Source organism: Takifugu flavidus, chromosome 14 (genome assembly GCF_003711565.1).
Source record: "Takifugu flavidus isolate HTHZ2018 chromosome 14, ASM371156v2, whole genome shotgun sequence".
NCBI lineage: Eukaryota > Metazoa > Chordata > Actinopteri > Tetraodontiformes > Tetraodontidae > Takifugu > Takifugu flavidus.
The window spans coordinates 11,017,445-11,293,944 of record NC_079533.1 but is presented as its reverse complement, the minus strand read 5'-3'; the positions used below and the strand labels follow the sequence as shown (position 1 = coordinate 11,293,944).

The 276,500-nt window shown below is 46.2% G+C and overlaps 24 protein-coding genes, 2 long non-coding RNA genes and 4 other non-coding genes across 44 annotated transcripts; 16 read left to right on the top strand and 14 right to left on the bottom strand.

The window, feature by feature from the left end:
* Window positions 1–3,661: 3,661 nt before the first annotated feature.
* LOC130537550 (transcription factor COE1-A-like) lies at window positions 3,662–59,588 on the bottom strand. Of its 2 annotated transcripts, XM_057054453.1 has the most exons (17): window positions 58,863–59,587; window positions 58,163–58,319; window positions 57,393–57,456; window positions 56,532–56,587; window positions 52,305–52,378; window positions 48,600–48,668; window positions 21,658–21,739; window positions 20,751–20,892; window positions 19,685–19,818; window positions 18,317–18,443; window positions 13,620–13,708; window positions 9,271–9,336; window positions 8,954–9,116; window positions 8,694–8,876; window positions 7,625–7,816; window positions 6,922–6,990; window positions 5,784–5,932 (listed from the first exon to the last, which is right to left on the bottom strand). In XM_057054453.1, the coding sequence occupies exons 1-16, from the start codon at window positions 58,991–58,993 to the stop codon at window positions 6,923–6,925; spliced, it is 1,797 nt and encodes a 598-aa protein (XP_056910433.1). In that variant the 5' UTR covers window positions 58,994–59,587; the 3' UTR covers window positions 5,784–5,932; window position 6,922. The 2 variants fall into 2 exon arrangements, with proteins under 2 accessions (XP_056910434.1, XP_056910433.1); XM_057054454.1 differs by lacking the exon at window positions 6,922–6,990 and having other exon boundaries at window positions 3,662–5,932; window positions 58,863–59,588.
* Window positions 59,589–61,019: 1,431 nt separating this feature from the next.
* Window positions 61,020–69,485, bottom strand: LOC130537545 (RING finger protein 145-like). 2 transcript variants are annotated; one of them, XM_057054442.1, is made up of 12 exons: window positions 69,378–69,485; window positions 67,710–67,961; window positions 66,961–67,069; window positions 66,755–66,846; window positions 66,401–66,636; window positions 66,073–66,248; window positions 65,789–65,929; window positions 65,510–65,692; window positions 65,215–65,362; window positions 64,988–65,110; window positions 64,627–64,860; window positions 61,020–64,510 (listed from the first exon to the last, which is right to left on the bottom strand). In XM_057054442.1, exons 2-12 carry the CDS (start codon window positions 67,891–67,893, stop codon window positions 63,926–63,928), a joined length of 2,211 nt encoding a protein of 736 aa, XP_056910422.1. In that variant the 5' UTR covers window positions 67,894–67,961; window positions 69,378–69,485; the 3' UTR covers window positions 61,020–63,925. The 2 variants fall into 2 exon arrangements, with proteins under 2 accessions (XP_056910422.1, XP_056910421.1); XM_057054441.1 differs by having other exon boundaries at window positions 69,294–69,474.
* A 2,008-nt stretch (window positions 69,486–71,493) lies between these two features.
* On the top strand, window positions 71,494–75,447 carry ublcp1 (ubiquitin-like domain containing CTD phosphatase 1). The gene is made up of 11 exons (XM_057054488.1): window positions 71,494–71,651; window positions 72,006–72,264; window positions 72,497–72,588; window positions 72,745–72,830; window positions 72,928–73,043; window positions 73,228–73,326; window positions 73,453–73,490; window positions 73,624–73,722; window positions 73,872–73,988; window positions 74,073–74,200; window positions 74,715–75,447. Exons 2-11 carry the CDS (start codon window positions 72,111–72,113, stop codon window positions 74,740–74,742), a joined length of 957 nt encoding a protein of 318 aa, XP_056910468.1. The 5' UTR covers window positions 71,494–71,651; window positions 72,006–72,110; the 3' UTR covers window positions 74,743–75,447.
* A 2-nt stretch (window positions 75,448–75,449) lies between these two features.
* il12bb (interleukin 12B, b) lies at window positions 75,450–77,688 on the bottom strand. The gene is made up of 9 exons (XM_057054481.1): window positions 77,536–77,688; window positions 77,163–77,247; window positions 76,971–77,072; window positions 76,706–76,885; window positions 76,493–76,598; window positions 76,251–76,420; window positions 75,962–76,122; window positions 75,770–75,888; window positions 75,450–75,695 (listed from the first exon to the last, which is right to left on the bottom strand). Exons 2-9 carry the CDS (start codon window positions 77,245–77,247, stop codon window positions 75,641–75,643), a joined length of 978 nt encoding a protein of 325 aa, XP_056910461.1. The 5' UTR covers window positions 77,536–77,688; the 3' UTR covers window positions 75,450–75,640.
* A 592-nt stretch (window positions 77,689–78,280) lies between these two features.
* On the top strand, window positions 78,281–80,417 carry LOC130537599 (uncharacterized). Its single transcript, XR_008953658.1, has 2 exons — window positions 78,281–78,590; window positions 78,846–80,417. It is a non-coding gene; the product is annotated as an uncharacterized LOC130537599 (long non-coding RNA).
* Window positions 79,041–83,981, bottom strand: ubtd2 (ubiquitin domain containing 2). The gene is made up of 3 exons (XM_057054504.1): window positions 83,810–83,981; window positions 82,186–82,422; window positions 79,041–80,269 (listed from the first exon to the last, which is right to left on the bottom strand). The coding sequence occupies exons 1-3, from the start codon at window positions 83,877–83,879 to the stop codon at window positions 79,773–79,775; spliced, it is 804 nt and encodes a 267-aa protein (XP_056910484.1). The 5' UTR covers window positions 83,880–83,981; the 3' UTR covers window positions 79,041–79,772.
* Window positions 83,982–93,526: 9,545 nt separating this feature from the next.
* On the bottom strand, window positions 93,527–106,281 carry LOC130537554 (beta-2 adrenergic receptor-like). Of its 4 annotated transcripts, none has more exons than XM_057054460.1 (5): window positions 99,341–103,863; window positions 98,310–98,802; window positions 97,191–97,353; window positions 96,826–97,117; window positions 93,527–96,164 (listed from the first exon to the last, which is right to left on the bottom strand). In XM_057054460.1, the coding sequence occupies exons 3-5, from the start codon at window positions 97,348–97,350 to the stop codon at window positions 95,132–95,134; spliced, it is 1,485 nt and encodes a 494-aa protein (XP_056910440.1). In that variant the 5' UTR covers window positions 97,351–97,353; window positions 98,310–98,802; window positions 99,341–103,863; the 3' UTR covers window positions 93,527–95,131. The 4 variants fall into 4 exon arrangements, with proteins under 4 accessions (XP_056910440.1, XP_056910441.1, XP_056910442.1 ...); XM_057054461.1 differs by having other exon boundaries at window positions 98,759–98,802; XM_057054462.1 differs by lacking the exons at window positions 98,310–98,802; window positions 99,341–103,863 and adding an exon at window positions 106,147–106,281.
* Window positions 104,494–110,452, bottom strand: nf2b (NF2, moesin-ezrin-radixin like (MERLIN) tumor suppressor b). Its single transcript, XM_057054455.1, has 17 exons — window positions 110,161–110,452; window positions 109,807–109,913; window positions 109,489–109,614; window positions 109,086–109,208; window positions 108,913–108,996; window positions 108,596–108,664; window positions 108,411–108,493; window positions 108,237–108,312; window positions 108,015–108,152; window positions 107,813–107,887; window positions 107,619–107,732; window positions 107,411–107,533; window positions 107,088–107,305; window positions 106,902–107,004; window positions 106,666–106,799; window positions 106,412–106,583; window positions 104,494–106,281 (listed from the first exon to the last, which is right to left on the bottom strand). Exons 2-17 carry the CDS (start codon window positions 109,894–109,896, stop codon window positions 106,234–106,236), a joined length of 1,776 nt encoding a protein of 591 aa, XP_056910435.1. The 5' UTR covers window positions 109,897–109,913; window positions 110,161–110,452; the 3' UTR covers window positions 104,494–106,233.
* A 35-nt stretch (window positions 110,453–110,487) lies between these two features.
* On the top strand, window positions 110,488–112,312 carry mettl27 (methyltransferase like 27). Of its 5 annotated transcripts, none has more exons than XM_057054497.1 (5): window positions 110,488–110,616; window positions 111,126–111,255; window positions 111,359–111,487; window positions 111,687–111,822; window positions 111,917–112,312. In XM_057054497.1, the coding sequence occupies exons 2-5, from the start codon at window positions 111,133–111,135 to the stop codon at window positions 112,210–112,212; spliced, it is 684 nt and encodes a 227-aa protein (XP_056910477.1). In that variant the 5' UTR covers window positions 110,488–110,616; window positions 111,126–111,132; the 3' UTR covers window positions 112,213–112,312. The 5 variants fall into 5 exon arrangements, with proteins under 5 accessions (XP_056910477.1, XP_056910479.1, XP_056910476.1 ...); XM_057054499.1 differs by having other exon boundaries at window positions 110,533–110,616; window positions 111,129–111,255; XM_057054496.1 differs by having other exon boundaries at window positions 110,583–110,841; window positions 111,129–111,255.
* Window positions 112,313–112,461: 149 nt separating this feature from the next.
* LOC130537577 (caprin-2-like) lies at window positions 112,462–113,894 on the top strand. Its single transcript, XM_057054491.1, has 4 exons — window positions 112,462–112,906; window positions 113,032–113,112; window positions 113,279–113,407; window positions 113,487–113,894. Exons 1-4 carry the CDS (start codon window positions 112,468–112,470, stop codon window positions 113,765–113,767), a joined length of 930 nt encoding a protein of 309 aa, XP_056910471.1. The 5' UTR covers window positions 112,462–112,467; the 3' UTR covers window positions 113,768–113,894.
* Window positions 113,895–114,364: 470 nt separating this feature from the next.
* LOC130537576 (caprin-2-like) lies at window positions 114,365–116,534 on the top strand. Its single transcript, XM_057054490.1, has 4 exons — window positions 114,365–115,546; window positions 115,672–115,752; window positions 115,919–116,047; window positions 116,127–116,534. Exons 1-4 carry the CDS (start codon window positions 115,108–115,110, stop codon window positions 116,405–116,407), a joined length of 930 nt encoding a protein of 309 aa, XP_056910470.1. The 5' UTR covers window positions 114,365–115,107; the 3' UTR covers window positions 116,408–116,534.
* Window positions 116,535–132,839: 16,305 nt separating this feature from the next.
* On the top strand, window positions 132,840–151,589 carry caln2 (calneuron 2). Of its 2 annotated transcripts, XR_008953649.1 has the most exons (7): window positions 132,840–133,700; window positions 138,157–138,281; window positions 142,088–142,231; window positions 143,368–143,480; window positions 147,856–148,009; window positions 149,742–150,674; window positions 150,740–151,589. XR_008953649.1 is itself a non-coding variant. In XM_057054502.1 (6 exons), the coding sequence occupies exons 2-6, from the start codon at window positions 138,164–138,166 to the stop codon at window positions 149,867–149,869; spliced, it is 657 nt and encodes a 218-aa protein (XP_056910482.1). In that variant the 5' UTR covers window positions 132,840–133,700; window positions 138,157–138,163; the 3' UTR covers window positions 149,870–151,589. The 2 variants fall into 2 exon arrangements, 1 of the variants encoding a protein (XP_056910482.1); XM_057054502.1 differs by having other exon boundaries at window positions 149,742–151,589.
* Window positions 151,590–152,970: 1,381 nt separating this feature from the next.
* On the bottom strand, window positions 152,971–155,972 carry sdf2 (stromal cell-derived factor 2). Its single transcript, XM_057054500.1, has 3 exons — window positions 155,722–155,972; window positions 154,962–155,158; window positions 152,971–154,525 (listed from the first exon to the last, which is right to left on the bottom strand). The coding sequence occupies exons 1-3, from the start codon at window positions 155,903–155,905 to the stop codon at window positions 154,226–154,228; spliced, it is 681 nt and encodes a 226-aa protein (XP_056910480.1). The 5' UTR covers window positions 155,906–155,972; the 3' UTR covers window positions 152,971–154,225.
* A 268-nt stretch (window positions 155,973–156,240) lies between these two features.
* supt6h (SPT6 homolog, histone chaperone and transcription elongation factor) lies at window positions 156,241–168,055 on the top strand. 4 transcript variants are annotated; one of them, XM_057054414.1, is made up of 37 exons: window positions 156,241–156,391; window positions 157,263–157,373; window positions 157,459–157,617; window positions 157,991–158,064; window positions 158,175–158,355; window positions 158,471–158,552; window positions 158,696–158,951; window positions 159,043–159,144; window positions 159,267–159,380; window positions 159,470–159,559; window positions 159,670–159,812; window positions 159,941–160,086; window positions 160,193–160,297; window positions 160,394–160,674; window positions 160,772–160,926; window positions 161,353–161,548; window positions 161,648–161,787; window positions 161,870–161,987; window positions 162,064–162,140; window positions 162,229–162,364; window positions 162,470–162,607; window positions 162,775–162,942; window positions 163,027–163,154; window positions 163,238–163,445; window positions 163,516–163,663; window positions 163,773–163,915; window positions 164,001–164,141; window positions 164,270–164,465; window positions 164,563–164,708; window positions 164,799–164,891; window positions 164,980–165,093; window positions 165,178–165,302; window positions 165,543–165,655; window positions 165,734–165,811; window positions 165,896–166,071; window positions 166,151–166,434; window positions 166,604–168,055. In XM_057054414.1, the coding sequence occupies exons 2-37, from the start codon at window positions 157,274–157,276 to the stop codon at window positions 166,794–166,796; spliced, it is 5,247 nt and encodes a 1,748-aa protein (XP_056910394.1). In that variant the 5' UTR covers window positions 156,241–156,391; window positions 157,263–157,273; the 3' UTR covers window positions 166,797–168,055. The 4 variants fall into 4 exon arrangements, with proteins under 4 accessions (XP_056910394.1, XP_056910391.1, XP_056910392.1 ...); XM_057054411.1 differs by having other exon boundaries at window positions 166,151–166,443; XM_057054412.1 differs by lacking the exon at window positions 156,241–156,391 and adding an exon at window positions 156,400–156,876 and having other exon boundaries at window positions 166,151–166,443.
* A 373-nt stretch (window positions 168,056–168,428) lies between these two features.
* Window positions 168,429–171,105, bottom strand: rab34b (RAB34, member RAS oncogene family b). The gene is made up of 11 exons (XM_057054492.1): window positions 170,954–171,105; window positions 170,600–170,759; window positions 170,262–170,353; window positions 170,099–170,164; window positions 169,674–169,775; window positions 169,432–169,496; window positions 169,307–169,358; window positions 169,143–169,224; window positions 168,948–169,038; window positions 168,758–168,865; window positions 168,429–168,667 (listed from the first exon to the last, which is right to left on the bottom strand). The coding sequence occupies exons 2-11, from the start codon at window positions 170,645–170,647 to the stop codon at window positions 168,603–168,605; spliced, it is 771 nt and encodes a 256-aa protein (XP_056910472.1). The 5' UTR covers window positions 170,648–170,759; window positions 170,954–171,105; the 3' UTR covers window positions 168,429–168,602.
* A 331-nt stretch (window positions 171,106–171,436) lies between these two features.
* Window positions 171,437–173,473, top strand: LOC130537594 (uncharacterized). Its single transcript, XR_008953651.1, has 7 exons — window positions 171,437–171,652; window positions 171,881–172,281; window positions 172,461–172,497; window positions 172,687–172,758; window positions 172,836–172,882; window positions 173,115–173,159; window positions 173,342–173,473. It is a non-coding gene; the product is annotated as an uncharacterized LOC130537594 (long non-coding RNA).
* On the top strand, window positions 172,319–172,394 carry LOC130538252 (small nucleolar RNA SNORD49). The gene has a single exon (XR_008953838.1). It is a non-coding gene; the product is annotated as a small nucleolar RNA SNORD49 (small nucleolar RNA).
* On the top strand, window positions 172,541–172,614 carry LOC130538249 (small nucleolar RNA SNORD65). The gene has a single exon (XR_008953835.1). It is a non-coding gene; the product is annotated as a small nucleolar RNA SNORD65 (small nucleolar RNA).
* On the top strand, window positions 172,975–173,049 carry LOC130538251 (small nucleolar RNA SNORD49). Its single transcript, XR_008953837.1, has one exon. It is a non-coding gene; the product is annotated as a small nucleolar RNA SNORD49 (small nucleolar RNA).
* LOC130538250 (small nucleolar RNA SNORD65) lies at window positions 173,199–173,272 on the top strand. The gene has a single exon (XR_008953836.1). It is a non-coding gene; the product is annotated as a small nucleolar RNA SNORD65 (small nucleolar RNA).
* Window positions 173,474–176,506: 3,033 nt separating the features above from the next.
* LOC130537743 (multidrug and toxin extrusion protein 1-like) lies at window positions 176,507–181,999 on the bottom strand. Its single transcript, XM_057054751.1, has 18 exons — window positions 181,949–181,999; window positions 181,359–181,706; window positions 180,958–181,059; window positions 180,500–180,568; window positions 180,270–180,418; window positions 180,081–180,123; window positions 179,943–179,987; window positions 179,676–179,773; window positions 179,306–179,403; window positions 179,109–179,222; window positions 178,925–178,992; window positions 178,729–178,837; window positions 178,569–178,644; window positions 178,419–178,488; window positions 178,212–178,344; window positions 177,657–177,751; window positions 177,448–177,546; window positions 176,507–177,377 (listed from the first exon to the last, which is right to left on the bottom strand). Exons 1-18 carry the CDS (start codon window positions 181,997–181,999, stop codon window positions 177,009–177,011), a joined length of 2,136 nt encoding a protein of 711 aa, XP_056910731.1. The 3' UTR covers window positions 176,507–177,008.
* Window positions 182,000–183,026: 1,027 nt separating this feature from the next.
* LOC130537546 (calpain-1 catalytic subunit-like) lies at window positions 183,027–187,925 on the top strand. Of its 2 annotated transcripts, XM_057054445.1 has the most exons (21): window positions 183,027–183,613; window positions 183,721–183,808; window positions 183,892–184,007; window positions 184,394–184,527; window positions 184,604–184,796; window positions 184,873–184,947; window positions 185,108–185,193; window positions 185,284–185,355; window positions 185,438–185,595; window positions 185,676–185,833; window positions 186,030–186,041; window positions 186,121–186,323; window positions 186,397–186,445; window positions 186,518–186,589; window positions 186,686–186,740; window positions 186,808–186,863; window positions 186,940–187,008; window positions 187,077–187,155; window positions 187,231–187,353; window positions 187,442–187,491; window positions 187,766–187,925. In XM_057054445.1, exons 1-21 carry the CDS (start codon window positions 183,374–183,376, stop codon window positions 187,790–187,792), a joined length of 2,115 nt encoding a protein of 704 aa, XP_056910425.1. In that variant the 5' UTR covers window positions 183,027–183,373; the 3' UTR covers window positions 187,793–187,925. The 2 variants fall into 2 exon arrangements, with proteins under 2 accessions (XP_056910425.1, XP_056910424.1); XM_057054444.1 differs by lacking the exon at window positions 186,030–186,041 and having other exon boundaries at window positions 183,029–183,613; window positions 185,676–185,847; window positions 186,123–186,323.
* Window positions 187,918–191,115, bottom strand: nsrp1 (nuclear speckle splicing regulatory protein 1). The gene is made up of 7 exons (XM_057054467.1): window positions 190,903–191,115; window positions 190,346–190,436; window positions 190,172–190,228; window positions 189,947–190,075; window positions 189,530–189,737; window positions 189,153–189,243; window positions 187,918–189,057 (listed from the first exon to the last, which is right to left on the bottom strand). Exons 1-7 carry the CDS (start codon window positions 190,920–190,922, stop codon window positions 188,289–188,291), a joined length of 1,365 nt encoding a protein of 454 aa, XP_056910447.1. The 5' UTR covers window positions 190,923–191,115; the 3' UTR covers window positions 187,918–188,288.
* A 1,509-nt stretch (window positions 191,116–192,624) lies between these two features.
* On the top strand, window positions 192,625–206,956 carry ssh2b (slingshot protein phosphatase 2b). The gene is made up of 16 exons (XM_057054750.1): window positions 192,625–192,899; window positions 196,033–196,076; window positions 200,922–201,034; window positions 201,109–201,173; window positions 201,270–201,391; window positions 201,545–201,610; window positions 201,721–201,786; window positions 201,893–202,087; window positions 202,174–202,267; window positions 202,349–202,477; window positions 202,623–202,669; window positions 202,756–202,902; window positions 202,983–203,183; window positions 203,255–204,149; window positions 204,314–204,347; window positions 204,394–206,956. The coding sequence occupies exons 1-16, from the start codon at window positions 192,837–192,839 to the stop codon at window positions 205,704–205,706; spliced, it is 3,594 nt and encodes a 1,197-aa protein (XP_056910730.1). The 5' UTR covers window positions 192,625–192,836; the 3' UTR covers window positions 205,707–206,956.
* A 664-nt stretch (window positions 206,957–207,620) lies between these two features.
* Window positions 207,621–214,705, top strand: coro6 (coronin 6). Its single transcript, XM_057054463.1, has 11 exons — window positions 207,621–207,843; window positions 209,330–209,529; window positions 210,574–210,696; window positions 212,321–212,450; window positions 212,528–212,706; window positions 212,799–212,918; window positions 212,993–213,097; window positions 213,178–213,323; window positions 213,447–213,504; window positions 213,573–213,800; window positions 213,975–214,705. Exons 2-11 carry the CDS (start codon window positions 209,332–209,334, stop codon window positions 214,095–214,097), a joined length of 1,410 nt encoding a protein of 469 aa, XP_056910443.1. The 5' UTR covers window positions 207,621–207,843; window positions 209,330–209,331; the 3' UTR covers window positions 214,098–214,705.
* LOC130537592 (von Willebrand factor A domain-containing protein 7-like) lies at window positions 214,528–220,997 on the bottom strand. The gene is made up of 18 exons (XM_057054511.1): window positions 220,951–220,997; window positions 220,716–220,809; window positions 220,115–220,203; window positions 219,629–219,819; window positions 219,281–219,553; window positions 219,116–219,209; window positions 218,901–219,035; window positions 217,976–218,162; window positions 217,730–217,905; window positions 217,533–217,645; window positions 217,346–217,462; window positions 217,049–217,252; window positions 216,845–216,977; window positions 216,612–216,761; window positions 216,173–216,265; window positions 215,811–216,086; window positions 215,441–215,757; window positions 214,528–215,354 (listed from the first exon to the last, which is right to left on the bottom strand). Exons 4-18 carry the CDS (start codon window positions 219,806–219,808, stop codon window positions 215,004–215,006), a joined length of 2,799 nt encoding a protein of 932 aa, XP_056910491.1. The 5' UTR covers window positions 219,809–219,819; window positions 220,115–220,203; window positions 220,716–220,809; window positions 220,951–220,997; the 3' UTR covers window positions 214,528–215,003.
* A 1,471-nt stretch (window positions 220,998–222,468) lies between these two features.
* LOC130537552 (protein ABHD15) lies at window positions 222,469–225,359 on the top strand. The gene is made up of 3 exons (XM_057054457.1): window positions 222,469–223,212; window positions 223,285–223,514; window positions 223,598–225,359. The coding sequence occupies exons 1-3, from the start codon at window positions 222,469–222,471 to the stop codon at window positions 224,268–224,270; spliced, it is 1,647 nt and encodes a 548-aa protein (XP_056910437.1). The 3' UTR covers window positions 224,271–225,359.
* On the bottom strand, window positions 224,983–238,912 carry LOC130537535 (serine/threonine-protein kinase TAO1-like). Its single transcript, XM_057054425.1, is given in 22 exon segments — window positions 224,983–227,853; window positions 227,856–228,204; window positions 228,680–228,862; window positions 228,989–229,201; window positions 229,271–229,510; window positions 229,582–229,701; window positions 229,818–229,901; window positions 230,092–230,220; window positions 230,283–230,519; window positions 230,646–230,777; window positions 230,888–231,094; window positions 231,177–231,344; window positions 232,117–232,198; window positions 232,355–232,448; window positions 232,522–232,613; window positions 232,800–232,913; window positions 233,007–233,103; window positions 233,484–233,529; window positions 233,617–233,718; window positions 233,967–234,038; window positions 234,327–234,579; window positions 238,315–238,912. Coding segments are annotated over 21 exon segments (3,039 nt in total). The 5' UTR covers window positions 234,459–234,579; window positions 238,315–238,912; the 3' UTR covers window positions 224,983–227,707.
* A 778-nt stretch (window positions 238,913–239,690) lies between these two features.
* Window positions 239,691–248,468, bottom strand: smg6 (SMG6 nonsense mediated mRNA decay factor). The gene is given in 20 exon segments (XM_057054415.1): window positions 239,691–240,953; window positions 241,028–241,109; window positions 241,203–241,444; window positions 241,539–241,683; window positions 241,778–241,936; window positions 242,100–242,276; window positions 242,383–242,602; window positions 242,857–243,025; window positions 243,151–243,264; window positions 243,347–243,463; window positions 243,466–243,491; window positions 243,600–243,661; window positions 243,899–244,114; window positions 244,328–244,438; window positions 244,523–244,601; window positions 244,704–244,810; window positions 244,962–245,072; window positions 245,198–245,390; window positions 245,490–247,761; window positions 248,333–248,468. Coding segments are annotated over 20 exon segments (4,824 nt in total). The 5' UTR covers window positions 248,424–248,468; the 3' UTR covers window positions 239,691–240,822.
* A 12,698-nt stretch (window positions 248,469–261,166) lies between these two features.
* On the bottom strand, window positions 261,167–262,598 carry ovca2 (OVCA2 serine hydrolase domain containing). The gene is made up of 2 exons (XM_057054501.1): window positions 262,295–262,598; window positions 261,167–261,787 (listed from the first exon to the last, which is right to left on the bottom strand). Exons 1-2 carry the CDS (start codon window positions 262,446–262,448, stop codon window positions 261,270–261,272), a joined length of 672 nt encoding a protein of 223 aa, XP_056910481.1. The 5' UTR covers window positions 262,449–262,598; the 3' UTR covers window positions 261,167–261,269.
* Window positions 262,599–276,500: the final 13,902 nt, after the last annotated feature.

Below are 276,500 nucleotides of genomic sequence, written 5' to 3'. Positions count from 1 at the left end.
GGATTTAACCTCAAACCCTCCTTCTAGAGATCTGTAGCCATCATCATTCTGCCGTCCTCTCTCTCGTGGTGCGATCTGACCTGCTGCGTACCTCCAGAGCTCCCTGCAGTTTGGCAGATTTACAGCCTGAAGTTGCTGGATTAATCCGAACGGTTCTGGAAGGTGAGCAGAAGCGGGCAATGGTGACTTTTTTGACTTTGACATCTCCTCTTTTATGCAGCCAACAAGTAAGAGCTGCCAACAACTGCAAAACAGGAGGAGGAGGAGGAGGAGGAGGAGGAGGAGGAGGAATGAGCATCAGGAACGCTAGGAAAAAAGATACAGACACAGACTGAAGGCAGGTGATCCAACAGACAGGAGGAAGAGGGCAGCTTTTATGGGGGGACAACGAGGTGCAGGTGTGGGAGGACAGGTGGCGGCGATCGGGACAATCAGGACAGTGAGGAGGACGAGAGGGAAAGGAAAGACAAAACTAAGGAAGGAGAGAACCAGATCATGAGCAACATGAAAGAAAAGAACTGAATCCTGGGGTCATCATTCCTTCTGCTGTTCTCAGATTCAGTGCTGAGAACAGAATTTTCCTTCGGTGTCCTGCATACTTGTCCTTTAAAAGCCAGACAGACTAAAAACAAAGGCATAAAGTGCTGACATACACAGTGGTGTCATCAGGTAAACCAACCTTTCCGAAGGTTTTGTGTGTTTATTTTTAAAGGTGATCAACCCGCTGACATCAGCATCCATCATCTCATCATCTCTCACAGGATTCTGGGCATGATAACAACCACTTCCTGGCAGTGAGCGATGAAGTAATAGCGTCGTCAGGCATGATGTCATAGTTCCTGGATTTTAAATGAATATAAAGCTCATTGAATTTAAGCGAAATCCGGGGAAAAAGCTGGCAGTACATTAGCTTTTAGTTTTTAATGTTTATTTAACTGTATACTTGATAACACAACAAAATTGAACAAAATTTAAGTGGTTCAAAAACATGACTCCTGTAAATTTGCAAAACTCCATCATAATAATCTGTATTTGAGGAGTAGATTCGGGTGAAACCTGTTTGACGTTGGGATGTTTTCCATTTATATCTAAATTTGGACATATTTGGTGGCCCGAGTGGTTACACTCTGACAGGCTTCATCCTTCCATCAGTCACAGACAGAGATTACTGTACTGTCACATTCTGTCCGAGGGCCCGAGGGAAAGATCCCATCACCTGTGAGGGGGGGAGGAGAAAAGGGAGGTGAGAACGTGTAATGAAAGTGGAGGAGGAGAAGGGAGAGGTGGATGGAAGGAGTCAGATTGGGAAATAGAAAAAAGGCAGATGTGACTTTATTCATATGAAATGGATTACGAGGTGCTGAGGAGAAGGATAATTGTTTGGAGTATTCTTTCCAAGTCCCAGATCAATTTCAAAACCTCCACTTAAGTGAGTGGGTTTGTGTGTGTGTGTGTGTGTGCGTGTGTGTGTGTGTGTGTGTGTGAGAGAGAGAGTGTGTGTGAGAGAGAGAGAGAGAGAGAGAGAGAAAGAGGGTTACAAGTGGTTTTAGAGTGGCAACAATGAGGAGTGTCATGCCACTTACAGCTTTAGCGATGCTCATTCACACACACACACACACACACACACACACACACACACCACACACACACACACACACACACACATTTCATTGTTTTTATGTGTTAATTGTTAAATCATATATTATCTTGCCATTGACTGTCATCATGTCTTCCTCTTTTTTAGTTTCCATCCATCACTTTGTTTTTGTATTTTTTGGGCGATGGAAAGAGGAGTTCTGACCCACACGTGTTTGGAGAAGAACACAAACACAAATAGGGGAGACAACAAACTCTCCCTCTGGTCTCATATAAACTCAGGAATAGATTATTTTATCAAGACAGATGGAAGACTGGATGCTTACAAGCTAAAACTGTAGCAGCTCCGCAAAGATGATTAAGTTCATTTTGATAAATGAAACATGATTCATATTTTTATGTTGACTTGTCAATATGAAAAACAATGTGCAGGTTTGTAAAAGTCTCACATGTCTCACGTTATGACCTAAACTAAACATTTTAATTTCAACTTAAATTCTTTTGCCCCCCCCTTCAATAATCAAATCTGAGCTAGATACAAGTGAAACAATAAACCGTGCACATGTGTTTTTGTTGCTGTAAAACTAAACAAATACTCTAAATCTTAATATGTGAAGCTTTATTTGAGAGAGAGAGAGAGCTAGAGAGATAGAGAGAGATTCCTCCTGCTGGGGTTAAGTGCACCGGGAGTGTGATGTGATAATGGAGAGAGAGGAATAAAAGAAGAGAGAAAAATGAGAGAGGAGGGATCCATTAGCTAATGGACGTCTTCAGTCCTGTCTCGTCAGCCTTCGTATTATCTTTCTCTCTCTCCATTCCCCCCGCCCCCTCTCTATTGCTCTGCCTCACAAATACACACACACACACACACAACACACACACACACACACACACACACACACACACACACACAATTGTGAATGAAACGAGCGCTCAAGCAATTGACTACCACCCTGAATTCATTGATAACAGGACATAAATAAATACAATTCACATTAAGTCTGAAACGGGGTGGCAGATGTGTGTTTGAGTGTGTGTGTGTGTGTGTGTGTGCGTGTCCGTGTGTGTGCGTGTGTTTGTGTGTCATGAGACACAAACTAATTGGTGTCAATAAGACATCTGTGGCTTCTCTTTGATTAAGCCTGCAGGCTAGGAATAGAATAACATCACACTCTCACCCACACACACACACACACACACACACACACACACACACACACACACACACACACCACACACACACACACACACACACACACACACATTGCCTGTGGTTGTGCTGATAGCTAACTTCAGGCAGGGCCCATCTGTCTCATTACTGAAACTGCTTTCACAAGAGAATTTGTATTGTTTATGATCCCCCGACACACACACACACACACACACACACACACACACACACACACACACACACACACACAAAGGGGAGTGTATCTTGACCACATCGTTGGCAGGTCTGGTAGCTTTGCTGAACGTGGGAATTGTTGGAGAATAAGACAGTTTGATGCGTCAAAGGACAGTTAAATGATGAAAAGAATATTTTCTTCCCCATGTGAGTTTGTGCACCATATTGTGTAAGACTTTGACCCAGAATGACCTCTCTCCCTTCCTCTCTCCCTTTTATTTGCACTCCCAAGTCTAATTTGACGCGAGATTAATGGTTGCTGCTGCGTATCATCCTATCATGTGGCATTCGTTAATTTTATTACCCCCTCATAGTAAATCTATATTTTTTGAATGAGTGCAAACCTTCTCCACCTCTTCTGCTTTCATGTGGTTTGATTGCTTTGATGTATCCGGATTCGTCTTCTCTATTGTAGGAAGACAAACGGATCAGATTGCAAACGGAACCGGTCCTCCATTAGTTCCATTTATTACATATGAATCATTGGTTCTCTGTAACCTACACATTGGTTATCCTGAACCTCTATAGGTGCCTCTAACACAACTTCCACACAAGAAACCTTTTGGAAACCACACAGCTGCATCTTCCTTTGATATTTTTCATCTTTCCTGATCTGTTTCTGTAGTTTCAGCGACACGCGACAAAGCCAAAACCACGTCATCACAGAGAAGAAAGAACTTTAATTAAATATAGTGAGTCAAAAAGTTAATGTACACTTCAAAGTCAAAAATAATAATAAAAAAGCAACATTATCATCTTTACAGTAGTTTCCTCTGACCTCGCTCCCCCTCCCACACTGCTGATCACGGCGTGTGATGTCATCAGTGCGACAGACGAGTCCGCATTAATGTTAGACAGAAGCTTCAGGCCGTTCCTCACTGAACCAAACCTACCGACTCATTCCTGTACACGTATTTATATATGTACTATCAGAAAACACTTTTAGCTTTGAAACATCACATTTTTACTTCAATTTTTTTTAAAAAAAGAAAGAAAAGCAAACATCTACTTAGACTCACTTGCAGGCACTCTGACATGTAGACACAAACAGAGGAGTGGTCTTCAGACCCATGTTTAAGGTCAAATAAATAGGAAGGTCAAATTAATTTGAAGATAAGAGAATTAACAGCTTTAATTGGGCAACATTTTCCTACGATTTTCTTTCCGCCTTCATTAAACACAGTAAAATTAAGGAACACTACACTGAGACAATAAATGTGATAGATTGAAAAGAATCATGATGTGTTTTTTTCAATGGGTAGACAATAAAATATGTCGTGAGAACAATAAAATCGATTTGTTGCGACAAAAACGAGGAGTGGATCCTCAAATTGTCATGTTTTTTGTTTGTTTACCTTATTGAATTAGTATCTAGAAACATTTCTAATCGTCCATTAATGTGAGGCCCCTTTAGGTGGGGTGATATTAGTCAAAAAAGGGATTTAAATCATACACACGATGCTTTTAAGATCCCAGGAAAATATATTTTCCAATTGTGCTAATGTGTCATCAACCACCAACCTGAATACCAATGAATAGAGATGGACACGCATACACACCCACCCACCCACCCACACACACACGCATCACGACGTGACATAAGACTTCAATGTTTTAGGTAAAATACAATAAAAAGACACTGACGGGGGTCCACAGTGAGCTGAAGGTTAAGTGACTTCAGCTTCTCTTGTTGTTCTTTTGAGTTTTAAGACATTTCAATGGTCGTGCTATGCAAAAAAAAAGAGGATTTTATTTATAAGAAGCATGAAAATTCAAAGTGGTGCAAAATGGGTTGCAAATGAACAAAATGAAGCCAATTAAACAATAATAAAGAACTTTACCTCAGTAGCAGGTATTTTCACATAATACTTAAGATTTAATAGCTTGACATTCTTTGCAGTGCAGCATTTAAGACACACCATCCGATCATTTCGGTGCATGTTGGCAGCCCCATCGCTTCAGTGAGCGGGAGACCCGGCGTGGTTGGCCATCCTAATCACAGCAAAAACAACACAGCAAACCACAGAAATGGAAACATGAAAATGGCAGATGGCATTAAGCCCGTTCCCCCTTTCACAGGCGGCTGTGGCAGAACCTGGCCTCGTGCGGATGACGAACAGGCAGATTTGTTGGGTCGAATCCTTGACACTCAGGCTCATGTTGGCACCAAGAAATCAGGATTTCTCCCTCTAGTCTGGCACAGTAAGGACCCATTTCTTTTAGTGTGCTGGATAATTGAATTTACCGTTAAATCACACCTTTTGTTGGCTGAAAACATACTGGAGAGCACCTGAACGCCTCGTGAGTGACTCAGAAATTTGGCAAACAGACGTGGAGATGTGTTTGAATGCTGCAGCCTCGCCATAAACTGTGACCTCATCCTCACTATCAGGCATTCTTCACATTATATTCCTTCAATAATGACCAAATTTCATAAATAAAGTTTCCCTTCATGTCACAAACATTTAGAAGATGGTAATCACACAGTTAACTGTTACACACACACCAAAAAAACAACAACAAACAGACAAAGCAACAATCACTCAAGATTTAAAAAACAAACAAACAAAAAAACCACAACTCTCCAAAATAAATACACTTCCTGTGTCCAGGGAGAGTCACAAGTGTAGGCGTGGCCGTTCTCCTATAAAAGCATCAAGGTGTACAAAGTTTAACAACTTATTTCCTCACAAAAAAGTCTCAAAATTTTTGTTTGCTTTTGTGTTAGAAAGGGCCTGAGTTAGGTTTGTTCCTTCAGAGTGGGACAGCGGCTCCCGCCCCCGACCGGAGTCTTCGACCCGCACTGGAAACCTCCAGGAGGATCGGCGCGGGTGTGCTTGCTTCATCTCTCTCTCTCTCTCTCTCTCTCTCTCTCAAACACACACGGATACACACATCTTTACATGGGTGGGACGATCATTCCTGGGATTGCTGCAAGGTGGAGAAAAGAAGGAGAGAAGAGAGACATCTTTGTAAATATGGCCAAATATTTCCAGTGTCGTAAAAACCCTAATATGTTTCCCATGTGTGCGGCTGTGTGACTGCAGCGACATTTTAGAACATCAATAGAGGAATAAATCTTAGCAGGAACACATCATCTCACTTGGCTCTGCGTGATGCCGCACACACACACACACACACACTCACACACACAGACGAAGGCGCACACAAACACACGCGCGTGCACACGTTCTGCGTGGGAATTTTCCGGAGTGTTTCTGTGTGTGAGAGAGCGATTGCATCATGGCTTGTGCTGTATTTAAACCCCTGGGATGGGTGTCAACATGTGAGGGACGGAGCCCGGCCCAAAAGTGATTAAAGCAAAAGTTTTATATTTCATGGTGAGCAAACGCGTTCAAGACATGATTAAATGATTACAACTCCGCACCAACATGATGGAATCCTAGAAAAATGCATCACTTTGATTTGAGCCTCCATCCACTTCTGGATCGTAAGTATTCACACACACACACACACACACACACAGACGACATTATGCCTCTGTAAACTGTCAAAAAAGTCAAGCAGCTGTTATTACAACTAGTGTGTGATGTGTGTGGGTGTGTGTGTATACTGTTGCTCTAAGTGGGATGTGTTTATTTCAGCTGCGCTTTGAGCCTGAGCTTCAAGTTCCCACACCCCCACACATACTCTCTCTCTCTTTCTCTCTCTCTCTTTCCAGACACACACAAGTAAACACACACACAAACATTAAGCCCGATTATACACAGATAAACAAAGGGGTGACGTTGGGAAACGCGGGGAAAGTGGCGGAGATGAGACAGAGTGCAGATGCAGGATGAGCACAAGAGCAAGAAGTGTGATGAGAAAATGGAATCATAAAAAAAAGATGAGCTTCATGGAGGTGGAAGTGACGATTAGTCCGCAGATGTGAGGGAAGAGACAGTTGAGGAACATACTTCAGGTGAAGGCCAAGCCTTGTAGAGAGCTGGCTGTTGAGTACTTGCTAGAGTCCACAAATGTTTGATCTGGTAGAGAGAGGCAGAGACACAACGGGGAGAGAGAGAGAGAGAGAGAGAGAGAGAGAAAAGGTAGAAGATCACAGGAAAAGAAAAGAAGGGAATTTGAGAGAAAAGACATAATTGAGAGCATGAAAAGGGGATTTACTTTTTTTTCATAAACTGTTTATAAAAGTTAAAATGGAAAGTTTAAATTTTCCATGAATTGTTGCCCACGTTGAAGAGGAATCTCAGGTTACGCAATAAATACATGTGACCGACTGCGACGCTTGTATCATCATGAGCGAAGATCAGATCCCTGTGATTACAAAGCTTAAATATTCTCTGTACAAACCAACTTTAGAGAAGTTTGCTAATTGCTGATGTGTTGCAACCAGATGCTAATCTGATGGAAATTTGGATTAACCGCTTACAAATAACACTGATGAACCTGTGACAGTTTAACGACTGCCAGATTCCATTAAAAGAATGGAAGTCAAACTCTTCTTCTTTTCATATCATCGGCAATGAGATGGGACACCGTCGCCCCCTAGTGTTTGGGTACTTATCGATTTTCAGTTTTCAGTAGAACGGTTCAAGAGAATTTGCCGGACAGGTAATGTCTAAAGTCGGCATCTTCACACTCACTGTCGTCGCTATTTACCTTGTAGGCCGTTGGCACTGGTGCAGGAGGGCGGAGGAGATGACGAAGGCCTGACCACCGGAGCGAAGGCCGACTTCTGCTTAACTGCCGCCGACACCATGTTGGCCGGAGAAAAGGAGAACACGCCAGAGGAAGAGGAGCAGTTGGAGGGAAGCGAAGTGGAGGAGGCCATGGTTGGGCTGGATGGGACAACTGGGGAGGAGTGAAAATTCACCCTTCATTATCAGTTCGCTACCAACGCGCTAAAATCCTTTCAAACTCGCATTCGAGTTGGCCGTGTTTTCCTTTGAAGTTCCCTGTGTTACACCTCCATTGAGAAAAGGGGCAGAGCACATAAGTGGGTTGTTTTCCTCATATTTTAGCCTTGCTTGCTAAAACGGAAGATTTGCAATTAAGCAGCGGAGAGTTAAAAGAGGCGTGGCTGTCAGATGAAAGGCCGTGAGGGATGGAGATAATGGCGCTGGGAGCCGCTGATTGTCTTTGAAGACACTGAGCCACAAAGCCCCACGAGGGATCCTCCGCTTGGCAGCTCGGAGACGTTCACTTCATGTCCACAGGTTTGAAGGTAGAACATGTCTGCGGCTGCAATTAAACCCGTCGCTGCTTAAACTGCATTTTGAAACAACTCGTTATGGGTGGAGTTTGTGTGTGGAGTGCACACTGATATAAAGACGCACGACACATCGTGTAATGTCCTTGTGCGAGAAAAAAAAAAAGAACAAATTCTGAGAGCGGAGCGCCGTCATCTTGCTGCGATTATGTCATTCAGAGCAGCTTGAAGCCGTGGCGGTGTCGGGTTCCTGGCCGTACACCCGCCCATCTTAATCCTCAGCAGGGATCAGTTGTCTTGACAATTTTATCCCCTTTTTATTGCAAGTCACTAAAATAAATGAAACCCACTCATATCAGAAAAACCAACACTTGATCATATGCTAATCATACACAGGGGCACCTGTCGATGGGAGAGACTCCACCTGAGTGGAAATCTGGATGTTTTCAATGTGGGGGGGGGGGGGTGGCTTTCGTTGCCAGTCTTTTTAAACAGTGAATGGGACACGTGCACACTTACTGGCATAAGGCGAGTTGGCTGCGGAGCCGTTGAGGAAAGTGGGCGAGCCTCCCAGGTTTGTCATGCCGGCGTTGTTAGCGTAGCCGTTCATGGTGCTGGTAACTGAGCTGTAACTGGTCTGCTGTGGCGTGGTGCTGGGGGCGTAACCGTGAGGCGACACGCTGCTGCTGCTGCGCACGAAACCTGTAGAACACATGACAGAAAAATGTATTGTGTTTTTGTCACACCCATCAAAATATCCAATCTGGACACCACCCTACCTTGATTGCCCTGCGTGGGTTCCGAGACATTGACGGACAGCTGCCCGGTGAAAGAGTTCACGCCCATCATGCTGCTGTGGGTGGAGCCAGAGAGTTGGGTGTGTCCTCTCGGAACGCTGTAGAGCGCTTCTGCAATGTCGGCCGCGCGCTTCAGGATTATCTCCTGCGCAGACAACACGTGCACGTGAGTAGCTGCTGATAATTCGTTTTTTTCATCTGACCAAAGTCTTGAAAAACACTGGACAGACCCCAGCCCCAGGAGAGAGAGGGAGAGAGACAGAGAGGGGTAGAGAGAGAGCGGGAGAGAGAGAACTTACCTGGTTGTTATGTGGTAAACCATAGAGGGCCTCTACCAGATCTGCTGCTCTCTTCAAAATAACCTCCTGCGCCACAGAGAGAAATACAGATTTAGACTCTTTGCATCTTGCTCAACAATCCCCAGATGTTGGCTGTAGCTGCACGTGAAGACATTTACACAGTTTGAACTGAAGAAATCCGACTGAAAAGCGGGTTCTCAAAGCCACGCATGTAGCGTCTCCTTCGCCGCACGCGTCAGCCGCTTCATCATCGATTCACGATGAATAAATTGCTCCTTGCAGCTTTTAAAGGCTGATTATCTGTTGCCAAGTGCTTTAATGCACTTTCCCAGCGTATATCCAAATGACATTCTCGTGCGAAAGGTATTTAAAGTATAGACAAAAATGAATTTCAAGTGGCTTCGCTGTACATCGCATTCAAATTAGACCACAGTGATCCACAAACCGGGTACTTCTTGACTCCATTATGTCTAAAACTCTCCATTGTGGGCTAATAAAGTTCTCTGTTCCCATTTTTATCTCCTCTGCTGTGTTGCTGCAGTATTTAATGCGTTAACATCCACCCCCTCGTCCTCTGCTGCTTCCATTTTCACCTTTTTTCCTCTACCCCCACCATCTATTGTTGCTCCTCTCCTCCTCAGCCCATCCTTCCTCCCTCCTGCCTCCACCCCGGGGGTCCAAAGGTGTCTTGTTTAACAGTTAATGTGTTGTCATTTTCCCAGCGTGAGGCCACCCGGCGACAGAGAGAAAATTACTCTTCGCTTCACGGTATTAACCTGTACACTTGTGTGACACACACACACCGGTCTACACACACACTTACGGCTGGCTCACATGTGAGTTTGTGCCCGGCGGAACATATTGCCTCTCCATCAGCGCTAGTGTGCGAAGATATGAGAGGTTGCAGAGCCAGTCAGCAGTTTTAGTGCGCCTGTCCGTGGGGCTAAATTCAATCTTCTGCACATTATCATAGCCGGTCTGCCTCTGCGTTAACCTCTCATTATTACACTTGTGAGCTGAACACACACACACGTGCGGAAACATGATCCTGGAAGTTCCAGTAAGGCTGTTGCTGATAGACGGGAAGGGAAGATGATCCTCTGGTAACGTCGTTATTATCAGGTCTGCAGGCTTCACTCAGAGTTTGACTGTCGGGATCAATGCGCTTTGAATACTTTGCCCGTTTACAGCTCTTTGTATTTAGACGGGAAGCGACGCGCATCAGCTAATTAATCCCCCCATGTTGCATTTGTGAATTAGAAAGCATTATTGGAGGGATTACCTTCCTGTTATGAAAGAATAAGGTGTAGTTTGGTGAAATTAATGTGGATTTTAGACATTATTGTCAGGGTTGCTGCTGTTTAGATTTACATTTCTATCAAATAGATGGTTTGGTGAGAGGGCCGAAACCTTTAACAAAGCAGGATTTGGGTTTATTTATATTAATTTGAGATTATATTTAGATCCTTTCAGACCTAAATGTCAGGACGTGTTTTTTTTATGTAAATTGTTGGGTTATGCTGAAACTGACCTTCCAGGCAGTGATGAAATGTGACAAGTGAGTGACAGCAGCGCCACTGAAACAGTTCTGTCTTAAACCAGAGATGGACGCTGTTTTATTTGATTCCTGTAATTGCTGCAAAAGGCTTTAAACTGCAACGTTTGCCTCGGCGGATTTGATCACCGCACGTTGGCTTCATTGGCTGTCAAATATTTATGGAATATAATCCCGACGCGGACTCATCCGTCATCCGGTCGCCGAGACGTTGTCACTTTTTAAAATACTTTTCCGCTTGATTTGATCGATTTACTCATCGCCCAGATTTGAAAACTATTTTAGTGTGATCTCATTTTGTCTGCATCTGTAAAACACTGACACACAAACAGATAAGAGGATGAGTGAAAGGAAAGACAGATGAGTCGACGGAGGAACGGGATAAGACAGGATGTCGGCGGGCTTTAACTGTCTGAAGCACCACTAATGTGATAGCCACACACACACACACACACACACACACACACACTACACACACAAGCACAGACCAGTAAATGCTGAGCCGAGTATCCACAGGGTTCCATATATGTGCGTGTGAGACACATACATGACTTATTCCTCCCTCGTGTTGATACATTATCCGCTTGATCTGCTTCTAATGTCCCATTAGGGATCCTGTACATGCGGGGTCACACCTTGGACGGGGATGATGTCATACTTTACACGAAGGCTCAGAGCTGTGTGGCCCCCGACTGCGAACACGCACGGACTATTTACAGCGCGGCAGTGGCAGGTGTGCGCGTACATCCGAAGGGGAGCGCCGTTATTCCAGATGTGACTTTTTCTTGACTGGCTGAATACTGATGTGTTTTTGCTTCTGAATGAGAGATACGGAAACATATTAGGAAAGAGAGCATCACGTTTCTGATTCACAAGGATTACTCATACTGGTGACGCCAATGACACGCCCTTAGCACCATGTATGACATCATTAAAATGAGTCTGATAGTGACAGCGTGAGTCACCAGAGGAAGCCTCTACATTAGCCTAAAAGTGTGTGTGTGCGTGTGCACGTGTGTGTGTGAGACTAAACCCCATTTAATCAAAGTGCAAAGATATAATATTTGTCCATATTTGTTGGTTTGAGCTGCTGCTGAATGATTTAGGAGCCCGGGATTTAGTACATATAGAGTTGGGATGTTAAATATAAATGAGTAACTGTGGTCAGAGGGAGAGGTTGAGAAGTCTGGGAGTGTGGAACTGGGGCATGAAACAGCTGGAGTCCTCTGTTGGGAAAAATAACAACAGAAAAGTCCCTGATTTCCCACAAGTCCCAGAATTCCATGTAAACTCAACCAGTTAGAAACTACACAGCCAGCTTTCAGGCTGTATGTGCACGTATGGATGAACGCTGGACAGATCACAGTGACACAAACTGGCAGGTGAATCCAGAATGGGAGTGTGTGTGTGCGTGTGTGTGTCTGTGTGTGTGTGTGTGTGTGAGAGAGAGAGAGAGAGAGAGGAGAGAGAGAGAGAGAGAGAGGAAGAGGGAAATCCTCTCAATGTTCACTGAACAATTATAGATCTGGCTGTCCACTTTAATCCTCTCATATACTCGACTGCCCCGTCTGTCTGTCTGTCTGCCTGCCTGCCTGCCTGCTGCCTGCCTGCCTGTCTGTCTGTCTGTCTGTCTGTCTGTTGTCTGTCTGTCTGTCTGTCTGTCTGTCTGTCTGTCTGTCTGTCTGTCTGTCTGTCTGTCTGTCTGTCTGTTTGTCTTCAGCTATCATTTTTTTCCTTCTTCCATCCTCACAGCATCATGTCAAAGTGAAAAAAATAAAGAAACAAAAATTACTTAGCTACAAAAATAATTCCACCTTATTGTAATAAGCATGCCAGGCCAGCAGGTGGTGATAAAAAAACTCTGCGTGACTTTATAGAGGTGATACAGGCCTGGTAAAACAAGAAAGTTGGTTTCTTTCATTGGCAAACTTGACACGTCAAGTCTTTCTTTCTCCAGGAACTGGTTCCAGCTGACTATCCCACCCAGGTTCTGTGGCTTCAATTCGCAATCAGCTCACTGCTCCTGCATTTCACTCTACCTAGAAATATCTTGCATTACAGTGTGCTGCCTATAATTAGCATTATCCATGGGAATGAGAGAAATACAATAACATCACGTGCCCTCTTTGGCTGAGTTACTGTAAACAAGCGAAACACGAGTCAAACAGTAGAAAGGAACACGGCGGGTGAGGAGACGGCCAATTCTGATCAATAATACAAGTCAAACAATGGTGCTTAATTGTACAGTGGGTGACACACGCAGGAGCGGGGCTGTTGGCACTCATCGGCACATGGTGGCCTCTGAGAAGAATCACAGGATCACAGTTTGGATTCAAAGCTGAGCTAATCGCCTGGTGTTAATTGTTGACATCTGCTGTTCCAAAATGTTCTGCTTGATCTGCAACTGATAAGGAAATAATCTGATACTGTTGTGGAGAAGACTCAAACACTCCCACTGTTACCAGGGTTAAGTTCACTGGGAAGCAAAAATGCAACCCACAAGAGAATCGACAACACACTTTCTGCTCAGAAGTATAAAAATAACACAAACACAGCAAAAAAAAAGAAGAAAAAATGTAAACAAGAAGGGATTTTAGCGTTTTGAACCAGTGAGTGCATTTTTGTGTGTTTGCTGTTTGATTGGAGAACAACCCTGTGCAGCTTAACTGAGAGGTTGCAGGCTTGATCTCAAGAGCTACAATAATCTGTCAGTTTCAAGCAAGACGCAGAACACTGGTTCGCTGGCTTTATTGTCCAGCTACGGTATCGGTTACAACTGGAATAGCTTCTCTACCTTTGGCAGCCTCTCAGGGTCTCCAGGGTGCCGCGGGATGACCTTCTGGAGCCTCTGGAAACCGTAGTCGATCGTTGGCTCATTCAGTGCTGCAAAAGACAGAGACAGAAAGGAGGAATGAAGAAAAATGTGAGAATAAAAATCCCACTCCCACCAGGGATTACCAACATAATGGATTTTGCGAAACAGCTTATTTTGTTCCTCGAACCTACAGTGAACAAAAGAGAAACTGCAGGCTCCCGATAACTGTTTGGAGGCTTGTCACAAAGAGCTAACCCTTAAGATCTAAATTGATTTGGTAGCTGTTTTCAGAACTTTTCATCAGAGCTGCAATGTCACATGAGTGTAGCAGCCCTGTTTGACTTCGGTTAGAAAGATTTCCCATCAGCCTCCCTGCTCGTCTTTTTTCCCGATATAAGCAAATCGTTGAAGTCAGAAGGTGTCACGTCCTGTAAAACACACACCCTTCCACACTTCCTCGCCTCCCTTCCCTCTTAACGAAATCCAAAACAAGCAGAGCGCCTGCACATCATTTCCAACACTTCACCCTCCTTCCTGCCTTATTGATTTCAGCTGGCTGGATTCCATCCGATTTTATTGCTTCAGGATGCAGCTTTGATCAAAAATAAATAAATAAAAAAGAGGGCAGCGGCAGCAGGTTTTCCAGTCTAAAGATTTAACCTGTTGCACCTGCCACTCCGCTGGCGTCCTACCCGACTCTGCACACGTGAACGGCAGACACAGGCCAATCTTCTGGTCCTCCCATGTGGGGGGGTTGATGGACGACCTGCACTGTCATGATCCCATGGATCACTCGCAATCAGATCAGTAAACCACCCGGGCCCTTACACTGCTCCACTTCCTGTAAAGTTGTATATTCAACCCAATTTCAGCATTTCTGCTTCACAGCAGTGAAAATATAACAGTTTGGTGTCTAAGCAGGATTTTATTACAACTTCAGTTCAATTAGTTCCCCGCTTTTGATAAAAAATCAATAAAACTTCTCTCCAGAGCAATTTATGAGGACAAATAATGTTTGTTGAAACATCTCGGCACTTCTGTTTTTATGGTATTAAACAAAGACGGTCTTGAATATGACTATTTTGATAATAAAGGTATGACGTAAACCGGGGTCTAACCTCCCCACTCCCTTCCTAAAGTTACTGCATGGGTGTGATATGTGTGAGGTTTGCAGCTGGAGTGATATTTGGTACTTTCCACTTCCAGCGTTGATTACTTACAGCTGACTCTTAGCGTGTGTGTTCTTTCGCTTGTTTCTTTTAACACCGTGCATGTGCATGTGTGAGCGTGTGTGTCTGTTGCATTATCACATCATTCTGGAGTCTCTGTTTTCAGTTAAACCCAACGCCAATCAATTTGTTTGCAGCGTAAATTGCGGACGGCAAAGATAGCAGATGTCTAAGCGCCGTTAAATGTGGGGGAAATTATGATCTATTAACAGGATGGAGGCTGACCGGTGGGAACAGAGATGAGCGATGTTGTTCCATTGTTGGCGCTGGAGCGAGTGAGAGCATGTGTTCATACATCCTTCAAGAAAAAAAGAAGTTACGGCTGCAAAAAGAAAAGAAAAGAAAAAAAAATCTGTTTAACAGTCGGTGGAATATCAACTGTCAGAATTAACTGCCACGCTCTGTACATCTCTGGAGACGTTCAAACAGCACCAGCTCATGGAACACATGCGCAGTTTCCCTATCCCCAACTGAACGGTTATTAATAGAAAAGCATGTTTCCTAAATCATCCACTGGTGTGTGATTTTCTTTCTTTTCTTTTGAGCACATGTGTTTAAGTAATAAGGTCATGTTTCTTCAGCAGTTTCAATAAATTAAAGACTCAAATTTCACAGCTTTTAAACAGTAAAATCCACCTGATTGTGTTTAAATAACACACATTAAGAGAAAGTGGGGCCCGACTCTAAGTGCGCTGGTAAACAATGCGTCCTGTCATTAAAACTACATATGAATCATTAAATCTCTTAAATCTTATTTTCATGATCCTCCTTCCCATTAAAAGCATCTCTGCATGTATCCCTCCTACCCCCCCAGCACCCACCCAGTCATCTCAGCACCCCACTTTGGATCTCCCCTCCTCCTGAACTGCACCTTCTGCTACTTTTACCCTTCCATTCTCCAGTACATCACTCCTCCTCCAGTCCCGGTCAGAGTGCAGAGCCGCCCGCCGATCAATACTCATAGAAGTTTCATGAGGAAAGACCATCTACTCCTGTTTCACAATAAAATGTGAGCAGTGGAGGGAGGCCGGAGAAAAGAAGGAGGGGGGGCAGGGGCAAAAAAAAAGGGCAGGGGAACGTGTTCACGTTGTAACTATATGTCTTGGATTTCTTTTGTGCATTTATTCTAAAGTGGTGACATTTTTCCAGACATCTTTTGGCTGTGTTTAAGCCGTGCAAAGATGGAAAAAGTGGGTAATGGAAGGGGTGGGGGTGGGGGGGGGGGTTGAATGTAGCAGGGGAAAGGACAGGGAAGAGGGAGGTGTGGTGAGATCGATTCTCTGGCCAGCCAGCAGTTCAATACCACTGAATTATTGCTTCACTCTTCCCCTTATGAGATGAGATCTCTTTCTCCACCCCCCCTCTCCTTTGTGACTCTCTACATGTGTGTATCTGCATGTGTGTATCAGTATATGTGTGATCCACTTATGACCGGATCAATACTTTACAATCTGGATTTTAGAGTCCGCCGTTCTGTCTCTCTCTTTTTATGTGTCTGTTCATCCATCTGTCTCTTCGATATTTCACTTTCCCTCGTTCTCTGTTTCAGTGTCTGCGAAGTATAAAACTCTGACCCTTCTGCAGAGACTTGCAAAAAGTCAAATGTAAACATGAAGCGGTCGCACTGATAATAAATCAGTTGCACGTGCACAGGACACGCACGTGCACGTGCAACTGAAAGACGTGTGAAAATGCATTGATTGTCACTTTGTACATTTGCATGTTCATAGAAGTGTGTGATGTCGAGAATGTTAATTTTTCCCAGCAGGCTGATGAAGCCGTCATGCGGAACCTGAGTGTGTGTGTGTGTGTGTGTGTGCACGCACGGGCACATGTGTGTGTAAGCCATCTGTCTACCAGACAACCAGCCATCTTTTCCTCATATCTTTCTGATTTACAACTACTTTCAACTCCTGTCCCCATTTGAAAAGTGTGTGTGGGAAGTTGTGTAAGACATGACCCTCCGCAAGCGTCACTGTGCGTGTGTGTGTTTAAGTTGTGTGCGATCGAGGGCCTCGTGGGGGCTCCTGAGCGCTCTTAATTGCCGGGTCCTCGCACCCAGAGGCAACCGCAGCGCGCTGCACAGAGAAACCGCAGGAACCAATCAGCTTTCACCGCCGTGACCTCTCACCGGCGACTTCCAAAGAGACGTCAACCTTGAGACGGGGTCAGGCCGCCGCAGCAGCGGATCATATTTCCTGGGACACACGTTGAAGCCATCAGCCAATCAAGAGGTCACGGCGGGTCATCTGCACCCAATAGGACATGCAGTGAGACAGCAGACGGACCAGTTACACGCTGGCTGGCCTCGGGGCCGGACCAAAGATGTTTTGACTGAAGGAGGCCGAACGGCTTTCTTTCTTTCTCTCTACAAAGGAGCTGCAAACTCTCGGCATCAGACAGACTCACGGTCTTAAACGTCAGAAAACACACTTCAAACAAAAACACACTCGTGCCGTAATGGCTGTAATAGATGGAAAATGCCTTTACTGCGGCGTTATTTGGCCATTTTGTTGAAAATTTTTAAGGTTTTTGGCATTCTCAAAGCTGATTATTGCTTCAGGCTTGGACTGAATAAGTTATCTTTGACGACAAGCTCTGTTATTTTTCCACTGTATTTCACAGAACAGGTTAAATCTACTTGATACCTGTGGCTGCTGGAATCCAGGTTTAAGATCGCAAAAAAAAGCAATTTCCTTCAGGCATATATTAAGCTGTATTTGACAGCGTGACTAAAAGTCACAATTTAACACAAGTCTCTTTATTCTTCTGTATTGATCAGGTTTAAATCCTCACTTTTATCTTTCTTGGATTGGGTCATTAAATGTCTCATACCCCAAAGAATTTACACAAAAAAACAATTTTTCCCATCTTTCTCGTGTGAATGACATCATCATTATGGTGATGGAGCCATGTAAAGCGGATCAATACCAGACATCACATCACCTCCATCCATTTCCACATGTATGTGTACACACACACACACACACACACACACACACACGCACGCACACACACACACACACACCACACACACACACACACACACTAACACACACACACACACACACCTTTTCCTACCTTCCTCTTTTGGTAAATCTCGAAGGAAAACATTAATTCACAGCCAACAATCTTGAGTGTGTGTGTGTGTGTGTGTGTGTGTGTGTGTTTGTAAACTGGGTGTTCTGGATGATTTCCCTAATAGTTTCAGTATGGAGCGCCATAAAGAGCAGACTGTTTAATTGTAGCTGCTCTTAACGAGCCTCTGATTATGGCAGCATTGTAAGGAGAGCGGGTCATTAATGTTGACTAATCTGCAGTCATTAGTGCAACACTGTCTGGCCTGAGAATGAACTGAAACGCACACATGCGCGTGTGCACGGAGAGAGAGAGAGCGAGCGAGCGAGCATGCAGAGGCGTGCTTGTATACGTGCACACATGACTTACCTGTGTAAATGAACCGTCCTGGTGTGCCTTTGCAGAACTGTTTAGACTTGTAAGACAAAGTGACCTCGACGACCCCGGGGATGTGCCTGGGTGGCGTCTGGACCCGGATGGCGTGCGGCGTGATCAGCTGGAGAGTCAGTAGGCAAGAGCACAACCCGATCAGGACAAAGCGCCTCGTGCAGAAGGACAATGCATGCACTATTTGTTCCACTACCAAAACCTGCAGTCAGTGGAAATAACTGTTTGCCAATAGATGTAGAGAGTCTTTATTTGGGTTAGCTGCATTATTGTGTTTACACCGTTTTATAAATCAGCTGCAGCAAATAATCCTCCATTTTCAATAGGCTAAAATTTCTACCTCTTTCGGGCATGAACACAACAGCTTTTGTTAAGGTCTGGTTTGTGGTCGGGTAGGGAGGGGGTTGCATTTATATTATCTAATGTGGTGAAAAGAATCTCCAAACGGGCTCTGGTTACATTTGGAATTTCTTTTACGTCAGTCCTATGACAGCTTCCTGATCCTAATTTGATGTGTGATTGTTTGAAGGTCGTTTTGTTTTTGTGTGTTTTAATTGCATCGCCAATATTTACAAGGAGGTTGTCATTTCAGATTTTTCTGCTAGATGAAAAATCAGGGGAAGGCAGCTGGAGACAAGGAAATAATTTGGCAACTTTCTCTGACACATTTCTCCAAAGTTTGAATCAATAATCAAGTTTAGCACAAATGAGACGTTTGCTTGGCAGGGGCGCGTTAGGAGCCGGTCGGAGGAACGCGCGAGGAGAGCTGAGTCAGTCTGAACTCAACTGAGACTCTGTACACATGTTAGTGAGTGTAAGTGTGGCTCTCAGCACAGTAAACAAACCCCTCAGCTCTAAACACACATGCTCAGCAATGTATGCCAGCATGTACACACACACACACGCGCTGCGCACACACACACACTCTCGGTGTTGTTGTTGGAAAGGAGCCACGGTCGCTTGGCGCACACGGTGAGTGGAGTCAGAAGACAAATAAACATTCTGCAGAGGAGCCGCGCTGGGGGGAAAGTCTGATAGTGAGCTCAGAGTGTGTGTTTTTGTGAGCACGAAGCCGCTGGCTATCAGAATCATCTGATTTGATCGGTTTTGCAGAGAGAAGGAGACAGAGTGGGTGAGGGAGCGGCTGTAGTCTCTGGAATCACGAGAGGGGCAAACCTCATTAAGACAAACATTAACACAAGCATTCGCAGCATCACACCCAGTTAAGAGCTCCGGCCGTGAGGAAAAGTGTGTTTTGGTATTGAGTTACGATCGCCGTTGGGGAGGCAAAACCAGCGCGGAGGGGTTGAGACAACACGGAGACAAGATGGCGATTGTCGGGAAGCTGACCTCGCTCCAAACCAGCATGGTGCCGAAGATGACTTGAAGGCCGTCAAAGAAGTTGTCTCCGATGATGATGACTGTAGCGCCCCCTGTGGTCCACCCCTCACTGGGACTGATGGCTTTAATGCAGGGAGGTGTTCCTGGAAGAAGAAAAAGAAGTGTTTGAAACCACGAAAAGAAGTTCATCCTTGTTCTCCTGAGCGAAATGACAGGATAAACACTGCAAATAAGTGCTGAGGTCTGAGGCAACGTTTGGGGTTTCTTTTCCAGGACGAACCATTGTTGATTCAGACTGGGTTGGGGTTTTTTTTTTTGTCTTTTTTGGACACTTGGACGTGTGCTGACATCCAGGAAATAACACTCCCAGGTTGGAACATACCAATGAAATCTTCAGAATGGTCATAAACAACCAGCCCCCAAATGGGTCTGTGCACGGCAGCAGAAACTGAATTACACAGACTGTTACTCTGAACAAATACTTGGATTTTTGTCCTGAATATGAAATGAAAATTGAACAAAAAAACACAAAGAAGGCTGAGACTAAATAGTGTATGGAGCATTTACAGTAATCTAATCTGTATATTGAATACAATCAGCTTTATGGCACATCGATGTCATGACAGTATTGTGTGTAAATCCAATCCAATCTTTTGACAACAAAAAACTCATCTGTCAAAAGCCAACTGCGCTTGCATGTGTGTGTGTGTGTGTGTGTGTGTGTGTGTGTGTGGTGTGTGTGTGTGTGTGTGTGTGTGTGTGCATGATAATAAAGCTGATTTACAATAACTTCTTATGGCCTGGCTTTGTTTATAAAAGTGTAATGACATTAACACACATATACATGGCCAGAGTACCACATCACTGTGTGTGCGCGCGCGTGTGTGTGTATGTGTGGGTGGGTGTAAGGGAAAGTGTGTGTGGTGAGCTGGATTAGCCAGATGGAGAGGCAGGAATCACCTGATAGGATTAACCCATCAACCATCTGGTGGCCATGCTGCTTACAGGCTCAGATTCATAGTGTGCGCAGACGGACGGACGGACGGACAGACAGACAGACGGACAGACTCTTTACCGTGTTCTAGGTAAGAAGGAGTCCCCTCAACGGTGTCCAGTCTGCGGGCCCGTCGGCCATGTTTGGAGTTGTTGTGGACGAACATGTTGTCGGAGACTGACAGGACATGACCCTCCACGCTGACTGTTGTGGAAACCACCACCTGTAGGAGGAGGCGCCATGGGGGGTTATAAGTGATTATTAAGATTAAAAAAGAGAGAGTTGGGAGTGGAAGGAGGAGGGGCGGAAGGGAACGCCACAAGGGAGCAAAGGAAAGGGGGGGAAACAGAGGAATTACAAAGTTGGAGGGGCTGCAGATCACGGCAATGAGGAATTAAAACCGTGAAAAGCTCTTTAAATGTAACCCGTTATCACCAGTATTACCATCACTCTGAACACACTAAGTCTCTATGGCTCTGTGTGTGTGTGTGTGTCTATCCTCCTCTGTTCAACAGTTCCTGATGGGTCCGGCCCTTAATTATCTACCAATGAAACAGAGCTGTCTTCTCTGGTTCCACTACAATAGAGCCCAACAATTAGAGGCACCGATACTGTCACACTCTCACAGAGTTACAGCTCAGTCCCTCCCCCCTCCCTCCACACACACACACACACACACACACACACACACACACACACACGCACGCACACGGTAATGTGCATTAACACTCTAACACACATGTACTTTGGTAATAAATCTATCTGTATCTGTTGGCCATCCCGTATCACCACTCAGACTGAAGTGGTGTCTTCCTGACTGCGTTGGGGCTGAGAAGATAAGGAAATAATAAAGACCGCACAGCCCTAAATCAAAGTCACAACTTTATTCTGTCCTCTTTGCTTTCATTCCTGCTTTCTTTCTATGCAGTTGTGTGTTTTCAAGCATTATTATAGTAAGAAAACAGAGGAAAAGAGTTGTTTTTTTTACCTGAAACCTCCTCATGTCTCTTGGGTTGCCTGCATTTTTTAGACAGTTCTGGTTGCACTTGAGGAAAAACTTGAGGAAGAACCTGCAGAGACAGACAGGACAAGTGATATTTGAGATGAACCTACACCTGTTTGCAGGATGCACAACCGCCGTCTCAGCTTAGCCAGCAAACAGCAAAGACAGATAGAGGAATTAATATTTCATACTGTTGGAAAGCCAAATTCAATTTCCTTTTGGAGCGTGTTTTTCTGTTCTTAAATCCACACCAACCGAGAATGCTTTGAAATGCCACATGAAGGCGCTGGATTGAAATACAAGAAGGCAAATAAAGCAGCCCGTTCCAACAAAAGTGCTCAAAATATGCGACTGAGAGCCAGATAAAGTTTGAGAAGTTTGACCTTCAGTTTTCTGGCTCCAAACTTTCAAAGACTCGACCTTCATCGCAGATGATTTTCTTAATTAGCACCATGTGAATTTAGCAATAGCCTTCAGATAACAGTCACAAGTAATTATAAATACAATAAAATAAATGTGTTGTGGTTAATATACTTTTTTCCCCCCTTAAACAATGGTTAGAACACATTAATACAGCTGTAGGTGTTTCCTGATGTTAATCCTGCCATGAAGAGAGGAAAAAATATGTTGACATTAGGTGTTTAAAACGTGACCATATGTCATGGATCTATATTCCAGATCAAATCAAACATGCAGATGGCAATCAGCAGCTAACAAACACATCCAGGTTGTGTTTTGGTGTGAGCCAGCTGGCTGACACTCGCACAATAACAGAGTTGCTGCTGGTTACATCTGCGTGCGCGTGTGTGCATCTGTTGGTTTACGTTTGCAACAGCAGAGTGCACATTCATAAACGTTCCGCACACAAATAAAGGTCAAAAACCATTTGCTTTTTAAAGATTTTACTAGAATTAGAGAAACACATGATGTCATACACCATTACAGCAGACTGGTAACATACAGCATATACAGCATCTACAATATTGAGGAGTAGCCTATACGTGCATTGAATATCTATAGGTTGCATTGTGCACATGAGCTTTTTCCCAATTGAGTCCTGTTAATATAGGTTGTTTATGTTTTCCATGGTAATATAGAGTAATTCCAGTATTGCTGCTACATTTCTTTTACACACAGCTCTGCCTCCAGACTCTATACTTAATTTATAGGATCTAAACTTTTTATCACGTCTGCGCTTCCTCCATTCCCCTGTGGCAGAGCCTGGTGCACCGCTGATCTAAAGATGACAGCCTTTGTACCGGACCGCCAGAACAAAGCAGAGGTGTGCACTCGCGCGCGCGTGTGTTCACGCATGTGCTGTGCATGTGAGTGCATGTGCACGTGTGATGGTGCAGCACAGCCCAGTGGCAGGTCTGGGTGTAAAACTCTGCATTAACGAGCTCAGGCTTCATTAGAACACCAAAGCGGGGATTCTGGATGCCTAATTATGTTGACCCCTCACCCCCCGGGTGACAGCCTATCACAGCTGAGGACAGCCACGGTGACCTCTGCTGACCCCCCACTGTCTAGTCCTTTTCAAAACACTAACATAGCGTTAACGTGACCGCCTTTGCCGACCCACCACTGTACATTTTTGTATAAAGGAAGAGGTTGGGTGGAAATGTGAATCTCGTGGACCTTTTAAAACGGAAGAAGACCATGAAAATATATATGTAACGATGGTGAACTTAATTGTACTTAGTTTAAAGTGTGCTCATTGGAAGTACAAAACAGAAGCACTCATGATATTGTGGACCTCCTCCTCCACTGTTCTTTTATAAAACATGATGTTTCTTCAGTCTCAGATTTAAGCTGCAGCTTTGGATCCTGGTTGTATCATCTTGTTGGCTGTTTTCTGCCACCAAAATTACATAAACGCACTTCTCAAAACAACACTGTCCTATGGAGATGTGGGTAGTGATCAGCTTCATCTCAGATGAGCAAGTTTCTGCAGCATCCAAAGCAACACAAGAGAACAGTTATTGAGGAACACACGGGAGGACTGATAAAACAAGAGGGAGTATTTGAGGAAATAAGCCGAACCAGATGTTTTTAAAACGCTTTGTAAGACGCCAGCAAAGGTGTCTGATTTAGATTTGGGCATATTTGTAACAGGTTGCATAGATGTTGAATTTCAAATATGCCTGAAGTCCCTGGACCAAGAATCAAAGAGTCAAAGGCAAACCTGCTTTTGACCAACATACAGAGATCAAATATGGCACCAACGAGCGAGCAGCTCTAAGTTGGGTTAAACACAGCTCAGGTCATCACCACAAACCAACCCGGCACGATGACGGAAAACCATCAGTCACCATCAGTCACCATCACAAGCAAGTAGGAGGCACCAACACATTAACAAGAAGAAAAAAATTATTATACATGTATGTTTATATATATGTGTGTGTGTATGTATATGTATATATATATATACACACACACACACACACACACACACACACACATATATATATATTTCCCAATCACTGGATGAAAATCAGTCACTTCTCCCCATCACTTTATTCCCCAAACCCTCCTCTATAATTATCTTTTTAAATATCTGATTGTATCCCCTTGATTTTCTAATTTCCATCCGCTGCGTCATCTATTTCCCGCAGGGAGGTTTTAGTTTCATTGATTTCCAGCAGAACATACTTTATTTTAATGCAGTATATGTCTGTGTTCCTATTCCCCCTTTACTTGACCCCATCTGGCTTAATCAACATTGCTACAAAGAAGAACTACAGCCCCCCACACACACACGGACACACTCAGGCACCTTGTGTGAATTGATTGGCTGGACCAGTCGCCGGTCGTTAAGAGGCCTCCAATTAAACTGGGCAATTATAAGGCTCTGAATGGCTGTGGGGGAGGGGAGCACTTCTCCCCTCCTCCTCGATCTCAGTCCTCCCTGCGAGCCCCGATCATGTTCAAGTGATAACAGCGCCGTTGACCTTTGCTACAGCGTGAGTACCACACTCAGAGAGCTGACCTGACACCAGTTGGGCACGCAGCAACACGAAGAGGGACACACGCACGCACACAGACACACACACACCCCCCCACACACACACACACACTCACAGACACACACACACACACTCACAGACACACGCACACACAACCAGCAGGAGCTGTAGTAATCAGTGAGGAAAAAGGGAAATCATTTTATACTTGTTTTAACTGTTATTTTGATTGATTTGATTGTCAAATGGTGTTGAACAACAGCAATTTTGGCCTCCTCGACAAGTAATCTTTCGATAATGAAGAAACTGTACTATCCTTATTGTAATCATCCAACAACTGCATGACTATAAGCAAATGATCCCTGAGGCCGAGCGTGCTGGGTTACTTACACGACGGGCTTTTATAATCAATACTGCATCACGGCGGGATGGCAAACACTGCAATATTTGCCTGGGTCGCTCTAATGAACCCATCTGACATCATTGTTCCCTCCTTCAACAGGAATTCCTTCGAACAGAAAAGGCACAGGTTCCTAAGCTGCCTCCATTCCTTTTCCAGTTGCCGACTTTGTAAACAGCCCTTCAGCCCAGCGTCAGGCTAATTTTATTCCTGCCAGTGCGACCGTCCAGTGGTGTCCTGCCGCAGCGCTTGAGCCGAGACGTAACCTTTAATTTAGGCATTTGAAACAAAGAAATCCTGTGATAATGCAATCAACCATGCAGAGATGCCAGGTTATTGAGTCTGTAAACCACAGTCGGATGCTGGATTTTTAAGGCGGTTAACTGTGGTGTAGCGGTGAACAGCACAGTTGCATCCATTATTCAGAGGCTGAGATGGCAATTATGGCTCAGAGCACAACTGACATTAATATTTAATATATAGGACTAACACAGACCTGAAGAGAGAGACAGGAAGTAACGGAGAGAAGAGGAGAGATCGGCCCCGACATAGAAATCAACGATAGAAATAATAAGGGAGGGGGATTGTGGGAGTTTTGTCTCACTTTTCTGTCGTTTGAGGAGTTACAATGCCAACAGGGCAAGGGTGACATCTGGGGAAATTCCAGCTGTGTATGTGTGTGTGTTTGTGTGTGTGTGTGTGTGTCCAGGACTGAATGTCTATGTCCGTTTTTTTCCCTGAAGACTCGCTATTCTACCGAGCCAAGAATAACTTCGCTGCCTTGGAAGCAAAAAAAAAAACCTCTCTCACACACACACGGATGGTCTCCACGCAGGCATGCATGCACACACACCCACCACTGCACACACACACACAGACAGGTGGGGAGAGCAGTCAGTTAGTACAGACAAACTGAACAACAGATCAGTGTTTTTTCCCCTTCCCTCCTCTGTCTCGCTGCTTTCTTCAGATGTCAGGTTTCACCTGCCTGCCAAGATTCTCGGCAGAGCTTTTGCTATATTTTTTTTCTTCCGCGTCTGATACACTTTGCTATCGCCTGTGCGTCGACTGTTCGGGCCAGTAAACGATCCGTTTGGCTGCAGAGAAGAAGCACAGGAACGAAAAGCGAAATATCTCATTTCTCTTCCTGCAAAAATGTAACTTAAACAATTTTCCCCTTTTAATCGCCACGATGCAGCGAATAAATGAGCCGCTCTCTCAGAGATCAACTTCCTGTTTCCTGTTTACGCTGAGTGCTTGTTATTGTTTAATTTGATGACATCAGATAGCATTCCTGGGCCCCGCGCCGCTTAGCTTCGGAGTAGGAAAAACAAGGATAGGAAATACTATCACGCCCTCGACTCGACTGTTATCGCAGTAATAACGCGCAAATCTATTGCTTCCTGTGGAGGAAATGCTTTTTTTCTGAAGTGTTCAAGAGCACTTCAGCAGAGATGTGGCTTGCTGATAAAGGCCTTGAGGGGAGGGGGGGAGGGTTGCAGGACAGTCCATGAAATAAAAGTTGTTATTTTCAGAGTGCCAGGTAAACTGAGGTATAGTTTTCATAAAGCGACATAAACAGGATGTTGATGTAGAAACAGCTTAATTTAAATTACATTCAACTGCTCCAAATAGGGAACTCAAAAGGTTATAATCATCTTCACACCACTTTAACCTGAGGATCACCAAAAATGTACCTTATACAGATTAAAACCAGCAGCTGTAACTATAAAATAAGAGTATAAAAGTGCAATAGCATGATGATAGCGAGGGAGCGGATGAGAAGGGTAAGGTAAGTAAGGTGATTGGGAGTGAAATAGAGTGCAAGAGCGAGAAAAAAGGCATCTTGAGAGGGAGAGGGGGTTGCATGGCAGAGAGGGAAAGAGTTATGCGAGGGAACGAGACTTAAGAGAATTGAGCAGAGCAGAGTGGAGTTATTTTACATAATGATGGTTGATATGCACAGAGGTAATTGATAGCTGAGCTACAGCCAAAAAAAAGAGAAAAAAAGACAAGCTGCCAGCTAGCTGCCAATCATTGCTCCTCTCCCCGGAGGAATGGTAATGATGATGACGATGATGAAGAGGGCTTAGCTTCTTATTGTTATCATTACTATTCATGCTATGATTGTTGTCATCTCTGCATATTTATATGACGGAAAAGGCCAGGGTGCCGTTAGCCGCCCCTTGTGATGTCTGCGCGGGGCCCCGTTCTGTCTGCCGGTCCTGAAACCCAAAGAGTCGACGTGTTTAAGTGTCATTACGTCGCTGTTGCGTGTGCCGCTGACATTGGTGGCACCGCTTAGCGACGAGCGCCGCGTTGCTCCGACTGACGGGCAGATGCTATCTGCTCAGGCTGGATGGGCAACATTTGTCAGGCTTTGATCAGACGTATGACGATGGACTTTGGCGATGTATGAACGACTAGAGCTCAGGATTTGTGGACAAAAAACATCCGTGATGGGGGAAACTGTGCAATTAAACCCCAAAGGGCATTCTTTAAAAGGTATGACGTCATCATTTTAAAAATTTATTTACACTTGCTGATGGCAAAACAGTCGCAATATGACTGATAATTATCATGTAATTACATAAGAGTACTGTCACTTTCATAAGGCCGGCTGGAGTCCCCCCTCAGTCAGATGGGAACCAGGACTGGGCCAGTTTGAGAAGCTAATGGGATGAAAGTATAAAATAGGTACCTTCAAAAGTTAGATTTTCACAAGTTTCACTCTGAGGGGGGAGGCAGGTAAGGAGTCAGAAGGGCAGAGAAAAGGGGGGTGGACACTTGAAGTGAGGCGGGAGGGTTGGGGGTGTTGGGGGGGGGGGGGGTTACTGTAGTTTTAAAGGCTGAAGGCAAACTGTTGAATTATAGATGAGCCTGATTGATTTGGGAGTGGGGAGAGAGGAGAGGTGGAAGGAGGGACAGAGGGGAGAGAGGAGGGGAGGGGAGGGGGGATGAGTGAAGGGGGAGCCTCGAAAAGATCAGTAGCTCTGGGCTTGACATGCATGCCCACGCACACACACACACACGCGCGCACACACACACACACACACACACCACACACACACAGTTCACCTCAAATCGATCTCAAGTGGTCTCTCTCCTTTTTACTTCTCTTTGTTGTTATCTGTCTCTCACACACAACTGTTCTTGTAGTTCCAGCTTACACACACACACACACACACACACACACACACACCACACACACACACACACACACACACACACACACACACACACACAGTTTTTCCAAACTGCCTTCATAAGTACAAGAGAGGAAGACAGGCGGGGAGAGAGAGATGTCTTCATTGTCATTGCTCTCACAAATATTTCATTGGATGGGGGGTGATGAAGGAAGTAACATTGACGGGAACCTCTTCTTCCTCTCTCCTCCTGTCTGATTCCCTCTAAATCACTCCTTCTCTCATCACACACACACACACACACACACACACACACACACACACACACATGCAGAGCGGTGATTCAGCATTGGGTCAGAGGTCTGAGGCTCATTTTAACAACACCACCTCTCTTCTGTCTGCGGCACGAAGACGTTGAACGTGTGAATATTCTCTCTTTCCACACAGGTGGCAGAACCAGGCGACACCTGCATGGGAGCAGAGCTGCCTCCCCACCTGCAGCCACCCTCGGCATCATACATCGTAATTAAGCTGCTTATTAATAACTTCACCTCTCGGTTCCTGCTGGGGCTGCAGATGCACCTGGGAAAAGCCCGATGGGAAAGTAGTTCCCAGGGGAGCTCCCAGGTGGTGAAGCCAGGTAACTGCAGCAGGCTGAGGCGGACGAGCTAGTTTGTAACCTGCTCCTGTTGTTGGGAAAGAGGATTTAGCAACTTCTGCAAACAAAAAGACATCAAAACTACCCCCAACTTTACTCGGCACCGCAGCTCATGCTGCAACAGCTAATTGATCATTTTTATTGCTGATTTCTTTCATTAATTATTGCTATGCGGCGGTGCAAAGGTTAACATCTGACCTAAGCCTGCGGCGGTAATTAGTGAAGGTCGGGAGGACGGGAGCAGACTGGAGAGAAAGGGAAGAAGAGGAGGGAGACGTACAGTGCGTGGCGGGTCGGTGGATTTAACTCCTGCTATGTTTGTCAAACAAATTAAATGCTTTGGCGCTCCCTCACCTGTGCGCGCACACCCGCGCGCGCCCAAACACACAAACTGTCCGTGTGGCACACATATGGCTCACTCAGTCCAAATAAGGCAACATGCATACATTATCATAATTAATGTAAGAACCACTCCATTTAATATGCTAATTCACTGAAATATTACTGAGCGCCGTCTGTTGGAAATGAATAAATTTGAATTGCAATTAGAATAATCCTTTATAATTAATGAAAACTGTCAATTTTTGTTCAAAAGTAATTTGATTAACGGGTTGAGGGGGCACCAATTAAACGGAGGATGAGGAGGATGAAGAGAGGAGAGGAGAGGGAGGATGACAAGCCCTTCAAATAATCTGCTCCTTTTCATGTGTAATGAGAGATTAGGCTAAAACGATGTAATGTCCCTTAAAGGAGTGTAAACCAGCGCGCTCCTCTTGCCTTCTGTAGACATCACAGCGGCAGGACAACACATAAAAATCATGAAAAACGGAACCACGGAGGGAGAGGAGGCGCGATTAGCCGCCGCAGCGCAGTTGCAACAAATTCACAGCCTTGTGATAAATGTTGTTTTATTCAAACGGCTACGTGACAAAAACCTGCTGATTATAGGAAAAAGATGTGATTTTGTTTGTGCTGCTGGTTCAATAATGGTGTCACTAATTTACAAGCACCTCCCACCACTAATTAAGCACAGCCATGTTGCTGTTATTAGCTAATTACAAGACCGGATGCATGCCCGGCTAATTAAAGCCATTAACTGGGTGTGTGTCAGTGTGCCTTTGTGTGCCTATGTGTGTGTGTGTGTGTGTGTGTGTGTGTGTGTGTGTGTGTGTGCAGCAGTGGGTGTGTATAAAGGCATTTCAGTTCATGTTTTAATTACAGAATATATCCTGGCCTGCCACAGAACAGGCGCTGCCAAAAACGGGGCGACTCTGTCGGTCAAGGTCAGCGTGCGCGGCTGAATCGTGTGTTTTCGCTAAAGTTGCTGCGTGTTGATAATATTTCAACCGAGTTGCAGGAAAAAGGCTTCTAATTTAGCTCGTTTAGGCAACACTGTCATCCATCATGCAGGAAACACAAAAGACCCCCCTGACTCGATTTTCCTTCTGCTTTTCTGTCCTCCTCTTCGCTTCCTTCCACCACCTCCTCCTCCTCCTCCTCCTCTGCTACTTTCTTCTTCTCTCAAGCACCTTCTTCTTCTTCTTCTGTTCTTCTCATTAGGAAAGCTTTACTTCATTTGTGTTTTCTAATCCTCTCTTCAAACATCTGAATATGCATGGCCGTGTTTTGTTTTGAATATTCAAGAGCCAATTAACATGCTATCTATGAATAATTAATGCCCCTCCTCTCTTTTGAAATTTAATAATTAAAATCTATAAATCTAAAAAACAAAGCCGCTCATTCGCCCCATCCCAACTTTCTACGTTTGCACGCAGCCGCGTGTGCTGACAGAGTGTTTAACTACAGCTCAGGAACTCTCTTTCATCTGTCAACAGTCTGTCCCGCTGTCATCCGATCGAGTGTGTGTATGTTTGTGTGTGTGTGTGTGTGTGTGTGTTCATGAATAAATGAACTTGTTAAACAGAGATGAAGGGGAAGGAGGAGACAGGTTCTGCTGTCCTGTTCATCGCTACCTGATCTGTATCAGACTCACTCACTCACACACACACACACACGCACATGCACACACACACACACGGTTGTAACATTTAAACAAACTGATGCTTGAGGGTTCTCATTTACAGTAGTCCAGCATGGTATTTTTTAGTTTGGGGGCAGATGGAATTATGTTAGATATTTTAGTGGTAAATATTGGGATGGACACCTGCTGACTGTCACACACAGGTGCTGGAAGCACGTCACACTTGAGTTTTGGAGCCCTTTGTCAGTTGTCATATAGGTTTATTGTTGTACAGATTTGTACAAATTCGCCCTGCTGCTTTACATCTCCGACCTGTTTAGGTTTTCTTTAAAATAAACAAGTTCCTCTCAAGTCAAAACCCCTTTTTCTCCCCTCTTAAAAGAACATTTGGACCATAACAGTGAACAGTTGCAACCTGTGTTTAGGTGCCCATTTAAAGGGGATTCATTTGGGAGATGTTTGTTGACAGCAAGTGGAGCTGGATGTTCCTCCAATGGCAGTCTGTTGGTATTTTTGGTGGTTTCTTTACAAATTGGAGAGAGAGAGGGAGGGAAAGAGAGACGGGAGAGAGGGAGGGAAAGAGGGAGATGCCACATTGTCCCCCCTTTTGTCTGTGAATATATTTGCCGTCACGACAGACATCATTCCTTTTAATCAGTATCGTCTCTCTGATCAAAGAAAATACTTGGATAGAGACAGCAGGATAGAGCACCATGGGAGACTCCTCACTGTGTGTGTGTGTGTGTGTGTGTGGGAGAGAGAGAGAGAGAGAGAGAGGGAGAGAGCTCAACAACAACACCACAGCCATCATGTCCACATGCTGTCACATAACTGAGGCCTTACAATAATACTAGATTTATGATACCTTTATGCTCTCTCACTCGCTCTCATACACACAAACACACACACACACACAGTTTGACAATTGCCAGAGTCACTGCCTATTGTCAAACATTTACCTCCCAACTGGTGCACAGGTAATTAACCAGACAAAACAACTCACAGTTCAAAAACACGGGAGGGAAGAGCGCAAGGAAAGCGCACGACGAAAACACGGAACGACAGAAGAAGAAAGGAAAGGCTGCGACTGCGGAATAAGCCAATAACAGGCGAAGTACAGAAGGCAGAAAACGTTAAAAATAGAAGCAAATCTTGTCTCTCCTCACTTTGCTTTGTTAATTGGACTTTACATCTTTTTTTTCACAAATGCCATCATTATCTGTCATCCACCGTTTAAAAGTGCTACATCATCACCTGCGAGTCATATTTATTCTAATTTTAAACGCTGCTCTGATTAGCTCGGGCGGCTAACACCACTGGCAGCTTCCATTGACTGCGTTCAGATTTATATCGCGGCGACTTTCTGGAACAGTTTGAGGCTTCTGGTCTGAAAAACAAAGTGAGAGATCAACTCTAAATTATCCCCCAAAACCAGAGGAGTAAAAGGTGGTACGTTCCTGTTTTGGGATTGAAACAGCCTTTTTCCTGCCACTCCTCACAATAGAACCGATGTGCATTTACACAACGTTGCAGAGCTTTATAACATGATGTTAGGATCCGAGCTCAAACGCAACGTGGTGAGATTATGGTTTGTGCTAAGAGAAGCACACTGTTACAGTTAATAAAACACTGCGGCCGGACTTAAAGTGTGTTTAGGCCTCATGTTTGGAACAATAACCGCACGGTTACGCTCACAGGGCAGGACTGCGGCCGTGGTTAAAATAAACCAACACCGACTCTTCTGTCGTTTCCCATGAAACTTTAATCCCATTATCCAGGCTCCTCTTGTTCTCCGACTGTGATTATTCCAGTCAGTGTGAACCGATATTGTTTTGAGATGTTTACTGAAACTCTCACCCGTGAGTCGACAAAAAAACGTCCGTGGAACCTCCAGTGGATCAGTGGGACCTAGAGGACCGAGGACGGAGGCTGCTTTGCCACAAAACTGCACGCAAGCTCTGCTGCTCTGTCAGAAAAATGAACGTTTGTAGATCGTCTTGCATTTGATTTCTCCCGCCTTTGCATAATTTATGTTGCCGTCGCTCTCCCGTCCAAGGGCTCGTCTCTAAATGTCACTGTAAATATTTCACCACGTCTTCAAACCAGGAGGCCGCTGCACGAGCACATAAAGGCACGGTTAGGACCGCTCCGCGGGAACAAAGAGGAGCCGTGACTATGATTAATCTGTGCAGGTGTGGTAGAAATCAGGTGTGAGGGATCATTTCATCAGAAAGGCAGAAATAAAGATAATTGTACTTAGGTTTCTGTGGGGAAAACAGTATCAAGAAGTTCATTTCTTTCATTTTCAATCAGTTAAACAAAGAAAATTAAGCTTCATTAAAGCATCCTCCATCTCATGGATGTAACAATGATTAAAAAAACAAACGACTGCGCACAAATGTGTGCACGTGAGTCAACGTGTGAGCGTAATATTTGTTTGAGAGTCGCCTGTGCAACTTCCTGTTATGCCAAGTGTCTCAGCAGAGAATAGCAGAGCGTAAAACACTAATTAGCTCCCGCTCAGTCGAATGGAGATTGTGCTGTCAGCACGTGCAGGTTTTTTTCGTTATCCTTTTCTGTTTAATTTCCCTGTTGTTTCCTATTTGTTCAGCTCATTATGTGATCAAAGCCATTAACGTGTTTATGGCGAGACTCTTTCATGTTGCAATAAAACACATAGGGAGTCACGGGGAGGCGGAACGTGCACGTAGAGCCGCGGCGGACGAGGTAAGAGTGCACTTTTGTACATATCTGTGCGTGGTGCAAATGGTTGAAGAAAATATGGGCTAACAAATGGGGTGAGGGGTTTGGGGGGCATTTGTGTGGATTTTAAAGACACAGATGTATAAATACATACACAGAGGAACTAGCTGTTAAATAATTCAGTGTGCACAAACATACACCGGAGGCAAGGTGAGCGTAAAAGCACGGCTAAGCTAACAGGCGCGCTGAGTTGCCTGCAGTGGCGGCAACCAATCAGAGCGGAGCACAGTGGCCAGGGAGCGAGGTGTGACCCCTGGTGACCTTAGACTCTAATGATTTATAAACATGACAAAGACGTGTGTGTATTTGTGCATGTGTGTGAGTGAGTGTGTGTGCACATGAAACCCTGAAGCTATTTAAATGTGGAGATGAATTCTTATTTATTCACATGGAAAACAGTGAATGCAGAGACCCCAAGGGTGAAGTTCAGAAACAGCGCTGAGGAAGATAGAAGGGGGAGAGCGAGGAATGTAGACGGAGGAAATAGAGAGCAAAACAAAGATTTGTTAATGAAGGAGGGAGGAAAAGGAGGGAAGATGGAGTAGGAGGAAAAGGTGAGGGAGGAGGGAGGAACTGCACCCGGATCACGTACGGAGAATGGGTTAGAGGGACGCAGAAGAGCCCCTTTTACCATTCTGAGGGGAGAAACACACGCCAGCACACACATATTCCCCCTGCCCCCCACATCTGTGTGTGTGTTTGTGCGTCCTCATGCAATATTAAAAAGGCAGTATGTGTGGGTATAAAGAGTGGTGGGACTGGGATGCAGTGAATTATATATCACTATTGATTTGCACACACACAGACAAACACTAATACAGGCACACAAACACACACATTATTAGATTAAAGCTCACAGCTGAAGCACAATGCCGGCTGAGGTGAGGTGACGTGGAGGCAACAACAAAACAGCCGTTTTGGGGCAGAAAAAAGTGTGAAGGAGTGTGAAAAGGTGTTTCTGGAACACTCAGAGAACCTTCACACGTGTCTCGAGCCATGAATATCAATACCTGAGAGTGGAGGACGGATGCACAGAGTGGCACTGAGTTCAATACCTTTTTTAGTTTACACAAGGTGAAAGGAACAACAACAGCAGTTGTGCATCCTGGACACCAACCCCTTTCCACAGAAATTGATTAGTTTCCCACATGTGGGAGTCCAAAATGACCACAGGTACATGCTTTTAGTCTTTTTTTAATAGAAAAATAGAAACAACCTTGCACAAGCTGTTAATCTTTACTGGAATAGACGGTTTACATGAGGAATAATGGTAAAGTTAATAGCCATCAGGTTTGTCTATCTGAATGTATGGACTGCTATAAATAAAACAAGCAAGCCGATCAGAACATGTCTGAAAGCTCTAGTTTTGTGTGAACCGTACAAAGACAAAAAAGAGATCTAAACCAATCGCATCTGATTTCACCCTCACAAATGGAGACTAGACTGAAGGAGTGAAGGAGACCCCCCCTGCTCCCCTGAGCTCCTCCGCCTCCCCTCTCTGCTGCCACTATCTAGCATTTTAATGCACCTATAGTCATGCTAATGGTCTTTGGAATCCAAAATAATTTCTTCTTTGTCCCACCCTGCGACTCAGCACTGATAGAGGAGTGGTATCTCCACCTCCTACACACGTGTGATTTTTTTTGACGGTCCGTCTGTCCTTCCATCGCGCTTATTCTGTGTGTCAGATTAAAGAAGGTAAGTCGTGGAGAGTGCTGACGGGGCATGTAGGGAGGAGGAGAAAAGAGGAGAGCATGCGTTTTACATTATGAGTGCTTCCAACCTTTCTATTCATGCTGTTTGACCTTTCCATAAGTAGGTAATAGAGAGGAGAATGTCCTTTACTAGAACGGCTGGATGTTAAGTCACGCTCTCCTCTGCCCCGAAGACGGAGGAGAGCACCTGGTGTCAGCCCGACATAGCCCGGGGTGAGTGAGGGGGAGGCCGGGGAGGTGAATGGAAGCACTGTGTGAAAAGGTGGCGGGGTTGAGGGGCATATGGTGGACGGATATTACAGAGGGGGGTAGTCATATTAGAGTGTGTGTGAGTTTGTGTGTGTGCGTGTGGGTGTGTGTGTGAAAGAGAGAGGAGTGGGAAGGGAGGGGAACAATATTGGTCTGCCATTGCGGGTCACTGTAGAGAAAACATAAAACATAATCATCCATTAAAATGCAGCTTCACACCCTCCATCACATTCACGATGGAGCTGCTGCCATAAAAGCTGCATGTGCTTATATATGTGCATTTCTAGACCCCCAATACAGGCACACGCGCCCACACACACATGCTTGGATAGGTGTAGGTCTATACAAGGAGCCGGGTGTCACAACATATTTTGCCTTGTTTTTGATAGGAAATTACAGGAGTTCAGTGACAACAATAAGCCTGAAAATAGAATAAAATAACAACAATAATAAGGTGGATAACACAGGTGGCACCAGTTCTTCTCTCACTCTGGATGCAGCCGTCTCAGTGTCATGACGATTCCTCTAAACTGCTGAACTCTTGCTGTTCTCCAGGTGGAAAACACGACGTTCACGTCTACGCACCCGCTGTCACGGCGAACATCAGGCGACTGTTTGTCACCGGCGCCGCCAGAGAGTAACGTCTGACACAGACTCAAGAACCGGCGTGACTTTGCTGACACGAGTCTTGATGTCGCGTATTCGGGACTGCCACGATGGGTCGAAATAAAACTGGAAGACTGAGCAGAAATAACAGAGACGGGTTGAAGTTCTCTGAGTTTTACAAGCTTCAGAATCTGCAGCAACAAATCTCAGAACGCATGGAAAACCACAGCCTTCCAAATAAAAACCTCTGAATAATAAATCAAAACCAGAACAGCTGTGGAATACAAGCACTTCTTATTGTGATTCATAATAAAGAGAATATGGCTCAGGCTGATCTCTGTCACCGGAGAGAACTGATGGGTGTTATATTAAATCAAATCTCAGTGTCCGTGCCAACTTAACTGTCAGTGAAGCCATGTTTGTGTCGAAAACTAGCGCTCCAACACCCGCGAGCACGACCAAAGCACGCACTCTTGCTGCGAGTCCGCCGTGCACTGCAGATCTCTGATAAAGGCTAAGTGGGCTTCGGATGGCTCCAGCTTGGCAGATCAGAATGGCTGGCAGTGAGTTTACAGGCTTGTCATCTAAAAACTATTCACTCTCCACTTAGCCAAGAACACAAACCAAACAATAGACGGCCTGTTAACAATGTACCATTATCCAGAGCGCAGGAGGAGGGGTTTGTGTGCGCATGTGTGTGTGTGTGTGTGTGAAGGAGAGAAATAGAAAAAGAGCAACACAGCAAGCAGGAGAGAAGAGAGAATAAAAGCACAGAGATGAGAGGGAGGATTGCAGAGAGACCAAACTGTTATTTAAACCAGGCGGCCGCGAAAGCATCACAATAAATAACTCGGCTGTTTAGTCTCCACCTCAGACGCTGGGGGATCGACGGGGCGCAGCACGCGCCTGAGAGGGAGGGAGGGGGGGGGGGAGGAGGGAGGCGAGAGAATTAAAGGGATCGCGGAGGGATGGAGTGTTGGGCGGTGGGAGGGAGGGGCGGAAAAAGAGATAAAACACATTACAAGATCAGTCCGTGTTATCAGACTCAAAGGAGCATCCACCATCGTCTCTCCTCGTGACTAATGAAAGGAGCGGCTCTGCAGTCAAGTGCCGGGACGCACAACATTCTTACGCACTCAAGCCTTTATTATTCAGGTCTTTCGCGTCCTTGCGCACACGTGCACGCGCTTATCCTGCATGTGTGCACGGCCACCGAGGGTGTAGGACTGCTGTCCACTGTCAAGCTTCTAAAGAGACTCCCCAGGAATCTGAGTCAACCCCAGTTTCACCAGTGGCGAAGGCTTCTGAGTTTATCCCTAAACCTAAACCTTTCTAACTGCAGTGCTTTGTTTTTAATGAATTATTTGGCCCTGCTGCAAAATAAAAGCCCATTTACGCCCAGTTGGGCAGCAGCTAAAGGAGAACACAGGTTTGAGCAGAACTACACACGCTGAAGGTCCCTTTTCACGTCCTCTGCAGAAAGAACGGCGCAGCGAGGGCACCTCTGATTGCACAGACTGCTGTCTCGTAAGCCGAGGCCGCTGATGAGAGGAAAATAGTGCTAATGCAGCAAGGAAGCTGTTCTTTCCCAATTAAGCCAATAAAACACATGCTTTCCTCCTCCCTGTAGCTGCCTAATAAGCCATAAACACAGCTGAACATTTATAATTCTGGCGAGTCCATAAAAAAAGCACTTCGCTGGTGTGCAGGGGTGAGGGGTGAGGAGTGTGAAAGGAGCGGGGGGGGGGGGGGGTGTTGGCGAGTGCAGCGGCGGCCCTGGCGAGCCACCCAGAGAAATCGCTTTTTCTACTAAAAGAAATATTTAGTACCTTGCTGAATTAATCGGTGTGAGTTGGGTGGTGGGAGGGAAAGAGGTGGAGGGAGGAGGAGGAGGAGGAGGAGGAGGAGGAGTGGGAGGAGGAAGAGAAGGAGGGGGGGTGGTGAGCTGTCTGGATAGACCAAAGAAAATGCCTCTATCTGCCTTCACTCCTCCCCATTCATCCTCCCGTGTTCAGGAGAGGCTGAGAAAGCTGAACTCCCAGTAGATGAGAACACCACACACACACACACACACACACACACACACACACACACATACACACACAACAAGATAATCAAGTACATACCTAGAGTACATATATCTGGAATATAGATCAGCGGAGGAGGCGGTGATCCTCTTTAGGCCGTATCCTCAGAAGGAGGTAGGACAGTGGCTGTGCTGACGGAGCCACAGGAAGAAGCAAGTGATTGTAGGAAGGAAGAAACAAGGTGAGAAGGAAGCCAGCTTTGTGTGAGTTCAGGCAGTTTCCTGGATCATGCCCGAGGCCTCGGGGAAGGCCTGGCTCCGTCTTTATCCTCCAGTGTGAGAGGGGTTGTAAACGCAGCATGGGCTCGCAATAAAACAGTTTAAGAAATGCAGTTTACTGAATAAATGCAGGAGCACTGGCCTGGTATACATATATTAAAACAGTTATGAGATATTTTGGATTTATATGCTTATAAATCATCCCTATACCAGCGCTGTTGACGCCATTTTATTGGTCCTAAGTTATTTTATGTACTCCTGCTAGGTTCTGGTTCTGCTCTTCTTTAATGTATTGATGCAATGGCTGAGTAATAAAGTCGTCGCTTACCTGAATTTATCGATCGTGTTTTCTTATTGTTTTGTCTAATTAAACATTAGGTCGGTCCGTGATGATTGAGCATCCTGTGTTTACCCTCTGACTGGTGTCTTCTCGCATTTGTTACCATGGCGATAGCACACATTAGCGCTTCAATAAAGTTTATGATGAAAAGAAAACGGGGTGAAAAATTCAGAGAAAATATTTCACGCAAACAGTAAAAAGTGCACGACAGCGACACTGTAGACCCCGAGGTGGACTGTGATGGAATGCAGACATACAGTACATTGTGTATGGCTGTGTGTGTGTGTGTGGTGTGTGTGTGTGTGCGTGCGTGCGTCTTTCCTGCTATTGTCAAAATGAGATTGATACCGCCTCTTTACTGACAAACGATTGTCGAGACTTCCTGAACTAATTATAAAAAGGCAAACAAAGTGGAGCACAGGCTCCGTCTGCCAACCTGTCTGTCTGCCTGTCTGTCTGTCTGTCTGTCTGCGTGCTTGTCTGTCTGTCTGCCTGTCTGTCTGTCTGTCTGCCTGTCTGTCTGTCTGTCTGTCTGCCTGCTTGTCTGTCTGTCTGCCTGTCTGTCTGTCTGTCTGTCTGTCTGTCTGCCTGCCTGCCTGTCTGTCTGCCTGTCTGTCTGTAAAAGCCTCGCGCAGCTGCAGCGTTCACACTTCACACTTTGCGTTCACACTGGTTCATGTTGGCTGGATCAAGTGAATGCACGTGGACAGAGACAAGAGCAGTTGGAAAGGGAAGAGCAGCTAAGAAAGGTGAAAAGTCAGACAATAAAAGGCTGCTATCATCAGTCTGGTCAGGCCTCCTATTGTCTGAGGGGCTAAAAAGTCAGGAAATGTCATGTGGCATTTATACACAAACATAAAAGATGCAAGTGTTGATATAAATCAACTCTGTAACCTCATAAAAGTATGTTTGTTGGTGTGTGTGTGTGTGTGTGTGTGTGTGTGGTAACACCCTGGGCAGCTTGAACTGTACATGAGATTTCCATCTGAACAGGAAGTGGATTGCTGCCACTTCCTTTGCAAAACAGACAGAAAGACACACACACACACACACACACACACATGAACATGCGCACGAACGCACACTGGCTGAAGAACAAAGAAGTCACATTTACTGTAGACTCAGGTGACAATACTTGACAGCTCAAAATAGATTGTGTATGTGTATGTGTGTGTGTGTGTGCGTGTGTGTGTGTGTGTGTGTGCGTGCGTGCGTATGTTTGAGTATCGAACAGCTTAACCTGCTCATTTTCAGCCTTTTCATTATGCTCTGAATGGACACAGAAGCCACCAAACAGCTCCACTGACTCCTTCCAGCAGAATATAATCAGAGCATTAAAAGCAGATGCAGAAAATATGTCCACAAATATGGAATTAGCATTAAAACAAACACAAAACTGCAATTATGTAATCGCCCGCCTGTGCGCCGAGGCAAACACAGTGATCTCACTGGTAAATAAAGTCACAGCGCTCTCATCTCCTGAGATTTCACCTTAACCCTGAAGTGTGTTGCATAACAGCGGCAAACTTGACAGACAAAGCATAAGCAGTTAGCACCTCCACCCTGCCGTTCTGCGGCTTTTTGACTCGACAGCGGTATCCAAACAGGGACTCCTCACTACACTGACTTTACAAGGACTAATTAGTGGCTGGTACTGAGAGCAGACAGATGGTGGGGAGAGGAGGAGGCAGAGAAGGAGCACACTTGGAGGAAATGAAAATATATATACATTGCATTACCATTGGCGTACAGCTGCTGGTTTTGCATACATAAGCTAATGTGTGTGACTAATTGGTGTCCAGGCCACAGCAGAAGATAAATGCTGACATCAGCTTCATTCCTCCACCGACGACTAAACATGTAGCGATGCCACATATTATAGTTGTCACATTCCGACTGATGCAACGAGCAACATTACACGTGAAAGAGCAGCGGCATTCATCACAGGGGATGAAACATCGGCTTGTTTTTAACAGGAGCTCCACGTTAGGTGAGTGAAAGTTGCACTTTGGTCGTTGTTGCCTGTGTTCACTTCTGTTCTGTCCATTCTACGTTACTGTGGAAACACAGTGGAGGAACATTGTAGCACCCACGAGGGGCAAACTGAGTCATTTCGCACAATTGTCATCTTGAGTCAATGAAACCACGGTAACTGCATGATATAAAGCATGTTTGCATATAAAACAGCTGATTTCTTGTCTTATCTCATTGTTCAAACACAGTGCTAAAGCTAGTTTTGGCTGAACAACAGTGATGTCAGTGATGATGTCGTGGTAACGTTGTTACTTTAGTGGCTGCTGCGGTTGGCAAAGAATTCACTTTTATCCACATGTTTGTCCGACGTTTGCCCGAAGGTTCCTCGTCAGTGACCAAACAAGTTGCTTCTGCTACGTCACACCGTCTGTCAGAAGAGCTTGGGGGGTAAAAAAGTAACCTACACAACAGACGGATGGTGTGAGAGGCTGAAACTGGGAAAAATACCAACAAACGCAGAAATCAGCTTCTGTTATTAGACCAGACGTCATTCAGCTGTCGTCATTCTGAGCCTGGCCTTCTCCGTCTGGATCTCTCTCCCTTCCTTCACCTCTGCCACATCCTCCCCCCCATCTTTATTTTAAGCCTCCTTTTTCAGACCTTCCCAACCCCCAGCCCCTCACCTCCCCCCGTATCCATTACTCTCGTTAGCCCTGTATAAATCTCCACAACTAACCCAGTAATTTAACCCATTAGCATCTCAGATACGCGGGCGGTGCCTAAATTATGATCGCGTAGAATAGTGATGCATGTAGCCCCGGCTGGTGAATTTACAACACCTCGTTACATATTCAGCTGGCATAAATCAAGCGCTCCCCGCTGACGGCCTTATGGGTAGGCACGGGCCGGGGTGCAGGCAGGAGTGTCACACACCCAAGTTAGTTAATCATGTGGAAAAAAAGGGAGGCGTAACCTAGATCCATACACGCACGGATGCAGACGCAAACACGCACGCAGCTGCGCACGGACGCCAACAACAAACTGCGCGAGCGAGCGCCGAAAAAATAAAATCTAAAGTTAAAAATAGTGCACAAAGTCACCTCGTCTTCCCTCAGCAAATCAGCGCTTCCGTGCGTGTCAGCGTGTGTGAACCCCCCCATCCCGCCGTTGTCTCAGCGCTCGGTTCCAGCAGCGGCGGCGCGGGGCGTCTAGTCATCACAGCGCCGACAGCTTGTGAGTGATAACTGTAGTAAACGTGTGGTAAACAGTCTGAGCGATGGCGGCTGTCGACGGGGCCAATTGAGCGTATGACATCAGCCGCGACACATCAGTGGAGAAGCGCGCCGATAATGACAGCATCGCCACGCGGCGCGCTCCGGCTCTGATGCCGCCACCCGCACATCCAATCTGACTTTCGGGGGGTGCAAAAAATGACTCCCCGTGTCTTGAAAAGTGGCTGCTGCTTCTTGTTTTCTGTGCATGTGTTTCACGCAACGCGGAGCAGCTAAGTCTTCGGCGGTGGGCCCGGCATGGCTGCCGTTAGGAAGGTGAAAGGTCACGGGCTCGGGTCTCTGCAGAGAGGCAACAAACAAGGCAGCTCCCAGAGGGGCCGGGCTCCAGGCATCATTATAAAACACAAATGCTCCCACAAGCACACGCACACACATCATTATAACATGTAGTCCTGTAATGAGGAGGTCACCTTCTCTACCTAAAAATGAATCTTCCCTCACTTTCAGCCAGCGGCCTCCCAGGAGAGCGCGTGGGCCTCCGTAATTACAGACGGGAGAGTCAGACCCGCCGACTGAGAGGAGAATATATTTTTATGACAATAGTTAATGAACGAAGGGCACAGCATCGCATCTCCAGGAAGGTCTGATAACTGAAAAAAATAAAAGAATATCATACGTTGGGGTGGATTTATGTGCAACTGAAGGAACTTCAAAGCAGAAAAGGATCCAGCGACTAATGCAGTCGTCTTTCTGCTTCAGCGGACAGTGGACGCGCCCTAGACAGGTCTCTCTCACACACACACACACACACACACCATTATATAACATAAAATGATGTTTTAACACTGTTCAGTCGTGCAGCACGTAACCTCTGCACCAACTAAACTAAAGTGAACCCACAAATGTAAGAATTGATTCCCTTTTCTAAGCAATACAATCTCCAAAATCTGATGGAAAGATAACAAAACAGAGCTATTCGATTATCAAAGCAAACACACACATTGGCACTTTTCCGTTTCAAAATGTATCGCGTGAATGGAAAGTTGTTTTTCCTGGACCGGTCCAATCAGAACGTCCCGATAATTAATGTGAGCGTTGAGAGTCCCGTTGGAGGAAAAATGTTGATCCAAATACAGGATTCACACGGTTCCTGAGATTCTGACGGACAGCTAATCAGGGCCAACATGGATTAAACTTTTTTTTTCTGTTTCGTGAAACATAAGCAGTCACAGCAGCATCAGGATATTGGCCTCGGATGACTGTTACACGCTTAAACAGGGCTCATTTCTTCAAATGCCTCCACTGGACTGAAGCACATTTGCCTCCGTCACTCAGCACAAGCTCCGAAAACACAAAGTTGCCGTCACCTTTTGGCTTTCGGGCTAGTTTCTCATAATAGCGAGCATTATAAATACTCTGAGAAGACCAGCGCTCCTCCTGCCAAAGCCACAGGTCACAGCCAAGAGATGTAGATTTAAAGAAACCGTCTTTCATTTTAAATAAACAGCCAGATGATAGCGGCGGGTTGGACACTTAAGCTGGCAACCACCTACTCAGCATGACCCAAGTTCAAGTGTTTCTATCGCTCGTTCTCTGCTCCGAGAAAGGGGGGAGAGAGAGAGAGAGGGAGAGAGAGAGAGAGAGTATAAGGAAGAGGGAGAGAACAGCATTTAACCTTGGAGGGTCAGACCAAAATTCTGCTGAAATTCTCTGTGATCAATAAGTCAAAGAAACACACGCACCCACGCAGCGCTGTCACAAACACACTGGGAAACCGAAACACTGCGCAAAGCCCACACACAAACACACGCTAACGCTAACAATCACACTGGAAGAGCTGGCCTCAGCTGTGCTCTCCTCCTCAACGCAGCGCTAACTGACGGCTAATCGATTAGTGCTCGATGACCTCTGACCCTGCTAGCTTCCTGTCTGACAGATTACACCTCCGCAGTTACATAGGACTGCATTCTCCTGCCTGTGAGCATGTGTGTGTGCGCGCGTGCGAGTGAGTGCATGTGTGTGTGTGTGTGAGAGAGAGAGGGAGCAAAGCAGTAGCACGTCTCAAATAGGGCAGTTTCATAAACACCACACATTAACACGCGTGTGTTAATGTGTGTGATTGTGTGTGTGGTGAAAGGATTTTTTGGAGGGAGTTTCTCCTGGCAGTCTTCAGTGTTTGTTGTTTGTTTGGGCATGAGTTATGTGTTGCTGGGGCAACACACACGGTGTGCAGCTCAATCTGGGAGTGGTAATGCATGTAAATGTGTGTGTTTGTGTGTGTGGGTAAAGGTGTGGGCGTCAGTGTGTTAGATAACAATGCCCCCTCTGCAGGACACCCATGCTGTCTTCCTGGCCTCTGCTGTACAGGAAACGCTGGACCAGCACACACATGCACACACACACACACACCCACACATATGCGCACACACACAGAGATATTTATACCTGAGTCGGTTACAATGACTTCACCAGCTCACCCTGCACACTGCTAACAAAGGGAAACAAGACCTCATTGTGGACTTGTGTCACCCCTGCTCCCCCACCACACACACACACACACACACACACACACACGCACACACACACACACGCAGTGCTTGCAGACTCAGCCGTCCGTGAGATCAGACAAGGCTAGCGTTTTTATTCCAACACGGGTATTAATAATGAAATGATGCATGGCCGGCACATTTGCCTTCTCCTCTTTTCTCCATTTACAAACTCCTGTTCACACTCGTGCACTCTCACGTGCACAGGTATACACACTCCTGCCTGGCCTCCCGTAAACACCTCCACCACTCTTTCACTTTGTGGTGACGGGAACATGTTCTTTCCCATCAGTGTTTATACTTGTGCGTGCGTGCATGTGCACGTGTGCGTCGTGCACAGGGAGTTTCCAGATCTCCTAAAGTTGTTTGCCTTTTAATGACACAGCTTAAGATATTCACACACACGCGAGTACCAACCACCAACCAACCATGGATCATGAATGAAGAGCTCTGTGTCATAAACATGTGTGTGCACGTGTGTGTGTGTGTGTGTGTGTGTGTGTGTGTGAGGGAGAGAGTGGCTAACGGCTGGGTGTACAGTCAGAGTGTGTGCCTCCTCACAAACTGCGTGGTTGTCCACGCACCACCCAAACACACACAGGCAGTTAGAAGTCATCATGGCCAACATCTGATTGCATAATCAGTCATCAAGTCGATCAGTCATCACGTCTGTTTATCAATCGGTCGTTAAATAAAGCAGTCAGTAGGTTAATGACTTTGTCAGCCAATTAGTCAGTTACCCGAATGGAAATGATGGATACGGCTACATTGTAAAACCACGTCTCCCGTTTGTGCTGACACTCCGGCTTCATGGGTTTTTCTTTTTCCCTCCGTGATGACACAATATCCAGTAATCTGGAACGCCTGTGGCCTCAAAAGATTTCCAATACGCTGCGTCAGGTCTCCGACTCCTCGGAGAAGCTCACCATATCCTGGCCTGACATCGAGCCGCCTGCATATCAGATTCTCCTCCGCGCCCGGCCTTTGTTCGCGCTCATTGATCGCCACTTCGGTCGAACGGAAGAGTGGCTGAACTATTTAGTCAGATGAGGAAGGAGGGCGCGACATCGCCTCGATCAAAACAGGGCGCAAACCTCCGCCAGGACCCAGCCGCGGAGTTAAACTCGGGGCTCTACTTCTAATACCCGTCTTTGATGACCTAATGTAGCGGAGTGTGGCGTGTTTTGGTGGTTTTTTAAGGTGGATGAGTGTGTAAGAGAAGGAAAGGAGGGAGGGAGCTCAGCTGTGTGTGAAAAACACACGTGTGTGCTCCACCTGCAGCCTTGGGCCCCAGAAATGAAGGAAATCCGGAATTATGGATTATCAAATCAGTTCTTATCAAGCCTGCTGTGCTTTCTGATGCGCTCCTTCGTTACTGTCCTTATTACACCTCAGGAAAAATCTTTAATTGTATTTTCGTCATGTGGGTCATAGGAGCTCCGATAGAAACGAGGATAAAAAAGGGACTCGGGTCATACTATATTCAGGGTGTGTGTGTGTGTGTGTGTGTGTGTGTGTGTGTGTGTGTGTGGTGTGACAGTGACAGTTGAGCGAGCGGTGACACACCAGGTTTGCAGAGATATTTTGGTAACTAGGACAAAAGAGAGAGAGAGAGAGAGAGAGAGAGAGAGAGAGAGAGAGACAAAGGCAGAGAAGATGAAGAGATCGTTTAGAAGATCCCCCTCTTGCTCCCCTTAACTCTTTTCTTCCCCTCCTCCCCGTCCTCTCTCTCTCCTCCTCCAGCTGATTGACAGCACCCCGTCACCCCCCCCCACTCAGTCGGCTTTGATTGACAGGACTCCCCAGACTCGAGCTCTTATCCCTTGAAACAAACCCTGCTCTGCTCCTCCTCACCCCCTTTCTCTCCTCTGTCTGCCTCGGCGTGCCCCCCCCCAACCCCCGCTCCTCACCCTCCCTCCTCACCCCTTCCCTTTTTCATTTAACTCCCTGTAAATGCTCTCTTATCGTCTTCACCTCCGCTATCGTTTTTCCATCCTGTCCTCCTTTAACATCATCTGTCTGGCCCCTCTTAACCTAATAGATTATACATACACAATCTCACACATGCAGACCTACACACACACACACACAAAGTACAAAAAAAATCACCCACTCACATTCATGGGAAACCTTTTAACCCTCCATAGGCTTATGTAGAGAGGACACACACATCGGTATCAATTCCCCCAATACAGACACACACACACACAAAAAGAGAGCGAGAGAGAGACATCTAAACCAGTAAAGTGAACAGTGAGGTAGGTAACCCCGCTGGGCCTGAGGGAAAGAAAACAGTCAAAAGGGGGGGGGGGGGGTTTAGAGAGGCTGAATGAGTAAGAAAGGAAGGAGAGGAAGAGGAAGACTGCAAGGGGAAATGTTGGAGGATAAAGAAATGCAAAAGGGAGATGAAGAGTTATTGACAACAGACTGTAGGAGATGCACAGAGAGGAGAGTGAATGGTGCACACACACATACACACACACACACACACACACACACGAGCAGGAGGAGAGTGGATGTGGCTCTTTAGGAGTCAAGCAGGCGTATGATAGGATATCGTTGCATGTTGTTAACCTTATATTAACCCCGAAAGGCAGCGGGACACTCAGCGAGCTACAACACAGATTAACTGGGCCACACACACACACACACACACACACACAGACCCATACACTCCCAGAGGTCTGCATACAGACACGCACATGGGCCGGCATCATAAGCGAGCTGTCAGTCACACACTTACAGAAGGGCTCACCCAGGCTGATATCCACGCTGACGCCTCGTAATGAGCTGTCCATCACATGTAAACAGGAAGTTCTACGTTATCTCTCACCTGGTGATTAAAAGCAGCTATTTGATGTTTTTTTTTACATCATCATCACTAATTAAACCAGAACTCTTTTCTTTAGGTTCGACCAATATTCCAGGCAATGATACACTTCTTCCTCCCATCTCAGCCCTCTTTAACTGGTCCAGATGTTTCACTGAGGGGCTGTGAACCACTGTGTGTGTTTTTCGGGGGGATACAGGAAGTATCCCACGGTATCCACGGTAACCTTGACATTCCATGCTGACCAAGTTCCCTGACATCTCCCACAATTCACTCTGGTCCTCTCCTCCAGCCACACACACAAACACACACACACACATATGTGCACTCGGCGTTTACATCAAAGCTAACGGTCCAGTATCACCCACATCGTGATTATGTGTCTATTATTCTGTCACTTTGTGTCTAATATATCATCTATTCTTCCAGTGGCCCAGCCCAAGTCATAACCAACCACCCCCCTGACACAATCACACACACATGTGCACACACCTTCCAGGCAAATATATAATGGGGTTGTAAGCTGACACGTCTACGATAACCAACAAAAACACCGCCGAGCTAAAGGGATACTGTGATGTCCTGAGAATGTCAGATCAGATGCTGCAAATAGTTTCAGCTCGATATTTTAATATGTAATACTGTTCAGAAAAACAGCCATACATCCACACACACACACACACACACACCACACACACACACACACACACACACACGTTCACTTGGGTTACAACAACTGCCAAGACGAAATCAGATAAAAATGAGGTTGGATCTCTGCTTCTTTTTTTTTCTTCTGTCACTTTTTTCTTTCCTCGTGACCCATTTTTCCTGAGTAGGAGCGACTGAAAGGATGAGAGGAAGGGAGGGAGGGGCAACTTCAGCACTCCATCACAACAGATTGGGGGGGGGGGGCTACACCCCTCAGACAGGTACAGAAGCGTTACAGCTGATGCAGGTAAACACCGCTGTGTTTTGCACATGAAACACCCTCATGTCTGTAGTTTCCATGTAAATCTGCCAAAAAAGGAGCTCCAACCAAGCTCCTCCGTCAGCGTGAGCATCCCAGAATTCCACTTCCTGCTCTTGGACCCATAAATGTGAAACCACTATCGGAAAGCCCCGCCCTCCATTGATCTATCCGGCATCATGAAAGCACACGCTGCCGATCACGCGGGTCAGCACGTTCTGTCGAGTGAGTGTGAGGAGAGAGAAACGGTACCTGTCGATGATAACGGGGTCTGAGGGCGTCTCATTACGGTTCCCGCAGCTCTTCTTGTCACAGCACCGGCTGCAAGAAAGGGATGACAGAAGAATAAAGAGTTAGAGAAGAATCAGGGAAGACACACAGGGGTTCAGGTCCTATGTTACAGCACGTTGTGCGTCAACCTCGGTGACTAGTTCAGTTCTCGCAGGTGCTGCCTTGTTTGCCGCAACGGAATCCCAACGAGGTATACAGGGACGATTGCCAATTGAGCGAGCTTCACGCGCTGCCCTTAACATGACCCTTGCTCCAATGAAGCCCCAGCAGGGTTATTTTGTCCCATCAGCGGCGCAGAAATCAAGGTAATGCTGTTAGCGAGCCACAAAGTCACAGCTTTTTCGTATAAACATGACCACGATTGCTCCCTAACCTCAACAAAGGAGACTTTGCGACCCAAACCGCGGTCCTTTCTCGTCCAAACCGCAGAGCGTTCGCGCAACAAAAGGACGTCCTCAGCTGCAACTCGTAAATGTTGGTGTCACAATATCTGGCTTTGTCTTTGCTGTCTCATCCACCCACTTGTGATACCAAGAAAGGCAACCAAATCTGGTTTTATTCACCCTCAATTTCAGCTAAATAGGTTTGGAACAGTCTTATCTGATGAATACAATACAAAAGCCAGAGAAAACAAAACTAAAGGGAAGGTATTGACCATAGACCCTCTGATTTTAGCTAGCATGAGCTGTGCTGATTAGCTGGTGGAGCCAAGGTATCAGGTTTCTAAAATACAACCAATCAGCCCTTCATTGGTTTTAGGTGGACAGCAACAACTTGGCTTCCTTTAGCTTTGAATATATATCTGTGTGCACTGGCCGCGCCCTTACTCACTCGCCGTGATCCCCTTCCTGCATTGGGAAGAAGGAATTTTCCCCCCAAAAAGCCTGAATCTATCCGATGGTACTCTCAGCGGAGAAGGGTCAGCTCATCCTGAGAGTGAGATCATGCCGATCTTTGGCAACCAGCCAAAGAACCCCCTAATTCACCCACACAATCAGATTATTCTCCACCCTTTCTCCTCTGTGTGTGTGTGTGTGTGTGTGTGTGTGTGTGTCCATCAAATCTACCAGCTTGCATAGCCACCTTTTCCTATACAAAAATCCTTAAAGTTTCCTTAGAATCATTTTGTTATTTTGGTTTCTGTGACTTTGCGATGCTACAAAGATTACCTGTAGCATCACCTGTCGAGTCTCAACAAGCTTGTCTGGTTCTATTTTAAAGTCGGAGCAGAACAACGGGAGGAGGAGGGGATTAGTCCTTTGATGAGAGGATGTTGTCGAGCTTCCTTTAGACTCTATGCAGATGATTAACCGTTATAATTGACAATGTTTCCAGGGGCGTGTCCGCACTACCGCTGCCTACTGATGATCAGGTGAGAGGAGGGTGGAGACCCAACACAGGAACAACACTGGGAGTCATTCAGAGCGCGCTTGTGTGCATCAATTATGCAAAAACCTGTAAGCAGTTGGGGACGAATAAAGCAGGGGGGAGTGAAAGGGTGAGCGTGGGAGGGAAAATCTGAAACAAGAGGGTGGGAAGGAGAGGGAGGAGAGACGTCTCGGGTTCCCCACTGTCACAGATGGCAGAGGGGGAAAGAAAGAGCCTGATATGTTACACCTTACACATTGTCCGCCGCTCTTTCTGCTCGCTCTGTCATTTTCTTTCTGCTACTCTATGAACTGGGTCAGCACCAGACGTCCGAGAAAGGGTGGGGGTGGGGGGTGGGGGGCATCTGATGAGACAGGGAGGCAAGGGTAAAGAGAGGAAAGCTAATAAGCACGGGAAGGGAGGTGAGAAGGGAAGGGCCGATGGGGAGGAGAGATAAAGGGGGGGCAGTGGAGGAAGAGGGGGGCAGCAGAGTGGAAGATGGTGTAAATGGAGGGGTAGCGGGAAGGAAAACGAGGGGTGGGACGGGGTAATGTAGCACTTATTGCTCTGGATCCGGGTGATCTAATCATCTGTCCCCATCGCCTCTCCGCCCAGGGGAGGAGAGAGAGAGAGAGACAGAGAGAGAGAGAGAGAGCAGTTCTTTGTGTGAAAATATGAGTAATTAAGTTTACAACAGCTTCAGGGTTACCCAGCTGAAACATTTATCCATTTTCATCATCAGTTTCCTTCTTACATCATCGATCTGGGAGAAATTCCAAACGTTCGCAGGTTGCAGCTGCCTGGATTCTTTATGTCTGAACTGCTTTTCCAAAACACAGCAGCTGGACCAATAACTATATTCAAACGTCACGCCGGTCGTTTCACACATACGTGTTTCAGTCCACCAAAGATGGAACGGAGTCGAAGCAGAAAGGAAAAACTCGCTGGTCGTAGCTCTAAATGTATTGTTGGATTGCGCAACAACCGATCGCTATAGCTCTAATTTTAAGATAAACATCTCTGGAAGCTATTTGCGCAGAACTTGCTGACGCTGCAAAAAGGGAAACTTCCGTGACGACTGCAATAACACCGACTTCCTCTGGGATATTTGCATGAAGCGTCCCGTACAGACCAAATGTCGTTTCAGCCCCAACCTCTGGAACCAGCCTCTATCATCCATTCTGGTGTGAAACCTGTCCCGTGATCCTGCTGGAGCTCCAGACAGGCTCAGGTCTGTGCGACGGCAGATTGGCTGGGAGCATATGGCTAATAGCCCCGACATGACAGTGAGCCGCACTGATTAATGGACACCCCGGGCTCTCCGTGCTGTTGTGTGCGAGGCCCTCCGCTGCAGAATCAGCGTGCACAACACGAGGCGGCGGCCGTGACTGTGACCTGCGCCCGCTGCACAAGTGCCGCCTGCGTGCACGTCCTCCTGCCGCAAATGTTAAAGCAGCAGAACGTACGAGGCCATAATGTATTCTCAAACATGTTGAGCAGCGGTGATTTACACGCTGCGGCCAAACACAGTTTATCCGTAAATTCTGTATGAATTATACGGGAATTTGTCTCAATTGCCGTCGCACCACCTGAGGAATATTCAGTGCAGCTATAAAATGAAATGATTGCCTTTGATTCCATGGTGGAATTCCTGCGTGTGCATATGGATGACCCCCGCCCCCCTCCTCCCTTATATGGGTACACTTAAAGTTACTCTGGGAAGAGAAAAAGAACAACATAATTCATGTGCTAAATTTGAATTATCGCAATTGGGGTGCAAAGAACTGTGTGCTTGTGCATACATCTTTGTTTCTGTGTGTGTGTGTGTGTGTGTGTGTGTGTGTGTGTGTGTGTGTGTGTGTGTGTGTGTGGGAGAGAGAGAGAGAGACCACTGCTTATATTTTAAAGTCAGATTTTGGAGGAAGGCCCATTTGTTAGACACGAAACAACAGGAGAGTTCAGATTGACTAATGAGTTTCTCTGTGTCCTAATTAACCAAGCCACACACGTGCACACATACGGGCACACACACACACATACAGCATGTATAGGATAGGTTGGCTCTATAAATAGAAACCTTTTCACCCAAACTATTTCAAAAGATATTCATCTTTAGCTTACAGTTGGAGCTGGAAGTTCATGTATCTGAGTGTGTGTGCACGCTTGAAACTGTGCCGTTAAGTCTGTGTGAGTGTGTGCAGGAAATAGACTTTCTCCAATATAAAGCGTGGAAGAGCGATTGTTTCTAGGGGAGGGAGATCTTGGAGGAGGAATTAGATTTGATGCACTGGTCCCCACCTGCACATGATCTCGTGCGTCAGCAGCACTCTGCACATCTCTGGGTTCTTGTCCTGGCCTTCATAGATGATCGGCTGAAAAACAGGAAACACAAAAAGAGACAACAATAAGACATCTTGAAGGAAATGTTACTCACGCGGAGTTAACAGCAACTCGCTAATGTAACACGTTTCTTGGAAAACTGCATCCTGTAAAAGCTTTGTTGACATCCCAGAACGTCTTCACAACATTGCAGCTTCTACTTGGAGGCGAGGTATGTTGGGTGACAGCTTTAGATCCCACCTCACCTAAAGAGCAGGCAGTGCAACACCTCTTCTTCACGTGCACACCTATTGTCTCCATGCAGGAAGTCTCTTGTTTTCCCCGTCCCACACGCAATTTTTACAAGACACCTCCGTCTGGAAAATCACGCGCTCATTATGAGAAGTGGGATCAAAAAGTGCTGCATCTATACGTCCATATTTTCTGCTTCCCAGGTGATGTTTCGCCCGTCTGTCGCACAGCTGCCATGTCTCATAAAGCACGCACACCCTGCCTGTGCGTTCCGGGCCCGCTGCTCTTAGATGTGTCACTCCAGACTTCAGCGACGTCCTCTGAGCGACAAGCTCACCGCTCTCTGGAAGTCACGGGGAAGCTAAACCCCGACAGCCTGAGCGCCGACGTCCTGCTGACGTGACGTCAAACATGTTTTCAGTTTGGAACCGGAGATCATTTAGCTCAAAAAACTATAAAATGGAATTTTAGACACGGTACAGACAGCTGTTTTACCTGGAAACTATTTCCAATACGCTCCCGATGAGACGGTCCGGTAAAGACGACAAAAGTCACCATTTTGAGGCCATTTAAAGACAAATATTGTAAAAATCTCTGTGTTGAGCGTTCCAACTGGGCCCCGGGGCAAAAGTGCTCCACATGGGGTCCCTGTGTGAGCCCAGGCTCTTGAGTGAACCCCTGATTTGTAGAAACAGCCTTTCATGGTCCTCAGGGACGAGCTTGAAACTTGGCGGCATTAATGGAGATCTGGGGCAGTGCGCTCTGAGAGCCCCCATTACAATACCCCTGTAGCCTGCAGCATTTTAGACTAATAGCCGGTTGTCTCCAGGACCCTGTGTGTTTTCTGGAATTGGAGCCCCCCATTTGTTTCAAAGCCCACGGCCCCTGTCAGCTCTAATTTTCCATGCATTTTTGAAAGACCTCTAGTGAAGATTTATCGACAAAATGAATGCGGAGCCTGAAGGGCTCCTGGTGGTCTGACACGCTTTGGTTGCGCACAGCCAGCCGGCGCAGGCGTGAGTTATGTAACCAAAGGAAAATTGGCGAGTCCCAACCCAAACGTTAGCATACAGAGGCTGTGCTATGCTAACGTTTTTTGCCGAGATGCTCCAAGAGAGGCTGTGCGATGACAGCTGAAATGGCAAAAAGAAAAGGGGGGTGACGTGTAACTGGAGGCAAACAGGAAGCGACTCCGTGCTTCCAAAAAAGCAAAATAAACAGCGAAACTACCGCAGTCGAAGCGAGGGCGCTGCTGTTAACACGCCACTGAGATCGACTGAGCAGCCATGACATCTGAAACTGTTTCCTTAATACCGCTCCGTCAAGTGTAATATTTTCCTCCCAGTTATGGTTTAAAGCAAATTGGAGTGTGGGATCACCGCGGACTTGCTTCCTCCCCTGGACCATCATGCATCACTGTTTCACCAACGTCGCCTTTATTGTATTGTTATCTTTCTGTGGAGCCGAGGGCGCATTCATCTCCGTGAACAGAACTGGGTCAGACAAAACTTAAAAAGAGAAAGACACCAGAGAATCTTTGCGCGGCTACACGTGCCCTTCATGCTTCGCAGAGGAATCTTGCAGATTTCACCGGCTGCGACGCTTCGTGTTTCCCAAAATCCCGTTGGACTTGAGGGACGAGGCTCTAGAGCAAATCTGGCCTTCATCGCTGCCGTCTAGAAGATCCAATCGGGAATAAAAGTGACATCACAAGGAAAAGACCTTCTCCGGCGTCTCACGCTTTTGTCTGCGCGCGCCACTTTCTCCTCTCTTCCCGGCCCACGTTTACTTCTCCATCGCTCCGTCGCCACCCCTGCTCTGCTCTGTCTTTCATCTGCTTTTTCCTCCTCTGTCTTCCCCTCTCTCTGCCTTTCATGCAGCATCTCTGCCGCCTGCTCCGGCGCCTCTGAAGTAGCGTGACATGCGGCCGTGTAAACAAGGAGGCGCTAAGCAGGGGAACACACTTCCTCCTGCGTTAGTGTCAGGTCGACTAGCGCCCTACTGATCCGGGGGGGGGCGGCGCGGTGACAGCCGCTTTATTCTTGCGGGATGGAGTGGAGATGAAACGGCGCCGATGCTCTGATTCCAGAGACTATAGAAGGTGCCCCCCCCCCCCCCCCCCCTCATTTTAATGACACCAGTGCTGGCCTACTAGTAGAAACCAGGAAGATGTTAGCAAGGTCAGAAGGCAAGGTTCCTGATTTCCATCCAAAATTGAATGGTTGTATTTAAAATGTCCTTCCATAATTGTATTAATTTATAGGCTATTTTATTTTCCTCCATATTTGTTACAGCTGTTTCCTTTAAGCACCATTCGGCCCAGCAGTGAGGGTATTATGTGTCTCTGTCTGGAGGAACTTCTTTTGAAGCCATCAAATGATGCTATTGTTGCAGGTTCAGACAGTAAGCTGAGCAGCGCGGTGCGGTAGCCACGGTAACCGCCCCGGCTTTGTGGGAAATGGTGTTTGTCAAAGGTTCTATATTTCCAATAGAAAGAGGAATTTATTCATTCATTCATATTAATATTATACTCTCAAGCTGGATTGGGGGTGGGGCCAGTGAATATGACATCATTGACCATCTAACCACACAGCTGTTTCTGTTAGACCACCTGTTCTTCTCTCTCTCTCTCTCTCCTCTCTCTCTCCCACATACACACACACACAACATGCACATTTTATACTGAACCTGTTCATAAGTGCTTAGACCAGCATATGAGCAGATACCTATAGGCAGCAGAAACACACACACACACACACAACACACACCACACACACACACACACACACACCACACACACACACAACACACACACAAACACACACACCTGGCTGCGTTTTGTTTCATTTTGCTCCACTTATCCCAGGCTGTATTGTGCTGGCAGAAGTGCTGGGATAAGATCATTTACACAACACACCTCCTGTGAGCAGCGGGCAAAACACGTCTGTCTGTGATTTAGAGGGAGCGCCGCTGGCGTCTGTGGACCACCAAGCACTCACCTGGGCCCCTTACCTGTCCTGACTAAAGGATGGGGGAGTCAGGTGATCAAGATTTGATTCATCATCGGGGTCGTTGGTCACTGAAACCTTTTACATCTTATGTTAGCTAAGAAAGAAAAGTGCCTGTCTGCCTGCCTGCCTGCCTGCCTGCCTGCCTGCCTGTCTGCCTGTCTGCCCTCCTGTCTGACTGTCTGTCTGCCTGTCTGTCTGTCTGCCTGTCTGCCTGCCTGCCTGCTTGTCTGCCTGCCTGCCTGCCTGTCTGCCTGTCTGCCTGTCTGTCTGCCTGTCTGCCTGCCTGCCTGCTGTCTGCCTGTCTGCCTGCCTGCCTGTCTGCCTGCCTGCCTGCTTGTCTGCCTGCTTGTCTGCCTGTCTGCCTGCCTGCCTGTCTGCCTGCCTGTCTGTCTGCCTGCCTGCCTGCCTGCCTGCCTGCCTGCCTGCCTGCCTGTCTGCCTGCCTGCCTGCCTGCCTGCCTGCTTGTCTGCCTGTCTGCCTGCCTGCCTGTCTGCCTGCCTGCCTGCTTGTCTGCCTGTCTGCCTGCCTGCCTGTCTGCCTGCCTGTCTGTCTGCCTGCCTGCCTGCCTGCCTGCCTGCCTGCCTGTCTGCCTGTCTGCCTGTCTGCCTGCCTGTCTTTCTGTCTCTGTCAGCTATGAACAAAAACACGGGCATTCAAAGAAAGATCGGACGTAATCAGAAAATATTTGCTACTTCACAGACCAAATCCCGGAGGTGCTGTTATATGTTTCCACTTCCTACTGCGAGCGGCAGAGTAACGCCCCTGTGCCTCAACACCCTCTCGCTGCCTCCTCTCTCTAATCACAGCCAGGGAAGTGCAGGCCAAAAAAAAAAGAAGCCTGGAGACACGCAGCATGTGTGTGTGTGTGTGTGTGTGGTGTGTGTGTGTGTGTGTGTGTGTGGTGTGTGTGTGTGTGTGTGTGTGTGTGTGGTTGCTGACTTACCTGTTTAGTCATGGAGTCTATGAGTCGGACATAAAGGTCCTGCTCTGTCCTGATGCCTGAGGAGGGAGAAATCAGAGGTGTAGAAAAACAGGAAGCATGGATTAGAATTGATACTGAGTTTAAGTTGGATGGTCGCGAAGGGCTCCTGCAAAGGCCTGCGGGAATATTTAAAACACGTTTGGTATTTTTTTAATGTCCGTGAACTGGAATAAACTTTTGCTTAATGTAATTTTCTAATCCCTATAGACCTAAACGCTGATAATCTGCTAAGATATTATCTTTGTTTTAGCCAGCGGCTAAAAACTATGTATGTTTCTGGTGTAATTTCTCTGATTTATGTCATCTGATTTTATGGGTATGTCACTCATAACGTATCCAAGGTGCAAAATATAGAGATTGTCTCAAAATCTCCCACATTGCATTAAAAAATATCTTGTGGAGTTGTGAAATTCCCTCTGGTGTGAGCGGAAAGGGCCCAAAATGCCGCGATCCATACTAGCATGCTGCCACACTGGACTGTCAAACAGCCCAGTTCACACTGGCCAACATGGTGTAGGGACAGTGACAGCGATGGAACCATGAACCCTGACAGAGGTGTCCTCAACAGCTGCTCTGAAATGGTGATCTTTTAAAGGGAAAATGATAAAAAAAAAAAAAAACACCTTGACAACCAAATAAACATGAAATTCTGGCAGCATGGAGGCCAAAATTCCTCACTAAACCTAAAAAAAAGCATCAGTCACTTTCTGTGTACCATCAGACCACGTGTGTGTGTGTGTGTGTGTGTGTGTGTGTGTGTGTGGTGTGTGTGTGTGTGTGTGTGTGTTGTGTGTGTGTGTGTGTGTGTGAGTCCTCACTCACCATTACTGTACAGAAGCTGTAGCCGGTAATGAATCCCGTTATTGGTCTTCTCTCCACTCGTCTCCTTAAAACACACAAACACACACACACGCACGTAGACACACACACAGCGGTTATTAAAATCGTTAGGGCAGATTAAAACGAACACCTCTGTGCACACGCAGGCCTGCAGACTTTCTATCCGACTTATTGAATTCCTCAGAATAAACGTGTACACATTGAAACGGGACATCCGTGTAATTCCACAGCGCGCAATCGTCGCGTTATTGTGCGTGTGCGGGTTTTTTTTTTAATTCATCTGTAATTACTGGTTATGCTGGGAGGGCAAATTAAGGCGGCAGTAAATTGTCCCACTACATTCATTTCATCTAATTTAAACTGTCACAAGTGAGGAGAGGACTCGTTGCTGCGCTGCTGCTCGTATAAAACATGTTGTGGTGACGAATTCAGCCGTAAATTAAAATAAAAATGCCCCAAAATAAATGTTTGGTTTATTTCGAAAATAAATAGAAAACAGTTTCAAAGAGCAATGTAGCCCTTAGCTCTATGTCGTACATAATTTATTATTATTAACATGAACATATAATAATAATAATAATAATAATAATAATAATAATAATAATAATAATAATGATAATGATAATAATAGTAATTTATGAAATGGTTAATAATAATTAAACGCGTCTTTAAATGATTGTTTTTTATTATTTATAATTATTTGTCCTTTACATTGTGCAATTAAAGGAACCCCTGAGGATCTCAGCACCCACCTTTTCTTTCTCGATGAAATCCACGAAGTTGGTCCTCTCGATCTCCACCGGCTGACCCTGCCGGTCGTACAGAGCCAAGACGAAGTGGAAAAAGTTGGACTTGCGCAGGTTCGAGGGCGGCTGCTTCTCAAAGTGAGCCCGGGCCAGACCCACTCCGCTGCGGACACACATGCGGGGACGAGGCGGTGTCAGAAGAGGTCGATTTAAGTTTGGGATTATTAAAAAAAGAAAGAAAGGCAGATAGAAAGAGCTTCAAGAATCAATCCATATTTGCATATTTTTTTCTAGCTTGTTTCTGACTATTGATTTATTTTTAGTGGCCTTTTTTATGACAATTATTTACATAAATTTAGGACGAAAAATATGCCTCAGTTATAACTGGGGCCTGACTTCTCTCACACTGGAAGAATTACTCAACATAAATATGCATTTTTTGTATTCCTGAGTCCAAAAAGTTTTAAAAGAGTGATCCTGTTATATTTACATATTTCTCCTTTTGGCTTCGAGCTCATTAAAACCAATTGGACCTAAAACATGCGTAAAGGTGTGTGGCACAAAGACACGTTGCCATCACTGTTTTGCAAATATAAATCGGATAAACGGTTTCTTTTGGTGGGTTGATACACGGAATCAAATCCGAATCAGCTCCTCCAGCACCGTCCTGGTTCTGCTGACCTGCCTCCCCTCAGCCAGCGCTCACCTTTGGGCGGCAGTGTTGGCGTCCAGCACGCCGCCTCCCTGCATCCAGCTCCGGACAGCGTTCATGCCTCCCAGCGGCTCCTCTTTCAGGCTGCTGCCGCTTCTTTGGATGCTCTCCTGGATCCCAAACATTAAAAAACCGAAACAACCCTGAGGCTCGGTGCCTGCCCTGACGTTGCTCGGCCTTTCCCCGGCTGCTGTGCACTTGCTCCCCTTTAAATCCTCTCCAGACTCTGGAGCTGCGGTGCGCTATGCTGCGGCTGCTGTTTGCGCTTCGTGAAAGAAGAGAAAATCAAGCGAACAATTCTTGTCCTCTGGAGGGTGTGCTAGAAAAGGGATGGTATCATAGCGGAAGAGTTGGATCCAAAATGCCCCCGAACCCTAATATTCGAATTTAAATCTCCAGCGGGACGGCGGTGTGCAGAAACTGAGGAGACGTGGATTAAAAAGTCACTCCTGGAGCAGGAAGCTCCGCAGACTGAAGCTGTGAGGGGAAAAGAGATCAGCTATCAGCCGGATCAGATGTCATCACCATCTCACACTTCTTTTTGCGTCTTTCGGCGCGTCGCGCTGTGTTCTCTGTCAGCCGAGCGCTCCGGGACGTGGCGGGGGTCTGCGATGTCCGGAGCAGCGCTGCGTCCTGTGGGTAGTTCCGCTCCCTCTCTCAGGAAAAGTCTTTTTGACTCTTCCCAAAAGACTCTCCCTCCCTCTCCCTCTCTCTCTCTGAAAACTAAAGACGGGCTCCCGCCCTGAGGAGGAGGAGGGGGGGGGAGTAGGATGGAAACGGAGAGAGGGGAGGGGACCAGAGCGGATGAGGGGAGGGTGCAGGACAGGAGGAGAGAAGAGACGCCCCCAAAACAAAAGGAGTCAGGTCCGCTTTGTGCAGCAGCCGCGGAGCTCCTCTCCTCTGTGCGCGGGCACCAGGTGAGCCGGAGCCCGCGCACACGCCTGATCCGCTGATCATCCATTATTGGAATTCACTGCTGCACTTTCAGTAAAAGCTGCAGAGAAAGAAACGGAGACGCCATCATCAAACGTTGACTTTTGGCAAAAAGGGCGAAGATTCCGCGCCCGACACAAAAACATTTCCGTGAAATTTGGCCCCAAAGGTGCCAAACGTGGCAGAGTTCTAGCGGCCGAATTTCAAAGCGAGCCTCGTTTTCGGTGAAACCCGAATTAAAAGGGAAACTTCACCGCACTGACCCGCAAACCTGCACCGCACGACGGGAAACAAAAGTGACAACAACAATTAGATCAAAATAACAATATACATAATGGAGGATAATTGCTGCCAGATTTCCGCTCCTCTTTTTCTCTGCGCCATCTGTTGTCATGTAGGCCCGAGGGGGTTCCATTACAAATATTAATAGATATCTGCAACCTCCTTTGATGAAATTAATCTGCAAATATCGATCTGTGGAAGTTCAAAAGGTCAGCGGCTTTGGACGTATTCCGCCGACCCAGGAAATGATTGACAGGGCTAACTGGCGAGGCTCCTTCTTTTAAATCCCAAAGGTTATTGAAGAAACGTCCGTGACCTCGATTATGGAGAATGAATCCTTTATGCTCCGCTTTCCTTGCTTCAAGCAGTGTCGGATGTAAGCAAAGGGGTCGCAAGGGATGAAAGATTGGATATTTATTCCTAAAAACGTACTCTACATTTAATAAATTCCATTTCTGGAAAGTATTTGGCTTTGATGGGGCTTTGCCGTTTTATGGACCTCATTGTGCGTTCACTTGAATCTCATACCTAACTTTAGTTATTTAGGATGCTCGTTCCTCCAGCCGTTAAAAGAGACCTTGAAGTTGAATATTGATGAGATCGGACTTGCGGGAGAAACGCTAAACTTCAGAAATCTAAAGTTTGAAACTGTGAAATTTTCAGGAGTTCAAAACATAAGGCAAAATAGAACAAAAGACGGATGCAGATATTAGGTTAAAATACTTCCGGACGACAGAAATAACATCAATTTACATCTGGAGCTCGTTCCTGGGATCATGAAAAACAGCGCAGCAGCGACATCGTGTGTCCGAGACCCCGAATTACAGGAAAATTGACGCCGCACGACCCGCTCGTTGTTTTTTTTTTTTTTTTAAAGAATACTTGGCAATATTAGTTAAACAATATAGAAGCGTTAATAATCATTTGGACACAGGCTGAATCCAGTTGTCTTTATTTTATTTTTGACATTCAATTTCTGTAAAGTACAAAGACAAGGCCAGGCATTAAGTCCAAAAATCAACTGAGGAGAATTCAACAGAACACAGCTGGCATTCAGTGTCGGGTTTTATAGAGCAGACTCTCATCAAAATACTTAAATATGGACATGAAAACGCATGGCCGAGCATGGTGGGATGCGTCCAGTCAGAGGCAACTATGAGATATGATGCAGGAATTTATCTTCCAAGAAATTGATGTTTTAAAAAAAAAAAAAAAAAAAGTCAGATTGCGAGATGGATGTTACTTTGGTTTCCAGTATGTGATCGTAGCCAAGAGTCCAGTTGTGACAGATCCTGTTTTGGCCAAACTCTGAAAACAGCGCACTTTGGCTCTATTATTACACTACTTACAACTGTAAATCAATACAATTTAATTTACAGGGTACAAGAGTTGTAAATTATACATATGTATATGAAATATACATTTTTACCGCTCGCTTTGAGGCATAGGAAAAATGACATCACGCACTTGTGTGGCTCCAAATGGTGCATTTTTGCTAAAGACAGATAAAAATTTCACAAATAATTCAAAGCAATTAATGGATTTTAACTATTACTCCGATGTAGAGTCCATAAGCGGTCGTAAATATTGATATTAGACCACCATAAAGAGTGAAACAGTATGAATAAATACTTGAGTTGTTGCCCAGAACGCCAAACAGAAGCGGTGTATCTGGAGGGGTTGGCTACCAAAGATGCATCATTAAATGCCTGTTGCCAGTGACAGCCGTCAGATTCCATCATGCTGCGGGTCTGAAATGCTCCAAAATTAAACCAGGTTATGGCAAACGTCTCGAAAAAAAACAAAAACACCATTTTTGAGTCCGTAATATGGAGTCTGAGGAATGGAGCTAGTGAAAATAAGAATAGAGAAAACTATTGTGTCAGGAAAAAATGTGCAAAACATCAAACTCTACATTTAATAATAATAATAATTAAAAAAAGACAAATGACTATACAGTATTGGTTGAACAGGTTTGATCCTACATTGCTTCTGTATTCATTTCCAAGCCTGTCACCGACACTTCACAAAATCATTAATTAAGTCATTCATAGTAACGAGAGCTCTAATAAAGGTGGCAAGTAATACTGTTAATACCTCACTCTGCGTCTCCTGTGCTGTCCGCACCATGCTGATCCCACTCCTACCAGTAGAGGGCACCGGAGTGATCACCCCAGCATGTGGACGCATCATGCGCACAGGAGGCACTGAAACGCTGGCTCACAAATCCGGAGGACCGTGTCCTCAAACGCGTCTCAGCCACAAGGTTGTCTCGATTCAAAGACCGCCATCCGCCTGGGGAGAGTCCCGAGCTTGCATGTCAACCGCACTGTGGTTTAACGAAGCCGCGATGAGGAGCAACATTTCTGTACAAACAGGCTGTTCTTCGTCATACACAAACACATCAAAAAGGTATTTGGTTGCTGACAGCCACAGGACAGCTTTGGAGCGTTGCTAATATAAATGACATTAGTGCAAGTGCAAACGCAAACCCCCTCCCCCACCCATGGGGAAAGAAAGAAATGGCAGAAACATGGTAAACATAATGGTGGTGACACAACTCTATGTAACAGTGGCAACATGCTCTACGTAGAAGCGTGCACCAGGAAATGCTTCCCCAACGTTATAAGATCCTTCAATTCAGCCACTCTCAACACCCTGTGCAGACCCTTTAGCCCGACCGTGGGAAAAGACCGACGCACATGACGGCCTGTGTGCTGAACAGAAAAAAAAACAAAAAAAAAAAACAAATTCAGTATGCTGGTACATCTTCACAGGTAAAACCAACTGAGCAACAGAAGGAGGATGATGGGTTCTTTAAAAGGGGCGGGATTTAAAGCGCCAAACTCCAGTTAATAAGTCCATAATTTGTGGCTAATGAACCTCGGATGACTTTAACACTGCGACTTATTTAGGGTGAGTGAGTAAAGCTGAGCGGGAAGCTGGGAGAGATGAGTGTGGAGAGGAAACACTAATGAAATAACCCCAACAAACGACCACATTTGTGGCCCATTCCAGCCAATTTAAACTCCACAATCCCATCATTCCTAAAGGTCAGATACAAACTGTGATCCGCTCTTTTCTTGAAGTCAGTCACACATTGTGAATAATGTAATGCTCTTAAAAATAACATCTCTCTAAAAGTAATACAAAACTTTGGCAAGGAAGAGTGGAACCGTTTTGCTTTTTTTGCTGGGACCAGCCAAACAAGTTGGATTCAAATCTTACAGCAGTGGATGAAGGAGCAAAAGCGCCACGTGTATCTCCTGCTTAGCACCAGGCTTCAGCCTCCAGGATCACCAACGTGTTCACCGATACACATTCACGTCTCTGTCGACAGCCAAAACCCATTTTAGCTCCACAGCAAACGTGGAGCTTTGTACTCTGAAATGGCGTAAACGCAACTGTTGTGTGATTCTTTAAGGCTCTCTGAGCATCTGACCCATCTCTCAACAGATCATGGCACGTGCGCGACAGCAGAGGGAACCCCCGAACACTGTGGAAAGAACAGCACTGAAGGTAGGAGGGTGCAATCGTATGAAATGTCTGGGACTGACATGAGCGGATTCGGGATATGTTCACTGTAGCTCCAAACAGATTTCACATTTCAAAGACAGGATGCAGCGCTAGCAGTTGTTTACATACGGGATCAAACTGAGAACTGGACCATTCCGGTGGAACAGACCCTAGACAAGAGTGATGTCACACTGGAGGACGATGGGAATCATTTCCTTTCTGCGTTGGAGTTCTATAATTTTGAAATGGTTTTTCTAGCATGACTGGCAGACGGATCGTGTGGATTGTGCTTTTATGAGCATGTGTGACCTGTGTGACGTCATGGTTCAGAGGCTGAGGGGAGGACACGGCTCCTCGGAGACGGGAGGGAGCTGGTCAGACATGGGTGCATCAGGTGACACCTGGCTGTCCAACAAGAAGCCAGAGTTTTTTTGACAGGCTGGATCCGGTTGAGCAGAGCTGACGTTCACCGCTGAGGACAAATGGTGATGGTCGGAGGGGTGAGGGTCAGAGGAAGATGAGGAGGGCCGAGTGTTGGGCGAGAGATTATTCAATTCCTTCACGAGCGTAGATGGAGACGGGTCAGGCGATGATGAAGTCTTCTGCTGCAGAGGAGATGGAGACACGCCAGAGGCTTCTCCAGCTGGCGTTACAGTTCTGCCATCTCCCTCCCCATTCCCAACCACTGGAGCGCCATCCTTTTCCTCCCCATCAGCTGGAGCTTCATCCTGCCCTGCAGGGCTCTGATTGGCTGCTGGGGGATCTTGATTGGGACCAGCGGGGCCAGTTGGTGACTGGCTCTTGAGCTGCGAGTGACAAAGTGGACACGTCTCCTGGACGTAGAGCCATTTCTTCAGACAGCCAGCATGAAAGAAATGGCTGCATGGAGTGATCACAGCACTGTTCATGTCCTAGAAGGAATGAGCACAAACGCATAAGCCCCTCGTCTTTTTAGGTTTGATTTTGAAATGCTTTGGATTTTAATACCACCTTACACCTCTAATGCACGTGGCTACGCAGCGCCTACCTGGTAGCAGATAGCGCAGATGTCGTTGTACTGTTCCAGCTGTGCGTTGCTGGCCGTGGGGAGGCTCTTGATCTTGTTGACAGCATCTCTCCTGAGCAGGAAGCTCTGCCAGCCCAGCTGGGCTCTGAGCCAGACGTTATAGTAGGAGTGCACCAAGATGATGGTGCTCCCCATTACGCTCCACTCACCAAAGACGGTCTCTGACACCCCGTAGCACACCACACACACGGCAACCTGCCACACACAGGGAGGAAAGGCTTTACAAATCTAGGGTAATGTGACCTTTGGGTTTTGGAGGGTGTGGAGCAACGTCTCAGTTATGCGCGTCCCATGATGCGGCACGTTTGATGGTCACGCTCACCAGGAACTCCAGCAATCTGTACGTCCCGTTAACGTAGTAGATGACTTCATCCATGTTCTCCACTGGAGCCTTGCGGAACTCTTCCACCATGAAGAGAACATAAATCAGCAACGTACCGAGGACCTACAGACGAGAGGAGGGGATTTCCATGTCTATCACTTCAGAGATGAAGAATTCACCAGTTTTATTGTACTGTACGATGATCACAAGCTCAGAACGTGTGTTACCTGCAGTGAGGTGAGGATGGAGGAGGAGATGATGATGAGAAGCCAGAAGTCCATGTGGAAGAACTGGCAGATCATATAGGCCATGTAGGCCGGGAAAATCAGCAGGAACAGGCACAGAGACACTGCTCTGAAGTGCTTCCATAGACTCCTGAAGCCCAGAAAAGGGAAGGAAAAGAGGACATAATTAGCCTTATCTGCACCAATATGGTGTACGTTCAAAGCTCCAAGGTTAAAAAGACAGACAAAGACAGCAGACAAAAAAAGCCCAAAACTCCAGCTACATATTCGGCCTCACTTGTCTCTGGATGCTCCCAGGGCCAGAACAATTGGGTCAGCTATCTCCAACATTGACTGCAGGATGGAAGCAACGACAATGAAGAGGATGATGGACAGGAGGAACGCTCTGTGAATGACCTGAAGTTCAATAAGTCCGGTCTGGACAGCGAGGATCAGCAGCGTGATGCCTTCTGTCATCCCCCTGCAGAGAGACAAAACACGGACGTGCCAAACTCTGGACGCTGCAGCCAAAGACGGACAAGATCCCAGGCGTATACACGCAGGCACCTACTCAGACCTGTGCATGGTGTTGTCATTCATGAAGGCTCGGTAACCTTGAAGATAGAACTTGCAGAGGGTGAGAACTCCCAGAGCAATGAAGGAGACTGTGAAAACGAGGCCCAGCAGGGAGTATGGCGTACTGCAACATTCTGCAATACTGTGGAAAAGAACCGACAGAGGTACACAGATGGAGTTCCCTGATTACCATTTTAAAAAAAAGATTTAAAAAAATAAGTTGACATTTATTAAAAAAAACTCTCACAGTCACTGATGAGGCAACTGCAGCTGCAGTGGTTTTACCTGGTAAGAAAGAGAAACAAGAGCCTTTCTCTTGAGGTAGGCTGATCTCTGGTGCTGAAGTAGGAGTAGATCTGCAGGGCAAACAGCAGAAGCCAGAAACACATAAAGAGAACCGGCAGGACCAGCTGGTTCCACAGAGACATCCCCAGAGCCAACAGGCCATACACTTCCACCACCTGGGAAGCAGAGAGGCATGTAGACATGAGGTAACGGGATAAAGATGGAAGGACATTAATCCAACATATGAGGAAATCTCTCTCAGGACCGTCGGACTCAAAAGCTGTCACAAACCAGCATGTAACTCAAACACACATCACTATTTTATTACCTGAGCCAGCTCCCTGTAGGCAGTCTTTGCCAGATTGTATGGTACCAACAAGTTGGACGCCAGGAAATACATGACTTCCAGGCCAGTGAAAATCATCGAGAACTTATTGATGAAGACGATGGTCTCTAGGGGGACCAGACACAGTCTGGCCACCAGGGGGAGGAGGTGAGCAGAGAACAGCCAAATCCTCTTGGTCTGCATCACACAGGAACATAAAGTACAGACCACCAACTGACCTGGAGAAGCGATGAAAGAAAAGTCTGAGCTCCTTTTCATGCCCAAGACTGCATCATTTCATTTAATTACTACCTTGCCACGCAGGGTAGACAAGAGTATCGTTGCGTAATACTATACCTATGAGAGCGGTGGTGAATCTGTTCATGGACAAAGGCTCCAAATATACCGGTCCTTCAAAACCCGATTCTAGTTCACTGCGAACATAATCCCTGACAAAAGCAGGACGAAACTCTCAATTTACAGGAAACCTTACTGGAATATACACCAGTGACCTATGCAAAGATGTGCATCCTTTCATTTGAACAAACAGGATGTAAACTTACCTCGACACTTGGTGGCCTGCAAACAACAGCAGGGCCGTAAGGACGTATAGGTACAGTTTAACCAAATGCTGCCGGGGCAGAGTCAGAAGCACTAAGCTTAGGATGTAACCTGTAGGAGACACAGAGATAAGCAAGATAAACAGAAAATTATTGAATGACATCACTGAGGTAAAGTTCTCAGTGTCCCTGCTGCTATTTTGAGATTGCTAAAAAAGGTGTTAGACAGTTTGCAGAGGGCTTTAGGGGAAGTCTTTCCCAACAGAAGAAAAAACAGTTATTGCACTGAGGCGTCCCCTTTAATTCTTTTGTCCTCCCACAACACACATACCAGGCCCATTGGCTCATTTAACCAGCTGCAGCCCAGGCTGGCAAAATACGCACGTCTGCATCTGCGTTGGCTGCTGAAATTTAGCCGTAGCTGAGTCAATTTACTTCACTGTTACTGGAATTAAATGAGACATGTGATGACTGTTTGGTTTATGTCTGCTAACAGCCAAAGGATTATTATAGATGTCAGTATTCAGCATGCAAGGAAAGTGCATGACAAATACAAGTAAATTTAGATTTGCATATCTGATGGGCCACGATTTGAATGGGGTTAGTGTGAGACTGAGCTAAATAAGTGCAGCTAAATATGGAAAGACAATAATCCCCAAGTCTGACGTGCTTTTGTATTTGCTTCCCATTTAATCTTTTAAGAAATGTTAATACAGGGAACTATGTATTTAAGATAGACTGTGTGTACTGACCTACATAGTGCAGGTAAAGTGCCAGGTACTTATATTGAAATAAAGGATTGTTGGAGAGGCTGGAACGTTGAATCTTCTGGAAAAAGGAGCTGACATCCCACCGGTACAAGACATCCAGCAGCATGATGCTGGGAACACGCAGGCCCACATTGAGCACTGCTTCTACGCGGTCCTTCACTGCCATCTCCTCAGCTTAATCTCTGCTCTGTAGGCTGAAGCGACCCCTATAGGACGACTTTAACAGAGGGCGCACTGCAGGGACGGAGACATGGGAGACACAGGAGAATTAAACAACCGCTACAGAGGATGACAGTAGATTACCGAAACAAACCAGCAGGTTATAAGGGGGAAGGAGGAAGAGAGGTCAGACGAATTCATCACTTAAACAGAATGTAACAGAATCATCAACTGAAACTGAAAGCAAAAGTAAGCACACAATGACACCAAGAAAGGTAACAGTACAGACGGGATGGAACAGTTCCCGTTCCTGCAGAGTGCATTTACAGTAAGGTACAGGGTTGAAAGGTCAAGCTCTGAGGATGGGAAGCGGCCAGGAAACATGGCATAAAAGACAGACTTCGGTGCGATGGCTTGATCTGCAGCCAAACCAAGAGTTTGAGGGACACTTAAGATACGAAACACTGGATGATGTCCAGCTTGGGGAGGACCCCACACACACTGCTGGCAGAAACAACAGGACGCTGAGGGTGTCAACAATGACTCTCCCACGTTTCTGGCCTCATTGGAAAGCCAAAATCTGCTCCCAAGCCGTCAGTAGCAGGTTTTTTAATCCATTAACCTCGCCTACCGCGTCTGGAGCATAAGGCCTTATGTAACTGTAATCAGCAGGACTATCAGTGCTTAGAGAACATCACTTCGTAGAATACGATCTTATATAACGCGGCCGTCTAGCGCTGGATATTTGTCTGTCCTGGTATAAACGGGAGGAAATGCTGGCACGAATTGTACTTTACTTTCCTTTGCGGTTGCAACAAACAGGCAGGGAGAGTCGCATCGACCGGGCCACGTCGTGAACTCTAGTAACCCCCGAGTCTGCTCGGTGCTGCTGCTGCTGGTGTGTGTGTGTGTGTGTGTGTGTGTGTGTGTGTGTGTGTGTGTGTGTGTGTGTGTGTGTGTGTGTGTGTGTGAGGGGGGGGCAGCTACGTCGCAAATGACTGCATCGTTTTGCTAACTAGACGGTTTTCTCTGGTGCAGCCAGGCGCGTCCACCACTTTGGTCTGTCTGGGGCTTCGCGTTGGTGTCATGTGTGCGGTCTGGAGGCGATATGCAGCGAGCAAGACGCGGCCACTGTTGTCACAATTACAGCTACCGTAGTCACGTAGCATCGCCTTCAATTAGACACAGTCTCGCCTCCGCACAACAGCCACCGAGTTCAGACGAAAACAACCGTCTCCACACGGTTCCAAACTCAATGGCTTTGGCTAATAACTTTATAAAACAACAACGCCTCTGTAGCTACTACGTGCAGCCGTGGGTGTTAGCCCTGCTAACAGGCAAACTGAGCCATTCGGAGCTAGCTATGGCGCACAGCCAAGACTGGAAGGAGAAAATACGAAAACTTACGTATAAGGGACGTCGAGCACAGTACGTAAAGTAGTTTCTGAGTGTTTGTCCGGTCGGATATCGACCATTTTAACTCGGCAGTACCTCGGTTAGCGCTGGTGTCGACGGAGGCGCCACACACAGGAGAGATGCGGCCGATCCGCTCATTTCACTCAGCAGCCATTATACTCAAGTACCGAGGAGGATGATCTGAGCATGCGCAGAGCGCTGGGTTGATTCCATCTATGGGCCCTGGGTGTGTGATGTCCTGTACGTTTATGTATGTTTATGGAGCCCACTTCTCACAACTGTCTGAGCTCTGAGTTACTAGTAATAAATGAATTTAGCTGACAAAATATTGGATAGTATATCTGACTGTCATAGAACACATCTAGTCAATTATTTATTTAAACATCAAATATATATACCATACGAAACAATATTCTTATTTGGGGGAAAAAAAACTGAATTCCTTTATAATGCCTCAATACAAATTTTAACAACTAAAATATTCATCATTCCCTCACAAATCAGCGGATCCACACCCAACACACACATGCGCACAGCCAGCAATAACAAAAGAAAATGACAGGCGGTGCTACATCATCTACCACGGAACTGACTCTTTCTGAGGGGCTGATGATCCCACCTGCTCAAATCCATCAGCACTGCATCTGTGCTCGTCCACACACCACCTGAAGGGTTGAACTGGCCAAATCAGAGTGGCCAGTCGACGTATTACACTCTCTTGTACATTTTGATCCATTCAGCTTCTTTTGCGCCTCACGTGAACACCACTTTGGATGACTGGTTTCTTTGGCATGTTTTTGGTGTTATCCAACACTGGAATCCTCAGAAGATCTCCTATAGGAAGGATGTCCCTGTGCAAAGTTTTGAGCTTCCCCTTCCCATGAGTAACCAGGATAGTTTGGCATCTTATTTACGACCACATAAGGGACATCATATCAGAGACTGCCTAGTTTGTTTGCCCTTCAACCCAAGATTTTTAACTAATACTCAGTCACAGGTTCTAAATTGTGGAAACTGACTCTCTGGTCAAAGGTCTTTTGTTTGGGAGGAGTTGGTTTGGGTGGTTTCTCCATTGGGGCATGTCCCTAAACATACATCCAGTGGGTATCTTGATGTTGATGGTTTTTTTTTACTCCTGGTTTAAGGTGGCTAACATAGATGAGTTCTATTGAAGTGTTCTGGTTGTGGATCACCCTGGGGGTGGTAGAGGGTGGTCTGTGACTTGTGTATGTCCAATACTGTCAGCTGTTCCTGCTCACTTCCAGAATATTAAGACAATCATTTAAAAATAAAATAAAATAAAATACTGATGCTACAGACAGCAACGTATCCTAACTGATCTTAACACCTGTGCCATGCGTCTCCAAACCTCCTCCCCTCGTCTGTCTCACTTCCCAAAAACAAAGAAAACCAACAGATGCCCCTCATCCACCTCAACTAATCACACATCAGTACTACACCCTTCCTCATTAGCCATGAGCTGGTTCAAAATAAAATAAAATAAAATATATAACAAAGCATCTGTGTGTCTTAAACATTATAACTCGTATGAAATATTACTTTTTGTGCTTTTAACAGTTGAAAGATAAACATTGTTCTGATTAATAGAAATGTTTAGCTGGGTTACATTTTGTGGCCATGTCAGTACAGAACCCATCTAAGGATTTGGACTTTTTGGTTGTCTGTATCAGGACATGACATTTATATAGCTTCCTTTAGGTTCTGCCAGCGTTAAAGTGAAAGTTGAAATGCACTAATGTACTTCACAATAAAGTGCGTATTGGAATCAATTGTTGCTGAAACTTTTGGGAAAGCCGGTCACTAAAGTATTTAAATTCTGTTTCAATTGCACCCCGAAGCCTCCTGAACTGGGGTACACTAAAATCACTGTTGTCAAAGGAATGACAGCTGCTACAGCAACAAATAAATACATAGAGCCAAAGCAAACACTGCGATAGTCACACGTAACATACTAGTTACATGGGAGGAAAAACTCCAGTTGTGGACAGATCCGGTTGACCTCGGAGCACAACTGTGTCAATAAGGGAGAGGTTTTTCTCAGGGATTGAAATTATACAATTAAAATTTAACATGCAACCTCAGCCAAGACGTTTAAATTCGTGGTATATGATCATAATATACCCTAGATTATTTCTGTTTGTTTGTTTTTCAGGTTTTGTGTCACGTTATTATGGTTACATGTTTAGCATGGAAACCATACGTTTTGACGACGTCACTTCCGGTCTCGTTCCGAACGCCCGGAAAAGCAGGGCGCCGCTCGTTGAATGAAACAGAACGGCAACACTTCATTCACTGTCCAAACTTCTCGGTACTATTTGCCCACATTCGGTAAGCTATCTGCTGGATCCGCCTGGTAAAGATACTAAACCTTGCACGCTAAAGTTAGCTGACTGGCTAGTTACCGCCTCTGTTTTCGTGGCTGCTAATCAGTGTTAGCCAACTCGTGCTAAAAATATCAACATCAGGGGTTGTCAGTCTTTTCTGATTAAATGGCCTTTGTATCTCGAACTAGCCGGCCAACATAACACGTCACTGTCATAAACAATGTCATGTTTTAGTGACTATTGGTTCTCTCTGTCTGGTCTTCTGCTGTATCTCTACCAACTTACATTGTATCATCCTGATGTCTCCTCTTACTCCTCCTTTCCCCTTTGATGTGCTTGTTTGATGGTGACGCTGTAGCTGGATACATCTACTCAAAACTTTTTGTGCTCCTCTGAACACCTGATTCAAAATCCTCCAGCCAAGAGTGTGTGTGTTTGTGTGTGGAGAGCCCTCGTGTGTGCCATGTCAGTGTCAGTGATCATTAAGTGGGGAGGTCAAGAGTACTCCATCAGCTCTCTGTCTGAGGAGGACACTGTGATGGACCTGAAGCAGTCCATCAAGAGCCTGACTGGTGTGCTGCCAGAGAGACAGAAGCTACTGGGACTAAAGGTCAAAGGTGAGGGAGCATCAGTTATCACATAGGATATATTCCAGAATGGGGGGGTACAATAGGACATATGATATGATATTCATACTCAGACATATTCAATGTCTGTTTTTTAAAAGTAGTAGTGTTGTAGATCATTGAAATATGTTCTCTGAACCCCCCCTAATGGCATCCATTAACTAATGCTTTAATGTACATTTTGTAATTTTATATATATGTGTGTGTTTAATCTGTATTCCAGGGAAACCTGCAGAAGATGAAGTAAAATTAGGCTCGCTGAAGCTGAAGCCCAACACCAAGATTATGATGATGGGCACAAGAGAAGAGAGTCTGGTAGGTGACTGGCATATGAAGAAATTACTGTGTACGCTGAGTAATTTGCACTTGTGCCAGACATATTATTTACTCTTAAACTTGTGTGATTAATGTGTTGTGTTGTGTTTGAAGATCAACTCATTTCAAACTGCTCCTATGCTTCTTTCCCTGTAGGAAGAGGTTCTAGCCCCACATCCCGAGAATGATGATGTGGTCAATGATTTTGACATCGAGGAGGAGGTTATTGAAGTGGAGAACAGGTTTGAAAATTCTTACTTGATTTGTATGAAATGAATCGGACAGTTGAGAAGGAAAGCTATATTTACTTTTATTTTGTAAAACTTTGTGTCTCCAAAGAGAGGAAAATCTGGCTAAAATTGCTCGCAGAGTAAAAGATTATAAGGTGGAGGAACTCAACCCTCCCAGGGAAGGAAAGAGGCTTCTGGTCCTGGATGTGGACTACACGTTGTTTGGTGAGTTGCTTATTTAACACAGAGTTAATCATAGTTTTTATGCAGCATTTTAAATAATCGCGGGTGTGATTTAAATGATGGTTACGTCAAATGGATATTTACCCTCACCCCCCTAAATATTCTCTTTAGAGAAATAGGAATAAAAGTCAGCTCATACTTTTATATTATCTAATTATGTGTTTAGATCACAAGTCATGTGCAGAATCGGGCCAGGAGCTGATGAGACCATACCTCCATGAGTTTTTGACATCTGCCTATGAGGACTATGACATTGTCATTTGGTGTAAGGGGCTTCTCTCATCTTTCTTTCTTCTTTCTTGTTGCATTATTGTTGGTGAATAGTAACTACCACCATATTCTTCCGGTACACAGCAATTTTGTCAAATATACATGTGCTGTCTGTTTTTAGCTGCAACAAGTATGAAGTGGATTGATGCCAAGATGAAGGTAAGAGTTCATATTCGTGAGATGTTGCCATTTTCGTCCAGTAGGTGGCAGTGTTGGTCCGTTTAAGCAGCAATGTTAGAGGTTAGAGCCGAACAGCGACAACGACTGTGCCCATTTTTGCCCGTGTGTGCAGGAGTTGGGAGTGACAGACAACCCAAACTACAAGATAACATTTATGTTGGACAGTGCTGCCATGATCACAGTACACACCCCCAAAAGAGGAGTTGTGGAGGTGGGTGTAGTGAGTATGACGGCTGCAAGCAGTGGTGTCATGGAACTGTGTGTCGCACAGTCCAGAGGAAATTGGTTTATTATGTAATTATTATCTATGAACTTCCCTTTTAATGCTGTTTGTTGCTTTTTTCCGGATGGTGTTCTCAGGTAAAGCCGCTTGGTGTGATATGGGGAAAGTACGGAGAGTTTTACAACAGGAGGAACACCATAATGTTTGACGACATTGGCCGAAACTTCCTTATGAATCCACAGAACGGACTAAAGGTAAGTGGCCAGCCATCATCCTCATTATCATCATCTTCCTCATCGTCATTTCCAGGATTACGCAAGACTGTTTCCTGCCATTAGATCCGGCCATTCATGAAGGCCCACCTGAACAGAGAGAAAGACAGGGAGTTGTATAAACTATCCCAATACCTCAAAGAAATCGCCAAGCTGGAAGACTTCAGTGGGCTCAATCACAAACACTGGGAGAGGTAAACACAGACCCCGATCAGCACACATTAATAACACCAACAGCTGGACTGAACTGGCCCATGTTTGCTTAGCAAACACTTGATCCTGACTGGGGTTTGTGCCACAGTAACCATCCAAGAAATGCCAGCGGAACGGTGATAAAGGGTTCTGTTTGGAGTCGGTGTCGGCGTTCTCTAGATCTAAAGCAGCTTTAGCATCCATCAATAATCAGACTGATGATGCCCTGAGAGGTTCTTCCTATAAAGATCCTTGAGATCTGTCTTTGTCGGCTGGGCTTCCATGGATTTTGAGTGGGATTTGGAAGCTTAAACTGCCTTCACCTCCTGAGTCTTATTTTGATGGAGGGAAGGAAGGATGACCTTCCACCAAGGTGCTGTGGTACCATAGGAGAGTTGTTTGAGACAGTTGCGTGGCAGTTGTCACACCTTTAATCCTGCTAAGACCAATGTCAAGACTGCGTCCATTGCCTGAAAGTCACAGAATGAATGTAAATATGTCTTTCTGATCCTACAGGTACTTATCAAAGAGACAGCACCACTGAAGAAGGATGTCAACCTCAGCAATGATCTGCACTACCACATCATCATCCAGCTGTCCATTAGCTCAGGACTGAAGCGGGCTTCTCAGTTTCCATATTTGCATGTTCTGTCTCTAAAATCTCCCACATTTTCCTCCAGTACAACAGAACTTATTATCAGTCAGTGGGGCTGAAATGAAATTCATATTTTTTTATTTAAGTGACACAATCCACTGTGGCCCAGTGCTGTACTGTATGACTACATCAGTCAGGAATCTGTAAGCAGTGGCTGAAATAACATCTATTTTATATCTGCATATTTTGTTTGCCTGAGCGAGGGAATGCCTAGAATTTTCTTCCCATAGATACAAGCTAGCTACGATGCCTCACTGGACTGTTATTCTTAAGGATAGACTTTCTTTTTCTTTTGCTTTAGTTGAAGCAGAATTCTTTAGCCTGTGTCTCGTTTAGGGCGTTTATTATTTTAATAATGGTCAAAAATAAAAGTATTAGTATTAGAAGTGAGCTGATAATAATTGCCATTCATGAACACTGACAGCAAGGTTTGAAATATTTTGGTCCCTTTTAATGAGAGGAATAATTTTTTTCTTATTTGTGAAGGAGGATGAAATTATTATTATTAATGAGATGGTCTATGGAACTTTGTGTTTTTCTCATAATACTCGACAACATGGTTGTACATATGACAATAAATCCTTTTTGTACCAATGTTGCTTGCAAATATTTTATTTTAAATATCAGTTTAATTCATATTAATGTTTTATCAGAAGACATAGAAAAGGGAATAAATAAATAGATCTTAATCGCGTTTACAAAAATATAGTAATTATGTCACCTTTCAAAGGGGAGAGATAAATACTGTACAAGTCTACATTCGTTCCAACACAGACGAGTTATGAAGTCATTTCCTCTGTCCAGGTGAGAGAGGCTGGCAGCCGGCTTCCTCCTTGGTCACTCTGGAATGGAGCGAGTCAGTGTGAAAAATAAAGAACCTTTCATCAGTCGGCAAAGATCTTAGGATAGCACTTACACGCAGCTGCTCCAGGGGCCAAAGGGGCCTTGGGTGTACTTGTCTTGAGCTCTCACGCAGAACACATACTTCTTAGCTTTGACATTGACTTCAAACTTCGTGTCATCTGTGGTGTTCACCTGCGTTGAAAGAGGCCGCGCAAAGTCGTAAACAGCTTAAAACTGGAATATTCGTCGCCCACGTGTCGCTTACCAGGATGGCAGTGTCGCTGTCACAGGGGTGATTGTGGCGGACCACCCTGTACTGGAAGTTCAGGCCGTAGAAGGAGCAGGGCTTCTCCCAGGAGTCGGGGTAGCTCCAACTGAACACCTTTGCATTGTCCATCTGCAGGTTGGACAGCGCCCCCGGCCTCACTGAGCAGGATAGGAGAAGTGAAACAGTGAGCAGGATGTGGCAGGAGTGCAACTGAAACATGAAGGTACAGAGCCTGCCACTTCTTTTTATTTTATTTTTACCTACGTAAAAGAATGCAACCGCTCACCAATATCTTTCAGATAAAAGGCCTTTGTGTAGGTTTCTAGGCGGGAGTAACTGTGTACGTGGATGGTGAAGAGGATGTGGTGCTGCTCCTCTTTGTACGAGCAGCTGTTATCCTGACACAGAACACCTGATCCACCAGCATCCAGCTCACAAGGAATTTGCTGCCCGTTCCTGCAGTAAAGTTTGATATAAATACTCCTGACAAGACAGAAAGCTGAGAAGAACCGAGAACGAAGGAATCACCGTGTAGCCTGTAAGAGCAGCACAGCAGCGTTGGGTCTGGAGTTAGCTCTTGTCCAGGAACAGCGAAATGGGCCGGTGTAGTTGGGTGCAGAGCAGTGGATGTGCCCTGGGGGAACAGAGGAGCTTTTAGAACCACCACAGCTTTCAAACACACACACACACACACACACACACACACACACACACACACACACTCAGTCTCCCTGAACCTGCCTTCTTCAGGGGACCTCTCCTTCAGGATGACCCTCTCCTCTGAGTCCAGCTGGATGAAAATGATGGTGTGGTTGAGGTACTGTCCACCCGGGCTGAGGTGACAGGAGTAGTTCCCGCCCTCCATCTCTTCTACCAGAACCGTGATGCGGTTCCCCTTCAGAGGCGGGTTCAGCTCCATTCCTGAAACACCGGCATAGGTCAGAGATGCGCCGCGGCTACTTTAGCGCCCCAAAATGTTTCATTTAACCGGCATCACTTCTCTTACCGTCTTTTTTCCAAAACACATCCTGGGTGAGGTCGTCTGTCCCGCAGACAAGTGGAACCTCCTCTTCGGTTCTCCCTCTGTGTGGCACCTTCAGGACCACAACTGTGAATCACAATGTGGGAAAAGCATTACGCTGCAGGTGAAACAACAGCAGAAGAACGCAGATAACTCATTTGGGAAGAAACCACTGACCGTGATCCACCAGGGGTTCGATGCTGACGTCAGAGCTGGCGTAGCACACTCCTCCAAACAGGACCACCAGAAACAAAAAGTTCATCTGGGAAAAACAAGACAATAACAATATTGGAGCTTTAAGTGGACTATTTGATCAATAAAGCTTTCAAAAAAGAAATGATTGGCTTTAGGTTAATCAAGTATCTGTGGCTAAAGTTAGTATAAATACATATGGGATACCAGACTGTTCTGCTCACCAAATATAATGAATGACCTTGATTCAAAATAACTAGAAAAATATAAATAACTTGCTATTTCACAAAGAATTCCTTCAGAGATTAATGGCTATCATGGTTTTTACGAAACTTTATGAGAGGTGATTCGGTCTTACCGTGTGAGTGGATTAAGTTTCAGATCACCGAAGGTTGACTCCGTGCAGCAGAGATGCGCCTACAGCTCTGGTTCAGCTGTCTGTGTGTTTGCAAGCTGTCACCGTTTATATATAGGACAGAAGCAGAAGGTTGAAGAGGGAAAAAAAAAAAAAACCCCAGGAAACATGATGATGAAGTGATCTCTCTGAGAGTTACCTGTGGCCACAATTACACCAAACTAACAGGAACAACACAGAATCGTTACAAGCACCACGTTTTTACCCATCGATTAATAACATTATCTGTCTAATTGGGAGGAAAATCATCAAATTCACAATAAGCACAATAGTCCATTGATGTGTGCAGCATGTGGGATGAGGAACAAGGTCACAGCAACAATAGAGACAGAAACCTCTGGAAGAGGGAACTCGACATGCAACAATAACTGGGGAAACTGGCGAGAATTTCTCAAGAATCAGAAGGCGAATGTTTCATGGATTGTGGAAGAAGAAGAGGAATAGAGCAATTTTGGTTAAATAAATCAGAAAAACCATAACAGTCTATGGGTCTCAGACTCATGGGTTCGTTTTACACTGAAAAATGTTAAGAAAATACGTCAAAAGTACAGGTGGACACTGTGGTGGACTCTGTTCTGCTCTGGTGAACAGCTCGAAGGTAAAGGTGCCGGGTGACACTTTCGTGGGTTTAAAGAGGAATTACCTGAGTGTGAATCACTGACTCCATCACGTCACCTCCATCAGGTGGGACGCACTCAGGTTTTTCCAATGAAATGCCAAAGATCATGACAGCAAGGCGATTTGAGCCACGCCGTCCCTTACGTGGCCCCACTTCCCTATGTGCTGTTACTCATTCTGAGCCCTGACCTTTCACATTGGGCGATGTGGAGGGGGCGGGTTAGCTTCCATTATTCTGCACCAATGACGAGCGGCCCCAAGACGGCCCATTGGCACTGTTTTACACCTTTGTTCCGATTTTGGCTCGTGCCGGCCCGGTGGCACCGCGATCAGGGTGGCTTCTCTCTGAGGGGATCACGCGATGGCACCACGGCGGTCTGGTGAGGAATTTTTAATGTTCTGCAGCGCATCAAAGAGGGAAGTTCATGAAAAGGAGGAAATTAAATAAAACAAAGGCCTTTTTCTGCTCGCCTGGATATTTGCGTCATGAAGAAAGGGTTCAAATGTTTTAATAGTGACTTTTATAGTGCATTTCTAAATATAAGAGGTCAGTTTTTTATTTATTCAGGATGAAGAGTTTTGGGGTGGTTTGTTCACCGTTACCGCCCTTTCCCCTTCTGTACACATTCTTTCAGCCAGAGTGGTCGGACGTTAACCATCTCACACATTCTTCACTCTTGCCAGTCAGGAAACACGAGTTGGCAGAGTTTTGTTTCCTGAATTCATCAGTTATCTGCACTTCCATAATACGTCAAGCGACTGAGTAACGGCCGCCAGTGGAAGCCTGGATCACGGGATTTTTCATCGAGAGAAAAACAGAGACACGGGAATATAAACAATGTTCAATTTTAATTAAAAACATCCTATTTTTAATCAAAATATGCAACTGTGTTCCTGATGTTCCACCCTTTTACCATGTTAGACTTGAATATATGAACATGAACGCCCATGCTCGCTCTCTTCCTCTCTCTCTCTCACACACACACACACACAGAATTCTTCAGATTTATGACATGCTCTGATTGTTCTGTAAAGCAAAGTGAGATAAAGTATTTAATCCAGCAGCAGCTTGGCAAAACATCCATCAAGGCCCCTCAGGGAGGACGTGCTGCCATCTACTAACGACCAGTACAACATCTGATGCCATTTTGATTCATCGATGGGTTTTAAAACACTTATGATGACGACTATCTTTTATTTTAGGTTACAATAACCCTGACCCTGTATCGTCCCGATCAGACGGTGCCGACCCGGCTTTGCTGTGCAGCAGAACTTGAAATGCAAATGGAAACACAGAAACAGCGAACATCAGCGCTACACATCCATCCCATGGGTCTTTTCTTTCTTTTTTCTTGGTTTCCTGGCAAAAAGGTCAAAGGTTTAAAAAGGTCAAAATTCCAATGTGTAAAACCAAAACGAAAAGTTTTTGTCCGTTAGAGTCATTTTGCTCCAGCACAGCCAGCATGTTTTTCACAAACAACTCCTGACCAGTAATAATGAGAGTTTAAGTGTAACTTAAAAAGAAAAGTCATTTTCCCTTTTTCTTCCATTTTCACCCTTCTTTAATTCTCCACTCTCATGGGCTCCAGCACCGTCTCCACCGCCACCGAGCCAGTGGCCTCTGGCGTGACTCCCGGGGTCGATTCCGGTTCCGGTGGCGGCGGCTGGCTGAGGATGACCTGCACGACATAGTCCCTGGAGATGTTGAGCTGGTCCAAACGCAGTCTGTCTGTCAGCGGCCTTCCCGAGAAAAACCAGCGCTGGGTCGAGGCGGGAACGCCCTCGTGGCTCTGGAGCCGGCGCTTCATCATGCCCACTGTGTCCGTGGATCGGACCGCCAGGCGGAGGTCGCGACCTGTGGAGAGGCGGAGCCTCAGCTGGCATTCCCCGCCCGCGGTATCGCTGCCGCTGCAGGTGGACGGGTCTGCGGCCCCGGAGTCTGGATCCGAACCGTCCAGTTCCTCGGAGCGCTCTTCAATCATGTTGACGGGAGGCGAGAGGCAGTAGACCGGCAGCTGGTACCGATTCCCCAGCTCATCGTAACACTCGGTCAGAGCTCCTGGAACAGGGAAAACAGCTTTTACCATCAGAATCACCTGAACACAAGCAGATTACTGCTTCATACCTCCCGTATTAAATAAAGATTAACGCCCTGACGCGTCAGGCCAAAGCTTCCTGACTGGACCTGACATTTTTGGCACCCTTTTCTTTTTCTAAATGGGGCCTTGTTTATTCACGAACAAAGTGGAACCAAAGAGCTGAGAGGAAATCTTTGTATGTCTGTGTATTCCAATGAAGTTATGATCTCACCATTGTGATTCAGACGCACTATAGAGATGTGTGTACTCAGGGAAAAACAGGGAAATAAATGTGTTTAAATGTCATTTCAGAAGACAGAGCCAACACAGTAGCATTCAAGGGGATTTCAGACCCCTCCCCCAAACACAACATATAAATAGCAGTGATCTTCGGACCTGAAAGGTGCTGAAACTGGGTTCCAAACCAAACATTTGTTCGACCCCTTTCGACCATTTTTTTGGTCACAATAATCAAGCTGAGCACAGGCAAGAAGAAAGTGAAAGTGTTCTCCCCGACAGTGGCGCTGAAGGTCACAGCCCCGATGGGGAGCTTTATGGTGAGGTCAGCATGAGTCAGCAGGGGCCCACAGAGTTCCCCCTCAGCGGGGGCCGAAGGCGGCTGTGCGGTCAAGGTGAGTGAATGAAAGCATCAGGGCTGCCGGGTCAGAGCCACAGGGCTGCGAGAGCCAGCCACTTTCTCCCCAAGGAGTAAAAAAAAAGAAGACTTTTGAGTTTTAAACACCAAATAATTACATAATTTTACTGCAATATTCTTCACTGAAGTGGAAAAAGGACACAGCAGACGTATCTAAATCTCATCTGCTGCAGTGTTTTAACGTCTTCCAGGTGGTGCAAATACTTGGCCTGTGGAGTTCCATTAAAACAATTCTGCCTGTGTTTGGGTGTGGGTCCAACAGGATTCCATTTGATCATCATACGTGATCAAACGCTCTTGGAGATTTTGATTTGCTGGCTCCACAAAATGACTTTCAGCTGTTGCGTCTCTCTTCCCTGCTAACATTTATTGTGCCCACCTCCACCTTATGGAGGAGTTTACTAAAAAAATGTTGAACAAATCTAAGTTTGATCCCACGCAGACCTTATTCAATGACCTTTTTTTGCCTTCGCATATTTTCACAGTGGTCATGACCTCACTGGTAATTATGGTTTATTCCAGTTATGAGAAACAAATGAAACTGAAACACAACCAATAGACGGCAGCGCTCCTGAAATTTTACCATGATGACACTAAATGAACAAAACTAGTACACAAAAGTACAAAACTGTGTAAGATGTGTACACTGGAATTTTGTGGCTAAGAAAGTTAATTGTATGTGACCTCCCCAGATCAGAAATCTACATTAGAAAGTGGCTATTTCTGTGTTGTGTGTCTTATTCTGATCCCCAAACCTGGCTTTTAGCTGTTAGACGGCAGTGATTTTAAGTCTCACACGGATTCCCACTGTTTCCCTGTCATCACCTAGACTACGGTACTAAATTTCCTCTGCTACGTGTCACAGTAGTTACAGGGAGAATTCGGAGCTTTGGCTAAAGATGCTACGTATCTTTCCACTCTGATCTGGATTCTGTCAGCGTCATTGTCAAAATGAGTGGCATTTATATCCATTTCCTGTCAAAACGGTGTCAGCGCGCTGTCAACTGGCAGCCATTTCACCACCCAGAGCTTCCTGCTTTTACACAGACAGACGTGTGCTCATTCGCTGTTGAGAAACCCGTCTGTTATGAGAGGAGTGCTCAACTGTGAGCACGGGGATGACTGAGGCGGCACAAACAGATTTATCTGTCACATACACATGAAGTCCCTAAACTAGATAACGAGCACAAAATACCCCCTCCCCCCTCCTGGGATGCAGCGCAAATCCAGCAGCACCGTTACCATGTGGCAGTGTGATGCTGGCCCCATCCAGGATGGCCTGAGCCAGCAGGTGATCGTTGCTTTCAAAGGCACTGGCCGCTGCACGCAACGCATCCCAGATCTCCTTCCTGCCCTCGAACGCCGGCGCCGTGTCCCAGAACTCATCTCTCTTGCTCCGCAGCTGGCCTTCAGTCATTGGGTAGTCACTTTTCCATTTAGGCCGCTCTCTCTTCAGGGGCTGGTTGCGCCCCAGAGCCACTGGAGGAAGAGACGAGATTGAAGGAAATAGAAGGAATAAGGATAATCTCCTTTATATTCGAGGAGGACGAAATGTGATAAATTGTGGTTTTATCTGGAGCAGCATGGGTGACAAAACATCATCACCGGGTTTAGCGTAAAAGGGGACAACAGATACTGGATGGGTTCCACCAGCCACTGGTACATTTCTAATGGATGGTTGGTTTCTGCTTTCTCATCGTCATTCAGTCTAGCCGCCGCTTTTATATTTAACCTATACGCACGAGGTGCAAAGTTTCGAGACGAGACTCCAAAGCCACGAGATTACAGCCCTTCCTCGAGTGTGGGAGGCAAAAAGGGGCCACCACAAAAGATGAGAACAACGTGGTGCCTGCAGGGAAGTTCAGACCTGAAAACAACCACCTAGTTTTACTGTACCCAAACGATTGACTTCACCCATTAGCCTATTTTACTGAACCAACAGCAGTAGGACGTGTTTTTTTTACACTTGTGTCTGTCTCCAGAAGATAATCACGGCTGAAAATGCTGGACGATTCCACGGCCGAGACCATCAGAAAATCACACCAAATCACTTCAACATCAACCCGATTTAAATCTCCACAAAGAGGCTTTGAGGTCAAGATTTATGCACACGCTAGTCCTGGTCTCCACACATCAAAAACACAAATGCAATTTGCAGAAAATATATTGACGTGCAATCAGATCTGCATCCAGACAGACATTTAAACCATATCATGCAACTCAAATTGAGGGGGGATGATGAGCGTTGTGCTTTACTTTCTGACTGCATTCACATATAGTTATATATACATTTTTTATAATGTCATCTTCATCCTAAAAGCTGCAGCAGTAAGTTTTGACAAATGCTCCGCCAACTCCGGAGGCAGCAAAACACGCTCCAACACTACTACAGGCAATAAAAACACAAGACCGGGGCTTGGAATTCCAGATAACTGCGCATTAAAACATCAGAAGCTGCCATCCTTGGCCAGACGAGGCTCCATTTAAATCAGATTTTATCACTCAAGTGCGCGTCCGTGCGTGCCAACTGGCGTCTGACCCATATTTGTTACGCAGAAAAGCTAGGAAGCTAACTATGCTAGGCTTTAGCCGGTTAGCTTCGAACAACAGCAAAGAACAAAGAGGCGGCGGCGCTCAGGAAATAGCGCCCGCTTCCTAAAGTCACCCCGAGTCCGCTTTTGTTGCCTATCGAGCCGCTTGTCGGAGCGAGATTCCCGGGGGGGGAGGCTGCCCAGTCGGGCTCTGTCTGGCTCGGCTGTACGGGGAGCGAAGGGGGGACCTCCAGACAGGACAGCACGCAGGGAACCTGAAGGCAGCCACCGTTACAAAACAGCGGGGAGGAATAAACGGCAAAAGGCTGAGTTACCTCCGGTTCCGTCCGAGTTCTCGTTTAAACTGCCCGAGGAGTCGTGGTGGCTCCCAACACAGCCACCCATGGATGTTTCGGCAGAGCAGCCCGGGCTAGGTAGCTCACCCCCCGGCCCACAGCTACAGCTACATCCACTTGCCCCCCACCCCCACCCCCCGTTTTCCTTTTTCACACCCTCCCCTTCCCTTCCCCTCTCCTCCCCCTCTCCTCCCCTCCTGCCTTCCCCCTTCCTTTCAGGCAGCGGGCACCACCACCGCCTGCATCTGCGGAGGGGGCAGAAAGACCGTGGGACGCGCGACAAGGTGACCGGGTGTCGGGAAGCAGGGGGCGGGAGGACGCGAGGAGACGTGCGCTGTTTTAAAGAAGATGTCTTCTGTTGGATGGAAGCATGGTTGATGCTAAAGAAGGGCGGGGTTGTGCCGTGTCAACTTGGACATGCGATTTATTTTATGTTGCAAATGTGGACACAACCAGCATTGAAACAGGGTGCAGAATTATGCACTTATAAGATGTGGCGATGAAATCTGCTTTGCAGCGAGGCCCAAGTGATTGTGGCGGATGGTGCACGGACTGGTGGCTTTTAACATCCATCAGCAATTTCGGCTCAGTCAAGTCAGACCTGGACCTGGGTGGAAGATCAACTGGTCAGGCACTGGTTTGTGGGGGCAAATGATGACTGTGGGCTCTTGACAGGCAGAGACAGAGCGCCAGTTTGGGTATTAAAATGCTTGAAGGTCAGAGGGTGTGAGGGTTGGAGATTGATGCAACCCAGAAAGAGAAAAAGAGGGAGCGACCTGGAAAAGGGAATGGCGATCATAAAGATGTTTGAGCACTTGAACCAGCATGAACCGCTGACTTTAACTGGGATGGTTATTGTGAAATGTGATTCTCCGGGTTCTTTATCTCTCTGTCACAGTAATATTTATCTTCCAGTTCTAAGCGGCGGCACATGTGCGTACGTTTCCATTCCTCTCCTCTCCAACAGCTGGATCTCTGCTCTTTATTTAAAACAGCGCCTCTTCCACTATTCCGTGTCTGAATTCTGAAGCGTTGCACCCTGTTAACCACATGCACACTCTCCCGCACGCCAACTATCTTTAGAGATGTAATGCGAGAGCCACATGCGCGCCAGCCAAGATAATTTTACAACAAATGGATGTCTGGAATTACAAGTATTCCCCATTGCGGTGAACTGGAAGACGGTGCAGGAGAGAGGGGGCCCAGGGAGCCCTCTTCTGGGGGCCTAAATGACGTGATAAGGTGCAACACGCTCACGGACGTCTCGCTGTTGTCTGCGATAAAGGTGAAGACGTCGTCTGTGCTTGTCTTCAGACTGAAGAGGCTCTTTGGTCATGTTCTGGTCTGAAGGAGTTGCCCCGGGGAGGCAGATGGGGGGAGTGATCAATGACACTTTTTCCAGAATCTCAAAATAAAACAAATGAATGAGCTATGGATGGTAGCCGTGTCGTGTTGTTCACTGTAGTAAACAGTATTGTGGATCTCAGTGCTTCTAGAATAGAGTGCTGATTCCACTCATGCAGGTTAGTGGTTGGTTATAGTGGCCTCTAGCGGCCGGGATGTGTATTAAAACCCTACATCCTGGAAACCCGTCATTAGAAATAGAAAAATAATAGTTTTTTTTGCAGTTGAAAGGAGACACATTGCAATTTTAATGAAAACGTGATTTTAAAAAGTCTATAAAATCCATGTACACCAGGAACATAACTGCTCTACAGCAGTTGCAGATTTTCCATCTCTCTTGTGTTCCAGAATACAATCACTCGATGATTTTATAAATATGTGCAGGGTTTCCCTTGACAGTTGCTGCCTGGACTCAGTCCTGTTCTTGCAGGACTTCGCCACTAGATTGAGCTGTGGAGTTTGAATTGTGCAACTTTTTGAAGCGCCTCCAGAGGACCAAGTCAGCACTTTTTCCTTTGCCTTCGTACATCTGCAATAGCGCAGAGATGATGTCAACAGGTACACCACAGAGGGATCCACCAGCCCGTCTCCTTTGCTGCAGCTCCAAGTTCCAATTTCAGACTGGTTAAAAGCTGCTCCTGCAACACAGGAGGCGCGGAGTCTTTCCCAGACCAGGAGAAAAGGCTTTTCATAGACTTTTGAAGTTCGTTATCTGACATTTCCCTCTAATCTCACTGCTGCTTCTCACACTTATCTACCCTTTATGTCTCCCGCCTGTCCCCTTTTTCCTGCAGCCCCTCTCCCCTTCCACCTCTTCCATCACTTAAACAGAGCAGCTGACGTGGGAGTTAATGGGCTTGACATTGATTTGCTCTTAGGGCTCACGTCAGCCTGAAGTGTCCAGTCTTCCATCTGCCATATAATCCATCCTGTGCCGTGGCCCCCGTTTGTCCGACCATTTGAGGATGTCAGGCTGCCCCATCCGTGTGGAAGATAAAATGGCTGGAGGATCCATTGATGCACTGTTATCTTTCAGCCGCTCCGCATCCCTCACGTCTGTGTCCCGGGGGAGTGGGGACGTGGGTGGACATGGTCGATGCTCCTTTCATTGATCACCTGTCAGACTCAGGAGTCACATGGAAAGGCAGGTTTGATGGAGCCTGGGAGCACGGAGGGTTTAATCCATTCATGCCGCATCCAAAATATGTTAAATATTGGAAAAATGCAAATATGAATGTCTCCAGATTGAGGAACACCACAGCTGGAAGCGTACAGTCCATTGGTGATGTAAAAGCAATGAGTACGTTTGAGTACAATTCAAATGTTGTGTTATTTTTTTTTAAAAGAGTAAAACTCAAAATGCACTGTTCCAAATAATTACACACGAGTTTCAAAACGTTTTGTTATCAAGAACTGAAAACTGTCGTTTGTTAAATTAGAAGAATTAGAAGGTCATATTTACTGAAATCAAAAGCTATTTCAATCAAAAACATCTTAACATCTTACATTTTAACACAGGACCCCTTATTTGAGTAGCCTCCAAGAGCTGAGGTTTGGACGTGACCGGCCTCCTGCCCTCATACACCTTTTACTCGAGGATGCTCCAAAGGTTCTAAATAGGGTTGAGGTCAGGGGAAGATGGGGGGCCACACCATGAGGTTTTCTTCTATAATGCCCATAGCAGCCAATGATGCAGAAGTATTCCTTGCAGCACGAGATGGTGCATTGCCATACATGAACACGATCCCTCCCCGTGACTCCGCCACCTCCTTGTTGGAACATGGTGGCTGTCCACCAGCCATCCCCCACTCCATCCATCTGGACCATCCAGGGGTGCACGGCACTCGTCAGTGAACAAAACTGTTTCAGAGTTAGTCTTCATATATTTCTGGGCCCACTGGAGCCATTTCTGCTTCTGAGCATTGGATAACGGTGGCCGAATCGAGGGTTTATGCACAGCAGCAAACCTCTGGAGGATCCTACAGCTTGATGTTCGTGGGGCTCCAGAGGCACCAGCAGCTTCAGATACTTGTTTGCTGCTGTCTAATGGCATTTTAGCAGCTGCTCTCTTAATCTGATGCATTCGTCTTGCAGAAACCTTCCTCACTGCGCCTTTATCTGCTCAAACCCCTGTGTGCTCTGAATTATCTACAAATCTTTTAACTGTCCATGATCACGCTTAAGTTTTCTTGAAATATCTAATGTTTTCATATCTTGTCCAAAGCACTGAACTATTTCAGGCTTTTCAGAAGCACACGGATCCTTTTTCTTTCCTATATTGCTTGGAAACGGTGGTCTGTTTAATAATGTGCAACAACCTTCTTGAGTAGTTCTTAAGTCCCTTAACTGGACTCACCTGGCAAACTAATTGCACAGGTGTCTGAGATTGATTTCAGTGATGCAAAGAACCCTGAGTTTAACTGACGAACAAAAAGTTTACCTTTGCGACACTTAAACCCAATTTGCATAATAATTTGGAACGCAGTGTAATGCCGACAGACGAGGAGGAGCGCCCGGGATCCATCTCTCCTTACCTTATTTTCTCAGGGCCCGATCCAAAATATGTCCTACCCACGCGCAAAATTCATCAGGTCTTGCGTTTTGTGGGAAAAGATCAGAATTATTTTGGATTCAACAGGAAGACAGATGTCTGAGGCATTTGGTGAGAACAACTGGAACAAATTAGAGCTTTGGCAGAAAGGTCTGTTTGGCTAAGAGACAATAACAGGCCTACTGAAAATATAAATGGCTACAAAAGGAGATGGAAATTCCATGTAGCACCTTGTGTGCGTCCCCGTGACGTCAGGCCGCATGGGCGGGGCTTAGGTGGCTGACAGTGATTGACACCTGGCGGTGCGGACTCCAGCTCCGAGCGCCAAAGACCTTCGTGTGCAGGAAACGCCCGAGTCCAACCAGACACTTGAATCTGTTCAAAACTCCGTGGACACAACGAGCCGCTTGTGAATAATCCGACACCTTCTGGCCAAGTCATGGACGGATCTGTGAGGCCTGAATGGACGCGCAGGGAATCATGACCTCACTTGGGCGCATCCATAGAGAGCAGCGGGGGCTTCTACACAACCAGACCTATTTACGCAGCTTGACTCGGCTTCATGCAGGATGGAGGATTCGTCTACATCTGCCTGCGCGTCGCCGGGGTCATTTAAGCGATGCTTTATTGGACTCCCACACGCCATCAGCGCTGTAATGTCAACACGGCGGGGCTAAATCACAGCCCCCATTACAGCTGTCCGGTTTGAAGAGACTCTGTATTAAAACATCAACTCGGCCATAATTGCATGAATTACTGCGGCTAGAAAAGGGTGTGTTGACTCCGTTTTCAGAGAGAGAGATGGAGGCATTGGGGAGGCTGGAGCTGACCTCCTCTGACTAATTTTGGGCATGACTGCTGCAGCACCGGTGGCTTCGTCCATCTTATCATTCCAGAGTCTGGCTGTCTTGCCTCTTGTTGCATTTATGTGTGTGTGTGTGTGTGTGTGGTGTGTGTGTGTGTGTGTGTGTGTGTGTGTGTGTTAGGCAAAGCCCACACACAGTCTTTACTTGTTATGGTAAAGCTCTATTGCGTAAGGATCTGTCCTTGCGTCCAGTTTATCTCACCACTTACTGTATCTGCTCCATAAACACTCTATTCATTGTCAATGTAAACATTTTTTTCCCCCAGTGTCACTTCTTTTTTTTTTTTTTAAACATATGGTTTAACCCAAATATTCAGTCCTTATGGAGTCTTTATATGAAGTTAGCTGAGGAAGACAGGATGGGAGGAGTACACACCCACAAACACCTACCGCTAAATAATTGTTTTCTTCCATCTTCCTCGGCAAAATGGGAACTGTAACCCAGGCATATGAGCAGATCACCGTGGTAACACACCTGCAGATACACACAGTTACACGGTTCTTCTTTCATGTCATCTCATACTTTGGGGATTTTTGACTTGTGACTGTTCCAAGCTGAATCTCCTTTATCTCCCTTTTGGAGTGTTCTTGTTTTTACAGAACTAACCCAGACTTTTGTCACCAGTGTCAGTAAAGTGAACAGCCAGGTTCTCGGCCGCAGTGGATTTCAACCACCCCGTCTCGCCGTCCTCTGTAAACTGCAAATATTTTAAGCCGTCAGGTTGTGGAAAAATCCATCAGGCCTTGGCAGAGCCCAAATGTCAATTAGTAACATAATAAAATAAACCAGCAGCGTGTCCTGTTTGACAAGGGAAGGATTAAATAGATATTTTTAACCCCCACAGTTCAAACCCCTCTGACCTGCTCCGTTTTCAGGGCTTTAACTCAGACCTCAGTCCTCCTTGGTGATATGGATGCTATTTCTTCTTTGTGTATGTTTCCACTCCTCCAGGCGATACAGAAATGTGACCACAAATTAAGCCCGGAGACTCCCTGTCACCGGAGGATTATTTGGTTGCAGCGTGAGTCAAATTGGATTTTTGTTTTGGGGCTCCTAATGGATCCTGGCATGATTAGATAATAAAAATCACAGGAGTGATGAGAGCATCAGATACTCGGTGTCAATTAAGCCGGATGGGTCTGTCCTTTCTCTTGCACGCCACAGCTGGCTAAGACGCTGCTAAGTGTCGATCTAATTCTAATTAAATTGAATCGAATGGAGTTTGATGTGGTGTGATTTGATGCTGACAACGGGCCGAGATTGGATTTCTTAGAGTGGGGACATGAAGGTGATGCTCATTATCAAAAGCTTTTTAAAAGGGCATAAAAAGAAATTTCTAAGAGTAAGAACTTTATTATCATTATTTAATGATAGTTTTGCATTGTTTAGCTTCCCTTTGTAAACACCGACCTTAAAATGTAATCCAATTTAATCAGGTCGGAACCCGCCGCGTATTTACATCCCATAAGTCATTTGTAACCTCCTGAGCATTGGGTGACCTTCCACCCGACCCCGTCCCTCAGCCCGTTCTGTTCTTTGGCGTTTACAAATTGTTTTGCATAACTTACTCTTCAGTTCAGTTTTAAAACAGTGACGTGGTTTTATTGGCTGCAGTGTTTTGAAATTTGATGACAGTTTTAAAGGTTTTTCTGTTTGAGGAGGATTCTTAAGGGATTTTCCTGCATGGCAGTCGAAGTGTGCTCTATTGTTTTTGCCTGGTTTTATTTAGTTTGATTTCCCATCATATTGTTTTAACTTTTAATGCTGCTGCTTTATATAAACCCCCAGTTTTCTAAAATGCAATGTGAAGCAGTTTGAATTGGTTTTCATCAGTCTGGCTGCCCTTTAACCCACATTCAGAGCTCCATTTATCTCACCAGACACCAAAAAATAATTCTATATTTTTTGATACGCCGCAGACTTTGTTTACAATCATTTTCCATGCGGCCCCGGTCGTCCCCGTAACACAGGTGGGTCCTAAAAACCAAAATAGAGCCAGAATAGGAAGCGCAACAGGACTGTTTAGTTCTCAAATCCCAGGTTACTCCGCAGGCCTTGAAGGCCACATGTAGCTTGTGCGCGGCTCCTCTTTGAGGGCCTTTGTGTTTGACACACATTTGTTTGGGTTTGTGTCTCTGAACCGACTCTGTCTGGGCTTGTTTCGCAGCCTGTCGGCGGGGGTGCTCCGCACCTCACACTCACTCCGTCTGGACGCGCAGACGTACATTTGCTGCAGCCTTTAGGTGTTGCTGGACACGCCGCACCTTCAGCCATCCCTATGTTTGTCATTTATCCTGAGAATTCTCTCAGAGCTGAAGTCCTCTGCTGCGGGGGACCAGGAGAGGAGCTGACTTTAGACGTCTGATTTTAGATTAGCCGGGTGGAGGGAGCGGAACCAGGGGGAAACGCTTCAGAAAATCTCGCTTGCACCAAATGTTTGAATGAGACGGAGAAAAAAAAGAGAGAATTTGTTTTTCCTGCGTCCACACAGGCGCCCACACAAGTGGTCCAAGCCGTGATCCAAAACTAGATCAAGGGTTTCGCTTACAGTCACTTGGCCCGTGTGCCATCGCCCAATGACGTGTGTGTGATAGAGAGGCCTTATTTATAGACCAAAGCCAGAAATGATTAGCGTAACACTGGGTTGTTGTGGTTGGATGCAGCATTTGTTCTCATAACTCCATTTTTCCTACTTTGGATCCCACAGAATTTCCTCTAAATGTCAGCAGGACAGGAGGAACCTCAGCGGGGATTATCGCATTCACGCTGCTTCACAAAACTGGACGTGCAGCTGTCTAAAAGACATCCATCATCGTTATTTTGAGACTGAGGCCTTTATGTTTGCATTATAACAGAAGGGAAATCGGATTAAGGGTGTGATCCTGTTGCTTCTGTTGGACCAGGAGGACGTTTTCACTGACATAATCGGCAGAAACGAATAAATGAAATGACATTTCAATGGCGACGGGTCTGTTTCTTGTCAGAGAACAATCAAGTTTTCACTGCATTTGCCACAGTTACTGTTTTAATTGATTAATTCCCAAACAATCATATCCTGCTTTGGCCACACGTCTAAACAACATTGTGCAGGTCATTTCTGACTGGCTTGTTTGTGTTTATCTGTCTGTGTTTTTCCTCACCTCCTCATCCATCACCACCCCCCCCCCCCCTCCCCCCTGCTGAGAGACATTCAGGTACCTCCACCCAAACACATTCGGACAAATATTACACAACCTCACTGCACAACAATAGCCTTCTTTAGAAGAGCAGTCACCCAGGCACCACCAAAACACATACAAACACACACTTTTTTTTTTTAAAAACCCAAAAGGATCTTTCAATTTATCTTTATTTGTAATAGAAAATGAAAAGTGAGCCACTAATCAAAGAGAAAAGCGCAGTAAGTGACGTCTGACGCTGCCCAGCTTCGCCGCTTCACACCACTTTTGGATAATTGTGTGACACACACGCACACACACACGCGCGCGCGCGTGCGCAGGGACAAACGTACAGCATATCTGTCTGTTCTCACTGTCTTTCCCGCACATTTTGGCAGCAGACGTCGGGTCGGCTTGAGTTCAGGAACTAACATCTATAAACTTTCTGTGATCGCACATGGCGAATCTCCCCCTGTAAGACACGACAGCGTGCACCGACCGACACACGCGCACACAGCACATTTTGTTTCCCTATGCCTTCAAATGCATGATATGATGTGCACGCATGCTAATATTGTAGGTGGACAATGCGCTGCGTGTTCGGAGGCAGTGACGGGGAGGTTTATTCAGAGGGCAGTGCGCAGAGGCCTGAGGCTAAGCTCACAGAATCTGTTTTGATCTGCAGGGCTTTGATCTTATCTCACTGTCAACATGGATCTGAGCGTGCATGCGTGTCTGCAAACGCCCGGGTCTCCGTGCTCTCTGCAGCCGCACAGGATATATACTCGACCCCTGCTTATCAGCTGGACACCAGCAGTTTGCACCTTGCAGCACAGTTAAAGGCACACCCGAAGAAATGTTTGACAGGGGAATGATGGAGAGGACGCGCGCGTGTGTAGAATAAAGGACAGCTGATGTAAAATATGACTAAAACACCAGTTTTGTTTAAAGTCCATTAAATATACATGCAAACGTTAGAAGGACTGGCTAATATTAGATTACATCGCTATCATTTATCTGCGAATCCTCTTGCCTGTGAACGTTTGGGAAAGTACCCCAGAAATTTGTCTCTGACATTGAGTCAAAAGATTCATTATGGGGTGTTTTCAGGTCTGTAATCAGATATTTTTTGAATCCCAGGAGTCGTTTCAAAACTGAGCTCAATGCAGCGTGACTGCAGCTTTCAGCAAACCTGAACATTAAATTAACTTGTTCCATGGAAACATTTTGCGCTCTCGCTCTCTCTCTAACACACACACGCGCATTACTGAGGTGTGTATTGCGGCACTATAGAGCTGATTGTATTTCCTCTGCGGCAGCTGATACTGTAGCTTCTGTGAGTGTCTGCACCTGTCTATGTATGTCACAACCGTCACACACACACACACACATGTGGTCAGATCCCACAGCGTCGGGTTCAAGCACAAACACACACCTGACTAATCTCGATGTATGACAGAATCAGCACAGATCAGGTTCATGTCATCGAGTTTAGTACCAAAGGTCAAAGCAGACGGAGAATCGAGTTTTGACCGATAGACATTCGTGTTTGGTCAATGTTTTAAGTTTTAACATCCACCGAGTCCCAAGAGGAAAAGGTTCTTTGGCGTAATTCTAACCACATCCCCCTCTCATAGTTTCCGTCTCTCTCTCTCTCTCTCTCTCTCTCACACACACACACACACACACACACACACAGAATTACAGATTCCAGCAATAAAATTTCCAACAACTTTTTTTTTTTACTTACAAATATATAAAACATCTCACGGTCGAACATTTACAGAGATGAAAGGCGACATGAGTCTGGTGGAGGTAGGACATAAAGAACGGTCCTCTGGCGACACGCGTTTATTTTCGTCACACACACGGTTACGTCTCTGACAGACAGAAGTACAACACATAACACAGGTATGACACAGATTACATTCTATTTTCAACAGCAGACTCGGATTTCAGTGCTCTGACGTTCTCACGGGTCAACAGATGTGATGCAGAGTCCACACATTTGGACCTTCATCAGACCCGTTTATGGATAATTACAAATCATCAATGGCCTGTTGTAATATTTGGAACGTGCTCAAGCTGACCATCACAACGCCACTACACAAACCAGACACAGTCACGTCTAAACACACATGCAAACACAGACTTTTTCAGGGTAACATCTGAAATACTGAGAAAACATTCGACCTTCGGAAGCCAGAGGGCAGAAATAACACGTCATGAAACAAAAATGAACACAGGGATGGAAAGGAAAGGTCATGACTGTCACGAGGTTTAGCCTGAGGTGGAATGAATAACAGGAAGACTGATGATAACATGAGGTTATTAATACGCATCTGAAAAGATGATATTATGATTTCTGATGCAGTTCAACAAGACGCTCTTGTGAGCTATTTTCAAGGTCTATTTTGCCTCTTAGGTGGAGCCACAGTTGCCAAAGTGTAAATCAGGGCTCCTCGGACTGACAGTGAGTAGATCCTGCTGCTGCCAGTCAAACGGGATCACCCAAGAATGCCTTTGATACCTGCAGCATCCATTCATTGATAATAACCCACGAGAAAAGCCAGAAAAAGAGATCTGAGGAAAAGACAGATGCTGCTCTCGCATAAGAATCTCACGACGGAATAAAAAGATAAATATTTGCAGGAAAAGCTCAGTTTGAATTGTCACCACTCCCATAATACCTGATTTTATTTTCTCCGTTGGACACCTGTGCCGTGCCGCACCTGTGTTGTCCTGCGAGATCCATCCCTCAGTAAAGCAGCGTTTGTGGAATGCACTGACCCGTTGGACATTTTCGTTTAGGATTCATGCATCAGTGGGACCGGTCCTTCTCTCCCCAGTAGCAGTCCACATGCAGGCAGTTACGACATCACCGTCGTCCTCGACGCCACGTTGAGCTTTTGCTAATTTCAGTCACCTGTCGCTGGCGTTCATCCTGTGACTTTTGTACCTGTATGTTTTCTTCTACGCTGTGCACCAGCTGCTTTTTCTGGTTGTGTCTCAGCAGTTTTGCCTAACGAGGTCTTGAAAAATCTACTTTGTGTTTATGCGAGTCACATTTGCAGCTGACACGGGCTGCAGAAAGCGACGTGCTTGTGTAGCTGTCCATATGATTTATAAGGTTATTAGGGAAACCGCAGCGGCAAACAGAAACAGGTAAGACCTGGCATAAACAGAGCATTTGGAAAAATTAATATAATATAAACACCTCGAGCTGCGGCATCCAGAAAGGACAAAAAAAATCGTTGAGTCACCCTCAGTTAGAAACCTTTTTGAGCTCAGCGTCAACATAAAGTCAGCTATCCAAAGTTGGTCAAGCAGTAGAAGAGAAGTCTTCCCTGCAGCTCCCGTTGGCAGAGCTGTTGGCTTTCCAGGTTCTCAGAGAACCAGGAGCTACCTCCAGAACCTGCTCGCAGCATGACGTCGGACCGGACAGATTCAGAGAGCTGTCCTGGATGGAGCTCTCCAGGCTGCCCTTCCACGCCAACCTCTCCCGAGCACCTAGGCTCCTGACGCCGTTCATCTCCGAGTTTTCGCTCCTGCCAGACGGTTTGTTGTACCAGTCTTTCTCCCTGCAACAAACCCACCCTCTCCGTCTGTCCCCCCTCGCCCCTCGGCCCCTCAGGCAGAGGATCTCCTGAAAGGCGTGCCTGAAGTCGGGGCTCCGGCAGTAGATGAGGGGGTTAAAGGCAGAGTTGGAGTATCCCAGCCAGTTGAGGACTCTGAAGAGCAGCTTGATGTCGCCCAGGTCCAGGAAAGTCATGAGGATGTTGAGGATAAAAAACGGCAGCCAGCACAACGTAAAGGTTCCCATGATGATGCCCAGAGTTTTTACAGCTTTATGCTCTTTAAGACAGAACTTAAGACGCTTTGTGGCAGAGTGTTTCCCTTCCCCTTTCTCTGTCCTTGCTCTGCTTCCCCCCAAATCTTTACTTGAATCCAGAGTTCCTGTTTTCTGCATGTCCATTTTGTCCTCCTCCTCCTCCTCCTCAGCTCCTGTCCTGGCTTTATTCATGGCGGGGCTGTCGCTGGAGTTGTTCAGCTGTGCGGCGTAGTGCGTGTTGCAGAAGTGTCTCTCCCTCCCCCGGATCTTCTCCAGCTGCTTCTGAGCCTCCTGGAAGACCCGGCTGTAGAGGAAAATCATCACCACCAGCGGCAGGTAGAAGGACACGATAGAGGAGGACACAGCGTATGCCACGTTGGTGTTGAAGTCGCAGCACTTCTCGCTGTCCAGGCAGCGCTTGGCTTCCTCGTCCTGGGACACCCACAGTTTCAGGTGGATGGGCAGGAAGGAGATGAGGAAGGCGACCACCCAAACCCCCAGGATCACCGCCAAGGCTCGACCTCTGGCCAGCAGCAAAGACAGGAGAGGGCACAGGGGAGCAGGGAGCAACGTCAGGTCAGGTTAATGTTCCACTAAAGTCACCATTGCCTCTGTTTTACATTCAAACATTTAGCATTCCGCAAGGTTTGCAGATTAGCAGGTTGATGCGGCACCGCCTTTGTAAACCGATAGAATTGTGAGACCATTCTATTTTTGCTTATGAATCATTCTATTAATACTCAAATAAATAGGAAACATGTGATCATTAATCTATGGTCAACAGTTGCAATATTATTAAAGCGTTTAGAATGCATTGAGCCGGAATGCTACACGCTTGACCCTGGAACCCGAGGTTAATGTAGATCATCCGTGCAGTACGTGACTTCAGGATCATCTTCCTCCGCAAATCGTGCGGCAAAAATGCGTGAAAATCTCTTTGGACTAGAGGTCGAAACGGCAGGATAATGGATGCAACTGTGAGCTGCAGACTTCCTGTTACAGTACGACACCATATGGATTTCACATATGCAGTGTTGAAACTGTGACCACGCCCCACGCCCCCCCCCCCCCCAAATGACTCAATGATGCAAAATGGAAAACATCTGGAGCATCTAAATTGCAGCCTTCCGCCTTCCGAACCGCTACTTTCCCTACTTTCTGGGTCGTATCCGTGCCACTCTTACCTGGTGAGAAGCGTCGGGTAGCGCAGCGGCGACGTGATAGCCAGATAGCGGTCCAGCGCGATCACGCAAAGGGTTTCTATGCTCGCCGTCACGCACAGCACGTCGGTGGCCGTCCAGAACTCACACATGAAGTTTCCAAACTGCCACACTCCCAGCAGGATGTAGCTGGAGCCAAACGGGACCACGACCAGGCCCATGATGAGGTCGGCGATCGCCAACGAGGCGATGAAGAGGTTGGTGACGGTCTGGAGGCGCCGGAAGCGCAGGATGGCGGTGATGACCAGCACGTTACCTGGACCCGAGCACACAGCTAATTGATCCCTCGGAAGATATTTGGCACTCCAGTCCAAAGTTTCTCGACTTACCGAAAACTATAGCCAGAACAAGAGTAGCCATGGTAACGCCGAGCAGCACCAGCTGTGCGTCGCTGTACTCCGAAGTTCTCTCTCGCCAGTCGGAATCCAGGGACTGGTTGCTGTGGTCCGACTGGTTAACCAATGTTGAGGCAGCACTTGCATGCTCCATGATCTACAGTCACACAGCAGCTTTGTTATTCAAAAGGCATGACCACGATCCGCGCATCCTGCCAGGGGGGGGTGGCACAAATTCAATCGGGGGGACAGCATATATAGGAAAACTTGAGGGTTATGATAATGAGGAGGCGGGGCTTGTTTCATCGGAGAGGGATCCAGATACTTTGACCTCACTTTTGGGAAGCTCTGGTATCATCTGTCTGGCGAGCTCAGCTGGCGAGGGCGAGGTTAAGTGTCCCTGGCCGTTATCACAGTTCCCACGTCTCAGATGTGATCTCAAGTGTCATAACCGTGTTATTACAATCGTGTTAGCTTGTAATGGCACCAGCTTTTCATTCTGTGGTCATGCAGTTCGTCACGAGGCTGCATTCAGTCAGTTCAGGAAACGTTTATTCTTGTTATGTAATAGGAGAGGTTTGGAATGATGTGCCGAAGAAGACCTCCAGACTCTGTTGGGGTGGGGGGGTGAAATGCTTCCAGAGCTGCAGCAGCCACTGCTCGACACGGCAAAAAGAATCCATACATATTCTCAGGTCCAGCATATCTGGACTGGATCTGGAGCTAATGGAAAGCAGGGGATGGAAACACTTAGAAACATACAAATATTTGGGATTTGCGTTAATCCCAGTGAACCCAGAGCTGCGAATATGTATGCATGCGTATAACTGGCAGGTTTGGCCAGATGTTGTTTGCTTAACTGGACCTTCTGTGTACGTGTGTACTTGGATTTATATGTTTGCTGGCGTCATTCCAATGCAATCTCGACGGTCGTAAGGCGCGTCGATGCCAGCTGTGAAGAAAGCCGCATTGATTCGCCCGTTTGCACACAGACGAGGGGCCGCGCTCACGATTTGGAACCGTTTCTAAAGTTCCGAGGCGGACCGTGACGTGACCGTGACGGTTTTTTTTAAAAATCGACAATTAGAAGAAAAAAACAAAACAAAGACTTACAGTGTCAGCAGAGTGAGTCGTAATAAATCACCCCGAGTGTCCCTGCCTGAGGTGCCACCACAAAGCGACAGAATTTCAGACTGAAGACGTCAAAGAGTGGCGCACATGATGGATCTGCTGCGGCGTTTGCTGCAAAGCCATTTCAAAAAAATCCATCCTGAATGAAAACGTAAGGACGATAAATAAAAACGGCCAATTTGGAGGTGAGAAGTGTGAGGACGCGCCACATTAAATGTCACCCTTTCATCAACAACTCATTCAGCAGAGACTGACCCTGCCTCATCAAACACTGATGACAGTTTAATGGCGTTCCGATCAGATCAATAAACCAAGCTGCTATCTGCACTAATATATAAGTCATGTGTGTGTGGGGGGGTGCCCTTCCCCCTTAATAAACACACACCTCACAAGTCCCTTTGGGCCTATAACAAAACAAAAGATTAACAGACATTGCAGCATTCCTCCAGGGATGGACAATCGGGGTGGTGTTACTCTAGAGCACACAAAAATGCCACATTAGCACCATTGCAAACACACATTGTAAACAAATAAAACACACACAGAGAACACCCACTAACTCCTCATAATAGCTGAATAAACTCTAAGACAAGCAGACGTCTTTGAGAAAAGCTCCCTTGTGGAAGTAACTATATAAAATATCGTAATATTCCGATAGAATAAACTCCATATAGAAACTATTTGGGTCTCAGTGAAGTTAAGAAGTGGTGGAAAATGTGAATTTATTTAATGAATTGGGTTTGATGAGAACTCCAACAACCCCCCCTTCCCCAACCACCACCACCACCACCACCACACACACACACACACACACACACACACACGCACGCACACATGCAAGTATTTTGCAACAGTAGTTCGTGCTGCACACATATTGAAAGCTATGAAAGTTTAAATGCATTTAAGGATCTGGAAAGGGTGCGAAAACCTTAAAACGACTTTCACGCCTACGTAGAAACACACACGCCGCACCAAACGTGCGTCAGCAACTTAAAGCTGCGGCAGCTGCCCACCTCCAGCTTCTGTCTTCTCCTTTCTGATCCAGAGATGTTGGCAATCCAGACACTTTCACCTCCGTGGCACAAAGAATCATTATGTGTTTGCCTCTTCTGCGTCTCCTCTTCTTCTCTGGCTGACTTACGAGCGCCTGGTGGGACATGCGCGCACACACTACCCCCGCTGCCCTCTCTTTCCAGTCCGCGCTCACGTGTAAACACACTCTTTTAGTCCTCGGCCACACTTGCCCTTTCGGAGCAGCCCGGCCAGTCAGCCTTTTTATAAACAAGCCCCGTGACGTCAGGGAGGCGGATCAGCCAATCAGAAGGCAGGAAACCACTTCAGCGGACATGGCATGGTTGGAGGTTACTGACAGCTGAAAAGCACCCGCTGCTCTTTGGAATACATTAGTTTCTTAGGTTTTATTTATTCGGGAGAGACTTCCTGAGGTTGCCATCGACCTCATGCACATTCATCCGTGCGCCGCTGTGTACGAGACAACAGAGCTCTGTGTTTGGTTGCCGGGGACATAAGAAGCCTCTGCTGAAAACATGACACCAAGCATCTTCAACCCCACTTCCCAACTGCATTTGAACTATTCATTAGTTCATTGGTTTGCAAAATACTGACTAGCAGGACTAAGAAGTAACCAGAGTGCCAGCTGAAGGTCTCCTGATGCCTCTATATAGCATCATCTTTTGCTTTAAATCCTTCATCCTCAAGACAGGTCGAGGGTTTATGTCAATAAATCAAGTAAATTTGAAGGTACATTGATCGACTCCCAAATTTAGTGACATTCATTTGCTGTAGTAGATTAATTATTCAATTCCCCCCATAATCCTGCCAGCAAGTACTGAAATAAACAAGAAAACAAGCCATTGACTCTAAATGGCATTAGATGCTCGAGTGCAAGTTGGTCATGAGGCAGCCTCAGATAATGGAACCACAGCCTGCTGAGCTCATCTGAACAGGGTGGAAACCAAACAACTGGAATGTTGTGCAGCCCAGACTGATGACAAGTGATACAATACAGGAGTGTTTTACAGTGGCTCCAGCCATCCAAAAACCCTCTGGCACCCAGATAGCATCAGGTCATTAACGCCACTATTTTCTTGTTTTCTTTGGAGCCGTAAAGGATCGCAATAACTCCAGCATCAGTGTTGCTGCAACAGTAGGACGACGAGGGGAAACTATCAGAAAGAAGAGATTTAAACAATGATTAAACGATGATTTGGTCTATTTGCACATCGAGGCTGCGGTTCAAAACTTTGCTCTAATGAAGGGAGAAATGATTGCGCAGTTATTATACAGGTACCGTTTTTACTTTCCATCTTGTGTTTTCGCTGCTTTTAATTTCTTTCGCTGATCATTAAAAAAGGGGAGGGGAACGTTCTCTATTTTATTTTGCTCCAAAAACGCCGAGCAGCTCTTCACTTGGAGCTTCAGCTCCTCCTTCAAAGTCCGAATTTCTGAATAACGTGGTCAATTATTGCCGAGTGTTTAAATCAGAATAAATCGGAGAGACACTGTTGTGACAATGAAATTATTCCAAAGCTACCAAACTGTCCCCAAGTCTTCCTCACGTGTAAACTGCTCGACTCTGATAAGCAGTATGGCTGTGGCATCCCTTAATGTTTCCCTGCATTGCAAAGACATGACCGCTGCAGACCAAATAAGAGCTCCAGCAACACAGATAAGCCAGCTCGGTGGGTTAAAAGGAAAAGAACCCGTTACCACAGAATGTACCAGACTCTCCATGCGTCACTGGACGCGGCTCGGGTGGCTTTATGCCGAAGCACGCTCACAACAGCGCCCTCCTCCCTCCTGACCTGCACACGCCGAACACTTAAAAACAAGAGGCAGATTAGATACGATTACGGCAGCTAAATGACATTTTGCACTTCCTATTAATCGTGAGAAACCCAGCAAGAAAATTCTCCAAGTCTCCGTTTCGCCTCTTCACAACTCGACAGTTGCGCAACTTACTTTTTTTTTTTTTAAATATTTCGATTCCTTTGCACAACCCGCCGAAACATGGGTCTTATCAGCAGACACACGGCTCTGATTCTTCAGCTCTGAGAGAGATTATCTGTTTACTTTGTTCCGATCATGTAGCAGGCTGCGACTAACCACAGGAAGTGCCGGTGCCACAGGAGCGCATCTCTCTTCACCATCTCTGAACTTCCCATGTACTTCTCACAAGAGCGTTAACCGCGATGATGACTGTGTCCTGCCGTCTTTTCAGCCCCCACACGCCGATCCGCTCACCTCTTTCTCTCCTTTTTCTATCCGTCCCTCGACATAACGGCACCTTGTTCCGAGCCCACCAAACCCTAATTATGGGCGCTCCCTCCTGGACTACCTACCCGCGGAGCCAGAACGGGCTGTTGACGTAAAAAAAAAAACACCAGTAAAATGTTAAACATCTGGAAACACCCCTCCAGAAACGAGGTTTTCAGATCGGTATCGTTGCTCTCAAGCGGCCTGACTCTCTAGATGTGATGCTCTCCATAGATACAAAGATCCTGCAGGAGGTGGTGTGTAGATCACAGAGCTCTGTAACAAAAGCCAAATGTTCCAAATGTAAAGTCTGCCTGGACCACTTCCAGACCGATATGTTGCAAGAGTGAAGCGGGGGGGTAAAAAAAGGGATTTTCTTTTGTTCTATGTATTTATTGAGGTGGTTTGCAACCAATTAATGAAGTCATGCAGCGGTGTGTTGATGTCTGGAACAAACTATCCTCAGTCAGGGTGTTCAGGGCGTTTTGTTCATGTTTGAGAGCCTCAGCAGTACTTCCTGTACGCGATGTGCATTTAGACCACTGAGACTCGCCATGTGCTTTCCTGCTACTTTCTCATCCATGTTTGACCTTTCGACCTTCCTGTGCCAAACTGGTCCCTTTTAAACCGCCGTTGCACTATTCACTAAAGGACTACGCGTGTTTTTGGCTGCACAGCAAAGCTTTAATTCCTTTTATGCGTACGGTATGTTTGAGCCCCTCTACGGGACAGAGACTGATGAAATAAGACATGGTTTTAAGACTACAGTAGGAGTGTCTCTGGTTCTGATGGAACACACATCAGAAGTTTTGTGGTTGTGTAAACACGTGCTTTTAAATTACCACCTTTTTTTTTTTTTAACAGCTATTTTTCTGAGTTTGTTTGGCCTTTGGTTGGATTTATTAGCGATAAATCTCCAGACAAATGAGGGAACCCTGCCTCGTAAAGAGCTGACCTCCCACCCTTTAATCAGGGGGAGTGGACCCGCTCGCCGATGCGATGACAGTGAATGCACCTTTACCGCCTCCCATTTCCTGACTAAATAAGATTAAAAACCTTTGCAGTGGAGCCTTTAACAAGAACACTCCCAAAACCAGGACTTTTGTTGCTCATAAACCAAACACTCTCTCTCTCTCTCACACACACACACACACTAAAGCATTTAAGATGTGTATGAGTCGACTTCCATATGTAGCAGTTAAAATAATGCCACTCAAACAGTCAGTTCATACTGCAAAGCAGTTGTGAGCGGACTGAGATATCACCATTTCTGAACACGTATGATGGATTTTTACATGAAAAACACAAACACACCATGTTGCGACAGTCATGTTTGTAGGTTTACTTTATGACACATTTCCTGTAAAGTCTGACACTTCCTGTTCAACAGGATGTGGATCATTTTCCCCCCTCTTTACTGGCGGTGTGAGACTTTTCCTTTTTTTCCTTCCATTTCTCCCCACCCTTTAATAGGTATCAAAGATTACATGTTTGCACTGGACAAACAGCGCCCCCCACCGGAAAGGGCCGAACTAGCACCTACTGCGGAATATAACGGTCCTCTCCCTTAAAAATGAAAGCAACATTTCTTTCTTCAAATTAGGCTATTTCTTTCTCAGGTGGATGAGGCCACTGGTCTTTATTATACTGCCATTTTGCCTGATATCGTTAAACAATTATTTAGATAGATTAAATCAATGGAGACTGATTACGTCAATCCTAAAAGCTTCCCGTGTTGTATGTCAGCAATCGGAAGTCTCTATGACTTGCAGGAAGTTTCCTGTGCATTGTATTCCTTAAGAGGGAAGTGTGTGAGGCCGGCAGCAGGAGAGCTACCTGTGTAAACATGGTTTTGCGTACAGTAAAATGTTCCCTCATTAGTGTGCAAACCAAAGGATTTAAAAAAAAATTATCATTATTAAGGGCTAACATTAAACCAGTGTTAAATCAACATCGTGTCATATTTGACTAATGGTTTTTCAGTTAGAGATAAAGTGAGAGCAGTTTATCTCCACCCAAACATCACACGAATTTAATTTTCTTGTCTCTTGTTGGGGCTACGGCGAAACACCACATGCAACACCAACACCGCATTTGTGAGCATCAGTTTTATATATCGCCACCTGCTGGCGAATATTTATACCATCGCGTTTCCACTGCTGGCTCTCAGCCTTCTTTAGGATACATAATTTAATACATTACATACAATAACAGTGTGATTGAATTAAGACTGGTTAGAGAGTATGAATGGGGGGGGGGGGGGGGGGGGGGGGTGGTAGCAGGTAGATTCCTGGTTTCATGATTGTTCGGTGCAAAGTGAAACGGAGATGAGACTGGTAGCATGAGCTAAGGCCTGTGTCAGATGATCAGGCATTGTTCGTAAGTCTGTTTAAGCCGCACTTGGATGCAAAGACAGCAAAAGTCCTCTTTAGGGGCCAGCAAGGACCACTGGTGTGGTACGATTCATGATCTCCAGCCCCGGCAGCATCTCCCTCTGTTCTTCAACAGCTTCAGGCTATCTCACATGTGGGATTGAACATACGTGTGTGTGCGTTTGATAAAAGGACAAAAACACTTGAGCTGGTGAGAAACCACAAGTTGGGACAGGCTGAGCAAACACTACGGCCCTGATATGATCAAAGGGTATTGGGGAGCAAATGCCTCGGGGCACATGGCCTCCCACAGCGCCACTTCAGCCAACAATGGGCCTAGATTAAAGATTTTGATTATATTACTCTAGATTTTGCCCCTAAGCACTGCATTTTATGAGCAGATACTGTTGTACTGGAACAGGAATCAAACCCAGAACCCCGATACATAAAAACATGTAACTGCACCTCACCTGAAAAGGCATGAATTTGATTTTCTGCACAAACACCAGACAGAGGAGCAGCTTCTCAATAGCAGTTGTAATGAAATGATACACACATACACAATAACATGGTTATGAACCACTCACGTACTGCAATAGCTGTCAGGGTTGACCTCGTGTTACTGGCAGGTAAAATCAAAAATTAAAAACAATGTTAAGGTGAAAATACCATAACCATGAGGAAATGTGTTTGATGGTGTCATTACAGGATTTACAGCACAAATAAATACGCTTCGAGGCACAAAACTGAAATACTGAAGTAGGCCAAGGCACTACTTGATAACTGAAACTTTAAAACAAGTGCAAGTTATTCTGACAACAAACGTTCCTCACTTTTGAGCCCTTAGTCAGGTGGGTGTGAATCAACTGTGAAAACACATTTACCCTTTTCGCGATGCATCGAGGAGCGTAACCACACACGAGGGAGAGAGGGATAACACACATGTGACCATACAGACACTGCAGGCAGGCTCGAGAACAAATGTCATCATTACTAGAATATCCCACCTGCAGTGATCGTCTCCAACGGCAACCCTGAGAAGAAAGAGCAAAAAGAAAAACAACAAAAACCAATCTGCTGATCTGGGAATGAGTTTGGGCGAGACATCAAACCCAGATGGTTGGAAACACACCAGAAAACCAGAATCAATGAATTTACACTGGTACAAAGTAAAGTTTAAGGCACATCAGGACATAAAATGTGAAAAGTCTTTTTCTATCAACTCTAACGTCCCAAAAAAATGAAATGAAGGTGTTATGTTAACACACATGAAAGGTTGTGAACCAAAGAAAAAGCAAAGAGAAATGCAAAAAAGCAACAGAAACACTGCATCAACCGTCCCCACGTCTGCTCTCTTACAGCTGTGAAGACTTCTGACAACACGTTGGTCTTTATGTGACACATCAAGTCAAGAGCAACTGTGGCTGTTGGAGCTGCATTAGAGAGCAGCAGCGTTTGGTGCACTTTCATATTTCTTAGGACGCAGTTATTTCTTCAATTATTGTGTTAGAAAACCTGGTAAATCAAACGGATTCACCAGTTTAGCTCTCTTTTGTCAAATAAATGTATTTAAATAAGTGTTTATTAAAATGTAAATTCTTTTCAATTTGAATGCTTTATGGAATTCTGATGAATAAAAACCCTGAATTAATGTTTCTGCGGACTTTTTAAAAATAAAACACGTTATGATTTTGTAAAGTAAAAAGTTTGTTTGTGGAAGTCACATTTCCAAAAGCTGCTTTCTATATATTTTGGCACCTAAGTGACAAATTCAACACAAACAGTTTTTTTTTAAAGATTATTTGATATAATAATCATATACGTTAATGTCCAAACCTGCATGAAGATACCCCTGGTCACTAAATTTGATGCCAAACTTTGACAAATCTGAACATAATCCCTGTGACACAATCTGGTAAAGACATCACCTGTAACTGTTCAATAAGGCAAATTCTGAACGTCGCCTCCAAAAACCAAAATTATCCCTTAAAGTCAAAAAAAAAAAAAAAAAAATCCAAACATCTGCAATCCAAAACGTCTACCCCCCTGAGGCCGATCAGTAAGGTTATGGAGTTAATTTGCAAAGAAGTGTGGAAGGTGCTGTAGTGTGTGTTCGGCCTGCAGCGCAGCAGCCTGGACAGGTACTGCTCTGAAATGAAGGCACAGCTAACCTGTCCGATGCTTTAAGACACAAGACTACTGTAGAGGGGAGACTTTACAGAGGCGCGGCTGTCCTCCGTCCTCAGGCAGAAACACGTTCAAACCTCTTCAAAGAAGGCCATCTGAGACATGTACGCCGAGTTTCGCTGTAACATAAGGAAAGATGGCGACGTTGGGTGCTTTAGATTTGATGTGTTTCGTAATAAGGGAAGGAAAAACGGGTATTAAGGGTAACCTAACGTAAATGCTGTGGGGATTACAGGAAGGGGGTCATACGTTGCTGTGAGGTATGTAGACGGGCTCCTGGACGTATCCCCTGCTGTCCCCGCGGAGGCTGTAGAGCCCGGCCTGCTGCTGCTGCTGCTCCTCCAGCTTCAGAGACTCGATCTCCGTCTTCAGCTCCTTCAGTTGGTCCTGCAGGTGTTTGCTCTTCTCCATGTACTCCAGCCTGCATCCACAGCAGCACATCAACAAGGGGCAGAGCTGAAGCGGCTTCAGGAAGCATCCCAGCCTGGTGTGTTTCAGCTCACCTCTCCCTCTCAATCTCCATGGACAACCTTTTCATGTCGGAGTCCTTGAAGTCGAGGCGCGCAGAGTCGTAGGGGAAGTCTGGTGCTTCAGGGGGGGCCAGAGGAGCAGGAGGAGTAGAGTAAGCTGCTATCAGCTGGGGGACACGCGAGCGGAGGCAGAGTTGTTACAATTACACTATAATAACCCGCATTTATCAGATTCCACCAACATCACAGAGAGCAGCGTGTTGCCGTACAGGGTAGGTCGTTTTGGTGATCTCCAGCAGCTTCTGCTTGGCTCTGCGCTCAGCATCCTTGGCCTCAGTCAGATCCTGTTTCAGATGATCCGCCTCCTTCAGCCTAGAATCACCACACACATCAACGCTGCCGCTATGACACAGCTTAATGTAACAAACAACACGTGTGAGACGGCTCCGGCTGACCTCCTTTCCGACTGCTCCACCAGTTTGACAGCCAGCTGCTCCGCCTCCCTCATCTTCTGCTCCATCAGCCTTTTCTCCTCCTTGGTCTTCATGGCGGTGACCTCTAACCTCTGCCTCTCCTGCTCGGCTTCTGCAGCCTTGTGGGCTAAAAGTTTGGCCTCCTCTTCGGCGATCTGAGCCTTCTCTGCCAACAGGTCGGCCGTCTCTTCGGACCGCAGCTGGCAGATTGCAATAGAACCGTTATGTTATTGCTGCCTGCACTAGAACATTGTCAGTGTAGAAGATTTATTTCTCTTATCTCTTATAAAGGATGGAGCTCTCACCAGGGCCTCGTTGGCCAATCGCGCCTCATCCTGCAACTGGAAGAGCCTCCTCTCCATTTCCTCCTTCGCTCGCTCCGCTTCCTCTCTCATTTGTTTCTCACGGGCCAGAATTTGACGTTCCATCTAGATGAAGGGGAAGACTTTCATTATTTTTTGTCCGTTTTTCCACGACACACGTTTTTGCGAGGTCCGTTGCTCTTTCGCTGACCTTCTTCCGGGCCTTCTCCTCTTTAGCTTGGGCCTTCATCTGCTGCACTTCGATGGAGTCCACCTTCCTCCTTCGCATGAAAAGATCGTGGTTACCGATGCACAACTGCAGGATCTGCACAAAAGAATCATATGTTAATTCATAAAAACATCACACAGCCAGGTGTGGGGAACCCGCTGAGGCGCTGAACTAACCAGCTTATTCACACGCAGCTGAGAAGAGTAGAACTTGAAAACGTCCTTCTTCTTATCCAGGGGTTTGATTGTGAACTGCAGGAAGACAATGTTGCAGACTGGATTTCTTTTTGGGGCTTTTTGGCAGATGGAAGATTCAGAACGTTGCTGTGCTAAAACAGCTGACTGACACAGACAGGTTTTCCAAACGTCCTGTGTTTACCTCCTTTTCGCTGTAAGAGATGTTGCGGATACCGCTCCAGGGAAAGGACTTGTTGGGATTGAGTTTGCTGTTGGGGCTGTAGATGTGAAGACCTTGAGCATCCACGCCAAGTAACAGATCTGTGTCCCTCTTATTTTGCTGGCAATGTGGACCAGAAAATGGACATGTGTGTCAACATGAATGAAGCATGAAGGAAAAGTACCATTAAAGAAGTATCCTCACAGTGATGGCGAAGTAGCTGACACCATACATCTCAAGGTCCTGAGCAATTTTTAAGTATTCCATTTCGGCCTCGTCCCTATGGAGACAATTAAGAATAATTAAGGAAAAGAAAGCACACTGAAAGGCAACTTTATTCTTCATTCTGCAGATGTGAACTCCTCCCTGAATTCCTACCTGGCGATGCCTCTGTGCTCTGCATACCAAGCTGTGATTTTCTCCTCCCACATGTCAGCCGTCATCTGATACTGCATCAAAACCTAGAAACACACAGAAGTGTTGAAACAGGAACAATTACAATCAGCAATTACAACAAAACAACAACTGAATGCAAAGTCTCACCAGAAAACATGCAAACTTACTGTTTTTGGTAAAAGCTCATCCTGAGCCAGAAAGCCCGGTTTGTGAAAGTTTGGGTCATAGTCCCCATACTGGGAATCGGGATGGAAGGAGAGAAATTAACCCACCCATTCAGAATCAGCAGTACAATACAGAAAGATAAAACCAAGATCACCGTAAAAGATATCGCTGCTCTGCCTGCTGCACAACAATATTGAATGTTTTGAGGGTTTTGAAGAATCAATACGTCGACCATCACAAGTTGCACGTTTAATTATTACAGAAACGATGCAGAAAATATCTACAGAAATTTTTTTTAATAAATGCAAAATATTCTTACCTTTGCCTGGACAGCGTACGATGCTAAAAGCACGGAGGCTTCAGGAGAGCAGAATATCTCTTCATCTAATATCTGTTTTTTCACCTTAAAGAACAAACGTAGAGAGTAGAATCTGGGTGCAAGATCAAATCTACAAATCTATCCCTGTCTGGAACAAGACCTTTCCCTTTTACCTGTAAGAAGAAGAGGTGCTGGGTTATTTCTTGCACAAGTTCTTCTTCTACTTTTTCCGGAAAAAATTTTGCCAGGAAGTGAAATGTTATGGGAGAGTCTTTGGGAACCTCCTGGTCCAAGACCTGAGTGGCAGAAATAAACAGCCTCAGAAACAAAGGAGAACACGGATACAGAGTCAAAGGGCCTGGAAATAATGTACATCTGCAGTTCACATTAAGATCAAGATTCTTCTTGTTCTTTAAATGCACATTCACACTCAAACTGACTAATGACACTGGACACTAATAATCTAACGCTGACCATCTTAAGCAGTGTCAGGTTTGACAGATCGGACCTCAAATCTTCCGTGATGCATTTAATGACCCTGTGGTGTCTGGCAGACGGGTTTGCTTTTTCACTCACCCGTTTCTCTGGTTTCAGCCAAGCATAGGTGTCCTTTATGGTATACCTGAGCCCAAAGAACCAGGTCTCTCTTAAACCAACAGTGCGACACACCAGGTCAAACAGGTCTTTGCCTTTCCACTTTACCTGGGAAATAGGAATAATGAGACCAGTAATAGAACCATAGAATGTACACCTAATCAGGCCAGTGGGGGGTTATCTTCCAGTACATTTCAACTGGTTTTACTCTACATATCAATAAATGTAATTTAAAATAAACGACTATATCATATGTAGTCCAAAACACATTATTAGTTTCAAAGAATGAGTCATTCCAACCTCACAACTGAACTCCATTTCAGCATCCATAGTGATGACTTTGACTTTAAAGGTCTTTGGCTGCTTCTTCTTTAAACCGAGGATAGACATTTTGACGATTCTGAGCCCTGCACATAAAAATGGTATTGCATGAAACGGATGGAAAAACCGATGGACACGTTTAATAATTTAACTACAACTCATCACAGTACAGTTCTGATAACAATGTGGTCACCTTCCGGGGTGTATCCTGAGCGTTGATTTACAGTAGGAAGTAGGGATTTCAGAGTTTATAAAATAAAATATAATATGCTATGAAGTCCTTACCAAAGCTACTATACGCTTCTGAAACACATAACAACAAACTGCATTTACCTGAGCAAACGCCTGCTGTCCAAAGGAGCTGAAATATGATGTTTAGAATACCAATGCTAAGCTAACTGATAATAATAAAGAAGGCTAGCTTTTTCCTGCTAAGCCACAAAAACGGACCAAAACAAGTTGGAAAAACTTTGGGGTCGCTCCATGATTCACTTCGTAACTTATGCCGAACGTACTGACTTTGCGGCTGGAAAAATGTGACGAATATCCCTTGGAACCCACTTTTTGGTACAGTTCTAGGTAGCTACGCATTCAGCTAGCTGGTTAGCTGTTAATATCAGGGATTTCCAGAAGTTTTTTGTTTTGGCTAGTCGCGCGCTATAGGTGGAAACAAGAATAGCTGCTCGGGAAAATCCCCACTGCGCATGCGCAAGAATTTGCCTGCTTCACAGTCGTCGGTAGTTTGGCAATTTACAGGATTTGGTCGTGCCCGTAAACGCATCAGCCGAGGTCAAGCTAAACAATGAGCACACGCTATATTGTTTCATTTCCGATGCGATCTTGATCATAAAAGCTGGAATGACGAAAAAAGGCAGCGTAATATGGATTTTATACAGTATGCCGTCCTGGAAGTCGACTGTGAAGGATATCGACAATGAGGCAGCTGTCACAAGGCTAATGCTAGTGCTACCATTTTCCTCAGTTCCTATTTGACCTTCCACAAGTTTTTCACCGGTCAGCAAAACGCTGCAAATCTACCTAAAAATCCGAATGTAAACATCAGATTAACCAGTTACTGTAATCAGTGTGAATGCAGTTGGGTTTCATTGCCACGTATGCCCATCTTGTGTGTGTGTGTGTGTGTGTGTTCAAATGTCAGACGATTGCAACATCCGAATATAATGATGGATTTTAACTCTAGATCTACAGCAAGATATTCATGTTGTATCTTTTTTATCTACTTTATCTACTTTAATCGGTTACTCCACACATTTACCTCTTTTTTTTTTCTTTTTTAGCAGGTATATGATGTCAGAAGTCACCAACACTTATGAAAAGGTGAAAGCCGTTATCTTATCAGCCCATAAGAGCTCCACAACAAGGGAAAAGGTTAACTTCTACAACTCCTGGGCACAGAACTATGATCAGGTGTGGAAAATAAATTGCAAAAAGATGCCACCTTACAAGAAATGATGTTGTTCATCTTGTATGTGTCAGCCAAGAGCTGAAATATTTTCTCATGGATGACTAGGACGTGGCTGTCCTGGACTACCGTGCACCGTGCATGGCAGCAAACAGCATTTCTTTCCACTTTAAGGGAGATCGTGACGCAGCGGTCGTGTTGGACGTTGCCTGTGGTACAGGAATGGTGGCCAAAGAGGTGCATTCTAACTCTAAACTCTGTCACTGTCTTGACAAATGATGTAAATGGAGACATTCTGAATTTTGTTTCCCAGAATCAGTTCCAAATTTTAGTGTGAAACTCAAGTTTTATTTAATTCTACTTCCCTTTTCGTGGCCCTTCAGAATAAAAGCACCGGACTGGAACATTCAGGGCCTCACATTTTTGTGTTTGACAGATGAACACGCTTGGATTCAAACATTTTGTGGGCATTGATGGAAGTGAGGGCATGTTGGAGCTGGCCAGGAGCTGTGGCTTGTACCAGGAACTAAAGCAGTCCCTGCTAGGAGAAGAGCCAATACCTGTCCAGTCTGGTAAAACTAACTCTTAAGTTTAAAATTGGTTACTGATCAGAAAATGCCTTTTGTATTGGAGATGTTTAGCCTTGCTCACGTTTTTTTCTTGCAGGTCATTTTGATGTGGTCGTTATCGCCGGAGCGCTGAGTGTCGGTCAGGTCCCGGTTCGGGTGGTGAGAGACTTGTGCAGCTGTGCCAAATCCGGCGGCTACGTTTGCATGACGACGCGGAGCAACGCTGATAATGTGGAGTACAAATCTGCCCTGGATGGCGAGCTGGAGCAGATGGAGCGAGAAGGGCTGTGGACCTGCGTGGAGGCGACTGAGGTGGAGGAGTGGGAGAGGGCCGTGTCAGAGAAGGAACACGGCTACATTCGCGGTGCCGTCTACCTTTATCAGAAGCTGTAGGACGATGTGTAAACACACCAGAGGAACAGAATTATTGTGTATCGCCTCTCATGAACTGTAAATCTTTTGCAACATTCAATAAAGCGCAGTGTTGAATTTTCAGGTTTTCAGGCCTCAGCCATTCTCTCCTGAGATGACTGTCAAAATATATCACATGAATGAAGCACCTAAACTCTGTCAGAGGCCACCACCCTGGAAAAACCGTCTTAAGAGGTCTTTTAAATAATTGATTACATTAAACACTCCTGAATCAAAATGGTAAATTTATTCTGCGATAGCCTCTTGCAGAGGGTATCGCAGCAGAGGGCTCTCCAACAGATTGTGGTTTCCCACCAGTCCCAGATGCTCCTGAAACACGCTGGAATCAACACGTCAACAAAAAGTGGTGGTATTTTTTCCACTCGCAGGGGGCAGCTGCAGCTCAGCGGCTATATAAGCCACCATCGTCAGGGAGCGGTCACCTCTGTGAAGGTGTTCATCTCAAACATGAAGATTGTTCTGCTGGTGGTGCTGATCGGTCTGTGTGGGTCTGGAGCCCTGGGAGAGGAGAGCGACTTCTTCGACTTCCCGGGGAGCGAAACTAACGCCGATGTCTCGGCGGCGGTGGAGGAGCTCCGGGCAGGGCTGAAGACGGTGACGGACAGAGTGGCCGCCGCTGAGACCAAACTGGGAGAACTGGAGAAACAGAACGCAGGTAACTGGTCTGTTTCAGGAAGTGGCTCTGAGAGTGGGTCACATCTGATGGATCTGAAGGATGTTTCACAGCTTTTCACCAGAACTTCTCACATTTGTTCTACTGTTTGAATATGATGAAATCAGATTTGCAGACCAGACTGAGCAGCAGCGAGGGTGAACTGGTCAACGTCAAGGCTAGACTGGACAACCTGGAGCAAAATGGAGGTGATGGTTCATCCTCAACAGCCACATACACATTCTTGTACTTCTGCCAGCTCCTTACCTTAACTAACCTAAACCTAAACAGAAATTCTTACCTCCACCTTAAAAGCATATGTGCTCATGCTTTTAATTTCATAACATAACTACATTTCTTTTTTCCCTGCAACAGCGACACCAAAGGTGGCCTTTTATACCGCTCTGTCTAATGCTGGAAATATTGGACCATTCAACACTGACATCCCACTGAAGTACCAGAAGGTCTTTACCAACATTGGCCAAGCTTATAATAGCAATACAGGTAATGTGTTAAAGATCACATCAGCAGAGCTGCTCACACGGCATCAATATGGTCCATTAACCAGTTCCTCCCATTGCAGGTTACTTCACAGCACCAGTCAAAGGGGCCTACTACTTCCAGTTTACTTTGGCTGGATTTCAGTCATACGATACAGGTGTTTACGTTATGAAGAACGGCCAGATCTTCATGTATAACGTGGAATACAAGAGAACCTATAACCCTGAGTACATCACCAATTCCCTTATCCTGGAGCTGCAGCCAGGAGACACTGTGTCTCTGGTCCTCCCAAGAGGCCATTCCACATTTGACAATCCCAACAACCTCAGCACCTTCAGCGGCTCCCTCCTCTTCACTCTGTGAGGGTCTGCTGTTTGAGAAAATGTTGATTCCTCCCAGCAGTTTATCTACTCTTAAATGTAGTTTTTGCTGCAAGTAAATCTATGGGCTGTCAAAGCCACTGGATGATAATAAACTAAATATTTACTGATGTTGTCTTCAATGTCTTTATGCTGATCAAACAGCATTTCACATACTGAGAACAAATATATGGATCAACCTGTTGTGCAAACTTTAACCAACTACTACATTTATCATGGTTTATCTATTTAAAAAAAGTGTTTTACACTACAACACTAACAACACCACCACAACCACCACTAATAATAATAATAATAATAACAACAATACCAATACTACTAATAATAATGGTACTACTACTACTACTACTACTGCTGCTGCTACTACTACTACTACTACTACTACTACTACTACTACTACTACTACTACTACTACTACTACTAATAATAATAATAATAATAATAATAATAATAATAATAATAATAATAATAATAATAATAGCACATCATGAACTGGAACAGAACATCTAAAATTTATGCTGTAAGATGGAAGCTTGAGAAACTGGCCTATACTGTCTTTATTGTGACCTTCAAATATAAAACCCTTTTTCTCGATCGCCAATCACTTTCAGGATCATTCTATACATGTACAACTTGCTGACGATTGCAGCTGCAACTTTAGTTGCAGACTCTGTTTGCGGAGCCTCTGCATGGATCTTATTAAGCTCCATCCCCACCACTTCCCACGAGTCTTTAACCTGAGGAGAAATTGGATTTATGATCTTATCAAAGTCTTTTCACTGAAAATGTAAACAGGACAGTGCACATATACCCTGATGGGATGTGTTGCTGGAGCCACTGTCTTCACTGGGTCGTTAAGTTGATGACGATGACGTTTTGACCTAATGTTCAGACAAATTGTTTCATTGATATCCTTTTGAAACAATATGGCTGAAAAGTTGTCAAACCCTGAATTCAACCTGGACGACTCTCAGCACTGACCCTCCATCCAATCGATTAGAAGAGATCTTCTTTTCTTCTAGTCTTTTCTGCTCTACTGTGTAAACCTCAGTGAAACAAATTCAACTGGCATCGCTGTAAGATACTTTAAAAGGATATGAAACAAACAGCCATCGTCTGTTCCCCACCACCTGTTCCTGAATAGGGTGTTGATAGTGGAGCAGTCAGGGCGAGACGCAGGAATACACCCTGGAGAGGTCCAATTTACAATTTAGACAGCATATTAAAGTTGAACTGGACCAAAACTAATGCTTTTATTGGAAAAGAAAAAATGTGAGAGCAATCGGTTACATTAAACTGTAATCAAAACACTCCTGAATCAAAATGGTAAATTTATTCTGCGATAGCCTCTTGCAGAGGGTATCGCAGCAGAGGGCTCTCCAACAGATTGTGGTTTCCCACCAGTCCCAGATGCTCCTGAAACACGCTGGAATCAACACGTCAACAAAAAGTGGTGGTATTTTTTCCACTCGCAGGGGGCAGCTGCAGCTCAGCGGCTATATAAGCCACCATCGTCAGGGAGCGGTCACCTCTGTGAAGGTGTTCATCTCAAACATGAAGGTTGTTCTGCTGGTGGTGCTGATCGGTCTGTGTGGGTCTGGAGCCCTGGGAGAGGAGAGCGACTTCTTCGACTTCCCCAGGAATGAAACCAACCCCGACATCTCGGCGGCGGTGGAGGAGCTCCGGGCAGGGCTGAAGACGGTGACGGACAGAGTGGCCGCCGCTGAGACCGAACTGGGAGAACTGGAGAAACAGAACGCAGGTAACTGGTCTGTTTCAGGAAGTGGCTCTGAGAGTGGGTCACATCTGATGGATCTGAAGGATGTTTCACAGCTTTTCACCAGAACTTCTCACATTTGTTCTCCTGTTTGAATATGATGAAATCAGATTTGCAGACCAGACTGAGCAGCAGCGAGGGTGAACTGGTCAACGTCAAGGCTAGACTGGACAACCTGGAGCAAAATGGAGGTGATGGTTCATCCTCAACAGCCACATACACATCCTTGTACTTCTGCCAGCTCCTTACCTTAACTAACCTAAACCTAAACAGAAATTCTTACCTCCACCTTAAAAGCATATGTGCTCATGCTTTTAATTTCATAACATAACTACATTTCTTTTTTCCCTGCAACAGCGACACCAAAGGTGGCCTTTTATACCGCTCTGTCTAATGCTGGAAATATTGGACCATTCAACACTGACATCCCACTGAAGTACCAGAAGGTCTTTACCAACATTGGCCAAGCTTATAATAGCAATACAGGTAATGTGTTAAAGATCACATCAGCAGAGCTGCTCACACGGCATCAATATGGTCCATTAACCAGTTCCTCCCATTGCAGGTTACTTCACAGCACCAGTCAAAGGGGCCTACTACTTCCAGTTTACTTTGGCTGGATTTCAGTCTTTCGATACAGGTGTTTACGTTATGAAGAACGGCCAGATCTTCATGTATAACGTGGAATACAAGAGAACCTATAACCCTGAGTACATCACCAATTCCCTTATCCTGGAGCTGCAGCCAGGAGACACTGTGTCTCTGGTCCTCCCAAGAGGCCATTCCACATTTGACAATCCCAACAACCTCAGCACCTTCAGCGGCTCCCTCCTCTTCACTCTGTGAGGGTCTGCTGTTTGAGAAAATGTTGATTCCTCCCAGCAGTTTATCTACTCTTAAATGTAGTTTTTGCTGCAAGTAAATCTATGGGCTGTCAAAGCCACTGGATGATAATAAACTAAATATTTACTGATGTTGTCTTCAATGTCTTTATGCTGATCAAACAGCATTTCACATACTGAGAACAAATATATGGATCAACCTGTTGTGCAAAACTTTAGCCAACTACTACATTTATCATGGTTTATCTATTTAAAAAAAAGTGTTTTACACTACAGCACTAACAGAAATGATGGAAATGCCACAAAAAGTGGGAACGCTGGAAAAACTGGGATATCTCCATGATTTGCTGTTAAAGATGTGCCCAAAGGAATGACTGCAGCTGTAAAAGAGAGACAGACGGAAATCACTTTTGGTGAGGAGTCCTTAAATGGTGAAATGCCTTTTGCAAAACCAATACATACCTAGAGATGGCGCCAGAAGAAAGGGCAGATTATGATGGAGTTTTACACACACACACACACACACACACACACACACACACACACACACACCACACACACACACACACACACACACACACACACACACACACTCATACATTCTTCCCTAAATTCGTCAAAAGAAAACAACCTTTATTGCATAGCAAAAAAAAAATCAATTTAGAACATTAAGCATGGGTTTGACAATAGATATTTGTAAAATAAATGATGGTTTGGCCTTTTATTGCTCTAAAATATTTTCCCTGCAGACAAAAACAGATATTTAAGATGATCTATGCTTGTGGTTTCCTAAAGTGGATCAAATATGTTGAGAACTGGATTCAGTTATTTGTTATTGACCACAATAAATCTGAGGACCAGCACAAAACAGTTTATGGCATAAGTGGGTTTGCAAAGAGCAGCAAACAAGGCTGTTTTATTTGAAAGTTTCAGAGAGTGATGAATAAATAAAATACCCCCATATCCTGCTGAATTAGCTGCAGCTGCTGGAAAGACAGACTCTTTTACAACACAATCTGTTCAGCAGTAAACATTTGGTCCTCAAAGAAGTCATCTTGAAAAGTAAAATAAGAGTTATGCTCTTGTGGGATAGTTTTGGCTGCAAGCACAACAATTTGTGATAATGTCAAACCCTGCTCACATTTCTCATTTCCTCGGCCAAGACTGTGACAGCAGCCACTGGGCGTTGGTGGTTGGTAGCAACAGAGCTCAAAAAGGTATAAATGGATTTTTAATGATATTTTCTGGAAAAGTTGATGGTGGTGAGACTTTCTGGTGATATTGCAGGTTCCAGAGGGGCTTTGACCTTTGATCGTCTAAGCAGCTGTTCATCATTAGCCTTTAACTTAAAAGCTGCATCCTAAGCCTTTTTTCATGTGTTATCCATGACGAAAGCGTGCACATGAAGCGCAAAAAACGTCAAAACACAATTAAACTCACTTCTTCCTCAGCGCGTTACACAATCACTTGCACATGTCTGTCTTTCTTTGTTCATGCGCCCTCTGGTGGCCATACATATCCATTCAAATTCAGAAATCTTTTCACCAGTGGGCGACTGAGGAAGTCAAAAAAATCCATAAATAAGCCGCATCGCTCTATAAACCACAAGGGTCAAAGCTTATAGCGTAGCAGCTTATAGCTTATAACCTATGGTATGTATAAAACCCATACAGTATAAACTGTGTAGAATCTGGATCCAGGACTTTTGGGATTCTTTATGATTGCTTGGCAGTCTGGGCTCTAGTATTTTTCTAGTTTATGGAGTGGAAGCAGATTTCTAGCTCTATCCTCACTTTTCAACAGGAGCTACATAGTAAATATCAGGTCCATTTGTGAAAGTAAAAAGGAGAGAAAATATTGGAGACAAAACTGGACCAAATGGACCACATACACAAACTTTGCTGCAGTCTTTCATAAAGGTCTTCTGTCATTCTAGACTGGAGTCAACCTCATTTAGAATGGAAATTCTTCAAAATGAGGACCTCTTTTTGCCCATTACGTAAAACCCATAATGCAAACTGCCAATGTTTGAGATGAAACGCACACGAAAAAGGATTTTCCAACAACTGAAAAAGAGCGAGGGAGATAAATGGTTTCCCTAAAGACGACTTGTCGCCACATGATGTCCGGCAGGCGCGGGAATATCAGATTGGGGAGGGTGAGTATCATTCAGAGAGTCAATTTTCCCCTGAGCTGGGTTCACCACCTCTTTATCTGTGTAAGAGCTCCGACTGTGTCTTCAATCTGTTTTGGGTGAGATCTGTCCTGTGGCATTTGGGGAAGGGATTAGAGTAATGGGAGGGAAGGGGCCAGAGTATTTAGAGAGTGTGAATTGCATTCTAGGCAGCGCTGACTGGACAAGAAGAGCTACAAAGACATGAGTAAAAATCACGTCCTACACAGAGGGAAGGGAAGAATGGGTCTTTGAAGGGCTTTTGCAGAAGAGGCATTTAAAGGAGGGAAATAATTGGATGCTGGAGGCCTTGTCTCAGCAAACCCCATTCTTTCCACGAGTACAAGACACGTGGAGGAGGTAAATTTGGGTGACGGAGTCCGTTATCCAGCAAAGCCACAACTGCAGTCCTGTGATGTCTCTCTTGTACCACACAGTCAACATAAATAGAACAACATTTACTTTTCTCTTTCTGTAGGATCGTATCCAGGGTCGAAGTCCAGTGATCCAGTTTGCACGCTGTATTGCTCCTCCAGTAATATTGATCTTTTCATGGCTGCTTCGCCTCCGATGAAAGCCGCCTGCATCCCTTTTGCACCGTCCCTCGACCTGAGGGAGTAAACCGAGGCAAATGGCTGAACGTAACCCCCCCACCCCATTATACTACGGAACAAAAGAACAAGAAATGTGCAGGCTTACGAATGGGAACATTGATTTGTATCCATGCCGGATCATCATCATTTCAAAATCAACCCCGAATCTGCTGCAGTTGTGATCTGATGACTGTATATACTGTATGAGCACATGTGCTTTTAGGTGTATTTTTCCCCTACCTGCCAAGGTCGCTGCCTCACATCAGTCACCCAGACAGCTCATCTCTCAAAATCTGTCAGCGCTGACACTGTTTTGTATCTACAAGCTTCAGTTCTTGTTGTGCTCGTGTATCTTTGTGCGTGTGCTGCTTCTCTAGCGGTGCTCCTGCCTATTTTTGCAATCGTTACATTATAAGTCGCGCCTCAGATGGAGTGGTTGTGGGAGCAGCCCTCCCAGTCTTCATTTGATACACTTGGTCACGACCGTTTGACACAGAGGATGCAGAGAATAACAAATGAAAGTTGCTTTCATTTGGCTTCAAATGGACCATTAAAGAGACTCTTTGATGTAACTCAGGGAGAGAGAGAGAGAGAGAGAGAGAGAGAGGAGAGAGAGAGAGAGAGAGCTAACTGCTAATAAACTTTGTCAATGAGATGCAAATCCATGCAGCACTGTGGGGGGAAAAAAGCCAAAAGAAGTAGGCTACAGAAAACACACACACATGTGTGCGCACATGCACGCACACACGCACGCACACATTCTTCTTTAAACATGTGCTTTATTGCTGAGGCGCTGCAGTGTGGTATAATGTCTCTTTATCAGCCACAAAGTGATTTGCACAACACTGCTGCATGCGCGACCTGCCGCACAAATTGAATTAAGCCAATAATCCAATCGTTTTCATTCTACTTACATTTGTTTTAGATGCTATGATTCAATCTAGGGGCTGCAGGCCACTTTAAACGGCCACTGTCTAAAATATTTAATAATCTGCAATAGAATGCAATGCATGCAATATATGCAATATATATAGAAATGTGTGTTTTATTTTTGAAGTAGATCCTGTGTATTGTTGTATTTGTGTTATATATTTAAGAATGACACTGGTCCATCTCCATATGATGAATGTCTCTCTGCCATATTTCTATGGGAACCCAGAGGGGACAAACAGGCTCAACGATGAACTTTTAGTTCATGTCCTCTAATTTGACTGTGAGCTGTTGCCAGTTCTTGCACACTGGTCACACCTCCATCTGGAGCCTTTTCCCAGTGTAGTTAAACAGTTCTGGCACTCGTTAGCTCTGATCTCGGCGCCGATCTTGTGTCCCTCGCGGGAATCATCTCACTGGCACATCGTGATCTGCCATCAAAGTTTCCGTCCGTGCAGTTCCGAGTCATCCCACATAATCCAGGGATGAAAGACGTGCGAGTCGTGTCGTTGTTGTTGCAGTTGGAGTGGGGGGGGGTTTGCACTTCGCTGAGCTCAGCAGATCTGAAGGTGTAGGTCACATCAAATTAGATATTGATCCCGTGAGGGTTTCTGCAGGTGCCCCTTCTTTCCCTCAGCCCTTCAATTTATCGAAACTCTTTAAGCGTCTCTTGATTACAGCTCTCTTTTTTTTTTGCCCATTTCAAGTTCGGGATCCGCGAGGGTCCAGCTGGACTCCGCTCTAATCTCCATCAACATGTGTGTGAGTTACTCATTTGACAAATATCTGGATCGATCCCCAGTTGTGTGGATGGACAGTGACGATGAGAGATGGCCCCCTGTGGTGCAGCACAGCAACAAAGGTGACATTTTATGGATCGATAGGCCAGGACACTGCCAAGCCAGGAAATACACCTTTCCTTTAACCCTGCAGTTACCAGCCCTGTTTTGGGATTATATACATCTTCTTACTTTTTTTTTTTTTTTTTTTAAAAGCATATAACAGTTTGCTTCTCTTAAACATTTGCAAAACATCTCATTTGGTATTCTATCATAGTTATAAATTATATTACCACTTCCAGCAACAGTTAAAACGCCTGAAACGGACAGTGTACTTTGGTGGAGTTCCAATCAAGCGGCACAACAGTAGACATGATTCTGATTAAACCAGACAGCATTGACAGGAAAGGACCTGGTTGGGGGAGCAGGAAGCAGCTCCAAGCAGCTTTCATAGGGCGCACTGTGGAAATTGGCAATTGAACATAAAGACGGACAGCTGAGCCGACAGCTCGTGTGGTTTTCAGTTAAACTGGTGTAGCTGATGTATTAAAGTACATGAAAAATGCAGATCAGTGTCAGGGGTGGAATGTTGAACCATCTGTATGGAGCTGTAACAGAAAGATCCAGTTTAATCCGTATCATGGCAGTGGACTGAGCGTGCACGTGTTGCTTTGGGAACTGACTCCTAAGAAATAAAAGCCAGCAGCTGAATGAGTTGGCCTTATTTTCAGAGCATGACTCCATTTAAGTCAGGAAATGTGTTAAATGTTGCGTAACACAGTAGTACTTACTTTTCCCTGTTCACGCAGAGGCATCATAACACTGCTCATTTGTGTAATTTCAAACAGCTTCCCACTTTAAAAATAGCCGTGACTTAAAACGCCGCAGCCTCAGCTGTTGCAGTCTATTTCCTGCACGAGCAGCACTTTGTAAACAATGGAACAATAAGATCCATTTAACACTCCCGTTAGGTGATGGATGATCTCTGCTCGCACCGTGAGCAACTCCCAAACTGTACGTTGGCCCTGGAATTCCTCAAGTTAACGGCGACTGTTTCTGATGCAAAAGTGATGTTACCTGCTGTCTCCAGGTGCCTGGATGCAAAGGGAAGGCAGGTCCAACTGAGTCCTGCTGCGACACATTTCAACGCTCCCATTTTTCATTTAAATGGACGTGTTGATGGGAAAATGGGGAGAGTAAATAATGACAGTTGTTTCCACCAGACTTGAGTTATGATCATTTCAAACTGAGAATGTTTTTGTGTGATTCGATAATATGTGTTACAAAAAAGGGCTTATCTGCAGGTCGACCTATTCATAAAAGCAGACACTGTGTGTGTGTGTGTGTGTGCGTGTCTGTGTGTGTGTGTGTGTGTGTGTGTGGGCTCATCCTCCCAGATCCTGAGGCTATTCATCTTATCGTCTGGGATGTGGCATCTGCGTCTGTATCTTTAGATATTAAACTCTATCTATGTGTGAGTGCGTGTGTGTGTGTGTGTGTGTGGACGCCCACACATTCAATATTACGTGCTGAAACTCTAACCACACTAATACGCCGTCTTGTTCCTTTGCTCTTCCTCAGATATGAGCTCTCTCCTCTCTGTCCTACTTCCTCTCCGACCATGTGGCCAGCTGGCAGGAATGATGATTAAGTGGGATGAGCGCAGGTCCAACTCTGCTGGAGGGCACTACAGTTCCCACGATGCCAAGGGGCACCTCTCTGTTATACTTGCCCTCTTGGGAATTGTCATATAGTAATTAGTGAAAACAGCCTAAGGTGTGTGTGTGTGTGTGTGTGTGTGAGAGAGAGAGAGAGAGAGAGAGAAAGGAGCCATTTTTGAGTTGTTTTTTTGCTGAGCTGAGCTCTTCAGCCAGTTGTTAGTTTATTGTAGGTTAAACGCTTGACTCTGACAGATCTTTGGCAAGCCCATCGCTGAGGATGTTTTTCTTTCCTTTCAAGACAAAATCACCAGAGCGGTGCTCAGTGTCTTGCTCAAATGCCCTTTTGATAGGGCTGATATGGCGTGATCGAATGCTTTTACTCCCTGTGACCATCTTTGTTGCACACTTTCTAGATGCGCCTTAGTTAGTGAAAGCTACTCACTTCCTCTTGTATTCTATATTCAGTGATTTTAAAATGTCTGTAATATATAGATCACATCCTTAATGTACTTAATGTATTTCCTCAGTATTTCCACCACGGGGCTTCGCAGGTGTCAAGGGACTTATGGAACAAACGTTCCCTCAGGACTTGGAAATCTGCAGAGCACGTTGCCATAAATCCAACATTACCTGAGAAGGTAAAACTATATAACTCCACATAACTGAAGCAGCGATTGCTGATATTAGTCTCTTCTTCATGTGCTGGGAACCTGTGACCAGCGGCTCCCATAAGTGCAGGGTAATGCTTCATATTATACATTTGCAATGCTTAAAAGGCTGCTGCAGCCATGTTTAAACCCCATACATGTACCAATATAATCACATCGGAAGCCTCACTATAGGCCCACATCATTTTGACCGCACCTATTTTTAGGGGGCGATTTAATAACGCATGAAACACATTTTCAATTTGCATGAATGTAAATAAATTTCACTTAATTTGCGGTGGAGTACTTCTCCATTTAAAGGACGCCCTTGATCCTTATGTCCTCTCACTGATGTGGTCCTGAATCACAATATGCACACACCCGCCCACACACGGCACCTTACCCACACACAAACCCAAACAACACGTACAGACGCAGGCAGAGAGGAAGAGAGAGTCTCCAGACCTTGCGTTATTTCACCTCGCCTGCTTGAACTGAATTGTTTCTACTATCGCTTCCCGGTTGCCGTGCCGCTGCCAGACGCCCATCCTTTTTACGCGGGAACTAATAATTCAGAAAGACGTTCAAAATGGAGGAAACCAGTCAAAAACTTCATTAAAAATCTCAGTCTTTCCCACGCGTCAAACCTAAAACCCCTCCAACTGTCATGTTTGTTTTGCATCTGCAGCCCTTGTAAACAGCGAATGTCTATTATAGAAGACGTTCAATAAGATAATTGAAGCCTGGTGTAAAAACAAAGTGACACAGAGGAGCTTTTAAGTGTTCTCTCAAAATCTTCTTCCCTCCTCTTTGATTCTCCTCTTGCAGAATCAATATGGATGAAACACACACACACACACACACACACACAACACACACACACACACACACAAACACAAGAGTCTCTACTGATACTTCCAGAGAATTGATCAGGACGGTCCACCGATTCAGGCCAGAGATTCTATCTGTTATAAATTTGCACTGAATTGTTAACAGGAAAAAATATCTAAATCTGAGTCTGAGGTGATTCTTGAGTCAAGCCATGACAGACTGTGACACAATATGTCACTCTCTCTGTCTCACCGTCTGTGTGAGTGTGTGTGTAGATGATGTAATATTGCTGATGAGCCTTAATGCTGCCTGTTGTAATTCCTGGATCACACACAAGATGCATGGACGCCTGTTTACAATTGGCCGTCCCTCATCAAGGTGAGCGTGTCCCTCAACGCCTGCCCCACCCTTTTCACGTGTCAGTGTCACCAGCTTAGCAGCAGCACGGCGAGCGTGTTGTGCATCACGTATCTGCTCACACAAGGAGGACATGCGATCGCCAAGGAAAGTCAGATTTAATCTTCATTAAACAGAAAAATGAATCAAAAAACATCATCTTCTTTAAACTGAGCGGCAGTAATGACGCAAGGACGCCAACAGTTGTGTCCTCCTGTCTGTAGTAGCTTGAAAAAGGAGATTGCCAATGAGTTTAAAAGCATCTGTCGTTGTTTACCTGCAGTCAGAATGGCGATTGTATTGTGCGTTTGTTCCTCGCAGCCGTCGCAGATGGCGGCGTGCAGCAGCGCGCCAAGTTCAACGTTAACCGAGACACACACACAAATGCATTTAGTGCTTTGAAACGATTTCACTGGGAGCGCCGCTGTGCAAACATTTATCATGCTCAGATGTTTTTTTTAGTCGCCAAGATGAAACGCTGGTGCTTGAGGAGGATGGGGACGGTTTAAAAAGTGCTGGTTTGCTCAATTTTCAAGCTTAAACAAAGGCAAATATGATCAGTTTTAGCCTCACATTCGTGTGTGTGTGTGTGTGACATCTCACACTTGCCTGATGCTTCTGATCTGTGATCTGCTCATTAGTATTAATGAATCACACAGCATCCAGATCTCATTCATTATCTCCGTCTCTTTAAAATCTGCCCAGTTCAAAGAGACGTTGTTTGCCTGCAAACAAGAAACAGGATATGAAACAACAAGTGACGGAGTTCACACACATGCTGCATCTGTAATAGATGCACAGGTAGGTAATTAAAAAAAAAAGAACAAGTCTTCAAGGGAACACTAAAACATGGTTGCAGCGATTTACAGTTTCCGTGATTTTTCCGCTCTTAGACGGTGTTTTGGTCTGCGCAGGTACAACAGAGGAAGCCCAGAGACATCAATCCTGCTTCCTGACAGAGCAGACGCTATGGGACAGAAATGTGAACCTGTGTTGTGACAAAGCTGACCTCCTTTTCTGTTCTCGGGGGATTGTGCCAGCAGGAGGTGAGAAGACAGGAGAGGGGGAGCTGCGAATGATGGGAATAGGCAAGAAAATTGCGGTGGTAGAGCGAGAGGTGAGGAGAGGAAAGTGAAATCCGTTACTTGGCTGGGAGGAAGGGGCGAGCGCGTGAAACATGGAACCCTGGGAGGTAGGAGACGGGGAGGGAATAGAGGTATATTAATGTGGGGGTAAAGGTAAGTGGAACAGGTTGGAGGCCGTAGTGGTTGGAGGTGTGTGATTAGGAGGCAGATGGAACTTCATCATTTTGGTTCCTGCCTCCCGAGCAGGAGTTGATTTACTGCCCACCACCCAGTGATGGACCCTTTCATGGTTGTCTGCATCCATCTTCAGTTTAGCAGCTTCTCCCAGGGGGGCATTAATACCTGAGGAAACACGGCGCTGCTATTCACGTGCTGCAGCTGGGATTTTATAGGGCAGGTCGGGGGGAGGGGGGGGGGGATTCCAAAAACAGCGGTAGAATCCGCTGCTGAATCCACTCTGTTCCAAGAATGGCACCAAAATATTGTTCCTCTGCGTTTATGTCATCGCAGCAGTTGAGAGAAGAAATGTGGCGATTCAAAGGATCATAGTCACAGATCCAGGAATCATTATTTTTCTATTTTCCACAAGCACAACATCCCACTGAACATTACCCTCAGGAGGCAGGTGACTCATTTCCATTTTCCCTCTCATACCAACGGCATTAAAAATCCAACAGAATAAAACAAATGCTATAAGAAATTGTTCCAGGTGTCCGTATGGATTTTGATTTTTTTTTTTCTACTCCGCACACTTGTGATTCACCGCCAGTCTTTGATGAAGCTCTAAAATCTTTGACAGAGTTGTTATGGAATTGATGTTTGATCTGATAAATGTCTGACTAATGAGGGATTAATGTTCCCATGACACTTCTGGCTGAATGATCCCGGCAATATTCTGATTTTCCGGTCATAGATGCAACAGCTTGAATGATTGTATTTGTCATTCAAATTAGGTTTGAACACTCACTCGGTCACTCGGTCACTCGGTCACTCACTCACTCACTCACTCACACGGTCACTCACTCACTCACTCACTCACTCACTCACTCACTCACTCACTCACTCACTCACTCACTCGGTCACTCTCTATCCCCACAATGTCTCTCACCCATGTAAAAACATCCCCCCCCCCGATACAGGCTTAGTTTAGTCCAGTGATTGCATTTGGTTACCGTATGAGACTAGTTACTGTTAATAAAACAGTTGCATTGTGGTCCGTGTTGGAGTCTTGATCAAATTTCCTGCGTTTTGTCTGGGTGTGCGTTCCCCAAACAAATGTAATGCCTCAAAAAGATGGATCACTAATATTTCCAGATACTCTAAATCATCTCTGCATCTTGTCCTTCTTCAGCTCTTTCTCTCAGTTTCCTCCTCACGCTCCCCCTTCTTTCCTCCTCGTTCTTTCCGTGACCCTCCTTTCACCTTAAATCTCCATAAACTCTTTCCCAACTCCGCCCGCTCCCTCTCTCGGCTCAGCCCTCCCGCCCCGCTTCTCCTCGGAGATGTTTGATTTACTTTAATCTAATTTGATGTTACTCCATTTAGAGCGCCGTGACTTGAGACGTTGCAGCCGGGATTGTGTGGGGGGTTTGCTTGTGCACCCCCCCCCCCCCCCCACAGCCACCACCCCACCCAATCCCTGCTGAACCGTTCCCCGATGTTGACACTCCCACCAAGGTGTACTTGTGCACGGCAGAAACAGTCCTGCCAAGACATCATCTCTTATTCACACGGCAGTAAGAGTCATTACAGGAAGCCCCCAGATTGGGAGAGGTGCGTTCTTATTCCAGCAGAAATAAAGGCTGCTGTGGGATGGAAAAGAGATGAGAGGACGAAAGAGAAGATGCGGAATGACCTTGAGGAGGTCAGATAAACAGATGTGATTTATAAGATTTCATGTATTATTGACAAGGGAGACATTAGCTGAAGGGGATCATCTTTACGGGCAATCATCTCCAGAAAAGTTAGATGTTGCTGCCACGTGTTTCAGACTCCTCCCAGCAGCCTTTTAAATTCTACCAGGGGAATAGCACAATGGCGCTGCCGGATGGATGACAATAGACGCTATTTCTCTTCATTGATTGTTTAAATTGGTTCTTGTTTGCAGCAGCGTTGACATGAAACATAGATGGAGTGGCATGTTTTACAGCTTCAAAGCTGACATAGCTCTGAATCTTTGTCCTGTTTGATAGGAAAGGATTGGTTTTCTGTTCAGAAACAACTCCCGCACACAGTAATGCCATATCGGGAATTAAAAAGGAATATAATCATGTTCTAATTAAAGCCGCAGCAGTGCCCAGTGTTTGACTATGAGAGTTTTTGATGACCACCCTTTACATGGTTCCGAAGCCCCGCCCCCTCTCACATCTTTTGAATTATTCTTTTTGCATGTGGACTGAATTGATCTCTACAACATCGAGTATGCCTTCGCTTTCACCTCTTTTTCACCCAGAGATGAAGAGATATTTGCATAAAATATGTTCCCCTTAGAAGAGGTCCCTTATAAATTGAGGATATTTCGGAGTCAAACCACTGGGAGCCAGACGGGATAAGAGGATTCTGCTGGTGCTGCTGAATTTATGGTGTCTGGAAGGATGATGAACTGGCAACTGGCAAGAAAACAGAGTAGAGCAGCCTAAATGCAACAAGGATTCAGCCATTCTGTGAGCATCTGTCTGAGGCAGGGGGCACGTATTTGTTAAGCCCATATGGGATCCTTTTTGGACTCCGGTATTGCTTCCTTCACAGTTCCATAGCCGATATTTCCATAATCACATTTCTGTTTCTTCATGCCAAGGTTTCCATCCGGCACGATCTATTTTTACTTCTCCAGCGGTCTTTAAAGTAACGTTTAGACCATTACATCGCCGAAGAACTTCCACTGCAAGCCATTAAAAATTAAACTGTTGCAGGGTTCAGCAGTCTCCCATTAAACGCTCGGGAAACTCTCGGTAAGAACGAGCTTTTAATTTACCAAAACATCACTGGATAATTAAATGGAATGAAATCTGGAAAGAACATGAAGGATCAGTCATGACAGTGATGAGATGAACTGCTCTGACAGGCAACAAGATGGTGAAATACTGACCGTGCTTTTCTGTATGTGCATGCTTAATGTATCGCGTCTATTTAAAGAAGATGATGAGTCACCCTCTAATCTTCCCATGGAAGCACTGTTGCATTCCGAGGAAGCGCCCCCCCCCCCCCCCCCTGCAGGTGATGGTGGTTTACCGGGCTTCGACTCATTAGCCAGACTCACTTTACCTGTCACTACCCCAGAACTTGCACTTACGCTTGATTTTATGGTCTGGAGACAGCGGGGGTGCCAAACTCGGTGTTAAAGTTACCGTGACTAACGTCATTACAGGCTGTCAAAAGCTATTTCCTTAAGATTTTTAGATGGTCATTTTCCATTCAACCCAAAATGGTTCTGCTACCAAGGATGTTGAGGGTTGCTACAGCTGAGAAATGACAGGAAGTCTGTGGAATCAATGATAGTTGGCTTTAAACTTCCCCTAACATAGTTTCATGTATTCTCTTGTTAACCAGCAGGTACCCGCAGGCATCCTGCAGAGCCGTGTCGGTACCTTTCCCAGCAGTCAATGGGTCAGAGTCGGAAAAACAACCGGCAGGTGAGGTCGATCCTTAAAGAGGAGCAACTTAAAGTCCTCAAATTTAAAGCGATGTGAAAATAAAATTCAGACAGAAGAAAAAACTTGACTTGAAAACTAAACCATAGGCACAACAGAGACAACATGTATGATGAACTCATGGTCCGTTTCCTTGCAATTCATATAGGCTCCCTGCCTCACAGTATAGGTAAAACCTGGCGGGTTGGTATTGTGTCATTGAGATCGGGCTCCTCGCGCTGCTACGGCAACGTTTTATTTAGAAATAATAAATCCTTTGGCTCTTTCACATTAAAGATTGTGGCAGATTAGTGACTAAAGCTCAGATGTATCAAATAAGACATGAAATATTAATAAGACAGGGAGAGTTCTGCAGCCGTGCGAGTGGCGCTCACACCCTTCCCCTCCAAAGGCCTGCATGTTGGACGCAGTTAGTGCTGCATTATTCATGCGGCCTCGCAGACTTAACCTTGGTGGAACTTTACATTTTACCCTCAGAGCTTGAGAATATTGCCTTTATTGTTTATGGTACAAGACAGATTTTTATAAGGGCACAAAAGGTCCAGGCTCCTTGTTTGGCTGGATGACCTTTTGAGCTTTGAAACAGAATTATGCATCTATGTTGGGCAGACTTTCTGAATCCGTTGAACAGGTCCTACTGTATCTCCGCCTCCGTGTACATGGTATTACACAAAGATCTCCAGCCTGACAATCCCAATCAGACATGTTGATGAATCTCCATCAAGTTTCGTACGTGTTTCAAGAGCTCGGGAACATTTGCCGCCGCAGGTCTGGATGAACATGGCGAGGACGTGAAGCCGAATGCGTTATGACAATATGCTAATGCTAATGAGGCTGGACTCAAGTAACCGAGCTCAGGACATTTCTGAAGTGTGGCAGTCTCTCTTCTGCACCCGCTCAAGTCGTCATGACATAAGAGTTTATTTCCTGTTATCCCCACTTTAACTATAATCATTTGAACCCCGCTGGCATCCCAAATTTGCCGCCTTTTGCGGCCTCATTCCTTTAAGCACAACACTCTGAAAGAGGCTAATAAAAGAGGACATAATCATCACCTTCACTGTGCAGAGGAAAATAAATGGACATAGCTGACCGCAGACCTCAAAGTGCTAATGCCCTTGCTAAGATTCGCTTCTGTGTGACATCGATAATTTTTTTTTTACTGTGTGGCGTTTATTATTAATGTGTTAATCAACCCGGAGGTGAATTGGAGTGTCTGGGTGGCTACTTAACACCGTGTCCTTTTGAAACCCTTTGATCGCACGTCTTGACACACTCTGCCGGCAACGGTGTAATTTATTTATAAAATCTGGAGAGTTAATACCATCACTCCCGGCTATGCTTTCCTCACGATTTCATCCATGCGGTGATAAAGCACAGGAGGCAGACGTCTTCATATTAGGCGGCGATAAAATGTCTGATCGACTCCCATGAAAAAAGAGAAGCCCTTAACCTTTGATTGTAGAGATGCCCTGCGTTGCTTTGTTGTGAGGTCAGAGTCGATTTCGCCACATTCCTGCGGCTCCGTTAGTTTGTTCAGACCGCTCGCAGTGTCCCTCTTTGTATTCGCAAAGCTGGAAGGTTTTTCCAATTGTCAATTCTCTCAGGTCACCTGGCGGAATCCAGCTGTGAAGGAGTTCAGGGTCGGGGTTATTACTCAAAAACTCAGCAGGACAGAGCGACAGAGCGGAGGACGCCGAGAATAAGTCGGTCTTTTGACTCTGTGGAGAGGGTTTTTTTTATTGAAGCGACAGGCTGACATTTGGTTATTGTGCAACAAAGACATTTTTTCCTGCCTTGGTAAATAAAACATGAATGTTTTCAGTGTGTATTGATTATGCTGGGCCCCTAAAAAGTAAGAAATAAATTGGAATTCTCGCTACAGAGGCAATTTGCCGTGGGATTTGGATTGTCAGAAGGGTTGAGCTGAGCCCAGGAGCAGCAAAATGGAATCTTGTGCCGAAGATGAGGAAGGTGTTGATTAGCATTCAGGTCTAACGGTCCACCGTTGCAAATGCAATCCATTACATAAGCCTATAGGAACAACTATTATGATCATATGGATGCCCCCAATCCCAAATAAAAGACAAATCTTCCCATAATACGATTTCATTTAGGTTTTTTTTTAAAGATCATCTCTCAAGCCAAATGAACAAGCTTAGAATCTTCGTTGTGTGAGGGAATGGTGTGTGTATGTGTGCACGCGTGTGTGTCTGTCCTATGTTGAACAGGTGACTGATCCAGTGTGTCTCATCCTCTCACCCAGTGACTGCTGGGAGAGTCAAGCTGCAGTTAACAGAGGACCAATGGATGGATGGATCTATCTATCTATCTATCTATCTATCTATCTATCTATCTATCTATCTATCTATCTATCTATCTATCTATCTATCTATCTATCTATCTATCTATCTATCTATCTATCTATCTATCTATCTATCTATCTATCATCTATCTATCTATCCATCCATCCATCCATCCATCCATCCATCCATCCATCCGTCCACCCTGCTGTCTCCCTCTTCTGAAGAGCCTTCAGGACCATGGACAGCACCATTAGAAACAGAGGCCAATAAGCACAAGCTGCTCACTGTCCCAGTAACTCCAGCAGACTTGGTGGTTCCAGTGTCCCTGGATTAATTCAATAAGATGTCACTGAAGTCTTTTCCCACAAATCTGTTGGACGCCTCCGGGCTCATTAAATTGACACCCACCGCGCCTTTAGAGCCTCCGCCAGTCAGTTTCACTGCGTTTACTTCTAACAAGCACCAAATTAACCCGTCCAACCAGCAGGCGGAGCGCATTTAATCATTAGTTAAGTTGCTGTTTCAATAAAAAAAAATTAAAAATTGCATTTATTTTTCACATTTGTTTATTTGTTTGTTTCTGTCAACAGTGTTTTCCTCTTAACATGAGAACTGATAAAGGGAAATAAAATGTGCCGAGGCACTTCAATGAAGTAATCCTGCTGAGGCAATTGCAGTTTCCTCCATTTGGCGGATTCAAAACTCAGGGAAGAGCTTATTTATCCAGAAGAAATGTGTTTTTGGTTGATTCTGCTGCCAGCAGTGTGTCAGCTGTTGCACGGCCATCGTGATGTGGCGGGGAATTTCATGAAATCAGTTTGAGTTCAGAAAGACCCAGAATAGAGCTGGAGCAGATATGTGAGTTCTGAAAGAGTTTCAGAACATGATCATTATTATTAGAATGATAGTGAATCCATACCCAATATCACAGGCTAACTTGCTGCTTCTGGGCACCATTATTTTTACTCTATTTGAATTAATAGGGCTTTAGTGGAAGAAGGTTCTCTGAAACAGGTCATAGTCCATTTAGAAGTTACCTACCTGGTAGGGGGACAGAGAAGCTACTGCATCATAAAAATGAAATGAAGCAGCCATTACATTTCCTACATGCTTTAATTGGGCATCAATTGTTTTTCAAAGTTCAACAATAGCTAAAATCAATATAAACACACGATGGATATGTTGTGGCTTCGCTGATCCCGAGACCTTACGATCTGACCCCTCTCTCTCTTTTTCTCTTCCCCTCTTCCTCCCTCCCCTTCTATGTACACTCTATACCACCTTTCTCTCTCTCCCCTCTCGCTCTCTCTCTCTCTCTCCTGTTTCTCGCTGTCCTCTCTCTCTTTCTTTCCCTCCCTCTCTCCCCCTCTCTCTCAGTTTCATCCACCTGTCAAGACAGCAGCATAGATTCAACAGCTTCTCATAGGCACACTCCCCATCCACCTACAGAGTCGCACCTCCGCCGCCGTAGCCCCCATATAGCCCCTCCCTCATCGGACTTCACCGATAAATGGGTTAACTTTGTCACCAGGAGTAGGCGAGATAAATGCACCGGGAGCCCGGGAGATCCCTCCCCATCCCTCCGTTGTTTGACCGTTCCGCGCTCGGAGGCATCTTTTCTTCTCCGTGCTGAGATTGATTTTTTTCCCCCCCTTAAATCACTGTTTATCATTTTCTAACTGACGACCCGCAGCAGCAGCATCATCGTCACCACCACCACCACCACCACCACCATCATCATCATCATCAGCAGCAGCAGCAGCAGCACCAGCAGGAGCAGCAGCAGGAGCAGCAGCGACACTTAGACCCAGACTCGTAGGCGGCTGGGTGGCGTCCGTCTACAGGCAGCCCGATTTGGCACCAGCCCCTGCGCTTCTCCCCAAAATCTCATAAGGCGAGAAGACGGGAGATGAAGGAAGCGAATGGGGGGGTCATTCGTGTGAGCCTGCAGATCTACCAACACAACACCCTCCTACTTCATATCCTGCTGCCGCCACTCGAATAACCAGTTGATATTTGTCAAAAAAAATAAAATAAGTCTTTAAAAAAGTGTGAAGCACATGACGCACTGACTGGTCCTGCACGCGGACTGAATGAGTCCATCTTCGACTGTCGGACGAACTCCTCAAGAACGCAGGACGGATGCAAACCCGTTAAACACAGCTTGGCAACCAGCATCTGCGCCCGCGGTATTCTAACCGAGCAGGGGAGACCTTACACCGGGAGACCAGCCGCCTCACAAACAGGTAGGTTCTGCTGTGTGTCACCTTTTAGGGTGGTGTGTTAAAGGTGATGAAGGTGATTAACGCCCATGCGTCGGTGCAGCACAGCACCTGTTGTAAACCATTGTCTGGAGCGTGCGTGGACAGACCCCCGTGTGCGTCCGTCCGTGCGTTGACAGTGAAGATTAGCTCGTCTGTTTAGATGGCCTGCCACCTGACAACAGAGCAGAATCTCTATTTCTGTTCGACTGTCTCACGCGCGGCTGAAAATCTCTCTCCAGCTGTTTATGCGCCGATACGCGCGTCGGCGTGCGCGCTGCGTGGGTTTGTGATCGGCGTGACTAGGTGATTATGGCCCATCATACAAAGTGTAATTACAGTATAATTGTCCCTGCCCGTGGTGGGGTATAGCACTCCATCACACGTTCTGATGGTGTGTGGCTCACTCAGCCGGAACATCTCGCACATTCAGTTCGGACTCTCCGCAGCAGTCGGGTTATTCCCCAGATCCAGATGTTCCAAAACTCCACCATGGACAAAATATGTCACTTGTCTACCACTAATTGGACATTATCACTCCCTGCCTGCAGACACAGCTTGATATTGTTACAAATTCATTTGTTGGACAGTCATGAAATCAAGTGTGTGTGTGCGTGCGTGTGTGTCTGTGAGAGAGAGAGAGAGAGAGAGAGAGAGAGAGAGAGAGAGGAGAGAGAGAGAGAGAGAGAGAGAAGGGGAGACTACCTGCCTGTGGAAAAAGTGTGATTTTGGTGCAAATTCTCTCACAGTCATGAAATTGTGTGTGTGTGTGTGTGTGTGTGTGTGTGTTTGCTGAGTACTTGAATATGCATTTAGCTGGTAAAGTGAAGCCCTTTTGGCAGCTCCTCATGACTTCAAAGGGGTGTTTAAGGGTTGAAAGGTGTTGAGGTTGAGGTGAGATTCGGGTTGAGGTCTAATGGTGATTGTGGCTCGAAGGAGCAGGCGAACACAAGAAAGTTCTCACAAAGATAGAAGTAAAAACATGTGCTCTGTGCATGTGTGTTTAAAAGTCTCCGGCGTCAGACTCCTCCCCCCTCCCAGCTGCAGACGCATGCCAGTGTTGCAGAGCATCATGGTCGCCCAAATCTCTCTCCTTCATGGGGCTCTTGCAGCGTTTACTCACACACCTGACAGAGGCGGGGGCACGCAATCCCTCTGCTGCTCGGGATAGTACAGCGCAGGCTCCGAATCTGTATTCAGGTGGCACAAGCAGTTGTTGGTGGTTATATCTTGGTGGCCCCGGGGCAGCATCGTCTGTGCAATGTTTTCAGAGTAGATTAGAGATCACAGCTGCGCGGAGCTGCCCATCTTCCCCCAAGGTTACGTCCTACTGGTAATATTGTCACTGTGACATTGAACGGAGTCGCCAAAGACAACGCGCGGCACTTGAACTCATTGTTGCATGATTGGTTTAGCGGGAAATCTAATTTTATTGATGGTGGCCTGTAGAATTAAATCATGTTCTTCTATGATCCCTATAATTGTTCCCATGACTTTGTGTTGCATTGCCAGAGCCCAGCGTTTGATTTCACCTTAATCCGACGCTGGTGCGGCTTCATCTGAGCGGCGGTGGTTTGTCATTGGTGTTGGCAGCCTGCAGGGGAGATGATTCCAAAACTGGAGAAGGCATGCAGAGATAACTGATGTTTTAGTGGCACGGATTTTAAAAAAAGAGAGGATAATTTGTTGATTCATCTTCACATCCACCAGGCTGCAGATCGTGTGTAGGGAGTCCCTGGGTTGAGTTAAATCACACAGTTTGGGATGTTTGGATGTTTAATTGGTGGCTGTTGGAGTGAGGCGTCTGTTTCCTTTCATCTGGTGGAGCCCTCTTCCACTTGATCTGGCGAGTATTGTCAAATGATTATGATCACTCTTTTCTCCCATGATGCATTTGGAGAAACACGTCTTTTCCCTTCTTCGGCCTGCCATCTTCACCTTTTTCCTCCTGATCCCCCCCCCCCCCCATCCTTCTTGATCCTTTTCCTGCACGTTGCAGACTTGAAACTCACCCCGGAGGGGGTCAGGTGGCCCCGCAGATCAAACGCGGTCACTCAGCCTCCACTCGTCTCCTCCTTTCATCCTGTCCCCCCCCCCCCGTTCCTCCGCCTCCACCTCCACCCTAATGATGCCGGTTAAAGGTTTTCTGCCAAACTTGTCAGCTCTCACGTTCGCCTCTGTGTTGTCACTAACGGGGGGGAAATCCCCAAATAAAGGTCAGATAATAAAAGAGTGGGTGATAGAAAGGAGGGAGAGAAATCACTGAGTTCTATGTATGTGTGCGTTTGACGGTTTTTGCCATGAGTGAGTGGGTGTTCGCTTGGGGAACAATCGCGAGAGCAGATGGAATCTAAAGTGCAGTCTTACAAATGCAAATATCTTCACGTTATATCACGCCTTATCAATTTATACATTATTTATCCAACTGCTGGGGCCATTGTTGATTCTCTTTTTAATTCCATAAATATATTTATAGACCTATAATATAACTTCATGATAATTAATATAATGCATGTTGCCCCAAAAACAAGCATGAAGCTGCCACAGATCTTTAAACATATGCATGAATTCATTAATTGCCAACTTCTGCATAAGGAAACTTCAGTGAATGATTTATGCACATGCAGCATGCACATTAATGGACAATCTCCAGGTACATGCTGTCATCGCGCTGCATTCGTGTACACATGAAGAAAAACATCAGCCTGGATCTCAGGCTCCATTAATGTCACATTAAAAATTACACGTATGATCTGATGATGATGCTGTTTGAATAAGGAAGGAAAATCTCTCCCGCCAGTTCACCTGATGCCCCATTAGCAGCAAATCTCCTAATCCATCTTACTATGACTTACTTAATCATGAAAAGATCTTAAACTTAATGGTGCAAGTACTTATTTTGCCTCATGCTTATATGCTTCAGCGGAACCCTGAAAGCCTGCCAATGTCATTTTTGCTAAATAGGAGCCAATAAAAGTGCAATCATAACCTTAGTTGGGTGTACAATAAAATCACCTTTACGGAGCTTGTAATGCTCTTTAAGAACAGGAAGGAGTTCAGTTCCTGCAGAACAGATACACACTGAGTATATTTAATGGGGAATGGGTCGAGAGCAGAACCAGCAGCAGATGGCTGCATGTCTAGAATTCCTCCAAACTCACTTTTTATGCGCATAGACTGCCAAGGTCAGCGATGATCCGGATCTTAGCTCCTGACACATTTGTGCCACAGCTGTTTTGGTTTCACTCTTTCCCTCAAATGCTAACAAATACTAATTGATTCCGCAGATGTTTTATTCTCATTCGAATCCCACCTCACTCCTGCAACCTCAGTTCTCAACCAGTCCCCCTGCGTCTCCTCATATGGCGTCCCCCATGGTTCCAGATTTAGCGCTCTTTTTTAATTATATCCTCTCATTTAGTTGTTGGTCTCGGTGAGTACCCGGAAGATAAAACATCTGAAACACATCTCTTGTTCAGACCTAAACACTCAGGTTTGCTTTTGTTTGTGCTTTTACTCTTTCACTGACATCCTGATCTTATGCAACTTACCAGTAATGTGTGGATTTATTTTAGTGATGCCTATAAATAAAACAGCATTGTGAAAAACATAGATTCACTGTGACAGGTCATGCAGACCTTGTGGATTCAGCTTGTAACCTTTCACAGCACCTTAAGACAGAGGTGCTCTGCTTCCTCGCTCTTGAAATGTCCAAAACCAGGAGAGAAAAGGACTCTTTGCCTCCCCTTTGCCTCCCGTGATGAAGACGTCTACCTCTATCTCTCCCGCTCCATTCTGCCAGCCCCAAATAAGCACTCCGGATGTCTTTCTCTTCCTTCTTTGGCAGAGAAAGAGGCAGGAGTTTAACATGAAGTGGAAAGCTGCATTATCAAAAGAAGAAATAAATCAGTCGATGAGGGCCCTCCGAGGGACAGGTTTGAGAGGTGGAAATCAGAGTCGCTCTGATCACGCAGCAACAGTGGGTCAGGACTGACTGAGTCGGGGTCTCTTGGTGGTTTTGGGTGGCAGTGGGGATCGCCCGGTGTTACAAGACGTCAAAAGATCTAATAAAAATGATGGTGAGTGACAGGATCTTTAGCAATCTTCCTCAGCGGACCGGCGGTTTGACGCGGGAGGTCAAAGACAGGCAGCAAATGAATGCTGGAAACGGTTTGTATTAGCGCAATAAGAGTGGGACGGGATTTTTTTTTTTATGACTCCATTGAATTATAATGTGATTACATAATTTGTCACTGTGATGGTGCCACAAAGAGACAATGGCGTCTCACAGAAATGAGCATTAGCAGAGGGGAACAATGTTCTCTCCTCAGGAGACTGTGTTTCTAAAAAAAGGGGCTCCTAGCAGAGCCGCTACTCTGGATTCACACAGACATACAAATCCTTCTTACCTGTTGTTTTGGTGCGTGTGTTTACTCTACAGGGAGAAGATGCCATTCCACCATGTGCGGGCAGGCCTGCTCTATCCAGACAACTACCTGAGCAGCTCCCTGACAGAGGGCAGCGAAGCCTTTCAGCTCACCAGCATCTCCACAGAGGAGCTGGGAGGTGAGCGAGCTGACAAGGAGGGTAGGGGAGCGGGACACCGGCGGCAGGGGGAGGGGGGCATGAGCAGGGTGAAGTACACATGGAGAAGTGTGAAGTATTAGCAATTAATGTTTCGCTTTAAGAACAATGTGGCTGCGACGCTCCGGTTCTCCGGGGTTTCCATTGAGCGCTTTTGTCGGCCCTTCAGTGAAATTTCACTGGTTTCCAATTATCGTGCTTAGGAAATAAGATCAGTCACAGGACTCCGTGGGGGCTGAGTGAGCCCCGCTGCAACTAACCAGAGCAGAGAGAGAAGGCCAACAGATGAAGAATCATCCACTGATTAGCTTTGATAATTAAAAAAAATGAATATGTGAGTAAAAATAAAACCAATAAAAGCAAAATTAAGAGATAGACCATAAATTACAAGGGAACAACAGGTGGATCCACGTGCATGTTTTAACTACTTATATGCATGAGATAAACACCTCACAATAACCAGAGACAATTCTCTGTTTGCACGTGTTTTATTAAATCACAGCTTGATGTGTACTCTCAGCTTTTATTGTTTTACAAGCTTTACTTTTAATGCCAGGCAAGACACTAGAAATACAAGCCTGTTCAGGCTGTTATTTCATAAGCGGACCTCTCCTGATGCGTATCTATATGCTTTTGGGAAGCCCCCTGTATAGTTGATCACACCTATATGCCTAATTTGATCCGTTGACATGAATAGGAGGTCCTAATTTCTGTGCAGAAAGGCACCATTTCAGACGTGGCTGCTGATTTGTTTTTCCAGGCAATCCCGTGATTTAACCTCACATCTTCACCTCCTTGAGGATGTGGACAACAAAGACACGCGAGACAGCGGTTAGCTGGGAAAGAAAGCAGCTAGCGTAATCCTCTCGCAGAGTGAGGCCAGGATGTGTCGGAGGGTGTTTCTGACTGAAGCTGTTTGTTTGCATTTAAAGGTGGCCTATTGTACTCCGCTCGAATGAGCTCTGGTATGAAGTACTTTGCTCCATAAATCTTTTAATCCAGAGTCCCTTGTGCGAAAAGCCCGCGTGCTTCACGAGAACAGTTGCTGCAACCAAGCTGGCACAACATCTGAAACATCTCATCGCCGTCGCCATCGACAGCCGGTTGGCCTCCGTTTTGTTTGTCAAGGACGGCAGGAAGGGGAAAGGAGCTTGGAGCTACGTGGTGCTTTTATAGAAATTGAATCTGGACTCCGGACATAATGATAAAGAATTATCTCCGTCCTGTCAGCCAGAGGCAACAAGACGCCTGTGAACAAACTCTCCACCAACATTCCTAAACTCCTAATCACGCTTCAGAGGAGGAGCTGAAAGTTCTTCCAGGATCAGTTGCGAGTGCACATAGAAGGCTTGTTAATAAATCCTGTGTTGAATAGCCACTATCCTCCTCTCTGCTTCTGAGGTGTTTCATCAATCACAGTAAGAACATGTGCACTCCTGGGGAGGGTACGCGCTGACTTAATATTACACAGCTGCACACCGGTAGGGGCGCGTACACACACCAAAACACACACAAGCTCTTTGCAGTAATAGATCACACCGCGGAGCGTGTGTGCCCTTTCCAAAATGTACTTTTCACTCTTGAGTGGCATACAAATATATCTTCTTTTGTTTTGGGTGGCCGCTCATTCGCATGCGGCCCCGCTTCCCTCGCCTCAGACTCTCGCTTTACGTCGTCGGAGAGAGAAAATGCGGCCCGGGTTTAGTCATCAGCCGCAGCCGGTTCGGTTCCCACACAACTGACAGAGAGGAGACAGACAAAGGAGGCAGATCTGAGGCGGACTTTCTCAAAGACGTAGACAGGAGAAACATGTCAGGACAAGAATATTAATGGTAAGAAAAGAGAGATGAGCTTCATCTAAAATTCATCATTAAAGTTGGGGGAAGGAGCAGGCTGGGTGAAATTGGGATTTAAATTCCATCACGTGCGGGACACCCTCTCCCGCTAATTCAGAGGAAACGGAGCGCTCCCTGGGGAAGAGATCTTAAATAGACTGGCAAAGTTTTCCCTCTCCCCGCCACGCATATGAAGTCGATAAATTCGACCATCTCCTCCCCGAAACGAGTCTCGACCTCAACGCGCCCCCGCTCAGATAGTGCCATCTGATCGACGAATTCATTAGACAGGAATTGAGCAGGGTGTTTCATAAGGAGGCCCTCTGGGGGTTTGAACTAGCAGAAGCCCCCCGGGCTGGGAGTTTCATGTTCAACTTGGAAAAACGCCTTTTTGTGGGAGTGGAGAGTCGGCGAAGCCCTCAGCGGTTGAGAGATTGGGTAAGCCCCCGCTCCCCTCACCGGGTTTGTAAAATGCAATACGAGGTGTGAGGAAGGAAGCGCCAGGTGTGTAGAGGAGAGGTGGGGGGGGGGTGATCATCCTCACCTTGATTTGCCCGAAAGAAAGCCTGGAGCAATTCCCGCTAATGAAAAAGGCCGTCATCAGGTCTCAGACTGACTCTCTTATGAGAGGTGCTTCCCCGCCTGCTGATAAGATCTGTTAATCATTCATTTCATCTCAGGCGGCCACCTCGCCGACACCGGCCGATGGATCAGCGCTCCAGCGCCGGATGTTATAAAACTACAGCCGCGTGTGAGCGGCTCCTAATCACACACAGCGGGTCGTCACCAGGCGGATGGCGGACTAGTCTAAATATGAGCAACCACGACAGCAGAGCTGCACAAACACACTCTGGACAGAGGCAATAAATTAGAACTCCAGTAAAATCCCGGCTGCTGTGGGCCGGAGCTACATTAGCATCTGTTCCTAAACTTAACGCCTTATTTCATTATCTTAATGAGTTCCTTAGATGTATTCTTTCAGCTGCAGCACGGCAAGGGATCCTCCGTGAATGACAGTTTCCTAATTGGGGAATAAGCCGCTCTTTTCTATTTGTTTCTGTCATATCTTGGCTGCAGTGGCGTTTCAAAAAACACAAAGCACACATTTTACCCCGTTCGTCATATCTTAAAAAATATATGATCTATTTTTTTGACGCTAAACGCTGGGACATCAGGTGTTTTCCTGAACCATCTCAGAGGCCATATGTTTTCAAATTCATTTTAGTTGTTTGTTTATTAGTACCCCAGGTGAGTCACACAAAATACTTTCATAAAGAAGAGAAAGTGTGTCTCTCTGGCTTTAAAAACAAGCTGATCCTTTATCCTACAATCAAGTCAATACACAGCAACCACGAGACTGCAAATATTTGTTTGTGGCAATCAAAATGATTGACTTGAAATTACAGATTGGCTGCAGTCGGAATTAAACCCGAGTCAAGAGATGGAGATAGTGTCAAAGTCGCCGTTTTAGTGCCTAACCATCAAGCCCAGGCTCCTCCCTCGGAGTTTTTGCGGTGCTATGACAACATCACGCTATTTTCAGCCTTTCCTCAGAGACAACATCATTATTCATACAAGGCTGAGATCTGTCGAGTAAAGAGCAGCGCAGGCAGGAGAACCGTAACGCAGAACATGATGGAGGCAAAAAGAAACACGTCACGCACATTTAACATACGTGTGACGGTGAAGACAGACAGCTTTCCGCTCAATAATGTAGACAGAATACAATATGTTTGACTCCTGCTGATTCAAGACGTACAAAACAGGACGTGACTCATTCATATTTTAAATGCCACCTGCTCACCTCCAAACCTTAAAATCAGCACAAGCGAGACGACAACAACACAGTCACGGGTGGAAAAGTGTCCACAAAGCAAATACACAGTGTTGTAGTTTTTAGCTATAATAGACCCGACGCTGAGAGGCTGTTGATGGTGCGTGTTTGTCGTGCAGAGATCCGTGAAGCGTTCCGGGTCTTGGATCGTGATGGGAATGGTTTCATCTCCAAACAGGAGCTGGGCATGGCCATGCGCTCCCTGGGTTACATGCCCAGTGAAGTAGAGCTCGCCATCATCATGCAGAGGCTGGACATGGATGGTGAGGACACACACACACACACACACACACACACACACACACACAGACATACACACACACACACACACACACACACACACACACACACACAGACAGATGTGAAGATAAACACACCACACAAAGGGTGCAGAATTACCTACTTGTTCCATCTGTTTGGTAAAGTGTTTGCAATGAATTCTAGTATAAATCCGGCCTGTCAGAGCAGAAATCGTTTGATTAATTGGAGATTTTGAGCCTCAGCTCGAAAAACTTTTGCCAGTTGTCAGAAACGTGCGTGTAGCCGGAGCACCTGAGACCGCCGCCGCCACCATCCATTCTGTGAGAAGACAGCAGTGCCCTTAAAATCCTTCACCCCTGACTCTTGTCATCCCAAAAGCCATCGCAAGCCGAAGCGCTTAAAGTGATCACAGACGCGTTAATAGTGCTCATTATCAGGTTTCAGGCAAAACAGCTCAATCTTTCAGGTGGCTATTTTTATCTCATTAAATCCCTCTTAAGAAATCTTAATCCTCTGATCCCTGGCTTTATCTTATTATCGGGGTTCAGGTGAAGTATAAGTAAATATTATCCGGGTGCTGCTTTTATTTTTTTTGGAAACAGTAGCCGTCAGAATTCAGAACTATTTTGTTCAGGATTTATGGTATTACTAGAGAATGCTTGTCCAGTTGAGATGTAATGAGCTGTCCTATACAAGAACACAAAGCACAGCAAATTCCTTAATGCTGTTCCATTATCAATAAAAGGAAAGTTTAGCAGTGCCACGAGTGGCAAAATATAGTTTCACAAGGACGAATTTAAGTTTATTACATATGAGGCGAGACGTAAATGTTTACTCTACAGGGTCCTTGTTGAGCTCTGAACGTACCACAGCACAGCGCATAATACAGACACGAGCCAGTCGCGTCCTCTGAATTTCAATTTGCAAAGAATGTTCCCTCGATTCCGACTTCAGCTCAAAGCCAGACTCACCGGCGCAGAGGTGCACCTGTTGGAGAGGTGTGTGGGCGTCTGCCACGGCCAGCGGCACAAGGAAGGGAACCTTGGGAAACGCGTGGGTTAGCTCCGGCCTGGCGGCGTCTTCGCGTGTCCATCTGAATCTGTCTTCCTTTGTTGTTTCCTGTGTGTCCGTCCAACAGGGGACGGCCAGGTGGACTTTGAGGAGTTCATGACAATACTGGGGCCCAAACTTCTGTCTTCTGACAATCGGGAAGGCTTCCTGGGCAACACCATTGACAACATCTTCTGGCAGGTCAGAGACGCCGCTGCAATCCTCATCATCCTCACTCCCTCTCTTCCTCGTGCGTCAGTGTCCTCAAGCACACACCTATTGTTTCCTGTGATCCATCACACACCAGAAATGTTCCTTGGTTCTGCTTCGAGGGGAATGAGAACAGCTGGGAATGATGTGTGTGTGTGTGTGTGTTTTTTTAATCCATGTGTTTTGGGGTTCAGGTATGTTTGGTCAAATAACACCTGGGAACAGTAGAGGTAGTTTTATACATCTGTTCCCTTGAAAGAGTCCAGGATGAGCTCCGTGGTGGTTAAGGCTGCAGCCCACTCTTTTGAAGCTCCTTTTGTTTTTTAAATATGGGCGAGGACATAAAATCTACCACTTTCTGAGTGTGTATTTTCCCTTTGGCTCTTAGGTAAGACAAGCGACAATAATGAAAAGTGCAGGAGTGTCTATGTGTGTGTGTGCGCGTGTGTGCATATGTGTGTGTGTGTGTGTGTGTGTGTGTGTGGACAGATGAGTGAGCAGGGTTCAGCTCTCAGGAAGCTTTTCCAGAGTCAAATGAAGGGAAAAACATTTAGATGGGTGGCTCTTTATGATTGGAGGTGGTGAGGTGTGTTTGTGTGTTTAGGTTACACACGTTTACAAGTTTAATCCAAGCATCGACTTTGCCAAGTGTTAATGGAAAACAACTATGCAAACAACACATTAGAAAGGATACAAAATGAATTCCAGTCTCAGAGGTATGCTGAGAATGCAGCGTTTTAATTGCTGCTGAGCTATAGCTGCTGTTTTTCCTCTTGATGCTAACAACTGGTGCCATGCAGCACTTTAAGGCGTCTTTCCAAGCATGTTATTTAATAAACCATGACTTGCAGGTGGTATTGAAGGGATTTTGCCTGCCTGCATTGCTAAAGATCGTGGAGACCTGCAAAAATCAATTTCCATTCTGTTAATTGTTTTAATTCGAATTGTTTTGTTTTAATCAAAGCCGTGGACCTTTTTTGTGCAATTAGAGAATTACAAAACAGTTCAAGACTAATGAGGCTTTAAAGCAGCAGATTTCTGACATCGAAATCATTTGTCTGCAAATTAAATGTTTCATTTAGAAGTGCATTTTCATAAATGAGCTGCATTATATCAGTGGAAAAGCCAGAGAGACCCCTGCATGCCAGCCAGGGGCTGAGAGAGATGAGAGGAGGAAAAAAGGACGGGAGCTGGACAATATGGGAAAATGGGGAGGGCGCCGGTTGGGGGGATGCCCCACATAATGATACTGCAATATATAAAAAAAAGAAAGGCACAAAGGAGAAGAGTGGGGGGGGGAATGAAAGAAGAGGCATGAGAGAAGATTGGTGAAGGTCACAGACAGTGTGCGTCTCCGGGGTGAATTAAAACGTTCCCCTCCCACAAAGAACGACAATCCAAAATATTAAAAAAAAAGTGTGGAGAGGATGTGGAGAGGATGCGCATCTCTGAGGACAGTCAGAGCGGCAGCCTGTGTGTGTGTGCTTTATATTTGTCTGTTTATATTTCACGGCCCTCCGAGGGGGACGGGAAGCGAGGGAGAGACTGATAGTGTCGGAGGGAGAGAAGAGATGAAAGAAAAGGAGGCACAACATGGTGGGCCTCAATGACTCAGTTCAGTGCGTTCAGCTAACATCCCTCCACAGCCAGATGATGCAGGATGATTGACTTCAGCTGGGAGATGGGAGCTGGCAAGTTTGGAGCATAATCACATTTTTAGTGTGTGTGTGTGTGTGTGTGTGTGTGTGTGTGTGTGTGTGTGTGTGTGTGTGTGTGTGTGTGTGTGTGTGCTTTGAATACATTTTGGATAACACCGTGATTGTGTGATGCAGTGTACATTTGATCGCGTTTCTCGTTTTGTGTTTTTGCTGCCGCATAATTATGGAGAGTTTAAAATCGCTTCTTTACATTAGTGAAGCACCTCTCCCTTTGCAACCTTTCTTTTTAAAAATAAAAATAAAAATGACCGAGCCAGTGAAGAATCTGCGCAAGCTGCTGTGTGAAGACACATTTTTAGGGTAAAATTGTCAGCCCGTATCAGTGGAAGCACTCTGCAGAGCTCCGATGATGGCAAATATAGAATATAATGATAAAAAATGGTTTGTTTGTATTACATAATAACGGTAATTTAGTGAATTATGGTTGGAGTGGCCAGGAAAGGGGGGCCTCCACCTCGGATCATTTTCTGTCAAAGTGACAAAATCAAGGCATTTCAAGGCATCTTGTTACATCACGTACAACTGTGACTGAGTCTGTGACTGCAGATCTAATCCATCTATTATTCATGGGTGAAGACTCTGTCGTCTTTGTTAAAAATAACCTGCAAGTTTTGAGGCTTTTCGATACCAGCATGTGTCAAATAAGAATTCCAATAGTCCTTCGCAAACATCTTCCCCAAGGTGCTGTCACGTCAAATAATAAATAATGTTTAAAGATAAATCTGCTTGCTTTGAAGCCAGAGGTCCCAACTTTAGTCACGGGCTGACTCGGAGAGCGCTGCTGTTTGACGGAGTGAAGGTAACGGTGCGTGCAGGTAGCTGCTCCAGGTGACCCTTTAGAGGAGGGTCAGGAGACAGAGCAGCTTTATGACAGACGAAACAAGCCGAGTTGAGGTGGGATCGCATCTGTTGTCCCGACTTATGTGGCCTAGAGCCCTTAGAAAAATCCACGGCCACTGGCCACTGCTCCATCACCTGCTGTTTACCCGTCGCGCGCAAACACACACACACACACGTCACATGTCAGGCAAGTTCCTTTGACAAACAAACCCTCCGAGTCTCTGCAGAGGGTTTCTGTGTGTGTGTGTGTGTGTGTGTGTGTGTGTGAGAGAGAGAGAGACGAACAGGACATCTGCACAAAGTAGATCCACAAAGTACCAGTAGTTCCTCCATTTCCCAGCATGCTCTGGAGGCAGAGACAGCTTTGGCAAGGCAGAGAGCAGAAATGTGGCAGCTCAGACCTTCCAACTGTTGCTAATCGGAGCCAGAGGGCTGCAGAAAGCTGCTTCAGTCAGAGCTGTCGATGTGTTTACCGAACCGTTGTCACACACACATATACGGGAACAACTCTAGAGAGAACCATGGCTAAGTGTGTGAGTTTGTTTGGCAAGCCGCTCGAGCGTTTCCAATATTGCAGCATTAATCCTCTGCAAACACGACACGTTTTATATCATATCAGCACGTACAGTCAGAGGCATGTTCATTCTATAAATAATTAACTCAACATTTATGTCAAATGTATTCGTGTGAGGTGTGTTTGTGTGCGGAAGGTCCTTGCCATACACAGCAGTTTTGTAATCTCATCACATTCAGCACTAGTGCATGCGTTGGGTTTGTAATGATTTTTGTGCTTTTAACCTCCATTTAAAGAAAATATTGCATTTAAAAATTAATGCTGTAAGGCTATATTTGCCTCTTTGGGCACATACCGTATAACGCTGAGAGGCAGCCGATGAAGTTCGACTCATAGACGTCGTACTTTTGGAAGAGATGCAGAAGTTAAGTGCCTGGAAACAATTTTCTTGCTTTTATTACCTTAAATCAGCTCCATTGAGAGACTTAATTGAGACTCATGAGCACAGGGTTGCTTGGAAACAACGCAGCTGACAGAGAAAATAATGCTCTTTGACGATACCTGCGGTCATGTCGTTGACTATAAATGTTTGAGGGAAGAAATAACAGCCTCGCCGCAGCACTCACCCACTATTTCCAACCAGCAAGTAAATAAATACTGGAAATGATTGGGTTCTGACTTAGCATCAAGACAAAAGGATGAAAATCAGTTCTGGGCATTAGTCACTCCTGTTCTTCCGTATACATTTAACAAAAGCAATATCAGCGGACTGGGGCATGAACGGAGCTGCTTTTTGATGTAAATGGACCTTTTCTTACCCTACGTTCACCTTCCAGCATCAGTAGAACCAAATAATGTAAAGAAATCTGCATCAGCAGCAGGTGGAGGTGTGAGAGTTTCCGACTAAGTAAGAATTTAGCTGTCTGAGCATCAGACATAATATTTCAAACCAAAACACAACTGAGCACAAGCCTGCGCAGCGGAGTAAATGCGCTTGTATTTCATTTTTAATTGGTGTATCCATCAAATTGCTCATATTTGCATAGATTTATCGGCCTATGTTTATGCTCCCACGCTGGTTTGCATACTGATTCAGGCGTCCAAAAATAGCAGCAGCGATCCAAACGCGCGAGCTCGCTGCCATTAAATGAAAGTCTCGCTCTCATGTGATACCAGCCAAAATATTACACAGGTAGATTCAAAGGCCGCGTGTCCATTTGGGTCATTTCGCTCCCATCCACCTGCCTTCACGACGACCGTGCCTCTGCATTGATCTCTGTCTCCGTCCCTGCAGTTTGACATGCAGCAGCTGTCCCTGGATGAGCTAAAGCAGGTGCTGTTCCATGCCTTCCGCGACCACCTGACGATGAAGGACATAGAGAACATCATTATCACAGAGGAGGAGAGCCTCAACGAAAATTCAGGGAACTGCCCTGAGTACGAGGGAGGTAAGGAGCTCAGTTTTTTAACCCTAACCCCAACCCCACCCTAGCAGTTTATATCATCACATTCATCTGCCATAAACACTACATAGGTTAAACCTAATAAAATAAGCTTTATTTATAAAAACTATTTTAATCATGTGGTTGACAGGCCTGCACACCTCCACTTAGTCTGCCTGTCCAGGCCCAGTCTTGAACCTTGCTCCTCTCTGGGAAAGACTCCAACCTTCCCACTCCCACCAGATCAATAGGCCATTATAAAGGAACTTCGACCCCAACCCCGACCCTGACCCCAACCCTAACTCTAACCCTACCCTGCCCTGTCAAATCAAAGCCAGGCAGTTTAGATTTTTATACATGTTGCTCTTGAGGAGACCCGCTAACGGTTGCAGGATCGTCTGTGGGCCTGATATCACGTTAGAGGCGGTCAGCTTTAGCTGAAAGCACAGAAGCAGCATCAATTTGCTTCAAGATCTCTGGAATGGCTCTAGAAATTGACTGTCAAATATGCAGATCACACTTTGTGGAAACATTTCAAGGTGAAAAATGTTAAGAAACAGGGGGAACCGTTGCATAAATATGGGCAAAATCATATTTAATACATGGAACATCTTATCAATACAGTAGCAGAATACGCTTCCTTTCAGCCATCAGTTCTTGTTATGGCACAGCAGGGAGAATAATGCTAGAGAAACCAGTGAAACAGATTTGAGTTGTGAGGGGACGACCGTGAAGATGGAACAGATGTGGAGGAAAGCGACCAGTTTTAATAAATCCACTGGGGACTGATTCACCGGCTCAGGGAGCCCTAAGAAAGGGAGAGCCAGCAGGAACCGGAGAGAAGGGACCACTCCCGGGTCCACATTCCTCACAAGTGCCGTTTGGGTGGGGGAGAAAGGGGTGCAGACCCAGTCCTGTAACTAAATGTATGGCTGGTATATCATATTATATGATAAATAATGTCTGGTATGGGGTTGCCTTTAACCTTCCTCAACATCCTCAGCTTCCCACGTTTATGCCCCTTCCTGTCCCAGCTCTGTCTCGTCCAGTGGGACTTCAGCACCATTTAGAGTCTCTCACATCCAAGGCTCAGCCTTGATTTATTGATGTTGAGTGTGATTCCAAGGAACTGAGACAGGGGCCTGTTAGCGAGGGGAACTTTCGGTTGTTGTTTCTGCTGCCAGGCCTGTTGGAGGTCATGTCGTCCTCTGCTGAAACATCGTCTCAGAGGAACGGTCCTCTGTCTCTGTCTTTCAAAGAAATGAGCTTCCTTCATTTCAGGTAGCAAACCAAAAGCATAAACCACCATTTTTACACCTCCTTCTCTTAGTTCTTGGTCTGTGCAGGAAATACTCGATGATCTGGGTCAGGAACATGATCTGCAAAGCAAGCCAGCCGCCGTTTCATCCTAATTTGTTTTCCGTCACAGAATGGGGGTGAGAAGTGGGTCACATGTATTCCATACAGGAATCAGTCGTGTTTTCTACGGGCAGCAGAAGAGACTTTAAAGGCGATTTCCTGTGAAGTTTAGTCTTTTTTAATGTTGATTAAAGGGGCACAAATGCTTCTTCCAAAACAGCGTTAACGCTGAATTCATGCTCATTTACTTGTGTGCTAAATATGTAGCAGGTGTTTGGTGAGTGTAGGTGGGTGTCAGGTGTTCCTGAACAACACGTGACAAATCCAATCTTTATGTTTCTAAATTTTTGGCACTTTCTTTTTGTCTGGTTTACTTCAGTCCATCCAAAGAAGAAGAACCGGCAGACGTGCGTCAGGAAAAGCTTGATCTGCGCCTTCGCTATGGCGTTCATCATCAGCGTTATGCTCATCGCAGCCAATCAGATGCTGCGGAACGGCATGGAGTGACCACTTGCACTGTGAGCACGGGGCAGGGGGGGACAGAACAGCCATGACCTCACCTTTTCCCATCTTTGCAGCCAACGCTGGACCAACAACAACCCAGACACTTCTCGAGACGATCAGCTTAGTTTGTCTTCTCTGACCATGTTTTATTTTTTTTGTTCATTTTTAAATTATTTGTATTCTATTAGCATTTTTATATATATTATTTCAAATTACCTCGTAGACGGTGACAGTCAGTGTGAAAAAAAGAAAGGAATATGTTTGTTTTGAACTGGCAAAGGTCACTGGAGAAAAGGAAAATGGTGTTTTTATATACAAGTAGTGAATAAATGGCAGGATTTATGTTTTCAAGACCACCCTTTAGACTTGATTTTCTAATTCCCGCTAATGTGTACCAGGTGCTTTAGACATTCCAATAACAGTCGGTGGTTATGACAGACCTGAAGATGTGGCCTCGATTGTATTCAAAGTATAGAAATATAAACCCTTCATATTTCACACAGTCCTGTACAGATACTCAGTGTACTGAAGTCTTTCTGTGTAGCTAAAAGGGGCACAACGAATCCCTCAGTGAGGGCGAAAGCCAGAACCATCTGTCATCTGGATGCCGGTTGGTGTCCGAGAGGTATGAGGTGTATAAATGAAGCAAAATTAAATCAGCCCCATTTGGAGTCCCCATTCAATGGAAGAAATCCTGCCTGTAAGTTAAGGCAAGAGAATTTAGTTGCTACGTGCTGAAATTTGAGTTCCCTCTCCCCACAGCCAGAATGCAATGTAAGCCCAGTCACCTGCCGCAATATGGTGCAGAGTCGAGCAGCCCCCGAATGGGCTTTGTTGGTCCATTTGGGACATATTTCTTAATTTAGATTTCAGTATTAGAACTTAACACAGCAGAAGTTGTTGCGAGATAGGGGAGCCCGCTCAAGATAGAGCCAAGGGTGGGGGTGCGATTGAAATATTCCCACATTTTCCAACAATAATGAGATTCAAAAAATACGTGGGGCTCAAGATGAAGTGATCTGTCAGTCAAAATGCTTCTCCTCCTCATTATATTATAATACTGCCCTGTTGTGTTGGAAAGAAACCTCACTAAAGCATGCCAGTGTACACACTGCCAGTCCAAACGTTAACTGTTTCCAATGGATTCCACTGTATATACAAATAATTATCACTACTTAATGTGTGTAATGTATTAATTCCTTCAATAGCTGAATATGAGAAGGTTTAAAAGTGACACATCAGGGATATACAGTAGTGTAGGTGTTTCCGATGGAAGTGCTGCCCCCTGTCGGCGAGAATGAGATCCGTAGCTTGAAAAACTATAGTTTGATTTTTTTTATTTTGAGTTGCTTTGCATTGTCACACGAGGACATGTTTTTTATTCTTTCCACAAAGCCAAAATGTGCTGTCTCATATCGGAATTGAAGGAGAGGATGAGGGGAGGCGTCTGTTGGTGTAAAGTCTGAAACAAGAGTTGTATTTTATGGTTCTGACTGGACAGCACAAGACTTTTATAATGATTGCTGGGGTGGAAAAGGGTTCAGCGAGGACCTTGAGAGGGTCCGCGATCGTTCTCCGCTTCCTTAATAACGAAGTCAGTGAAGGTCGAATTGGATTTTATGTGGGTTCACTGTTGGGCAATAATGACACATCCGTGGAGTGGTGCCATAAACAGATGTTTATTCTCTTTTCTTTTCTAACATTAAAGACTTATTTGGTTTCAGTGGTGCAGTTTATTGAAAACAGAAATTACATTTATTTTTGATATTAGTTTGCAATAGACCATTTGAGTTTGTAAGAGGGAACTATTTAAAAACTGTCCTTATGTGAAAAAGTGCAACCAAAGTGTAGTGACCGAGGTTGGAAATGTCAAGAGTAGAGGGCTTTCTTTAAAAAAAAAAGGTTCCCAAGATCCCGTATGACAGCAGAAATGTACTGTATTATAATGTAAATCAGTATGCATGTCGTGTAGGTTTCTCCACGAGATGGAATAATCCATTTAATCACACTCGTGGTGGCGCAGCCTTGGTTTAAAATAGAGATATGTGAACTGTTTGCAGATTTTTTTTACCGCGATACCCCCCCAATTTCTACCAGCTATTAATCAAATCAGAGAGCAGAAGAGGGCATTTTCATAAATATGCAAATACAAGGTCACATCATCATCGTCACCATCTCTGTCTCACGTCATTCCTGATCCTTGGGCCTCCGTGTGGACACTCAAGAGTTGGATCTAGTGTGTGTTGCTCAGCCCTCTATTTCCTGTGTAGTGTCCGTACACCCTCCCCGTAACCTCCAGTCTGTACCTGTGGAGCTCTCTACACACACATCTGCCCACTGGACCTTTCGACCCGGCATGGTCCTTTTAAAAACCAGCAGACAACATTTTATCCTAACTGGAATCGTGCCAGTCGGACGGCTCTGCATGTTGATGTGAGGTGGGTGGGGGTGGGGGGAAGGGGTCTAATTTTCTCCACATTTTTGAAACTCACGCTATTACACTGTAACCCCAGTTCACGATCATGTCTCTTTTGGAAGTTGCTTTTGGAATTTGTTTTTACCTTGTGGACTGTACAGAGATAAATAAAAAGAATAATAATAATAATAAAACACAAATATGTAATCCAAAACCTCGGCATGCTGCTTAGAAAAGGTGAAAGAAAACGGCAATAGTCACCAAGGGAGTGGATATTTAAACATGCAAATAATTTGATCTGTTTAATCTCTAATATATAAATATGTATCCATATATGTTTATGCAATAAACTTTCCTTTTTATAGAACTGAAAGTCAGCTGTGTTTACTGGTGAAGGAATGAAAGAGAAGCTTTAGCGCACATTAAGTGTGGGTACCTGTAAACTCAGTGGGGGGGGGCGATGGTCGATCTACCTGTCGCTTCTGGTAGAGTCCCAGTTGTCCGGGTTAAATGCCACCTCTAGAAATAGAGAGGCGACGGCGTGCTGAGGTCACGGAGCAACAAAAGTAGCACAAATATCAGTCAGCAGATCAACACAAACCTCAGAGGGGGGGCGACATTTAAGAGTTTGGGATTCTTTGATGAACCAAAACCTCGTATCAAGTAGATGTAACAAGCCACGCGCGGATGGAATGCATAAAAGTCACTTTAATGAGGTATTCGCTGCATGTTTGTGACACGGGTGAACCCCGGTAAACAAACAAACAGACAGGCAGCATCAATACACAACACTGGTTTCTCTCCCAACAAACACAAGAGGCCTCGCCCCAGAACAATATCACTTCCTGTGGTACTTTACAGTAAGAACTACTGTAGGGAAGTGACAGCATTGAAGTAGAAAATGGCTCATAAATACCAGGAAAACTGTATTTTACATGGATAAAGGCACAAAGTTCTTCTGACCGAACTTATCTGCCCAAACCTGCGCTGTCTCATAGTGACTGCTGATGGCAGATCATTAATAAATAACAATAAACCCGTCTTCTTGCCACCACAGCCTATTAATACCATAATATCCCCACTTGTTCCTCAGGAAGCAAACCTTTAGGCAGAGATGAGACCAAGTTTTTGGTCAGAGAAGCCCTGAGCCACATCTCAGTTCAGGAGTCGTGATGCAAACTCCACCAGATGTAACACAGATTTAGCAACAAGGTCATGTGAAAAAACCTGACTGACTGACCTTGAAACCTGATGGAGGAATTTTAGAAAGTGGAGAGAAGGTTTGGCCTTAAACGCTGAACAATAAGAGAATATAACGTTCACCTAGTCAGACCACTACCGCCGCGCCTGAAAGCTTCTTTAATTGTGAAGCAGTAATATTATATTCCTTATAATTTATTGTGGTTTATTACCCTTCGTGAATGTCATTTTTGGCATATTAACTCCTCAAATTGAATGATTAAAGAAATTAATTTCCGTAAAGCACATAAATCTTTTCCAATTGGTGTCAATTTCAAATTTAAAAAAAATTGGTACGTTTTTTTTTTGTTTGGAAAGAAAAGCGAACATTAATCAGCCAGTCCAAGTCAAGAAAGAAGTTACTGGTGTCCCAGTTAAATCGCCTATATTATCTTTTTTTTTTTTTTTAAACTCTTTTAATCAAGCCCAGTCATTAAAATGTGACGCTCAACTTCAAGAATTCAAGTTGTGTGAATTCAATGAATGACAAAAGGGAGGCCCGGGATTGTCATCCTAGTCTGAATCCTGACAGGGGCTTTTTTGGGTCTCCTCACAAAGAGATGTAGGAGTTATTAGAGAGAAGAATGAGACAAAAGAGGGAAGTGAGACTGCTGCTGGTGTCAGAACGACAGAGGTATAATAAAGGAGGTGAGAGCACAGCTGTATTCAGGGGGAAGTGACAGAAGCCGTAGAACATGCCAAGGTCAGAACTCTGTGTGTGGGTGAGTGGAGACTCGGCTGCCTGCTGGGCTCTCGCTCGGCTTCATAAAGATGCCCTCCATGGCCTTCCACAGGGTGTGCTGGCTGGGGCTGGACATGGCATGAACTTCCATTTGACCGTGGATCGGACGGCCGTACTGCTCCCCCGTTATCGACAGCAGCGCGTCAGTGGCCTTGTGGAGGAAGCGGACAGCCTCTTCGCGCTTCCACACAGATCCTCCGCATTGAACTGTCCACTCATCCAGATGATCACCTTCCCCTTCTTCACCAAATGCACTGACCTCCTAAGGACGAGTGAGACGGTGACAGGGAAACATGGAAAATATGATCATCAGGGACAGCTTCCACAGGTGATTATTTTTTAGCAAACTCAACATCAGCATTTTAAAGTCTTATGCAAAACATTCCATTTGAACAAGAGTGCACAACTGTTCCGACACGCCAACCCTCTGGCTCGACTGTGTTTCGGAAATGTCAAAGCTGTCAATTCAGATTCCGCTCAAAGTTGGACAACGTCTAAGGCAACCTTTGGGACACTGGGACCACAAACCAGCACCATTGATATTAGCAAGGAAAGCTCACATAGATACACACAAGTCTAACACACAAACCAAACACTGCAGGGTTACACTGTTACAAGCAATTTTAAATGTCAAAATGACCCCTATAACACCAACCCCCCCCCCCCCCACTTTCCCTGTGTGCTTCTGCCCAACACACCTGGTTTGATGAAAGCGGTGAGGCAAAGTAATGGCTGTGAAGATTGCGGCCTGTGTTGACGTGCATGAGGCGGATGGTCTGTCCGCACTGGACGGGGGTGCCTCGATAACACGGGGCATCGGTTGGCCCTCGAACACTCCAGTAGCTGTTGCTGTCTTCAACTTGAGCCACCCCAGTTACAGACTGCTGCCCACTGCCTGTTCGACATGCACAACACACACGGGTAGAGGCAAGGAAATGCTTGTTATGCAAAAATTATATACTAGATAAACCAATAAAGTTAGCCTAAAAGTGAAAGTAAGACAATAGCCAACAAACGGTAGGTGTATTTGAAGAATTTAATATTTAAATGTCTCAGACTGAGTTTCAAAAGTAAGACTTTTACCTGTAAAGTGTGAATTTAAGACCAGGTTATGGTCAAATATGTATCACACAACCTGTACAAATCTGAACAAAAAACGTTGACAAATCTGTCAAGACGGACAGATCGGATCATGACTCCACCGTTAAAGGATAAAACGGACAAAGGCGGTGACTTTCAAAGGAAAATCGAATTATTAAATACAAGGTTGTCAAGGTTGAGATGTCCTGCATAATCTATGTGAATGAAATGTCACAGTGACGATGTTGGGCTCTGTACAACCAAGCTTTCTCATTTTTACTCACCAGATAAGAAGACTGGGCAATTTTAAAATCAAATGAATAAGTGTAGGAAGAAAAAGATCGTATTTCTGCTTAATAATCGTTTAAGGAAACTCACCAGAACCGTAGCGTACGTCGTGAGAGTGTAGTCTTACATTGTGTTTTAGATTTAACAATTTAATAACTGATCCGCAGGTCACAAAATTTAATTCCGTGCCGAGAGACACCCCGGTTATAGTACATAGTAAGAATAAAACGGCTGATAAAGACTGTAGGACAACAGCGCAACCTAAGTTACCCATTACAAACCCCAACAAACGCCGACGGCTCTTGCAGAATTATGATATTTTGTGCTACGTCATTAAAGTGATCCTCTCTCCCGGTATGGAGCCAAAGCAACAGCGCCCCTAACGGCCCGGAGGTGTAACGCGTGTATTGCGGTTAATCCCATTAATTACATGGGGTAATTGGGTAAATGTTATAGATTTTAAATATTGATTTTAGGCATTGAGGGACTGGGAGCATTGTGTGATTGGGTGCTATTGGACTATCAAAATATGTTCGAATAACTGAAGTTAAAAAATAAAATAATATCAAGCAACAGAGGGCGACACCTCGTTGTCGAAAAGGTCGGCAGTTCCCTTCTCGCACCCCGGAATTGTCTTCACGCCACTCGCTCTCGAACATCTCGGCCATTTTTACAAGTCCAAGATCCCCGAACCATATAACAGAGCACAATCACGTTATTACTGATCATATTTAAGGATAAAACTACCGCACTGACGCGTGTAAGTCCGAGTTCTATGCGGTCGGTTTGATGTCCAGCGATCGTGGTGTTGTTTATCGGCAACGGCTGATGGAGCTGGTTGATGTTGTCGTCTGAGCTAATGCTAGGCTAGTTTACAAATATGCTAATATAGATCAGCAGGCTCAAAAACAACCGTATATTTTTGGGAATATAAGTGTCTGTGAGACACTGCGATGTCGAATAAGGTTTGGTTTTTAGGATGCGACTGATGATTCGGTTTGCTCTCCAGCAAACCAGGACTTTATTGTTAGCCGCGCCAGCGCTTGCTAGTTGTGTTGCATTGCTATAAAGTCGGTTTATTGGCAAGGGATAATACGTTTTTCCTTGAGGGCACTCAGTAGCAGTTGGAATTGTGCTAAGTAGCTATCCTTTTAGTTGGACTGGAATTTGAAAACGTGGTGGATCAGTTCTCGAATCGGGGACGCATTGCGTCAACATAATAAGCAAGATTAAAGTTGCTGCTCGGTAACTTCAGCCTTTATTTTATCCCCAACATAATAGCTACTTGGATTTATATGACACCACTGTGTTACGTAAATGTTTCAGATTTTAGTAGTTAACGCAGTTAATGTGTATTACGGGACTCCGATGCGAATTAGCTTTAAGCTATAATCTGGTACAGTGCATCAAATGGCGACATTTATGTTTGAGCTGTACACCGTCTCTTTTTAAAGTAAATTTGAAGTATCCTTGACTACTTTTCGTAAGTAATGATTCTTATTTAAGGATCACTAGTTATTCGAAAAAATTTGATTTGATGATGATCATTGTATTCTGAAGAAGTTTGTGATTGTGACCTGCAAGACGTGTTTAAACACCTAAGAAGAACATCGACTTTCTTGTCTTTTTAGAAGTAACAGTCATGTCAGACTTTATCGAGAGCGAGGCTGAGGAGTCGGAGGAAGAGTTTGAAGAAAAAGACCTAAAGCCTAAAAAGACCCAACGGTTCATGGAGGAGGATGGTGAGATTCGGGTTCTTTTTGTTCTGGCTTGTATTTCAGCTCTGATGGAGCGATTCATTGTCACATGTGTGTCGTGACTGAGCAGATGAAGAAGAAGAGGAGAACACTGAGGACCAGGACGAGCAGGGAAATCTGCGTGGTCTCATTGATGATGGAGATGAAGAGGAAGAAGAAAGTCAAAGAAGTGCAAGTGGTGGAGCGAGTGACTCAGAGGAAGAACTGAAGCATCATCGTAAAAAACGCAGTGGGTTTTCTTTATTTATTAATGCTTCCACCTGTGTTCATGGTTTGTGCTCCAGTAAAACAGATACATTTGTGTTTGGGTTGTTTACAGTTCAGTATAAATCTCTTTGGTGAAAATTAACTCTGTTCTTTCACACCGCCACCATTAATTCTGAGTCAAACACTGAAATGCTCTGATTGTTGAGTCATGCTTTGGCATTTTAGGGAATTCCTGTAGTGTGTATGATTTGTTTAAATGCATCTAGGAAATTGAACTTCACAGCCATCAGAGAAATTGATTAAACATGTACGATTGTTAAACACATCCTCCTTGTAGCTGAGTATCCCAAACAAAACAGGTTATTTCGTTTGACTGAGGCTTTTCCCGTTTGCAGACTACGATGACTACCTGGATGACGATGATCTTGACCTCATCGAAGAAAATTTGGGCGTTAAAGTTAAAAGGAGGGTAAGCCTATGTGATCGACACTTCTGCTTATTGTGGCCTCTGATTTCTGTCACAACTGTGCATCAGAAGCAGTTAAAGCTCATCAAGACTGCTCCTGTCTTGTTCCACAGAAGAAGAAATATGAACGCGTAAAAACAATGGACGACGATGAAGAAGACGATGATGAGAAGGACCTGATTGCTGATGAGATCTTTCACGGTGATGGGGATGGCGATTTGGAGGAAGGGGAGGCTGTCGACGAGCCTCTTCCTCGGGGTGATGACGATGAGGAGGGAGAGGATGAGGAATCAGGTAAGATAAAGGATTTGGGAGAAGCAGAGAAGGAAAAAAGACGGCTCGGCACTGTTGGTCTGTAATGAACTCATTTAGAAATAATATTATTTTAATATGTACTTTTCTTCCACAGATATAGATGATTTTATTGTGGATGATGATGGGCAACCTATCACCAAAGGCAGAGGCAAGAAGTTCTCTGGGTACACAGATGCGTGAGTATCATGGTTTCTAAACAACTAGATCAATGCAATTTTAACTACGAATGTCATCAGCCACATTTCATATATAGTCTCCAAGAGCCACACAAAAGCAGACTGCTCCATCGTCTTCCTTTTCCCTCTTAATTCTCTCACAGAGCCCTTCAAGAGGCCCAAGAAATCTTTGGTGGCGACTTTGACTTTGCTGACTTTGAAGCGGACATATACGAACAGGGCGAGGAGGAGGAAGAAGACCAAGATGAGGAAAGTTGGGACCGTCCCAAGAAGCAGACAAAGAGGAGGCTGGGGCGGAAGAGCATTTTTGAGCTCTACGAGCCCAGTGAGCTGGAAAGCAGTCACATGACAGATCAGGATAATGAGATCCGCACCACAGACATGCCTGAAAGATTCCAGGTGTGTGGTTGCCTATAACAACACTTGTTAATTCTTTGTACAACATTCAGGTTTTGATGAGACTCGGTTGAACGTAATTTCTGCCTTCTAGTTGCGATCCATCCCTGTTAAACCAGCTGAAGATGACGAACTGGAGGAAGAGGCGGAGTGGATCTTCAGACATGGGTTCTCTACTCTCACTATCTCTATGCAGGTGCAGTCTTTGTTTCTGTACACACTCAAACAACACAGAAAGAAATTTGTTGGACTGTTTTCTATAATGCATCGGGTGAAACAGGAGTTTTCAGGCCTTATTTCCTGTTTGTTCCCGTACAGGAGAGTACAGATTACCTAGATAGGGGGACGACCACAAATTTCAGCAGGAAAGGCCCCAGCACTATTGCAAAGATTAAAGAGGCCCTTAATTTCATGAGGAACCAACTCTTTGAGGTAAAAGCAGCCCACATTTTCACAGTTAAATCCATTTATCTCTTCATCATCTTCATAGTGTTAACCTAATATTTCATATTACTTTTTAGGTTCCATTTATAGCTTTCTATAGAAAAGAATATGTGGAGCCAGAACTCAACATCAATGACTTGTGGAAGGTGTGGCAGTGGGATGAGAAGGTAGAGATTTTGTTGCGTTTTACCTTCATAAATGCTCGTTGTTATAATCATAATCGTCCTTCTGTAAATGCAAAATGTGCTACGCTCACTATTTCTTCTGCATCCCCCAGTGGACTCAGCTGAAGACCAGGAAACAGAACCTGACCCGTCTGTTTCAAAAGATGCAGTCCTACCAGTTTGAGCAGATCTCTGCTGACCCTGACAAACCGTTAGCCGATGGCATCCGTCCTCTGGACACCGCCGATATGGAGAGGTATGTTTGGCAACCCCAGCGGAATGAATATATTTGATAAAGTATATTTCTGCAAGTAGAGGAAGTAAGAAATAAATGAATCCCGGGAAGAAACAACGTCCCATTTCTAACTAGTTTCTGATTTGTAGGCTGAAAGATGTGCAAACCCTTGAAGAACTGGGGGATGTGTACAACCATTTCCTGCTGTATTATGGCCGAGACATTCCCAAGATGCAGAACGCCGCTAAAGCCAATAAGAAAAGGCTCAAGAAGATTAAGGAGGTCTCAGAAGATGGTAAAATGTGGGATGAATGGATAGAGAAGTTTCTTTAGTCTGATTTTGCCTGCTTTTGCTTTATTTTGTCTGGTAGTTTTGGGGCTGATTTCCATTTTCTCTCTAGGTGAAGAAGAAGAATTGGAGATAGAAGAAGAGGAGCAGAAAGGACCAGACCTCAAACTGGCATCTCGCAGGGATATGTACAGTATCTGTCAAAGTGTCGGTCTCGGTTAGTTTCCCTTCATATCTTGCATATCTGTGTCAGTGTCAGGTTATTCTGTGTTTCCCATACTTAAAGCTTTTTGTGTTATCATTAATCACATAGATGGCCTGGCAAAGAAGTTTGGCTTGACTCCAGAGCAGTTTGGAGAAAATCTGAGAGACAGTTACCAAAGGCACGAGACAGAGCAGTTTCCAGCCGAGCCTGTTGAGTTGGCCAAAGACTACGTGTGCAGTCAGTTCTCCACTCCAGAGGCAGTCCTGGAGGGAACTAGGTACATGGTCGCCATGCAGATTGCTCGTGAACCTTTGGTCAGACATGTCCTCCGGCAGACCTTTCAGGAGCGAGCTAAGATTAACACCAAACCCACGAAGAAAGGCAAAAAGGTATGAGCAGGCAGAAGATTGTACTTTGTTCCTAACTGGCAAAATATCATAAAGGCAACACAAGTAAGCTGTTTTGCTGTTTGGTTGCTCCCAACAGGAGGTGGATGAGGCTCATTTTGCTTACTCCTTCAAATATCTAAAAAACAAGCCGGTGAAGGAGCTTAACGGGGAACAGTTCTTGAAAATGTGCCTGGCGGAAGACGAGGGGCTGCTGGCCATTGACATTTGTATCGATCTGATCGGGGTCAAAGGGTAAGTACAATACCATTGTTAATGAACAGGAAGGAAAAATGGGAAATATTTGATCCGCAATGGTATAACAATATAGAATAAACCATTTTTCTCTTAATAAAGAAAATGATCTGACGATTACAGAGAGTCTTGGTTGTTGTATCAAATCTATTAAAAATATATAAACACACTACGGGTTAGCTATTCCCTTTGTTTATGCTTATTCATTACTCTCCGGACACTTGCCAAGCAAAAATCGGATGTGGTTTATATTTTTAGCATTTGCATAAAAAACGTAGCTAGATGTGTGGAAGATTCATAAGTAGGATAGCTCCCCCGAGTTTTGTGTTGTGAAACTTCAGCCTGCAGTTTTTGTTTGTATCCACATCCTCGTGAGCACTGCGACTTTTTGAATTCTGTTTCCGTCTCCTCGTTGCCTCTCCTCAGATACGCTGGAGATCAGACCTACTTTGATGAAATCAAACAGTTCTACTACAGGGATGAGTTCAGTCACCAGGTGCAGGAGTGGAACAGGCAGCGAACGTTAGCCATAGAGAGGTCTCTCACCCAGTTCCTCTACCCTCAGATGGCCAAAGAGCTCAAAAGCAAGCTAATTGCTGAGGCCAAAGAGAGCATTGTCAGGGTAAATGATCTTTTATTTATGTATCATGCAGCAAATGATGTGTACTTGACTAGGACTTTTTTTTTAAACTCCCACTAAACTGTTTTTCTGTCTTTATAGTCCTGCTGTCGCCGGTTGTATAACTGGCTTAAAGTCGCTCCTTACAGGCCAGATCATCTGGCTGAAGAAGATGATGATCTAATGGAAGAAAATCAAGGCAAAGGCATTCGAGTGCTGGGTGTAGCCTACGCCCCCAGCAGGTGTGTGTTCCCTCTTTATGAAATACACAAGTGAACCAATGCATTTTAGTCACAAATGTGACAGTATTGTTTTCCCTTTTAGAGATACACCAGTGTTCTGCGCTCTGATCAACGGGGAGGGAGAAGTGGTTGACTTCCTGCGTCTGCCGTATTTCATGAAGAGAAGGAATGCCTTCAGAGAGGAAGAACGAGAGAAGAAGGTACAAAACCGGCCCAGGCAGGGTGTCACTGGACGTAACTGAGCTGATGGGTTTTGAATCTGTCTGTCATCCACAGGCTCAAGACATTGAAAATCTTAAAAAGTTTCTGACCAATAAGAAACCGCATGTAATAGCTGTCGCTGGGGAAAACCGGTAACTACTGGATTTGTGTTGAATTGACAGTAGAGCTGCAGGCAGGATTATTGATCTGATCAGTGGAATATTGATGCCTTGTGCACAGCGATGCCCAAATGATCATGGAGGACATGAAGAGGGCGATCGGTGAACTTGAGCAAGAGTCTGCCCTGCCCACTGTGGGAGTGGAGCTCATTGACAATGAACTGGCCACACTCTACATGAACAGTAAGAAATCTGAGGTGAGTGCCATCCTGGCTGCACGCAGCGTGAACAGGCCCAGCCATAGGTTCACGGTTTCAGTGCACATAAACACGGCAAATGTTTCATGTGTTGTCTGTGTGCAGGCTGATTTCAGGGACTATCCCCCATTGCTGCGGCAGGCTGTGTCTGTAGCCAGAAAGATCCAAGATCCTCTGATGGAGTACGCTCAGGTTTGCAGCACAGATGAAGATATTCTCTGCCTCAAACTGCACCCCCTTCAGGTGAGATTACAGACTGCTTGGTTTGAGTTCATTTAAAATGATACTTGGCAGCATTAACTGCATTATTTTGGATGCCTTGCATTGAAATGTAACTTTTTCCTATATTTACAACGGTTGAATTTGCTGTACTTCTTCTGTATCTTGATTATCCTGGCCTTCTCTCTCAGGAGCACGTGGTGAAAGAAGATTTGCTCTCTGCTCTTTACTGTGAATTCATCAACCGTGTGAACGAGGTTGGGGTGGACGTGAACAAGGCTATTGCTCACCCTCACACTCAGAGCCTGGTCCAGTATGTCTGTGGCCTGGGACCCAGGAAGGGTTCCCACCTGCTGAAGGCACATTCTCATCAATGTCTTAACGTCACCTCTGGAAACATCTGGACCGCTGTTCTCGTCAATAACAGTTTTGTGTTTGTACAGATTCTGAAGCAGAACAACAATCGCCTGGAAAACAGGACCCAGCTGGTCACCATGTGTCATATGGGACCGAAGGTTTTTATCAACTGTGCTGGATTCATTAAGATTGACACCGCGTCGCTCGGGGACAGGTTGGTCTCTGCGCCGCGCTTCACACACATTTATAGCATTTATTATTTTATTATTATTTTATTCACCCAAATCTTCCTCACAGCACGGACTCATATATTGAGGTCCTGGACGGCTCTCGCGTCCATCCCGAGACGTATGAGTGGGCCCGTAAGATGGCGGTGGATGCTCTCGAGTATGACGAGTCGGCCGAGGATGCCAACCCAGCCGGAGCTCTGGAGGAGATCTTGGAAAACCCAGAACGTCTTAAAGATCTGGACCTGGATGCCTTTGCCGAGGAGCTCGAGAGACAGGTTGGTGTCACTTGGGACAAACTCCTCCCATCAAGTCTGCGGTCCCTGACTGTTGTTTTTGTTCCTGCAGGGCTACGGTAACAAAGGAATCACACTGTATGACATCCGTGCAGAGCTGAGCTGCAGGTACAAAGATTTGAGAGTTCCCTACCGGGTCCCTAACACCGAAGAGGTCTTCAACATGGTTACCAAGGAAACTCCGGAGACCTTTTATATTGGTAATATGTTTGACATTATAATATGCTTATAACGGGACTCTAATGTCACTGGAAAAGATTGAGGTGGTTGATATATTTTGTACTGAAAGTAGATTTTTATTGGTTTCAGGGAAGCTGATTACCAGTATAGTTACTGGCATCGCTCACCGTAGACCTCAGGGAGAGAGTTACGACCAGGCGATCCGTAACGACGCCACTGGGCTGTGGCAGTGTCCGTTCTGTCAGCAGGACAACTTCCCTGAACTCAGCGAGGTAACAAACACTGTCATTTTTCCAGACTGCCTTCTCCATAACAGAACAAATCCATACATCATTTTGTTCTCTGCCTCCGCTCCAGGTGTGGAATCACTTTGACAGCGGGTCCTGTCCCGGTCAGGCCATCGGAGTTCGGTCCAGATTAGATAATGGTGTCCAGGGATTCATTCCCACCAAGTTTCTGAGTGACAAAGTGGTCAAGCATCCCGAAGAGAGGGTCAAGGTGAGCATCTTTTTCTTTGTTAGTTTTGAACTTTGTGCCAGTTTCACTAATGGATCTCATGACCGTGTTCAGCTCTCCTTGTTCTGTTATTTGTGAGACTCATGGCTGTTTCTGGTGTCTGGCCTCAGGTGGGAATGACGGTTCACTGTCGCATCATGAAGATTGACATCGAGAAATTCAGCGTGGACCTCACGTGCCGCACTTCAGATTTGATGGACAAGGCAAATGAGTGGAAACTCCCCAAGGACAGCTACTATGATTTCGATACAGAGTCGGAAGACCAAAAGCTGGACGAGGAGCTCAAAAAGAAACAGCAGAGAACACGTTAGTTGAAGGAATTCTGCTCGTCTTAGACACCCCAGTGGACTTCTTTGTCCTGACATATTTACTGAGAGAGGCTAATTGTATCTTCTTTCTCTAGCTTATATAAAACGTGTGATCGCCCACCCCAACTTCCACAACATCAGCTTTAACCAGGCTGAGAAGATGATGGAGACCTTGGATCAGGGAGACCTGATCATCCGACCCAGCAGCAAGGGGGAGAATCACCTGACCGTCACCTGGAAAGTAAGAAAATCAGCAGCACAGATTATTAGATGAATGTTGAAACCCAAAAATGTGGCAGAATGTATATAATAGGATATTGCATGTTTTTAGGTGGCTGATGGCATTTACCAACATGTGGATGTGAAGGAAGAAGGCAAAGAGAACGCCTTCAGCTTAGGGCACACGCTGTGGATCAATACTGAAGTAAGACTTGAAACGTTTTCACCGTCCTCGTTAGCAAGCCCTCGAGGCGAGAAGCCCTTTCCCATCACATCCTGGTTCTCCCCTGCAGGAGTTTGAAGATTTGGATGAAATCACAGCTCGGTACATTCAGCCGATGGCGTCTTTCGCCCGGGATCTGCTGGGACACAAGTACTTTCAGGAGTGCAGCGGGGGGAGCAAAGAGGTATGAACCCAGACTTGGGCGCAACTTTTGCAAATATTTTTGGGGGTTTGCCACAATCCGGTGTTGTTTTTGTGTCTCTGGTAGAAGATGGAGGAGCTGCTGGTCAGGACGAAGCGAGAGAAGCCCACTTTCATTCCCTACTTTGTTTCAGCCTGCAAAGATCTGCCAGGAAAGTTCCTGCTCGGCTATCAGCCTCGTGGAAAACCACGGTGAGCATAATATTTAATCTCTGTGGAGATGCTCCCGTTAGAAATGTGGACGATAAGAGGGGCTGTTGGACAGGAAGCTGATTTAAATGGCAGCTGTTCATTTAGGGCGAGGGTGTGACATTACTGAAGGGTCAAAGGTCATGTGTTATTTAAACCCATTTCCACTGCATATGGTTCTCACACCATTGCTTCAGATGTTCCCGTTCCTTTAACGCATCGTTGTATTATTCTTACCTGTAGGGTGGAGTACGTGACCATCACTCCCGATGGCTTTCGTTACCGGTCTCAGATATTCCCCACAGTGAACGGACTCTTCCGCTGGTTTAAGGACCATTACCACGAGCCGGTGCCAGGTACAGAATATAGCTCTTGGTGTACATTACCTCACTCGGTGTATCGAGAAATAAAATAACACCTCTCCACTCCCGAAGGCATCACTCCCAGCAACAGCAGTCGAACCAGGACGCCTGCGTCTCTGAACGCCACCCCAGCTAACATTAACATCGCAGGTGAGCGGGTTTGGCCCCTTGGACACGGTTTCTATTTTCCAGTGGCGTTTATCGAAGTTTTACCACCTCTTCCCCTTTTTCCAGACTTGACACGTGCCGTTAATGCACTTCCACGCAACATGACCTCTCAGATGTTTAACGCCATCGCTGCCGTCACTGGCCAGGGACAGAACCCCAACACCACGCCTGCGCAGTGGGGCTCCAGTCAGTACGGCTACAGTGGGAGCACTGGGGGAGGCGGAAGCTCCTCTGCTTATCACGTGGGTGTTAAATGACCATTCTTGTTTTAAGAAAGCTTTTTTCGGAGGTGGGAGAAGTTGAACTTTGGTGCGTCCGCAGGTCTTCGCTACACCTCAACAGCCCATGGCCACGCCCATGATGACCCCCAGCTACTCTTACACCACACCGAGCCAGCAGGCCCTGGGAACGCCGCAGTATCCCGGCGCTACGCCGCAGTCCTCGCACTCGCACAGTCACGCACACGGGAGCCACGTTTCGCACCACGGCCATCACAGCAGCCATCACAGCCACGCCTCCGGCACGCCATCATCCTCCACGTCCTCCAGAGGACGGACGCCGCAGCAGCAGCAGCAGCAGCAGCAGCAGCAGCAGCAGCAGCAGCAGTCGTCCAAGTGAGTGAAAGAGCGGCAGAATGATATAATCCAATCATGAAAGCTGCTTATAGCGTCCAGTCAGTCACTTTGCTGTTTAACTAAGACGCCACTAGATGGCGCTCGACTGCACTTGATCTCTCCTGCGTTGCCTAAAGCGCCTCCTCTCTCCGTCCCACAGACCCAGCGGCAGCAACTCTTCTGCTGTGGACTGGGGCAAGATGGCCGAGCAGTGGCTGAAGGAGAAAGAAGCGGAGGGACGCAAGAAAACGCCGAGGATGACCCCGCGGCCGTCGCCCAGTCCCATGATCGAGAGCACGCCCATGTCCATCGCTGGAGACGCGACGCCGCTACTCGACGAAATGGACCGATAGGACCCAGAAGGGGGGACGCTCTAGGCCCCCCATCCCTGGCTCATCCTCCACACTGCCACATCTGGACAAACGCCCCCTCTTTTCCCGTTTTGCCCACAGTCCACCGACACGTTCATCCTCGTAGGAGCCGCTCGGCACAGCCAACTTCGCCGCCGCTCCTACTTTGCTTTCTATCAACATACCCCACCCCACCCCACCCCACCCCCAGCCTCTCCTGGCTACATTAAAGTATTTTATATTGTCAAAATGAAGCAGTTTATGTCACTCAGAAAGGCAGTACAATAGTAAAGATGGCGGTCTCCTAAAGGATATGGACCTACAGGGACGCCGTCCCATCACCATTATTTTTGCGATTGATTTTATTTGGATCCACGAATGGTGTCCGTGGGGCACGTTTGAGGGTTTATACGACCCGATTTATGGTCGGGAGAGTGTTGCGAGCGGTTGCCAAAGGGCGCTTTCGCCAAGCCGGTCAGGATATTTAATTTCTGTATGGAATGCATTGAACTAAATAAAATGTTTTCCCTTTTTTTTGTGAACTCCAAAACATCCGCTCCGCGCTTTTGTCAACGCCAACGCGCGGTGGGACGAGGCCGACGTCTCGGTGGGACACAACCGGCGCCGTGTGTGTTGCTGCCTGTAGATAGCCGCCTGTGTGTGTGTGTGTGTGTTGTGACCTTCGTGTGCAGCCTTTGAGGAGATGGTCGCACGGTGGTGTGGATGTTTCCGCTGCGCCTCGCGAGTCGCCGTCCCGTCTCTCAGTATTTGGATTTTAGCGAAAGGGGCGCCGGTCTGGTTTGCTCCGAGCGCCCCAGCGAGCGTTTTTCTTCTCCAGGCAGTATCAGCGATTCAGTTTGTGGTCGTTTCTTGTCAATAACACTAGCAGCAGACGGTTGATGATCAGACTGACTTTCTATTATGTACATATTCCTCAAGCTGTATATTATTCCCACCTGCACGCGGCTGTTTAACTAGAATAAAAAGATCATGATCACTCCTACCTGTCACGCATTTGGCTGCTTTTGGAGGGTGGTGCCTCTGCTACCGCACACACGGGCGACTGCGTTACTCTGGTGTGGAAACTCATCATGGTGGTGTTGTTTTTTTTTAAAAAAGATTCCCTTTTTCCCTGACTGCTAGTTGTCTTTTCTCAGTGAAGCCGTGGGCGTTCTTCCACATTGCAGAGGAGGAATGAGGCTGCTGGCACTGTTGATGCATTTTCTACCTGTGATCCCTTTAATAAAAGTGTTCAGACCCTACCTGGAGTCTTCTTCCTGCTAATTCAGTAAATTAGGCGTGACCGGAAATCACTTTTGCCTGCTCTCGTGTCGTCAGCTGGGGATCATCCTCCGCTTCAGGTGCTCTTTATTACAACGGGGATCTAATTATCGATGTTTTCTTAGACTTAAAATTCTAAATTGCAACCGCTTCCTGTTTTCGTCTCCGGCTCTGCTCGCGCAGCCGCGTCGCCGGTCATGGGAGCCGCCGCACGCATCAAATTAGCACCACAGGCACATGACAGGAGATGAGGAAGAAGCCGGGGAGAAGGCATTCGTTCTTGTTGATGTTGTCTCCAATAATGGGACAAAAATGTTGCCCGGGGCAGACGGACAGAAGCCCATTCAACAGAGCGGAAGTGAACCACAGAGCTTTATTGTTTCGGAGCTCTCAACATCTGCATGCAGATGTTTGGTTACGCCTCAGTAAAGATATTTTAACACGCCGCGCATCTGCCGCATCAGTGGGATTTGCTCCGCCACATTCCGAATGAGTCCTGGTTCTGTGGCCTCGCTGGTTCGGGCCTCATCATCTGCAGCAGTTGGGTTTCTTCTTGGACAGCCGCTCGGCGCCCTCGCTGGCGTCTGTGAGTTCTGTGGACACAGAGTTTAAAACACACCTTCAGTTTAATGACCATAAACACTTGGTTTATTATATCCTGAAACGTTGGGAATCCGACTCACTGACGATGTCGCTGACGTGCTTCGAGCCGCTGTTCTCGAGTTCGGACAGCACGACGGCCTCAAAGGTCAGAGACGCCACGCGGAAGAAGAAATCCCTGACGCCGTCACCTGGAACATCAGGGGGAGAGGAGGAGGTGAAGGTTCTGGGAGCAGGTTCTGGGGCGTGACATCCCCCCGGCTGACCTCCCACCTGACTTGGCGGACACAGCCCAGTACTCCGCTTTGATCTCCTCCGACAGCCTGATGGCCTCCTGCTCGGTCTGGTACAGCTGATCTGCAGTCTGAGCAGAGGACACGGTCACACCTCAACCTTTCACTTGCTTTATTAGCATTGATCAGTCTCCTGCATTGAGAAACACTGTGAAACCAGAGAAGTTTCACCCACAGTGAGGTCCCTCTTGGTCCCCACAAGAAAGAGTAGAACACTAGAAGGGTCGTTTTCCTTCATGGCGTCCTCCAGCCACTGCCTAAACGAACACACACACACACACACACAGTTATGCATTTGTAACCATGACGATTGTAACTGAATGCAGGGGGTGTGAGTACCTGGCGTGTGTCAGCGAGGTCACGCTGCTCAGGTCAAACACCACGATGATGGCTGCAAACACGCAGAGACCACAATGAGACCAGGCTGCACGCCAACGTTTAAGCACACACAGATTCTGAATCACCCTGCGCTCCTCTGTAGTACGTGGAAGCGATGCACTTAAAGCGCTCCTGACCTGCCGTGTCCCACCTGAAAGAGGGCAGATCTGAGCTTTAGCTGGTCAGGACACACACACACACACACACACACACACACACACCAAGGGAAAATATACTTGCATCTTAAACAATGCTTGTTTGTGCTCCACAGAAGTAATTACATGATTTCACTCATTTTTAGTCATCGTGTTTATGCCGCAGTACTCACAGCTGTACGCTGAAGGGAACGCCAAGCACCTCGAAGCGTTCCATCTCGAAATCCACCCCGATGGTTGCTTTGTAGTTCTTATCAAAAAAGCCTTTACAAAACCTCCCAAACACAAAACAATGGCTTATAAGAGAAATTAATCATTTCAGCTGCTGAAAAGCTTCTCTAAGGGTCAGAGACCTCCTGGATACAGCACGACTGCACCATGTTGTCTATGCTGGGTTTGTTCATCATCATGATGGAAACAAATTACATCTTGACTCCTGTTTTTACCAGATGAAGATCTGAATCCAGCCGAGACCTGTCTTTATTTTATACTCGATACGCATCCAGTCATGCCAGCAGTGTTAGTTCTGAGGGGGGGTCACTCATTAACGTGCAATGTCACAAAATATGCAGCAGGGGGCGCTAACAGCGCGTCTCACCTGCTGATCAGACAGGTTTTCCCAACAGCAACATCTCCAACCACTATGACTTTGGCGATGTTGCAGCTGGTAAAAGAGACAATAGAAACTTAGGGGAGTTCATAATGTCAGACTTTTTAAATCAAGACTTCTTTTAGAGCTTCGTCTGTGTGTAAGGTCTTACTTCACTGTTGCTGACTTCTGCGTCTGACACAAAGCCTTCACCTGCGGGTGGAAGCTGTCTTTGGTCTGCAGTGCTGCATTTGGACTAAAACACTGGGAGGGGAAAATCAAACACTAGAATAAATACATGTGACAGCAATTAAACTAAGTTTAAGTCAGGAGAAGACTGTGGATGTTTAAAAGCATTTGGGTCTGTTTGAAAGGTGTGTGTGTGTGTGTGTGTGTGTGTGTGTGTGTGTGTGTGTGTGAGAGAGAGAGAGAGAGAGAGAGAGAGAGAGGAGAGAGAGAGAGAGAGAGAGAGAGAGAGAGAGAGAGAGAGAGAGAGAGAGCGATACTAACCTTTGGGAAGCGTGTAATTATCCGATCGTTCTTCACAGGAGGCAACATGTTGGTTCACCGATTGGTCACTGACGCACGAACACGCGCATAAAACACAATAATGTGCACGCGCACACGCTCAAAGCAAGCGCACAGTTAATATTAATATTTTCAGCTTTCCCTGAAAGACACAAATTAAAACAGCTCTCAGAGGATCGCTGTTCGATTGAACTTGCAGGGGTATCAGAAGCTGCATTCTGACGGTTAAAACATCTTTTTGTTCTCAAATACTTTCTGAAGGATGCAGGAACCACAAAAAGGTACAGAACACAATGAATCTGTCCACAATAAAACAGTAAAGTTTTCCAAAGTTACCTGAAAGTGCAGGAAATATGTTGGAATGTGTTCCGACCCCGGAGATGGGATGTCCAAAGTCTGCCAAGAAAACAGCTTCAGATGAACGGACGGAACCACCCTGAGACCAACATTCCGCTAATAAAAGTTCATCCAATTAGAAAACCAGCGTCTCGCCTGTCAGTTAGCGTCACCTGGTGGTAGCAGAAATTCTGACATCCATAAATTCGACGACTGGAGCGATGTGAAGAGTAATAATTGGTTAAACGTTAGGTTTGTAGTTAAATGATTGAGCAGCGTTACCGTTATTTATAGCAGTTGCATCGTATGGTTTACTGTAAGCAAAATGTGGATAATGTTTACAACATTTTGAAACGGAAAAAAAGAAATAGCGATTTACATTCTCCTACAGCAGGGGGCGAAAAAGGCCGTATTCAGATATGCGAGACAAAGTGACGTCGTATTCCTGCGACATCAACGTATAAAAAGCTGGCTAACTTGAGCGCGGTCTCTCTTGGTTCCTTGAAATGGAGGTGGGATGTTGTCGGTGGCGTTCACGAGTGTTATATTTGATGAATTGGATATTTAATCAAAGTATGGCACGCACCCCTACAGCAAGCCGTTACTGAAACGTGAAATTGTTGAGCGTTAACTGAAACATGGTAACATAGACGAGACTTTTGCAGCCACGTGGTATTGGAAGAACATTACGGAGCATAGGTAAGATTTTCTACTCCCGACAAATGTGTATATAATGGATGCTGGCTTTGAATCTGATTTCTTTTGCAAAATCTTTTGTGTGGCTTCACGCTCTCTTATTGCAGTCAAACTTAAAAAACGTATATTTTATATGGTCTGTATTATAATCGTCATTCGTATTATACCTATGGTTTCTGTGCATATTGCACAAGTTGTTCGCATGACACTCATTGGGCTTTTTTTCCGCAGATGGATTTAAACTGGTTGTGTCCATGTGCTCCTGGCCGGCAGAGTGGTTTTCCGCCTACGTCACGTTTTGGGCAGTAACCCGGATGTTCGGCTATATTGGACGTACTCTAACACTTGACTATAGTTTATGCACCTTGGTGGATTTAGAAAAGCTCTTGAAGATGGATTCTATAATCAACAGCTTTGTTTAAAATCCTGAAGTTTTGGATGGCATTTAGTGAATATTAAATAACCACTTTTGGCAGTCTTTAAAACTTAAATGTTAGTCTAAATAATTTTGGGCCAAAACATGGCAACAGTAATTGCCAAGTTCTGTTAGTGGTACAGAGTGTTTCCAATATGCCGACCTCCTGGTGACGTGCCACGAAAACCATCTGGGAATCTTGCCATTTTATCCAAAGGTGGGTGGTTGAACAACACATGATTTTAATTACTATTGCCAATGATGAAAACTGAATGGGAAGTGCCGTCTGATGCGATAACTGACGATGTTTAATACTTAACTTATCTGAGGCTTGGATTTTTATTGTTCACTGCAGGTTATGTATTTCACCATTTTAAGTTGTTCCTTTCTTTTTAGGAGTGGCTATCTGGAATGACTGGCTTCTTGGTATCAGGTTGGTTTAATAAATACAAATTTACAACATGTGGCCTTAAATGTACTGATGAAATATAAACTGAAATAGCTGGAATTACCGGCAGATTGTTTAGTGGTGATTCTCGGTTTTCTGAACATAAAATGCTATTTGCTGCAATTTTCCTGTCGTAATGTGATAATCTACAGTGTTTTTGCTTTTCCTCTAAAGGCAGAGTATTGACTCTTCTGATGACTCTTCTGGGTGTGTGGTCAGAAATGGAAACGTACAGAGCCTGAAATGGTAAGTTAGCTAAGCACCAGCAGTTTGGATCTGATCATCTTTAAGATTTTAATCTTTTTCCCTGAATCTTTCTGCAGCGTAACATGTTCATGGGTGAGCCGACAGTCAGATTATCCTCGTGCAGGTAGGTCCAGCTTGTCCTTGATTTTGGTAACTTTTGTGTGCTCTGTTGCGTGAACATAAAATACCAACTTAATTTAAAATAATTTAAGCCTTGTCAATGATGAAATCCTGGAATAGGAAGTGCCGTCAGATGCGACAACTGACGATTTCTCATCCACTTTTCTGAGGCTTTCAAACAACATTGGATAGTTCCTTGGTACATCTTCCTCCTCTGATCCTTTTTTTCTTTCCAGGTGTTTAAATGTTGCTCCAGTACCCTGAAGACCGTCTGACTGAAGGTAGTTAACATGTCCTTTTACATGTTTTGTGGTCCAATGTCGTGATGAAATCTAAACTGAAAATGCTGGAATTACCGTCAGATTGTTCAGTGGTGATATTTGGTTTTCTGAACATTGTGAGACCACGTTTCCATACAGTAGGAAGCAGACGGCAGACTAACTTCCTTCCTTTTCACATTCAGATTTGAGACGCCGTCCAGAAGACTTTGGTCGTCCCTGCCTTGCTGCAGTTGGAGGGAGCAGATTAGATCGACTGGAGAAGTCCTGCAGTCGAACTGGAAGCATTAATAAAGACATCTTGAAATCAAAAAGCAGCAAGTTGTTGTATTTAAACAGATGAGCTCATAGGAACTGGAAACACCCATTAGGGGTCGATAAAAGCGACGCATATGGATGAGGAAGACAATTAGAATATCATAGAAAAGTTTATTTCCATAATTCCATTAAAAGTTAAACTTGACTAGAGTATGGATTCAGGGCCCACAATTCAAATGATTTCATATGTTTTATTTTTTACATAATTGGTCTTCCAGGTCATAAAACCCACAAAATAGGAAGTCAAAAAAATTTTCAGGCCAGGTTTTGCAGGGCATGGCTGTTTTAAAACTGGGTGTCGCACTAATCATCTGGGCTTCAGTGGATGATCAAAAGTTTCAAGAACCTGGTAGAGATCCAGAAAATAGGGGAAAACCACCAGATTCAGACACATCCGGGAGGTGGGCTACACCTGTCGGGTTCCTCGGGACAAGCCCCTTGTGGGCCAATGGGGGAAGCGTCGGAACTGGGCCAAGGAGAAGGAATGGGCTGTTGGCCACTGGTCCAGGGTCCTTCTGAATAAAAAGTGCCTTACATTTGGGAATGAAGGTCAAAGGGGGTGAGGAACAGAACCCAAGCAGCATGAGGTCAAGTCATGATTTGGGGTGCAGGCGTTGGTAACCTCTGCTTCCTGCTAAAGCAGAAGTAAATGGGGATTTCTTGACGGTATTCAAATTTTTGGGAATTCCTGTTTTCATTGTTTCTTTTGAGCCGAAAGCCCAAAATATGTCAACATAAATACTTACAATCCCTGAATCTATAATCTATGAAAATGTATCTTTTATAATGGAATTATGGAAATGAATCAACTTTTTCATGATAGTCTAATTTTGTGGAAAGGGCCTGTAATACTCTGAATAGTTCACCTTTGGTTCCTTTAAACTTATCAATAATACTCAGATCTGAACAGTTATACCAAACTGGCCGTGAGCTTGATAATTCACCTACAATTTACTCAGCGTTTGTATGGTATCAGATTTCTCCTCAAGTTTCTACACTTTGAGACCAACAGGTGCTGGACGACGGCCTGTTTTCTCAAATCTTCAGAATTTAAATCTGGAGAAACTTCAAAGTTTTATGTTTGAGGTTAAACTTAAGAGTTCTTGAGTTGAGGAATATTCAAAGTGCACAACTGCTTGTCTTTGTGTTTTGGCAGCAGAGGAATCTTGTGTGGAGCTGTAAACTAAAGCTATTTTAACACCATGCCTATTTACAACCTGGAAGTTATTCATGTCCTGATGCAGTGGATATAAACATTAACAATTTACAGAAACACTATACAGTATCTGATAAGATTTTACATCTAGTTCTGTGTTGCGAAATCTGTAAAACAAAGATGCAGGGTTGCGCACGGTTGTCTGCTAGATAACTGCTTAGAACTGTGACAAGGTCAACAATGGAGGAGCAATCCGGAATCACTGGTCTTCTTTCAGCGTACGGAGGCTTGGCCATGTGAGGAAAAGATGCATTATAATGCAATCAAACCGGATGTTTCAGCAGTGTCACACACCTCTGACAGGGTTTAAAGCCGCGTGTCGTCATGGTAACATGAATGTGTTTGGACTTGATTTATGGAAGAATTATTTATATTTGATTTAACAAGTTGTTTTCTTTTCTTAGGGGCGAATTCTTGCAGTGCACTTGAGCAGAAAAACACAACTGTCTGGTGCAGAACCCTGAAGATGGAGAGAAAATGGAGCACGACTGCTTCAGTTCCGCTCTCTGTTGCAGAGATCTTGACTTTTTCTCCTTTCAGGGGACGTTGCTGTGATTGTCACCGGGCAAATTTAGGCTCTCATTAACATGGTTTGCAGTCAGGCGGCCCTCTGCAACAGAACAAAGGCCATGTTTGTGTGAGCTTTACACACAGAAAAATTGTGCAACTATTTACAGAGCAGTACACAAAGCTTTGTGCCTTTAGAACAGGGTGAAACACATCAGCGTTAAGGGGAAAGGAAGGAACTACATGCTCTGGCAGGTATTTAAAATGTAGAGAATGTAGCTAACCATCAGTTAAATGAATGAAAACAGGTAATTTACAAATTCTCTAGCTGGGTCCGTAGTTATAGTCCATCGTGAATTTTCAGATAATGAGAACTGCAGGCAGAAGTCACAGGTTAGCCTTTGATTTAGCGACAAGCTCTTACACAAAGGAGGTTTTTGAAGTTCTGCCCCAAAAGTGTCACCTCGTGGTTGTAAACACAGCTGTGAGTGATGCAGGCTGCATTTAACGCGCCATAAACTGGAATTTCTTGCGCAATTGCCCTTAACACAGCTGTAGGTACACAAGTCCACTGTTACTAACCCTTCACTCTGTTCATCACAACTTTTTATGTGTCAATACACCACAATGGTGTGACTATATAATCTTTTGTAATTGCATTTTTGGTATTTGTGTAGGTAACAAACTGAGGAGGTCGCAGAGCGGAACCCTGGGGAACGCCCCATGAAGGGCTATCAGCTCAGGTGTGTTGTTGCTGTGCACCTCAGATGCAACAGTTTAGTTTACTTTAAAGTCTTTATAGCATTTCCTGTTGTGGACGTATATATGTTAATGGTATACTTGTAACCTTTCCCCTGCTGCGTCTCTCTATGCAAATATTTGGTATGCTGTTAGACCCTTCCCGTCTGAGCACATCTTTCCCCCTGGGCCATTTCAAGCATTATAATTTGTCTGAAAGGTGCACAGAGGCTTCAGAATCCTCGTGATAATAACTTTGCATGGAGATGTTTGTTGTTTGCGTTCTGGGCCGTTGATCCTGTTGTTCTTGTATTCCTGCTTTAGTCTCAATGGTGTAGCTCAGTTACACGAGGCAAAATAAATACGCTCTCAAGTACAAAATGTAACTAACTTGCCCTGGAGACGTGATGAAATTAGACGCTTTATAGGGAAATAATACGTGTAATATGTGTCACCTTTTGTCGTGTATTGTTTTGTTCCCTTTAAAAAGCAACACTCTTGAGTGTAGAAAGTGTTAATAAAAGTAAACTACTTTTTTTTCCTATTGATCAGAATTCAAGATGCATCCAAATAGAGCATTGGGTTTTAGTGTAACAACTTCAGTGTAATTTAACACTCAAAAACTCCCATAAATGGAACTTAAAATATTACAGACAGCAAAAATCGTATAAAATAATGTTTCATTTAGAAGACCGGATCGTCTTTCGCTTTAATTTCTCTAGAAAGCTGACCACAAATGTTTAATACTGAGGAAAAATTAGCCCGGATTAGAAAACTTTACAGTATTTGAACACAGGTGAGTAATATCTATTGTATTAATAGTCAAACTATTGAGTTAAAACCATTCCATCATTTATCAAAGTGCAATAAATCAAGACAGCTGATTGTGATTTGATGCCCTCATGACGTCTGCAGGGTCAGAAGGTTTCATTCCCAGTTCATTCCCAGTTTTCAGTGGATTTCCCCAGCAGCGACGGACTCGCAGCCCAGGGCAAAGACAATCCAAATCCTTGGAACTCAAGGGATTCTTTTTAAAGCCACATGTCGGCTATATCCATCAGTCGGCGCTGACCTCAGGGGTTGAGAGCAAAGTCCATCAGAATCAGCGGTGAAGAGGTAGAATTATAATCCTGGACCAGGGTACCATTTGTCTCTGCCACAATGGTGGGCTCTGGTACTGGGAACGCAAAGTGGAAAGCAACACCAGTGGACAAAATAAGAACTAAAATCAACAAAGTGAGTCCCCGACGTAGGACCAGCTGACTGAGCGAGAGCAGTTCTGGAGCTTTGCTGCTTTTGCCTTTGCTGCTCTCGGCATCTGGAGCAGTTCTGCCCGAGGCGGCGCAGTTGCCCTCTTCCTCCTCGTGGTCCGGTTTCAGGTCCTGTCTGTTGACCAAGCTGTACGCACCAGCTGTTGGAGCTTCCAGACCATCACTGTTGGCCTGCAGGGTGTAGAGATACTACGGTTACTGACAAGTGACAGACAGCCTGATACTGTGTGAAGGCACTTACAGTATTTGGGTGGGTGCTGTTGTCGGGCACCAATGCTTCATTCACACTAAAGGGACACTTCAGAGCCGCAGCACCTCTCTGCCCAGTTCTTTTTTGAGCCTAGAAACAGTGACATCAACAAATGTCTCTTTGTCAGACCTGCACTCTTCTTTCCAAGAAATTGAAATGTGTCTTTTTCTCTTGATTTTCTTATCAAAAACCAATATTACTTCATACGTGACTTTCTTCCAGTTGAGTTTGTAGAGCAGACACAGGAATAAGCCCACCTGAAGGAAAGTGGAAATCAAGAGACCCAGCCACAGCCCTTCCAGGAGAAAGGAGAGAACAGTTGATTTCACTTGCTGGGAACAACATTTTAACCGGACATATGTTTGAAACAAACACTTGGGAAACAGCTCAGTATGTACCTAACAGCTAATCCACTGATTTTATTATGATTCTTTTCTCATATTTAAATACATGCATGGTGCTCTACTAGCAATGTGAAAATTGGGTCAGTCAGAAATTCCCCCTAAACAATCACAGAGCGGTGATGCAAAAAAACCAATTCAGATTTAGTTGGCTTCTCTATTTCTTTTGCACAAGCAGAAACCTTGAGTTGTAACTGTCTTTTAAAAAAGGGACTTCACCAAAAATTGAGGTGGACACAAATACATAAGCAAAAATAAAGTGTAAAAATAGAGGTGCCGGTCATGTGATTCAGCTCCATTCAGAGAAGGTGTACCTGTGGCACCGATACTGGACAAACAAGCAGAGATCATTACCTACTGTTCTCATCTTAGCAGCAAACATCAGAGCTATTCCCACCGGGAGACCAATAATATAGTAGGTAACCAGGTTGGATAGGGCGACAACAGCCTGCATCCCAGAGCCAATGAAAATCCCAGTGGATGTGCACTGGAAATGCACAGACACAGGGTCAGGCTCAGAGACGATGGGCTCAATGAATCATTGAGCATTCTCTAACATACCAGCAACGCGTCAAAGAACTGCACAAATGAGTAGACTGTGAGGTTTTCTGAGACGATCTCCACAATGTTTCTGCAGACAGTGAAGGAATATCGTCATTCCGAGGTTTCCTGAAGGATCCAGGGATCAGTGAGTGTTGTTCTGAGACTCACTCATCAGAGGTAAATATGTAGCCCAAGACGGACTTGCTGCTGAAGATGGCGATGCCCTGAGCCACAGCGAGGGTTCCTGCCGTTAAGGCGCAAAAAACAGGTTAACTTTTCCTGACAGATGTGACAATGTATATTTCCTTTACAGGCGCTCCTCCGGTACCTGCCAGACCCAGGACCACTTTACAAATGAGCTTAGCCTTGGCAGTGTTCCCGGCCCCCAGCTCATTCCCAATGCACACGGAGGCAGCCGCGTTGATACCCAGAGGGATCTGCAAGGTAGGTAAGGTAGGTAGGTTAAAGGTAAAAGTTAAATCCCTATATGAAAACAAATGGTCTGATCACAATAATACACATACCATGTACATTATCGCTCCTATTTCTATGATCACATGCTGAGCAGCGAGGTCCACCTCTCCCAGTACACCTGGAGTTGTTTTTATAACCCCAAACAGTAAACACACAGTATTTCATTCAGTGAAGCCTGATAGCTTAGACGGTTAGAGCGAAAATAGAATTTTGGGCTCAGGAAACAGCACTAACCAGAAAGGAAACCTCCAACCTCCCAGAACCACCACTCAAAGCAGACCATTAGCATACTGGGAATGGCCAACTTCATGTGGGACCCCCACTCCTGCAGGCACGCAGTGCTCCAGCCTGACGGGTTTCACACAACAAGGGTTAGATTCGGCTCTGCAGCCTCCTGGAGTCGAGAATTCTGACACATGTGCTTGAGTCACCTCCCCATGTTTTGTGATATAGGTTCTTCCATCTGATGTAGCCGAATAAAAGCAGACAGATGACAATCTCAGAGAGGCTGTTGGCAATCGCCGACCCTCTGCAGAGACACAGGCCCCTCCACATCAGCTTTCGAGAGAGATCAGCCGACTTTATCTGCGTTAAATCTGCTATATTTGTCCAGCTGCATGCCAAATTGTCCCCCCACTTTTTCCCCCCTGGTTCTCCAACCCAACCAGAAGAAATAACAAACATCGCAGCTAAGCCTGCATTCACACAAACATCTTGATCCCCTCAGATCTCCCCCAGGGACATGTGATTTGAGTAAACTGATGGAGCTAATAGCAGAAAGACGAGACACGACACACTTACGTGACACCTAACTGAAGGCTGAAGATTAAAACATAGTTCGCTACCAAGTTGAAAATGTTTGCCACTGCGGCTGTGTACATCTGAGGGAGGGTGATTCCCTGGAAGACAACAAAGCTGCTCCGTTATGAATGTTTTGGACCATTTAAACTGTTGATTTGGATTTAATTTGATCAGAAAGAACCAATGTAGATGCATAAAAGATGAGACTGTCAGCTTTGACTATACAAAATGATAATGAGCCAGAGGAAGCCTCCTCTGTCCTCTCACTTGGTTTTGCAGGTATGCAACTAGCAGATGGTGTAAGAACATGGCCTGAAGAGAGAAAGAAGAACCTCAATGTGCAGATTCTGCTTCTCAAACAAGTGCAATATGTCCCATTTATTGAGGAGATTTCAGTGAACTCACCGGAACAGCAGGAAGGAAAATCATCACATAAAGGTGGGCGATTCTGCGGAGGACGAGTTCAAAATGAGAAAACGACGGTTAAATCTGCTCTGTTGGTGGATTCATTGCATCACGATCCAGGATTAGGATTGAATTTTATTAAAGTCAATCGGTAATGGTGCCATTAAAGGGCAGAAGTGAGGAATTTACCTCGCCACCTGCTCCTTTTGGTGCAACAGGATCAATATGTTGTAGGAGTTAATGAGAAGAGCCCAACAGGGCAGACAAAAGAGCAGCACAATCAGCAAACTCCTCTGGAGGATAACGCCGACCTGCTTCATGTTCTTACTGCCAAATGTCTGGTGACATGAACATACAAGACCTCAATAGACTAGATTATTTTTAAAAAGTCAATCATATTATTCAGTGTCTTCATTTACCTGGGAAATGAGGGTGTCACAGGCCACAACCAGTCCTAGGCCCGTCGCAACCGTGGTGAGATTTAATGTCTGGGAGGAAATCAATCAGTCAAATTAGGGACCAAATTTGTAATATTTGTTTAAATTCTTTCATAATAAATATATATATAGAATTCTATCAACTTTAGCTATTCTATATATCATATCTGTCAATCTTCGAACAGTCTTTTTAAGTTGCAGTTCCACCTAAACTAAAGTTTGCTAAGATCTTTAGCATCTATAGAAACAGGGCAGGGAATAAATATTAGATGTAATTGTAGACTAAACACAATTTAAAGATTGCATAGAATCCATCTGTTAAAGCTGTCCACATATTGGCATTTATTAGTACAATTTTGCAAGTGCAGCAGAGCCAACGCAGCGGGTTTGAAGATGAGAATGGCACACAGGTACAAGCAGAGCAGCAAATATCTCTGTACCGCTGAGGCCAGCGCGTATCCAGCCAGCTCCGAGTTCCCGATGTGGCCACAGAATACGGTGGTCGTAAACTTGAGGAGAAAGTTCAGGATCCGAGACAACAGCTGCGAAAACAGGAAAAATTGGCTGGTTTCCAGACGGTCATCAATAACTGCACATCGGAGAGTTCCTCCTTAGAAGATTGTGGAGCTCTACCTCCAGACTGATTAGCGCTCGGTTCGGTAAAGCTCCTTGGCTTTGGTTGTGCAACTTTTTGCTGAAATGGTGAATTTCACCCAATCTCTACACCCAAAACACATCTCTTATACATGTGTGAGCACCTATTCAGGGCTGTGGGAAGTCTGCAAGTGGTATTGTGCAGAACATCTGAACGTTACCCTGAAGCTCTGACACTTTTACTCACCAACGGTCCCGTGAGCCGCACCACCCTGTGGAGCTCCTGCCTGTGCTCCACGGTCAGCCAGCGTCCGATGCATGCGTGTCCAAATCCTCTAGAACCAGCCGTCTCACCCTCGTCTGGCCTCCCTCGCCATCCTTGGCTGTGATCTTCCTGGCAGCGGGCCCGGTGCCCATTTCCGGGCGCGCGGGATCGTGGCAGCTCGATTTCTCCATTAAACCGCACAGAGGGAAAAGAGCAGTCGCGGCGAGACAGGAGAGAGGCTAAGGGACGGGTGGGGGGTGGGGGGCGGGGGAGGGAGTGGAGAAAAAGAGGGACAGCTAGGGGGACAGTGCAGGTTCGAAGCAATAGTCTCTGAAGTTATGGGCTTGATAGTGAGGTCGGAAGGAGAGCCAGGCTGCAAAAATAAGGAGGAAATAGAGGGGAGGGACAAAAAAAATCCTGCAATTGTCAAAGGTCAAAGGTTAAATGTTCGCCTGGAAGCATATGGGTAGTCCAAGTGTTTGTCCCCAGAGAGAATGTGAGCATTTTTCATATTTTACAGCGCCTGTGAGATGCAGGGTTTAGTTCTAATCTGCTGAGGAATGCCCGTTTACAGGCTGTACACAAAGACCTCCGAAGGTGCGAGCTGTGCTGGCTTCAGCCATCACTCCGTCAGGCTCTTTGTACTGTTGTGAGGACTTTGACCGCTCGGCTTTATCACAGGACGCTGCCTCGTGCACCAAACAGGCTGGACAGTCATCACACATGCAAACAAACAAGGATCTGACAGTATCTTCTAGGAATGCTTCTACCAGCATTCAGACTCAGAACCATGTTGATCTAATCAAAGGGTGGGGGGGCAGATTCAGACCTGGCAGCAACCGGGGCAGTCAGAGAGGTGAGGAGATGGACGAGGGAGACTATAAAACCAGCACCTAACCAAAGGAACAACAGAAAATAGATCAAAATCATCCGTCTGTAAAAGCAGATCCCAGGCTGTGCAGGGACCGAAGCTCCGTGTTGGATCGGCCAGAGACTAGAAGGAAGAAGGGAGCCTTCGTGTGTGTTACGTTAAGTAATTGTACCCGTTAACAGAACTTTCTCCTCCCACAACTGCGGGTTACTAGTGTAAACACCGGTAACCTTTGATCCAACCTAAAGCCTGCAGACTGAAAAGAAATGGAACTGAAGTGAAGGTAGAAGTTTAATGAGAACAATGAAGGATTTACTCAGCATCAATGTGGAAAAGCATCTCACCCTGTAATTCCCACTGTTTCGGGAACAGAGATCTCTAAAGTTCCCTAAGCTGGCATTTTTAGAAAAAAAAAAGTTTTGTCACCAGGCCAAGATTCAGTTGGATTCTTAACTTCTTTTATTGAGGAGTAGAACAACTTATTTCTGGCAGAAGGTTTGAGTCTATAAATAATTCCTTCATTGTCGGTTGATTCTGCTGCTCCCTTAAGCTAAAGTTATTCTAACAGTGTGTGTGTGTGTGTGTGTGTGTGTGTGTGTGTGCGTGCGTCCGTGCGTGTCTCTGTGTGTGTGTGTGTGTGTGTGCGTCCGTTCGTGCGTGCGTGCGTGTCTGTGTGTGTGTGTGTGTGTGTGTGTGTGTGTGTGTGTGCGTGCGTGCGTGCGTGCGTGCATGCGTGTGCATGTCTGTGTCTGTTTGTGTGTTTTTAGTCTGATAATCTCTGTTTTGTGCACCAGATTCTTCCACCCTTGTTTTTAAATTCAGTGCATGACAGGACCAGCTTTTGGTATCACCTGTATAGTCCAATTGGATTCATGCATTCATGCATGTGCTGTTTTCTTTGACAAGCATTCCACCTGTGGAATCCTTTGTGTATCAGTCTGTGATGAACAAGCCCTGAAGGATGGAAAGATGAGGAACGCAATGTTCAGGGGAGGTGCTTTGTCAGCAGTTTCCTGGAGGAGGGTCCAGCCCTTCTTTAAAGATCAGCCTGAAGCTCTTCAGAGCCATTTTCCACCGCCTGACTGCAGCGATCTTCACCCGTCCTTCTCCAGGCTCCCACCTCATCATGTGTGAGACCAGACATTCCTTCTCCGTCATCAGCCTGACTTACCAGGACGGCCAAGAGGGGAGCCCCTCCAACCCCGTTGGGTTCAACGACCAGGACTATGCACAGCTGAGAGACACCTGCCTCCACACGGGGAGCCTGTTTGTAGACAGCACTTTCCCACCTAACAGCCAGTCTCTGGGAGACCTGCCCGATCTCAGCAGCTGGCGCGAGGCCCAAGTGGAGTGGCTTCGACCACAAGTAAAATTTGTTCACAGCAGCTGGTTTTAATGGCAAATCTGAAATGTTCCTAAAACCGAGGAACTATTCGTATTCATTAAGATGCTTCTGCCCCTGGTGTTTTACAGGAGATCTTGAAATTACAAAATATCACAGACGAGGCCGTTTTCATCCTGGATGGAGCTTCGAGGTTTGACTTCAGTCAAGGCGCCGTGGGTGAGCAAGCATCAGCGCTTTGCAAAGAAGATGAATGCATTAATTAGTCAATTTGTTTGTTTGTTTGTTTGTTTATTGATCAGGTAACTGCTGGTTTCTGGCTGCGATCTCTGCGCTCACATTCCATAAAAGCGTGCTGGGACAAGTGGTTCCCACAGAGCAGTCTTTTGAGAACTACGCCGGGATATTTCACTTCAGGGTAATGTTAATTACCTCCGCCGGGGAGGTTGTGGGACTCCCGCCCTTTGTTTCTTTCATATGTCAAACTCAAGACTGAACAAGTAAGGAATGGATTTTAATGAAATTTTCCAGAAGCGTTTTAGTGATGTTGCAGATTCCGGAGGGACATTAAATTTTCATCTTCCCAAGCCAAGGGGCTTTGATCATAACACAACTTAAGTAACAGCTTTGCAGTACCGATTCCTATATATTTATATGCCACAAATGTAACACACATGTGGGAAAATGACCTGCTTGGCGGAGGGCTGCACAGTCCCCGTGCTGCTTACCTAGTTATGAGTTAAAATACACGTATGTTCGAATATGGCGGCTAACATTAGCTGCTTTGCTCGTCTTCTGTGACAGTTCTGGAGGTTTGGGGAGTGGGTGGACGTGGTCGTTGATGACTACCTGCCAGTGCTCGACGGAACTTTACTGTCTGTGCGCTCCAAAGGAGGATTTGAGTTCTGGGTGGCCTTACTGGAGAAAGCATATGCCAAGTATGAAACCCCAGTGTCCCCCGCGCTGCACAAACCTGAGGATGTGATAATTGATCTATTTGACTTCCTCTTTTAGAGTGTGCGGTTCTTATGCCGACATGAACGCCGGGCTGCCTTCGGAGGCCTGCAAGGACTTCTGCGGCGGCGTCAACATGATCTACGAGCTCAAGGACGCGCACACCGCCGGTCACGACGACAAACTGTGGCTCACGCTGGAGAGGGCCACGACAAGTCACGCGATGATCTGCTGCGGGACAGCCTGGAAGGGGGTAAACGGTTGCAACCTCTGCAGCCCTGCAAAGAGATGGGACCCACTGACATGTCCCTGCTTTGTGTTTGGCTCAGGACATGTTGCTGAACACTGTATCGCGCACCGGGCTGGTGGACGGCCACGCCTACACCATAACCGGGGTCACCAAGGTAACAATCATAACTTATTTATCATCTACATCAAACATTTGTGTTTGAATTCCTCCTGAGGAGCCTGATGACAGAATAAGTTACATTTTTGCTTTTAAAATCTGCCGTGGACTCTCCCTTTAACATAGGAACCGTGACAGTTTAGGCCTTGTGTCTCCAGGTGAATTGTTTTGGGTGTGACGTGAAGCTGGTGAGGCTGATGAACCCCTGGGGCAAGCAAGAATGGAGCGGGAAGTGGAGCGACAAGTACTCAAACCTCTCATTCCTTCACAACAGTCCGGGGAATGGTTGTCTGGTTGTTGGCGTCTGAATGTTTTGCACTTTCTCTGTTCTCAGGTCCAGCGAGTGGAACAGGGTGAGCGCAGAAGATCAGAAAAAGCGCAATAAAAGAGAGGACGGGGAATTCTGGTAATAATGAATAATCAGGATATTTGTATTTGAATGAAGATTGAGCTTGCTTTGTTCTTTGTGTTGTACTTTTGGACGCCAGGATGGACCTGGAAGACTTCTGCTACTATTTCCAAATGTTGTTCATCTGCGGTGAGAATCCCAGCTTTATCGACAGGGACGTCGACTGTCGCTGGAAGTACCAGATCTACCAGGGCAGCTGGGTCGCCGGGAAATCCTCCGGTGGCGACCTGAACGACTGTCAGTCCGGTTTCTTCATGAACCCACAGTTGTGACAGCTGGTTTATGAGGCTCCAGCTGATGCTTCTCGTTACTTGTAGATACTTTTGACCAGAATCCTCAGTACCGCATCCAGGTGGCAGAAGAAGTCGAGGCAGAGAAGGGAGAAAGGAACGTGTTGTTTTCTCTCATGCAGAAACCTCAGCGGAGCCGACGCAGTCGGTCAAGGTTCCTCCCCATCGGACTGAGCATCTTTAAGGTTTGCACCCGGAACTTTAAAGTCATGAGAATTACAGCTCAAAATGTTAAAACATGCAGAAAATCATAGATGTTTGGTCTCACTCCATGATTCTGATGTTTAACCTTTTGAAGATTATTTGCTTACTAAATGTTCAACAGAAACCTTCAATGTCATAAATTTTAGGACTTTTTTCTTTTTCTCCCACATCCAACAGGTCCCTCCAGGGGTAAGACCATGTCTGTCCATCACTAATGGTGCTCAGGAAGCAAACGCATCACACTAAATAAGAATCCTGTCGTCTTCAGACGCCTGAAGGTCATTTAGAGGGTGTTTTCTTCAAGAACAACAAGACTGTGAAGGATGGTCAGATGTACTACTATGAGAGGGAAATGACTGAGTTTTACAACCTGGAGCCAGGAGAGTACGTGGTGGTCCCCTCCACCATGAGGGCTTACATGAACGCAGACTTCGTTCTCACCGTCTACTTCAAATTTGACACTGATCTCAGGTGAGGACGCTTCCGTGTGACAGGAATTATAAGCATTTCTGGTCCATATCATGATATTCTTGTCCACGTTCAGCCCACACGATGAAGACGGCCATCACAACCACACACCAGTCTCCCCTACGGTATGAATTCTGTAGTCAGGGCAGAATAAATGATGTAGACATCCTGTCTGATCCAGCAACTGGTTACCTTAGATACCAACTGATAAAGAAGAGGAGCCCATGGAGAAGGACGCCACCATCCTGTTTGAACGCTATGCTAGACAGGTGTTAATTGTCTTTCCCACACTTCACTACTGTCTTTTTTCCAACTTAAAATCGATGGGTGAGAGTTTATTTTGTTGTTTCCGTGCGTGTTGTCAGGATAAGTTGAACGCCAGGCAGCTCCAGAAGCTCCTGAATGAAAACTTTCCTCGAGGTGAGCCAGTTCACAGCTTTTTAAATTAGTTTTTTTTAGCGATGTTGATTTGACCTCTGTGCCACAGGAACCTGGCACAACTTCTCTCTGGACAGCTGCAGGAGCTTGATCGCTCTGATGGATGTATCCTAAGAACTGCAGAATAGAGTCGAGTTAGAATTGTGACCAGGAATAAAGGAGTGATCCTTAACAGGCGAAGAAAACACGGAAGATGAAGATGAACATCTCCGAGTTCTCGGCTCTCTGGAAGAAGATTGACGAATTCAAAGTAAATTATTGTGTATTCTGCTAATGGTCTGCGGAAAAAAATTACAAGTTGTTGTGTTTATTCTGCAGAACCTCTTCCAAAGCTCAGATACAAACAGGAATAGGTACCTGAATAAGTATGAGCTGAAGAAAGCCCTGAGTGCTGCAGGTAAGTGAGCATCAATGAGCCTGTGAAGGTGCAGGAGATGAAGATGCTTCACGATGGCGCTTGTGTTTGTTCCAGGAATGGAGCTGAGCGACGAGACGGTGGACCTGCTGATGTACCGCTATTCCGACTCTGCCATTATGCCGTACTTGTCGCTCAACGGCTTCATCCCCTTCATGATGCGCATGGACAGGATGCTGAGTGAGCACCATGGCAACAGCAACGACGCTGTATTTGTGTACCTTTGGAAGGATTTCTGATTAAACAGTCGTTTGTTGTTTCTTCGCAGATGTGTTCAATGAAAACTCGGGTAAACACATGCACCTAAGCTTCGAAGAGGTAGGTGGATTTTCAGCTTAAATTCATTTTAAGTGTGCACTGTTATGATCCCTGTCCCTTATTATGTTCTATATTCTACACTGTACAACTGGACTTATTATTGGATGAAGCAATTTATAAATTATTTATTTTTTCTTTCTCTCTGTAAAATGGGTTGGTCGTTGTGTTTATATATTTTAGGAGCACTTTATCAGACTTGCAATTGTTTATTTAACTATTTTAAGGCAAATAAATGCTTTAAGATACTAACTATTCTCTATTTCTTTTGTTGCAGTGGTCTCATGTGTTTATGTACAACTAGAGTGATGCTGGTCTGGAGACAAAGGATTCTGTACATGTACATCTGTACATGTTCATGCTAAAATGGTCCCTGTGAACACAGTTGTAACGAATGAGACACCACAAACATTAAAGGCACTGGAGTCATTCTTGTATCCATTCTTGTATTCTCTTTACTGACTTAAAATGCAATTATCCATCCACCCTCAGATTAGACAACATTTTAAATTTACACTCACCCCTTTTCACAAGAATAAACGTTTATATTTACACGTGGTCTTTGTGTGCTGCGATACTCAAATCATGCGAGTAAAGTCTGCGAGCGCCCCCTGTCGTGTGATCGGTTACATTGCACGACAAAACCACACCAGCTGCACTGCAGCACTGCTGGAATTGTTGCAATTTAAATATTGCAAAAACAAAAGTGGTGAACTAGGATTTCATGTCATTGTATATTGGACAAAACAAAACACGTGATAATCTGCGAACATCATTTCTTCTCATTTGTGTATTTTTGCTCAGTCCTCATCCTTTTCTACGTAGGGCTTAGCAGCAGACCGAGCCATCTGTCGGGCCAGGTATCTCTCCCTCGCCGAGCTCACGGTCTGATCTGTGCTGCGCTTTGCAAACTTGCTCCCCTTCTCCTCCGTTTCTTCTTTCTCTTCTCCTTCCTGTTTTTGCTCATCTTTCACAGTGTCCTTTTCAGAATCTTTTCTTTCTCTCTTTGCTTCCTTCTCAGGCTCCTTTCTCTCCTGTCCCTGATCTTTGTCCTTCCTCTCGTCCTCGTCTGTATGTCTCGGCTTCTCTCTCTCCCCACTTTTCTCCCTCTCTCTTTCTCTTGGGCTTCTGTCTCTTCTCTGATGTCGGTCGTCCCTCTTTTCTCTGCTTCTGTCGTCTTCTCGGCTTCTGTCCCTGTCTGTCCTCCTTTCCCTATCATCTCTTCTTCCTCTATGTCTGTCATCTCTTTCTCTTTCCCGTTTTCTGTCCCTATCTCTGTCTCTATCCCTGTGTCTATCTCTATCCCTGTCTTTAGCTCTATCTCTATCTCTATCCCTGTCTCTGTGGCTCTTCTTATGCCTGTCTTTCTCCCTCTCGGGTTCACTGTCTGAGGACGGCGACCGCTGTCTGTACTGGCGTTTTGAGTGTGAAGAGCTCAACGCAGATTTGCTGAATCCGGGCTTCTGCTCCTCACTGTCGCTGCCTGAACTTGGAGTTAAATCCTGGGATTTAGAGGACGGCTCAGGCTTAATACTGTCCACCTCTTTTGGAAGGTTTGAAGGTTGAGACCTGTGGAGGCATACATACATTCTGTTAAAAAGGGCATCGGATTTGTTGTCTCCTATAGTAATTTAATCACTTTAATCACTGACTTATTTACTGACCGGTCTGGTATCGCTTCCTCTCCTACAGTCTGATTGAGAAAGTGTCGGTAGAAGCCGCTCAGATCTTTTTGCTTCTTCACATCCAAAGCAGCTGCACAACATGAAAACTCCAAATCATTTATTTTTCTAAACAAATAATGCAATTGTGAATGGAAAAAATGATAATTTTGTGCTTTAACTGCAATTGGAGAAAATGAAATCAATTTAAGAAATCAAGTTAATATATAAGCCTGATCTTTTTACAGGTAAAACGTATTTGGAAGGCCATGAGACCCAGTTCTACTATTCAAAAATCTAGACTGAATCCACGTGAAAGGCTTATGAAATATTTTATAATGTAATTTATGCTCAGCCTTGTAATTAAATATCCGCCTCACCTTCCAGCGCTGCTGCTCTTTTCTCCCTTTCCAGTTCTTCTTTCTGCTCCTCCAATTTTTTCTTGTAGGCAGAGGTGACATAAGCCTCTTTATCAGCAAACTTCTCCCCTTCTGCTTCCCTTTCCTTCTGGATCTTCCTCTCTTCCCTCCGTTCTTGCTCTTTCTTTCGATCATCGACTGCTTTCATCAACTGATGGATGTACTTTGGCTGTAATAATGCAAAAATAATGCAAACAAAATATTCATCAGAACCCATACAGGCACAACGTTTGGAACCCCCATATGTCTCTGAAATACCCCATCAGGTTGCTAATGCACAACAAATTTGGATTCTTAGCAGAGTTAATAACCTGACATGAGCTTGGTATAACATAAGCTTGTTTTAAAAATGGAGGAAGGTTTTAGGTTAAAAATTACCCTTTTATCAGAGCCATGCAAGATTTTCTGGGTTTTCTCCAGTCTCTGATTTTGAATTTCATCATAGACAGCATCGTAGTCATAAACAGTGCTGTCCTGTTCCAGGGCCTTCTGCATCTCTAAACGCGTCTTTGGGGGGATGATAGATGAGGAAACAGTTAGGCATAGTTAGGTCAACCAGAAAAGTTATAGATTTATGCATAGATGTTTTAATGTTCCTCTCACCTGCTTCATCGTTTTCTTTTTGGCAGCTTCTTTTAGTAGACTTTGCCCAACTGTGGTCTAAGCAACAACATATGGCAAATGTATAGTTGGATGCAAACTTCTCACATTAACCTGTCATCAGCATAAATGTGACCGGCCTTAATAAATCTGTTGTGAACGTAAAGAGTGAATTACCTCCTCATCGGAGTCATCCCCAAACACGGAGGGTTTCTGCAGAACGGATGTTTTTGATAAACCTTTCTTCTGTGGCAAAATCAGCCCGTACCTGTCAATAAGAAAGCAAACGACTGTCGTATCAAACGATTCAAAATTCGTCTCAGGATTCAGATGGAAATAGATGTTTCTGATGGAAACAACGCAAAAGCACGTTTTACTGCCATCAAATGTGCTATAAGGGGAGTGGAGCTTATAATTAAACATGTATTTCTACAAAAAATAAAGCCGAAAATAATGCACTGACAAGAACTACACCATAAAGGATGTAATATTTCTGTTATATGCATCGTAACCTTAATTTTGACGTCTCTATGACCAAGACTAACATTAGCATAACGTTAGCATGTCGATCTCAAGAAGTAAAGCTCTCGGGTTTACAATAATGAAACCATACAAACAAATAACGCTATGTCGACTTCTTGACAATGACTAAAACCAAAGTCTATTGAAGTATTTAAAACTGCCCCCAGTTAGTCAAATGCTATCATAATCACATTAACGCGTTTGCAACTCACTGTTTTGTAGGGACCGCCATCTTGCGCTTTTGACTGTGATACAGCTCAACCGTTTCGACACGGCGTCTTTACTAAATAGAAAATAATATTTTCTGTCAAATAAAGTTTTCCTTATGGCCTAGGAAAATAATTACCACAAGTAAAATATAAATTTTTAGATCCTGTGTGTCCTAATTTCATTAAATATATTGTATTGGGCGGCGGCGAATGTGCTGACACTCGACTTTCAGATACAATACAAACATGGTGAGCAAAGATTACTAACTCATTATAATATTTAACTACTCAAAACCATAACAAAGGAAGCAGAGCCTCAACAGACTGAGAGAAAAATAGCCAGCTAGGTATGTGTATGCCCCCTGGACTTCATCAAGAGGTGAGAGAGAGGAGGACTCTGGCCAAACTGTCTGCCCCACACTTGTCACCCTCTGCGGGGGCCTGGAGCCTTGAGCAGCTCCTCCAGCAATAGACACAGACACCTGAGGTGAAGCGCTTTTGCAGGTATTACGTTCCATACAATCAATCTATAACGCTGCACTATAACAACCTCGCACCACTGTGACCCAACACTCCACACTTTTATGTCACACAGTTGCACTGATGTCCTAGTCATGCACCTTCAGGTCTTCCCATCCAAATGATTTAAACTGTGAATTTTCCTCAAGGTGGGATCTATAAAAGCTTGCAGCCAGACCATTGTTTTGATATAAACGAATAGGTAAAAGGTGTACAAATATCCAAGTATATGCACAAGTTAGGAAATGTTACATTTTTACACTTTAGCCTACTATAATGTACTGTGATACAATGTAAAAGAGCCATTTATTATGAATTAGAATTCGTTTTTTTGGTTGTTTAGCATCCTCTTAACATGGTCTGTGGCGTCTTTTTGGATTTTATTTATTAGAATGATCTATTTTTAAAAACAATTAGATCAGAGCTCATTTTTAATTAATGCCAAAGCTGCATTTCCATGACCGTCTCTGAGTGACTCTAAATCCAAACACCATTATCTGTGTCGTAATCTCCATCTCATCTCCTCTCTGGTCTCACTAATCCCTCCAATACAAACACAATGACCGAAGCTGCCCGACAGATGGATTAATGAACAGAATTTAAAATGTGACATTACAAAGCAAACCAAAAAAATTGGTAAGAGTGACTGGTCTACATTTTTTAAATTTTGGTTTCAAATATCTTTCTGCTGGTGAGAAGATAATTAGTAGGCTACCTTGGTTTGTTACATGTTGATGACACACTGCGTTTTGGATTTTCTGGTGTAACCCAGGATATTGTGCCATTGCAAACCAGTGAAGACATATTAAAGGTGTTGTAATAGTGGTTCAGAAAGAAAGACTTTGTATTTCTCGACTATTACCTTTAATATGTTAATGGTTAATCTGCAGAATCATATTATACTTTTAATTTAATTCCAGATTATTTTTTTTATGATAACTTCACACTAAAGCCTCTTTCATTGGCGGTATAATTTCTGGTCATTACATTTCCGGTCTCCACTTCAAATTCCCAATTTTGATACAGGTTTTTTTTTTGGATTTAAATGGCCAAATTCTCCACAGTGGATTGTTGAAAACAGTTCGCAGTGGCAGCAGAATATCTAATGTAAATTACAACGTATGCATTGAAATACTAGGTAATTTCCACAGCTAAAGGATAATTGATCGGCGGACCTTTTCCGGCACACAGAGAGTTAACCAGTGGTGACAAGCCGCTGACGACTGCGCATGCGCAAGCGTCGCTACCAGAGGAAACAGCCGGGGAGTAGTCAAACAGTGAGCCATCGGAACGGAAGAGAGAAGAAAAACGGGAGAAGACAAATAACCCCGGTTTGAGTGGGGATATTCTCCCCGAAAACAGCTATGCTGGTCTCGCCACTGTCGCTTCCTCTCAGGTGTGCGCTTCCTGGTTGCTGAATGGCGCTGGTTACGGTACAGCGTTCACCGACCCCCAGCACCAGCTCCAGTCCCTGCGTTTCGGTAAGAGCCGCTTTTATTGACTCCTCAAATGCTACCACGGCCACGACCGGCACTAAAACATTTTATCTGTTAAGCAGAGCGGTTTAGAGCCTTAAATCCAGTGTCTTAGTGTCGGCTACTGATGGTCATAAATTGCCTTGCCTTTGTACCCCTGCGCATGCGTGAAATGGAGCCGCTCATCATTTTTAGTTATCCTATTTTTTATTTATTTTTTGCGGCTAAGTTGACCGTTTGCACTTGTTGTTTCACTGGTCTTTGGCGTGACAAAGATCAGACTCGGTGTTATAACGAAAGAGGAGTTTTACTGTCCCCTTCTGTTGACATGCAGACTGTACGCGCATTTCCGCCTGTTCAAAGGTTAACTATAGCTGTCTGATGTGCTCGAAATCTTAAAATTTCACTGAGACCGAACCTGCTGAATGCAAACCTTCCCTCGAATTGCAATCTTACTGTTCGCTACGTCACACCTGTTCGTTTGCTTCTAAGTTGTGTTTTTTTGTTTTTAAGAAATACACTTGCGCTTTACAACAGGGGCATTGTGAGGCGTTTAGGGGAGGAAGTCATAGTTGTAGTTTTGTAAATAACATTATGGAAGTGTGTATTTGCTTTGTCCTCTTCAGATTTTTCGCCTGGTACGTCATGTTTCTCGGTTGTGTGTGTGTGTGTGTGAGTGTGTGTGTGTGTGTGTGTGTGTGTGTGTACACAAAGTAGGGGAGCAGGTGTGTTCTGTAGCAACACTGAACATACCACAATGCAGACAAATGGAGGATTGACAAAGAAAAGGCAACTGAATGCTGATGATTAAGACAGTTTTAGTCTGTAAATCTTAGTCTTCATGGGAGCGCCTGAGACACTAGGAGCTGTCAAACTGAGCATTCTACCAAAAATGTTAAGTTTTATTCATATGACGTCTTTCTTGGCCAATGTCCCCACATTTGATATATTTTTATGATTTAATAGGTAACATCACAGTGACAAAGCCCAACTGGGCAACTGATTAACAACGAGGTCACAGTTTTGTGTTAAAAAACGAAAATAATGAGTGTCTAGACGGACATGTTAGCAACGGCTCAGAATTGATTTCCCCCTATGCCACGACGCACAGAAATGCACAACGCGGACGCATTCATGAACTGTGGGTATGCAGGAGCTGGTGTAAACAAGAAGATGAGGGTTGATGTGGGTCACATGACATCCTCATGAGGCGCCGATGTCTGCAGAACAGTCGCGTACAGAACCTGGTGCTTTTAACCACAGTTAACACCAAATGGTTCAGTTGTTGTTAGCGTAAAACCTGGTCCTATCGCAACCGGCAGGCTGAAAGACTGTTTGGAGGAGAAAAACAAAGTTTGTTTCCAGGGTGAGTAGATGAAGATCATGTGTGTGAAACCTCAGGAAGGAATGCACTTCTTTTATATGGTTGACTAGTCTACTTTTCCAGTGTTGCACAAACATAAAACTAGGTGCACAACCTGCGCAGCTGTGATTTTTTGCAAAGCCATAACGCATTTGAATGAACAACAAACACATGAAATTAATCACACGGGATTTTATTCACTGCACAAGTGAACAAAAAGACCATCAATAGTTTCTTTCAGGGTACTGTTTGCAGGCAATTCTGCTCAGACCCACCCATTTCTAATAAAGAGCTGTTTTATTAGACGCCCAAACTATGCGAGTGCTGAAATGTAGCCTATATCTGTATAAATAGATTTTATGCATATTTTACAGCATATCTGATTGGTGAGAGCGTGTACCTATAGAAATGTATGTCAAATCACAACCTGGAGCTATGTATGCATATTTTAAATTGAACATATCAGTCACTAACTTATCAGACTCTTATCTTTCACACCTTTTGTATGCTCAAAAACAGGTTTTGGCGAGGAGATATAATAATAATAACTGTGAAAGCACACATTTTACGCCGTTTGTTCGGGCTGTCAGCGCGCACAATCGGTTAGTTTGTGTCATGTAGATGTTTGTCGAACGCGGTGCCGGCCCCCCCGAGACCTATCAGGACAGGATGTGCTGTAAAAGGAAGCAGGTACGTGTGTAATTTAGGCAGGCGAGGCAGCCACAGGTGGCGAAGGCTTCGCCGTCGTCTTGTGGAAAAATGCTTTCAAGTGGGAATCCACACGCACGCCGTGATAACACGCTGCACAGGCACGCGGTCTGTGGTATGTGTGCGAGGAACACGGCTGATTTATTGCCACGCATCAGCCAGACTGTGCTGTTTTGAGCAGATCAGCGCTGGTTTTGTGGCGTGGGACTGCATTGTTCTGTCACTTCCTTACTGTGCCTCTGTTGTACGCACTGTCAATCAAACACACCGAGTTTCTATATCCCTTCAACGGGCTACTTCCTTCTTCATCCCTGCCTTTTGTGTTCGGAGGTGACAGAAGCAGTTTATCTCTCTGAAGATGACCAAAGATAACTTATTGTTGTATCTCCCACAGCGGCACAGGCTGGGCTCCAGTTCTCCTCGGTCATGTGACATATTTCCATAAGCTTTTCATACACGCAAAGTTTTTGGCGTGTCCACACGGCGATTGGCTGGATTGTCACGAGACATTGGTTTCCTATTGTCCCAGTGTTCCCATCATCAGCCTGTAGCCCATTTACTCTTTTTTATTTTTTTTTTTTTTTTTTTAAATCAAGCTCTTAATTCAGTGTAAATGACCTGATCAGCAGCTGCAGGATAGGTTTGGTTCATTTCAGTTTTGATTCTATCCTCATTTTTCTTTTCCTCCCTGCATGTTTGTTCATGCGTGGATGTGTTATTCTATGATCGGGCCACACCTTGGATGACTGAGGTCATTTTCCTGGAGTGTGTGTAAATGAATCTCTGCTCTCTCCCGTCTGTCAACTCTGAATACTATTGAGGGCTCCGTGGATTTGTTTTTGCATATCTGCGGATGAGTCCGTAAAAGTGAAATTGCACCCAATAACCCTTTCATTCTGAATGCCTCGCATCCTATTAATGAAGCAGATCTAAAAGATTTCGATCAGTCTTTGATGATTTAATGACTGTAACGCAGCAGCCTGCTGTTGAGGCTCAGTATGCCCACCGCCTCGCGTCTCCTCACCTTCTCGCCTTTTGTCGTAATTTTGTCATTTCTGCCTCTTCCAGGAGTCTGGCAGTGGGGAAGATGACCGCCGCTCTCAGCCGAGGAGGTAGGCACCGACGTCCGTGTCGCCATCGTTCTTGTCTGTGACCTCCGCGGTGAAACATGTGGTCATCTGAGTCACATGTATGGTGGCGTTTCTGACATCATAGACCAGAAACATGGACCTTGGTGGCATTTGAATGAGTGGTTTGCACAACAGCGAGAGTTCTGTGTCTGAAACAAGGCTTGTGGCTTTCCTGCTCCTGACCTCTGACCTGTCTCGACCCAGCCCAGATGAATGGGTGGGATTTTGTGCCCCCTCTTGATGAAAATTCATTATCTGTGCCACCTCATGATGATGCTGCGTTAATTCTCTGAGGCCATATTGGATTTTTCAAATTCCACGTGGCAGCATTGAAGCCACATAGACACTTTTTTAGAAATATCAAAAGTCCCAAGAGGTCTGAGTGGGAAAGAAAATCTCTATTATAAATTATTAGTTGAGCAGGAGGATGCTGTTATTCCGTTTCTTTCCTGTAACCATTAAATGTCCCTACCCCTACAGGACTTCCTTCCTTTAATGATACAAAGACTTGATGTGTTTTCGTGCTGCTACTGTAGCAACACAATCCTTTGCTTGTTGTACATTGCTTTTGGCATGGAACCAAAGTTGGAAATCTGGTTTATCCTGTTTCCCCCAAGCGTATTTCCAAGTGTTTTTAATTTTCTGGCTACAAGGAATGTCCTTTTGCTACCCGTTGTGTTTGTTTGCTGAGATTTCATTACCTAAGCTGCTGTTCTTCACACTTATTTCCCCTCTTTGTTTTATTTAGCTCTGCCATACGAAGTTAAATCCAGGAATCCTCTGGAGAGATAAGGAAAAGTCGTCTTCTGTCTGTCCAGTAGGGGGCAGTGTGCCCCGTTGGGCTGGTGTCTGAGTATGTGGGTCACGGGAATTTCACTGCTGATGCTGGGGCAGTTTAGTAGCCCCTCCCAAAGTCAGAGCGCCACTGTTTCTCTCTGGTCATTGGATCTCTGTGCAATCTGACTGAGAGAGCTTTCTGTATTTGTGCAGCTGGGAGTGAAATCCACAGTATAGTCACATACTGGGGTTGCGTGTTTGTCTGGACGCGTGTTGGTGTTTTGGTCTACGGTTTTTGGCTGAAATGTGTTATGTTTGAATGAAGAAATACGCAGGTTTTCTGCGCTTGTAACAAAATGCTGGGATAGTTTAAACCTTGGTTTAACATTCTTTCCACTCCTTTCCGCTGGTCTACGTCATCTGAAGCCAACGAGAGGAACTGATGAGACACGCTCTAACTTCAAACCAGTGAAATTTCTTAAATGACATGAAGATTGTGGTGATTTGAAGCTCCCCGCAGGGCTGATTCGTGCTCCAATTGTACAGTCCGCTGCAGCTTTCGCGAACAAAGGCAATGATATTGGTAGAGACTGGGCTGAGGCTTTAGTGAGGCTGTGTGTGTGTGTGTGTGTGTGTGTGCATAAGCTGGGCCTGCTGCAGTGCTGCTGATTAAAGTTTGTGACATCAGCTAAAGTAGCATCACTGAAAGATCGACTGACCAAGGGGGGGGGGGGGGGGTTATTTGCCCGCTTGCATGGAACTGTGTCTTAGGCCTGAATAACCTTATATTATCATCGATGTAAATGGATTTTGGTTCTGTCTAAATTGATTAGCCAGTGGCCAATGTGACACAGGTGATGCGGTCACTAAGGTGACCGTCTGCGTTGTATACGTGGAGACATTAGAGCAACAAAGCAGTGTCTGGTGTCTGTCTGCATGTCACAGCCACGACTGGGCCGCGTCACTCTGCGGGGTGTGTATTTCACATGAGAGCAGAGCAGGCTGGAATCCCACAGCAGACCATCATGTTCCCCGTCCTTCCACCTGCAATATCACAACAACAGGTGTGACAAACATTTCCACCTAATGGGGCAAAAGGTCTTCTAGGAAGACTTCAGAGAATTAAGGGCGTGGGATCCTTTCCAGTTAAAACTGGGGTGAAACCCTTCTGCTCCTTGTTACATCTGTCAACATCCAGCGTGTCCGTTTGGCTAACTTTGAAAATGAAAAATAGCTTTCCACCTGCCGTCTTCACCCATCCTAAACAATGCAGCCAGCCTCGCAGCGGTTGTTATTTATGATATGGATGGAGCGTCACGTGCGTTCAAGTGTGCCCCCCACAGCCTCTCGTGTGGGATCAACATGTGGCGTGACCATGACCAAGGTCAGCTTGTTCCGTTAGCATCCCCCCCTCGGCGTGTCCTTTTTGATTTCTCAATCCTTTTTCCGTTGTTGTTGTGTTTTGGGTGTTGCGTGTTACGGTGTCGAGTGTCTCCGTCTCTGGTGAGAAGTTTCCCCTGTGGGTTCAAGCTGGTTATGCAACTTGGAAGAGGGACCTTTCTCTTCAGGGATGCTGTTGATGTTTAGGGAATGATCTACTTTTCATTTACACGTTTAATCAGGGATTAAAACCATATTTGTGACGCTGGTGACACGAGAAGAAAAAATACCTCAAGTGCGTCTAACCAGAATAGCCTGGACAGAAATAGAGAAAGCTGGCTGACATACTTAACTTTTCCATGTAAAGTTACTGCGCTGACCTGTTTTTTAAAGGCCTACGAATAAAATTACTAACACATCGACTGATTAGGTACAAAGATTATCCTGGTGATTGGCTATATTTGCAGCTGAGGTGAATTATTAGCCATAAAACACCTGGATGTGTGCCCAGGCTTCCTTCGTGGGCACCCTTTCACTCCTGCTGAGGTTTACTATCCCAGCCAGGCCACTAAGTTTAGACCTCCATTACCTTTAATGTGAATGAAACGCTTTGCTCTTCTGGCTCTGCACGCCTGCTTTTACAGTCACGTTTCACACAGTCGGAACTGCTGCTGAATGGAACTTTACCTCCTCAACTATGTCTTATTAACTATGTCTTATGTCTTATCTTATTTTTCTCTGCGTGCTCTTGCTGTTGTTGCACTGTAAATTTCCCCGTGTGGGACAATAAAGGATCTGAATCTGTAAAGAATCTATTCTTTATCTAAAATAAAGACACAACAACCCAGACGGGTTGAACATTGGATCGGCTGCACGTCGAGCCAATCGATGCACATAATCAATTCTGTGCAGGTTTTCCTCCAATCTGAAACAATTTTACAGTTCAGCCCTGAAAGGAGACAGTTGGCTTAACACAAACTCATTAAGTTGGGACTGTCATCATAGTCATTTACACATTTTCCTCAATGAACTGTTCACAGATCCTAACATCATGTCTTCCTCGTAATTTTAACGAAAATGTTATTAAAGTGATACATTAATAATGATTAATTATCCATATCTATGATCGATATGGCACGTTCCCGATGGGGCTCTTGGTACTGCGGCTCCACTAATAAGGCTTCCTCCTTCCGTGACACCAATAACCCCTCATATAGTCGTCGGTGGGCCGCTGTCCTCGCCCATTGGGCCGCCGGTGTCTCCTCCCCTCCGGGCGCAGATTCTACCGCAGCGCGCCGCGCACATAAACCGGCAGCAGCGGGCAGATGTCGGAACGCGCCTCATCCGCTCTACTTTCTGTTAATATCTTCCCGAACGTCGCAGTGTCCCTGTCGTGTCCTTTTCAAACCCCGGATTATCCCCTAAATCCCCGCGATGTGTTTTAAACTTGAGCGGTCCGCTTGAGCGCGCCTCCTCGCCTCCTCGCCCGGTCTTCGGAACGCTCCGTCCGGCTGCAGCGCAGCGATGCCGCCCGGTGTCGTGACCGCACCGCCGAGCTCTTCGGCCGGCTGCTTCGGCCCCCTGATGAGACCTCACTTTACCGACAACTCCGTGATTTCCCAGGGGGAAATTTATCAGATGTAAGTCGGCGTTCCAGCATGCTCGGGGCCCCGGGCTATCTTTGTCCACATGCCGAGCTATAAATTCCGGCTGCCGTAGTCTCATCACCGCGGTTATATTCCAGATATGGTAGACTGGGAGAGTCTGATTGTGCTTCCATTTTATCCATGACAGGAGACATTATGCGGGTTTGCTTTTCCTTGATGGTCCAGATCATTAAAGATGGACCTTTGGGGTGAAACCGAAGCAGCAGTTTGTATTTGAGGATGTAGAAGTCTGCTAAAACTAACTTCTTCAATTAATAGTTTCAGTAAGTTAAAGTGTGATGAATGAGGATGTGGACCAGTTGGCAGCCAAGTACACTGAAAGACATTTCTATTCAGTTACATGAGGATAATTCTGTGTGTTTGCATGACTTTACCAACATCTACACCTGTTTCTTTGTTGGTTTCACCCTGTCTTTTTGTGCCGTCCTGCATCTGTCATGCCACTTAACAATTGGACAAATAATTCTTTGCTTTTCGCCACGATTAAGAAGAAGTCAATCTTAAACTTTAATGGAGTGCATCAAGGATTTTAAGTCTGTTGTGTAACTCTATTGTCCAGACGCTGTAATGCTAAGTAGCTTAGACAGAGGTGGCATTTTAAAGCCAGGTAGTCCTTCGGCTGTGTGCTTCATTAGCATTAGAGTAGTAGATAAAGGTTTGACAAAGGTCTTTCTGTTCTCAACACAAGAATAGAAATGCCACTTCGTTGTTCCCTGTCTGTACATGTTGTCCCCTCTGCGATTATAAGATGTCCAGTTCAGTTAAGCCAGTGTTCCATCAGAACCAGCTGCTGTCTGATCCAGACCAGTCGGGCTCATAAAGGCACATAAATCTTCTCCTTATTGTTTGGTCTACAAGGTTTGGACAGGATGAATTGTGTATTATCATAGAAAACAGAAAATCTAATCCCGGTTATTAAACACATGTGTGCATCCAGATGGATTTGAAGGCATTTCATTCATCTTTGAGGGCTTCACAAAGGTCTCTCTCTGCCTCTGTCCAGCATCAGTGAAAGTTTCCTGACGGTTAAAGGAGCTGCTCTTTTCTTACCTCGGGGAAATGGTTCCTCCGCTTCTTCAACCTCTCGATTCTCACAGCTGCGCAGCAAACATGCAGGTACAAGCTGCAACTTTCTTTAATTCAATATAGAAGGAAGAACTGCCTGACCTTTTGGCTTTCGTTTATACCAGGTGACATACAGCAGCACCTTCAAACCATGTTCACTCTCCTCAGACCTGAGGACAACATCAAACTGGTGAGTAGATGCACACGCAAATGTCTGAGTGGACATAAATAATTCAGTCGTGTGCCCGTTTAAGGACCTAAATGGACTTTTTTATTTCTCCTCCAGGCTGTTCGACTGGAGAGCGTCCATGCCCAGATCACCCGCTACATGGTGGTGGTCTCAACCAATGGGCGCCAGGACACGGAGGAGAGTTTAGTGCTGGGAATGGACTTCAGTCCTAGAGATGGGTGAGAGACGGAGACACACACACACACACACACATACACACACACACACACACACACACACACACACACACACACACACACACACACACACACATACATCTCATTCTTTATATCTGAGATTTTATGATTTTATTCTCTCTTCTTGCTTTCCAGCTCATGTTCTATAGGTCTGGTGTTGCCCTTATGGAGCGACACATTAATACATCTGGATGGAGATGGGTAAATGATTTGTACACTCCCCCCCCCCCCCCCCCCCCCCCACACACACACACACACACACACACACACGAGTTGCTGAGGTCGTTTACTGAGTGTTTGTTCTCTCTCAGGGGTTTCAGCGTGTCCACAGATACCAGAGTGCACATTTTCAAGCCTGTGTCTGTGCAGGCCATGTGGTGAGTCATGTGACTTGATTTCTTTTATTCTTCTAGGCCTTGATCTAACGCACCGGTCCCGTGTTTTTAGGCCTTGATCTAACGCGCCGGTCCGGTGTTTTTGCAGGTCAGCCCTTCAGTCGCTTCACAAAGCGTGCGAAGTGGCTCGTTGTTACAACTACTTCCCCGGCAGCCTGTTTCTCACCTGGGTCAGCTACTACCAGAGCAGGGTCTCCTCCGACCAGGTACGCATCAACGAGTGGAACGTCATGCAGGACGTGCAGTCGCACCGCGCGGATTCGCCCGTGCTCTTCTCTGATGTGTAGGTATCCCAGTACAGCTCTGTTATGCTGCAGCTGCTTAACTGGAAGAGTGAAGGGAGGTTTGTTTTTGGTGGCGCTTCTGCAGGCCGACAGAAAGGGAGCTGACGGAGCGACAGATCAAAACCCGTCTGAGGGAGATCATGATGCAGAAAGACCTGGAGAATGTCACCTGCAAAGAGGTATAAGAGTACACAACCTGGCACCCCGGTGGTTTTAGTTTCCTCCATTTCGTAACCTCTCTGTTTCCCTGCGATGCACAGATCCGAACGGAGCTGGAAATGAACATGACCTGCAACCTGCGAGAGTTCAAGGAATTCATCGACAACGAGATGATTGTCATCCTGGGCCAGATGGACAGTCCTACAGAGATCTTTGAACATGTCTTTCTGGTAAGTCTAGCTCTCCTTACGTGTAACACTTGAATGGCTGAAAACATTTACATGGTAGTATCGTGTTTCTCTGTTGTTTAGTTTGGAACAAGTGTTGTTTGTCAGCCAGCTGAACTAGTCTGGTGATTGTCTTTGTTTCCCGCAGGGATCTGAGTGGAATGCATCCAATCTGGAAGAGTTACAAAGCAGCGGGTGAGAAACACGTTAAAAACCGAGGTCAAATCTTAGCCTTGTGTGACTACGATAAATGACAGATTGCCTGTGTCATGCTCCGCCAGTGTTCAGTACATCCTGAATGTAACCAGGGAGATTGATAACTTCTTCCCGGGCGTGTTTGAGTACCACAACATCCGCGTCTACGACGAGGAAGCCACGGACCTTCTTGCTTACTGGAATGATACATATAAATACATATCAAGAGCAAAGTGAGCTTCAAATAGATTTGATCCACATTTTTAATCTTCACATTAGTACATAGAGACGGATATATTATTAATTCCCACAGGAAAGCTGGATCCAAGTGCCTGGTTCACTGTAAAATGGGTATAAGTCGCTCTGCAGCCACGGTGATCGCGTACGCCATGAAGGAGTACGGCTGGGACCTGGATAAAGCTTTCGATTACGTCAAGGAGCGACGAACTGTGACCAAACCAAATCCCTCCTTTATGAGACAACTGGAGGAGTATCAGGGCATACTGGCAGCAAGGTACCCTGTGGAAAGACATGAGTGCATTTAGGTGGATGATGGCATTTGTTCTCACTCTTGTGTCTTTTCAGCAAACAGAGACACAACAAACTGTGGCGTTCCCACTCTGACAGTGACCTGTCGGAGCACCACGAGCCGCTGTCGAAACCTTGCACGCAGCAGCTCAGCCTGGGTCACGCTGACTCCCATAACCAGGCCGGCAGCAAGCCCGGCCCATCGGTGAAGGAGCTGCTGGAATCACTCGGAACCTCAGCAAACACTGGCAAGCCAGCAACCGAAAACCAGTCCATTCCACCAGCCGTCAAGCCCAAGCAGCTCAGCTCGTCACCCGAGGACGTTGCGGCCGTGATTGGGGGTCCTGAGATTCCAAGTCTCCGGGCTCCACCTGAAGATCAGATGCCTCTTTCACTTAGCAACGGGCTGTGCGAGTCTGAGGAACCGGCGCCAAAGGTTGTGCCTGAGCTGCAAGAATCTGACACACTGACCGCTGCACAGGGCATTTTAGTGGGTCAGCCTTATCCTCCTCCGTGCTACGAGCACCTCCACCTTTCCCCTGCGCCATCCCAACCTCAACCAGACGCACTCTCTGGTTCCCCACCAGTGGTCGAACCGCTGCTCGTGTCAGTGCCTCAGCCTGAAACAACACAAAGCACACAGCAGGCCGTCGCCCAATGTCTGTCTGCTCCAGTGCCTGTCGGTGTACCTGACTGTGACCAGCATGCGTTCGGCTCTCTTCTAAACGGGTTGGAAGCCCAGCCTTCCTCCAGTAGCGACGCTGTCGGCGACCCCGGTGCCATTTCACAGGACGGTGAGGAGTTATTGAACCACAGCGCTGATCACATCAACTTCTTCAGTGCCAGGGAAAAGTTCAAGGGAATGAGTCAGGACGGCAAAGGCTGCCAGCAGAAGAGTGGTGGCAAGGAGCAGGAGGTCCTCATCATTGAGGGGAAGGTGGGGGAGAAAAAGGTAAAGCTTCCTTTTTTATCATCCTGACAAGAGTTACCATAGAGTAATGTGCAGACACAGTAATATAGGACATTAAAGACACTAATCAATAATTCTCAGACAAAGAAATGTTTAAAAAGATATATTAAATAGTTTTTGATCCTGGTTAAAATGTGATTGTTCAGCTTTTATTTTTCCTGACTCCAATAGTGACCCCCGGTGGCTTAAATATTAATCGTTTTTATTTTATATATTTCCTTTATAGGAACAAACTGCCCCTGTGCATGTGTCGGCGCTGAAGCCTACTGTGAACACAGAGGCATCGGCCCTTTGCCCTCTCAGCCAGTCGGTGCCTCAGGGTGTCCACGGCCGGAAACTCTAGAGGAAAGAGAGGTTTTTTCACTGAAGAAAACTGAGAATACTAACGAGGAGGGAAAGACCGCAGAGGAGGAGGAGGAGGAGGCAACAGCTGGTGGGTTCTACAGCAACTGGACTCGAGGTTCTGTGAGACGTGCCACGCGACAGCTGGAACAAAAAATGAAGCAGGAGGCGCCGCCCCTCAACGTGTCTCCGCCGTCCCTCTCCGGGGGCACCAGCTGCTCCCTGCAGCGTCCTCCCAGCGTCCACCTCACGGCGGTGCCCAGTGCCCCGGAGGCATCCGTCTGCCTGCAGGTGTCCGTAGTCAGCAGTGTCCAGGAGGAGGAGGAGGATGGGAATATTGGGGTCATCAAACAGGGAGGTGGCGATGTGGTTCAGATGAACGCACAAGAAGATCAAAGCAAAAGCACATCAAACAAACTCCAGCCTGCTGATACTCGATTGCTCTCTACCTCTCTGTACCATCGCTCCACAGTCTCCCCGTTCGCATCCGTGAACTTCCTGTGTTTGGAAGGCGTGACCGAGCACGAGTCGAACCCGGACTGGGATTGCTTCTCAGAGGTTCCCCACGGCGACGTCATCATGAGGGAGACGTGGGAGACGCTGTGCGAGCTGGGCGCCTTCCTGCAGCAGGTGAGAGTGGGCGGGGCCTTCAAGGCCCGGCGTCCCGACCAGGACTTCAGCCTGGACTCTAGAATCGGTCAGAAACGAGGCAGCGGAATCCAGAAGAGGGTCAGCGAGGTGGAGGCCAGGATCCGCCAGGCGGGCCTGACGCCTCCGTCGCTCATGAAGCGCTCGGCCTCTCTGGCCAAACTCGGTTGTCTGGAGCTTCTCGCCAACGACTTCAGCGAGTGGGAGCTGAGCCACGCGTCCGTCGCTCCGTCCTCGGCAGAACCTGCGATCCACGCAGTCAGCGACGAGTCCAAGAAGAAACGGGTCCAGAATTCTCCTCCCTCGGAGAGCCAGTTGCCAAACGTCCTCGGGAGCGGCGCCGAGCGCATCTCTGAATCCGAACTGACCTCACAGCCGCCACAATCTCCCCCATCGAGTCAGAGCCCGCAAGGGGGGCAACCTCAGGATTTTGACCAGAACTCCGTTCCCGGGGCGACGCTAAAGATCACCCGCCAACAATACGGCAGGACTCACCCACTGAGGAGGCTAAAGAAAAGAACTACTAGCACCTTTTACCACACCATGTAACACTGTGTGTGTGTGTGTGTATGTGTGTGTGTGCGCGTGAGAGACGACACACACCTGTGAGGAATGGAAACGAATGCTTGTGTTCGATCTGTTCAGCTAAACAAACCAATGCCTCTTGCCTTAAAGGACACATCCAGTACTGTCTCTGCCCAGATGTGGCACCTTCTTCCAGGAGCGCCAAACCCCGAGGAGGCTATGACGGCAAACCACTGGAGGGACCGCTGCAAAAACAATCATCCACACGTGCACAAGTAGCTTGTTTTAAATATGCCCGAGCCTGCAGACACCCACTCCTACCCGATGGCTGGTTTCCTCATCAACTGGATGTGATTTGTCCCCGCGTTCGATTGAATGTAGCCTCTTCAGTCGTCCACTCGTGTCGGGTACAGGCTCATTTAGTGTCGTCAGGATTAAACTTGAAATACGTTTGCTAGAATCTTCTGGGTACTGGCGGATGACGGCGTCGGAGCGAGACGTTGTAGAGCTTAAATGGTTGAAGCACCAGCGCCACAGATTAGGGTTAGGGTCCGGAGCTGGGTGAGGCGAAGCTGCGTTGTGATTTAAAGAGGAGCTCTCCTCGTGTTTTGTTTTGTTCTTTCGGTCGATCTACTGTACCTCAGCCTGGCCCGCACACATGTTCTGGATTCCTCGGGAATAAAAACAGATTTCCTCCTTGATAAAAGTAAGTCGGCTCATCTCTGGCGTGTTCTCCCGCAGGTGCGATGCCACTCGGTGTGTGTCGGAGACTGAGACGGGCAGGTCGGGGGGGCGGAGAGTCACAGGACTTGTTGATATTTTTTTAGATTTCTCTTCAGGATGCAAGAGTCTTTATCGTGCGTGTTGATATTTTAGGAGCTGTACATGTTTTTATATTCGGTTTGCGTCTGTGAGTGTGAACACCCAACGCAACTTTATTCGGTGGGGGTGATTGTTTGTTTCTGTTTCTTTTTTTTTCTCCAACTGATGGTTAACTCTTTGTCTTTGGGGTGTGCCTGTGACTGGCAAGTGAATCTTCTCTGCAGTCTATTGGAAATGTCTGTACCAGGAGGTCTGTCGTACATGCACTTTACTCCTTTTTTGATTTAGCAAAACAACATAGTTGGGGAGCATGCTTAAGTAGCAGCAGCCGATGGGTTTGTGTGTGTTGTGAAAAGTTGTTTTCCCCCCACCGTTTTATTTTAAACTATTATTGTAAATACACTTTTATATGATGTCCTTCAAATGTGACCATTAAACCATGAAAATCAAAAGTTCCTTTGTGACATCTTATTGCCGTTATTGACTTTATTTAGTCAAGCATTTTTATTGGTTTTATTTATTTTTTTACTTGTTTCATTAAGAAGATCCTTAATTGTGCCGCTCTCTCAGCCTCAACCTCAGGGATCCTGCAGGAGATCCAGGGGATTTTCCTCCCCAGCAGCAGTTGTGAGTGTAAAAATTGCAGTTTGTCCAAATCTTCACGACGCCATCGGTTAATTTAATGTCACACATTTAATGAATCATTTACACGTTGTCATAATTTAAGAGGTGACTAATGTCTGCACAGTTTTCCAATCAAGTATCACTTGTCATGTGGTGTTTGTGGTGCAGAATAACGGGGTAAAATCCACCTACGCGCCCCACAGGTGCTGTGGTCACCTCACCAAAAATCTTTTGGAGCATGAACGCACCATCAGGCCACACGTGTGCGCTCTCTACTTGTTTAATATCTCTCACACCTTTTTTTTTTTTTTTTTTTTTTTTTTAAAGAATCACATTTCATTTCTTTAGAGGGGGGCAGTCGTGACACTGACGCCGGGGGCGCGCCTGTCCCGCACTGCGACCGGCGCGCGTCGCGTTTCCGAGCACTGACCGAGCCTGTTCCAAAATAGATGCGCACCCCCCAACCCAACAGCCCCCCTTCCCAGCCCGCCCTCCACTTCTGTGGCCCCCCGGCTCTCTCCACTCCCTCTGTCCCTGTCCTGGAGCGTCACGCAGCTGTCCAGCGTGTCTCCTCAGCAAGTCCGCGCCGACTCCAGGAACCGGAGCGCAGGGAAGAGCGTCAAACGGCCTCCGCGCAGCTGCACAACGAGCCTCAGGCCACAGCAATAAGCGTGAAGTTTGTCCAGGGTAGAGGGGGCTCCCCTAAAACCTTGAGGTGAGTGCGGACAGTAGTTCAGTGTCGGTGCGGCAGTGAGGTGAGCGGTGCGTCAGCGCCTTTACTGCACTGCTGGAGAGGGCTGAGCGCGTCCCCACCTCTGGGCACCCCCAGAAACAAGGCTCCGTATGTGCGCCACTCTGCTGGCAGTTCTTTCCCCCCTTATTTTAACATACAAGCTGTGTGTTGTTGTTTTTTATCTCCTTGATTTCTGCGTTAACGCGCGTTTTCGGGGACTGCGCGCATTTGTTTAAATCCGTGGTTAAAGCGCCACAGAACCCTGTTGCCTCCATTCTGGGACTTTTTAGGTTCAGGGTGGGAGGAGCGGCTGGCACCGGGTGGGCCTGTGCAGTTTGTCATGTCTATATTAGGGAAGTGGCAGTGTCATTCTGTCTATCCCGACTCTCGCAAGGCGATCTCATTAACCTGAGGCAGGCTTAAAGGAGCAGGCCGCACATTTTCAGCCTGTAATTTACAATCAAAACAGGCCCACGATGAAGTTGAATCAAATCTGGGGTCTCGACACCATCCTGAAACCCGAATTACAACTGGAAATGAGCCTTTTCTTCAGTTTGCAATGCAGTGGAATGATATCAGGATTTTTATTGTCTTACTGTTCTTTTCTGGGGTTTCCCTCACTGCTAAACATGCTACTGTAAAGTTTCTTTGCATTCAACAGTGAAAGAAAACTGTTTCACCAAGTCTGTTGCACGGTAGTAGTGAGAAAATAGCGTGTGAGGTGCCCTTAGCCGGCCCACGCTGGTTAGAATGCAGATCTCTCGATTGCAGAGAGCTTCCAAGAAAGACGTGGTAGCTTCTTTCCCCTCGGCTGAGTCACGGACGCCTCCGCCTCCTGATTCAGTCTTGAGCTGGAGTCAAACATCGGCACTTCCGCCCTTTGTTTACGCCATCACAGGTCGGGGCTTTTATCTTTAGTTTGGTGGTGAACAAATATAATAAAGTGTCAGGTTGTGTGTGGAGCTTCACGTGGTTCCACCTCCGCTTCGGTTAAACGCAGCTGATGCTTCTCTCTGGCAGCACGGCTGACGTTTTCCACCAGCCGCTCATCTCCTCTTTGATATTTGGCCGTCACAAAGCGTTTGGTGTGACAATCAGCTATTAATATCCACCCTGGTGGCAGCCCCCGTTATCACATACTGTATGTCCTGTGTTTCACCAGATCGTGGTCGCCCTGGCCCGACGCCTGAGGGACCACAGAACAGTCAACAAACTGTCTAAAAACAGATCAAAGCCTCAGTCATCAAAGAAAAGCTTGGAAGGGTTAATAGAAACCCTACAAAAGTTACTTAAAATGTCAAAGTAATCCAAACTTTTCCAGAAAATGGTAACAAGTGTAAGCCGGCACTCTGAGGAACAGGAATACAACCTATTCTGTATATTATAGATGGTTATGCTGACACTTGATTATTAGCTAAGCTATGCTACAATTCTTCGCCCTCCTCTTCCTCCTCCTCCCTTCCCGCAGCCATGAGTCGCAGCATTGTGCGACAGAGCAAGTTTCGCCACGTCTTCGGCCAGACAGTCAAAGCCGAGCAGGCCTACGATGACATCCGCGTCTCCAAGGTGACGTGGGACAGCTCCTTCTGCGCCATCAACCCAAAGTTCCTGGCAGTCATCGTTGAATCCAGCGGAGGAGGATCGTTCCTGGTCCTGCCCATCTCCAAGGTCAGTGAGGTCAAAGGTCGGGCTGCAGAGGGCAAAAACGTGGATTTGTCCATGATTTCGCTGTCAGTGTGAGGCTGAATATTCCGAAACTGCCAACAAAACCTGGTCTAATCTGCACAACATGGAATAATTTAGACACGCAACCCTCAAATCCATGTGTTGATCTGTTAGAATCGTCTCTGGAAGCACAGAATAAAGGGAGGCTAGAACATTTTAGATTGTTTTTCCATTTTTCTTGTCTCAGTCACTTGATGGATGTGAAGCTTTAAGTGGTCATAAAAGGGATCAATTGGAATGACATCATCAAGGGCCTGAAGAAAAGGACACCTGAAGCCTTGAACTGGGAGCCTTTATCCAATAACATCCATGACAAATATTTCAATATACCTTCCAAATGAGCTCATTAAGGAAGCTGATGGCAGTAGGGTATAATTCTAACCCCCCCCCAAGTAGATATACTGGGAAACCAATGTGCAAATCCTACTCGGACCCTGACAGATAGAATATTTACATGAGCCACACTCACGGGGACCTTGTTGGTATGTGGCGTTACGCAAGTCATGCTCAACACTCGAGGCCCATTCCAAAGGGAACGCGATTAATCTCCGTAGCAACCAACCACAACAACCCCAATCAAGAACTAAAGGGAGAGTTAGCGCTAGCCACCGCATAAATGGGGGGTGGAATTATTAACATGGCGCTTAAGGTACATAGACGTGCACGAGGGAATAGATGTGATTATATTGGTGAACAGTCCAGCTATTAATACACAGCAACATGTCCGTACTGCACCCCCCCCCCCCCCACCCCCACCCTAACTGACCACAAGACAACCCCCCCATCAACACCTCATCACCCTGCTATAAATACACCTCTCCTGGGTGTGTGTGTGTGTGTGTGTGTGTGTGTGTGTTGTGTGTGTGTGTGTGTGTGTGTGTGTGTGTGTGTGTGTGTGTGTCACGGGGTAAATTTAAACGTGTATTGATTCTTAATTTTGTCAGTCACCGTTTTAACAGTATTTTCTTGTGTCCAATCTGAAACAAGACTGGCCGCGTGGACAAGAACTACCCCATGGTGATCGGTCACTCTGGGCCGGTCCTCGACATCGACTGGTGCCCCCATGACGACAACGTGCTGGCCAGCGGTTCAGAGGACTGTACTGCCATGGTAACCAGAATGTGTGTGTCTCTGTGTGTGTTTGGGGCAGGGAAACAGCTGGTCACTCAGAGGCTGAGTTTGCCATGTCTGCGTGGCCCTAAAGAAAGAAGCACATCAGATAAATCCTCAGTGTGTCCACTCGTCCCGACCGTCCACCGTGTCCCCTTGTCTCTTCACTTCCATGCTTTGCTGTTGTAATGTTGGCACAGTTGCTAGTTCCACCGTGCTTGTCTGTGTGATTTCGCTGTTGTTGTTCAAGCAATTAATTTCAGGTATACAGTAATAGTAATAATTAATAGGGTGGATGAAGGAGTGACTTGCAGTTTACATTAAACAAAGGTAAAAGGTGTGTCCTCTGCAGCCAGACATCTATTTTTTTATTATGTTCCAGTGACTTTAATTAGTGCATTTTTATTGTAACATGGGGGTCACTGTATCATTGATCGCTGTTGTTCAGGGCGATCAAGTTGATCAAATCCGTCCTGGTCGCCATATTTGAACTCGTTACTGTATTTCGCCACCAGAGGTCAGTGCAGGGGCTGAAAAGCGAAGATTTTGTGTGCTGTATGTGTGTGTAGTCTGTATGTGTGTAGTATGTGTGTGTGCAGTATGTGCAGAATCTCGGCATGTGACAGTCATAAAATGTTTTGTTTGTGTAAGAACACGTTTGCTGATTCAGCGCGCATCAGTTGTCGCATTTGGCTCTGAACCGTGAAACTGGACGGTTCTTTCTCTAATGGCAGCAGCTGCTGGGCAGAACAGTGTGTGTGTGTGTGTGTGTGTGTGTGTGAGTGTGTGTGTGTGTGTGTGTGTGTGAGTGTGTGTGTGTGTGTGTGTGTGTGAGTGTGTGTGTGTGTGTGAGTGAGTGTGTGTGAGTGAGTGAGTGAGTGAGTGAGTGAGTGAGTGAGTGAGTGAGTGAGTGAGTGAGTGAGTGAGAGAGAGAGAGAGAGAGAGTAAGCTTCTTGTTCTTTGCTGGAGTGTTTTCATTTTCTGCAAATTTAGAATTCATTTAAACTCATTTCTTAATTTTTTACTCAGTTTTCCCAAATTCAACAAAATTCTTAAAAAAAAATATTTATTTGCATTTAGATTTTAGGCTTTGACATCAACATCTGGCTTTTTTAAAAAACAAAATAAAATCCTGACAATCTAAAATGAGGAAAAGGCTTTTAAAACAGAAAAAATGATGCCAAATGGATCAGATAAATTTAAGAAAATTGGCTAAATCAGACGTGTTTTTTGGATTTGTTTATGGAGAAACAGTGAAATCCTTGACCTGACAAGTACTTTCCCCCCAAGTATTTATTAGATTTTAACAAATAAATCACAGGAGGCTTCAGTAAATTGTGACCAGTGCATCATTTGTGACTTTTAAATGGGTTCAGTCAGCATCCGCCCGGCGTTGGCGCGGTTTGTCACCATCTGAAGTGGATAAGTGGGTCGGTAACAACAGCCAGAGAATTTATGACTCACTTAAGATGACTAAACTGCAGCATAAATCAGGGCGGCGGCGTTGATGCCAACGCTAAAAGAAAAGGATGTGTCTGCGCGGGGGTGGGAATACTGTGGCTCATGGGTAAGTTCATGCTTCTTAGCTTAGGTGCACTCATGTCCCTTCTTCCCTGTCCTCCAGGTGTGGCAGATCCCAGACCACACGCTGACCCGGCCCATCTCGGATCCCATCGTGGTCCTGGAGGGACACTCCAAGCGCGTGGGCATCGTGACCTGGCACCCCACCGCACGCAACATACTCCTCACTGCGGGTAGATCGCCGTCAACTCAAACCTGAACGCCTGTCAGGGAGGGGCGGCTAGGCTCACGCCTCCATCTGTTCCCCCAGGCAGTGATAATCTGATTATAATCTGGAACGTGGGGACGGGCGAGCCCCTCATCTCCATGGACGACCACCCGGACCTCATCTACAGCATCAGCTGGAACCGGAACGGCAGCCTGTTCTGCACCACCTGCAAGGACCGGCGGCTGCGCGTGTGCGACCCCCGCAAGAGGGAGGTGGTGGCGGTGAGTTAGAAAGGAACCCTCCACCCTTATTTACCAAGTTAGCGGCGCGACCTCAGATTTTTATCGTGGTTCCGCCTGTTGCTCTTGCGCAGGAACGCCTGGCTCCGCACGACGGCATCCGGCCGATGAGGGCCATCTTCACCAGAGACGGAAACATTTTCACCACGGGATTCACCAGGATGAGCCAGAGAGAGCTCGGACTCTGGGACCCGGTATCCAAGCAGTCACGTGATCACGCTCTGTCCGCCTAGAAAATCCCAACCGTCCCGTTTTAAACTCTCTGCAGACGAACTTCGAGGAGCCCATCGCGCTGCTGGAGCTCGACACAAGCAACGGCGTGCTGCTGCCCTACTACGACGCCGACGCAAACATGGTTTACCTCTGCGGGAAGGTACGGAGCGCCGCTTCGGTTCATCGGTGCACTGCAGATGTGTTCAACAATCGCGCGTGTGTGTGTGTGTGTGTGTGTAGGGGGACAGCAGCATCAGGTACTTTGAGATCACGGAGGAGCCGCCGTACGTCCACTACCTCAACACCTTCAGCAGCAAGGAGCCCCAGAGGGGGATGGGCTTCATGCCCAAGAGGGGCGTGGATGTCAGTAAATGCGAGATCGCGAGGTGAGACGCCGTGGGTGGACGAGCCGCGGTGGCTCCAGATGTGCGGCGCTCCGGTCCTGTTTTTACCGCCTCCGTCGTCTCATTTAGGAGCCTCAAACGACTGAGATGTTCTTTTTTTTTAAGGTTATTCAAGTTACTTGACAAGAAGTGTGAACCCATCACCATGACGGTGCCCAGAAAAGTAAGTCTAACCGGCGCGTTTCACCGGAGGAAGGCCGCGCGCTCATTACTCTCCACTGCCCCCTGCAGTCGGACCTCTTCCAGGACGACCTGTACCCAGACACGGCGGGGCCGGAGCCCTCCATGGAACCCGAAGACTGGCTGGAGGGCCGCAATGAAGACCCCATCCTGGTGTCCATGAGGGACGGCTACGTGCCGCCGAAGAGCCGGGAACTCAAAGTGGCGAGGAAGAACGTGCTGGACTCCAGACCCGCCACGCGGCGCAGCATGTCCACGCTGGAGACCAGCAGTCTCCCGGTAGGTCGCTGCATCCGTGCACGTCGTGCACGCTCTTCTACAGCTTTCACACCCAGCATCATTCCTCCTGCCTCCTTTCAACTCCTTTTCTTGGACTTTACCTCATTTTTCTAGTTGCTCACCATCTTTTCTCCCCACTTTTCTCCCCCCCCCCCGTGCTCTTTCCACATGTAGCCTCAGTTGCTGGAGAGGCTGCTGGAAGAAATTCAAAATCTGAAGGCCACTGTTTTGTCTCAGGAGAAGAGAATCTGTGACCTTGAGAATAAGCTTTCCCAGTACACCAATGGCACGGACTGACGCGCAGCACTGGGAGAACTGGTTCAGAATGATTGACATGTTTGCCTTATTTTAAAGGAAGAACCCTCCTAACTCCCGTTAACGGCCTTGCCAGTCGACAACTAGCAGTGTGGAAGCTTCTGAATGTTGGTGAAGACGATTTAGGTTGGCGTTTATGCGAAAAACAACTAAATTAGATCCAATTTTATCTGCTGTAACTGTGTGGCTGATCACAAATGATCCACATTCCGGGTAAAACGCAATCTACCTTTAACGCTACAGTATTTTCTCAGTAAATAGATTTGGGTGGATAACTGGAGGGCCGTGTGGGGGCTGAAAAGTCAAGTTGCTTTGTTAAACAACGAGGAAAACACATTTCAAAGTTGGAAGCTCTTTTCTGTAAATTGCAGCTGCGTATTTCCAAACCTGAAGCACTCCCAGACTTAGAAAATATCACCTATTAGACCAGTTTATTTCCACAAGTCTGCTTGGAAGCGTTTGTTGAAATGTAAATATTGATCAGGAAGGAGAAAAAGGACGTATTGAAATATGCAAAGCTGCACAATCCTGTGGACGATTGTGAAGAAATAGAATGATCACAATAATAAAACTGTGTTGTTTTTTAAAAACATGTCTCCTTCCATCTACTCTGCCACACACACACGGGACCGTCTGGAAAACCAGCACAAACACAACCCAACAAACCGGTGTCATGTGTCCTGGCCAAATGTGGGCCCTTTAGTTGTATTTCCTGTCATTGCATTCAGATTTTTATGAATTTAGCTTGAATGTGACAACCTTTCTAGCTCTAAGATGAATGGCTGCTGCTGGGAGAGACCCGAACCCAGTATTAGTGTGCTACATATGCTTTGCAAGGCAGAACTTAAAAGCCACAAAAGCCAAAAGCGGGATTGACCACATCTGCACTCATCTCTTTATGAGGAGCCCCAGCACCAACGTGACCAGGCTAACCCAGAGCGACGGCATAATTCTGCTGGAGAGCGAGTACGAACAGGTTCCCTCGTTTCCCGCCCTGTCCGTGACCCGCAGCACCACTTTAGGCGCGCAGCAGGACGCGTTGTAGGACACAAGCGTTATATCTCCGTAGGTCGTGTCCAAGGTCCCGTTGCCAGTCTTTAGAGTAACATTTGCGACGCCCGTCCCGCCGGCCTCGTCTGACACCCGGAGTGAGAGGGTCCACCTGGAGGAATTGCAGTTTTTGGGGCAGGTGGCGTGCCGGCTGATCAGCTGACACACCGGCGGAGTGACGTCGGTCACCTGGGAGGATGATGGGTATTAGCACAACTAGAGCAACCGATAAGAAACAGAGTTTGGACTGAATCTGAAAGCGTCAGGAGTTTTACCGGCTTAATGACGGAGAAACGCAGCACTGCGTAGTTCGTATCTTGTCCCCCGGGAGCTTCGACCTCGATGGTCAGGGTGACATCGGTCCCGGATGTGGTGTTAACGGGCGCCGTGATGGTCACGGTACCGTTGGCACTGCCTCCAGCTGTCAGGTTTAAACTGGTGGGATACGTGGCATCAAAGAGGCGACTGTTGGTGGCTCGGACCGTGAAGTTCCCCTCCAGCACGTAGCTCTTCACAGAGAAGGGCACGGAGAACGGCGTTCCTGGCGTCATGACGCCCTGGAATTGGATCGGCCTTGGGAGGACACGCGCGGCTGCGTCAGGCACAGGTTGACAGGCTGACGGAGTTGTTGGTGTCTGCTCATACTTACAGTAATGGTGAGGTTGGAGGCTCTGAAGCTGGTGGACGTCACCCTCTGGAAATTTGCCGATGCTTTGGTTGTGGCTCCGTCACGTTGGCCCTTCACCCGCACCACGAACTCAGCCGAAGGCGGGGCCTCAAACTCCACTAAGAAGCTTCCGCTCTCTTGTGGTTTCACCACTCCGTCCATCTCCTCGGACCCCAGCAGCTTAACCAGAGAGACTTCCGTCAGCGTGATGGAGTCATTCCCTGATACTGTTAGCAACAAGCTAACGTTGACGCCTTTCAAGGAAAAGCAAAGCTGGTTGAGTCTGATGAGACGACGCCGTTTTAGTCCACGAATTTGGCATCTTAACAGTTTACATTACCGGATCTGGGACGCGTTTCAAGAGCAGCAAAAGCCTCGAGTGGACCCTGTGACATCTCCACAAAGTCAAACAGGAAGTCAAGAGTGCTCTCACCTAAAAATACCAAAATGACATAAAGGTAAATGTTAATTTTAGAGCAGAAACATGCCAACAATGTCGTGGGCCATAAAATAACTATGCTCACCATCTTTAGATTGCACAGAGACTGGACAGGACAAAGATGCTCTATTTTAAGCTTCGCTAACATCTAACGAAATGACACGCGTCTGGTTCCCCCGTGTAAGTGGGCGTGGCCAACGCCTGCCTGTCCAGTTAGTTGATATCAAAATAACCCACTTGTAAAGTTGGGTAAAATAGTAGTTTTCAGAACATGAACAATGCAATTTTAGCACTCGGAACCTGAGAAATAAAGAACCAAACCCAGAGGACGGCTCCTCACCTATGACCCTCAGGGTGTAGGGATTCGTTGACATGATCTTCACACTCCACTGGCCTGCTTGGCTTTTCAGTTGCACATTTATGTAGTTTCCCACTGATGCCGCCGCGGTGATCAGTGATCCTGCCGTATCGTTGCTCTGCTGAGATTCCCCTTCAAACAAAACAAAAACAAAGCAAAATGTCAAAGAGTTGCACTGCTTGTCTGGCTGGGGCCCTTTTTGGGGGCGGTCCCACCTGAAGGGCTGGTGATGGTGTAGCTGAGCGACTGGCCGGTGATGTAAACCGTCAGGTTGGTTACAGTCTCGTCAACCACGAAGGTGAAGTTGGTGTCCAGCCCCGGGTCCCTGACAGCTTGCAGCAGGGTCACCTGGAGGTTCAGAGGTCACCACTGAGGTCTGGCAGAGGAACCTCCCCGACCTCAGATTTTCGTGGTGTTACCAGAGACGCGCTGGACGACAGCCGCGTGACGAGGCCGATGGCTGCTGCCAGATCAGCTGTGGCCACCTCGATGGCCTGGCCTCCCGACGCCCGGGCCAGCTCTTTGTACAGCTGGGCGTCCGATCCCGTGATCTTGCTCTGCAGCTGCGCGTGTCGTCGTTTCCGGCGATTGGCCTCCGATGACCCAGAAATCATGAAGTTCACCTAAAGCGGAAAACGCCAACAGCGTGCCTAAATCCCGAACAAACCCAACGTACGGATGAGCTGACGATGGCGGCCCACCGTTGGTGTACGCACCACTGTTTGGGTCCGCTCGATGAGCGCGATCACCGTGTTTTTCAGGTATTTGTCTTTAGCCGCCGCATCCGTGAAGAGGAACATTTCCGAATTGGCGGGAGCGTTAGCTAGAGCCAACTACAAGGATGAAATAACGCGTTTAAACTGCACGTTGTCACACTCGGAGTTCCAGAGAAAATCATAGTACCTGAAGAGCCGAAAGACTTAGTTCCTGGTTGTCTCCTCCTCCAGATGCAGATAAAGTCTTAAAAAGGCCTTTAAAGACCTCCGGGTCCGTGGTCTTTATCAGTGGTCCGAACTCTGTGGTCAAACAGACGCAGCTAAACATCTAGGTGAGGCTTGACAAGGCTAACTTCCCTGATTGTCACCTCCCACAGGTCCCACCTGGATCATTGAAAGGCACGAGGATGTACACCGAGGGCTCGTTCTCCGTTCCCACCTCACTGTCCACGATAGCATTAGTGGCGTTCCTCACAGCTTCTATGTCATCGCTCATGCTTTTGGTGGTGTCGATGAGGAAACCCAGAGCCCTGCTGGACCTTTTGGAAATTCCCAACATCCTGGAGGAGGAGAGCGAATTGATACAATGGAGAGGGAGACGGCGACACGTGTACTGAGGCACAGACTTACTCCAGGAAGGGTCGGTCACCAGCGGCCATGCGGATGTCCTCCAACAGCTCGCTGGTGGCGGCTATCGCCAGGTTGGCGGCGTCATTGTGGAGGAATCCGTGGTTGGATTCTAAAGTGTCTTTGTTGATGCCGCCCTTGGGTTCGATCAAACTAGTCTGATCCACCGCTCCTCCGTGGCTGCATTTACCTGTTTTAACAAAGGGTATGAGAATAATATCCGCTTTGTAAATGTTTAGGGAAATGAAGTATTTTAATAATTTTTTTATGCTAATCTTTTCAGCAGAGACACGAGAACATGATGTAATATTTTCACACTGAACTGAATACACACCTGCAATTTTATTTGATCTGCTACTAAATTGTATATATTCAACCTACATTTGTCTGAACTTAACAATTGGTGCTCTGTCAACTTCTGTTGTCCTCTAAGTAGTAACGAAACCTTATGTATATTTATAGTTAGTGTGCACTAAATGTAGTCTATCTAAAAAGTCTTTTTAAAAACATATTTATGTATACTAAATGTAACACCACCAGATCCATGGTTAAACGTGCTTTCGGCTCTCCATATGCAGTATTTATGGTTTATATGACATAAAAACCCACTTGACTGCAGGTCTGCAATTTGGCGCCATCTAGTGGCAGAGATGACAATTGCAAGACCTGACATAAAAGTGTCAGTTGCCTTTTAAAGAACAAATTCTAATTCCAATCTAGAGGGTTTTATTTTATTGTAGATGTGCTTGAATCTAAACATTTTGGAAATTTTGAGCTGGTCTTCTCTACACTAGATGGAACATGAAAATGTCTGCAGGGCAGACGACAGGGAGTAGGAAACTGAAGTGTATACACAGCTGGAAATATTTGATTTAAGCTGAATCTAGTCTGCTTATGGTGCTGGAAGTGTTTATTCTCAGTCTATTACCTTTGGGTTTGGTCGAGACTAAAGGCACAACACCGAAATATCCGGAGGTGAGAACGTTCTCCTTCAAGATGTCCTCCAGGATGTTCCTGCTGCAGTCGTCCCCATCACAGTTTCTACACGTCGCCCTGCTTTTGGCTGCAGAAGTAGGAACATTTTCCCGCAGCAAATACTGACGCTGCACGATCCAACACACACTGACGATATCATGTATTTACCTGCTATGTTACCGATGCTGGTGTCTGTCCTGAGGAGATTGGCATTTGGGGATTTCTTACCCAGCTCCACCCAGTTACTGTGACTATAGAAGTCCTTTAAATTCACATAGAAAATATGAATAACTAATTTAGCATTAGCTACACCTTCAAAATTCCATTTAAGACCTGAAGAGGATGAAAGATGGCTCCCAGTTTCTCCCTGGCCGCCTCGTAGTTTCCCTCCTTGTTGCTAGCTTTGACGGCCATTATTCCATCTGTGATGATTTTCCTCCCTTGGGCAAACATTTCTTCATCAAAGTGGTAGCTCCCATTGAAGGCAAAACGGAGGTCGATCTTCACATTGTTCAGCATGATCAGCGTGATGGCTTTGCGGAAACTCTTGGTGGACTTGGGGACCCCGCAGGCCACGGCCACGGCCCCGGCGGTGTAGGGTTGCTGCTGCACGGGCAAGACAGGCAGAGGAGTTCAGCTCAAACCCACGTTTCCCAAAGGGAAAACAGAAAGGATCCTTACGGGAGCAGTGAAGTCCGTCCCCTCGGCCAGGGCCAGGGCCCGGCACACCTCCACAGTCCTGTCTAAAATGGCTCTCTCGGTGATTTCCTGGTGATTCAGAGAATCCGAAGGCACAATCCCGAACCCGTCGGCTCCGGCGCACAGGAGCAGGAGAACGATGGCGGCGGAACCTGAAGACATCGTTTCCCAGCCTGACGGAACATTAGTGGAGCAGAAACACGCATCAGTTTAAGCCTGTACATGTTGATCACTTTCACCCAGATGTGACCGAGTGCACCACACCCGCCTGGAAATCCTCGAATCCAAAATGTCTAACCTCAAGCCAAATCCAACTTTAAAAACTGTGACCGTGCACGTCGGGCCGCACGACTGGATTCTAACTAACACTGATAACTGTGGCTCATTCCTCAGCACAGCCCGTCTCTGTATGGAAAAGATCACGTTATTACCCCCATTCTCCAAATGATCATAAAGACTTTACATCACCTTCTCAAGGTCTGATGTCCTTCAAAAAAATCCCACGTTTTAAGAGGTCTGTTCCTCAGCTCCTGGAGTCCCGGCAGCTTCTGATTATACTATCAACACACACAGAAAGGTGGGGTCAAGCCGGACTCGTTTTACCTGTTGCTTCGAAAGGTTCTGGTAATGAGCCCTTTAAATCGAGCAGCTTTATCTAAAATAAAACGGCACTGCGTTATTTATAAAAGACATGTAACTCTGATTCTATGAGCCGTTACTGCAGGGACTCTTTAAATTCCCCTTCCGATTATTCTGAATCCATATAAAACAGCAGAAACGGGGAGAAATTTTAGAAGGCACGGTGTAACATGAAGACTCCAATTATGCTGCAAAATAGAGCCGAGAATTAAAATGAGAACCAACTGTTCAAAACTGTTGTCACGAAAAGGAACATTCACACACCAATGACGTCGAAGTGGAAGTTTTGCAGGGAGGAATTTCACCTCTTTCCTCAGCGCAAACTCATAATTAGCAGACTTGAATGAACGTTAGACATCATTTTTAGACAAACTCTTTGGAGGCACATAGAGGTGAGCAGGTGGACACACTTGAAAAGGTAATTACCTACATTTGGGCTTCAGTCCAGTGTTGCACAGTGGAGACGGAGAAACGCCGGGATATTTTGGCCTGGATTAAAATCAATACGGGAGAAAAATGTGTCTCTGGAAAACATTAATAATGAACATGAGGATTTTTGTGCTGCTGCACAGTAACTTGAAACCTGTAATTAAGCCGCGGGCTCCCGGTATTAACGAGGCTGTTTGAACACTAAATATTTAATAAAAGATGGTTTAAACACGCACATTCAAATTTGGAGTGGAAGCGTCACTTTATCATCAGCACCTTTATTTCTGTCGATAATCCCTTTTAATTAATTGATCAGCGTGGAACAAAAGTCCATTACCTCAGACGAACACACAGCTGTCGTTAATGGCGTTGCCATGGACACGGACAGTGTAGGAACAGGGGCCATATCAATTACGACGTCTTCATATATTTGACTCTCATGGGTGAAGATACACAGCGTTTGGAGATAAACATAGTTTATTACACGATTCGCGTTCTGTAATATCCTAAAATATTGAATTTGAAATATTATATATTGATATAATATTGAATTTGAGCCTTAAATGTGCAGCTAATATCATCATTATCTGATGAAAGAAAAGGCACGGGGCCCATTTTCACATTGACATTTTAAAAGTTGGTGATTTTAAGTGGTGGGCGTAGACGTGCGTCATTTCCGGTTGGTACCCGCGGACGCACATTTTTATAATTTATTTATTTTTTATAAGATGATGAAGGTGTTCATCTGTTTATAACTGACCTTCACCCACCTACAGAGAAAAAACAGCTGCAGATTCATCATCAGCTATAATCGAGCACTTATAGTACAATCGCTTGCTAGTATAAAATATCTGAAATTGTGGGGTTTCCAATGACGGTAGGGAATGACTGAGACCAAAAATACTGGATGAAAAACACTGTGGAATGAGCTGAATGTGTGCTAAACCTGTTGGACTGATTTTTCCCTTCACACACCCACATCGCTTTCTGTGCTCAGTTACAAATGTGTCAGCACTGCCAGCAGTTGATGGCCTTCTATTAGCCTAACCATATTTAGAGATGATATGTCAACAAAAGTAGGCAAATATCACCATCTATAAGTAAAGTTTATCTTTTAATAGCCCGACTTTGCTAATTAAAGTCAAAGTTCAGTTCCAGTGACTTGACGCAGGGCCAGAATCATGAAGTGCCCAGTGTGAGCTTCTTGTGACGGACTGGTGATCACACACACAGTTTTCCTGCCCAGTAACTGCTGGGACAGGCCCCAGTAACTCCTCCAGATTGATCGGGGACAGGCAGCGGCTAACAGACTGCATGGACAGTAGATGGATGTACAAAGCCAGTTCACGGGTGGACTTTCATCTATCTGATCTATTTTTGTACCAACGGAACACAGGCTGGTGCTGAAATATGTATATTTAATAAGCTACTATATCTGCACATACAGCTCTGATTTCATGAGCGATGGGCTTCCTCTTCAACTTTCATGCCTTTCTCTGACTTTATCCCCTGATCAGTGTAAGGATACACACTCATTCAAAGAGGACTTGGGAACTGGAGGACTGTTGGATGGAAATGATACCGATTTGTTTGCCTGCAGTAAATAATTCATGGGGAGGACAAAGGGCAGGAGCTTATTTACACCACTTCCCTCTGTTTTGCTTACATTTGCTCTGTGAAAATGTCCCTTTGAAGAACAGCGAGTATCACTTAGATTCGGGCCGGATTGCTGTGTCGGTACATAGGAAGGACCCATGGAGCTGGCCGTCTGGGAGGGGCTGTTCTGCCTGCTGCCTTCGCTGCTGGTCCTGCTGCTGTCTCTGGGTCTCCGTTGGCCTGGGCTCCACTGTCGAATGAGGTCTGCTGCCAGGGCCGCGGGCTGCAGCCTCTGGCTCGTGATCTGCCTGATCCTGGAGCTGCCTCCGGACAAGAAGAGGATGACACAGACAGAGGAGGTCAGGCCGCCGGACGTTTCCTCTGGGTCGGGTCAGGTCTCGGGCGGTCCGAGGCTTATCTGCAAACCCACCGCTCTGGCCAAGTATCTGCTGCAAAGCTGCAGCTCTCTGACCCAGATGAGGCCGGCGGCAGGGCCCAGAGGGGACCCCCATCTGCAGACGCTGTCCGGGATGCTGGGTGAGGGACGAGGGGGCGGACGGTCGTTCAGCAGAGAGCACCTGCTGCTCAAAGATGGGGGTGTTGTAGCCCTGGACTGGGCTGTGGGGACGGTGTCAGCTGGGATGTTCTGGAGGACAGGGAGCCAGTGGAGGACGGAGCATCACCTTGACGGAAAGGCTCAAGGCGGCTTCACTGCGACGCCCCCGATCCTGCTCATCATCCCCCAGTACCGGGGTGGTATGACCCCCCACGTAAAGGCACTTTGCCGACAGGCCATGCAGCGTGGCTTTTATGTGGCGGTGGTTCATTCACGAGGAACCGCTGGATGCCTGATGACCACGGCGAGACTCACCGAGTTCGGGGACCCAGCCGACCTCGAGCAGGTAGGCGCGTTCAAATGTTCGCGTGAATAGAGCTGGAGCTGAAGGAGCTTTTGTGACGCCGTCCACGTCCAGGTGCTGGTTTACGTCCACAGTCGGCACCCGTCCTCCATGCTGGTGGCAGTGAGCGAGGGCTCTGGCTCTGGGGTTCTTCTTTCCTACTTGGGGGAGTCTGGTTCCGGTGCGTACCTGACTGCCGCTGCAGCCGTCTCTCCGGTGCTCCTGGGCCAGCTCTGGTTTGAAACAGAGATGCCTCCCATCTACCGCTGTGGGCTCCTCTTCCCCCAGAAGCTGCAGCTCAGCAGGTGAGAACGAGCGAAGCCGAGACGCCGTCAGGGTTCCTGTGATGATGGACAGGAACATTAGTCCTTCTGTTTCTCTTGTTCAGATATAAAAGTTCCTTCGATGGCATTCTGGACGTGGATCGGGCTCTCAGATCGTCATCCCTCAGAGACTTTGAGGAGAGCCTTTTCTGTTCTCCAGAACCTGTGCCACCACAAAGCCCCCGCCCACACGCGCAGGGGTTGTCTCCTTCAGCGGTGTGGGCGCTAGGTGAGAGGGCCTACCCAGCCGGGGACTGGGGCAGCTACTGGGAGAGGAACGAACCACTGAGAGATGCAGACGACGTGGCGGTCCCGGTTCTCTGTATCCACAGCAGCGACGACCCTCTCCTCCCAGCTGCCTCCTCCTTGCCCATTTCCCTTTTCCAGAATAATCCATATTTCCTGCTGGCACTGACAGAGCGAGGAGGCCACTGCGGGTTCGCTTTGGAGCACCAAGAATGGTCGGATGCTCAGGCCAGGGAGAGCGGTAGCTGGAGTCACGCTGCGGTCCTGGAGTACTTCAGACTAGTGGCCGATTTCTTGAGATTAGAGGAGAGGGACCTGCTGGGCAGGAAGGATCTAGTGGGAGAAACCAGTCAGAGGAGCAGGACCAACATGGCAGCTCCTCGCAGGAGGAGAGCCATCACCATGAGGAGAACGAGACCACAGGCAGCCGAACTGAACGGAGCGGACTCGGAGGACAGGAAATTTGCCTGGAAGAGGTCCTACACACGCTAAGGAAAACTTGAAGTTAAAACTTCCATCTGTCATATTTTCAGCATTAAATGGCATTAAATGATGTATGAGAGTATCTTGGTGATAAAGGATTAAAGAAAATGGACCTGTGAGGTCTTTCCAGACTGGAACATTTCTCCAGAAATGGAAACTCATTCCAGGACACTCAAGGTCAGCGATGGCGATGAGGTCCGAACAGGTTGCGCAGCATTGCTGCTTTATCGCGAAGTGACTCATCCTCGACTGCCAGGGGGGACGGTCCAACCCGGTCTGCCTCCGTGCGCAGGAACCTGCAGCGGGCGCGAAGCCGTGACTGCACAAAGAGATCCGCGGGGACGTTAAGAATCGTTTTCAAATGATTTCAAAGACTGTAATCGGGGCTGTAACAGATTTCGTTTCTGTGGTCTCCGACACACTTGGCCCCGGCTAGCATAGCAGTTATACAGCGGTTCGCTGGTAGCCCTCAGAGAAACCCGAAACCAGTCAGGTCACATTGTTCCAGAGCCCAGATAACAGCTGCCAGACAGGAAGCTCAGAAACGGCACCCGCAGCAGCGGGATTCCATTCATTCTCATTTAAACCTAGATTGCAACACTGGACGTGTTCGACGAGATTTTATCATTATTTAAATTCTAAATGAATTGACCGATGTATTCAGGACTCCACGTGATTGTTCACACACACACACACACACACACACACACAGACAACAAAATTAAAATATTAAAATTACTTTATTACAGATGATTCTTTATCCAGTAGCCCTCTTCCAACAAAAAATAGTAATTACAAACAAAATATTACATTTATCCCCTAAACTTGTTTTTTTCTGCATCTCGTTTATACATTTTTAATCACTTTATTATCCGTAAGGAATAGCTTTTCTCTTCTGCTATGCAACATCCAGCTATTTGCACAATCTATACAATTTAATACAGTTTCATACAAGGTCTCTGGACTATGGAGAATAAAACAGCAAGATCCACCAAATGACAGGAGCGATAAATGGAATACTGATAACAGACTGTACAGAGACGGAACCCTGCCTCCTCTCATCCAATGGCAGCTCTCCCTCGTAACTCCGAAGGGAGAGGGAAAAAAAATGACGGTAGACTCCTAAATTTGGTCACTTGTGCAATCAGTGCAACTAGTTGAGAGTGACTGAAGCCAGACTCTGCCCTGACTGGGAGTTGTGGCAACTACGAAAAAGTCCAAAAACCCGCCGCTTGTTTGGGTTAGACATCAACCAGAAAATAAAAATCACCCTTTCTATGGTTAAAAAAAAGGAACCAAAACAAAACGGAACATGGAGAACCATTGGGTCCTGTAGCATACTGGAGGGGTCTTCTGTGGGGATTAGGACCTTAAAAAAAGGAACTTGTAAGATCTAAGAGTAGGGTGAAATCATAAAAAGGCAAATATTTAAGTGCAGTGTGAATATACGTTGTGTAGAATTTATAAATCGGCGGCAACACGTTAAAATAACACGTGAACTCTTTTCAGATGCTAGACAGCAGATATTTTTGTTTGTGGGTTGTTCTAATCTGGCTCATTCCAAAGTTCTTGAAGTTATTATGTTTGACTTTAAGGTGTGAGGCTTAACAGCCAGCGGGCAGGTGAGACGTTATCATCTATGCTTCTGTGGGTAAATATAGCCGACGTGACCTTCGGCTCCCCCTACACATTTGAAATGATGTGCAAAAATCACCCGGGTTTGACATTAAACACGTTGCCAGTGGAGACAATCTGACCAACAGCCGGGTTCTGTGGGCCACGTTTGACCCGTGAAAACCCGACGACTAGAAAAGGTTCATCTGAATACTGCTGGTCTAATACCGCCTCGCTGCGTCCTGTTTCCTCTTGATTTGTCACTCAAGTTTCCATATATTTGCAAATGTACAATATTAACAGCTTTCCTGTACATTCCACCTCTGTAAATCTCCAGGTAAGACTTTCAACTTTATATCTCTATAGTACTTTATAGATTTATATAATACACAGTTTCTCTTATTTCACTTAAACAAGCTTTCCCACATACACCAGGGAGGAGATGGAGACCACGGTGGGCTCCGGAGGAAAGGAGACAGAGGTGACGGGGCGTGGACACGAAGATCAGGGGTGAGACGGAGCAGGGCGTCAGGCTGGGGGGGGGGTTCACAGGGACATGGCAGTAGAAATCACAGAATCACACCCACCGAGACATTCAGCTGTCACCAACCAGTGGAATCTGGATAAAGCTCTCTACTAAGTTACAGTTCTAACCGTTTTATTAAGAGTGAGCCCCCGCGGGGCGATTTCAGGCAGATGTAGCAGAATGTGTGTTGCTTGTTTCGGCTCATTCTCTCAATAGTTTCGACACTAATGTCTTAAATCTATAGGTGCAAACGAGGACCCTGTACATGCATTTATCGGCCCAGCGTACAAATGGACATATTGTCAAATTAAGAATTTGCCACTAAGCGTCTGACCGACAGTTAGGGTGAGTTAGAAGGCCTGTGCCAAAGTGCAAGTCATTGTCAAGTCATTGTCAAGTTCTACTTGGGTGATCTTGAGGTAGACCAACAGCCATGGTTCAGTTTTATGGGGTTTTTGGTAAATGAGCAGTGATAACATGCTGACTGAGACACAAGGCGCCAAATTAGACCTGGACATGACCACCAACCCAAGAGGGAACACCGGAGGTGAAAGCCATCACTGATCACACGTCTGTGGAAACCCGAGTCTCGAACCGGTCGAGCTCAGAACCTCGTCTGTTTGGCCACAACATGCGATGAACTTTCAGCGACATCTCTGGCACGATCTCTTTATTGTTGGCGTGAATAAGTAGAGCAAGTCTGACTCTGCATTCTTACCTTTGGCATCTCTGCTGCTCTGCTCCAAGCACTCAGGAACTTCTGCCTCCAGGACAACAAACCCATCTGGCCTTCAAATAAATACTGCCCTGGGTGATTTCACTGCTTACAGCTACTCTCTGGCGGTGGACAATCTTCCCCTACAGGCTGGAATAAAAGACTAAACACTTTTAGTTGAATAAATTACTTTTTTCTAGTAAGATACCTTAAAGGTCTTCTTCTAAAATCTGCAAGAAAAAGCACATTCTTGTGCTGGGATCTAAAATCACATACCTCTGACTCAATGGTAACAGGAGCTAACATGGCAAATCTGAAATAGCTGCAGTGGAAATGGCGGCTCCGTGACATGTGGCACATTCTTTGTCTGACTGGTCGAGACTTTTGGGTTTCCACAAACTGCCACGATGGCTGGAGAAAAGAAACCCGGCTGAGGTAAACCCTGGCTCAATACTGTGCAGAGAGTTATGCACTGAGTGGGATGCAAGTATCATTGAAGTGTGTGTGTGTGTGTGTGTGTGTGTGAGATCACAGGGTCGATGAGTGAGGTGCACCTGTGAACAGCCATGTTCACCTTAAGACTATCTGTGTCTATGTGTACGACAGGTGGGATCCGTTCGATATCTGGGAGGTGATGCTGGCGCTCCTGCTCATGCCCTGTTCATTCCTCCCCCCCGATGACGTCCTCCTCATAGCCTGCGGGCTGTTCCTCACCCCTCCCACTACTCCCCCGCTCCCTCTCTGACTCCCCCCCCCGGGTGGTGGAGGCTCCAGGGTGGTGGGCCACCAGAGAGCATGGTATGCCCCCAGGGCTGCTGTGAGCCGGAGCCCCCCTGGTTGTAATGACTGTGGTGGCTTCCTCCTCCACCTCCGGGCCAGTGGCCTCCCCCTTGAGCTCCGTGAGTTCCCCCACCTCCTCCGCCCCAGCCGCCTTGGGAGTCAGGGGCCAGGTTAGTGAGCACCATGTTGCTGAAGCCAAGACGCATAGACTCCGAGTCAAAAGCCTCGATCTCCCGGGCCTGGCGCTCCAGAAGTGAGCGGATCCGCTCCAGACGCTCGTTCTGCAGGGCGAGCATTTCCTCCTCGATCTGGGGAGATAAAGAAAGTGATGAGAGAGAGAGAAGAGAGTCATTTTATCTCCATTGCAGTTGGATTCTGCCTGAACTACTTTGAAAAGAATCAGATGATTTAAAGAACAGCAGCGACTATCTGGGCCGCCATTATTCAAGCTTGTGTTCATCTTAGTTCACAGTTTGGGATTTAAGATGTTTGTGTGTAATGAGTGCTGCCTCTGCTGCTGCAGACACATCATATATTCTGAAATCTCTTCTTTCCACTGCTGGCAGCGACACAGGTGCACTCCTGTTTATCCCCGAACTGATGGCTGATAAATGTCCACACAGGGAATTAAAAACATCAACTAAAACAATGTTTTGAAAGCCAAATCTTGTTGAGCTTGTTGCGTTGCCCCCCCACCCCACCCCGAGTAATAGCCTGTAGATTATAATGCAATGTTAATCCCAAATTCCAGCCCCAAATGTAAAAAGCCCAGGCTTCTCTGACCTTCTGCTCCAGGAGAGCTCTTCGCAGAGAGACCCTCTGCTCAAGCTCTCGCCTTTCCTTGTCGTGCTGAGCATCAGTCTGCATCTTTATTTTGCTCTGATACGCGTTGAGAAGCTCCAGCTCCTGCTGCAGTTGCATCCTCAAAATCTGACACTCCCCCTCTTGAGCTTCATCCAGTCGCAGCTGTTATTAAAATATGGAAATATAGGAGAGTTGAGGTACAGAAATGAAAACAGTTTGAGGAAGCCGTGCAGAAAATATAGCACTCAAAACAGTGGAAAACGTGAATGCGCTTGTTCGGGTGCTTACAGCCTGGGTGGAGAGCATTTCATTGATGGAGTGGTCGTACTGCTCAGCCAAGATGGCTAATTTCCTGGTCTGTTCCTCCTTGAGTCTTTTCAGCACGGCTTTGTGATCAGACTTGGGCGTAGTTTCCAGCAGGTGGTTCCTGAAGGCTTTGTACTGCCTCGTCTGGGTTTTGCAGGTCTCCTGGAACTGCTTCTTAATCTGAAGCTCCTTGGACTAAAGACAAGCACGAGTGAGGCTGTGTGGGTTCTCTGTTCCTAACAGAGTTAAGGCGTCTTCAGGTACCTTGAGACTCTTGGGCTGCTGCCGGACCTCCATGACGTGCTTCCTCCTCAGCTCCCTCTCTCTTCTCTTGTTGTATTCCAGTTGGTTGGTGAGCTCTGTCTGGTGCTGGGTGCGGATCAGCTCAGCTCTGGCCTTTTGGATGGTTCCCAGGTGCCTGAACTCCAGCTCCTGCATGGACTCATGATGCCTGAGCAGCATGGCATGCTCCAGGTCCTTCTGGGTCTGCCTTTTGTTCAGTTCCTGAAGAAGAGGGAAATCCGATGAGCGACAGGATGAGAGTAAAGTTGGGCCTTCCTCCGGTGACTATATACCTCTCTGGCCAGATCCTGCTCCACATTGTGCCGGGCAATAAGGATCCTACGTTTGAACCGTCGACACTCCAGCTCCAGGTACTGCCTCTGTCTCCTGAGCAGGTTGGCCTCCTCCTCCGCCTGGTGGATGACATCGTGAGACATCAGTATCATGTGCTCCCGTGTGCACGTATTTGCTCAGAGACTGTGAGGAGCTAGTTGGAAAATGGTGTTAGGAAACACGGGATGCTCCTGACCTGGAAGTGCTGGATGTTCTCTTTCTGCTTGGACAGCCACTCCTGCTTCTCTTTCTTAGGTGTAGACTGGTTCTCACTCAGTTCCTGGCACACATTTTCTTTATTTTAGAGGGATGTCATTGCTCAGCCAAATGATCCTAACCTTTCTCTGCCTTTAGTGTAAGATACCATAATGTTACTTCAATTTTAAGTACTGTCTTCCTGTTTATTTGCCTCAACGTTGTCTGCGGTTACTTTAAAGCAAATCCTGAATATTTTTCGTGGTTTGTTTTACCTCTTTGAGCTGCTCTTTACGCAGTTTGTATTCCCGTTTCTGTGACTCCAGGAAACTGCTGAGTTCTTTCTTCTGCTGCACATGGATGTGCTGCTGGAACTTCTTTTCATCATTGGAAAACATCTTCAACTAAAGCAGACACACAACAATGAATGACTTTTTAAAAAAAATAACATATCATGCCAACCTACATCTTTGTCCAGGGCTGTTTGGTGCTTTTTGAGGAGTTTCTCCATCTCCTGGGTGAAGTTGTTCCTCTGGCTCTCCAGTTCTTTATCCAGTCTCAACCTGTGCTCATCCATCTCCCCCTTCAGCTTGTTCTCCAGGGCCATAAGGTGCTTCTGATGTTGCCTTCTCATGCGTTTGTAACCTGACATCTGCTCCCGCAGCTCAGAGTCCTGCTCATGCTCTTGCATCTCGCGGGTGACCTGCGCAACGTTGCGTTTGTAGAGAAGATCACAACTTCTATTTGCTGGTTTGTATAACAGCAACACTGGACTTACGTAATCAGTGAAATGACTGAGATTCGTGACAATGTACTAAACAGTTCTCACCAGTGATGCGGTGCGAATGGTGGCAAAGTGCTCTCTGTTGCGGTGGTGCTTCCTGGGCGCCTGAGCTGGAGTTTGTTGGGGCTCAGAGGGTTCACTGGGGGCTGCCTGTTCAGAAAAACTCTCCTCCTCTTCCTAAAGATGCAAGGTAGAAGATTTGATTTTTTAAAAAAAAGCTGAAGCATGAAAAGAACATGTTTCAAACACCACGGTCAGTAATGGGGCAACAGTACGAGAGCACTCACTGGTTTGAGGTGTATGACAGAGTTGTTGGACATGACTGTGTGGTCTCCTTCCATCAGGTCCAGCTCGCTGCGGCTGTCTGGGGCCGTTTCGTTCAGACTGTTGACGGAGCTGCTCTGGGAGCTGGCGCTGATGGACATGCTCGGGATGGACTGATTGCTGCCGACGCTGTTCACCGTTCCTGTCCGTCCTCCCCCCGGCTCGAGCTCCTGGAGAACAATTGTAGCGGTCAGCAATAGAGAGAGAGGAGACCGAGTCTATGAAGCTGCTCTGAATGACAGCGCCACACACCTCCTCCCCATCCTGGACTTCAGCTGTAGGTCCATTGTGGGCCTCTTGAAGGAGGATCTTTTTCATTTTGCGGTACTGCAAGTTGTCCAGCTCTCGCACGGCATCCTTTGTTCTCTGGATAAGATCGACGAGGACCGAGGCGGGACGCTCACGCTGCAGAAACGCGTGCTGGTGGGAGAAAGGACAGAACACACTTCCGAATGACAAAAAGTAACACACAACTCAGCTATTGTGGACATCACTTTGCATGTACCGGTAATGCGTCATGTAGTCTCGATATCTTTAGCCTTGTGACAAGCGAGATTAAGTTACAGTGACTCGATATGGTTTCCAACAACGCTCTGATTAACCCCCCATCGGTGTGTGTGGTTTAAAATGGGACTTGTTTTCTGTGGACATGTAACTTATTTTGACTGGAGTTAGTTGTGTGTATTCGTCTGCTGCCGACACATTCTGCTGATATCTCCGCTCAGTGTCCACCACGACACTTCTGGTTTGTGTCTCTGTCATTCACAAAGGGGCAACGTGGCAACTAAATGACAACAAATATCGGCTGACAAATTCTTTCATTTTCCATTAACGTTGACTGTTGGAAATGTTGGCCCGGATCAGACTGAGGAGTTAAATGCACAATGCCATGTTTTTATTGTGTTGAAGACAAAGCACTGTTTTTGATCATGACAAAACAATGACAGTGTGCAGAGCTCCCAAACCCCAAGGACAACCTCCATTAGCAACACTGAGTCCATTAGTGGACTAAGCGACAGCTGCCCAGTCACTTAACCAAAGATGGACGAGTCGCATCCTCACAGTAATTACATCTGACTTCTTCCTGCAGGACAGTTCAGTGTGGATCTGCGTGTTTTGGTTCCGAGCGTGGATCTGGCTCAGCCATCTCAACACCCCGACTGCTCTCATGTTGTGTGCGATGTGCACTTACACCCAGCATATCATCAGAGTGGGGTCTGTCCTGGGGGATTTTCTGAAGGCATGAATCAATAAAGTTTCTAAAGTAATCCGACCTGAAAGAGACGACGACAAGATGGAGGGTCAAAACAAAATTACTGTTTGTTTTTTTTTTCTTCCCAGGCTTATGTTAATTTCTAGAAGACACAAGCTCATATTTCCTCTGCAGCAAAGGTTCTTATTTGGATTCAGTGAGGGTGAAGGAGCCTCACCATTCACTGGACTGCAGTGTGGGGCTCTCATTCTGCGCTATGTGGTATAAGGCACTCATCGCATTCATGTTAAACAAAGGAGGTTTCCTCTCAGCTGAAAGAGAAGAGCCAACTGTCAGTATTCTGATTCAGTTGTGGAAAATCAGCCGGATGGAATCAGCTCGTACCTAATTCTATACAGGTGATCCCTAAAGACCAGACATCCACCTTCCCGTCATACTGGCCCTCGTCCATAGCCAGAATGACCTCTGGGGCCATCCTGCAGGAAAAGGAAGAAGTTGGAAATGAAGAAGAGAAGACGTTTATTTCCACTCGGAGGTTTTTTCCCCCCATTTTCATATTTTTCTCCTACAAAACCACAACATGTGATGGCAGCAAACCAGAAAAACACCCATAGCAAGCATACATTTTAAAACAAGACCAAAAACTCTTTCCCTTCACTGACCAATATGGCGTTCCGACAAAGGAGTTGGCCGGTGAGGCGATGGAGGCGGAGCCAAAGTCAGCCAGTTTAACCTGGCCCGGCTCGGTCAGCAGGACGTTGCCGGCCTTAACGTCCCTGCGGAGGGAGAATAGACGTGGGCCTTAGACAGTAGTCTCGAAGAAGAGCCTTATGAAACAAAAACACTGAGGAAAAAAATCAATGGCTTGCCTGTGGATCATGTTGTGGGAGTGAAGGTAGGCCAGACCCTGCAGAGCACCGTGTGTGATGGCAGCGATCTCCACTTCCTGCAGAGGTTTTTTATGAACTGAGGGAGAGACGCAGTTACAAGTTCAGTGTCTTCTGTCAACTAACACAAAGAGAATCCCATAAACATTCATGTGGCAGTAAAACTCCTATGATGTAACATTTACAGCCTAATTTTTGAATGCACGGATAAAAAGCTGATGTGTTCCAGGCTGCGGTTTATTTTTTTTCCCTTTTTAAAGCTAAAACATTCAGGAAAAGCTCGTGTCAGTGCCAGTTTAATTTCATTTAGGGTGTTTCACTTCCTGGCTCAAACATATCCACAATTCTTTTCCAATTAGATTGTGTAACACCAATAAAATGAAATAATTTGAATCTGCATTCTGATTTATAAGCTAGGACAGAAGACAGCTGAGCGAGTGTGTGTGAACGGCAGCGCACCTTCCAGCAGATCGGAAGCCGAGCCAAGGCAGTACTCCATGACCAGCTGAGTGCAGAGAGAACGTCAAAGGTGTGAACGAATGGAGACGGAAATATCAGGAAATGCGGATAGGAGGCAGGCGAGCGGACGTACCCATGCTGTGTGCTCCCGGAGGTAGCAGCCTTTGTACTCTATACTGTTGGGGTGCCTGATCCTCTGCAGGAACTTCACCTCTTTTATTATGTCCTGCCATTTCTGTGGAAAACAAACATGAAAACAAACACATTTATGTGTGTATTAGTGTCGGAGATGCTCCGTAAATGAGAGTCGGGTGGGGGGTTCTTTACAGATTAGCTATAATCAGATTAGACATAATCTGAAAACATGAGGAGAGGGCGCTGCACAGGTGTGACCCGGTTGAGTCTTAGACCTTCACAGGCAGCCATGGAGCCATTCGTTATCAACATCATGATTCAGATGTCTGTGGTGTGAAGAAACCTCACCTCATTAGACTGTTTCCCACTGTAGGACATCTTTTTGATGGCCACCACCTCATTTGTGCGCACATCCCGTGCCTGGAAAACACACATTCGTCAACACCAGTGTACAGCCGGTCCACACACTTATGCATGTTCCTCACTGCACACATCCTCTCATTTAAATTGATTGTTTATTTAGATGCTCCAGGAACTCAAAGTGTCTCTTTGTAAGACGAATGATGTCAAGAACTAAGATCTAGCTGCTCTGTGATCATCAAGGTTCGGTTTAGACTACAGAAAAATGTAAAACATCTCAAATTACAGCACTGATCCTTGTGTACGTGTGTATTTTGTAGGAGCGACTTGAGAATGTTCCTGACGTACAAAGTAGACGGCACCAAAGCTGCCATGGCCTATTTCTCGCAGGTCAGAGAAAAGCTTCTCTGGGTCTTCTTTGAAGAACAGCTCAGCCACCTCTGGATCCTTCAGGCTGCCTGCCCTTACAGAAGCGGGCATCCTGCTGAACGGAGCCCCTCACCGCCCACGCAAAGGGACTATCTGGGTGCTGAGCAACACCGAAGCAGCCGAAGATTCATTTGGGGCAGCAGAGGCGCCTAAAGAACCGACATGCGAGCACCTGGAGAGGCACAAATGTGGAGGAAGGAGAGTGAGAGAGAGGTGTTAGTGTGGGATACAGCTAACCTTGACGCAGGCATACATGTATTCTCAGAACATCAGAAAACCAAAGCAGCTCCTGGATGGAAACCACTGCTGAGACATCATTCAAACGGGGTCCAGGCCCTGGAACCACTGCAGACGCGTTCCACAATCGACCTTCCGTCCGCTGCTGCAGCAACGACGGGTAGAAGGCATCAGATGACCAATTAAAGGACCCGGGTTCGATTTTTACTTTGCACTTAAAACTGGTTGCACCGGCCCAGACTAGAGAGGAAACCTATCCGACCCGAGCCGTTACATAAATGAACCTGCAGACCTGTGATGCATAATTGATGGCCATCATAGAACTCTTAGGTAATGTTACTGGAGGATGACGACGCCTCGGTCCACGTAAATACGCGTGTGTATCTGCACATCCACCGTGTGTGTTGGATATGAGTCAGTGTGAACGGGCTCTAAAAAAGCATTCCGGCCTTTCAAATGTCAGCAAGCGCTTAAATCTCATCATGTGCAGTAAAAACAAGATCTAACTCATGGAGAACGGGGAAAGGGCGGCCTTTTTTTGATTATCTCTGCATCAGAAGCTAACCTCCCTGTTTTAGCTGTCCTTTTCACCGCCTGCTCCAAACACATGCTGCTGCTGGCAGCCTGTCACAAGGTTTTATCCAGCTGAAAAATCTATCCAGCTGACCGAGGGAGGGGGAAAAAAACCCCACCGACAAAGGAATAAAGTCATCAAGGACAACACGCGTCTTTGTGTGAGAGGCTAAAAACTTCTGAGCAGCACAATTAGGGAGGCTCCCATGTGATCAGCACAGTCACGGTATTATTTGAGGAGCGCCGCAGCTCCGATTTGTTTGAAGCTAATAAAACGAGGAGTCATCCCGGGTTTCTTCTTCACTTCACTGTGGAACTAGATGTTTCTCCTGTTGCATCACCAGCTTCATTATTAATCACAATAACCTTGGAGATCAGATCGCCCTGTCCTCCTCCCTCCGAGCGAGCGTTCACACCCTCGTGTGCACTGAAAACCGCCGCCGGTGACCTTCAGGAGGACGGCAGAAGTCCTACCAACCATCTCAGCAGCTTCACTGCACAGAACCTGGAGATTCCACAGAACCTAACACACATTAGAAGTGCAGCCATGAATTATTGAGGGACTAAAGACAATACTCCCCTGCAACCTCAGGGCCGACGCGCCCTAAATATACACCGCCACATTTCTGCAGAGCTATTTATCCACCGCCGTCCAGTCCCCACTGTTCGGGTGCCTCCTTACTCACAAGACATTGGAATAATAGACTTGTTCATTCATGTAAATCCTCCAGAACACAAAGTTCTATTCAGCCACGCATCAGTTTCTGATGTGAGGAGGCTGTTTCCACCTCTGCAAGTCTGTAAAAATCAAGGTTCAACATTTTTCTAGGCGATGCACCATGCTGAAGAAACCTCCGAGCTCCCAGTAGAATTTTGAGCACACATACACACACACACACACACACACACACACGTGCTGGGTTGGGGTCTGTCGTTTGCACAGGATCCTCCGAGCGGTCCCAGTTCCCCAGGGAACCGTCCTGCTGCCTCCCTGCCACGACTGTCACCAACCAAAGCTCCAAATAAAACATCATGTGTGACTTTATCTACCAACAGTCAACAGATTCCCACCATGTTGCTATGACAACCAGCTTCCGTTGAGAGAAAGGAGCCAGCTTCCAAATGCATGGCTTTGCACCAAAGCAGCCCGCGCACCTGTTTACCCAAATCTGAGGCGACGGGGACGCGACCACATGCGAATGCACCTCTGGCCAGGCCGTCGGGGCGGAAATGGATCGCTGTTGTTTCTAAAGGGTCACGCGGGGTTCTGGTCCGACGGGTGCTGGCTGGTTCCGCTCGGTTTGATCGACAGCAGGAATGTAAACAAGTGCCTCGTGATGTCAGGTTCAATTAATGCTCAGCCTCGATATCAGCATCAGGGAGAGGCGTATTCCAGATGTTTCAGCAGCTTACCCATGGTCTTTTCTCCAAGATGGAGGGCGGGTGGCTGCTTCGTCGATGCAAATCCAGTCTACGACCACGACAACAGCAATAAAAGCAAAGCTCTCTTATTGATGCGACGTCGGTACTAATCTCATACAAACTATTTGTAGATTTGTAGGACAGAAGCCAGCGTTACCGTGGCAACCTTACCTACAGTTACTAAGCCTGTTTAAATCTCTCACCTCCAAGCAGCAAAGTTTGAGAATCAAACCAGCCGCATTCGTATCCTTTATAGATCAACTCCCATCAAACATCTGGATGCTGACTCAAAGTGGAATTTGCCTGATGTGGTGGATATTATTGCAGAAGCAGCACCGGTTCTGCAGCAGCTGTTCTGACTCAGAGTCCAGACTCGCTCCAGCGTCTTATCCACCCCCCCCAGACACTCCAATTTATAATTCAGTGCCCCCAGATTCTGCTCCTCTTGACAGAACACCATCGGACCACAAAAAAAATCTCTTTGCTGCATAACTCTCCTGTCTAAGGTGGAAGGAGTGGGGCTGGAGGGTCTGGAGCTGCCAACACTCCTGTTGGGAAATGCAGGAGACAAAAGAGGGAAAATGAAGAGAAATCAAGCACAAACATTTCACACCTTGCTTTGTTAAATCGGATTTATAACCTGGACTGACAAGCATGGGCTGAACGCTCCTTTTAATTAAAATAAAAATGCAATTAGGTGTCAGAGTGCACCATGGCGGAAGCCTCCATCACGCATTCTGCCGCTCCATCCCAATCTGGGCCGGATGGTGCCGGGCACTTGATGCAATTTCCCCGAGTGTTGTGCTCAATCCCCGCGCAGCTGATCCGCCGTGTCATGCATAAGTTAAGCGGCGATAAGCCGGGGAGAGATGGGCAGTTACGCAACGAGCGACACGGAAAACACAGGAACGCGACCGGCGGCGGCGGCGGCGGACGGAGGGAGGCGAGCCCGGCCCGGGGTGGCGCTCCGCGTTACACAACGGCCCCCGCGACGATCCGCCCGGCTCCCCCCGCACATCGCTGCGCGTAAACACAGCGTCAGGGGATCTACAGTGCCCGCAACGGAGGCTTGACCGATGTCACCTACCTTCACACCCGAGCTATTCGTTTAGGATTCATCATGCACCCCCCCTCCACACACACACACACACACACACACACACGCGCACACCTCCTTCCCCCCTTCTCTCCAGCAACCGAGATTGGAGATCACACATCGCCAGAGCGGAGTTTCACTTAAAACCACAGCGAACAAAACAAAAGCGAGGGAGTGGCGCCGCTTGCAAACGATAGTTGCATAAAGCGGATTAGCAGGCTAGCATAGCCAGCTAACGCTGGGCGAAAGCGATCCTTCACAGTCGCTTACGACCGACGGACGCGCTGACAATTCGGCACGGCAGCCCCGCGAACAGCACGGTACCGTTCGCTAATGGGCCGCGCTGGCATTTCGAACAAACCCCCTTATGTGGACGAGCAAGCGCCCAAAGTTGCCCCCCACGGGTGAAAATGTGTCGTTGCGACAGACCGTACAAGTTGTGACAGCAACTTTGGTTAGCTTAGCGCATCCCATTTAGCTGGCTAGCTAGCCTGCTAACCTGTGTTGATATAAAACTCAGCCAAGGCGGAGAACAAACCATCTAGATCGCTGCTGTGGTGGAGATGGCAACTAACTTACCGGCTCAAGAGGGGTCCGCACGATGTAGGGAAACGGAGCAAAAGCGGCTGGTAATCCAGTCGCTCTCCAGTCGGTGGCGGCTGACCCTAAATCACGGAGGAGGCAGCGCAGCCCCTAAAAAAAAGCCCCGAGATTTCGCTAAGTTTGCTAAGCAGATAGCAATGCTAACTCGCCAACCCAATTGCCCTACCCAGTGCAGTCGCTGTGATTTCTTTTCAGTCCCAACTAACTGTTCGCCAAAAGTAAGGTCCCTTTTTCAGAGATGCAGACCGGTCCCATGAATATTTGATATAAATGTGAGGCAGGCTACCCTGACGAACGACTGTCAGGCGTCGCTGTCAGGACGAGGCAGCCAGGCTACTGGCACACTTGCTAACGAGCTGCTAATGTTGGGCAGCCGCTACCAAAGTTTCTCCCGTCGACAGGCGCTGACATAAAAATGGCGGCGAGGCGTATCGCCTCCCTTCGGCCGGAGAATTAAAAGCAAATGATTCGGAAAGAGCGGAATCGGAGCGTCGGGCGAGCACGCCGCTGACAGGCGTGAGGAGTGTTGCTGTGCAGCTGTGTTCCGCAGGGCAAACGCTGCCCCCTCCCCGCCTGATCCCAGCCCGCTGCTGCTGGAGCATCCAAATAAAAGTAACACATCCCGAAGACTAAACACGCCACGGCTGCTTTCGGCATGTGTCATTTTCTCAAGTATTTTGACTTTTCTTGTGGACATTTGTAATCCCACTGTGCGTGTTTATGACCTTAGTAACACTTTGGGACCTGATAACCTCCACTGGAATCCGCCATTGGCCTGTCCACAATCAGGGAAGTATTGCAGATTTATGTTCAATAAACATCATGACACGACACTTGAGTCATGCGCCGAGTTAAAGATCATCATTGTTTACGTAGGAATTCTGATCCCAGCAAAACAAAACAACAGAAACACACACACAAAACCCCGTGACGTCGCTTTAAACGTGACGAACACGTCTCCAGAGGTTACACACACGTAGGTGTAATCTGCATGATGGAAATGCAGCCCGTGTGTGAGATGTGCACGGTACCACAGAGGTTAAAGATGGGCATTCCACAACAGGCTCCGGGCCGGCAGCCAATCAGGACGCAGGACGGGGCTCGACGGGCTCTGATTGGCTGCTCGGCCGCCCTGTTGTCATGATGATGGGAATCAGGTCCAGGCTGTGAGGTCTGTATCCAGGCGCCTGCTCGCTGAAGAGGAGCAAGGATGAAGAGGCAGGAGCACAAAGGAACAGCAGGAAGCACAAACAGCTATAGGAAGAGACGGTTGGGCTGTAAAACAAAAGGGAGTTCGTGGACATTTTCACTCCTGCTCCCATCTGTTTTTAAAAAGCACGGGAGACAAAAAATAATAATTCCAGACACACTTTATTGATCAAAATAATAAAGAGTAATTGCTTTCAAACGCACACTGCAATCAAAACGTAGCAGCTACGAGCGCTAACACAGCACTGAACACGACCGCAGTAAGAGAATTGTGAAAAGCCGCTAAATCTGTGAGCGTTCGGGCAAAAACGTCAAGCCGCTAAAGACAAACCGGGAGCAAAGTTCTGTTTAGATGTGCACGACTGAAGCGTGAAGCTATCGACACTACTGTCCTCAACACAGAAGCGCATTCACAGGTTTACAGCATGGCGTACACGTGCATGTGAGAGTCACTCGGAGAAATAAGAAAAAAACAAACTGAGTTTAAAAAAAATTCCTGTTAAAAGTAAAGCAAACGAATGTATTTGTATTTAAAACAAAGAAGTAATCAGCCAGAGTAAAGGTGCGGGGAAAAAACAAGACGGCAAAAATTAAAATATACACTAAAACGGCCTTGAAAAGGGGAAATAAAACATGATACAGGACCTCAACACGTAAAAAAATAAGCTGATAATCATAATGTCTTTTCATTGTTGCCTTTTCCAAAGCAGCTTTGATGCTAGCATCAAGCTAAAGGAACAAGTCGAGAGATCAGAAGCAACCATCTCATTCCGACTGCACTGATGAAAACCTTCCAGCTGTTCCCCGTCAGCTCCAGGCCACAGCTGGGCTCTCCAGCCAGTCCTTTCACGACTGCTGCCTGTCTAATCACGTCAATTAGCACCACGGCTCTCTCTATTGGCCTCAGTCCGTCATTAGCTTCTGATTTTGGAGGCAACTGCTTGCAGAGGAGACTCGCTAACTGGGAGCTGAGGCTCAGGTCCGGACCACACACACACCTTCCAAATCTAATCGATTTTTTGCCTTCTCAGTTGCTCCAGTCGAAGCCCTCCGAGGCCCCACTGCCTGTCTTTCTGGGGAAGCACACAGATCTTAACACATACACACACGCGCACACTTCAGAATAAGGTGGAACGTCTCTCTGAAACCACCCCACGCTCACTACATTTGTCTGCTCCCCCCCCCCTTTCCTTTCCTTCTCTGCGTCTTCCCTCTTGGGCTTCGTTGCAAGCAAGCTTGGGCAGCTGGGTTCCTTAGGTTCCAACTAGTCTTGGTTCAGCCCACTTTGGCCCAGCTCAGGAAGGCCGGGATGTCTCGGACGGGAACGTTCCGGGTCAAGGCTTTGACGCGCAGGTTGCGATCGTCCGTGAGGAGGACCACCTCCCTCTGGAGCCTCACTGTGCCACCTGTGTGGATGCAGCAGAGCAGAAATGGTAAACGCCATTTGGAGACGCGCGCGACGTCAGAGGACATCACATACTTCTCTCACTAGGCATGAAGTCTTTAGCCTTGTCTTTGCAGTAGTGGAGACAGCAGGACAAAATCACATCGTCGTTGTTTCCCTTTAAATAAAAGAGAAGAAAACTCCCATGTGTCCCTCATGAAATCATCTGGTTTCATCACATTAATGTGCTGCCATGTTTTGGCCGACTCACCTGCTGTCTCGAGGTGTCTTCACTACGGAAGGCTATGGACTCCAACTGGCTTCCTCTGCTCGTCAGGGCTCGGAGGCACGGCTCTCTAGCTTCAAATCCCTTCTCTAGGAAGCTCACTGCCAGGCGGGCGTTCGCCTGCACGGCCTGGAAATGAGCCGCAGTGCCAGTCTTGGGTGCACCTGGACCCAGTCGACCCCCAAAGTTGTCCTGACCTTTAGCCAAGCCGTCCAACTCGGTAATGACTGAGAAACACAGCGTGCGTGAATAAAGGTTCTGATGTAAAAGCCACAAAGCAGATGTGGATTTAACAAACATGCGGGTGCCGTGTTGCTTTACCAATGAGTGGCACCACTATTATGTAGGTTCCACACTGAAGCAGTTTCTTCAGCCCTGCCAAGTGATCAATGAATCCGTTGGTGTCCGGTACCAAGAACAGAGGCCGCACTTCCAGCTCCAACTGCCCACCTATCTGCAGAACCGCCTGTAGCATGCACACAGTTTGCTTGTAACCGTCACAGCAAGGTCTGGTCCAACCCGACCAGTAGACCGGATTCTGTTATCTGAACCCGTTTTACCTGGATTTTGTCCTTGCGTTTCTGCTGCTGCGCCAGTTTGTTAGCGAGGGCGTGGCGCCGCGCCTTCAGCTGCCTGATGTCGTTCTCGCTGTCTCCCGCCTCCTCTTCGTCCTCCGACGCAGAGAGAGAGGACTCGGCCTCGATGATGACGTCGTCGCTCTGTCGTATCACACACACACGAGACGTTATCGTCATTATTTGTGTTTCGCTGCTTTCGACAGCCTCTTCACTTTTACATAATTTATGAAAAAAAACCCAGTCATATCAGCAATAAAAATATCCTGAGGCGCTAACTGAGCGGGAGAGATTAGAGGCAAAGTACTTCTTTCTCCGTGAGAGAATCCTGTCTGCTCCTCATGTCCCCCGAGTGGTTGGATGGAGGCGTCGCCACAGAGATGTATTTGCCTCCCTTGAAGGCCAACAGAGGTTCTTCTTGTCCACACAAGGCCTCCAGGAAGTACTTCAACACTGTGACTCTCTTACAATCTGCTGCTATTGCCTGTGGAAAGACAACAAACATCGAAGTTTACTTGAGGACTGCTGCTGTGTGACAACAAAAACAACCCAAACGGAGATGGTGGGACATCACTTGACGTTGCACTCACTGTGTCCGTGTGTCTGTCTATGTAACAGGGCTCCTGCGGTGCCGCCAATAATGGGACGAAGCCTGCCAGGAGCCTGTCCTCCTTCAGCTGCAGCACCGTCAACTCCTCATCTCCTTCGCTCTCCTCGGTGTCCACTTTGTACAGTGGCACTTCCTCATGGTCAACGCGTGCCAGCACGTTGCACAGGTCTGCCAGACACTGCCAAACATCAGGGCAGCAGCTGGATTAAGGGCAAGAGAGGAGAGGAATTAGTCTGCTTTCACTAGCAGAAGCGGTTAAATTAGCACTCCAGAGCCTGATGATCATCATTTTAAGTCACAGAAACTGCCACAAATATACATTTGTCTTCATATAAATCAAAAAATAACCTATATATGAACACAGCAGAGGGTTTAGTCGTGAACTAGCAGGAGTGATAACACAGTAACGTGCGCTTTTTCCGTTCGTTTTCCTGCATCGGTGAAGAATACCCACTCTAAGCTGTGTGGTGGGGGGTTCCACTGGTCTGGGTGTCCCAACATCCAGTCAGACCAGACCTTGATGCTTGGTAGTAGCTCTCTAAGGTCCAAGGAGGATGCAGAGACGTGGACCATCCCTTCCATCTCCTCTCCTTTCTGTCCTTCCTCTGCATCATCTATTTGAACTGGAGGCGAAAGAGGGTGATGGTAATTCACCGTACCAACAGGGGGCGGTAAGATATTATTGGTCTTCCATTACTGTTGCTCAGTTGACAGAAAACAAATATGGCCGCCGTGTGCTCGCGTGTACCTGTTGGAGTATCTCGAAGCAGCTCTGTGCAGCGCTGCACCAGCAGCGCAAACATGCCCAGACCCAAGGCGATGCTTTGTTCATGTAAAGCAGATCGCTCTTCCCCTTCTTCACCTTAAGAACAGATGGAACATAAAGCAATGACCATCTTAGAGGAGTGCTTTTCAAAGCTGAATGATAAAAGCAAAGGCCTTACCCTGGCTGTGGTTATTGTGAATGGTGAACATGTTGATGGTGATGATCTGCAGCATGTGCGTGCTGCCCACCAGGGCGGGGCCATGCTGCAGCAGCGTCCTGAACTCCTGCAGGACGCGGCCGCCACTCCGGGGAAGGACTCCATGCTGTGGAGTTCCCACACAACACATGCAGAAACACAAAGGTGGATGAAAAAATGAGTTAGCTGCTGTTTTCATTCTATCCAGAGCGAGACAACACCAGACATCACTCACCCCACTTTGGTAAAGAGCTTTCCATGTGCGTGAAGGAAACTCAGAATGAATCTCTTATTGAGCTACAGGAAAAAAGAGACCAAGAGGAATTGTTTCACACAAAAGGAGAACACAGCAGCACCTTTAAAGACACTGTTGGACTGGAACAGGAGCCCTGTGTTTAAAGGATGTCGCCAGACCTGCTACTGAGATGGCAAGAAGGTGGAGGAAGTGACAGGTCCATCATTAAAACTACTGATGAAGTAGACTGAAGAGATGAACTTAGAAACAAAAGTGCCAGAGGAAACAGAGGGGCTCACCTCACTTGCACTGAGACTGACCAGCTCTCCGTCCTGCTCAGAGTCTCTGCTGGATTCACTGCCACCCCTCTGTGAGGATGGGGCAGCTACCGGACCACTCGGGCGAATCCAAATCTCCACACGTGCTCCGTCGTCCCTTCTGCCTCTTCCTCTTACAGCTGGACCCCTGGAGCCTCCTTCATCTTCCTGTCTCCTCCTCCGCTCAAGCTGCTCAGTCTGAAAGTATTAGAGTTAGGGAAAACACTGTAATAGCTTAGACTTGATGGTGTTTTGAGGATTTTTACAATTAAGACTGTAACAAGCACTGCTGGTACAACCAAAAACAAAGGTTAGACAATGTTTCAGTGAACAACCAGGGCTGCACATTTAGCTTCAAGCTACTTTTGGCCAAACATCAAGTCATCTGTCAAAAGTTAGCGATTGTCACACCTTGCGCTTCACTTCCTCAAACAGACTCATCAGGCTCTCCTTGGCAGTCAGGATGGGGTTGGAGGCTGCCAGGCTGCGCATGTAATAATACACAGCATCCAATTTACGCTTCTGTAGGTAAGCAAAGGTAAAAGGGAGTAAAAGATAATGAGGCATAAGCTCTGTACATCGTTGCTTAAGCTACACAGTACTTACGGTATAAACAGCCAGGAGGGCCAGTTGGTTATACGGACGTCCGTTTTTGGGTGCAATCTGCTGGGCTTTCAGGTACCAGCTGAGGAAAAAAGTAGAGATTATTGAGTTACTTACACACCACCTGGAAGAATATTTCACATTTGTGAGAAAATGTAGGATCTCAGTGACTTCTTTAACCCACCTGCGAGCTTTGCCGTAGTTGGCCGTGTCGCTGGCTTGTTCTCGGTACCGGGCTATATCTCCCTGGCAAATCATGCAACGCTGCGCGCTAATGAGGGCGTACTTTACCTTAGAATCCAGAAACACCACAAGACATTACTTCACTACTACCATGTTAGTGCCACTGAAATGTCACAGGCTGCTTGACTATAACCTGGAAAAACAAAAATCAATCCACATTCAGACCCAAACACACAGGCCACGACAAGCATCATTCTACCGTTTTGCGTAACGGTCGCGCCCTGACAGCCACGCCGTCCATGTAATCCTCCAGTCTGAACTGAAATGTTGTCTGCAGCTTCTGCAGCAGCGAATCAAAGAACAGTGCACCCTGTAACACAAACACAATGGCACGAGTGCCTCCACTTTATGATTGCCAGGCACTTGTAAAGCTCTCTGATCTATTTTCCTTCTACAAGCCTCATTCAAGGTCTTCCAAGGTGCACACGTGCCTACCTCATCCAGCAGCGTCAGCAGGATGTTCCTGATGTTATCAACGTTGTCATGAGTCGGGTCCTTCAGAAGCTGCCGGAAGCGCTCTATGACCTGGTAAAAGACGTTCTTCCACAGAGCTTGATCCACATTCTGGGAGTCTGAAAACTCGATGTCGGTCAGGATGACCTGCTCATAAAGCTTCAACAGGTCCGCTCTAGGAAACAGAGTAGTGCACTTTCAATACAGAAAACTTCCGAAGGCGCCAGGTCAACTACACTTAAAATACAATTAATTAAGAGGACGTTAAACTGACCTTAGGTGGGCCATGCGATCCAGACCTTCAGCACTCAACCTGTCCCTGGACAGCAGGTTACTGAGTTGGAGCTCCTGGGCATCTGCAGCCCTCAGCAGCCGTCCCAGCTCTCCCCTAGCTCGCTGTTCCACTTCTTCGAATGTCAAAGCACCTCCTTCACCTGACTGAGTATAACCTACTCCCCTATAACCGCTAGAGAACTGCCCCACACCGGACCCAGTATACATACTGTTAGTGGGAGACATTTGGTAGGGGCCCATATGATAAGGGTATGGATAGTACTGGCCAGTGTTGTGTTGGTTGCCAGGAGACATGGGGTAACAGTATGGGTTGTCAGAGTTTTGAAATTTGTAGAAGGCCATGGCAGCCTGCCTGGACCGAAAGTGCTCTCCCTGTGGGACCGGGGGGCTGCCCACTACCTCGTCGTCCGTGTCCAGAAAATGAAGCTGTCCATATCCACTTTGCAGGTAGGTGGGCTGTTGGAGAGGCGACTGCTGCGACTGGCTGTTCATAAGAGCAGGTTTCTGGTCGGGGTTATTTGGATCCCAGAGTCGCCTCACTCCTCCGCCTCTTCCTCCCCGGCTCCTGGAAGATGCTCCTCCCCGGTTTCCAAAAAGACGACTTTGTCCAACCTCGGGTGCGTTGGAGAGGGTGGAGCGAGATGGGAGCACCAGAATACCCCCGCCGCGGCCTCGCGGAGCCACGCTCTGTCTGCCATGTTGTGGATGTGTGTTTTGTGATGAAGTAGCCGACTGCCTTTCAAGAGAAATGTGCAGGATTCCCCGGCCTCTACCTTTGGTTTCCCCGGATTTGTTTCTTTCTCCTCTCGCTTTTTCCCACCCATTTTTTCCTCTCCTCCGATTGTCTACTGTGTCACTCATCTCACTTCCATCCATGGATTCTGCCGATGATTCCTCATTGGTTGTCCAACTCTGTAAATGAGATCGGCTTCCTCTCCCATTATTTGTCACCCTCTCTTTCTCCCCACGTCTTGGCTCCACGCGTGGCCACTTGGTACCTGCGCCATCCACTCCTAAACCGGGACCTTCCAAGCTGGTGACACTGCTGGCCGAGCTACTGCTGTAAGTGCGATGGCGGGAGCGTCGAATATCCGATTTGGAATAGCGTTTTGAGATGGGTGTGGAAATCTTTGCATTGGGTTGCTTTCTGCCGCCTCCTTCTGTGGCCACGTCGAGGGTTCCGTGTGTCCTGGTGTCTTTTGCCGTATCAGAGGAGCAGCCGTCTTTATCTCCACTTCTGTTTTCTCTGTGATTCTCTCTTCTCTCTTTTTTACCCAGGGTGTTGCCATTATCTGCGTCTCTCTTACTCCGTTCTTTCTCCGTTTTAGCCCTTTCACCCTTTCCCCTCTCCCCCACTTCATCAGCTTTTTTGGAATCGTTCTTTTCTCTTTCCCTATCTCCCCCTTTTCTCCTACGATTGCCCCTTTCCTTCTTTTCTGCTCTTTCTTCGTCTGCTTTTTCTCTTTTTTTCTGCTTATCAGCCATTTGCTCCTTCTTGCAACTTTTCTCTCCAACAACTTGGCCTTCAAATTTCACATCACCCTTTTCTGCCACGTTGAGCTTTTCCACTTTGTTAGTAACGTCGTCAATGGCGGCGTCAGAAGGTCGTGGAGGTTTTCCTACGTCTTGGCTCTCTTGGTTTCTCTGCGTCTCATTTATCACACATTTTGCATCTTTATCTTTCCCTCTCTGCTTGTGTACAGCTGTTTTCAAGGTCCCCTCCCCTTCCCCTGTACTCAGCTGTAAATCCTGCTCAGCTTTCTGCCCAGGCTTTTGAGCCCGGGGCTTATCTTTCTCTTTTCCTACTCCACAGTCCTTTCCTTGAATGCTCCTCCTATTTCCAGGTTGATAAAATTCTTGGTCTGGTTTGCGTGCTTTTTTGGTTGGCTTGGCGGCTCCAACAGGTTCCTGATGCTCTCTAGTTTTGACCGGGCTCGGCGCCTCATTCACTTCCGTTTTAGCCCGACTCTCCTTTCTGTCATTTTGGGCGCTACAACTGTCATCTGTCATCCGCTGGTCAGTGCCGTTAGTCACCCCGTGTCTTGGCAAAGCTTTTTCAGACGCATTACCTTTTCCACGCTGTAAATGCTCTTTGGGCTTGTGAGAATCCGACGGCGGGCCGCGGTTCTGAGCGGGTTCCTCATCCTCATCACGGTGGTGCCGCACAGGCGCCGTCTGGTAGCGCTGCCGTTCAGGCCGCTTCCCTGCATGCTTGTTCAGTGGCTTGTCTGAACGACACTGGTGCTGCTCCTCTGGAACAAGAAAATAGAAACACAGCCCATTGTGAGGATGAAATGTACTTATTTTTAAATAAGCAGCTGATTTTAGAAAATATGTGTCTTTACTTGAGCGAGCGTTTGCTTAAGCAGTTTGAATATAACAGAAACTTAAAGCATTGCCGGACTTCCACGGCCCAAAAATGCTATTGTATGACTTTTTATTTTTACACGTGCTTAACTAGAAAATAATTTATTCACATCATCAGAGGAAACTACCAGGACTGTAGCATCAGTCAACCTCGTTTTATCTTAATCTTAGGGGTACGTCAGGATCGAGCTTTTAAAATACTGCAAATAATCTCGGGCATTTGGAGCAAAAACACTGAAAGCACTTTGAATAGATCACTTCTTGTTTGAGCGGACTCAGCCCACGTTGGACCACACCACAAACACCAGCGTTGCAGAGAGCCTAGCTAACAAAATTAGCGGAATACAAACTTAGCAACTCTGTACTCGTCGAAGTAACTTGAAACATTCATTCGTTTAATTTGACCAAATGATTAGTCGAAAGCATTTTTGCGGAATATACTTAACCCAGACTCACCTTTTGCACAAACAGCAATATTGAGGGAATTAGAAGCTTCGGCTCGTAGTTCCGCGGCAGAGATTCGTACTCTGTCCAGCTCGTTCGCCATCTTTGCTTGGTCTAAAACAAACACAACAACTACGGTGGCCGAGCTAAATCAAACGTCATACGCAACGGATGGCGATCAAGAAAGGCAGTCAGCAGTCATGTTATCTTGGATCAAAACATGTACTTTCAGCTCTAAAATATTGATTTTATTTGATATTTTTACTGTCGTTTTAATCTTTTCCAATTTTGGATTATCTATTTGTGCAGCCAAACACATGGCAAAATGGTTTCTTTTCTTTTTTTTAAATACATAAGCAAGGCATGATTGTAATTAAAACACTAATATTGAAATTATATTTTTCTTTTTTAATCTACGTTTTAGAAGCAGCTAAAGACTGAATCTAACCATCCAATTAGAACTGTATAGGTCTTTATAGGGTGATAGTCAATAAACAATTTTCCAATCCAATCTTTATTATTTCTTTAAATATTATAAGCACTTGCAAGAAAACCCATTGTCATACTAAAGTTAAATGACTATAAATATATTCAATATTTCTATCAGTTAATGTATCTGAAGCATTTTAATTTGTAATTGTTACACAGCCTTTGGCCAAGCTACGGTAATAACCAGACTGAAGGTTTGAAAAGTCTACAATTATATAAACAGATACACACAATCTGTGCGCGAGAACTCAGTTCCTCAAAATATCCACTAGATGTCAGAAGTGTTTGCGTTTCGTCTCAGTTGTCTTAGCTTTTAAAAGTCTTAACAGCAAAGTTAATTGTTAATTGAAATATATGGTTTAGGTAAGAGATATATGCTTTTCCTATAATAAATCAGTCGGGATATTTTCAAGCAATTCAATTATTTACACCACTACCATCTAACGTGGTCTTTTTTGTCACCAAATTTGTATGACAAGTAAATTGGGAGTATTGGAAGTACCAAGAATTGTAACTGCTTGTGTGTGAGTGCGTGTGTGAGTGCGTACGTGTATGTGTGTGTGTGTGTGTGTGTGTGTGTGTGTGTGCGCGCGCGTGTGTATGTGTGTGAGAGCGCGTGTGTGTTTCTAGGAAAGTGGATAGCTGAAGAGTTTATGCAGTCACCATAGATGTGGGTGATACCAGAGTAAACAGCTTCATTTCCCTAGCAACACCAAATTAAAGGGCCAGTCACTTGTCTTGACCATATAAAAACCCAACTCTTCATTATCAACCAAATCTTCTCCTTTTACTGACACTTGTGAGGCCACAGAGTTAGCGGTAATCACGCCGCTGCTTGGTCAAGGCAATTGGTTTGGTCTCTGCATCCACGTGTAATAAGCTACTTTATCCAATTCTGCTTCTAAGATTATAAAGCAGGTGAGCTGCAGACATCGAGTTGAGGCAGCAGGATTTCAGTGGCTGCACATCCACATTCCTTTTGGAAATTATTCTCTTATTTCTACTTGTGACATATACTTTTACACAGGCTGTGTGCCAGATTGTGTGTAAATGCAGAATACTGTAGCTCAAACAGTGTCTGTTGATGAAAAACTGGCACACTGGGGGTTGTAGTGTGTTTCGTGTCTGCAGTGGAGAGGTGTGAGAAAGGGAGGGGGACTGCCGGAAGTCGTGGGCGTGTGTCTCCCTGCGTGTGTGTGTGTGTCTGTGTGTGTGCAGAATCTTGATTGTCAGTGCCGCACTACATTGCAGGTGAAGCAATGCAGGATAATAAGAGACACAGAAGGACAGAGAGGGGGAGTCAGGGAGGTAAGGAAGGAGGGAGACGGGGAGAAGGAGGAAGCAAGGGAGAGAGATGAGGAGACACGATGTGGGAGAGCAGAGGCTGTGCATACAGATGAGGAAAAGCGGGGGAAGCGAGGAGTTTTTGCAGGTGAATTTCCAACACCAGGGGGTTTCTCACACACACTCGTGTTGATCTCCTCTGTCCCAACCCGTGCCCCCCCTTCTGTCTCTCTCTTTCCCTCTTACCCACTGGGAAACCGGGAGGTGTCAGGAGATGAGTCGAAGGGAAGACCGAAGTAGTAATCCAGATGGAGGAGCACAGCCATAGAAGGTGTGGACAGGAGCAGGAAAATGTGAAACATGGTGCAGAATAAATATGCCAGCATTGATAGAAGGGAGAGAATATGACAGGGTGATCAAAAGGAGATGACTGAAATGGTATCCACATCTCAAACCGAGTGAGAGGCTGAAACCAGAGCAAGTACGTGCGCCTGTGCGTACATCTGTGTAGGAGAGAGACAGACAGAAAGACGGCGTCGGGCCAGAGGCTTGGATGACGCAGAGCTGCTGGCAATAGATATATGGAATATATGTAATATTTGATCCATTTTAATGTATAATTCACCAAAAGCGATTGAGGGAATGGCAGGGGAGAGATGAGCACAAAGGCAGTGTGAGACGGAGTGCACGGAGGGATGTGTCACTGCAGAGAGGCGGACAGAAAGTTGAATTTTAATCTTCGTAGCAGAACAGATGAAAGTTTTGAATCAAAATGGACACTATATTTCATTCCCATTCCGGTTCCTGAACTCCTTTAAACCACCAGCGATTTCCTCCTCATCTGAATCAAGTAGACCTCTCAGGCTTATTATTCTAGAGGGTGCTGCAGTCGACAGCATGTGGGTAGCACTCCATTTTCATTCATATTTCTTGTGCTGCACTTTCCCCAATTTCCAACTCGCATGTTCGGAAATACTTTGGAACTTCTTACAGAGCTCTCTTGAATTGAAAATAAGTTTGGCTCCAACTGAGAACAATGGTCTTCTACCACTTGGAAATTGTAAGAACGGTTTCAGAAGCTTTAAAATCACTCTGAAATGCTGCGCTGGCATGCTAATCTAGCATACACAGACATATTTGTTAGCATAGTGAGCTCTGCTTCCGGTGGCATATGCTACAAATGCAACAATAATTCACATGCACATGCCAGCATATGCCCCAACCCGCGCCAACACTGACCTTCCCCAAACACACGTGCAGTGAGACATCCAAATACAGCTGGCACCCGCCGATAATTGCATTCAGCAATGTGACTGAGGCCAAAAAAAGTGGTGAATTTTCCTGTGAGTCACTGTTGCCAATCAGGAGAGCGGCAACATGACGTGGCAAACGGACGGCCCATTTGGGACCTGCTTTGCCACAGATGCTGCAAATGTAATAAAACTCTGGTACCAGCTCAGGTAATTTGATTGATTCTAGTGGATGAGGTACGCACATGACATCCATTCCTTTTTTAGCCTGGACTTTTAGCCGCGTCTGCAATTAACTCAAGGTGGAGGTACAGGATTTACCTGTGTTTTTAGGCTTATGTTTGAACGTCACAAAGACAACTGGAAGCCTTGTGGAGATATTTTGGACAACATCTGATGTACGGCTCAGTGAATAACCAGGCTCGTTTTAAGTGTATTACTGTTGCAGAATGTATAGAAAGTAAAATGTGGTCCTCTTGTTGCTCCTGCAAACACACACGTGCATCTAATGCGACTGACTGAGCAAGTAAGAAAGTTATTGAGAGCATAGAAGGTCCCACTTGGTGTCTATGCTGGGATGTTTGTGAATGAGTGGGTGAGTGTGATCCGGTTGCTGGGTGTGTGTGTGTGTTTGCTATAACACACATCTCAAGTCAAAAAGACAGAGGCAGTGGTTGCAATGACGTAGGGGTGAGAGGGGTTTCACTAATGTACACTCACCCCCACCATCGCACCCTGACAAACACGCGCGCGTGCACACACACACACACACACACACACACACACACACAACACACACACACACACACACACACACACATTTTTGGCAGCCCAGCCTTCCTCCTCCCCCTCCTCCTCCTCTTCCTCCCCTTCCCCGTCTCCGTCCCTCTGCTCCTCTCCACCACTTTCATTGCTCGCTCCCTCTCACCCGGCTCACGCCAGCTCGGCAATCAAAGGGAGAGAAAACACAAATGAGAGCGAGGAGCTGGGGGTGGGATGGGGGGGGAAAGAGGAGGCTCACTGGGATTTCAGTATGACTCAGAATGGGAGAAGGGGAGGTGGGAAGGCAATGTAGGCGGCTGTGAGGAGAGAGGAGAGTGTACGGGATGATTTTTTTTTCTGTATCTTATCTGGCTGCACGTTCTGGTGGAATACAGATGAGGGGATTAGCCTACAACTGGGCATGTCAGGCAGAGGAGCGCTCTGATCGGGGAGGCATCTCCATCCTACCTCGCCATCCAGCTGCTGAACGGAAAAATGGACCCAGAAAGTTTACAAATCAGATGAAATGTCCAGTGTGTGCATATCCTGAGGGACCTGTGGGGAGTGAGAGGATGATCTGAGTCCTACACACACACACACACACAGCTGCATGATCATGTGGGACAAATCTGGACCGTCTGGCTCGTGGACCTGTGACACCTCCTGCCACATATCAGCTCATCTCCCCTGGCCAGAGCAGAGACATTCACCATCCGCTCCTGTTTCTGAGAAAGCTTCGGTTTGAAAAGAGGAAGGAAAGAGATTCTGGAAAAACACTTAAATGTTTTCTTGAATCCCTTACAAGATAGGGCAGGAAATTCTTAGCAAGAAGAACTTCTTTAGCCACCTCCACCGTCGCGTTTTCCTCACAATAATAAAGCATCAGAGGAAAAGTGTGAAGAAACTGGATCAATGGGAATGAATCATGCGCATCGATTTCTAATTCATCTGACCATTTGAAATCCAGCGATGATTACGAATCACAGCATCTCCTATTTACTCATTGGTGTCTGGAGAAGGGAGGCGTGTGGAGGTGGAGGTGGAGGTGGAGGTGAGCTGTGTGGGAGAAAGATCACTAACATCTGGCCCTGCCAGCCCCTCAGAGGGGCACGGAACTTTCCCTTCAACTTCTCTCACGGCGCGATTCTCATCTAAAATCCGAAAACTTTTTTTTGTAAATGTCCAAAGTGCGTCTAAATTACGACAGCCTCTCCCGCATGCGCACGCCCACGCATGCCCGACACGTTTCGTTACGCACGAGGGTCTCCCCCAACTCTCCCGGAATACGTCGCGAGTTCAGCGGCACCGGCTCCAGATTCGTGCGGGGCTCTGCGTTTCTGTCTCTGTCTGTGCGTGGAAGCAGATCACGTTTTATCCGGAGACGTCTGAAAGAATCGGGGCGCTGCAGCAACCAAGTTCCATCACACGAATCCACACGAACTCAGGAACAGCGTCGACTCAGACATGTTCATATGCGCCAAGAGCTTGGCTTTAACCCCCACCCCCACCCCCGCCCCCCCGAGGGGAAAATAGATTTAAAAAGCAGCAGCAAAGAGAAGCCAAACTTTGATTTATGGCTTTCTGATTGACTGAACACACGACTGCGCCGCTGTCCAATCACACACACGCGCCGCCGTGAGAAACTGCAGCAATATGTCTGAGTCTCCCTGGCAAAGAAATAGAGCGTCGCACCTCGACCCCGGTTTAAAAACAGACAAATTATGTAATAAATGGAGTATTTCAGGAATACCGGGAGTCTGACAGCGACGCCGCTGACTAATGAGTGCCTCTGAGACTTTTTCTGTCCACATATGTCAGGAATTGTCTCGTTAATATCGCTCAACTTGGTGTGAAAATGCGACACACACCGAACCTGCTATTTCCATCCTCCCCTTTATAGACCTTTACGGTGATTCAAGCCACACTTTTTTCCCTCCATTTATAAATAGCTGCACTCTTTTCAATGACGTGGGATAGGCACGTACGTGTGTAGGTGAATCTTTGAATGAGCGCTCCCTCTCCGCCCCCCTCCTCCTCTTCCTCCTCCTCCTCCTCCCCCGTTCCTTCTACTAGTTACTACCGGATCCTATAAAAAGCCTACGGTTGATGGGAGAGCCCGGTCTGTTTGGGACGCGACTTTGGAGAGGAGGGACGGCAGCGCACATGGCACCGACGCGCACTGACAGCGTCTCGCTGATGAGTTTAGAGATCGGACCAACATCTTTGCGCAGCGAGGAGCCGCGACCAGTGCTGGGCTGAGGTGAGTGATATTTGAGTTTCTACAAACTAGATCTGGGCTACTTTACTGACATCCGTGAATGAGCCGCTCTGCTGTGGAAGCAGCGTTCGTATCGTCGCCTGGTTTGATCGGCACTTTTCTCATCTTGTTTGAAGTTGCTGCAGCGTGACTCATTTCCCTCCCATGTTGGCAGCATTCGGCTGTGAAAAGAGAGAAAATCTCTGATTCCCCCTCAGAACGATCGCGTTCAAATCCCGTTTTTTGGATCACGCTGCTCCAAATCACGCACGACGCAAACAGCCTGTGCCGTAAACATGCTTAGACAGCAACAGTCGGAGATCGCCTGACCTGCAGATAACCCCTGGATTTTAACAGGTGAATATCATTTGGGGGGTTTTTGCACTCCGCCGTGGTTCGGGCCACCGCGAGCGCGCGCTTTTCCTGTGGCCAAATATGTTTGCGCGACGGGTTTGTGCATGAGCGGGTTCGTGGTGGGAGTTTAGAGGAGCGGGGTGTAGGTGTGTGTGTGTGTGTGGGGGGGGGGGCGCTCCCTGCCAAACCCTTCTTTCATCTCGGGTGCGCGTGGTATCGGGAGGTTTCCGGTGATAGTGATGTCATTATAGCCATCACTTTCTTCCGGTGTTGCCCCCCCCCAAAAAAAAAACTCGCCCCGACTCTCCCTTTCCCCCCTCTCCCCCCACCTTCCCTTCGCGCGCTTCCGGCGAGCGTTTACCTTTAATTTTTTTCTCCAGTCTTTTTTTTTTCTCTGCTCATGACGTCACTCGGTGAAGTCAGCTCCGCGTCACTCTTTGCGCACTTTGCGGATAATACGCAGTCACCTACTATAACCCTTAAAAGGCTTGGCGCGCACGCACACGCACACTGCAGTGTGACGATCCTCTGGCGCACGGGGGTGTGAATGCGCAATTAGAGTGTTTTGATCTATCTATCTATCTATCTATCTATCTATCTATCTATCTATCTATCTATCTATCTATCTATCTATCTATCTCACGGTCCAGGTTCTTGACTATTGTTCTGTAGAAATATGAATATTCATTTGAGGGTTCCACGCGCTCGTCACTCAACCCACACAGTCGACGCCGTTGGTCTCCGGCACCATAGAAACCGAGCCAGACCAAACCACTGCCCACATATTCCGAGAAGCCAGGCGACAGAGTGAAACAAGGGGCGATTGGTTAGCTCGCGAGGTGACGTCACGCAGCCGTACCCTCGGGCATGTGACTTATCTGGCAGTCACGCGTCACGCAACTCGTCACCTGTGCAACACCCACGTCAATGGGTTCGTTTGATGAAAACTTTCGACCGAGAAAAAACAACTGGAGCTAAAGTTGCCGTGTGTTGGTTCTGGGTTCGGGCGCGCACCTGCTGCGGTGTCAGTGGTTCCGCCGCATGAGAATTACCGGGGGTTCCGGTTCAGCACCGCGGACAGCGCCGAGCGCAGCGTCACCTGTCGCTGTCCGCGGTGCTGAAAGAAATAGGCGGAACGAACCTGTTGCACACGACAAAGTCGGAGTGGAACATAAGCTCTCTGAGTGAAAGGGAGCACAAACCCCTGATGAACTTTAACTGGTGAATCACACAACACGGTAAAGTGAAACCAGAGAATAAAGAGCCGTTGGACTGAAACATTTATTGCCCTCCTTCTCTCACCCTCTCCCTCTGCCTCGCCGGCACATGCTGCTGTTCTGACTGTGTAAACAGTAACTAGGTCACGGCAGGAGTACACTGTGGGTAACTGGAGGCTAGGTAATTCAATAAAATTGATTTAGGAGACAGGGCTTTCTTTGAAAATGCCCGTGTTGCCACATTAGTTTTATTCACACGGTGCTTTCATGGAAGAGTTTCTCGGTCGGACCTCCAGAATGCTGTAGGAGTGGGTTGTTACAGTGTCTGCCAACCAAAGAGGTGAATTAAGACCTTTAAACTAACAAGGAATAAAGTCAAAGTGTGCATGTGGTTTTGTTTTTTTTAAAGATTTTAACCAGATCAATATCACCATCATCTTCCCATCATAATTATGTAGGTCATTGGGATGCCAATGGTTAACGAGCACTGTGATATAAGCTTTGGTTCCACTAATGTTCCACTCTATCTTTCCTGCTTATGCAGTGTTCCACACTGGCGGGATCGACCTTCTCTCTTGTCCTCCTACACTGGCCAGAGCATCAGCACCTTGGCTTTAGACTGCTTACTGTTTATACAGTATCACAGTACAGTAACAGTCTACAGTCATGGCTACTGACGCCTGGTAATGCATCAACCGCCAGGCTGACTTCAGCCTTTTAAAATGGTGGACTTGACAGCAGGAACGTGGGGGGACCATGGACGGAAACCTGCGTGGGCTTGCATTGGGGGAGTCCTACGACATGCTTGTGCGTATCATCTACGAGCAAACCAATGAGCCCTTTCGATGTCTCTGTTGCTATGCCAACTCCAGTTCCTCCTCCTCCTCTATCCTGCTGTCTCCATGGCGACCGTGGCTTTAGATTGTTACTCTTTGCAATAGCTCCATGGTAACAGTCTACAGCCATGGTCGTTAGGGGCAGGTGTCTTCAGGAAAGTAAAAAGAGAAGAATAAAGTTGTGGGTTGCGACTTTGATTCCTACCTGACAACTGGAGACAAGGTTCTCTGGTGCAGCAAATGTGTGTAAGTGATTCTGTGACATGACGATGACAACAATTACACACTCAAGCAAACACCTACATGTAATAAACGTGCAGACATCAACTGTTTTCCACGGTGCTTTATTTAAAAATATGTTCATGTGCGAATGAGTTAGCCAGTCACCTGTGTCCCTGTCCCAACACCTGTGTCCCTGTCCGTGGCCTCGTCCCAGCACCAGTCCCCATAACCACGGTGCAGCGCTGAAATCAGGCAAACTTTTTTTCACAGCTGGCCCCCACCGTCACCCTCACTACCCCCACCCTACACACACGTACGCACGCGCACCCACGGTCCTGCCAGACGCGAGTGTTACCAATATCCGACGTGATGTTGCCCTCTATCGTTCATAAACAGTCATTACACGATTGCAACAGTTTCAGAAACTTTTTTTCTCTTTTTTTTTTGGAAAAACTTAAACCAAAAAACGTGTTCAAAGAAAAGAAAACCCAAACAAAAACCCAATAAACAGATGAAGATCATTTTTCACCTTGCTGCTTGCCTCTTCTGACACAGATTTTCTCAGTTTGTGCAAAACAATGACGGTGATGTTTGATTCCAGATTCCAGTGAATTTCACTTGTGTAAACTGTCGAGCCACTTAGATGACTCGTTGGTTCTGGCATCAGGCTGCAGAGAGAGCAATGCTGCTCTAACTGCGTCACATCACCACGCGACCTAATGACATATTCTACGCCTACAGAGTCTAACAAAAACACATCTGGCACATCATTTTATCACCAATGTACCTCTCAGAGCACCTATTGTTGTTATTTATTCAGGCTTGGATCCTCTTTTATCTTTCACCCCACCTTTCTGCTGTGATTGACTGGAGAGCTGTTCATCTTCTGCCTCCCTGCACCGTAAAAGCTTATGTGCTGGTGTAGAAAAAAACAGCACATAAACTCTTACTGTTCAGGGCTGAGAAGTTAGGTAAACGGGCATACTTTCATACGCTTTCAACTCTCGTAAATCATTTAAAAGAACAACAAAAACTGTGCACCATGTACACCTGTTACAGTAAACTGTGGTAGTTTTCTCCAACCCCGTCTGTGTCCAAAGTCATCAGATTTTCGCTCCAACATCTTGCAAAAGTTTTAAGAATTAAAAGAAACATGTAAAAACAGGCCTTGTGTGCATCTGCTAATTAAGAGATAATATTAAAGGCCGTTGCCTAATTGTTGAAGGCCAAACTACACCGTTCGTGCATGTTTTCAGCTACTCCTGCAGAGCAAAGTTTGGTGATGGAACTGTTGTCATGCCGAATAACTGAGATTACACAACAATGTTCGCATTTTTCTGGCCGTACAGGCCACTCCCCTGCTCATGACTCATGTTTGCCCCGGTCGTGTCAGGAGCTGGATACGTCTGAGGACGGCCAAACCGCAGCCCTCCCTGCCAGGGCCCAGTCTCGACCTCCACAACAGTCCAGCACAGCGTGCGAGCAGACGGCTACAGTGACATCATACGTCACAGGACATACGTCACTCTCTTAACTCGGATGACCTCAGCCGTGTCCTCAGTTGACCTATGTGGACTCACGGGGAGGAACAGGACAGGATGTTCTGAGGAAGGGGCCAATTTTGTGATCATTTGTTAATAAGACACACCTCCCAGGTGACCCAAGCATCTGCATGTTGGAAGAAAAAGTGCAGGAAAAGTGTGTAAACATGCTAGCCTGGGATAACAAGTCAGGCTCAAATCACACCCATATGGAGGGAAAAAACATGCACACACACACACACACACACACGCATACACAGACACACACACACCACACACACACACACACACACACACACACACAAACCCAATGTGACCAACTTGTCTGTGGAATATATCCATTAGGAATTTGCATCACATGATAAATTCATTCATACGATACCAAATTAATATCACAGGGCTGTGAGAAAGGTCTCAGAAATTCCACAATATGCAACAGTTCGTCTGTCCTCAGCATCTGCGAATGCTCTCCAGTGCAAGAGGCAAAAGTTTTTAAATTAGTTTTAAAGGCTGTTAATCCAAAGGTTGCAGATTAGATCATCAAAATCTCAAACGGGGTTCGGTAATCCAGTCTGAGCTGCGTTCGGGGTTGTTCTGTCAGTGTGCTGATCGGCCTGGGCCATGGGATGACCAGGCTTTTTGGAGTTTAAGTGCGAGTCTTTTATAGGCACAAACACATCGGTTGGCCCCTCCCCTTCTTCCGTCTCCCATAACAACTAATGCTCCATAATCAAAATAGAGCCCATCTGCACTTGGACACACCCTCTGCCCCCGGCTCCTAAACTCCGCAAGCGAAAGGAGGAAAAAGTGAAAAAGTTCCGTCGTGGCGGAGACCTCGAATGTGTTCTTCTCCTTTTTTAACCACAACAGCAAGAAAGAGCGTCAGAGAGGGAGAAGAAGAGGGGGAAAGAGGGAAGCTCCACCCCTGGCTGCCTCCGTCTCCCATTCCATTATTTCCCGCTTGTTGTGCAACAGGGGAACAGATTCCTGAGAAGAGAGTCACAGCTCTGTTGTAAAACTTACTGGCAAGAGTGACCCTCGGTGCTTTTCTTTCACCATATCCTTCACTCGCTCCTTGTTATCAAAACCATGTGTGTGTCTGCTGTGAGGTCTTGGAGGGACACAAGGGCAGCGGGGGAGCGCAGGCCAGAAGGGGTGCGACTGCCTCTGTTTCTGAGGGGCCCTGAGAGCCCACCGGACACCCACACGGGACGGTGGAGAAACGCGGCGTGGAGGTTTGAGGTGGCAGACGTGCAAACCTGCCTTCAACGCCTCGCACCAAGAACACCCTGTGTGTGCCCAGAGCTGAGGACACATGGAGAAGTGGAGGATGGACGGAGAAGAAGAGTTTCGAGTGATTTAGAAGGCAGTGGGAGATAAACTAGAGGAGAGAGGGAGAGGGAGACAGCACACATCTGGAAACAATCACAAGAGTTCAGACTGACATGCGAATGCTCCCAGCTATGAAGGAACAGCACGTCCTTGAACTCTGCGCTTCCGACCGTATGAACCTGACTGGCGGGGTCAGCCATCGCAAAGATCCACCCTGACGACGGCACACGACCTGAACGTCCGTGACATCACCCATCAGAGCCGACTCAGTCACAGCGGACACAGAACAACCAGTTACTGTCATTATACTGGCAAAGAGACCTGTGCATGGAGATACACCACTTCACCAAAGGCACCCCGAATCTGATAATGATGCAAAATATTACAATAATACTACAATAATACAATAGTACTCGTGTGCATTAATTTCATCCCTGTCTTCATTATCTTCTAATATGTCAAAATATTCTACTTTGGACTGTTTTTCTGCACGCTGTGTTGCCTCCATGGTGTTGTTTGGGCTAGCTTTATGCTAGCTTTATAGTAATAAAACTCGGGTTTTTATTACCAACTAGGTTGGTTGCTATGGAGATCAGTCATACCAATAAGGGCTATTTTGTGATGCGTGTGTTGCACATACTTTGATGAGAATGAAATTTCCGTTTGATCCAGACAAGCTTTTTCCTGCAATAACTGTTATTTCCTGAAACAACACGGACAAGTGTGCAATAGTCACGTCCTCGGAGGTGTAGGAACACCTACGGGTGACCGGTCCTGTCCCTCACAGAGGAAATGGAAGCTTATAAAGTATTTTGGAAACTTCTCACACCACACCTGCTTACAAATGATGATTTTCCTGGAACATTTGGTTTAAACAAACGCTTTCCTATGGTCGCCGTGCACGTGTGCCAAATGCATTTGGGGAAATGTTTAGAGTGCAGCAGCAGCCTACTGATGCCATATTAGCAGGCTATTGAAAACAGTCCCTGTTTCTAATGGAGTACAGTAGTTACCTTTAGAATGATATTTGCCTTAAATTAGTTAATTCAACATGTATGAAGCATAGACATAATCCATAGACTATAAACCTACAGTGTAGGACTTGTCACTCGGCATGGTGGAGGAGAGGTGCTGTTCTAGTGTTTTCAATATGACTGCATCAGCAGTTTTGGTCACAGACTTACACACTTTTGATTCTTCCTGCTTTTATTACCAAAGAATAGGACCCTACATCTTAGTTATAATATATTTTGCAAAGTCCAAATTGAAATTTACCTTAAAAAGCATGAAAATGAAGCCAGACCATTTTAAATTTGCTGTTTTATTGTTAATTGAAGTAAATCTTCCCTGATTACAGTACCTGTTGATGGCTTGGGACTCTCACTTAGGTACAGTATAAAGCGTTTCACTGGAACCTTTTCAGAAAGTTCTGGTAGGTTTCTCTGTGAGCAGCCGTTGCAGGTATAAAGTGGCCACCAGGATGGATGAGAAGAACAGGCTCTTCAAATGTAGGAAGAAGATCTCTGCTCATGTTGTCAGGGATGACTCTGTCCTCCAAGCCAAACACGTGCAGGGAGGGGATATGGAGGGGGAGGTTGTAGAATACCTGGTGCTCCTGGCACGCACTGCGGAAACCGGCTACAATAATGGCGAAGCGGAAGTTGAAGTCTGGCTCCAATCCACGCTCCTGGAGAGAGCACAGCATGGCCACGAAAGCAGCTCCTTGGCTGAAGCCCAGGATGCCGTCAAAGGGACCCTGCTCCTTGACCGCTCCTCTCACGGCTGCCACGCTCTCATCAAGGCCCAGGCTTTCTTCACACTGCTGCAGGGCATTGAAAGTCTGGGCCTGGACATCAGAAAACCACCAAGCCCTGGAGGCCTCATCCCCTCCAGCACCTGAAGTGGACGCCTTCTCAGGAGCTTCTAAACACACAGGAGCATATTAAACATTCCTGAAAAACATCCAGCTTCATACGGCTGTCCTACCCCCTTAAAAATATATATAATTTCCTAATCTGATTAATTTATTATGCTGCTTTAGATAGCTGGTCTGAAAAATTATGATTATTGACTTGATATGGAAAATGTATGTAATCTCAAGTCACTCAAACATGATCTAAAATAAACTGGTATAAGACCATATAGCCCAGGTCTATTGCCAGCGTTGATCCATGAAACAAAAAGCTTAATATTTATAAATTAAACCGCTTACACTTCATGTGCTTATTATTAAACAGAATGAGGGAAGTGATCATTTCAAAGATAAAAATAAATGCCTCTTTCCACATTACTGAACATGTTGCAATAAGCTAATGCAGAACACAGTCATAGCGAAAGTAAAAGTTAATAACGTCCCGTGTCCACGTGTCCAAACAAAATCATTGATTCTATTGTTGGCATTAGTTATTTTTAAAATTAATTTAGACCAACCTTCGCTGCAGGTCTGCTGCGCACTCAGTGGTGCGTTCAGGTAAATCAACTCCACTTGTTTCTTCAACAACTTCCGGAAAGCTCCCGTCTTTTCCCGAAAGGTGCTCCCATTCTGTTTGTAACCATGGATACAGAGGATCCGGAGAGGCGACATTGGCAGAAAAAGACAAGTTTACTTTATCGCCAGACGCAGAAATTAGGTTGAGTTGGAGAAAAGAAAAGTGTGTCACGTGTCAAACTACGATTTGAGTTCTGTTGACAGCTGCCGCCTTTCGCTCTAAAAACTCCGGAAAAAAACCGGAAGAGATAGAAATGAAACCGGAAGAGAAAGCTGCCTTTCAGTCCTTTCAAAGTAAAACCAACATCACTTTGTGTTGTAATTTAGAAACGATGTTGTCTTTTCAAATGCACAATTCAAAGACGTTAACATTAGTTCATTATTGCTTGTATGGATGTGACGTGACACTGTTATGGTCAAATGAGCAGAGCAGATACATTTTTGAGATGTGTTCAAAACAAATTCACCTCCTGGCTTTCAACTGTATTTCAGGAAAGCCATGACAGCAAAGTAGATCACAAAGCTTAATTTAAAAACATGGGCTTTCATGTCACAACATCTAAATGCACAAAATCTTAATACTAAAAATAGCTCTTTGTCAGGGATTAGTGGGACTACATGATAAACGTTGAGGAGACAGAGAAGCTGTTGTACTCTGTAGGAGAATCCTTAATAAAGCTTTCAGTTTCAAAACATTTTATCCCTTTGTTTACCTCTCTTTGCTCTCTGTGCTTTTGGAATGGTCTCATTTGTACAGGATATGCCAATTAGGTTTAGTAAATGTCTTTTTTGTTGCCGAGAAAGTGCTCTTGGTGCCTGACCATGACGCACATGCAAATGAGAGAGAGAGAGCTAGAGGATGGGGTACCTGAGGGACATGACTGTTGATGTTCTACAGCACTGGTGCAAATCCCAAAGGAGGAGAGAAGGAGAACACAGGTAAGAGAGATAAAGAAAATGAGGGAGGGATAAATTATTCCCTTTCATATTTTCAGAATCAAAAAGTCACAATCAGACGTTGCAACATAGATTTATTGCACCATTTTCTTAATGTATGTCCCAGTCCGACAGTTGTACACATTTAATATATATATATACTGTATATGGAATAACATTATGCAACTACAAAAACACGTTAACCGTTAAAAATGACTGCGTTTGTCTTAGGTTTAAGACAACATTTACAATACAACAGTAACAGTGAATGTAAGATGTTAATAATCAGTTTATGAAGAGTAAAGGTCACACAATGACCGGTGACGCAATTAAATGTCTTAAAAAGATATCGCGGTTCCACTGTTAAGTGTTAGTTTATATTTTAAGGAACGTTTTCACAATACCGTCACATTTCGTCCTGATCCACCAGGGGGCACTAGTCCACCATTAACTCAGCGTTTACGTGTAACCACGTCCAGATCTCCCAGGCACTAAATTACTACCAGTGTTCTGACCCCACTGGCGTGTGCACACCAAGGTGCACGCTCACAGCCAAGCTGTTGTACAGACTAGCAAGTATGATTGGATCCCTGCATGATATTGTAATTAGAGAAATCGGCAAAAGGTCCAACGGAAATCTGGTAAAAGCTACTCCTGCTCACGACATCGTCTGCAATAACCTTAAACGTATTCCCACTGAAATGCCAACTGGCTGATGTGTGATGATACAGCAGGAGCACGAGGACGGTGAGGAGGTTACAACTCGTAGTCAGAGCCAAACTTATGGCTCACGGGGGTCAAAGATGGCCAGAAGTTTGTGTCCTCTGCTGCCACATTATGAGAGACCCAGTCCTTCTGATGTGAATATGTACTTTTGTGCACATGGAGGCCAGTAAAGAGTGAGATGAATGTCCTGATAGCACTGACTCCTCACTGGAGCTGACGATTGTTGGCTGTGCACACACTGAATGTGCTCCAAGGACAGGAGGGGGGGGGGGGGGGGGGGTAGGGGGGGGTTCAGGTGCTCAGCTGTATAAAGAAAAAACATCATGAATCAAAACGACAGCGTGTCGCTACAAAAGTGCTTTGTTGTTGACAGCCCAGAGATGCTGCGAGGGGGAGAAGGGCAACGGTGGAGGAAGGAGGAAGTTGGGAACTTGTGTTTAATTCTTTTGCTTGCTTCATCCATCTGTGCCATTTTGGAACACATCAGACAGCTCTGTGGCAACACTTGACGCTCCATTTCCTGTTTGCGGGTAACACATTTAAATGGCGACATAACTCGCACACGTAAAATCGCTTTTATTCCGCTGCCCGTTGCGGTTTCTCAGGGCGACGACATGCTCAAAATTCGGCTGTTTCACATGACGGTTCTCCACTAGTTCACACACCTTTCTGAGCGTCTTTCGGCAGTTTATTTAATATTAGGGCAGCCTGGAGCTGATCTGTGGTCTCCTCTGAAGAAATGGTGGCAGTATCTGCCACCACGGTGAGTCACACGCAGTCTGTTCCAAAACCTCCTTAAGAAGATGTTTTCATGTCTGCAAACACACAGACTGGCACCTCTGTACAAAGATAATCTTAACCCGTGACTCACTTCTTTATATTTTAGCAGCTTTGAATTATGAAATCGGTTGATGTTTATTTATGTATCATTTGGATTCCAGTTCCTCGTGACAACAGGCCGACGAGGGTGTATCCTCTTCTGTAAGATAGTAAAGTGAATGAAAACACGTTGATTTCAAGAGAGATGATGTTTGGTGTACAACCAATGTCTCGATTGAAGCGAAGAGCAACGCAGAATTAGCGCGTAAATTGGAATTAAACCCCCTTTTTTTGATGTGGAACACATGAAGGAAAATAGTCCTCTCCAGTCCTCTCCAGCGTTCTCCGTCAGCTGCACATCCAGCAGAACGTCGGTGGATTTGGTCCTGATGCTTTTGGCTGCAGGCTTTCATTAAAAAAAAAGATCAAAGAGATTAAATTGATAGCAGAGGGAGGGGGGGGGAGGGGGGGGGTAAAACGTGTCGCCACCAGAAATGACATCTTATGATCCGATGCTTGGGATTCAAACGCTATAGATGGGAAATCCCGCTCTCGTCCCCGGCACTGTCGGCCGCCTCAGACTGCTCAATTATTTAATTTTTCTCTTTGATATTTTAGGATCCAGGAATTAAAGTATTAAACACGAGCAGAGTGCTGCAGCTCCGGGATAAAGCTGATGAGCCGGGCCAAAGGTCCGACGCTGGGAGTAACAAACCACCCCTGACGTGCAGCGTAACGTGCGCACAAGAGGAAACCGATTCCTCCCGCACGGACACAACTTGCGTCAGTGGACGCTGATGCTACAGGAAGCGCCTCCAGACAACGTGCACGTTATACGAGCAGTGAAAGCCACCAGCGGCCGTAACGATGACGCATCGTCCATCGCAGCAAGGTCGACGGATGTCAGCGGATGAGGTCGGCGCAAAATAGGACATCGCTATAGGAGACAACTGCTTGATTCTGCGTCCCAGATGACAGGCGGTGCTGTCCTTCACTCAGCCCTAAAGCAAGAAGCTTTAATGAGAAAACTCCACGCAGGAAGGCCTGCGTTGGGACCCCAAAACTGTGCACTTTTTGGCAAAAGTAACCCAATAATATTAAAAAATATCAATGTTTTGTGTTAATTTTGATACAAGGGTTTGTTAGAGGTCACATTAAACAATAAGGATGCCCTAACTTGACCTTTATCTCTGACCTGGCCTCAATAAGTCCCCAAGCTACATCCTGGTGCGGTGGTCATGTGACAGTCATGTGAATGAGACAGGAAGTGACCTCTCCAACATTGTGACACTGTCTACCTAAATGAAGGAAGGAACCTGGCCTATATTACATTTAACCTCCTCTGGCCAAAGGTCATGCTTGAATAATGCAGAACCAATAACATAGATGTGTCCTGTGTTGTCTCAGAGGTGGAGACACAAGAAAAAGCCTCACGAGGACAGAAGAACGCTGCAGGTACGAGGTGTTCTCACAGGATCCAGCAGGGTTGTGGTAGTTAGCTGTTCAGGCCAGCAGCTCTTTACGAGGCGAGGCTTCTGGAAACGCTCCCAAAACGACAAACCAGCCTGCTCTTACCTTCGCACTTCTACCATTTCTTTTTTTTGCATCCACAGAGGGACGGCGGCTCCAGATGTCACCAGATGTTCAGGCTGCAGCGGTCTGGTTTACCAAAGGTCTGCCGTTGCTGCGAGGGTGCGCGCAGCCTTGTTGTTGAGCTGTGATGCTCGTGCCAATTAGGAGCAGTGAAAAAAAACACACCCAGGAGGAGGGGGTGGGGGGGGGGGGGTGGACAAGACCGGAGTTGATGTTCTCCAGCGCTGATGAGGAGCTGTGCACGGATCCCAAAGGGAGGCGGGCCGAGAGAGAGACAGTGCAAATGAGGGTGGTTCGCGGTGAAAAGGCGGGAGCGAAGAGGGGAGACGGGGAGTTCCTGTTCTCAGGTGTAATGTGGCACCTTTGCTGTCACGGTGATTTATGAGGAGCAGAATTATTCTAATACTCCGGCTGCAAATCAGAGGAATTGGAGCGAGAGGGAGGGGGTGCGAGGTGTGTGTGTCTCGGACAACCAAGTGGAGCAAACGAAGTTCAGACGCAAGCCAAGACTAGAGAAGAAGGGTGTCTGTGAACACTATGCATGATCTCCATGTAAATGCACTCTGGCAAATGAAGTAATCACACCCTGCGTGGCTCTGCCAATACTCGGCACAGCTGGGAGTCTCCTTAATGGGTTTTCCAGTGATGACTCAACTGGTGCATTTAAGAGTCGTTCACACTGGAGATCAGGTGGAAACTGAACAGCACCTCTGGGTTTAGGCCTGCAGATCATCAGGGAGGGATTTTCCTGCACACTAAAGTAGAGGCGCACTTTATGCTGTTCCTGTGGTGGTGCGGCTGTCTGCATCCACGTATCCGTTGCTCATTATTTGGATTTAATTAACCTTATCGCAGCAGAGCATGCACAGAGAGAAAAGAGAAGTCAGCGTCTTGAAACTGATAACCTAGTGAGGAGGCGTCTCCATGTTGAATTATTGCTCTCCGTGTCCACCACCCCTCCCTTATCGCAGTTATTCATGCATTCCATGCATTGTCCTCTCACCTGAACCTCAGCGAGCTCAAGCGCTGTTAGCTACTCCTGCTAACTTCTCCTGTTAGCTGTTAGCACAAGCTTCAGGGGTTTTTGCTGTGACAAGCTGTGGCATTAAGCCAAAAATGTAATTACATTAAATGGTGTGGTGTGCTGGGGGGGGGAGGGCGACAAAAGCGGACCTCTCCAGGCTGGAGAAGCTGATCAGGCGGGCCAGCTCGGTGGTGGGGATGAAGCTGAAACCTCTGGCGACAGTGGCAGAGAGGAGAACTATTGACAAGCTGCGGAGCATCATGGACAATGTCCGCCACCCTCTGCACACTGTCATCCACAGCCAGAGAAGCCTGATCAGCCAGAGGCTGCGCCCCCCAAGTTCAGGACCAACAGACTGGGGAACTCATTGATCCCTCGAGCCATCAGGCTGTTCAACTCCTCACTGGGGGGGAGGAGGGCCAACAGAAGGACTGGAACATTTTTATAGTTTTATATTTATATTCATATTCTATTTTTAATTTATTCTATTTTATTTCTTATTTTATTATATTTTTATTATCTTTAATAGGTTTAATGGGGTGTAATGGTGGTGGGAAATTTTGTACAGTGCTGTACGTTTCTTTGGAGATGCTAATTTCCCTGATGGACACCCCCTAAAGGGATCAATAAAGTACTCTTGAATCTTGAATCTTGAATTAATAAAGAGCATCATTCAAAAAACAAATACTGGTGTCAGTGTGCATAGTTGGGAGTATTAATAAATGAAAGTGCAAAGAATTATGAGCCCATGTTCTGACTTTGACAGGAAATTTACATTTTTGGGCACGTTGCTACGGTGCTAATTCATCTGAACTTGGCTCCAGGGGTTATTAAGTCATAAAAACATTAAAAACTTTGATTGGAGTTCTCACTTAAAATGTACCTGCGCTTAAATTACAGCCTGTGTTGAAGATTATGGTAATCTAAACCACATTAAATGATAAGATCAGAAATAACTGGCCCTGTTCCACCCTGCACACCTCAGGATTGATGTTCCTGCACCCCTGATGGATCAGTGATGCATTATTAGGTTCAATGATGTGCTGATTGTCGGAATCTCACAGAATTATTGTCATCTGATTGGGATTAAGATGTTCAAAGCAGCCGGGTTTCAAAGGGAATATCTGCAAAGAGACCAACCAGCTGCCGTCACAGTGGAATTTCAACAATCAGCAAGAAAGAGGAGAAAGTTTCAGCTATCGGGGCAAATAAGGTGATCCACACCTGAGAAACTCATATTCAAATGTGCTTCAGTGTCAGTTTGAGATCAAAGCCGGTGTTTTTGATCGCTCAGTGGATTCTATAGTGCAGCAGTGAGAGGAAGTTAAAAAAAGAGACCACACACATCCAGGTTGCACCGCGACTCCCAGCAGTGATGATGCACACTTTTAAAATAGGGAAAAATTCCCAATGTGGAAAAAACCCCACCACGTTGGGAACAACAAACGATCCTTTTTACAGTTGTGCCAGTCTGACTCCCACTCTGAGCACAGCCTCATATTAACACCCCGAATATCATCACCAAGCAGGAACTAATTCCACTTCAGCTCTGACATGTATTGTGCTGCCTCCTGTCACTGTGATGGATAATAGGGGACGGGTCGCGGGGAATTGGGGGGGGGGGGTTGTAATAATTTCGTGCAAAGTCAGAAAGCCGAGTGATACAGGAGGAGCAGAATGAGATGAAATGAGAGAGGGCAAAGGGGGGGATTAGCTACAGCTATTAGCAGCCTCAGAAGTAATCACACTCATTAGCTGCTATCAGATAGATGGTTATAAATGGAGGGAGATAGAGGTGCAAAGAGCATCTTCCTGCTAGCTTTCAAGTTTCGGAGAGATTTTTCTTCCTTTTGGACAAAGTAACTTCATTGCACGCTATCTATGATAGTTAGATAGTGTGCAAATGAGAAAATATCAACATTTATTGGCATTCACTTTTATTGGTATTTGCTTGTGCACCAACATCTGCGGTTCCCTGTCAGCAGAGGGAATAAAAAAAGAGAGAAATATGAACAATCAGTGCTCCTGCAAAGCTTGTTTTTAAATTGATTGGATCAATCCTGCATTTTGGATGAATTAGTTAGTCAGACAATGATTAAATCCAGAAAAATGCAACTTTTTTGATTGCTCCATAAATTTTCTAAGCAAAGTTGTGCTTTGCATTTGCATGAAATGGTCCTCACCTGCACTGGAACGGCTCAGATGGTCCTCACCTGCACTGGAACGGCTCAGATGGTCCTCACCTGCACTGGAACGGCTCAGATGGTCCTCACCTGCACTGGAACGGCTCAGATGGTCCTCACCTGCACTGGAACGGCTCAGATGGTCCTCACCTGCACTGGAACGGCTCAGATGTGGACTTTCTTCACACGCCCGTATCCACTGCAGTGGCTGAGCAAAACAAAGCTCTGATGACATAAACTGCGGTACAGCTCTGGTGCCTCTATGCTGGACCGACCCTGTAAAGGACCAAAGACAGCGAGTTTCCAGCTCCCTCGCCTCTTCTGTCCATCTGCACGTTACAGCTGTCTCACATCATTTCTTATTTATCCGTGACATCACTGATGCACTGCAAGACAGAAATTAGCATAAAGCATAAAGTCGCAGCAGAAGCTGAGGTCCAGTGTTTTATAAGGCACCACTGGCTTGTAATACCCCTGTTTAACTGAACATTACACACCACTCTGCATTAAATTATTCATGCGTCTTATTGTTGCTAATGTTTGTGTGAAGACTGTTATCATATTAAGACGGGAGCCTGAAAAAGCAGCATTTAAAAAGGCTAAATGTTAAGGATGGGCTGCACTTTTCAGAGCCATTTGTACGGCAGCGCAGCATCCTGGAAACATTAAGTACTCGGAGAGGAGGAAATGGGGGGGGGGGGGGCTAATTACTGGAGGGAGACGGTTAGAGGATGTGAAGAGTTGGAGCTGGTCTGCGATATTTTACTGTTTATGAGCAGAACCAGCGCAGGGAGCAGCAAGGGGCCGAACGGCCGTTTGGCAGGGGGAGCCCCCCCCCCCGATGATCTGCTCAGCTTGCAAATGCTTGCTGGCTGCTTTAATATCTGTGAAATAACTGCGTCCAATGCTCTCCTTTTTCTTCTCCCCAAAGTTCCACTTTGGTGTTCCAGCACAGTCGCACGGAGCCGACTAAGATCTCCAGTAGCCACCTGAATACACCCACTCCTACAAGAGTCTGAATCTAAATCACTGAATCTGTGAGTTAATCCGACCATCCACCATTATTTGATCCTCATCAGGGACGTTGGAGTCTGTGGACAGTGGGTGAGGAACCTGGAGTAGCAGGAGGAGACCCACCCAGAACGCCACACGTGACGATCCGACCGCGCCGAGAGCCGCGACAATGCGCCCGCCCCCCCCCCCCCCCCGTTGGTGCTTTTGTAATTGCAAATACCCTCCACTCCCAAACCGCTCCCTTTACTGCACCACCTGCCTCCAGTCTCATCCAGATATATATTATCTCAGCCTGGACACGCCTCCTTCTCCATTTTTAACGGCCAGCCCGGCTCATTTAGCAGCAGAATGACATTTACATTATACTGTAGACTTTACAAAGAGAAACTGAGGAATCTTACACCACCTTTTTTGGGGGGGGGGGGGGGGGGAACTCAATAACAAGCGTTCTCACATTTCCAGCTGCTGAGACGGAACGTTTGCATTGATTTGGAATCGTGTTTTCGTCCCCCTGCTGAGTGCAAAGGCCATTTCACGCAGGAAACCCCTCTAACGTGCTGCACGCTCGTTAATAAAACATTGTCACTGGACCTCACGCAATAAAGAAACAGGAAAAAATCAAACTTGACAGATGTTCCATCAAATGTGTGTTGTTCAATGTTTAGCTTAATGGCCTATATAGAGATTAATACTGCCGTTCTACCAGTGGAAATAACCACACCTGTTGTACTATTGGATGCTTTTTTCCTCTCCACAGCTGAGAACTTCTGTCTCCTGCAGCCAAAAATAAGATCAGGAGCTGTGAGAAGGAACCAAATTACCACAACCGTGGGCCAGATGGGGAAAAATACGAGTCGCTTTGAAAGTTCTGGAAACTTTAGTGAGAAAATGCCCAAATTAAGTCGTTGGGAGAAGAAGGAAAAACACATGATGGCTCGGAAGGCAATTAAAATTTCCTGGATTAATTTGGCTCGGCTCTTCTCCTCCTATCCTGCAGTTTTCCCATTAATCTGGTGAATTAATTAGCAGCACTAAAAGACATCGCGGCAGAGGTGAAGTGATTATTTATGGTTTTTGTTGTGGTGAGAGCGTCCAGTCTGGGTCTGAAACGCCCCTGAAAAGAGAACAAAACATCATCCATCAACAGCTTCACCGAGATCGACAAACCTTTGCTGCCGTACAAATAAAATAAACCCTCTCAGTCAAACAGGCCTCAATCATGTGCCAAATACACAAAATAACGCATGAATTAGCCTCTTCTGCACGTGTCTGGAGGCAGGAACACGTATAACAATGAATCTACACTGTAAACATGCATCTTTCTTTCCAGCTCCACCCCCCCCCCCCCCACACACACACACACACACTGTATCTCATTTCCCCAAACCCTGTAAAACAAGATAGACAGTGATAAAAGACAAAGGAGAAAGCAAGATAAACGGTGGGACAAGACAAAGATATGGACGGGGAGATAAAGTAAGTCCTTTATTTGGACTGAGCCTCCGAGGAATAAATGCAGCACGCGGGCGGATTTAACGTCTAGTTGGAACGTTTCCGTCCGCTGCTGTCATTCCCACCTGAAAGTAAGTTTGCCGCGTCGATTTGTCGTGAAAGATTTTGTCCAAAAAGCACTCTGGATGGAAGCTGGACTGGAAGCTGGAGAATTTCCTTATCAGATTAGTGGGGGGATGTGGTTCTATTGTGAGCCATTGGTGGTCTTTGTGTTATTGTCCTGCCATTTTTTCTACATTTATAACCAGTTTGAGGGAACAAAAGGTCTTTTTCCCTTCGCTCCGTTCCTGTGACTCACTGTCTCTTTTCGAGAGCTGTCTGGAGCAACTGATGACATAAAGCAGGTGGTCAGTGGGGACGAAGTGGGAGCATTGGGTTCGTGGTGAGGACGCGGTGAAATGCCGGAGACCCAAACTACAAATTTGCTGTGGTTAACAACACGCCGGTCGATAGGCCTCATCATGTTACCCTTCAGAAGCACAAAGGGGACATGGGAGAGGGGCTGCTGGAGACAGGGTGAAGGTGTGTGTGTGTGTGTGTTGTGTGTGTGTGTGTGTGTGTGGCCTGCTGCAAATGAGAGCAGAGCAAAAATAATACGGGTGTATGAAGAGTAGGCAGCGAGCGAACCTTTCATCTGAAAAGGTCGTCCAAACAGCTACGGTTTTCAGGCTAATCAGACAGGGACGGGGTGGACGCTAATCAGCTGGCCGAAGGTTACAAAAGGTCGGCGAAATGTTAGGGGGGGCGCGGCAGCCGGGTTCAGATCAGCTGTCCATCATCTCCGTCACTGACCTATCCGGGCAAGGTGAGCGGGAGAGAGAGCGAAACGGCCAGAAGTTATTAATGTCACTGCGGCGCACACATTTCGCTTAGGTGAGACAAACGCAGCAATTACTGGACCTTAGCAGCTCCTCCGATCCAGGTAGGAATTACACTCACATTATCGGGAAATGGGAGGAGCGCGGGACATTTATAGCAGTGATACGGGAGAGGCTTGGAAGGACAGGGGAGAGGCTTGGGAGGACAGGAGAGAGGCTTGGGAGGACAGGAGAGAGGCCTGGGAGGACAGGGGAGAGGCTTGGGAGGACAGGGGAGAGGCTTGGAGGACAGGGGAGAGGCCTGGGAGGACAGGGGAGAGCTTGGGAGGACAGGGGAGAGGCCTTGGAGGACAGGGGAGAGGCTTGGAGACAGGGGAGAGGCTTGGGAGGACAGGGGAGAGGCTTGGAGGACAGGAGAGAGGCTTGGGAGGACAGGAGAGAGGCCTGGGAGGACAGGGGAGAGGCTTGGGAGGACAGGGGAGAGGCTTGGGAGGACAGGGGAGGGCCTGGGAGACGGGGAGAGGCTTGGGAGGACAGGGGAGAGGCTGGGAGGACAGGGGAGAGGCTGGAGGACAGGGGAGAGGCTTGGGAGGACAGGGGAGAGGCTTGGGAGGACAGGAGAGAGGCTTGGGGGACAGGGGAGACTTGGGAGGACAGGGGAGAGGCCTGGGAGGACAGGGGAGAGGCTGGGAGGACAGGGGAGAGGCTTGGGAGGACAGGAGAGAGGCTTGGAAGGACAGGGGAGAGGCTTGGGAGGACAGGGGAGAGGCCTGGGAGGACAGGGGAGAGGCTTGGAGGACAGGGGAGAGGCTTGGGAGGACAGGGGAGAGGCTGGGAGGACAGGGGAGAGGCTGGGAGGACAGGGGAGAGAGGCTTGGAGGACAGGGGAGAGGCCTGGGAGGACAGCGGAGAGGCCTGGGAGGGCAGGGGAGAGGCCTGGGAGGGCAGCGGAGAGGCTTAGAGGACAGGGGAGAGGCTTGGGGGGACAGGGGAGAGGCTTCAGAGGACAGGGGAGAGGCCTGGGAGGACAGGGGAGAACCGGCTGGACCTTCTTTGCGTCACTATTTCATAAAGGAGAAACGTGGAGGAAAAGAAGCCGACAGGCCGACATCCTTGATGAGGCCTGAGTCTGCAATGACCTTCGCCCTCAAAGCCCCATCAGCTCACCCATCCAATGAGACCAAAATAAGATTATAGATGATCTATGGCAGGTGTTGGCAGATCTCTAATGATCTTAAAGATTCACAGCGAAGACAGTGGTCGGGGATATATGGTGCACACCCGTGTGTGCATGTAGTTCATTATGCACACGTGGATCACAGCAGAGTCCAGTAAATATGCTAAACGTGTCATTATTTTTATTACTATTGAAAGATATATTTGTCTACCCGCAGAAGAGAATTCATTTCAGGTATTAAATTGTTGTACTATACCAATCGGCCGTTACAAAGCGCCTCACCGCGAAGATGCACGGCCACAGTCAAACACACGGGAGTTGAGCCTGCACGTGCTTTAATGGCTTTATAATGCAGCAGATCATTCCGGAGATTTATTATATGTATTCCAGAGAAAACAACATTTGTAAGGGTATGGGGGTTATTGGAAACACACATTTGTCTCATTTTAACCTGCACAAAATGGTTTATGTGGCTCCTTGGCTTTGTTTTACACCACAGATCTGCTGGGATCTACAAGGCCGACAAAGCAGCAACAAAAACTGGGACCCTTAAATGAACAGAACTCAGGCTTAATGAGGTCTGGGCTCCGACTGGGCCGTGAATAAATGAAAAATAACACTGGAATAAATGAAAGCTCCTGATCATCAAATTTACTTGGAATCTTGTTTATTTTGGCCTTTTTATTTCTCCTCTTGGTTGCACAGTTGTTTGTCCATTTAGCGACTAGCTCGAGGGCGACTATTATTACTGTGACCATTGACTGATGCAAGCACTTCTGAAGTGTTGGTTCCATTCCGGGTTTTAAATGCACAACATGATTTATATTTTCAAACTATAGCGCCCGTCCCAAGCAAGTTATAGGAGGAAGAAGGGAAAAGAGGAGGCTGGAATTAAAGTGGGAAGTGACGAGAGGTGAAATATCCTTGAAAATGGTCAAAACTAGTAACTGTCATCCAACTGCACCTTCAAAGGAAGAGAAAAAACCTTCCTAAGGGAAAGAAATGCACATTTTGTGGACCTGAAGCATCTGCGAAGACTAATCCGTGATGCAGACTATTGATTAACTGGCATTTTGGGAGATCAATGGTGATGTCGGGTGTCAACAGGAAGCTCTTCTGATTGCAAGGAACAATGTTCTGTTGGTTTGTGTGTGTTGGATTTTCTTATATCCTCAAATCCAGAAGGTTTCTTGCTGCCTAAAGCCACAGGTGAGGGACAGAAGGGACTGAGGCTGTGGTGTAAAGCACAGGAGACAACAATAAAATTCACAGCATAAGAGGAAGATTGTGTGTTTCAAACTGCTTCACACTGGCAAACATGCAGAAACCCTTCTGACCCCGGCAGAGAACCTCTGCCACACCAAAAAGGTGTGAGCAGATCCCACAAATGAGGGGTGAGAATCCCTCTGGGGAGGATAACTGTAATTACACTCATTTTACAAGCTGTAAAGGGTGCATAAACATCTCACTTCCAGCAGCAGTGTGAATGTTCAGGTTAGCGGTGGGCAGGTTACTAATGCCCGCTGAACTGGAAGATTACTGACGATTCCCTCTTCCAAACACAGCAAAGAATCTGGAGATCATTAAACCGTGGAACATTTGAAACTCACTGAAGTAAACTCTCAGAAAAAACCCTTTAAAATGACCCACAAACGAGCAAAACAAAACAAACAACTCTCATGAAGCCACCTGTTTTTCTAGTGTAGCCATCCAAATAAGGGACAGATTCCTATTATTCTCATGCGATTTTAACATTCATTTGAATTGGTTGAAAGGAGAATAAGGGATATCGCTAGAAATGTAAAATGTAAACGCACGAGAGATCATAAGTGGCCGAGCTAAAACGCTCATGAGATTCAGGAAAGAAGAACTGAAACAGTCAGATCCTTCAATATTCGAGCAGCATTCAGTAACCTAGAGGACGGCCTTGGACAATAATGGAAGAGGGAGGAGAGGAGAGGAGAGGAGAGGAGAGGAGAGGAGAGGAGAGAAGAGGAGGGGAGAGGATGGGAGGGGAGAGGAGAGGACGAGGAAAGGGGAGCGGGGAGAGGCGAGAGGAGCGAGAGGAGAGGATGAGGACGAGGACTGAGAAGGGGAGGGGAGAGGAAGAGGAGAGGAGAGGAGAGGATCGAGGAGATGAGAGAGGAGAGGAGAGGAGAAGGACGGAAGAGAGGGGAGGGGAGAGGAGAGAAGGAGAGGAGAAGGGGGGGGAAGGGAGGAGAGGAGGGGGAGGGGGGGAGAATAGAGGAGAGAGGGAGAGGAGAGGAGGCGGAGAGGAGAGGAGGGGAGGGGAGGGGAGAGGAGAGGAGAGGACGAGAAGGGGAGAGGAGAGGAGAGGAGGGGAGG

Coding starts and splice junctions, on each gene's coding strand:
- ovca2 (XM_057054501.1), bottom strand. CDS start 262,448: ATGTCGCCTCTCCGGATCCTCTGTATCCATGGTTACAAACAGAATGGG. Junction 261,788..262,294: donor GCAGCAGACCTGCAGCGAAG/GTTGGTCTAAAT, acceptor CTGTGTGTTTAG/AAGCTCCTGAGAAGGCGTCC.
- mettl27 (XM_057054497.1), top strand. CDS start 111,133: ATGATGTCAGAAGTCACCAACACTTATGAAAAGGTGAAAGCCGTTATC. Junction 111,488..111,686: donor CAGGAATGGTGGCCAAAGAG/GTGCATTCTAAC, acceptor TGTGTTTGACAG/ATGAACACGCTTGGATTCAA. Junction 111,823..111,916: donor GCCAATACCTGTCCAGTCTG/GTAAAACTAACT, acceptor TTTTTCTTGCAG/GTCATTTTGATGTGGTCGTT.
- LOC130537592 (XM_057054511.1), bottom strand. CDS start 219,808: ATGTCTTCAGGTTCCGCCGCCATCGTTCTCCTGCTCCTGTGCGCCGGA. Junction 219,036..219,115: donor CAGCATCGGTAACATAGCAG/GTAAATACATGA, acceptor CTACTTCTGCAG/CCAAAAGCAGGGCGACGTGT. Junction 217,463..217,532: donor TAAGTCTTTCGGCTCTTCAG/GTACTATGATTT, acceptor TCATCCTTGTAG/TTGGCTCTAGCTAACGCTCC.
- supt6h (XM_057054411.1), top strand. CDS start 157,274: ATGTCAGACTTTATCGAGAGCGAGGCTGAGGAGTCGGAGGAAGAGTTT. Junction 162,365..162,469: donor TGAACAGTAAGAAATCTGAG/GTGAGTGCCATC, acceptor GTCTGTGTGCAG/GCTGATTTCAGGGACTATCC. Junction 163,155..163,237: donor ACCGCGTCGCTCGGGGACAG/GTTGGTCTCTGC, acceptor TCTTCCTCACAG/CACGGACTCATATATTGAGG.
- ssh2b (XM_057054750.1), top strand. CDS start 192,837: ATGGCGCTGGTTACGGTACAGCGTTCACCGACCCCCAGCACCAGCTCC. Junction 202,088..202,173: donor CCCGTGCTCTTCTCTGATGT/GTAGGTATCCCA, acceptor GCGCTTCTGCAG/GCCGACAGAAAGGGAGCTGA. Junction 204,348..204,393: donor GACTCCAATAGTGACCCCCG/GTGGCTTAAATA, acceptor TTTCCTTTATAG/GAACAAACTGCCCCTGTGCA.
- LOC130537576 (XM_057054490.1), top strand. CDS start 115,108: ATGGTAAATTTATTCTGCGATAGCCTCTTGCAGAGGGTATCGCAGCAG. Junction 115,547..115,671: donor ACTGGAGAAACAGAACGCAG/GTAACTGGTCTG, acceptor TGATGAAATCAG/ATTTGCAGACCAGACTGAGC. Junction 115,753..115,918: donor CAACCTGGAGCAAAATGGAG/GTGATGGTTCAT, acceptor TCCCTGCAACAG/CGACACCAAAGGTGGCCTTT.
- LOC130537546 (XM_057054445.1), top strand. CDS start 183,374: ATGTGTGAGACCAGACATTCCTTCTCCGTCATCAGCCTGACTTACCAG. Junction 183,809..183,891: donor CTTCAGTCAAGGCGCCGTGG/GTGAGCAAGCAT, acceptor TTTATTGATCAG/GTAACTGCTGGTTTCTGGCT. Junction 187,009..187,076: donor AGAAGATTGACGAATTCAAA/GTAAATTATTGT, acceptor TTTATTCTGCAG/AACCTCTTCCAAAGCTCAGA.
- coro6 (XM_057054463.1), top strand. CDS start 209,332: ATGAGTCGCAGCATTGTGCGACAGAGCAAGTTTCGCCACGTCTTCGGC. Junction 210,697..212,320: donor CAGAGGACTGTACTGCCATG/GTAACCAGAATG, acceptor CCTGTCCTCCAG/GTGTGGCAGATCCCAGACCA. Junction 213,801..213,974: donor TGGAGACCAGCAGTCTCCCG/GTAGGTCGCTGC, acceptor TTCCACATGTAG/CCTCAGTTGCTGGAGAGGCT.
- il12bb (XM_057054481.1), bottom strand. CDS start 77,247: ATGAACTTTTTGTTTCTGGTGGTCCTGTTTGGAGGAGTGTGCTACGCC. Junction 76,123..76,250: donor CTTTTATCTGAAAGATATTG/GTGAGCGGTTGC, acceptor TATCCTGCTCAG/TGAGGCCGGGGGCGCTGTCC. Junction 75,889..75,961: donor ACAGCGACACTGCCATCCTG/GTAAGCGACACG, acceptor CTTTCAACGCAG/GTGAACACCACAGATGACAC.
- caln2 (XM_057054502.1), top strand. CDS start 138,164: ATGCCATTCCACCATGTGCGGGCAGGCCTGCTCTATCCAGACAACTAC. Junction 143,481..147,855: donor TTGACAACATCTTCTGGCAG/GTCAGAGACGCC, acceptor CCGTCCCTGCAG/TTTGACATGCAGCAGCTGTC. Junction 148,010..149,741: donor CTGCCCTGAGTACGAGGGAG/GTAAGGAGCTCA, acceptor GGTTTACTTCAG/TCCATCCAAAGAAGAAGAAC.
- LOC130537552 (XM_057054457.1), top strand. CDS start 222,469: ATGGAGCTGGCCGTCTGGGAGGGGCTGTTCTGCCTGCTGCCTTCGCTG. Junction 223,213..223,284: donor ACCCAGCCGACCTCGAGCAG/GTAGGCGCGTTC, acceptor GTCCACGTCCAG/GTGCTGGTTTACGTCCACAG. Junction 223,515..223,597: donor CAGAAGCTGCAGCTCAGCAG/GTGAGAACGAGC, acceptor TCTCTTGTTCAG/ATATAAAAGTTCCTTCGATG.
- LOC130537577 (XM_057054491.1), top strand. CDS start 112,468: ATGGTAAATTTATTCTGCGATAGCCTCTTGCAGAGGGTATCGCAGCAG. Junction 112,907..113,031: donor ACTGGAGAAACAGAACGCAG/GTAACTGGTCTG, acceptor TGATGAAATCAG/ATTTGCAGACCAGACTGAGC. Junction 113,408..113,486: donor AGCTTATAATAGCAATACAG/GTAATGTGTTAA, acceptor CTCCCATTGCAG/GTTACTTCACAGCACCAGTC.
- LOC130537554 (XM_057054462.1), bottom strand. CDS start 97,350: ATGGAGCATGCAAGTGCTGCCTCAACATTGGTTAACCAGTCGGACCAC. Junction 97,118..97,190: donor TGTTCTGGCTATAGTTTTCG/GTAAGTCGAGAA, acceptor GCTCGGGTCCAG/GTAACGTGCTGGTCATCACC. Junction 96,165..96,825: donor TACCCGACGCTTCTCACCAG/GTAAGAGTGGCA, acceptor GCTGCTGGCCAG/AGGTCGAGCCTTGGCGGTGA.
- nsrp1 (XM_057054467.1), bottom strand. CDS start 190,922: ATGGCGGTCCCTACAAAACA. Junction 190,437..190,902: donor ATGGCGGTCCCTACAAAACA/GTGAGTTGCAAA, acceptor TCTTATTGACAG/GTACGGGCTGATTTTGCCAC. Junction 189,058..189,152: donor GAGGAAGCGATACCAGACCG/GTCAGTAAATAA, acceptor ATGCCTCCACAG/GTCTCAACCTTCAAACCTTC.
- LOC130537545 (XM_057054442.1), bottom strand. CDS start 67,893: ATGGCAGTGAAGGACCGCGTAGAAGCAGTGCTCAATGTGGGCCTGCGT. Junction 66,637..66,754: donor ATTCACCACCGCTCTCATAG/GTATAGTATTAC, acceptor TCGCTTCTCCAG/GTCAGTTGGTGGTCTGTACT. Junction 64,511..64,626: donor TCTGCGCTATCTGCTACCAG/GTAGGCGCTGCG, acceptor CATTCCTTCTAG/GACATGAACAGTGCTGTGAT.
- rab34b (XM_057054492.1), bottom strand. CDS start 170,647: ATGTTGCCTCCTGTGAAGAACGATCGGATAATTACACGCTTCCCAAAG. Junction 169,776..170,098: donor AAAACCTGTCTGATCAGCAG/GTGAGACGCGCT, acceptor TGTGTTTGGGAG/GTTTTGTAAAGGCTTTTTTG. Junction 168,866..168,947: donor GGCTGTGTCCGCCAAGTCAG/GTGGGAGGTCAG, acceptor CTGATGTTCCAG/GTGACGGCGTCAGGGATTTC.
- nf2b (XM_057054455.1), bottom strand. CDS start 109,896: ATGTCTATCCTCGGTTTAAAGAAGAAGCAGCCAAAGACCTTTAAAGTC. Junction 108,665..108,912: donor CGTACGCTGTCCAGGCAAAG/GTAAGAATATTT, acceptor CCCGATTCCCAG/TATGGGGACTATGACCCAAA. Junction 108,153..108,236: donor TCAGCTACTTCGCCATCACT/GTGAGGATACTT, acceptor CCACATTGCCAG/CAAAATAAGAGGGACACAGA.
- ublcp1 (XM_057054488.1), top strand. CDS start 72,111: ATGTCAGTGTCAGTGATCATTAAGTGGGGAGGTCAAGAGTACTCCATC. Junction 72,265..72,496: donor ACTGGGACTAAAGGTCAAAG/GTGAGGGAGCAT, acceptor TCTGTATTCCAG/GGAAACCTGCAGAAGATGAA. Junction 74,201..74,714: donor AATCACAAACACTGGGAGAG/GTAAACACAGAC, acceptor CTGATCCTACAG/GTACTTATCAAAGAGACAGC.
- sdf2 (XM_057054500.1), bottom strand. CDS start 155,905: ATGGGTAACTTAGGTTGCGCTGTTGTCCTACAGTCTTTATCAGCCGTT. Junction 155,159..155,721: donor CGACGTACGCTACGGTTCTG/GTGAGTTTCCTT, acceptor CATGTCGAACAG/GCAGTGGGCAGCAGTCTGTA. Junction 154,526..154,961: donor CACCGCTTTCATCAAACCAG/GTGTGTTGGGCA, acceptor ACTCGTCCTTAG/GAGGTCAGTGCATTTGGTGA.
- LOC130537550 (XM_057054453.1), bottom strand. CDS start 58,993: ATGTTTGGGATCCAGGAGAGCATCCAAAGAAGCGGCAGCAGCCTGAAA. Junction 48,669..52,304: donor ACGCACGAGATCATGTGCAG/GTGGGGACCAGT, acceptor CCTTTCTTGCAG/CCGGTGCTGTGACAAGAAGA. Junction 13,709..18,316: donor AGGACGGTTCATTTACACAG/GTAAGTCATGTG, acceptor TGTCTTTTGCAG/CACTGAATGAGCCAACGATC.
- ubtd2 (XM_057054504.1), bottom strand. CDS start 83,879: ATGGGTGGCTGTGTTGGGAGCCACCACGACTCCTCGGGCAGTTTAAAC. Junction 82,423..83,809: donor GAACTCGGACGGAACCGGAG/GTAACTCAGCCT, acceptor CTCTTCCTCCAG/TGGCTCTGGGGCGCAACCAG. Junction 80,270..82,185: donor CAGCATCACACTGCCACATG/GTAACGGTGCTG, acceptor TCCCTGTTCCAG/GAGCTCTGACCGAGTGTTAC.
- LOC130537743 (XM_057054751.1), bottom strand. CDS start 181,999: ATGGCTGAAGCCAGCACAGCTCGCACCTTCGGAGGTCTTTGTGTACAG. Junction 181,707..181,948: donor GAGGTCTTTGTGTACAGCCT/GTAAACGGGCAT, acceptor CCATAACTTCAG/AGACTATTGCTTCGAACCTG. Junction 179,774..179,942: donor TTGCATACCTGCAAAACCAA/GTGAGAGGACAG, acceptor GTTGTCTTCCAG/GGAATCACCCTCCCTCAGAT.